This window comes from Hypanus sabinus, chromosome 25 (genome assembly GCF_030144855.1).
Source record: "Hypanus sabinus isolate sHypSab1 chromosome 25, sHypSab1.hap1, whole genome shotgun sequence".
In the NCBI taxonomy this organism is placed as follows: domain Eukaryota; kingdom Metazoa; phylum Chordata; class Chondrichthyes; order Myliobatiformes; family Dasyatidae; genus Hypanus; species Hypanus sabinus.
Genome location: NC_082730.1, coordinates 822643 through 1087260, shown reverse-complemented (window position 1 = coordinate 1087260; position 264618 = coordinate 822643). Strand labels below are relative to the sequence as shown.

At 48.1% G+C, this 264618-nt stretch overlaps 5 protein-coding genes across 23 annotated transcripts; 1 reads left to right on the top strand and 4 right to left on the bottom strand.

Moving 5' to 3' along the window:
- Positions 1-24555: 24555 nt before the first annotated feature.
- Positions 24556-33779, bottom strand: LOC132380916 (thiosulfate:glutathione sulfurtransferase-like). 2 transcript variants are annotated; one of them, XM_059949860.1, is made up of 4 exons: positions 33531-33779; positions 31506-31628; positions 31248-31407; positions 24556-25552 (listed from the first exon to the last, which is right to left on the bottom strand). In XM_059949860.1, the coding sequence occupies exons 1-4, from the start codon at positions 33541-33543 to the stop codon at positions 25504-25506; spliced, it is 345 nt and encodes a 114-aa protein (XP_059805843.1). In that variant the 5' UTR covers positions 33544-33779; the 3' UTR covers positions 24556-25503. The 2 variants fall into 2 exon arrangements, with proteins under 2 accessions (XP_059805843.1, XP_059805842.1); XM_059949859.1 differs by lacking the exon at positions 33531-33779 and adding an exon at positions 31896-32029.
- A 3814-nt stretch (positions 33780-37593) lies between these two features.
- On the top strand, positions 37594-68850 carry LOC132380914 (immunoglobulin superfamily member 11-like). Of its 6 annotated transcripts, none has more exons than XM_059949854.1 (8): positions 37606-37869; positions 41066-41226; positions 46370-46574; positions 48840-48995; positions 49517-49636; positions 49878-50023; positions 60820-60918; positions 68658-68850. In XM_059949854.1, the coding sequence occupies exons 1-7, from the start codon at positions 37821-37823 to the stop codon at positions 60910-60912; spliced, it is 930 nt and encodes a 309-aa protein (XP_059805837.1). In that variant the 5' UTR covers positions 37606-37820; the 3' UTR covers positions 60913-60918; positions 68658-68850. The 6 variants fall into 6 exon arrangements, with proteins under 6 accessions (XP_059805839.1, XP_059805834.1, XP_059805837.1 ...); XM_059949853.1 differs by having other exon boundaries at positions 67862-68837; XM_059949851.1 differs by lacking the exons at positions 60820-60918; positions 68658-68850 and adding an exon at positions 57853-58140 and having other exon boundaries at positions 37600-37869.
- On the bottom strand, positions 50858-54620 carry LOC132380915 (zinc finger and SCAN domain-containing protein 5B-like). The gene is made up of 2 exons (XM_059949858.1): positions 52286-54620; positions 50858-51404 (listed from the first exon to the last, which is right to left on the bottom strand). The coding sequence occupies exon 2, from the start codon at positions 51350-51352 to the stop codon at positions 50873-50875; it is 480 nt and encodes a 159-aa protein (XP_059805841.1). The 5' UTR covers positions 51353-51404; positions 52286-54620; the 3' UTR covers positions 50858-50872.
- Positions 68851-87347: 18497 nt separating the features above from the next.
- Positions 87348-202607, bottom strand: LOC132380913 (zinc finger protein 436-like). Of its 13 annotated transcripts, none has more exons than XM_059949840.1 (7): positions 202451-202607; positions 176630-176799; positions 174640-174764; positions 171462-171535; positions 169710-169804; positions 91615-91697; positions 87348-89980 (listed from the first exon to the last, which is right to left on the bottom strand). In XM_059949840.1, exon 7 carries the CDS (start codon positions 89976-89978, stop codon positions 87642-87644), a length of 2337 nt encoding a protein of 778 aa, XP_059805823.1. In that variant the 5' UTR covers positions 89979-89980; positions 91615-91697; positions 169710-169804; positions 171462-171535; positions 174640-174764; positions 176630-176799; positions 202451-202607; the 3' UTR covers positions 87348-87641. The 13 variants fall into 13 exon arrangements, with proteins under 13 accessions (XP_059805823.1, XP_059805826.1, XP_059805822.1 ...); XM_059949843.1 differs by having other exon boundaries at positions 169710-169801; XM_059949839.1 differs by lacking the exon at positions 174640-174764 and adding an exon at positions 173030-173145.
- Positions 202608-245975: 43368 nt separating this feature from the next.
- On the bottom strand, positions 245976-264416 carry igsf8 (immunoglobulin superfamily, member 8). The gene is made up of 6 exons (XM_059950627.1): positions 264340-264416; positions 260023-260397; positions 257070-257498; positions 253860-254255; positions 252903-253026; positions 245976-247722 (listed from the first exon to the last, which is right to left on the bottom strand). Exons 1-6 carry the CDS (start codon positions 264395-264397, stop codon positions 247719-247721), a joined length of 1386 nt encoding a protein of 461 aa, XP_059806610.1. The 5' UTR covers positions 264398-264416; the 3' UTR covers positions 245976-247718.
- Positions 264417-264618: the final 202 nt, after the last annotated feature.

The window sequence follows — 264618 nt, the reverse complement described above, 5'->3', positions numbered from 1 at the left end:
CTTCTTGAAGAGTGGAGTGACACTTGCAATTTTCCAGTCATCTGGAGCCACACCAGAATCTATTGCTTCTTGAAAGATCATTTCTAATGCCTCCACAATATCTTTAGTTACCTCTTTTAGAACCCTGGGGTGTATTCCATCTGGTCCAGGTGACTTATCTACCTTCAGACCTTTCAGCTTCTCAAGCACCTTCTTTCTGGTAATAGGAACTGCACTCGCTTCTGCCCCTTGACTCTCTCAACCTGCCAGGATACTGCTACTGTCTTCCACTGTGAAGACTGATGCAAGATACTTCTTTAATTCATCTGCCATTTCCTCATCCCCCATTACCATCTCACCGACATCATTTTCCAGAGGTCCAATATCTACTCTTGCGTTACTTTTAGTCTTTATATTTCTGAAAAACTTCTGGTACCTTCTTTGATACTATTGGCTAGCTTACCTTCTTACGTTTGAGCAGGTGGGGCTCGTTAGCCTTGGATGGCAGCCCGCTTAAGAGAAGGAAAACTGATTTTAAACCTCCGCTGCCTTGCGGCTATACCCACCTGTAGGAAAGGTTTCGGGAGTAAACCCCAAGGAAAATCTGGAGCCAGGATCCCGAAGGTAGTTTGATGTTGTTTACAACTTCACTCTGGCAACCTCTGCAATGACACTGGTGCCAAACTGTATTGGCACTTGCCCTTCCCTTGGACTACATCAGTGACGTTGAGACTAATGTAGTCTCATTAGTCTACATCCATGATCCCCTGGGATCAACTGCTGCCTACAAACTTCATATTTAATCTTTTCCTCCTTTATCACTTTTTTAGTTTCCTTCTGTTCATACCTGAGTTTCCCAATCCTGTAACTTCCCATTAATTTTTGCTCTATAATACGCCCTCTCTTTTGCTTTTATGTTGGCTTTGACTTCCCTTGTCAGCCACATCATCCTGCCTTTCCAATACTCCTTCTTTGAGACGTATTTATCTTGTGCCTTCCAAAAAACTCCCAGAAACTCCAGCCATTGCTGCCCTGGCATCATTCCTGCTAATGTCCCCTTCCAATCAACTTTTCCCAGCTCCTCTTTCATGCCTCTGTAATTCCCTTTACTCCATTGAAATACTGATACATCTGACTTTAGCTTAACCCTTTCAAATTGCAGAGTGAATTCTATCACTTATGATCATTGGACCTGAGAGTTCCTTTACCTCAAGCTCCTGTATCAAATCCATGCAGAATCACATTTCCCCTAGTGGGCTCAACCAAAAGCTGCTCATAAAAACCACCTTCTAGGCATCTTACAAATTCTCTCTCTTGGGATCCAGCACCAACCTAATTTTCCCAATCCGCATACTGAAATCTCACATAATAATCGCAACATTGCCCTTTTGACATATACAACACACTGGAGGGACTCAGCAGGTCGAGCAGCATCCATGGAAAGAACAGTAACCCTTTTCACATGCCTTTTCTATCTCCTGTTGTAATTTGTAGCCCACATCCTGCCCACTGTGCAGGAGCCCTTATATAATTCTTATCAGGGTCTTTTTACCATTGCATTTTCTTAACTCTACCCACAATGATTCAATATCTTCCAACTCATGTCACCACTTTCTAAGGACCCGGGTTGGTGGCATTCAGCCCCCGATCAGCAACGTTCGGACCCGGGTTGGTGGTCACTCTTTTCGGAAGGACTGAGTTTGTGCAGCTGCCCTCCTCGTATGCAGAGGAAAACACATTTCCCATATTCTGAGATTCATGTGATTATTGGACTGTATTCAACATTGATTTCCTTAAGTTTTTAGGTGTTTTCTTTCTTGTGGCCGAATAGCAGGTGGGATTTAGGGGGTGGAAGGGTTGGGGGTTTGGTGCTACTGCTGTTGTTCTTTTCTGCGAGTGAGAGGGTCGGTGCTTGCTTTGTTGCAGTTTTTTGCTTCAGGGAGGGGGAATTTTGGGGCCCCGAGTTCTGTTTTTTTTCTTTTTTGTGCCGGTGGGGGAGATTTGATATCATTTCTTTCATCGACACCCGCAGTCTTTCTGTATTTTATGGCTATCTGGAGTAGATCAGTATCAGAGTTGTACATGCGTACTTTGATAATAAAATGAACCTTTGAACCTTTGATTTAATTTTTTACCAACAAGGCCATCCCACTCCCTCTGCCTATCTGTCCTTCTGATACAACATGTATCCTTGGATGTTAAGCTCCTAACTATAATCTTTTATCCATGACTCACAATGTCATACCTGCCAGTTTTTAACTGCACTATGAGTTCATCTACCTTATTCTGTATACAGTGTGCATTCAAATATAACACCTTCAATCCTGTATTCATCACTCTTTGATTTTCTCTCCGTTTTACACTGCAACTCATCCCACTGACAGCAATGTACACCATACGTACAGCGCCTCAATAGCCTGGATGAGTACCCTGCCCATGAGGATTGGCACAGTAAAAGGAGCATCACAGAAGTAGAAAGGTTCTGTATGATGTGGCCAGCCTATCCTGGGAACTGATGTGCATGGCCTCTGTGTTGGAAACACTGGCCAATGAGATGGCCATAACACTCCAGGATACAGAGGATGCACTAACCAGAGTGTCAGCTGAGATGATGGCTATTTGAATGGTGCCCTTGCAAAATGGAATGGCCTTGGATTACCTGTTCGTGGAGAAAGGTGGCACCTGTGTTATGATTGGTCAGGAGAGCTGCACCAACATCCTCAATGAGTATGGGGAACATTACTTACCCGACTGATCATATCCAACAGTCAGTAAATAAGATCAGGGAAGCAGGAGGCCAGCTCCATTACCACTATACCCTAGGGGGAGGTCTGTAAGTCAGGAGTTTGGTGGACTTCTGTAAGTAACTGGACAGCAGCTCGTAAACTGGTAATTCTGGGTATCATAGTGTTGTGTTTAGTGCGTAGTTATGATGGGGTGCTCACACTGATTATACTAGTCTGCAGGCTGAGCATCACAGTGTTGTGGCTTTTCTGGGCTGGTGTGTTGCACTAAGTGTCATTCCTACCTGTTCATCGAAAGCCACTCCCCCATGCTAGTTAGGGATCGGCCTGTATAAGGAGCATTGCAGCCTTTCCACTGGCTACCGTTTGGTGCCAAGGTGCTGGCTGATGTCATGGCGCCAGTAGTGTATATATCTAGTCTGCTAAAGGCACCTGGTCTCTTTTTTTCTCTCTGGACCATTAATGGACAGGGTTGCCACTGGTGCCACAGGAACAGTGGATGTGTGCTGCAGTGAGAGAGGGCCCAAGTGTGCACTATACATCAGAGCAGAGGACTCGAGTTAATTGGGCCATTGGTTAATCAGGGCAGCCCCTTATCTGGACAACTCTTAGAGAAGAAGAAGAAATCAAGAAAATAACTGGGATTCCCTGCATTTATTTTGGACACTATGCTGTTTAGTTGAGCCAGGAGACTTGCCAAACATTTTCTAACTAGTGTCAGTTGCTGTTAAACACTACATAGTGCTTAAATAGTATCACTTACATGAGTTTGTGTTCAAGAAGCAGTGATTATTGTCACTGATAGTTGGCAAGTAATAAAAAATAAGACAATTCAGAACTGTTTTGCACACTGTGGTTTCAAGCATTCAGTCCTGAAGACACCAGGAACAATTTCACTACTTCAACAAGTTAGGAACTATGATAGTGACAATCATCTTGAATGTTAAAATTAAAATAAAGATTTGAAGGATGCAATCATCAAAAGCATTTTCTGAAGGCAGACAACTATCTGCACTGATTTTCTTCATTTACAATCAATCAAAAGAATGAGTCAGCATATATAGAATAAATTCCTCTGACAATAACTACATAGTTTTATTGTATAGTACTATTGATAGTGTTCAAGTTTGTTCTCTGTTTTATTTAAATACATAAATTGTTACTCAGTTAAGAAGCAGCTTGTCTTTTTTTTCCTTTTAACTATTTCCATAAAACTTCAATAAGTGGACAGCTCTAATATATTGGTGGTCCTGGTGTGTCCCAATTAACCTGAATCCTCTGTAACTGGGAGTAACTTGAAGGGTTTACTGAATGTTTAGTGTCCTGTAAGTAATTAACTTACTTACTGGTAGTGAGTGCTTTCCCTCTCCACTCACTGAACCTGCAAACCTGATTTCACACAAGAAGAAGTCAACACAACACCAGCCCCTTGCCTTCATTGCTCCATCTTTAACACTGGTGTGCGTCAGCAGGCTCTCCAGAGCAGCACCAGCAGACAAAATCTGAGACTGAGAAAAATCTGCAGGTGATGAAATCCGCAACAACAAACACAAAATGCTGAATGAACTCAGCAGGCCAGACAGCATCTATGGAAAAGAGTAAACAGTCAATGTTTTGGGCCAGGACTGGAAAAAAATTTGAGAAGTCCATCAAGAATATATGTAGAGTTTAGAGCCAGTGAGGTAGCATCAGTTGTTGACCTGTTGTAGCAGTGAGAGGTATCCAGGTCACCCTGAGACAGGAGTTATATACAGAAAGATGCCAGATAACGGCCAGCAATATCCCACCACCCTACTCATAGACTGTTTCTCCCACTCTCATCAGGGAGAAGGCTACGTAGCATCAATGTCTCAATAACACCAGACTCAAAAACAGTTACTTTTCCCAAGCAGTAAGGCTGATCAACACCTCCCCCCGCTGACCCACCCCACCATGCCACGCCCCTGACCACAACCACTTTATCATTTCCTAATGTAGAGACACTCCCGTACCTAGTATCACTTTATGGACATACAATCAATCTATGTAAATAAGCCATCTTATGTACTTATTCTTATGGTGTTCTTTATTTCATTGCGTGAGTGGTTTTTGTGCTGCATTGGAAAAGGAATAACAATTATTTCATTCTCCTTTGTACGTGTGTACTGGAAATAACACTAGACAATCTTGAATCTTGAACCTTCAATTGATTTGTACCATAGCAAACCTCCAGAAGCACCTCCTGATCTATGCCCTCTCCGTGTGGGAATCCCCCAGGTAACCTCACACATCAAAAAACCATTCAGATCAGTTGGTTATTTGTCCCTGGTGTGTGGGTGAGGGGTGGATTACAGGAGGCATATAGACAGGCTAACCACTATTGATGTCATGGATCTGGGGTTGAGAGGGTGAACAGCTTTAAGTTCCTCAGCATCCACATCACCGAGGACCTCAGCGGTCTGCACACACCAGCTGTATAGTGAAAAAGGCACAACAGTGCTTCTTTCACCTTAGACAGTTGAAGAAGTTTGGTATGGGCCTCCAAATCCTAAGAACTTTCTACAGGGGCACAATTAAGAGCATCTTGACTGGCTGCATCACTGCCTGGTATGGGAACTGTATCTCCCTTAATCGCAAGACTCTGCAGAGAGTGGTGCAGACAGCCCGATGCATCTGTAGCTGTGAACTTCCCATGATTCAGAACACTTACAAAGATAGGTTTGAAAAAAGGACCGGAAGAATCATTGTGGACCCCAACCAAAATCTATTCCTGCTCCTACCATCCGGGAAGTGGAACCACAGCATAAAAGCCAGGACCAACAAGCTCTGGGACAGATTCTTCTGCCAGATTAACTCGTGCTGATTTGAGTGTATTTCTATGTTACATTGACTGTTCTATTTATTATAAGTTACTATGATTGCACATTACACATTTAGACAGAGACTTAACGTTACTTCTCATGAAGGATGTAAGAAATAAAGTCATTTCAGTTATTTCCCCTATTATGCAAAAAGCTATCTTAAATATATTTACTGAAGTAGCCTCCACTACTTCATTGGGCAGAGAATTCCACATACTTACCACTCTTTGGGAAAAGCAGATCCTCCTAATCTCCATCCTAAATCTACTCCCCTGAATCTTGAGGCTATGTCCCCTCATTCTAGTCTCACCTACCAGTGGAAACAACTTTTAATCACTTTCATAATTTTATGTTTCTATAAGATCTTTTCTCATCCTTCTGAATTCCAGTGAGTACAGTCCCAGGCGACTCAATTTCTCCTCAAAGTCTAAGCCCCTTATCTCTGGAATCAACCTGGTAAACCTCCTCTGCACCGCCTCCAAAGCCAGTATATCCTTCCTCAAGTAAGACCAGAACTGCACACAGTACTCCAGGCGCAACCTCCCCAAAAACCTGTACAGTTGCAGCATAACCTCCCTGCACTTAAATTCAATCCCTCTAGTAATGAAGGCCAACATTCCATTTGTCTCCTTGATAGCCTGTTGCCCCTGCAAACCAACCTGTTGTGATTCATGAACAAGCATTCCCAAGTTCTTCTGCAAAGCAGCATGCTGTAATTTTTTTACCACTTATATAATAATCTGATCTTCCATTTCTCCTTCCAATGTGGATGACCTCACATTTAGCAACATTGTACTCCATCTGCCAGACCCTTGCCCACTCACTTAACCTATCTATATCTCTCTGCAGACTCTCCGTATCTTCTGGATAGTTTGCTTTTCCACTTAATTTAGTGCATCAGCAAAATTAGATACACTATACTTGGTCCTCTCTTCCAGATCGTTAATGCATATTGGTAATGTTGCAGGCCCAGCACAAACCCCTGCGACACACCGCTCACCACTGATTGCCAACCAGAGTAACTCTGCTTTCTATTAGTTAACCAATCCCCTATCCATGCTAATAGATCACCCCCCAACTCTATGCATCCCTATCTTATGGATGTCTTTTATGTGGCACCTTATTGAACACTTTCTGGAAATACAAGTAAATAATGTCCATCTGTTTTCCTCTATCCACTGCACTAGTTTTATCCTTAAGGAACTCCAGTAAGTTTGTCAAACAGGACCTGCCTTGCCATCTCGCCAATTCCATTCCCACACCTTCCCGTTCAGTCCCATCCAGGATGTCGGCGTGTCCATTCTGACACCTCTTGTCATTACAGCTAATACCCTCTGTCCTATGCTTCACTTTCTCTGCCTTCCACACTCCCAACCCCACTATCTTAGAAAAACCTACAGCATAATACAGGCCCTTCAGCCCACAAATTATCCTCCCCACCTTCCCCTGACATCTCCCCACACCACCTCCCTCATTCCCCTCTTCTGACCCCAATCCAATCCCTGCTGGTTTCCACCATCCCTTCACCTCCACTCCCCTGTCTGATGCTGAGTAGTCAGTCCTCAGCAAAGGGCTCACTTTGTTCCTTTGCGCCTCCACCTCACCAAGTCCCGGGCTTTTCCATCCCCTCCCTCCCTATTTCCTAGGCAAGGAATCCTCATCCCTCCCCACTGCACTCCACAATGAATCCTTTTCATGCCTCCAACACTCCCGGCCCTTACTTTACCTACTCTGGTCACATCTACTCCCTCAGGAGGCTAAAGCCATCATTCTATCACATGGCTTGGTGCGGTGACTGCTTTTCTTGTAACCTCAAGAAACCGCAGAGAGTTGTGGACACAGCTCAGCACAGCACGGAAACCAGCTCCCCTCCATGGACTCTGTCTACACTTCCCACTGTCTCAGCAGGTAGCCCAATTAAAGACCCCACCCACCCCAGATATTCGCCCTTCTTCCCTCTCCCTTTGGGCAGAAGGTACAAAAGCTTGAAAGCACATTCTACCAGGTTCAAGGACGGCTTCTATCCTGCTATTATTGGACAATTAAGTAGTTCATTTGAATGATAAATTGAACCATTGACTTCACAATCTACCTCGTTATGATCTTGCCCTTCATTGTTTGCCTGCACTGCACTTTCTCTGTAGCTGTTACACCTTATTCTATATTGTTATTGTTTGCCCTTGTTCTACCTTGAACAGTATGCAAGAGAAGCTTTTCATTATACCCTGGTACATGAGGCAATAATGAATCAATACCAATTCTAATGCTTTTGAACACTTCTCCCAGGCCTCTTACCCTCCATCAATCTTCTCATCTTCAACTGCAGCCATGTGCAATTGGATCCCGGATTTCCTCACTTGTAGACCCCAGTCAGTTCAGATTGGCAACAACATGTCCTCCACAATCTCCATCAGCAGAGGTGCACCTCAAGGCTGTGTGTTTAGCCCCCTGCTCTACTCACTTTATACTTATGACCATGAGGCTAAGTACAGCTCCAACACAATTTAAGTTTGCTGAAAGCATCAGTAGGCCAAATCAAAGGCGGTGACTTACTAGCATTTAGGAGGGAGATTGAAAATCTGGCAGAATGGTGCCAAAACAACAACCTCTCATTAATGTCAGCAGGACCAAACAGCTGATTATTGACTTCAGAAGAAGGAAAGCAGAGGTCCATGAGCCAGACCTCATCAGGGATCAGAAGTGGAAAGGGTCAGCAACTTTAAATTCCTCAGCATCATAATTTCAGAGGATTTGTTCTGGGTCCAGCACATAAGTTCCATTACAAGTAAAGCACAGCAGCACCTCTACTTTCTTTGCAGTTTGCAAAGATTCGGCATAACATCCAAAACTTTGACAATTTTCTATAGATGTGCAGTGGTGAGTATATTAACTGGTTGCATCACTGCCTGGTATGGAAACACCAATGCCCTTGAACAGAAAATCCTACAAAATGTAATGGATGCAGCCTAGTCCATCACAGGTAAAGCCCTCCCTACCACTGAGCACATCTACAAAGAATGCTGTCGTAGGAGAGCAGAATTCCACTCAAAGCTAATCAATAAGCTTCAAGGTTGTGGCCTCAATATGTTCTGTGCAACTGGACCCTTGATTTCCTCACTTGCAGACCCCACCATTGGGCATATCTACATGGAGCGCTGTCACAGGAAAGCAGCGTCCATCATCTAGGCCGTGTTCTCTCCGCACTGCTGCCATCTGGAAGAAGGTACAGGAGCCTCAGGACTCACGCTCCCAGGTTCAGCAACAATTTTTACCCCTCTATCATCAGGCTCTTGAACTAAGGGCGATAACTTCACTCAACATTACTTGCCCCATCATTGGAATGTTCCTATAACCTATGGACTCACCTTCAAAGACTCTTCATCTCATGTTCTGTATATTAATGGTATATTTATTTATTTATTATTATTCGTTCTATTTTTACCTTTGTATTTGCACAACTTGATGTCTTTTGCAAGTTGTTGTTTGTCCATCTTGTTGGTGCAGTTTTTCATTGATTCTGTTATGTTTCTTGGATTTATTGAGTATGCCCGCAAGAAAATTAATCTCAGGGTTGGATATGGTGACATATATGTACTTTGATAATAAATTACTTTGAACTTTTATCTTTTATGTATCATCAAGGGGACTTTTCTGGTTAGCTGCCAGTGACTAGTGGTGTTTTTCAGATCAGTATTGGGATCACTGCTTTTCACATTGTTTGTCAATGATTTAGATAATGGAATTGATGGGTTTGTGGCAAAGTTTGAGGATGATATAAAGATAGGTGGAGGGGTAGGTAATGCTGAGGAAGCAATGTCATTACAACTGGACTTAGACAATTTGGAAGGATGGGCAAAAAAGTGGCAGATGGAAAACAGTGTTGGGAAATGTTTGATAATGCATTTTTGGTAAAAGGAACAATAGTGTGGACTATTATCTAAATGGGGAGAAGGTTCAAACATCAGAGGTGCAGAGGGACTTAGGAGTCCTTGTGCAAGACTCCCAGAAGGTTAATTTACAGGTTGAGTCTGTGGTAAAGAAGACAAATGCAATGTTGGCATTCATTTCAAGGGGAATAGAATAGGTAACTATGCTGAGGCTTTATAAGACAATACTCAGGCCGCACTTGGAGTATTGTTAACAGATTTAGGCCCCATATCTCAGAAAGGGTGTGCTGTCATTGGAGAGAGGACAGAGAAGGTTCACAAGGATGAAGGGGTTAACATATGAGGAGTTTTTGACACCTTCGGGCCTGTACTCAATGGAAGTTAGAAGAATGCCAGTGGGGAGGGACCTCACTGAAACCCACCAAATGTTGAAAGGACTAGATAAGTTGGATGTGACGAGGATGTTTCCTATGATGGGGGTATCCAAAACTAGAGGGTACAGCCTCAAAATTGAAGGGCAACCCTTTAGAACAGAGGTAAGGAGGAATTTTTTTTAGCCAGAGAGTTAGTGAATCTGTGGATGCACTGCCACTGACTGTGGTGGAGGCCAAGACCATGGGTATATTTAAGGCAGAAGTTGATCGTTTCCTGATTGGTCAGGGCATCAAAGGATATGACGAGAAGACAGATGTATGGGGTTGATTGGGGTTCAGGATTAGCCATGATGGAATGGCAAAGCAGACTCGATGGGTTGAATGGTCTAATTCTGCTCCCATGTCTTATGGTCTTATGGTTATCATGGAACCGCACCGTTGAGACTCTACTCTTTTCTCCCTGCTGCCATCAGAAAGAAGGTACTGGAGACTCAGGTCCCACAGTACCAAACTCAAGAACAGATTTCACCCCTCAGCCATCAAGCTCTTGAACCAGAGGAGGATAACTTCACCCACTTCACTTACCCCATCAGTGAACTGATTCCACTACCTGTGAACTCACTTTCAAAGGCTTTTCCTCTCATGTTCTCGATACGTATTACTTATTGAAGATTCAAGATTGTTAAATGTCATTTCCTGTACTCAGGTGTAAAGAAAATAAGATAATTGTTACTCCAGGTCCAATGCAGCACAAAAAAACACAAAAGATAAAAAACACAATAATAATACTACAAAGAAACACACAAAACATTATGCACATAGATTGATTATATGTCCATAAACTGATGCTAGGCTGCACATAGGGTGACAGTCTGAAACTAATACAGTAGTCGTGGAGCTGGTGGATGAAGGTGTTGATCAGCCTTACTGCTTTTTGAGTCTAGTGAGAATGCTACATAGCCTCCTCCCTTATGGGAGCGGGACAAACAGTCCATGAGCAGGGTGTGTGGGATCCTTCATAATGTTACTAGTCCTCTTCCAGTACTTTTCTATATCTACATTATGTCCTTGATGTCAGGAAGGCTAGTGCTGGGAATGCATTGGGCATTGTAGGGGCTTCCTGTTCGCCACTGTGCAGCTTCCATGGTGAGCACTGATGCAGCTTGCTAGGATGCTCGCTACTGTGCATCTGTAGAATGATGGGAATATAGATCTGCAAAGTCCAGCTCTCTTCTGCCTCCTCAGAAAGCAGAGGCATCGCTGAGCTTTCTTGGCTGTGTAAGATGTGGTCTGAGACCAAGTGTGATGGACACTCCCAGGAGTTTAAAACTGTTTGCAGTTTCCACTGTTGATCCACCGACATAAAGGGGGCTGTGAGTGACACGAGTTCTCCTGAAGTCGATAACCATCTCCTTTATCCTGCTGACATTGAGGAAGAGGATATTTGCTTGGCCTCAAGCTCTTCCATCTGCTCCCTATAGGTCATCTCATTGTTGCCACCGCTGTTGGTTATGTGATTACTCAGGTGTTTGACTATGCCCTCATGTGCGAGTAGAGTGTACAAAACACAGCCCTGGGGGCACCCATGTTGAGGACGATTGGGAGAGAGGAGTGGTTCTACATCCTGACTATCTGAGGTCCAACACCCTATTGCATAGTGGTGTAATGAGACTGAGAAATAGAAGTTTGTCCATGAAGGTCTGTGGGACAATAGTGTTGAGTGCTGAACTGAAATCCAAAAACAGCAGTCTGACACCAGATTTATTTTGTACGTTACTGTATTACCCTGGTTTATGACTGTTTAAAATAAAAATTCAGTTGATTGATAAGTTAGACTTCTTTAATTATCCAATAGGATTTGTCTTGGGAATACTCCAGGTGCAGGAAAAAGAATGGGAGCCATTTTTCTAGAGAGAGTGCGGGATCGATGAAGGGGAAAGAAGGAGAATGGAAACAGATAATGAAGGTCGCAGAAGAACATGGTGAAATGCTGACAGAACCATTTGGAAGGACAGATACCGCTGTCGGAAAATCTTCATGCAGACAACAGTTTCACAGAGCATGTACAGTTAACCTGCATCTGTGGCAAGTTAGCACATGACCTTGGAGAAAGTCTCGGCATCTTGTCCTTGGATGTTGCATCGATGCTTATTTACGTCTCACCTGAACTGGGTTGTCTGGAAGAATTCTTCGTCACCACGAATAAACAAAGTGAGGCAAACCGTCTGCTTGTGCAACAATGAGCTACAATGATTATGTGTGCATTATAGACTAATATTTTTATATATGTGATTGACCCTATTCACTATTTTTTATTATATAATATTATTGTGTTTGTTAGTTTAAAATGGTTTGTTAATACAATTTCAATTTAAGTGTACACTAGTGTGAGTTAAATTATTGTTTTCTGGTGAACAATAAATTTGTATGGGTTGTCAGTGTTCAGACAAGTAACAGTACTACTTTCCCTTAAAGAGATATGCAAACTTTTATATTTGTGTTTACTCAAATCATATTTACTCTAAACATGTTTATATTGGAAATGACCTTTTCATCATTATTCCCATGCATTGTGGTGCTATGTTGCTATGAGCTTGTATTCACAGTAATAATGAACTTATTACGAGCCCAAGGTGAAAGGGTTACATTTTTGCAGGCTTGTCCAGGATGGAATGCTGTATGAATGCTGTATTACAGCTGTATAAAGATTCAAAGGTTTATTTATTATTAAAGTATACAACTCTGAAATTCTTCTTCTCCAAATAGACTCGCAAACAAGAAAGAAAAGACTAGTAGTTTAATCATCAATGCCCAAATCCCTCCTCCCCACACAAAAAAATTAACGAAAACAGAACGTGCACACCAACCCCCAAATCACCTTCCCCCGCAGACAAAAAAACATAGGAACATAAGAAATAGGAGCAGAAATCAGTCATCAGGCCCGTCGAGCCTGATCCATCATTCAGTTAGATCATGGCTGATCTGGCCATGCACTCATTTCCACCTACCTGCCTCTTCCCCATGATCCTTAATTTCCCTACTATGCAAAAATCTATCCAACCTTGTCTTAAATATATTTATTAAGGGAGCCTGCACAGCTGCATTGGGCAGAGAAAGATCAGACAAAATCACAGAATATAAAAAAACAATAATGCTGAAATAAGTCTGTAATCCAAGTCCATATCCAAAATGCAGAAAACATGGGTAACATTCTCCAGACACAGTGGCAGGCCTTACCCTCCCCTTAGCAGAGCGATCGCACCAGCGATAAAAACACAATCTCTCCTCTCCATACCAGACTGATCTCACCAGTGATAAAAAGGCAGTCTTCCATCTCCATAGCAGAGTGATTTTCATCATTGTCGTTAGGTTGCATCTGGAATTTCCATTTGGTGGACAATTCCCCTCCATGCTGCTCTGACATATTGGGAAATCGAATACTCGGCAGGTTACAGCAGTGGTTTGCCTTTGCCATTTGCCAGGTGAGTTTAAAGAGATCACCACCTCTTGCAGTGGATGACCAGGACGTCTAAGTGCCTTGTCGTGCTCTTGTCGCTCCACAAATACCTGCAGGCCTGCCTTCTTGACTTTTGGACCATTAATCGGTCTCTTCCGCTCAATCTGCCAGGGCCAGACTTAATGTGCTGGGGTAGGCAGATCCCCTACCTCACCGAGGGTCAAAGACCCATCAGCTACCCTCACCTAGTTTGGCCCGTCTGCCGAGACAAGTTTACCGGGGTGTGGCTGCTGCATGTGTTACAGCTAGTTGGAGCCACAGGTGAGAGCTGAGCACCAGGTGGGGACCAAAGGTGGACGAGCTGCCCTGAAAAGGGCATAGCAGGCCCCCCATCAGAGGTGCTACCTCTTCCTAGACACCCCATACACCCCAGTTGGTGATTTTACCTACGATATAAAGGTAGTCTCTCCTCTCCATATCAGCGCGATCTTACCAGTAAGTTCCCTCACACTGCCTCTGTCTCTCAGAGACTGCAGAACGCTAAACCACCCAGATGTTCTCCCAAATGCAAATCACAAGCTCTAACAGTTCCTGAAACAGATTCAAGTTGAAAAACAAATGTTAAAATCATTAAAAAAATGAAATATGTGGCTTCATGGTCTATCCAGAAGATGTCAACTGAAGGACCAAAGTTAAGAAGGAGCGAATGCATGGATAGGGTTACGAATGTGCCACAACTCTGAGGGGCTGAAGGGTACAAAGTAGCCCCCTCCTTTTTGAGAATCGCAAGATCACTATTAATTTGGGTCTGGGATCCAGGAAATGAGAGAGAATCTACAAGGTTTGGAATGTGTCCTGGCCTCAGCGAAAACAAAACCCCTGATAACGGCTATTGTCTCTTGGAGACAGAATTGTGTATTGAGTACTGTACTATTCATTGAAGCCCCTCAGGGGATGACCCGAGTGGGCTGGTTGAGGGATTGCATCATCCCAACCTGATTGATATCTGAGACCCCGTGGGTAAGGATAAGAGGGTCTGGGGAACAACCCCTTTAGATGCACCAGGAGAAACGCTGGAAAGCCAGTGACAGCGTTTTATAGCGAACGCCGGTGGGAGCTCGTGTGCGTCCTCCCTTGCCAGGGTAGCGGGCTCATCACGGAAGAACGGCTTAGCTAAAGGAGAGGCCACAAGTGAATGGCCACACCAACGAGACTCCGACGGATCAAAATCATAAAAAGGAAAGCCGGCAAGTTTCTAAAAATCTCTCTCTCTCCAACAAAAGGTTGCAGCCCAAATGAACTGAGTGACTTCTATATTTCCATCGGACAATACATTTATCCCCTAGACAACGATAGAGCTTATTTCTTATTGATTCTTATTATACCCGCAATTTTAGATTTAGTATTGACAACAATATATTTATATATATTTGCATTGATATTATTTTGTGTATTTTTACCAATAAATACTGTTAAAAATAGTATCATCAGACTTCAACGGACCTCTCCATTTTTGCTGGTAAGTGACCCAGTTACAGGGTTCGTAACAAAGTGGGGTTCTCATCTTGGGATTTGATACCAAATTGGAGGGCCAGTGAATCGGGCTTAAGTCCAAACGTGGGTCTGGTTGCACGGGTAGCCAGATGGGAAACCAGCAAAGATGGATGTGGATGAATTTATAGAAAACCCGACTCTGGAGGCGCTAGAGGCGGCCACAAAGTCGGAATTGATAAATATTGCGAAAGGACTAAACCTTGCAGAGGTGAGGTTGTCGATGAAAAAGCGGGAGGTGCGGAGGGCCATAACTCAGTATTATATTGTGAAGAATGTGTTTTCAGCTGAGGTATTGGAAAATATCCCTGAAAAGGTACCAGCTAGTGGGACAGCTCAGTTAGAGTTGGAGAAATTAAGGTTGGAACATGAAATTAAGTTAAAGCAGCTGGAAGCAGCTGAAAAGGAGAAGGAAAGGGCCGAGAAAGAAAAAGAAAGAGCTGAAAAACAAAGGGAGCATGAAATTCAGCTAAAACAGCTGGAAACAGCTGAAAAAGAGAAAGAAAGGGCCGAGAAAGAGAGGGAGCAAGCCGAGAAGGAGAGGGAGAGAGCCAAGAAGGAGAGAGAGTATGAGGAGAAAGAGAAGCAGAGGCAACATGACTTGGACTTGGAGAAGTTAAGGCAAGAGCAAAGAGCTCAAGGGTCAGACCGAGAGGAGCGGTTTAATGTTAGTCGGGAGTTTAGGTTGGTACCTTCGTTCGAGGAGATGGATGTTGATAGTTATTTCTTGCATTTTGAAAAGGTGGCAGTGAGTCAGAAGTGGCCCAAAGAGCAGTGGGTGGCGTTGTTACAAAGTGTGTTAAAAGGGAAGGAACAACGGGCATATGCAGCGTTGTCCATGGAGGAGGAGGAGTTTGAGAATTATGAGAAAGTAAAGGAGGCCAATCTTCGGACCTACGAATTGGTACCTGAAGCCTATAGACAAAAGTTCAGAAATTTAAAGAAAGGGTGGAATCAGACGTATACCGAGTTTGCCGATGAGAAGGGTGTGCTCTTGGATCGTTGGTGTGCAGCAGAAATAGTGGAAGAAGATTTTTGGCATCTCAGGGAGTTAGTTCTGATTGAGGAATTTAAAGGTTGTGTTTCGGATGATATCCAGATGTATTTGAATGAGAAGCCGAATAAGTCCATCTCCGAATTTGCTAGGTTCGCAGATGAATATGCCCTAACCCACAAGACAAAGTTTTCCTTGAATAAAAGTTACCAGAGAGACCGTGGGAACTGTAGAGAAAGCCCGTTGGCTGAGGCAGAGATTCAGCTGGGAGCTAGTGGTAAAATTAAGGAGGAGGAGAGGCAAGACGGCAGGAGAGGTCCTGGCTTGACCTGTTTTAATTGTGGAAGGGGGGGGGGGTCATATTGCATCTAAGTGCCTTGCTCCGAGGAAGGAGACAGGAAAATGGAAAGCAGCAGTCCCTATAGGATGTGCTGTGGTGATCAGTAAATCAACGAGAGAGCCCCAGGTAGACAGAGTATGAGAAGGGTCTGAGAAATATATTTCAGAAGGAACCGTGTCTGTGAGAGAGGGAGACACACCAGTTCCAGTGCGGATCTGGAGAGACACGGGAGCTGAGCTGTCATTGATTAGCAGTAAGGTACTGGATTTTGGTTGCAAGACTGGAGAGGTAGCTTTGAGAGGCATAGGAAAAGGGACAGAAGCGGTGCCCTTGCATAGGATCATTATAAATTGTGAGCTGGTATCTGGACCAGTTGAAATAGGGGTGCGATCAGAATTCCCGAGAACTGACGTGGACCTCCTTCTGGGTAACAATTTAGCTGGGGGTGACGTTTGGTCGGCCATGGAGCTGACGAGCCAGCCTGTAAGTGTTGAGGTCCCGCCCCTAGGTTCCAAGATCTATCCCGCATGCGTGACCACTCGCAGCATGTCGAGAAAGGCAGCTGAGAACAAGACCAGTTTAAATCCAGCCGGTATCGAGTTGGCCGAGACGTTTTTACCGACCCTGTACTAAGAGGGTTTAGAGGGTGGTAAAACGGAGAATAGGAAAGTGAACGAGAGTAAGGGAGAGGAGGTAGTCCTGCCCTTAGCCAGGAGGAAATTTATAGAAGCACGAAGTAAAGACGAGAAACAGATAAGGCTGTTAAAAGGTCCAGGGTTGGACATGGATGATCTGTCTGGTTTGGCAGAACTGTTTAAAGAAGTTGAAAATTCTAAAGGTGTTCCCGATAATGAAATGAGGGCAGTCCTAGATGAAAAGGATGCCATTACCTTGAAGAAGTCTGCTGGGTTGGCAGATGAGGTTGTTTCAGCCCGCGGGGTTGAGTTTACTCCGGAAGGGAGTTGCCCAGAGAGTAACTGGGAGGATCAGGGGAATTTAGGATTTGAAAAGGGTACGGGTATTGAAAGCCTGGAAGAGGCAAATGTCCCGTTTGAGTGTGTTCAAGATGTGGACGCACGTGGTACAGTGCACAGTTCTGGTCACCGAATTATAGGAAAGATATCAATAAATTAGAGAGAGTGCAGAGACAATTTACTAGGATGTTACCTGGGTTTCAGCACTTAAGTTACAGAGAAAGGTTGAACAAGTTAGGTCTCTATTCATTGGAGCGCTAGAAGGTTGAGGGGGGATTTGATCGAGGTATTTAAAATTTTGAGAGGGATAGATAGAGTTGACGTGAATAGGCTGTTTCCATTGAGAGTAGGGGAGATTCAAACGAGAGGACATGATTGAGAGTTAGGGGGCAAAAGTTTAAGGGAAACACGAGGGGGTATTTCTTCACTCAGAGAGTGATAGATGTGTGGAATGAGCTTCCTGTAGAAGTAGTAGAGGCCAGTTCAGTTGTGTCATTTAAGGTAAAATTGGATAGGCATATGGACAGGAAAGGAGTGGAGGGTTATGGGCTGAGTGCGGGTAGGTGGGACTAGGTGAAATTAAGAGTCCGGCACGGACTAGGAGGGCCGAGATGGCCTGTTTCCGTGCTGTGATTGTTATATGGTTATATAGCTATATGGTACTGAACCTAGTAATGGAGCTCAGAAAAAGTCTGAGGTATTTGATTCAGTTGAAAAGGAACTTGCGGGTTCCTTGTGGGTCCTTGTGCAGTCCTTGTGGGTCAGATGGACTTGGTTCAGTGAAGAAAGGGTTAACCTTGGTAATAGTGGGAAGTGAGAATTCCCAGTTGTTTGTGTTCAAAGGTGTGTTAAAAATTAGTGAGGAGATAAAAGGTGGTGAGGTGAATATTATTATTGAAAAGGGAAAAGTGTAGTTCCTAAATTGAATGAAGAAAATTTAGAGTCTGGATTGATGTCAGAAGCAGCAACCAGGCTGCAGAGACAATGGCTTGGTAACATAGTGCCTGCGAATCAATTACAGGTTGATTTGGAATGTAAAGGTGCCCCACACGCTATTGTTATTCAAGAGCGTGCTGTGAAAAGACAGAATTTGAAATGCTGTTTGAACAAAGAGAGATCGCTTGCAGATCTTAAATTGAAAATTAATAGCAAGAAAGGTCCCGAAGATAACACTAATGATGTGCTTAAAATTAAAGAATTGTGTGGAAATTCGGAAAATGGTCTAAGTTTGGAACACATTGTTGATAAAATAACTCCTATGAAAGGAGCATGCGAAAACCTATTCCACACTAGTGTACAAGTTAACCATGTGGGAGTTAACTGGAAAAGGGACGAGGGTTGACGGGATGCCATTTTAAATAACAGGATCCAGTTTTAAGGGATTTCAACAAAGCAGGTGAATAATAAAGACAGCCCCCATGGAAGATTGACTGTTAAGTTTGAAAGTAACATAAAGATTAGTATTTGCCTGAATTTTTGTAGAATACATGTAAGCTAAGATCACAACTCTTTAGTTTTGTTTGCTAAAGAAAAGAAATAAAAAAATAGGTGGTTATTAAATTGGAGTCTGATGCTACAAGAATTTATTAAGGTAAAAGATGTTAAGATATTAAAGGAAGTGACAATGTAATTGCTGTTTAGATGCTGAATTGAATGTATAACTGTATTACTCTGTAGAAAAAAAACTCTTTTGTATTGTGTTAGATTCTAAAATCCTGTAAGACTCTGTATTAATTCATTTTTACTGATGATAAAAATCTTTGAAGGAAGGGGCTGTTACGAATGTGCCACAACTCTGAGGGGCCAAAGGGTACAAAGTAGCCCCCTCCTTTTTGAGAATCACAAGATCGCTATTAATTGGGGTCTGGGACCCAGGAAATGAGAGAGAATCCACAAGGTTTGGAATGTGTCCTGGCCTCAGCGAAAACAAAACCCCTGATAATGGCTATTGTCTCTTGGAGACAGAATTGTGTATTGAGTACTGTACTATTCATTGAAGCCCCTCGGGGATGACCAGAGTGGGCTGGTTGAGGGATTGCATCATCCCAACCTGATTGACATCTGAGACCCCGTGAGTAAGGATAAGAGGGTCTGGGGAACAACCCCTTTAGATGCACCAGGAGAAATGCTGGAAAGCCAGTGACAGCGTTTTATAGCGAACGCCAGTGGGAGCTCGTGTGCGTCCTCCCTTGCCAGGGTAGCGGGCTCATCAAGAAGAACGGCTTAGCTAAAGGAGAGGCCACAAGTGAACGGCCACACCAACGAGACTCCAACGGATCAAAATCATAAAAAGGAAAGCCGGCAAGTTTCTAAAAATCTCTCTCTCTCCAACAAAAGGCTGCAGCCCAAATGAACTGAGTGACTTTTATATCTCCATCAGACAATACATTTATCCCCTAGACAATGATAGAGCTTATTTCTTATTGATTCTTATTATACCCGCACTTTTAGATTTAGTATTGATGATGTATATTATCTGTATATTTGTATTGTTATTATTTTTGTGTATTTTTACCAATAAATAAAAATAGTATCATTAGACTTCAATGGACCTCTCCATTATTGCTGGTAAGTGACCCAGTTACGGGGTTCGTAACAATAGCCTGTTCATTTGTGTTCAAGCCAGTGTTACACTAGTGTCATTAAGTGTATCATAATTAAGGAACTGCGATGTTGATGCTGCCAAGGGTTCTTGACTGAGGACAGGCCTGGGATTTTCTGTTACCAATGTGGAGAAGATGGACTTTTAAAGCAAAGATTGTGGGGAGCAGGAAAATCTTTGGAAAGCAACTAGTGGTTAATCGATGAGGAAAAAGAAGATGGGAAGCTACAGAGGGACCCTGTAATAGAACAGACATCCCAGAGAAAATATGTTCCAATCAGCATATCAATAGAATACTAAAGTGTAAAACACTATTTGTGAAGACTTAGTGGGGATAACTTCTGATGTATCCATACAGATTGAAGGTATACCTTGATGCGCGTTGGTGCATGGCCAAGTGGTTAAGGCGTTCGTCTAGTGATCTGAAGGTCGTTAGTTCTAGCCTTGGCTGAGGCTGCGTGTATGTCCTTGAGCAAGGCACTTAACCACACATTGCTCTGTGATGATACCGGTGCCAAGCTGTATGGGTCCTAATGCCCTTCCCTTAGACAACATCGGTGGCGTGGAGAGGGGAGACTTGCAGCTTGGGCAACTGCTGGTCTTCCATAAAAAAACCCTTGCCCAGGCTTGCACCCTGGAAACTTTCCAAGGTGTAAATCCATGGTCTATCAAGGCTAATGGAGGCCTACACACACTTGACACAGGCACTCTGCAGAGTTTTTACAATAGGTATTTGATGCATTTACCATTGATTTCTATCAGTGCCCTTGAGATTTGGGGGCTTAGTGCTGATGATTACCCTTATGCTGATTACTTCTCATTGAAACTGGAGTTTTCAGAAGCAGATAACTAAGACTATTTATACACTTCCCTAGTGAGAAGGCTCATGGAAGCACTTAAAACGAGAAGGAGAGAGAGCTTTCTGAGAACCCTGAGTATTCATTCTGTACTGAGAGACACTTTAGAGAATGTGCAAGTTTCTCCTGTGCAGGATGGTGAGAATGAAAAGAGGAGCTGTGTGATATACTGTCCAAGAGCACCCACCAGACTATCAGAGTGACATTGAAGATACCTTTCTGAGAGAGGTCTTGCCGGTTATCACCAGCGAGATTGAAGATATTAGGCAGCACCTGCTGAAACTCAAGGAAGCTGGAATTACTAGTGAGTCAAGAAGTCCCTATGCATTGCCCAGAGTTGTTGTGAGGAAAGGAAATGGGAAAATACAAATGTTTGTTGATTATAGAGCACTGAACAGATGTACAATCCGAAACAAATATACCATTCCACAGATTGAGGATGCTCTGGCCTGCTTAAGTGGAAGCAAATGGTTCACAGTGTTGGATCGACAGACAATGTGCAGGTAACCTTTAGTTAGCTAGTTAGCACACAACCTCAGAGAAAGTTCAACGCCTTGTTCCTTGGAGGTGGGGTGGATATTTATCTGGTCGGTGATTTCAGGCAGAACTTCGGTACTTTGAGTAAATAAAGTGAAGTAAACCAGATCGATTGTGCAACAATGAGCTCTAATGATTATGTGCAATTTATAGACACTTACTTTGGATGTGATGGCAAGAAGATCCAGATATTTTAAACTGTTACATGTATAGTCCAAGAGGGCATAGTAAATATGGGTTTGTTTGAATTGTCCTGAATTTTCTTTGATCTTTAGCATATAAATTGTGAGTAACACACACAAAATGCTGGAGGAACTCAGCAGGCTAGGCAGCATCTATGGAAAAGAGTAGTCGACAGTCCGGCCAAGTCCTAATGAAAGGTCTCGGCCCAAAGCGTCGACTGTACTCTTTTCCATAGTTGTTCCTGGCCTGCTGAGTTCCTCCAGCAATTTGTGTGCTTTGCTTGGATTTCTAGAATCTGCATTTCTCTTGTTTGTGATTAGATATAAAAGGTGTGTAGTGTTCGGCACAGGCAGAACTTTCCACTGAAAGTGTCGCAATATGATATTTGCTGTATCTTGCTTTGTCAAATAGAAACTGCTTCATAACTACCAGCACTTTTCTCTGGTTTCTTCATTCTCTAGACATGTTTATTTACTGGAAATGGCCTTTTCATTGTTATGTTCATGCATTGTTGAGTTACGTTGTCATTCGCTTGTACTCACAGCAATAGCTAACTCAGAACGAGCCTACAGTTGGAGGGTTACACTATTATTTTGATTTGCTTTTTCCTTTTTTGAATGCATTTGCATCATGTATTGTCTTTTGCACACTGATTGTTTGTCTGTCTTTGTTGTGTGCAGTTTGCCATCGATTTTATTGTGTTTCTTTGTATTTACTGTGAATGCTCATGGTAGTATTTGTTGACATATATGTATTTGATAATAAATTGAACTTTGAAATCGTCCATGTTGACCTCTTCACGCCCTTGGCCCGTTCCAACTTCACCCCTCTGAATGTGCAAGCACTTCATATCAATCACAACTGCACTGCCCAATGAGGGTGGTGCCATTGTGAACTGGCATATTGACTATGACAGATCTCAGACACCTTGTCTTACCAGCCCTTGCAGAATGACAAACACCTCCTGATCTCATTATATCAGCAGGTCTCCCCTTCACACCCTCTAATCCTGTACTTTCCACTTCTATCTCTTCCACAAACACGACTATCTAGGTAGGCCCATTGTTTCTGCTTCTCTGCCTCACAGAACAGACCCTATCTGAAACCTTCACCTCTACCACCCCCAACTCTTTCTCCATTACATCAATGACTGTATTGGTGCTGTCTCCTGCACCTACACAGAACTTGTCAACTTTATCCCCCTCACCAGCAGTTTCCATCCTGCTCTCAAACTCACATGGGCCATTTCTGACACTTCCCTCCTTTCTCTGGATTTCCTCGTCTCCATCACAGGAGACAAACTGTCTACTGATATTTATTTATTTAGCAATACAGCATATTGTAAGCCTTGAGCCATGCTGCCCAGCAACCCCGCACCACCAATTTAACCCTAAGCTAATCATGGTAGAATTTACAATATCCAATTAACCCACCAGTTATGTCTTTGGACTGTGGAAGGAAACAGGAGCACCCGGAGAAAACACATACATTCCATGGGGAGGATTTCAGAAACTCCTTACAGATGGCACTGGAATTGAACTCTGAACTCCAGAATGCTCTGAGCTGCAGTAACATCACACTAACCACTACACTACTGTGGTACCAATGGATATTTACTATAAACCACCGACTCTCACAGCTACAGAGGCTACAACTCTGTCTCTTGTAAAGAAGCCATTCCTTTCAATTTTTTCATTGCTTCTGCATCTGGTCATGAAATGGGAACATTTGAGATGATTCAGGATGTCTGAAATGTCTTCTTTTAGAAAGCATGTCTTCCCTTCCAGTGTGGTTGATGGAGCCCATGCTCTCTGTTTCTCACAGATCTGCTCTCACGCTACCACCTCCCAGACAGAACAGAGACAGTTCCCCTGGTCCTCACCTTTCGTCCTATGGATCTCTGCAATCACACATCACCCTTTATCAGTTCCACCTTCATCCAGAACCCTTGCTTTGCCACTAGTGACGGTTGTATGAAAGTTTTATCAGTGATCAAATCTGATGTTCCTCTATATCAGCAAGAACAAACACAGACCTGGTGACCATTTCGCAGAACACCTGCATTCAGTCTGCAGCGGTCATCCTGAGCTCCCAGAAACAGTTCCAGCTGTTGGGCTGCGATCCAAATTGTTCTTTCTGTTGTTAGTTTTCTTGCTGCCATCAGGTAGAAGGAACAAGAGCCTCAGGACACACACCACCAGGTTCAAGAGCAGTTACTACCCTTCAACCATCAGGCTCTTGAATGAAAGGGGATAACTACACTGACTTGCCCATCCATTGAGATGTTCCTGGAACCAATGATCTCACTTTAACATCTCTTTATCTTATTATTTCATGCTCTGGTTATTTATTGCTATTTATTTACATTTGCATTTACACAGTTTGTTGTCTTCTGCACTCTGGTTGATTTTCCATTGATCCTGTTACAGTTAATATTCTATAGATTTGCTGAGTATGCCTGCAGGAATATGAATCTCAGGGTTGTAAGTGGTGACATATACGTACTTTGATAATAACCATTGAACTCTGTAGTTGAGCTTACTTCATGTATGCTTGTTTGTTTGTAGATTTTCAGTCATTTGTGGTATAGCTACCTCTGCACTGGTATAACTTCCTTGTGAGCAGGAGATGTCATGACAATGTACTTGGTGTTTCACAGATTTTCTTAATCGGTGAAGACTCCATCCTCCAATCAGCTTCAGCTAGTTTGCAAGATCCAGTCCTTGCCCTTTCTCACTTGCAGCTGTTAGTTATTGGTACAAGTTAAACCAGTCTGATGAAAATAATGAAAACAGTTGTAACCTCAGACATGTGCCTCATTCATGACTTCTGAAGACCCTGCAAGACTCCATCCAACCCAACAAAACCCATCTCTACTCATAACTCAAGCTTTCCAGTCCTTATAACATCCAGGTGATTCTTTTCTGAACCCGCAACTAAATTTATGTTGTATGCTGTTATGCTCACCCTATTACAGGAAGGATGTGGAGGCATCTGCACTTCCCCATGTGGGAGCTGAACTGCCAACCTTCACACTGTAATTCCTGTAACATACAGGGTACTTGCACTCTCCTTCTCAACCCTTCTTCCCCTCTCCATCTCCCCTCCCATTTCCTTCTCCAACTCTCCTCTCCCCTCTCTCTCCCCTCCCCCTGCTCTCACTTCCCTTTCTCTGGCCTTTCTCACTTCCCGTCTGTACCTTTTAAACACGGATATATGGTACAAATCATGCACACTTCTCTTTTCAAACAACTGTTTTTTATTCATGTCCTTATATGAAGCCCATTGCCATGTACATGACCAAACCCCACCCCCATCACCGATCCATCTCCCTCTGCCGTAGGAACACCCAGAGCCTCTGCTCATACTGCCCTGGGAGGGAGAGGTTTCCAGCAACTGTCCAACTAAGAGAGAAAATGTTTCTCCTTGTTTGCCCCACACTGATGACCCCTTATGGTGAAACACTGATTCTTGGTTCTGGACCACCCCACACTCTGTCCTCCCCTGAGGATATTATAGGGGTCTGCATCACCTATTGACTGACTGTAGCTAATCATGATTAAATGCTGGTTCTGAGGGCAACAGGAGTTGTTCAGAAGTTAAAGTTGGAGGGGGTGGTGGACTGTTCTGTATTGGGAACTAAAGTTCAGGGGTTATTCTATGTTTAAGGATCGGGGTGAAGCTTGGGGGGTTTGGTGAAATGTTGGTGCCAGTTGATTTTCCTGAATGGGCGGGTGTCATCTTTGATCTTCAAGTTGATTTTGGACAAGAGTGAAGGCCATTGCAATTGATTAGGCTAAGACTAGGGCCATTGTGAAAAGTAGGGGGCGGAGAACCTTCTGAGTTTATCACTTAGGGGTGAGAGGGGATGAGGGTGAGGCATTGGTCAGCATTCAGCTGAGGGATAAGGATTTAGGTATGTTTTAGGATTAGAATGGGGAAGGACTGGAATTCAGGATCCCAGTTCTTGGAGATGAGGTCAGGGGGGAGTGGTTGGGTCAGGGTCATGAGTCAATTGAGGTATGGGCTTCAGAGTTCAAGGACGTTTCCATGTCAGAGTTGGGGTGAGGATTGGTGGGGACAGGTGGATTCAGGATTAGGGTGAGATTGGTTTCTTGGTCCAGGTCAGTGTAACATCAGAAAATGCCATCCAGTGTTCCTCATCCACCTTGTACAGGGACCGTTTAGTCTTCACCTTTCCACTGCTGAAAGCCTCCTTTCAAATTCAGTGCCCTAGAGAAAACACAGGAGTAATTACCCAGGAGTGTATGACACAATGGTACCTGTGGACAGCATGTGTTCTGTCTCCAAGGTGACCAGGACATGCTGTCAGCCCAAATGGAACCTTCTGCAGCCTGCCTCCAGGATCCATGGATAGCTATCTTGGCCAACCACAAGCAAATTTACTGAGATATCCTCCTCCTACCTTGTTGCCTCTCAAGTGAGAGGACACATAATACAGCAAAGATTAGTGGGATGTTAAGAGTATTGGGAAGCTTTTAAAAACCACCAGAAGACAAGTAAAAAAGCATAAAGAGAGAAAAGATGCAATAAGAAGGTAAGCTAGTCAATAACGTAAGAGGATACCACAAGATTTTTCAGAAAAATTAAGAGGAAGTGAGAGGCGAGAGTTGATATCGGACCACAGGAAAATGACGTTGGAGAAGTAGTAATGGGGGACAAAGAAATGGAGGATGGACTCAACAAATATTTTGCATCATTCTTCATTGCGGGAAACACCAGCAGTGTGTCAGAAATTCGAGCGTCAGGAGGCAGAAGTGAGTGTAGTCACTATTACTAAGGAAAAGGTGCTTGGGAAGTTGAATGATCTGAAGGGAGATGTGTAAGTCACATGGACAAGATGAACTACACCCCAGGGTTATGAATGAGAGAGTTGATGAGATTGTGGAGGCATTAGTAATGATCTTTCAAGAATCACTAAATTCCGAAATGGTTCCGGAGGACTAGAAAATTGCAAATGTCACTCCACTCTTTAAGAAGAAAGGGAAACAAAGGAAAGAGAACTATACAGTAGGTTAGCTAGTCTGACCCCAATGGTTGGGAAGATGTTGGAATCGATTATTAAGATTTCATGGTACTTGGAGGCACATGATCAAATAGGCTGAAAGCAGCATGGTTTCCTTAATGGTCTTGCAGGACAAATCTGTTGGAATTCTTTCAGAAAATAACAGACCGGATAGACAAAGGAGAGTCAGTGCATGTTGTTTACTTGGACTTTCAGAAGGCAGTTGACAATTTGCCACACATGAGGTTGCTGAACAAGATAAGAGCCCATGGTATTAGAGGAAAGATACTAGCATGGAAAGAAGATTGGTAGATTGGCAGGAGACAAAGGGCGAGAATAAAGGGAGCCTTTTCTGATTGGCTGATGGTGACCATGGTGTTCCACGGGGGTTGGTGTTGGGACCACTCTTTTTCACCTTATATGTCAACAATTTGGATGATGGAATTGATGACTTTGTAGCCAAGTTTGCGAATGATGTGAAGATTGATGGAGGGCCAGGTAGTGTTGAAGAAGCAGGGAGGCTTCAGAAGGACCTAGATAGATTAGGAGAATGGGGAAGAAGTGTCAGATGGAATATAGTGTCAGGAAGTGGTTGTCAAGCTCCTTGGTAGAAGGAATAAAGGTGTAGATTATTTTCTAAACAAGGAGAAAATTCAGGATCAGAAGTGCAAAGGAACCTGGGAGACCTCATGCAGGAGTTAACTTGAAGATTGGATTGGTGATCCAATCTTCCAAGATCTTCCAATCTTCCAAACTTGAAGATTGGATTGGTGATCAGGAAGGCAAACGAAATGTTAGCATTCATTTCAAGAGGATTAGAATACAAGAGTAAGGATGTATTGCTGAGGTTTTATAAGACTTCCGCTCTTTGCGGGAATGGGACCTGGTCTCATGACCGACGGCTTTTTGATATCTCAAGGATGTGGCCTGGAAGACAAGTGCCCCTTCAGGGTGCTGGATTTTCGTGGTTCTGGAAGTGGACTGATTCAAGGCTGGTGGTGCCGCTGCCAACTGATGCATCATGGGAGAACAAGAAACCTGAGAAGCAGGTTTTGCTGTTGGCTGTGTGCCCGGCAGCACAGAGCTCGAAAAATCAACACAACAGACTTTTAACGTCATAAACCAGTGAGTTGTTTTGTTATGTCTCCCCTCTCACTGTGAAACAGAGACATCTCTTCCTCCCTTGTTAGGGAGAGAGAGAGAGAGCCTGTGGTGTATCAGGAGGCATTGGATCCAAGAGGAAATTAATTTGTGGATCCAGAACTGGCTTGCCCACAGAAGGTAAAGAGTGGTTGTAGATGGGTCATATTGTGCATGGAGGTCGGTGACCAGAGGAGTGCCTCAGGGATCAGTTCTGGGACCCTTACTCTTTGTGATTTTTATAAATGACCTGGATGAGGAAGTGGAGGGATGGGTTATTAAGTTTGCTGATGACACAAAGGTTGGAGGTGTTGTGGATAGTGTGGAGGGCTGTCAGAGGTTACAGCGGGACATTGATAGGATGCAAAACTGGGCTGAGAAGTGGCAGATGGAGTTCAACCCAGGTAAGTGTGAAGTGGTTTATTTTGGTGGGTCAAGTATGACAACAGAATACAGTATAGTATTATTGGTAAGACTCTTGGCAACGTGAAGGATCAGAGGAATCTTGGGGTCCGAGTCCACAGGACACTCAAGGCTGCTGCGCAGGTTGACTCTGTGGTTAAGAAAGCATACGGTGCATTAGCCTTCATCAATCATGGGACTGAGTTTAGGAGCCGAGAGGTAATGTTGCAGCTATATAGGACCCTGGTCAGACCTGACTTGGAGTACTGTGCTCAGTTCTGGTCGCTTCACTGTAAGAAGGATGTGGAAACCATAGAAAGGGTGCAGAGGAGATTTACAGGGATGTTGCCTGGATTGGGGAGCATGCCTTATGAGAATAGGTTGAGTGAACTCGGCCTTTTATTCTTGGAGCGACGGAGGATGAGAGGTGACCTGATAGAGGTGTATAAGATGATGAGAGGCATTAATCGTGCAAACAGTCAGAGGCATTTTCCCAAGGTTGAAACGGCTAACATGAGAGGGCACAGTTTTAAGGTGCTTGGAAGTAGGTACAGAGGAGATGTCAGGGGTAAGTTTTTTACTCAGAGAGTGGTGAGTGCGTGGAATGGGCTGCCGGCAACAGTGGTGGAGGCGGATATGATAGGGTATTTTAAGAGACTTTTGGATAGAGGGCTTAGGGTGGAGCTTAGAAAAATAGAGGGCTATAGGTAAGCCTAGTCATTTCTCAGGTAAGGACATGTTCAGCACAGTTTTGTGGACCAAAGGGCTTGTATTGTGCTGTAGGTTTTCTCTGTTTCTATGTCGAATACCGGGTGAACGAGTAGTCTTTGGGGTACTGCAAGTATGTGTCTTTATTGATGCTTTGCTGCATGCTTGAGTGGTGGAGGGCGCCAATGCTTTTCTTTACTGGTGGGGGGTGTCATTGCCTTGCAGTTGCTTGTGTGTGGGATGGGGGAGTTGGGGGTCTTCGGAGTTCTGATATTTAACTGTCATTCATTCTTTGGGGCACTCCTCTGTTTTTGTGGATGTTTTGTGAAGAAAAAGAATTTCAGGATGTATATTGTATACATTTCTCTGACATCAAATCTACCTATTGATGACATTAGTCAGACTGCACTTTCAAATTGTATTGTGAGCAGATTTGGCACCTTATCTAAGAAAGAATACATTGGTTTAGGAGAAGGTCCAGAGGTCATGGAAATGATCCTGGGAATGAACGGGTTAACGTATGAAGAGTGAGTGATGGGTCTGGGCCTGTATTTGCTGGAGTTCAGAAGAATGAGGGAGGATCTAATTGAAACCTATCAAATATTGAAAAGCCTAGACAGAGTGGATGTGGAGAGCATGTTTCGTGTAATGTAGGAGTCTAGCAGCAGAGGGAACAGAAGCTTCAGAATAGAAGGTTGTCCCTTTTGAACAGAGATGAGGAAGAATTTCGATCTCTAAAGGGTGATCAATCCATGGAATTGACTGTCACAGACAGCCGTGGAGGCCAAGTCATAGGGTATATGTAAAGGAGAGGTTGATGGGTTCTTGATTATTCAGGTCAAAGGTTACAGGGAGAAGGCTGGAGAATGTGTTTGAGAGGGATAATAACTCAGCCATGATGGAATGGTGGGAGCAGACTCGAGGGACCGAATGGCCTAATCTGCCCCGTGTCAGGTATGAAGAGGGTGACTGACCCATTACCCTGGGAGTGTGTGACAGGACAGTGTAGAGGGAGCTTCACTCTGTGTCTGACCCAGGCACTGGGAGCATGTGATGGGACAGTGTAAAGGGGGTTTCATTCTGTCTAACCAGTGCTCTGGGTTGTGTGATGCAACAGTGTAAAGTGAGATTCACTCTATGTTTGACCCATGCCCTGGGAGTTTGTGATGGGGCCATGACCATGAAGAGGGAGTTTCACTCTGTTTCTGACCCATGACCTGGAAGTATGTAACGGGACAGTGTAGAGGGAGCTTCACTCTGTGTCTGACCCATACCCTGGGAGTGTGTGATGGGACAGTGTAGAGGGAGCTTCACTCTGTGTCTGACCCATACCCAGGGAGTGTGTGATGGGACAGTGTAGAGGGATCTTCACTCTGTGTCTGACCCATGCCCTGGGAGTGTGTGATGGGACAGTGTAGAGGGAGCTTCACTCTGTGTCTGACCTGTGTCCTGAGAGTGTGTGATGGGACAGTGTAGAGGGAGCTTCACTCTGTGTCTGACCTGTGTCCTGGGAGTGTGTGATGGGACAGTGTAGAGGGAGCTTCACTCTGTGTCTGACCTGTGTCCTGAGAGTGTGTGATGGGACAGTGTAGAGGGATCTTCACTCTGTGTCTGACCCGTGTCCTGGGAGTGTGTGATGGGACAGTGTAGAGGGAGCTTCACTCTGTGTCTGACCTGTGTCCTGAGAGTGTGTGATGGGACAGTGTAGAGGGAGCTTCACTCTGTGTCTGACCTGTGTCCTGGGTTTGTGTGATAGGGCAGTGCAGAGGGAGCTTCACCCTGTGTCAAATCAGTGCCCCTTTTTATTTAACAAAAATACATTATTACAGTTTACCTATTACAAATCTTTATCAAGCACAGAGACACTAATAGTGACTAATGGTATCACTAATACAAACTAAATTAAAGTGTTACTATCCCTGTCAAGGATGACATTTCACCCCTGCAAATCCCAACCATCGCAGAACATCTCCATGATACCTGTGGACACTACAAGGGTGATTGATAAGTTTGTGGCCTAAGGTGGAAGGAGACGAGTTAACACGAGGAAATCTGCAGATGCTGGAAATTCAAACAACACACACAAAATGCTGGTGGAACACAGCAGGCCAGGCAGCATCTATAAAGAGAAGCATTGTCGATGTTTCGGGCCGAGACCTTCGTCAGGAAGTTAATAACTCATCACAGGTGACTGATAAGTTCATGGCCTACAGTAGGAGATGAATTATTAACTTCAAACTTTCTGCATAATCATTCAAAGAGCTGACCTGCATGTGCATGTATTGAGAGCTGTGTAACTCACCTCCTTCTACCTTTGGCCACAAACTTATCAATCTCCCATCTGTGGACACTTTTTGGAGGTCCAGGATCCGTATGCTCCACGACCGCTGGACTAAGTGTGTAAATGTAGGAGGCGACTATGTTGAAAAATAAATGTGCTAGGTTTTCTAACACTGACTCCTTCTACATTAGGCTACAAACTTATCAATCACCCCTCGTATGTCCCTCTCCACGGTTACCCAGCATGGGCATGCCGCAGAGCATCACCAGGCAATTTGTCCAAGTAGAACATTCCATTGCCTGCAGACCTGTGGCCCGGGTGTGTGACAGGACAGGACAGGTAGTGACATTACCCACTTTCAGTCCACCCACCTGGTGTACCCCAGTTCCTGAGCAATCAATGTTGCATTGGCTCCTCTGCGCCCCAACTGACAGTGAAACACAACTGTCGACTCTGGGTTCGGCTTCTCGGCCCCAAACTCTCTCTGGAATGTCTCTGGATCCAAGGAGAAAGCCTCTTTCACCTTGTCCACTAAAAGAGAAAGAAGAAGTGAGCATTAACTCCCATTTGCAGACACAGGGGGTGGGGGTGTTGCTAGAACTAAAAGCGATTCATATCTGTGTCTGCACCTTCAATGTTGATGGATCCAACAATCTTCCCGTTTTCCAGCTCATCGGGCCTGCGGACGTCGATAATCGGCACCTTGCCTTCCACCATCATCTTCTCCAGATCTTCACAGGTGATCTCAGAGGCTGCGGGCAGCCACACCATGTGTCAGACAGAGTGAGGGGGAACAGCGCGAGAGATCGGCATGACAGGAGGGGGCAAAGAGAGAGATGGGGCTGGTGGTAAAGGGAGGGGTAGTGAGAGAGAAGCATGAGAGAGTGGGTCAGGGTATATAGGGTGAGAAAGGTGGGGAGAGACTAAGACACAGAGGAAGGTGGGAATAACGACAGAATCCCAGTCACTGAAAGATTCTCCCTCCCCCGACACAGCTCGCGTGAGATCAGGAGCCCCACCTGCCGAACTCTTTCTCATCGTAAACAGAGGCTTGGAAAATGAAACCACTCCGGGATTACGACCTGTTCACCACAGGGACAGTCAGGTGATCGGAATGTGGTTCACCGAAACCTAGCAACCCAGGAGAAGCTGCACGCATCAGCAAGGAGGGTGGGAGGGGGGGAGAGGGAGAGAGAGAGAGAGAGAGAGGGAGGGGGAGAGAGAGGGAGGGAGAGGGAGGGAGAGGGGGAGAGGGAGAGAGGGAGGGGGAGAGAGGGAGAGAGAGAGAGGGAGGGGGAGAGAGAGGGAGAGAGAGGGAGGGAGAGAGAGGGAGAGAGAGGGAGGGAGAGGGGGAGAGGGGGAGGGAGAGAGGGAGAGAGGGAGGGAGAGAGAGGGAGGGGGAGAGAGAGGGAGGGAGAGGGAGAGAGGGGGAGAGGGAGAGGGAGAGGGGGAGAGGGGGAGAGGGGGAGAGAGGGAGAGGGAGAGGGAGAGGGAGAGGGGAGGGAGAGGGAGAGGGAGAGGGAGGGAGGGAGAGGGAGAGGGAGGGAGGGAGAGGGAGAGGGAGGGAGGGAGAGGGGGAGAGAGGGAGAGGGAGAGGGAGAGAGAGAGGGGAGGGAGAGGGAGAGGGAGAGGGGAGGGAGAGGGAGAGGGAGAGGGAGAGGGAGAGGGAGAGGGAGAGGGAGAGGGAGAGGGAGAGGGAGAGGGAGAGGGAGAGGGAGAGGGAGAGGGAGAGGGAGAGGGAGAGAGAGAGAGAGAGAGAGAGAGAGAGAGAGAGAGAGAGAGAAAAACAACAACTCCAGGAAGCAATGTAGAGGAAGTGGGTAAGGTACAGAGATAGCGAGGGGTGTAGGGACTGCAGAGGGTTGCGGAGATGAGGAAGGTGTTGGGGCCTGGGGAGGGAGGGTTACAGAGAGGGGGAGAAGTGTAGGGACTGGAGAGGGTTACAGACACAGGGAGGGGTATAGGGACTGGAGAAGGTTACAGAGACAGGGAGGGGTGTAGGGATCAGAGGGGTTACAGAGACAGGGAGGGGTGTGGGGGCCAGAGGGTGTTACAGAGACAGGGAGGGGTGTAGGGATCAGAGGGTGTTACAGAGACAGGGAGGGGTGTAGGGATCAGAGGGGGTTACAGAGAAGGAGGGGTGTAGGGATCAGAGGGGTTACAGAGTCAGGGAGGGGTGTAGGGATCAGAGGGGTTTACAGAGACAGGGAGGGGTGTGGGGGCCAGAGGGTGTTACAGAGACGGAGGGGTGCAGGGATCAGAGGGGTTACAGAGACAGGGAGGGGTGTAGGGATCAGAGGGTGTTACAGAGACGGAGGGGTGTAGGGATCAGAGGGGTTACAGATCAGGGAGGGGTGTGGGGGCCAGAGGGTGTTACAGAGACAGGGAGGGGTGTGGGGGCCAGAGGGTGTTATAGAGACAGAGGGGTGCAGGGATCGGAGGGGTTACTAGGTCAGGGAGGAGTGGAGGGGCAGGAGAGGTGGGGATGGCGAGAGAATAAGGGAAGGAGAGAGGATGAAAGATGCGGGATAGAGGGGGGAGGGGCGTTAAAGCAGACGCCCAGATTCAGTGAGTAATCCTCCCTCTTCCGACCACCAGCCCACCCCCCTCCCCCACAAAGATGTTGCGAACTTGCGTGAGATCAGGAACCTCACCTGCTGAACTCATTCTCTCTATAAACGGCGGCTCCGGGAATACAGCCTGTTCACCACAGGGCGAGGCAGGTTATCAGAATGTGGATCGGCGAAACCCAGCAACGCAGTTCAAGGGGAGGGGTCAGAGGGAAAGGGGAGGGAATTACTGAGACAGGGAGGTGTGAAGCCGCGGAAGTTAGAAGGGATCATTGAAACGAGGAGTAGTGTAGGACTGGAGGGGATAATAGAAACGGGGAGTGGTCATCAATAACTCTCTGAGATGTGAGGCGAGATATCGGCTTTTATTGACTGGAAGAAAGAACAAGCAGTAATTGACCACCATGCTACATCCTGGAGACTGAGGGCAGGGCTCAGACCTCAATCGCCTTTATACCGGGGTCTGTGGGAGGAGCCACAGGAGCAGTCAGCAGGGGGGCGTGTCCAGACAGGTATATGTAGTTCACCACAAGGGGTTAACAGAGACGGACAGGGATGGGTGTCTTAAGGGGGTTACTGAGATGGTAGGTGGGGGTTAGGAGTGGGTTACGGAAACGAAGAACCATACAGGGGCCAGACGATTTATAGAGATGGGGAGGGGTGGGGGTCTGCAGGGGGTTACAGAGGTAGGCAGTGGTGAGGGATACGGAGGGTTTTACAGAAATGAGGAGGGTGGGGGTCCTGAGGGTTTACCGAGATGGGGAGGGGTGTAGGGGCTGGAGATGGTTACAGAGACAGAGGGGTGAAGGGGCTGAAGAGGGTTACAGAGGCAGGGAGGGGTGTAGGGATCGCTGGGGGTTACAGAGACGGGGAGGGGTGTAGGGGTTGAAGGGGATAACAGAGACAGAGGGGTGGTCTGGAGGGGTGTATGCAGATGTGGGGGTTCGGAGGTGTTGATGGAGGGGAGGGGTGGGAGGTCCGGAAGGGATTACAGAGACAAGGGGATGGGTAGGGTTCCAGAGGGGTTTATAGAGACGAGGAGGGGTGGGGTCCAGAGAGATTTATAGAGACTGGGAGGGGTGGGGTCCAGAGGAGTTTATAGAGACTGGGAGGGGTGGGGTCCAGAGGGGTTTATAGAGACTGGGAGGGGTGGGGTCCAGAGGGGTTTATAGAGACGAGGAGGGGTGGGGTCCAGAGGGGTTTATAGAGACTGGGAGGGGTGGGGTCCAGAGGGATTTATAGAGACTGGGAGGGGTGGGGTCCAGAGGGGTTTATAGAGACGAGGAGGGGTGGGGACCAGAGGGGTTTATAGAGACTGGGAGGGGTGGGGTCCAGAGGGGTTTATAGAGACTGGGAGGGGTGGGGTCCAGAGAGGTTTATAGAGACGAGGAGGGGTGGGGTCCAGAGGGGTTTATAGAGACTGGGAGGGGTGGGGTCCAGAGGGATTTATAGAGACTGGGAGGGGTGGGGTCCAGAGGGGTTTATAGAGACGAGGAGGGGTGGGGACCAGAGGGGTTTATAGAGACAAGGAGTCAGGTGGGGGTCCAGAGGGATTTATAGAGTCTGGGAGGGGTGGGGTCCAGTGGGATTTATAGAGACTGGGAGGGGTGGGGTCCAGAGGGGTTTATAGAGACTGGGAGGGGTGGGGTCCAGAGGGATTTATAGAGACGAGGAGGGGTGGGGTCCAGAGGGATTTATAGAGACTGGGAGGGGTGGGGTCCAGAGGGGTTTATAGAGACTGGGAGGGGTGGGGTCCAGAGGGGTTTATAGAGACTGGGAGGGGTGGGGTCCAGAGGGGTTTATAGAGATGAGGAGGGGTGGGGACCAGAGGGGTTTATAGAGACTGGGAGGGATGGGATCCAGAGGGGTTTATAGAGACTGGGAGGGGTGGGGTCCAGAGGGGTTTATAGAGACGAGGAGGGGTGGGGTCCAGAGGGATTTATAGAGACAAGGAGTCAGGTGGGGGTCCAGAGGGGTTTATAGAGACTGGGAGGGGTGGGGTCCAGAGGGGTTTATAGAGACGAGGAGGGGTGGGGACCAGAGGGATTTATAGAGACTGGGAGGGGTGGGGACCAGAGGGATTTATAGAGACTGGGAGGGGTGGGGACCAGAGGGGTTTATAGAGACTGGGAGGGGTGGGGACCAGAGGGATTTATAGAGACTGGGAGGGGTGGGGACCAGAGGGGTTTATAGAGACGAGGAGGGGTGGGGACCAGAGGGATTTATAGAGACTGGGAGGGGTGGGGTCCAGAGGGGTTTATAGAGACGAGGAGGGATGGGGACCAGAGGGATTTATAGAGACTGGGAGGGGTGGGGACCAGAGGGGTTTATAGAGACTGGGAGGGGTGGGGTCCAGAGGGATTTATAGAGACTGGGAGGGGTGGGGTCCAGAGGGGTTTATAGAGACTGGGAGGGGTGGGGTCCAGAGGGATTTATAGACGAGGAGGGGTGGGGACCAGAGGGGTTTATAGAGACGAGGAGGGGTGGGGACCAGAGGGGTTTATAGAGACTGGGAGGGGTGGGGTCCAGAGGGGTTTATAGAGACGAGGAGGGGTGGGGTCCAGAGGGGTTTATAGAGACGAGGAGGGGTGGGGACCAGAGGGGTTTATAGAGACTGGGAGGGTTGGGGTCCAGAGGGGTTTATAGAGACGAGGAGGGGTGGGGTCCAGAGGGGTTTATAGAGACTGGGAGGGGTGGGGTCCAGAGGGATTTATAGAGACTGGGAGGGGTGGGGTCCAGTGGGATTTATAGAGACTGGGAGGGGTGGGGTCCAGAGGGGTTTATAGAGACTGGGAGGGGTGGGGCCCAGATGGATTTATAGAGACGAGGAGGGGTGGGGTCCAGAGGGATTTATAGAGACTGGGAGGGGTGGGGTCCAGAGGGGTTTATAGAGACTGGGAGGGGTGGGGTCCAGAGGGGTTTATAGAGACTGGGAGGGGTGGGGTCCAGAGGGGTTTATAGAGACTGGGAGGGGTGGGGACCAGAGGGATTTATAGAGACTGGGAGGGATGGGGACCAGAGGGATTTATAGAGACTGGGAGGGGTGGGGACCAGAGGGGTTTATAGAGACTGGGAGGGGTGGGGTCCAGAGGGATTTATAGAGACTGGGAGGGGTGGGGTCCAGAGGGGTTTATAGAGACTGGGAGGGGTGGGGACCAGAGGGATTTATAGAGACTGGGAGGGATGGGGACCAGAGGGATTTATAGAGACTGGGAGGGGTGGGGACCAGAGGGGTTTATAGAGACTGGGAGGGGTGGGGTCCAGAGGGATTTATAGAGACTGGGAGGGGTGGGGTCCAGAGGGGTTTATAGAGACTGGGAGGGGTGGGGTCCAGAGGGATTTATAGAGACGAGGAGGGGTGGGGACCAGAGGGGTTTATAGAGACGAGGAGGGGTGGGGACCAGAGGGGTTTATAGAGACGAGGAGGGTTGGGGACCAGAGGGATTTATAGAGACTGGGAGGGGTGGGGTCCAGAGGGGTTTATAGAGACGAGGAGGGGTGGGGACCAGAGGGATTTATAGAGACTGGGAGGGATGGGGACCAGAGGGATTTATAGAGACTGGGAGGGGTGGGGACCAGAGGGGTTTATAGAGACTGGGAGGGGTGGGGTCCAGAGGGATTTATAGAGACTGGGAGGGGTGGGGTCCAGAGGGGTTTATAGAGACTGGGAGGGGTGGGGTCCAGAGGGACTTATAGAGACGAGGGGTGGGGACCAGAGGGGTTTATAGAGACGGGGAGGGGTGGGGACCAGAGGGGTTTATAGAGACTGGGAGGGGTGGGGTCCAGAGGGGTTTATAGAGACGAGGAGGGGTGGGGTCCAGAGGGGTTTATAGAGACGAGGAGGGGTGGGGACCAGAGGGGTTTATAGAGACTGGGAGGGGTGGGGTCCAGAGGGGTTTATAGAGACGAGGAGGGGTGGGGTCCAGAGGGGTTTATAGAGACGAGGAGGGGTGGGGTCCAGAGGGGTTTATAGAGACTGGGAGGGGTGGGGTCCAGAGGGATTTATAGAGACTGGGAGGGGTGGGGTCCAGAGGGGTTTATAGAGACGAGGAGGGGTGGGGACCAGAGGGGTTTATAGAGACGAGGAGGGGTGGGGACCAGAGGGGTTTATAGAGACTGGAAGAAGTGGTGAAGCTCCGGAGAGGTTTACAGAAACGAGGAGTGACGTCAGAGACAGGGATAGTGTGGAAGACGGCAGTGGGTCGGAGTGCGGAGGTGGGCGTGTGTGCAGACGATAGGGTGGAATGAGGCAGTGAAAGACGGCCAGACGGAGAGTGAGACAGTCGGATAGGGGAAGGCAATGAGGGTGGCGACAAAGAGGAAGAGCTATCGGCCGATTCACACGGACACCTAAACAATCTCTGGCTGTCAGCAATGGCACCGAATCCTGAATGTCTCGCCGTCTGGTGTGGGATTCTCCAAGGTCAGTCTGTGGGGAAGAGAGAAGTGTAAGGGTTGGTGAGGAGGGGAGAAGGAGAGAGAGAGAGAGAAGAACTTAGACAAAAGAGAAAGAGAGAGAGAGAGAGGGAGGGAGGGAGAGAGAGAGAGACCATGTTGTTGATGCAGGGGGAGAACTGAGTGTCCAGGGATAGCAAGTTCAGGAGATAAACGTCCCGATGGCCTTTATTGTGGGAATTTTGGCTCCAAGAGTAGAGACATTTTGCTCCAGTTATTCCGCGCTCTTGGAAGACCACACCTGGAATATTGTGGACAGATCGGCGCTCCCCAACTATGCGGGTGAGGGGGGGGGGGGGGGAGAGATCTATACGTGACAGAGGGAGTGCAATTAAGGTTCCTCAGATAGATTCCCGAGATGGGGGGGGGAGGGTATTGTCCCACGAGAACAGATGAAGAAGACTAGGACTGTTAAAAGAACGAGAGATGCTGTCACTGAAATGTCCAAACTCCTTATAGTGCTTGGCAGGGTGAGTGTGGGGAGGATGTTGCCCCTGGCTGGGGTGTCTAGAACTTATGTGAGAATGTGACACCCTGTGGGTGTCTGGGGAGGGGAAAACGGCCTGAAAAGAGCGGTCAGCTGCTCAAGACAGAGTTGACAATAAATCCTTGGATATTCTACCCCCGTCACCACCAACCCGGGGAGATATCGGACTGAAACCGTATTGTATACAGGGATATTGTACATTGAGGGACCGAGAGGGGAAGGCAAAGAGAGTGGTCTGTTTCCCAGGACTTGTACTGAGAACGTTTACCAGTTATTCAAAAAGGGACAGCGTTTTTCTGTATTTGGGCATCGAGGCGTGAGACAGGCAGAGGGACAGGGTGAGGAGTTCAGCGTAATTCGCAGATTCCATCCAAACACCGGGGAATGAGGCACAATTTAATGAGTCTGGGATTAATCCAAGGTTTCGGGCAGTTTATACAGAGAATACAGACCCCGGGGGTGGGGGTTACAGTTTGGGATCTAATCCGGGTTCGGGCAATTGAATTGAATTGACTTTATTTCTTACATCCTTCACGTACATGACAAGTAAAAATCTTTATGTTAAGTTTCCATCTAAATGTGCAATGGGCAATCATAGTAATTTATAATAAATAGAACAGCCGATGTAACATAGAGTACACTCAGATCAGCGTGAGTTAATCAGTCTGATGGCCTGGCGGAAGAAGCTGTCCCGGAGCCTGGTGATCCTGGCTTCTATGCTGAGGTACCGTTTACCGGATGCTAGCAGCTGGACTAGATTTTGGTTGGGGTCCCCTATGATTCTTCAGGCCCTTCTTTTCAGACCTGTCTTTGTAAATGTCCTGGATCATGGGAAGTTCACAACTACAGATGCGCTGGGCTGTCCGCACCCTGCGATTAAGTGAGGTACAGTTCCCATACCAGGCAGTGATGCAGCCGGTCAGGATGCTCTCAACTGTGCTTCTGCAGAAAGTTCTTAGGATTTGGGAACCCATACCAGACTTGCTCAGCCGTCTGAGGTGAAAGAGGCGCTGTTGTGCTTTTTTCACCACACAGCCGGTATGTACAGACCACGTGAGATCCTCGTGATGCGGGTGCTGAGGAATTTAAAGCTGTTTACCGTCTCAATCCCAGATCCATTGATGTCTGTAGGGTTTAGCCCATTTCCATTCCTCCTGTAATCCACAACCAGCGCCTTTGTTTTTGGCGACATTGAGGGAGAGGTTGTTTTTTGACACCACTGCGTCAGAGAGATGATTTCTTCCCTGTACGCCACGTCATTATGGTTTGAGATAAGGCCAATCAATGTAGTGTTGTCGGCACATTTAATTATCAGATTGGAGCTGTGGGTGGTGATACAGTAAAAGGTATCCAGAGAGTAAAGGAGGGGACAGTACACAGCCCTGAGGGGCTCCTGTGTTGAGAGTCAGAGGGGCAGAGGTGGGGGAGCCCACTCTTACCACCTGCTGGCAATCTGACAAGAAGTCCAGGATCCAGCTACACAAGGCAGAGTGAAGGCTGAGGTCTCTGAGCTTCTTGTCAAGCCTGGAGGGAATTATGCTGTTAAATGCTGAACTGTAGTCCAAGAACAGCATTCTCACATAAGCATCCTTCTCCAGATGTGTAAGGATGGTACTGCATATAGAGCAGTCGTTTATATAGAGAATACAGACCCCGGGTGGGTTACAGTCTGGGATCTAATCTGCACATTCGGGGTGTTTATACAGATCCCCTAGTGGGTTAGACTGGGATCTAATCAGGTCACCGGGCATTTGATACAGATTCCCACGGGTGGGTTTACTGAAATCTAATCAAAGCCAAAGTAAATTTATTATCAGAGTACATACATGTCACCACATACAACCCTGAGATTATTTTCCTGTGCACATACTCAGCATATCTCTAGAATAGTAATTGTAAAGAGGATCAATGAAAGATCAACCAGAATACAGAAGCCAACAAGCTGTGTAAATAAAAATACATACAAATAAGTAACCTGGGCATGAAATAAGATAGAATCCTTAAGGTGAGATCCTTGGTTGTGGGGACATCGCAATAGATGAATGTAGTTGTTCCTTTTTCTTTAAGATGGTTGAGGGCTAGGAACTGTTCATTGACCTGGTGGTGCAAATCCTGAGGCACCTGTACCTTCTGCCTGATGGCAGCAGCGAGAAAAGAGTGTGGCCTGGGCAGTGAGGCTCTCTGATGATGGACGCTGCTTTACCACAATGGCATTTCATGTAGATATGCTAAATGGTTGGGCGGGATTTGCCTGTGATGTACTGGGCTGAAACCATTACCTTTTGCTGGATTTTCCATTCAAAGGCATTGATGTTCCCAGACCAGGTCGTGATGCAGCCAGACAATATAATCAAAGATCTGGGGTTCAGGGAATTTATACAGATTGCTGATGGGCTGCAGACAGGGATTTAATCCAAGGGTTCAGGAAGTTTTGAGATTACATATCCCCTGGGTGGGTTACAGACTGGGATCTAATTCAGGTGTTTGGTAGGTAAGTGGATTAACAGACCCCTGGGAGTGGGTTACAGATTGGGATCAATTTCCGGGTTTCGGGGTGTAAATATATAATATTCGGAGTGGGTTAAGATTGAGAGTGGATCACTAGATTCACGGACCCTGGGATGGTTGGATTTTGAAGAATGCTCCCTACAGACTGATGATGCTCCTGGTTTTCCAGTGCTGAATCTCTGGACTCGGACTACAGGTGATAAATCGATATCTGTCCTGCGCGGATCAAGTGTGGAGTTGCCCTGTGACATTCCTGCTGCCAACGATGTCTCCAGACTATACGTTGTCTGGAGTGTGACTCCTGCGAATGATGGGGGACCTCCGAGACAGGTCACTGCATGAGGGGCAATTGGAGACTGATCCAAGCTGTTTCCACTCCCACGTCTAATCCCATTGAAACTGACTCACCTCCTCTAATGCCACTGACCCTCATTTGCCCACTACCATATAATCCCACTGACCCTGACTGCTCCAACCCCATCTAAACTCACTGACACTCACTCCACCACACCCCCATCTAACACCCTGATACCCACTCAAACACCCCCATCAAATCCAACTGACCCTCACTCCCCCACACCCCCATCTAACACCCTGATACCCACTCTCACACCCCCATCAAATCCAACTGACCCTCACTCCCCCACACCCCCATCTAACACCCTGATACCCACTCTCACACCCCCATCAAATCCAACTGACCCTCACTCGCCCACACCCCCATCTAACACCCTGATACACACTCTCACACCCCCATCTAATCCCACTGACACTGACTCCACCACACCCCCTTCTAATACCACTGACCTTCACTCCCACACACCCCCATCTAATCCCACTGACACTCACTCCCACACACCCCCATCTAATCCCACTGATCCACATTCCCCCACACCCCCATCTAATCCCACTGACCCTCAATCCCCCACACCCACATCTAATCCCACTGACCCTCACTCCCCCACACCCCCATCTAATCCCACTGACCTTCACTCCCACACACCCCCATCTAATCCCACTGACCCTCACTCCCCCACACCCCCATCAAATCCCACTGCCACTCACTCCCCCACACCCCCATCTAATCCCACTGACCCTCACTCCCACACACCCTCATCTAATCCCACTGACACTCATTCCCCCATACCCCCATCTAATCCCACTGACCCTCACTCCCACACACCCCCATCTAATCCCACTGACACTCACTCCCACACACCCCCATCTAATCCAACTGACCCTCACTCCCACACACCCCCATCTAATCCCACTGACCCTCACTCCCCCACACCCCCATCTAATCCCACTGACCCTCACTCCCACACACCCCCATCTTATCCCACTGACCCTCACTCCCACACACCCCCATCTAATCCCACTGACCCTCACTCCCCCACACCCCCATCTAATCCCACTGACCTTCACTCCCACACACCCCCACCGAATCCACACTGACCCTCACACCCCCACACCCCCATCTAATCCCACTGACCCTCACTCCCCCACACCCCCATCTAATCCCACTGACCCTCACTCCCCCACACCCCCATCTAATCCCACTGACCTTCACTCCCGCACACCCCCACCAAATCCACACTGACCCTCACACCCCCACACCCCATCAAATCCTACTGACCTTCACTCCCACACACCCCCATCTAATCCCACTGACCCTCACTCCCCCACACCCCATCTAATCCCACTGACCCTCACTCCCCCACACATCCATCAAATACCACTGACCCTCACTCCCCCACACCCCCATCTAATTCAACTGACCCTCACTCCCCCACACCCACATCTAATCCCACTGACCCTCAATCCCCCACACCCCCATCAAATCTCACTGACCCTCACTCCCCCACACCCCCATCTAATCCCACTGACCCTCACTCCCCCACACATCCATCAAATCCCACTGACCCTCACTCCCCCACACCCCCATCTAATCCAACTGACCCTCACTCCCCCACACCCCCATCTAATCCCACTGACCCTCACTCCCCCACACCCCCATCTAATCCCACTGACCAACACTCCCCCACACCCCATCTAATCCCACTGACCCTCACTCCCACACACCCCCATCTAATCCCACTGACCCTCACTCCCCCACACATCCATCAAATCCCACTGACCCTCACTCCCCCACACCCCCATCAAATCTCACTGACCCTCACTCCCCCACACCCCCATCTAATCCCACTGACCCTCACTCCCCCACACATCCATCAAATCCCACTGACCCTCACTCCCCCACACCCCCATCTAATCCAACTGACCCTCACTCACCCACACCCCCATCTAATCCCACTGACCCTCACTCCCCCACACCCCCATCTAATCCCACTGACCAACACTCCCCCACACCCCATCTAATCCCACTGACCCTCACTCCCACACACCCCCATCTAATCCCACTGACCCTCACTCCCCCACACATCCATCAAATCCCACTGACCCTCACTCCCCCACACCCCCATCTAATCCAACTGACCCTCACTCCCCCACACCCCCATCTAATCCCACTGACCCTCACTCCCCCACACCCCCATCAAATCCCACTGACCCTCACTCCCCCACACCCCCATCAAATCCCACTGACCCTCACTGCCCCACACCCCCATCTAATCCCACTGACCCTCACTCCCACACACCTCCATCAAATCCCACTGACCCTCACTCCCCCACAACCCCATCTAATCCCACTGACCCTCACTGCCCCACACCCCCATCTAATCCCACTGACCCTCACTCCCCCACACCCCCATCAAATCCCACTGACCCTCACTCCCCCACACCCCCATCTAATTCCACTGACCCTCACTCCCCCACACCCCCATCTAATCCCACTGACACTCACTCCCCCACACCCCCATCTAATCCCACTGACCCTCACTCAGTCCCCCACACCCCCATCTAATCCCACTGACCCTCACTCCCTCACACCCCCATCTAATTCCACTGACCCTCACTCCCCCACACCCCCATGAAATCCCACTGACCCTCACTCCCCCACACCCCCAAATCCCACTGACCCTCACTCCCCCACACCCCCATCTAATCCCACTGACCCTCACTCCCCCACACCCCCATCTAATCTCACTGACACTCACTCCCCCACACCCCCATCAAATCCCACTGACCCTCACTCCCCCACACCCCCATCTAATCCCACTGACCTTCACTCCCCCACACCCCCATCTAATCTCACTGACACTCACTCCCACACACCCCCATCTAATTCCACTGACCCTCACTCCCCCACACCCCCATCAAATCCCACTGACACTCACTCCCACACACCCCCATCTAATCCCACTGACACTCACTCCCCCACACCTCCATCAAATCCCACTGACCCTCACTCCCCCACACCCCCATCTAATCTCACTGACACTCACTCCCCCACACACCCATCTAATCCCACTGACCCTCACTCCCACACACCCCCATCTAATTCCACTGACCCTCACTCCCCCACACCCCCATCAAATCCCACTGACACTCACTCCCTCTCACCCCCTTCTAATCCCACTGACCCTCACTCCCACACACCACCATCTAATCCCACTGACCCTCACTCCCACACACCCCCATCTAATCCCACTGACCCTCACTCCCCCACACCCCCATCTAATCCCACTGACCTTCACTCCCCCACACCCCCATCTAATCCCAATGACACTCACTCCCCCACACCCCCATCTAATCCCACTGACCCTCACTCCCCCACACCCCCATCAAAACCCACTGACACTCATTCCCCCACACCCCCATCTAATCCCACTGACCCTCACTCCCACACACCCCCATCTAATCCCACTGACCCTCACTCCCCCACACCCCCATCTAATCCCACTGAGCCTCACTCCACCACACCCCCATCAAATCCCACTGACCTTCACTCCCCCACACCCCCATCTAATCCCACTGACCCTCACTCCCCCCACAACCCCATCTAATCCCACTGACCCTCATTCCCCACACCCCCATCTAATCCCACTGACCCTCACTCCCCCACCCCCCCATCTAATCCCACTGACCTTCACTCCCCCACACCCCCATCTAATCCCAATGACACTCACTCCCCCACACCCCCATCTAATCTCACTGACACTCATTCCCCACACCCCCATCTAATCCCACTGACCCTCACTCCCCCACACCCCCATCAAATCCCACTGACACTCATTCCCCCACACCCCCATCTAATCCCACTGACCTTCACTCCCACACACCCCCATCTAATCCTACTGACCCTCACTCCCACACACCCCCATCTAATCCCACTGACCCTCACTCCCCCACACCCCCATCTAATCCCACTGACCCTCACTCCCCCACACCCCCATCTAATCCCACTGACACTCACTCCCCCACACCCCCATCTAATCCCACTGACACTCACTCCCCCACACCCCCATCTAATCCCACTGACCCTCAGTCCCCCACACCCCCATCTAATCCCACTGACCCTCACTCCCTCACACCCCCATCTAATTCCACTGACCCTCACTCCCCCACACCCCCATCAAATCCCAATGACACTCACTCCCCCACACCCCCATCTAATCTCACTGACACTCATTCCCCACACCCCCATCTAATCCCACTGACCCTCACTCCCCCACACCCCCATCAAATCCCACTGACACTCATTCCCCCACACCCCCATCTAATCCCACTGACCCTCACTCCCACACACCCCCATCTAATCCTACTGACCTTCACTCCCCCACACCCCCATCTAATCCCAATGACACTCACTCCCCCACACCCCCATCTAATCTCACTGACACTCATTCCCCACACCCCCATCTAATCCCACTGACCCTCACTCCCACACACCCCCATCTAATCCTACTGACCCTCACTCCCCCACACCCCCATCTAATCCCACTGACCCTCACTCCCACACACCCCCATTTAATCCCACTGACCCTCACTCCCCCACACCCCCATCTAATCCCACTGACCCTCACTCCCACACACCCCCATCTAATCCCACTGACCCTCACTCCCACACACCCCCATCTAATCCCACTGACCCTCACTCCCACACACCCCCATCTAATCCCACTGACCCTCACTCCCCCACACCCCCATCAAATCCCACTGACACTCATTCCCCCACACCCCCTTCTAATCCCACTGACACTCACTCCCACACCCCCATCTAATCCCACTGACACTCATTCCCCCACACCCCCTTCTAATCCCACTGACACTCACTCCCACACCCCCATCTAATCCCACTGGCCCTTACTCCCCCACACCCCCATCTAATCCCACTGACCCTCACTCCCCCAAACCCCCATCAAATCCCACTGACCCTCACTCCCCCACATCCCCATCTAATCCCACGGACACTCACTCCCCCACACCCCCATCTAATCCCACTGGCCCTTACTCCCCACCCCTGTCTAATTCCACTGCCATCCCCTGGTCTTAATGTGTCTTTTACCCACAGGTGATTCTGTTTCAGGATGGAGTGGTGATCACAAGCCCCTGGGGCACTGGATCACGGGCCAGATTTGCCGACCATCCCACTCGGAGTGGCAGTGTTGGCATAGAGAGGGTGCAGCAGGAAGACGCGGGGCTCTACCAGTGTGTCGCCATCAACCCCGCCAGTGCCCACCACTCCCGTATCCAGACCATCACTCTGCACGTCCTGGGTGTGTCCTAGGGTAGGGGAGACATAGACAGTGGACAGGAGCAGATGGTGCGAGGAATGAAAGGGGAGACAACTGGTTGGAGGAAGATGGGGGGGATGGGAAAGAGGGTGTGAGGGGGAGGGAGTGGTCAGAGAGCTGGAGGAGGAAGAGATATGTTGATAAGTGGTGAAAGTGGAATATGATGGAGTGAACAAGGAATGGACTAACGAGAGTGAGAGGGTGTGTGAGAGTGTGGTGGGTATGTGTGTGTACCTGTGTATGTGGGGGTGGGTGGAAGGAAAGAATGTTGGGGTGTGTGTGTCAGTGTGATTTGGGAGTGTTTATGTGTGGGGGAGGTTGTATGTGGGATGGTGTGGGGGGATTGCATATGTGTGGGGGAGGGTGTGTGTGTGAGAGAGCGTGTGGGGGACAGTGAGGGGAGAGGAGGAGAATGAGAGATCGGGTGAGGGAGAGGAGGAGTATGAGAGATCAGGTGAGGGGATGGGAGGAGGATGAGACTTTGGGTGAGGGAGAGGAGGAGGATGAGAGATCAGGTGTGAGGGGAGAGGAGAAGGTTGAGAGATCGGGTGAGGGGACAGGAGGAGGATGAGAGATCGGGTGAGGGGAGGAGGATGAGAGCGAGTGAGGGGAGAGGAGGAGGATGAGGTTTCAGGTGAGGGGACAGGAGGAGGATGAGAGATCGGGTGAGGGGAGGAGGAGGATGAGAGCGAGTGAGGGGAGGAGGAGGATGAGATCGAGTGAGGGGAGAGGAGGAGGACGAGAGATCGGGTGAGGGGACAGGAGAAGGATGAGAGAATGGGTGAGGGGATGGGAGGAGGATGAAAGATCTGGTGAGGGGAGAGGAGGAGGATGAGCGATCTATTGGAGAAGAGGAGGATGAGATTTTGGGTGGGGGGAGGAGGAGGATGATGTTTAGGGTGAGGGGAGAGGAGGAGGATGAGAGATCGGGTGAGGGGGAGGAGGAGGTTTTGGGTGAGGGGAGAGGAGAAGGATGAGGTTTCAGGTGAGGAGAGAGGAGGAGGATGAGGTTTCAGGTGAGGGGACAGGAGGAGGATGAGAGATCGGGTGAGGGGAGGGGAGGAGGATGAGAGATCGGGTGAGGGGAGGGGAGGAGGATGAGAGATCGAGTGAGGGGAGAGGAGGAGGATGAGAGATCGGGTGAGGGGAGGGGAGGAGGATGAGAGATCGAGTGAGGGGAGAGGAGGAGGATGAGATTTTGGGTGGGGAGAGGAGGAGGATGAAAGATCGGGTGAGGGGAGAGGAGAAGGATGAGAGATCGGGTGAGGGGAGAGGAGGAGGATGTGAGATCGAGTGAGGGGAGAGGAGGAGGATGAGATTTTGGGTGGGGAGAGGAGAAGGATGAGATTTTGGGTGGGGAGAGGAGGAGGATGAGATTTTGGGTGGGGAGAGGAGGAGGATGAGAGATCGGGTGAGGGGAGGGGAGGAGGATGAGAGATCGAGTGAGGGGAGAGGAGGAGGATGAGATTTTGGGTGAGGGGACAGGAGGAGGATGAGACATCGGGTGAGGGGAGAGGAGGAGGATGAGAGATCGGGTGAGGGGAGAGGAGGAGGATGAGAGATCGGGTGAGGGGAGAGGAGGAGAATGAGAGATTGGGTGAGGGGAGAGGAGAAGGAGAAGGTTTTGGGTGAGAGGGAGTAACGAAGAAAGCAAACGGTTATTATGAAAATGAGAGGGCAGCAGAAAGGACATTGGGGAGAGAGATGGAGTGGCACAGGGAGGGCTAAAAGAGTGAGCAGCGTGAGGGTGAAGAAAGGGAGAGTGTGGCAAGAGGGGAGATATAGGAGAGGCGAGGGGCGTGGCAAGAAGTTGAATAAGGAAAGGGAGAAGGTGAAAAGGGAGGGTGGGACAATTAGCATGGGAGAAGAAGAGGGAGGGGAAGGAATGAAGGGGTAGGGTGGATGGGTGGGAGGGAAGGAATGGGAAATGGGAGTGAAGAATGTAAGGGAGTTGATGGAGTGGTAGATTGAGGCATTTGGGAGGCACAGAGTGGCAATGAGTGAGAAAAGGACAGAATAGAGACAATAAAGAGAAGGGGCGGGTGAGAAGGAGAGAGGGGAGAGGGAGGGTGTGGGTGGAGGAGAGGGAGAGAGAGATGGAGAAGGAATGAGAGAGGGTCAGAAGGAGGGAGGCAGGAAGGGAGAGGGAAAGCGAGGAGGGAGCATGAGGGTGTGGGTGGACGAGAGGGTGAGGGAGAGAGATATGTGTGTTATGCAGTAAGTGATGGGTTGTCCTGTCCTTCACAGATGCTCCCACACACCCCAATTGTGCAATGGAGGGGGAGGAGGTGCTTGGAGGCAGCGTGATCCTCACTTGCGACTCATCCACCGGCAACCCAGCTCCCATGTACAGCTGGTGGAGGGTGGACTCCAATAGGAACCAGATGCTCAACTCCTCACACAGTGAGTGTGTGATGGAACAGTGCAGAGGGAGTTTCACTCTGTGTCCGACCCGTGTCCTGGGAGTGTGTGATGGGACAGTGTAGAGGGAGTTTCACTCTGTGTCCGACCCGTGTCCTGGGAGTGTGTGATGGGACACTGTAGAGGGAGTTTCACTCTGTGTCCGACCCGTGTCCTGGGAATGTGTGATGGGACACTGTAGAGGGAGTTTCACTCTGTGTCCGACCCGTGTCCTGGGAGTGTGTGATGGGACAGTGTAGAGGGAGTTTCACTCTGTGTCCGACCCGTGTCTTGGGAGTGTGTGATGGGACAGTGTAGAGGGAGTTTCACTCTGTGTCCTACCCGTGTCCTGGGAGTGTGTGATGGGACAGTGTAGGGGGAGCTTCACTCTGTGTCTGACCCGTGTCTTGGGAGTATGTGATGGGACAGTGTCGAGGGAGTTTCACTGTTTATCTGACCCGTATCCTGAAAGTGTGTGATAAGATAGTAGAGTGGGAGCTTCACTCAATCCATTCCCCCTGCAGCTTCTCAAGGAACGTTGATCATACAGAATCTCTCGGTGGACAGTTCCGGTGTCTACCTCTGCATCGCCTCCAATGACCTGGGATCAGACAGATGTTCCGTGGAACTGATACTGAAAATCTGTGCGTATACGGCCATCTTGGGAACATTGTTGGACAGGTGGAGGGTATGGGAAAGGGTGGGATCCGTTAGGATTGAATGGGAAGGGATGGGTCTCTTTGGGGGTGCAGACGGTAGGAGTGAATGGGAAGGGGTTGGGCCCGTTGGGAGTGTGGACAGTGGAAGTGAATGAGACGGGGTGGGGTCCGTTGGTTGTGCGGACGGTAGTTGTTGACTGGGATCATTCTGTGCTATCCTTTCCAGTCCAGGAGAGTGTCCACGGAATGGCGACTGCGATAGGCATCACACTGACCATGGGGGTGATTATCGTCACCTTGTTTGGAATCATCCTGTGGCTCCACTCGAGGAACAAGGAGCCGCGGTCTGGATTCTGGGCAGCAGCTCTGCAGGTCAGTCCGGCTGTGAGCTCTCCGCGGATTGTATCCTCTCCGATCTGAGCATTGCTCTCTTCTCTACCCAGGCTGAAACTCCCCCCATCACACCAGATAGCGGACCCTCCATTCGCCGATCACTTGAGGCCATGTGAGGGTTTGCCTCTTCCAGCTCCCCCCACCCCCTCCCCAAGACGCCCAGGAGTCACGGAGAGCACACAGGCAATTCTCTCCGACAGGATCCTCCAAAGAAAGGCGTGAGATTAAAGAACAGACTGTGGACATGGTGTTGCCGTTTGTATCTGCACCCCCTACCCTACCCCTGCGCTCCAACCACCTGACATCCACGGTCTGGGAGTTGGAGGAGGGGTGGGGTGGTTGGAGATGAGGGTGGCGGGAACCGTGATGGGCGGAGACACGTTAGGACTCGCATGGTGGAGATGCTCTGCTCAGCTTTTATTTAATACACTAGATCCGTACAGGAGACCCGACGGAAGCGAACGAAGAGTGGGAGCATTCGAGTGGTTTCTCTGCGCCAGGGGCCAGCTTCTCCCAGAACAGGGATGTCTCCCTCCCTCTTCCTCTCTGTCTCCCTCTTTTCCCGGGAGTTGGACGACTCTCTCTGCCCCTGTGGTGGGTTCCGGAGAGAGGGAGAGGAAAATACTTGTCCCTCAACCACCCCACCCCCGCCTCATCGGTGCGAGAGCTGGTTGCTGACCAAGTCGCTGGTGTGGGCGAAAGTGAAAGGGCTAAGCGCAGTGGGGTGGGTTCTCTGGTGCCGCCTCAGTTTGCCGGCGGTGTAGAAGCGCATGATGCCTTTGGGGCAGGCGAAGGGCCTCTCTCAGGTGTAGATCTTCCGGTGCACATCTAGCTTGCTGGCGGTGTAGAAGCGCTTGGTGCAGTCGGGACAAGCGAAAGGCCGCTGGCAGCGGGGAAACGTTTGGCACAATGGACGCACGGGTAGGGCCGCTCCCCAGAGTTGTAGCGTTGGTGTACCTGCAACACGGCTAACCGACAGAAGCGCTTGCTGCAGGCGCCGCATTGGAAGGGGCGCTCAGCCACACGGGCCCGGCGATGGCGCAGCAGGTCCTCAGTGACGCAGAAACGGCGGGGACATGTGCCACACTCCAGCGGCCGCTGGCCCCGGTGTCGCCGAAGGTTGCTGGTCCGGTTGAAGCGGTTTTCGCAGACGTTCACGCGAAAGGCCGCTTGCCCATGTTCCAGGGAAGCCACGAGCGCAGACTGCGCAATTGGCAGGGAGGCGGCACCGTGCCCGGGACGCAGCGGGTCTGCCCTCCCTCCCTGTCGTTGCCGGGCACCCTCAAACTCCTCTTCCTCCTTAAGCATCCCGCGACGGATCTTCCAATAGAACCTGGGGTTTGAGGGCTCCGTCCGCCTGCTGACCAGAGAGATGGTGTCAGGCGCTAAGGGGTTACAGAGTCGGGGCGAAATGAATAGTCAGAGGCTTTTCCCCAGGTCTGAATGGCTAGCACGAGAGGGCCCAGTTTTAAGGTGCTTGGAGGTGGGTACAGAGGAGATGTTAGGGGTAAGTTTTTTACGCAGAGTGGTGAGTGGAATGGGCTGCTGGAGGCGGAACTGATAGGGTCTTTTAAGAGACGCCTGGATGGCTACCTGGAGCTTAGAAAAATAGAGGGCTATGGGTAAAGCCGAGGTAGTTCTAAGGTTGTCTAAGGTTGTCACATGTTCGGCACAGCTTTGTGGGCCGAAGGGCCTGTATTGTGCTGTAGTTTTTCTGTTTCTAAGTGCGGCGCAGGACGAGGGTTGAGAGCGGGGCAATAAAATGAGGGGACTGACGCGGGACGGAGGGAATGGATTACTGCGATTTATTTGGAAGTTATGCAGCTCTGAGGATACAGTGTGATTCGTTTGGGAATTCATGCCATACTGTGGGGAAAGAGCAGGGCATGCAATTAGTTTTAGATTGTTAAAGAACTCTGGGACAGCGCAATTATTTGGGATCGTCTTAGAACACTGTGGAAAGAGAATGGGGAAGTTGGATTAGTTTGGAATTGACACGGGGATGAGAGACTGGACTATCAAGGAAGAACGTGGGATTCATTTGATTCGACACGGCTGTGGAGAGCGGAGAAAGGGATAGATTTACAACTAGCTGTGATCAGAATAGGAGAGTATTAGTAGAAGATTTAACCTCCTTAATATAGTGTTAAAGGTTTGGACAGGATGGAATTCATGAAATATGTCCAAGAAAGCTTCCTTTATTGATCTGCATTCAATGAGTTTAGTACAGCGGGTACTTACTGAAGGAGCCGCTGAGTTTCTGCTGCTGTAACTCATCTACTTCAAGGTTCAACGCGACGTGCGTTCAGAGATGCTCTTCCGCACACCACTGTTGTAACGCATGGTTACTGTCACCTTCCTGTCAGCTCGAACCAGTATGGCCATTCTCCTGTTACCTCTCTTGGACAAGGCATTTTCAACCATAGAACTGCCACACACTGGATGTCTTTTTTGGTTTTTTTTGCACCATCCTCTGTAAACTCTAGAGACTGTTGTACACGAAAATGCCAGATCAGCAGTTTCTGAGATACTCAAACCACCCGTCTGGCACCAACAATCAAAGTCACTTAGATCACATTTCCTTCCCATTCTGATGTTTGTTCTGAAAGTAACTGATCCTCTTAACAACTTCTGCATGCTCTTATGCATAGAATTGCTGCCACGAGATTAGCTGATTAGATATTTGCATTAATGAACAAATATTTTATAGTCTAATTCAATTAGCTTTGCAATCGTTATGGACCAGGATATGATTTGTGAACCAAGGCAGAGTAAATGTTAGAGGCATTAGACCATAAAATTTAGAAGAATTACACCATTTGGCTCATCGAGTCTGCTCTCCATTTCATCATGGCTGATCCAATTTTCTTCTCGGCCTCAACCTCCATCCTGCTCCTTGTATTATGATGGCATAAAAGGTACTACAAGGGCATGAGAGAGGAGCTGGCCAAAGTTAATTGGAAGGGGACACTAGCAGAGATGATAGTAGAGCAGCAATGTCTGGAGTTTCTGGGAGAAATTTGGAAAGTTCAGGGTGGATGGATTCCAAAGTAGTAGCATTCTAAAGGGAAATTGAGACAACTGTGGCTGGTAGGAAAGTCAAAAACAGAGGACATTTAATAAATCAAAAATTACTGTGAAGTGAAGCTAGAGAATTTGGAAGCTTTTAAAAGACAACAGAAGGCAATTAAAAAGACAAGGAGTGAAAAAATAAAATATGAAGGTGAACAAGTCAATAATATAAAAGAGGACACCAACATGTTTTTCAGATATATGGAGTAGAAAAGAGGTGAGAGTGGACATCAGCCTGCAGGATAATGATGTTGAAGAGGTAGTAATGGGGAACAAAGTAATAGCAGACAAACTCAACAAATATTTTGTGTCAGTCTTCACTGTTGAAGAGGGAAACAGCATACCAGATATTTGAGAATATCGGGCTGGAATTGAGTGTATTGCAATTACTAAGGAGAAGCTGCTTGGGAAGCTGAATGTTCTGTAGGTAAATAAATCACCTGGACCGGATGGACTATAACTCAGAGTTCTGAAAGAGATGGCTGAAGAGATTGTGGAGGCATTAGTAAAGACCTTTGCAGAATCACTAGATTTTAGAATGGTTCTGGAGGTCAGGAAAAAAGCAAATTATACTCCAATCTTTAAGAGGGAGGGAAGCAGAAGAAGGAAATTATAGGCCAGTTAGCCTGACTTCAGTAGTTGGGAAGATGTTACAGTGTATTATTAAGGATGAAGTGTCAAGTTACTTGGAGACGCGTGATAAAATAGGCTGTAATCAGCATGGTTTTCTTAAGGTGAAATCTTGCTTGACAAATCTGTTGGAATTCTTGAGAAATAACAGGCAGGGTAGACAAAGGAGAGTCAGTGAATGTTGTTTACTTAAGTTTGCAGGAGGCCTTTGACAAGGTACCACTCATGACGCTGCTCATCAAGCTAAAGGCCAAGATATTACAGGAAATACACTGGCGCAGATAGAAGGAAAGGTTGTCTGGGAGGAGGCAAAGGGTGGGAATACATGGGGACTTTTCTGGTTGGTTGCCAATGACCAGTGGAGTTCCAGTGACTAGTGGTGTTCTGGTGACCACCAGAGCTTTTGGGTAGATTGTGGATCCTGGAGTTCTGTTAGTTTTAGCCCTGTCACCTCTAACCCTGTCCAAGGACATACTGCTCACACACTCTTTCTTACCCCTGGCCTGTGAGAGGGAGGGGAGAGAGTGTGAAACGGGAAGATGAGACTGTGGAGGGGCATACAGAGACACGTTAGAAGCCGGAGATGCTGCTCAGTCTTTATTGCTGAAGATCCATTCAGAGGTCATGACTTGAGCAAAGATGGGAGTCATCAAGTGGTCTCACTGCATCAGGGGCTGTCTCTGTCTCTCCCCTTGTTGAAGTGGGATCTCTCATGCTCTCTATCTCTATCCTCCAGAGTTGGACATCTCTCTCTGAATCTACTGTAAAGAGGGTTTCTTCTTTTTGTTAACTAGCAGGAATGCTAATTTACTGATAACGAGAATGGTATTCCTTTGTAAACCAAATGGGGATTAATGTTCTTTCTTCTGAGTCTGTAAGCTTTTGTTGACAGGCTTTTGGGCAGATCGGCGCGAGGGGGTCGAGAGAGAGGACGCAATGCTGTAAGCTGGGCGAGGATCGGACCCCAAAGGGAGGGGGGATGAAGCTAGATGTGCTTGGTTGACCACTCGGAGGGTCCTGAGCTGCGAGTCGAGGAGTTCGGAGGGGATCGAATGGTGGCCAGTGGACTTCAGTAATTGAGCTCCAACGGTTGTGCACGAAGTGGTTTGGACTTTGATAAGTTTGGCGCCTTTTCTTTATTTTTTTTCCTCTTCATATATACTGTATAGTAACCTTTATAAATTGTACTCATTTAATCGCTTATGGTGTACTGTCTGTTTTTGGGCGAGGCGGGGACATCACACAGCATCCACACCAGCTGATTACCCAGTTTGGCGGGGCCGAAGGCTGCTCCCCCTAGACGAAACGAGCTGAGCGAGCCTGAGGCGACCCAGGGGGTTACATTGTGGGGTGCTCGTCCGGGGTTGATTTCTGTGGAAGCTGTATGATCGCCTTCTTTAAATTGTGTCTGCGGCGAAGAGCTGGTGTGCCTTTGTGGGTGTGCGATTGCTGGTTATCACTGCGTGTATGTTGGGTGGGGTGGTTGCTGCTGGTAGCCTGGAGGTCGTTGTTCGAGTTCCGACTAGTGCTGACGAAATGGCGGTGGGACCATGGGCTGTCCGTACTGTTTGGAGATTGAGGAGTGACAGGTTGGGATGTTTCAGCAGTGGTGAGCTCCGCCCGGTTGTTGGAATAATGTCCAGCCCTAAAGGGGCGGAGGCGTGGGCGGAGCGGACCCCTCAGTTGTTGGGTGAGTGGCAGTGCTTGGCTGAGGAAAAGCGACAGGGACGGGTTGAAAGTTTGAGTAGGCAGGCTGGTGACTTTGTTAGAACTGTCGGGCGCAATGACCTCGAAGTGACCGCTGCCAGTTCTGGGAAAGTGTGGGAAAATGCGTGTGGTTCGACTGGAAGTCAAATACCGCAGCTGGGGGGCTTATCATATCCGTGGCAGGAGATTGGTGGGAAGTTTTTAGGGTATCCCTTTTTGCTTAGGGGGGCAGATAAATTGCTTGTGGTGCCAAGGGGATCAGTTGTTCCGTTGATTCGAGAGGTGTCGGGAAACTTAGAGGAGGCCCAGTGGGGGAACGGCTTGGGGTCTCTGGGGGAGCACGGTCCCAGCAATGTACCAAGGAACTCCCGAAAGGAATAGACTCTATTCCTGAAGGCTTAGAGGGGCCATGCGCACAGGTGTTGTTACGGATGGATGGAAGTCAAGTTAAAGCCATCCTCGGCACCGGGGCGCCGGTTAAGTTGCTGTACAGTTTGTTTCATAACCGTTATTGGAAGCATTTACCCTTGACGACATTAAGGACATTGGAGATTCGGGGTACCAGTGCCGGTGATTATCCAGACAACGGTTGTTGGTCAGTGAAAATGGAGTTCTTAGAGGCAAATGTGGAGGAGACTGAGGTTCATGAATCGTTAATGCTGATGTGTCCGGACCCTGTTGAGACGGGCAGCGTTTCTTTTCTAGAGAGAACCAATATCCTGCTGGTTCGCTTGGGGGCCTGCCCGGAGGAGGCGGGTGAGCACTGTTTGGAGGCATTGTCGATGCACCCAGAGTTTCGAGCTGCATGTGCGGACGTGTGTAGCAGCATTGGGCTGATACCGAATTCAAACAAGAGCCAGTGGTGGTACGGCCTGGGGGAAGTATCTGAGGGTGAGACCCTCTTAGTGGACGCTGTGAAATATCACGAGGGAGGGGAGTTGACTGCTGAAGACACCTCGGAGAGAGAGAGGTTGTGGCGACTGGCCCCTACAGCCGTGGAAGACGTAGGCTGCGTGTGTGTGGATTATATTGCGTTGAAGAGGCGCACTGTCAGTGACCAGAATATGGCCCTGAGGGCCGGAGAGGCGATGGCCTGTCTGAGTGGTGCAATGTGGTTTAAGGTGCTGGATCTGAAGAGTGGATGTTGCCAGATCCCGATGAGTGGGGCCGACAAGGAGAAGACGGCCGTTATACATTCCCTAGGAGTCTTCGGGTCTGAAAAGATGCCACAAGGCATATCTGGAGCCCTTGCAACCTTCCTGCGGGGCAGATGGAAGACCATAGGGGATGTGGAGGCGTTTGGAGTTTTGGTGTATGTGGGTGATCTCTTGGTATTTGGATTTGCCTCAGGAGAATATGAAGTGAGGTCGTTGCAGGAGCAGCTGAGAACTACCAAGTTAAAGTGTTTTCTGGACACGTGCCAGGGCTGGCGAAGGTCGCAGCTCGTGAGTGACTGTCTCTACGGAATCAAGTTTGAAATGAAGACGGAGAGACTGGAGAAAGTGATCTGGAACCATTCGGAAGACTTACAAGTAGGAGAGAATGAAGAAAGTTGTCTGACTGAGGGTAATAGCAAACTGAGAACCCGGAGAGGGGAGTTTGTGGGGGTGAAGAAATTACAGACGAATCTCAGAAGAGAGAAGTGGAAGCTTGAAGGGAACCTGAAGATGACCATCGACAGTTCAAATGAAGTGCAAAACCTGAAAGTTGATCTGGAAGAAGTCATGAGGAAGAAAAAGCTGCAGTGAATACTGAACAGGAGGCTGAAGAGACTGCAGGAGCAGTGCAGGCCACGTGCTTCCATTTGGAGAAGATCAAACAGCAGCTACCGATCACAGAAATGAGGAAGAATACAGATTCGATGGATGATGTGCTGGATGTGTGGTACATGCTGCCTTTTGCTGACTTTCCCTCGATTGAGGAAGAGACCTTTGGCCCTTCTCCCATTGAGTCAGGTGTAGCGGAGGAGGGTTAGCTGTGTGCAGTGTGGGGCATGAGTGAGAGGTTGAGAGAAGAGTTGGTAGTGGGCCCAAGGTATCTCCAGTTGTGTCCGAGCCTGAAGGGTTTAGGTGAGGGGGTACGGAGGCCTCAGAAGGGTTAGGGAACTCCCAGATAGTTGGCCTCAGTAGTGCCTGAGGAACAGGGCGTGAGGTTTACTGTGTGGGGAGGAGATGTCACTGTTTGTGCTTGGGTTACGGTGTGTTGGCAGGAAAGGTGGCGAGTTATTTAGTAGTCATGAGGACATGACTTTTACTTGGTGGAGGGAGAGTGTAAAGAGGGTTTCTTCTTTTTGTTAACTAGCAGGAATGCTAATTTACTGATAACGAGAATGGTATTCCTTTGTAAACCAAATGGGGATTAATGTTCTTTCTTCTGAGTCTGTAAGCTTTTGTTGACAGGCTTTTGGGCAGATTGGCGCGAGGGGGTCGAGAGAGAGGACGCAATGCTGTAAGCTGGGCGAGGATCCGAGGAGGGGGGATGAAGCTAGATGTGCTTGGTTGACCACTCGGAGGGTCCTGAGCTGCGAGTCGAGGAGCTCGGAGGGTCCTGAGCTGCGAGTCAAGGAGTTCGGAGGGGATCGGATGGTGGCCAGAAGACTTCAGTAATTGAGCTCCAATGGTTGTGCACGAAGTGGTTTGGACTTTGATAAGTTTGGCGCCTTTTCTTTATTTTTTTTCTCTTCATATATACTGTACTGTTATTAATCACTTAGTTATAGTAACCTTTATAAATTGTACTCATTTAATCGCTTATGGTGTACTGACTGTTTTTGGGCGAGGCGGGGACATCACACCAGCTGATTACCCAGTTTGGCGGGGCCGAAGGCTGCTCCCCCAGACGAAACGAGCTGAGCGAGCCTGAGGGGACCCAGCGGGTTACACTAGGGTGGGCTCTGGGGAGAGGGAGAGGGAGTGGAAAAGACATCCCCTCACTTCCTGTTTCACTGGTGGCTGCACTAGTGCCTGGCCAGCTTGCTGGTATGGATGAACGTCTTCCTGCAGACACTGCAGTTGAAGAGACTGTGCACACAGCAGGGTGTACTCTGAATCATTCAGGAGGGTGTGTGGATTCTGGGGTCAGAGGGCTGTGTCCTCCTGCGCATTGGACAGAGAGATGGTGTCAAATGTGGAGGGGTAGGGCAGGGGATCACAGAGACACAGGGCAGTGGGGTAACAGAACTGACGTGGAACAGAGGAGAGAGAGAATGGTTTATTTGGAACTGATGCAGCTCTGTGGGTACAGCGGGATGTGTTTGGGAATTCATGTCAGGCTGTGAGGACAGAGCAGGTAGTTTCAGATTGTTAGAGAACTCTGGGAGACTGGGGGTAGTGCAATTAATTTGGGATCATCTGAGAGCTGTGTAAAAATACAATGGGGTTGTGGGATTCGTTTGAGATTAGATTGAGATTGACATTTTGCGTGTCACAAAATGCTGCTTCTAACAGGCCACGTCAAGCAGTTGGAGTTGGAAATGGATGAACTCTGAATCATTCAGGAGGCTGATGGGGTGATAGATAGGACATACCGGGAGACAGTTACACCCAAGGTGCAGGACATGTAACTGGGTGACCATCAGGAGGAGAAAAGGGGATAGGCAGCCAGTGCAGAGTACCCCTGTGGCCAACCCCTCAACAACAGATATATCACTTTGGATACTGTTATGGGGGAATGCCCAACAGAGGAAGATCACAGCGGTCAGGTCTTTGGAACTGAGTTTGGTTCTGAGGCTCAGAAAGGAAGGGAAGAGAAGAGGCAAGGTGTGGTGACAGGGTATTCATTAGTTACGGGAACCAAAAGAAGGTTCTATGGACAAGAACAAGATTCCTGGATGGTACTTTGTTTCCCAGGTGCTGGGGTCAGGGACATCTCAGATCAAATCCTCAGCATTCTTAAGTGGAAGGGTGAACAGGACATGGATCAACATTTGTAATTATGATATTGTAGCCATTAATGAGACTTTCTGGGTATAACTGAGGAATAAAAAGATATGACCACATAAATGGGATTATATTATAGACCAACCAACAGTCCACAGGATTTAGAAGAACAAATTTGTAGACAATTTGCAGTACATTGCAAGAAACATCAGGTCGTTATAGCAATTTCAAATTTTCACATATTGAATGGGACTCCCATGGCTAACATAAGGGGGCATAGCTTTAAGGTGTTTGAAATAGGTACCAAGGGGATGTCAGGGGTAAGTTTTTCATACAGAAATTGGTGGGTGTACAGAAGGCACTGCCAGTGATGGTGGTGGAGGCGGATACAATAGGGTCTTTTAAGAGACTCTTAGACAGGTACATGGAGCTTAGAAAAATAGAGGGCTATGCTCGAGGGAAATTCTAGGCAGCCTCTAGAGTAGGTTACATGGCTGGCACATTGTGGGCTAAGGGCCCGTAATGTGTTGTAAATTTCCATGTATTGTAAAAGAACTAGATGGGACAAAGTTTGACAAATGTGTTCAGGACAGTTTCAGTATATAGAAGTCCCAGTGAGAGAGACTGCAATACTTGATTTCCTGTTGGGGAATGAGACAGGGCAGGTGACAGAAGTTTGTGTAGGGGAACACTTTGCATCTAGTGATCATCACGCCATTAGTTTTAAGGTAATTATGGAGAAGGATAGGTATGATCCCCAGGTTGAGATTCTAAATTGGAGAAAGGCCAATTTTGGTGGTATTAGAAATGATCTGGCAAGTGTGGACTGGGACTAGCGGAGGAGTACTTGGTAATCAAATCTCAAACAAGAGAAAATCTGCAGACGCTGGAAATCCGAGCAACACACACGAAATGCTGGAGGAACTCAGCAGGCTAGGCAGCATTTATAGAAACAAGTACAGTTGACATTTTGGGCCAAAACCCTTCAGCAGTCCTGCTAAATGGTTTCGGGCCAAAACGTCAACTGTACTTGTTTCCATAGATGCTGTCTGACCAGCTGGGTTCCTCGAGCATTTTATGTGTGTACTTGGTAAGCAGGAGGTCTTCAAAAGTGAAATTTTGAAAATACAGAGTTTGTATATTTCTGTAGTAATAAAAGGCAAGGATAACAGGTTTCGAGTGATATTGAGGTTCTGGTTAAGAAAAAGAAGGAGGTACATAACGGGTATAGGCAGATAGGATCAAACGAGGTACTTATGGAGTATAAAAAGAAAGCACTTAAGAAAGAGATCAGGAGAGTTAAAAGAAAACATGAGATTGCTCTAGCAGACAAGCTGAAGGAGAATCCTAAAGGGTGTACAGTATTAAAAGCAAAAAGATAGCAAGGGTCAAAATGGTAATCTGTCCATGGAGCTGAAAGAGATGGAGGAGATCTTATATGGATTTTTTTGCATCTATTTACTCAGGAGACTGTACTTGTTTCCGTAGATGCTGCCTGACCTGCAGACATCCAGATGTGAGGCAAAGCAGCAGCGAGATCATGGACCATACACAGATTATAGAGGAGGAGGTGTTTGCTGACTTGAGGTAAATTAGGATGGATAAATCCCTACAGCCTGACAAGGAGTTCCCTCCCTGTGGGAGGCTGGTACAGACATTGCAGGGGCCCCAGCAGAAATAGTGATGCACCATCAATAACTCTCGGAGACTTGAGGTGAGATATAGGCTTTTATTGGCTGGAAGAAAGAACAAGCAGCAATTCACCACCACACTACATCCTGGAGACTGAGGCTGGGGTGGTGTCTCCAATCGCCTTTATACCAGGATTTGTGGGAGGAGCCACAGGAACAGTCAGCTGGGGGGGCGTGTCCAGACAGGTATATGTAGTTCACCACAAATATTAAACATCCTTAGCCACAGGTGAAGTGCCAGAGGTTTGGATGATAGCTAATGTTCTGTTGTTTAAGAAAGGCTCTAAAAATAAACTAGGAAATGATAGTCTGGTGAGCCTGACATCAGTACTGGGAAAGTTATTGGAAAGTATTCTAAGGGACCAGATATATGATTATTTGGATAGACAAGGACAGATTAGGGATAGTCAACGTGGCTTTGTGTGTGGTAGGTCATGTCTAACCAATCTTAGAGAAGTCTTCAAGGAAGTTACCAGGAAAGATGATGAAGACAAGGTCACGGGTATTGTCTATATGGATATTAGCAGGACATTTGGCAAGGATTAGCATAGCAGGTTGGTCAAGATAGTTCGGTCCCTTGGAATTCAACACAAAGTAGTAAATTGGATTAGACATTGGCTTTGTGGGAGAAGCCAGAGAGTGGTAGTAGATGGTTGCCTCTCTGACTGGAGGCTTGTGACTAGTGTTGTGCCACAGGGATCAATGTTGAGTCTGTTGTTGTTTCTCATGTATATTAATGATCTGGATGATAACGTGGTCAACTGGATCAGCATATTTGTGGATGTCACCAAGATTGGGGGTGTAATGGACAGCAAGGAAGACTATCAGAGCTTGCAGCGGGATTTAGACCAGCTGGAAAAAAATGGGCTGAAAATTGGCAGATGAAATTGGCAGACAAGTACAAGGTGTTGCACTTTCTTAAGGCCAGCCAAGGTAGGTTCTACAGGTGAGCAGTAGGGCACTGGGGAGTGCGGGAGAACAAAGGAATCAGGGAATACAGATCCATAATTCATTGAAAGTAGCATCATAGGTAGATGGGATTGTAAAGAAAGCTTTCAGTGCATTAGCCTTCATAAATCAAAGTACTGGGTACAGGAAATGGGATGTTATGTTGAAGTTTTATAAGATGTTGGCAAGGCCTAATTTGGAGTACTGTGTGCAGTTTTGGTTACCTACCCATAGGAAAGATGTAACTAAGATTTAAAGAGTGCAGAGAAAATTTACAAGGATATTGCTGGGGCTTGATGACCTGAGTTCTAGGGAAAGGCTGAATAGGTTATACCATAAGACAATAAGATAGAGGAGCAGAATTAGGCCACCTGACCCATCGAGTTTGCTCCACCATTTCAAGATCACTGATCCATCTTCTCTCTCAGCCCCAATATTCTTCCTTCTCTCCATATCCCTTCATGCCTGACCAATCAAGTATTCATCAACCTCTGCTTTAAATATACCGTATAACTTGGTCTCCATTGCTGCCTGTGGTAACAAAACTCCACAGATTCACCACTCCCTAGCTAAAGAAATTCCTCCTCATCTCTGCTTAAAAAGACAACCCTCTATTCTGAGGCTGTGTCCTCTGTTGTGACTCTCCCACCATAGGAAATGACCTCTCCACATCCACTCTATCAAGGTCTTTCACTATTTGATAGGTTTCAATGAGGTCACCCCTCATTCTTCTGAATTCTAGTGAATATAGCAACAGAGCCATCAAAGGCTCTTCATATGACATACCATTCAATCCTGGAAACATTTCTGTGAACCTCTTTAGAACTTCTCTAATGTCAGCCCAACTTTTCTTAGATAACGGGCCTGAAACTGCCCACCATACTCCAAATGAGGCCTCACCAGTGCTTTAAAAAGCTTCAACATTACATTCTTGCTTTTATATTCTAGTCCTTTTGAAATAAATGCTATCACTGCATTTACCTTCCTCGCCACTGACTCAACCTGCAAATTACCTTTTAGGGAATCCTACATGGGGACCCAAGACCCTTTGCACCACCAATTTTTGAATTTTTTCTCCAATTAGAAAATAATCTGCTCTTATTTCTTCTACTGAAGTGCATGACCATACACTTTCCAACACTGTATTTCATATGCCACTTCTTTGCCCATTCTGCTAATGTCTGACTCCTTCTGTAGCCTCTCTACTTCCTCAAAACTACCCACTTCTCCACTGATCTTTGTATTGTCCGTAAACTTAGCCACAAAGCCATCAATCCCATCATTCAAATCGTAGACATATAATATGAAAAGAATTGGTCCCAAAACTGTGGAACACCACTAGTCACTGGCAGCCAACCAGAAAAGGCTCCCTTTATTCCCATTCTTTGGCTCCTGCCAATCAGCCACTGCTTTATCCATGCCAGAATCTTTCCTGTTATACCATGGGCTTGTAGCTTGTTATGCAGCCTCATGTGTGGCAACTTGTCAAAGGCCTTCTGAAAATTCAAATACACAACATCAACCAATTCTCCTTTGTCTATCAGGCTTGTAGCTTCTTCAAAGAATTCCAAGAGATTTGTCAATCTTGAGAAAACCATGCTGACTATGGCCTATTTTATCATGTGCCTCCAAGTACCCCAAAACCACATCCTTAACAATTGACTCCAACATCTTCCTAACCACTGAGGTCAGACTAACTGGCTATAATTTCCTTTCTTCTACCTTTCTCCTTTCTTGAAGAGTGGAGTGACATTTGCAATATTTCAGTCTTCTGGAATCATTACTAAAGCCTCCAGAGTCTCTTCATCCACCTCTTTCAGAATGCTGAGAGAGTATGCCATTTGGTCCAGGTGACTTATCTCTTCAGTTTCCCAAGAACCTTCTCTCTATTTATGGTAACTTCACACGCTTCATGCCCTGTGACACCTGGAACTTCCATCATAGTGCTTGTGTTTCCCCACAGTGAAGACCAAAGCAAAATACTTACTCAGTTTGTCTGCCATATCCTCGTCCTTATTTCTTCCTCTCCAGCATAGTTTTCCATTGGTCCGATATCCACCCTTGCCTCTCTTTTACACTTCATGTATCTGAAGAAAATTTTAGTATTCACTTTAATATTACTGGCTAGTATACTTTCGTATTCCATCTTGGAATGGCTAATGTTATCCCACTTTTTAAGAAAGGAGGGAGGGAGAAAACAGAGAACTATCGACCTGTCAGCCTGACATCGGTGGTGGGGAAGATGCTAGAGTCCATTATTAAAGATGAAATAGTGGCAAATCTAGATAGCAGTGATAGGATTGAGCCAACCCTGCATGGATTTACCAAGGGTAAATCATGCTTGATTAATCTGTTGGAGTTTTTTGAGGATGTAACCAGGAAGTTAGACGGTGGAGATCCAGTGGATGTAGTGTACCTCAATTTTCAGAAGGCATTTGATAAGGTCCCACATAGGAGATTGGTGGATAAAATCAAAGCTCAGGGCATCGGGGGGAAGGCATTGACATGGATAGAAAACTGGTTGGCAGATAGAAAGCAAAGGGTAGCGGTGAATGGGTGTTTCTCGGAATGGCAGGTGGTGACTAGTGGTGTGCCACAGGGCTCGGTATTGGGACCACAGCTGTTTACAATTTACGTCAACGATTTAGATGAAGGCATTGAGAATAACATCAGCAAATTTGCTGATGATACTAAGCTGGGTGGCAGTGTGACATGTGATGAGGATGTTAGGAGAATTCAGGGTGATTTGGATAGGCTGAGTGAGTGGGCAGATACTTGGCAGATGACATTTAATGTGAATAAGTGTGAGGTTATCCACTTTGGGAGTAAGAACAGGAAGGCAGATTATTATCTGAACGGTGTAGAGTTAGGTAAAGGAGAAATACAAAGAGATCTAGGAGTCCTTGTTCATCAGTCACTGAAGGTGAATGAGCAAGTGCAGCAGGCAGTGAAGAAGGCTAATGGAATGTTGGCCTTTATTACAAAGGGAATTGAGTACAAGAGCAAGGAAATCCTCTTGCATTTGTACAGAGCCCTGGTGAGACCACACCTGGAGTATTATGTACAGTTTTGGTCTCCAGGGTTAGGGAAGGACATCCTGGCTGTAGAGGAAGTGCAGCGTAGATTCACGAGGTTAATTCCTGGGATGTCTGGACTGTCTTATGCAGAGGGGTTAGAGAGACTGGACTTGTACACACTGGAATTAAGGAGATTGAGAGGGGATCTGATTGAAACATATAAGATTATTAAGGGATTGGACAAGATGGAGGCAGGAAATATGTTCCAGATGCTGGGAGAGTCCAGTACCAGAGGGCATGGTTTGAGAATGAGGGCTAGGTAATTTAGGACAGAATTAAGGAAAAACTCCTTCTCCCAGAGAGTTATGGGGGTCTGGAATGCACTGCCTCGGAAGGTAGTGGAGGCCAATTCTCTGGATGCTTTCAAGAAGGAGCTAGATAGGTATCTTATGGATAGGGGAATCAAGGGATATCGGGACAAGGCAGGAACCGGGTATTGATAGTAGTTGATCAGCCATGATCTCAAAATGGCTGTACAGGCTCGAAGGGCCTAATGGTCTTCTTCTGCATCTATTGTTTATTTATCTTCTAAAAAAAATTTGTTGCCTTTTATTAGTTTTATAAAGCTTCCCGATCATCTAACTTCCCACTAATTTTTGCTCCATTATATGCTCCCTCTTTGGCTATTATGTTGGCTTTAATTTCCCCTATTAGCCATGGTTGTATCATCTTGCCCTCAGAATTCTTCTTCCTCTTTGGGATGTATATACCCTGTGCCTTCTGAAATGCTTTCAGAAATTCCAGCCATTGCTCCTGTGCCGTCATACATGCCAGCATTCTTTTCCAGTCAATTCTGGCCAGCTTCTCTCTCATGTCTCTATAATTTCCTTCACTTCACTGTAATACTGGTACATTAGGTACTTAATGAGTACTTTGCTTCAGTATTCACTACAGAAAAGGACCTTGGCAATTGTAGGGATGACTTACAGCAGACTGAAAAGCTTGAGCATGTAGACATTAAGTAAGTGGATGTGCTGGAGCTTTTGGAAAGCTTCAAGTTGGATAGGTCACCAGGACCGGACGAGATGGACCCCAGGCTATTGTTGGAGGTGAGGGAGGAGATTGCTGAGCCTCTGGCAATGATCTTTGCATCATCAATGGGGATGGGAGAGGTTGCTGAGGATTGAAGGGTTATAGATGTTGTTCCCTTATTCAAGAAAGAGAGTAGAGATAGCTCAGGAAATTATAGACCAATGAGTCTTACTTCAGTGGTTGGTAAGTTGATGGAGAAGATCCTGAGAGGCAAGATTTATGAACATTTGGAGAGGCATAATATGATTAGGAATAGTCAGCATGGCTTTGTGAAAGGCAGGTTGTGCCTTACAAGCCTGATTGAATTTTTTGAGGATGTGACTAAACATATTGATGAAGGTAAAGCAGTAGATGTAGTGTAAATGGATTTCAGCAAGGCATTTGATAAGGTTCCTCATGCAAGGCTTATTGAGAAAGTAAGGAGGCATGGGATCCAAGGGGACATTGCTTTTGGATCCAGAACTGGCTTTCCCACAGAAGGCAAACAGTGGTAGATGGGTCATATTCTGCATGGAGGTCGGTCACCAGTGGTGTGCCTCAGGGATCTGTTCTGGGACCCCCACTCTTTGTGATTTTTATAAATGAGCTGGATGAAGAAGTGAAAGGATGGGTTAGTAAATTTGCTGATGACACAAAGTTTGGAGGAGTTGTAGATAGTGCGGAGGGCTGTCAGAGGTTACAGCAGGACATTGATAGGATGCAAAACTGGGATGAGAAGTGGTAGATGGTGTGGTGAACTACAGATACCTGTCTGGACACACACCCCCCTGCTGACTGCTCCTTTGGCTCCTCCCACAGACCCCGGTATAAAGGCGATTGGAGCCTGAGCCCCGGCATCAGTCTCCAGGATGTAGTGTGGTGGTCAATTGCTGCTTGTTCTTTCTTTCAGCCAATAAAAGCCTATATCTCGCCTCTTGTCTCTGAGATTTATTGATGGTGCATCAGATGGGGTTCAACCCAGATAAGTGTGAGGTGCTTCATTTTCAAAGGTCAAATATGATGGCAGAATATAGTATTATTGGTAAGACTCTTGGCAGTGTGGAGGATCAGAAGGATCTTGGGGTCCGAGTCCATAGGACACTCAAAGCTGCTTTGCAGGTTTACTCTGTGGTTAAGAAATCATACGGTGCATCGGCCTTCATCAATCATGGGATTGAATTTAGGAGCCAAGAGGTAATGTTGCAGCTATATAGGACCCTGGTCAGACCCCACTTGGAGTACTGTGCTCAGTTCTGGTCACCTCACTGCAGGAAGGATGTGGAAACTATAGAAAGGGTGCAGAGGAGATTTACAAGGATGTTGCCTGGATTGGAGAGCATGTCTTATGAGTATAGGTTGAGTGAACTTAGCCTTTGTTCCTTGGAGTGACGGAAGATGAGAGGTGACCTGATAGAGGTGTATAATATGATGAGAGGCATTGATAGTGTGGATAGTCAGAGGCTTTTTCCCAGGGCTGGATTGGCTAGATTGAGGGGGCATAGTTTTCAGGTATTTGAAAGTAGGTACAGAAGAGATGTCAGGGGTAAGATTTTTTTACGCAGAGAGTGGTGAGTGTGTAGAATTTGCTGCTGGCAACGGTGGTGGAGGTGGATACAATAGGATCTTTTAAGAGATTCCTGGACAGGTTAATGGAGCTCAGAAAAATAGAGGGCTATAGGTAACCCTAGGTAATTTCTAAAGTAAGGACATGTTAGGCACAGCTTTGTGGGCCAAAGGGCCTGTATTGTGCTGTAGGATTTTTATGTTTCTATCTAATTTTAGTTTCTCCTTCTCAAATTTCAGGGTGAATTCGATCATATTATCACTTACCCCGAAGGGTTCTATTACTTAAGCTCTCTAATCAATTCCAGTTCATTACACATGGCCTAATCCATTACAGCTGACCACCTAATGGGCTCAACCATGAGCTGCTCTAAAAAGCATTTTGAAGACACTCTGGAAATTCCCCCTCTTGGAATCCCGCATCAACCTGCTTTTCCCAATCTCATGCATATTAAAATCCTCCATGACTTTTGTAACATTGCCCTTTTGGCATGCATCTTTTATCTCCTTTTGTAACTCGTAGACCATATCCTTACTACTATTTTGGGGTCTGTTACAACTCCATAGAATCTTTTTACCCTTGCAGTTCCTTAGCTCTATCCACAACAATTCAACACCTTCCAACCCTATGTCACCTCTTTCTAATAATTTGATTTCATTTTTTACCAACAGAGCCATGTCAACCCTCTGCCTTCCTGCCTATCCTTTCAATGCAATGTTTATTCTTGGACATTAAACCCCCAGCTGTAAACTTCTTTCAGCCATTATTCAGTGATTGCTACAGCATCATACTTTCCAATCTGTAACTGTGCTACATATTCATCTACCTTATTCTGTATACTGCGCGTATTCAAATAAAAATCCTTTAGTCCTGTATTCACCTTTTTTGATTTGTCTGCCTTTTGTCATCCTGTTGACAGCATTTTTGCCCTATTATCTGCCTCTCAATGCCAGGGACCTCACTACACATTGCCTGTTTGTAAATCAACTACGGCTTTGTGACAAAAAAAGCACAACAGCGTCTCTTCCACCTCAGGTGACTGAAGAAGTTCGGCACGAGCCCCCAAATCCTCAAGACCTTCTACTGGGCACCATTGAGCGCATCCTGACTGGCTGTGTCACTGCCTGGTACGGGGACGACACCAGTGATTGCTGGGCACTGCAGAGAGTGGTATGGACAGCCCAGCATATCTGTGGATGTGAACTTACCTCCACTGAGGACATTTCCAGCAGCAGGTGCAGAAAGAAGGCATGGAAGATCATCGGGGAGACCAGTCACTCCAACCATAAACTGTTTCAGATGCTTCCGTCTAGCAAACAGTACCACAGCATTAAAGCCAGGACCAACAGGCTATGGGATAGTTTCTTTCTACATGCCATTTGATTTATAAATTCACATGTCTGTACACTGTGATGGAATCATAAAGATTTTTACTCTGATGTTGTGGGATGGATTTAAATAAATTCTAAATACTAATTCTTCATCTTCAGCACCATCACACCAATTCCCAACCCCCTGCCAAATTAGTTTAAACCCATCCAAACTACTCTAACCAACCTGCCTTCAAGGATATTGGACCCCACCTTCCAGGGTCAGATGTAACTCATCCCTTTTGTATAGGTCATACCTTTCCCAGAAGAGATCCCAATAATCCATAAATCTAAACCCCTGTCCCAGTTCCTCAACCGCACGTTCACCTGCCAAATTATCCTATTCTTACCTTCACTGGCATGTGGTACCAGGAGCAATCCTGAAACTACTACCCGGAGGTCCTGTTTCTCAGCTTTCTACCTAGCTTCCTAAAATCCCTCTTCCTGACCTCCTCAGCTTGTCTACCTATGTCATTGGTGCTAATATGTATCATATCTTCTGGCTGTACACCCTCACCCTTGAGAATGGCATGGACTCGCTCCAAGACATCCCTGAACCTGGCACCAGGGAGGCAACATACCATCTGGGTGACTCTATTGCGCCCACAGAACCTCCTCCCTGTTCCTCTGACTAAGGAATCTCCTATCACCATTGCAGTCCTCTTCACCTCTCTGCTCTGGAGCCACAGCTCCAGACTCAGTGCCAGATACCCAGTCACTCTGCACCACCCCACCCTGATAGGTCACCCCCCTCAATAGTATCTAAGGTTATATACTTAATATTGAGGGAAACAGTCACCGGTGTACTCTGCATTGGTTGTGATTTCCCCTCCTGACAGTCACCCATTTACCAGTCCTCTGCAAGCTAAGACAGACAGACATACTTTATTGATCCCGAGGGAAATTGGGTTTCGTTACAGTCGCACCAAACAAGAATAGTGTAGAAATATAGCAATATAAAACCACAAATAATTAAATAATAATAAGTAAGTTATGCCAAGTGGAAATAAGTCCAGGACCAGCCTATTGGCTCAGGGTGTCTGACATTCCGAGGGAGGAGTTGTAAAGTTTGATGGCCACAAGCAGGAATGACTTCCTATGACACTCTGTGTTGCATCTCGTTGGAATGAGTCTCTGGCTGAATGTACTCCTGTGCCTAACCAGTACATTATGGAGTGGATGGGAGACATTGTCCAAGATGGCATGCAACTTGGACAGCATCCTCTTTTCAGACACCACCCTCAGAGAGTCCAGTTCCACCCCCACAACATCACTGGCCTTACGAATGAGTTTGTTGATTCTGTTGGTGTCTGCTGCCCCAGCACACAACAGCAAACATGATAGCACTGGCCACCACAGCCTCGTAGAACATCCTCAGCATCGTCCGGCAAATGTTAAAGGACCTCAGTCTCCTCAGGAAATAGAGACGGCTCTGACCCTTGTAGACAGCCTCAGTGTTCTTTGACCAGTCCAGTTTATTGTCAATTCGTATCCCCAGGGTAACTATTTCTCTGTAGCTCCTATCTATCACCTCTTCATTCTCCCATATGTCGAAAGTCATTGAACTGAGCTCCTGTTTCTTAACTCTTCTTCCACCGGCTCCGTCTCCAAACTTACTTCTTTGGCAAGGACTCTCCGACCCCCACCGATGACCCCTTCTCTCATCCTCAACCCTCCTCCTCTTCATGGACACCCTGCTCTGGATCTCTTTATTGCTAATTGTCAACAGGACATCAACCATCTCAACTTCACCACACCGTGTTCCATTTCCAACCTCACTCCTTCCAAACGCTCTGCTCTCCGCTCCCTCTGCACCAATCCCACCCGCACTATAAAACCCGCTGATAAGGGGGGAGCTGTTGTTGTCTGGCGTACTGAACTCTACCTGGCCAAGGCACAGCGACAACTCTCTGATACCGAGCATCAGGCCACTGTCTCCTATACCATCACCAACCTTATCAGCTCTGGGGATCTCCCATCTACTGCCACCAACCTCATAGTTCACCGTGCACTTCCCGTTTCTACCTCCTTCCCAAGATCCACAAACCTGCCTGTTCAGATAGACCCATTGTCTCAGCTTGCTCCTGCCCCACCAAACTCATTTCTGCATACCTTGACACTGTTTTATCCCCCCTTGATCAATCCCTTCCCACCTATGTTCATGACACTTCTCACACTTCAAATTTTTTCAATGATTTTAAGTTCCCTGGCTCCCACCACCTTATTTTCGCCATGGACGTCCAGTCCCTATATACCTCCATCCCCCACCAGGAAGGTCTCAAAGCTCTTCGCTTCTTTTAGGATTCTAGACCTAACCAATTCCCCTCTACCACCACTCTCCTCCGTCTAGCGGAATTAGTTCTTACTCTCAATAATTTCTCCCTTGGCTCCTCCCACTTCCTCCAAAACAAACGTGTAGCCATTGGCACCTGCATGGGTCTCAGTTATGCCTCCCTTTTTGCTGGCTTTGTGGAACAGTCCATGTTCCAAGTCTATACGGGTATCCGTCCCCCCCTTTTCCTTCGCTACATCGGCGACTGCGTTGGTGCTGCCTCCTACGTGCATGCTGAGCTCGTTGACTTCATTAACTTTGCCTCCAACTTCCACCCTGCCCTCAAATTTACCTGTTCATTTTTTGACACCTCTCTCCCCTTTCTTGATCTTTCTGTTTCAATCTCTGGAGACGGCCTATCTACTGATATCTACCATAAGCCTACAGACTCTCACAGCTACCTGGACTATTCCTCTTCCCACCCTGTCTCTTGCAAAAATGCCATCCCCTTCTCACAAATCCTCAGTCTCTGCCGCATCTGCTCTCAGGATGAGGCTTTTCATTCCAGGATGAAAGAGATGTCTTCCTTTTTTAAACAAAGGGGCTTCCCTTCTTCCACCATCAACTCTGCTCTCAAACGCATCTTTCTCATTTCCTGCACATCTGCCCTCACCCCATTTGCCCACCACCCTACTCGGGATAGGGTTCCCCTTGTCCTCACCTACCACCCTACCAGCCTCTGGATCCAACGTATAATTCTCCATAACTTCAGCAACCTCCAACGGGATCCCACTACCAAGCACATCTTTCCCTCCCCCCCCTTTCTACTTTCCTCAGGGATCGCTCCCTACGTGACTCCCTTGTCCATTCAGCTCCCCCATCCCTTCCCACCGATCTCCCTCCTGGTTCTTATCCTTGCAAGTGGAACAAGTGCTACACCTGCCCTTACACTTCCTCCCTCTCCACCATTCAGGGCCCCAGACAGTCCTTCCAGGTGAGGCGACACTTCACCTGTGAGTTGGCTGGTGTGGTATACTGCGTCCAGTGCTCCCGGTGTGGCCTTTTATATATTGGTGAGACCCGACGCAGACTGGGAGACCGTTTCACTGAACACCTACGCTCGGTCCGCCAGAGAAAGCAGGATCTCCCAGTGGCCACACATTTTAATTCCACATCCCATTCCCATTCTGATATGTCTATCCATGGCCTCCTCTACTGTCAAGATGAAGCCACACTCAGGTTGGAGGAACAACACCTTATATACTGTCTGGGTGGCCAACCAGATGGCATGAACACTGACTTCTCTAACTTCTGTTAATGCCCCTCCTCCCCTTCTTACCCCATCCCTGAAATATTTAGTTTTTTTTCTCTCTGCCCATCACTGTTCTCCATCTCCCTCTGGTGCTCCCCCCCACTTTCTTTCTTCCTAGGGCTCCCGTCCCATGATCCTTTCCCTTCTCCAGCTGTATCCCTTTCACCAATCACCTTTCCAGCTCTTAGCTTCACCCCACCCCCTCCGGTCTTCTCCTATCATTTCGCATTTTCCCTCCCCCTCCTACTTCCAAATCTCTTACTATCTTTCCTTTCAGTTAGTCCTGACGAAGGGTCTTGGGCCAAAACGTCAACAGCGCTTCTCCCTAAAATGTGTTCCACCAGCATTTTGTGTGTGTTGCTTGAATTTCCAGCATCTGCAGATTTCCTCATGTTTTTCTCCGGTTTCTTAATATGTTCTCTCAGGAGCTGCAGCTCGGTGCCCCCGGAGCTACTCTCACTGTACTATGCTCGTACAGGTGAGGAATGGCCAAATAAGAACAGAGAGACAGTAACTTAGAAGATAGTCTACCTCACTCAAACATGATGCTGCCTAAGCCTGATGAATCAGGTGATTGGTAGCTTCTCAACTCAGAAAAACTGCCTTCACATTCTCAATCACCACCCTGATTAAAAAGTAGCCCTTTTCATGCACCCCAGGTGTTGATTGTCCAACTCAAAGAAAACTGGCTCAAAGCTCTGGTTTTTAAATCACAAACTTTTCACCTTTCATCCTTAAACTGTGACCTCTGGTTGTAGTCCCACCCGACCTCAGTGGAAAAAGCATGCTTTCATTTACCCCATCTAAACACCTCATAATTTTATACACCTCTTTTGATTTGCCCCTCAATCTTATATGTTCTAATGAATAAAGTCCTAATCTATTCAATTTTTCCTTATAACTCAGGTCCTCCAGACTCACCAATATCATTGTAAATTTCCTCTGTACTTTTTCAACTTTGTTTATATCTCATCTCTCGCTTTCTCAATAATCTGGAGTATGTCCCATCAGGCCCTAGGGACTTATCCACCTAAAAGTGTAGCAATAAGAAGGCAGAAAACTACAGACCAGGGAGTCTGATACTGGTGGTGGGCAAGTTGCTGGAGGGGATTCTGTAGGACAAAATCTAGCAACATTTGGAGAGACAGGGACTGATTTGGGATCAGCAGCATGGCTTTGTATGTGAGAAGTTTTATTTGATAAACCTCTTGGAAGTTCTTGAAGGAGGTAACGATGAGGGTAGGACAGTGGAGCAAACTGGTCTGGAGGGGTCCGGGGGAAGCTGGATCAGATTTATGCTTGGCTCAGTGGTCGGAAGCAGAGGGTGATGGTTAAGGGTTCTTGGATGAGAGGTGTGCATCTGGTGTTTTACCTCAGGGGTTGGTACTAGAGCTTTTTGTTGTTTATAGAAATAGTTTCGATGTCATTAAGTCATGGAACACTACATCACAGAAACAGCCCATTTAGTCTCATCTAACCTGAATCTCATCCACCTGCACCCAGACCAGAGCCCACCACACCCCTCCCATCCACGTACTTGTCCAAACTTAACCCACATCCACCACTTTTGCTGTCAGCTTGTTCCTCTGAGGTAAAAAATTATCTCTCAGGTTCCTCTTAGACATTTCAACTTTCACTTTAAACTTTTAAACCTATAATCTCAGAGGAACACGCCTACAAGCATTCATTGTATCGATACATAGAACATAGAAAACCTACAGCACAATACAGGCCCTTTGCCCACAATGCTGTGCCAAACATGTACTTGCTTTAGAAATTACCTAGAGTTACCCATAGCCCTCTATTTTTCTAAGCTCCATGTACTCATCCAGGAGTCTCTTAAAAGACCCTAATGTACCCTTCACAATGTTGTATATCTTTAGCAGATTTCCCCTCATCTTCCTGCACTCCAGCGAATAAAGTCCTAACCTATTCAACCTATTCTTATAACCAAGTTCCACTAACCCCAGGGAGAGGTGAAAGAGTGGTGTGGGGAGGAATTGCATTACTAATAAGGGACAATATCACAGCTGGACAGGAGAAATAATGGAGGGGTGAGGCATTGAATCCTTTGGGTGGAACTCAGGAATAGGAGGGGTGCAATCACACTGATGGGATTGTACTACAGACCCCTCAACAGCCACCAGGACATTGAGGAACAGATATGTAATCAGATTAAGGTAAGGTGTAAAAATAACGGTTGTTGTCACAGAGGCTTCAACTTCCCCGATATAAACTGGGTCTTCCGTAGTCTAAGGGGTTTAGATGGGGCTGAATTTATTAAGTATTTGCAGGAAGGTTTCTTAAGTAAATATCTGGATGGTCGAACAAGAGGAGGGGCCATAACAGACCTATGAGCCTGGCCAAATGACTGACCTTTCAGTGGGTGAACAGTTAGGGAACAGTGACCACAACTCCTTAACTTTCAAAACAGCTATAGATAAGGATGGGTATGGTCCTTTTGGGAGAATTTTAAATTGGAGTAGGGCAAATTACGACGGCATTAGGCAGGAACTAAGTAGTATTAATTGGGAATACCTTTTCTCTGGCAAATCCATTTCAGACATATGGAGGGAACTTAGAGATCGATTACACCGAGTACAGGAAAGGTACGTTCCTGTTAAAAGAAAGGAAGAAGATGGAAAGATCAGAAAACCTTGGATGTCCAGAGGTGATGAATTTAGTCAAGAAGAAAAAGGAAAAGTATGTAAAGATTCAGAAGTTAGTATCAAATGAAGCACGTGAGGAGTGTAAAGAAACCAGACAAGAACTAAAGAAGGGAATTAGGAAAACCAGGAGGGGCCATGAAAAGTCCTTGGCAAGTGGTATTAAGGTGAATCTCTAGGTGTTCTCTACATACATAAAAAGCAAGAGGATAACTGGAGAGAGAGTAAAACCACTCAAGGATGGGGGTGGGGGGGGGAAGGGGAAAGTTTCCTTGGTTGCAGAGAATGTGAGTGAGGTACTTAATGAGTACTTTGTTTCAGTATTTACCAAGGAAAAGGATATGGAGGACCAGCTATCAGTGCTGAGTATATAAATACATTGGGGCATTTAGAGGTCAAGGAGGAGGAAGTGTTGGGCCTCCTAATAAGTATTACGGTGGATAAGTCCCTGGGGCCAGAAGGGATTAACCACAGGTTATTGAAGGAGGCAAGAGTCGAGATTGCTGGGCTCTTGACCAATACCTATGTATCCTCCCTGGCCACAGACGAGATCCTTGAGGACTGGCAAGTAGCTAATGTTGTACCTCTAGTTAAGAAGAGAACAAGGGAAAATCCTGGGAAGTAGACACCCAAGAGTCTCACAACAGTTGTTGGGAAATGGCTGGAGAAAATTTTGGGGATATGATATATGAGCCTTTGGAAATCCAGGGCCTAATCAGGGAGAGCCAGTGGTGGCTTTGGGCAAGTCATGTCACTTTTTATTGTCATTTCGATCATAACTGCTGGTACAGTACACAGTAAAAACGGGACAACATTTTTCAGGGCCATGGTGTTACATGAAACAGTGCAAAAACTAGACTGAACTATGTAAAAAAAAACACAGGAAAAAAAAAACACCAGACTACAGACCTACCCAGGACTGCATAAAGTGAACAAGACAGTGCAGGCATTACAATACATAATAAACAAGACAATAGGGGAGTAAGTTGTGTCAGTCCAGGCTCTGGGTATTGAGGAGTCTGATAGCTTGGTGTGGCAGGTCTTACCTTATCAACTTTATTGAGTTTTTTTTTAACAAGGTTAAGGGGGAGATTGATGAGGGTAGAACAGTGGATGTTGTATACAAGGATTTTAATAAGGTGTTTGACAAAGTCCTTCATGGGCAGCTAATCCAGAAGATTAAGATGCAGGGGGTCTGCAGTGAATTGGTTGTTTGGGTTCAGAACCGGCTTGTGCACAGAAGACAGAGGGGAGTGGTTGAAGGCACTTATTCAAGCTGGAGGTCTGTAATTAGTGGAGTTCCATGGGGATCTGTGCTGGGACCTCTGGTGTTTGTGATGCATATAAATGACCTGGTTGAAAATGTAGATGGATGGGTTAGTAAATTTGCAGATGATATCGAGATTGGTGGAGTTGCAGATAGTGTAGAAGACTGGCAAAAATATAGCCAATGTAGACCAGTTGCAGACATGGGCTGAGAAATAGCAGATGGATTTTCAACCAGGTAAATGTGAGGTGTTGCACCTCGGTGGGGCAAATGCAAGGAGAGTACAGTGTTGCTGAGAGAGAGATCTTGGGATCCAAGTTCATAGCTCACCGAAAGTAGCTGCACAAGTCAATGAGGTGGTTAAGAAGACTTATGGAATGCTTGCTTTTATTAGTCGAGGCAATGAGTTTAAAAGTTAGGAGGTTATGTTACAACTTTATAAAACTCTGGTTAGGCAACATCTGGAATATTGTGTACAGTTCTGATCACCCCACTACGGGAAAGATGTTGAGGCTTTGAAGAGGGTACAGAAGAGGTTTGCCAGGATGTTGCCTGGTTTAGAGGGAATGTCCTATCACAAGAAGTTGGATAAACTTGGGTTGTTTTCTCTGGAGCACCAGAGGCTGAGGGGAGGTTTACAAGATTATGAGATGCATAGATAGAGTGGACTGAGAGTATCTGTTTCCCATGGTTGAAATGTTTAAGGCCAGAGGGCATGCACTGAAGGTAAGAGAAATAGGTTTAAGGGGGATCTGAGGGGTAAGTTTTTTTTACTCAGAGGATCCTGGATGCCTGGAATGTGCTGCCTGGCATGGTGGTAGAGGTAAATAGATCAGAGGCTTTTGAGAGACCTTTGAATAGGCACATGGTTGTGAGGAAGATGGAGGGATATGGACATGGTGTAGGTAGGAGGGATGAGTGTTTTGGTGTTTTTGATTTGCTTTTTAGCTGGTACGGCACAACACTGTGGGCTGAATGGCCTGTTTCTGTGCTGTACTCTTCTCTGTTCTAACTATACACAATATTCCAAATTTGGCTTCACCAGTGTCTTCAACATAATATGAAGATCAATGTCGCAAAAGCTCTCTTTACAACATTATCTACCTGTGATGCCACTTCCAAGAAATTATGGACCTGTATTTCAAGAACTCTTTGTTCTACCACACTCCTTGGTGCGCTATCATTGTACAAGTCCAACCCTGATTTGTCCTGCCAAAGTGCAACACCTTACACTTCTCTGCATTAAATTTCACCTGCCATTTTTCCAGCTGGTACATGTCATGCTACAAGCTTTGATAGTCTTCTCCACTGTCCATTTATGCATCCTATATTAGTATCATCTGCAAATTTGCTGATTCAGTTTATCAGATTGTCATCTGAATCATTCATACCAATGAGAAACAACAATGAACCCAGCACCGCTCCCTGTGGCTCACCACTAGCCTTACTAAAGTCTATTTAGAGAACATCTATTACCTTTCCTTCATCAACCTTCTTTGAAACCTCTTCACCACCTACCACACACAAAGCCATGTTAACCTTCGCTAATTGGGCTCTGTCTGTCTAAATACTTGTATAGCCTGTTGCTAAGATTACCTTCCAATAGTTTAGACATACAGACGTCAGGCTGACCGGCCCTGTAATCTCCCAGTTTATTCTTAGCGCTTTTCTTGAACAATAGAACATTAGCTATCTACATCTCCTCATCTGTGGTTAAGGATGTTTTAAATACCTCTGTACGGCCTGAAATTTCTACAGTAGCCTCCTGCAAGGTCCAAGGGGGCACCTTGTCAGGTCCTGGGGATTTACCTACTCTAAAATGGCTGAAAACAGTAAGCATCTCCTATTCCGTAATCGGATACAGCCCATGATCTCACTACAGTTTTGCCAGTCCTATAGACTGTGTGTCTGTCTCCCAAGTAAATATAGATGCAAAAAATCCATTTAAGATCTCCTCCACCTCTGTCTACGAGCCAAATGCAGGCTGATGGGGCCTTGCTGCGCAATATAGCAGCAAACTCAGGTTGATCTGATGAGCCTATTTTCTTGCTGAGTCACCCTCTCTCTATAGTTTGGGGAGTGACATGGGACTATCAGGTGAGAGTGGAGCAGTGGCGTTAGTGTGAGGACTGACATAAGGCAGTGGCGTTAGTTGGGGATTTATAGAGGACAACAGGATAAGAACACTGGTAGGAGCAATGGAGCCGAGTGGCGGCAGGTGGTCTCTCCTACTTCGTTCCGACAGGAAATCCCCTTTTACTAGTTGGTAGCACTTTAACCTGCAGCCTTGTGGACTCACTCCGCCCTTCTGTCCGGGGAGTAAAGGTTAGGTGCCTCTCACATCACCGTCACTGCGAGACCTGGGGCTCTCATGGTAGCAGGCAGATTTATACGGGATATACACGCAGGGCAGCGTACAGGAATTGGGGGGCAGGAGATGGAGAAGGGGTCGGGGGGGGGGAAAGCATTAAGGAGGTGGGGGGGGGGGGAGGGAGAAAGCAGAGAGGGGAGAGACCGTGGAGCTGCGGCAGAGGGTTGTCGTGCACGCCCGCATGCAACGGAGTGAGCGTGCACAGCGACAGTACGTGCGCACGCACATCGATCGAGATAGTTGAGGGAGGGGGCAGAAGATGTGTGATTGAGAGGAAGAGTGGATGTGCAACAGAGTGTGAAGACGTGCAACGGGACTGAATTTTTCAACACCGAGGGAAAGGATGGACGTGTGCAACTGACAGGGATGCGGGTGTGGAACAGGAATGTTTGCGCCTGCACGAGGGGAGGGTGCGTGTGTGCAACAGGGGTTGTTTGGCGTGCACTGCGAAGGGGGTGAATGTGCCCCTACAGTGGATCAGTGCGGACAGCGTTGGTGCTTCGGAGGGGGAGGCCGCCGCATATCGCAGGCTTACAATCGACGCAGTGTGTTCTCCCCCGCCCTTTGTCCACTCACTCTGCCATTGCTGCGTGGCTATTCAGCAGCTCGTTTTCTCTCTCCTTCCCACTTTGGTTTTATTTTGCATGCAATGCCCACCCTTGCAATCAGCGGCTTTCTGCAGAGGAGAGGGGTGGAATACAGAAAGGGAAAAAAAAGCAGAAAAGTGCAAATGGCTTCCGGTTGTATCTACATATTCGGCTCAATCTTTCAATAAGTAGGGCACTTGCGCCGCTGCGCGGCATTGTGGGAAAGTCACGTCGCCATTGCTCCAAAATTTGACCTCCAACGTTATTCTTGACATAGCAACAATTATCTCATATAGAACATTGACCATTACAGCACAGTACAGGCCTTAGGCCCACTATGTTGTGTCGACCTTTTAATCTACTCCAAGATCAACCTAATCCTTCCCTCCTACATAGCCCTCCATTTTCTATCATCCATGTGCCTATCTAAGAATTTCTTAAATGACCCTAATGTATCTACCTCTACTATCACACTTGGCAGGGCATTCCGCACACCCACCACTCTGTATAAAGAAATTACATCTGATATTCCCCCTGTACTGTACTTTCTAACAAATCAGCTTAAAGCTATGCTTCCCTGTATTAGCAATTTCTGCCCTGGGAAAAATATCTCAGGCTGTCCACTTGATATCATTACCTCATGGCTCTCGAACTCAATTCCCCACTTATCTTGTACACCCATAACAGTAATCTCTCATCCCCCTTCACTCCAAAGAGAAATGCCTTAACTCATTCAACCTAGCTTCATAAAACATGCCCTCTAAGCAAAGCAGCATCCTGGTAAATCTCCTCTGCACCCTCACTAAAGCTTCCACATCCTTCCTATAATGAGGTGGCCAGAAATGAACTGTAAATTCCAAGTGTGGTCTGACCAGGGTTTTACAGAGCCGAGTCATTACCTCATGGCTCTCGAACTCAATTCCCCAGCATACTAAACGCCTTCTTAACCACTCTATCAACTTGCACTGCAACTTTGAAGGATCTATGGATATGGGCCCCAAGATCCCTGTGTTCCTCCACACTGCTAATAATCCTACCATTAACCCTATATTCTGCCTTCAAATTCCACCTTCCAAAAGGAATCATTTCACACTTTTCTGAGTTGAACTCCATCTGCCACTTCTCAGCCCAACTCTGAATCCTGTCAATATACTGTTGTAAACTACAACAACCTTCTACACTATCCATCTCACATCTGGAAAAGCATTGACTTAATAGAGACATTCAGCATGGCATTGTGCAGGGCAGGTCATGTCTTCTGTCCCTGTATTCTTTCTTTAAATTTGACCTTCCAAAATCAATCACTTCACTTTTCAAGGTTGAATTCCATTTGCCATTTCTCATACCAGCTCTGTAACCTACAACAATCCTCCATACTATCCACAACTCCACCAACCTTTATGACATCTGCAAACTTATTAATCTACCTGTCCACTTCCTCAGCCAAGTCACTTATAAAGAGCAGGGGAGAAAACCAATGGTCACCAACATCCAGGCAGAATAAGCTTCATCTACTATCACCCTCTGCCTTCTATGGACAAGCCAATTCTCTAACTACACAACACACACAAAATGCTGGAGGAACTCAACAGGCCAGACAGCATTTATGGAAAAGAGTACAGATGACATTTTGGACCAAGACGCATTGGCAGGACTGGAGAAAAATGCTAAGGAGTAGATTTAAAAGAGGGGGAAGGAGAGAGAGAAACACAAGGTGATAAGTGAAACATGAAGGGCAAGGGATGAAATAAATAGCTAGGAAGTTAATTGGTGGAAGAGATACAGGGCTGGAGAAGAGGGTCTGATAGTAGAGGACAAACGGCCATGGAAGAAACAAAAGGGGGAGGAACACCAGAAGGAGGCAATGGGTGGGCAAGGAGATGTGAGAGAGGGGAAAGGGGCTGGGGAATGGTGAAAGAGAGGAGGGCAATGCTGAAAGTTCGAGAAACTGATGTTCATGCCATCAGGTTGGAGGCTATCCAGACGGAATATAATGTGTTGTTCCTCCAACCTCAGTATAGTCTCATCATGATAGTGGAGGAGGCCATAGATAGACATATTGGAATGGGAATGGGAAGTGGAATTAAAATAAGTGGCTACTGGGAGATCCTGCTTTTTTTTTCTGGTGGACGGGGTGTAGGAGCTCTCTATCCACACAGCCAAGTTTTCCTGGATTCCATGCCTCCTGACATTCTGTATCAGCTTACCATGGGAAACTTTATCAAATGCTTTACAAGAATCCATATCGTGTACACCACTTCCACTGCTCTACCTTAATCAATGTGCTTTGTCACATCCTCAAAGTATTCAATTAGACTCTTGAGGAATGACTTGCTCCTCACAAAGCCACGCTAACTATAGCTAATCAGACAATACTTCTCCAAATACTTATAATCCTGTCTCTAAGAATCTTTTCCAATAATTTGCCCGCCACTGAAGACTCACTGGTCTTTAATTGCCAGGTTTATCCCCACTCTCTTACTTGAAAAAAATGAACAATATTTGTCACCCTCCAATCATCTAGTGCTACTCCTGTGGACAGTGAAGACACAAAGACCATCACCAAGGCTCAACAATCTCTTCCCTTGTATATCCCGTAGGGCCCCAATAACTTGTCTGTCCTGACGATTTTAAAAAAGTTCCAGTACATCCCCTTACTCAATGTCAAGTGTATCAGCAAAGTATTCATTAAAGACCTCCCCTACCTCTTTCAACTCCAGGCATGATTCCTCTTCTATCCCTGATCAGTCCTACCCTTACTCTGGCCATTCTGTTCTTCATATAGGTGTAGATTGCCTTGGGATTTTCCTTAATCTTACTCACCAATGCCTTCTCATGCCCCTTTCTAGCTCTTCAAAGTGCATCTTCAGCTCCTTCCTGGCTACCTTACAACTCTCTAGAGCCCTGTCTGATCCTTGCTTCTTCAACCTTAAGTAAACTTCTCCCTTCCTTTTGATAGGTGTTCCACATCTCTTGTCAACCACGGTTCTTCCACCCTACATCCATTTCCTGCTTCAATGGGGCAAACTTATTCAGAACCCTAAAAACCTCCACATTTTTGTTGTTCATTTCTCTGAGAACATTTGTTTCCAATTTATGTTCCCCAGTTCCTGCCTAAAAGTATTATAATTACTGCCCCCCTCCAGTTAAATACTTTACCATACTGTCTGTTCTTTTTCCTGTCCAAGGCTATAATAAAGGTCAGGGTGTTGTGGTCACAGTCTCCAAAATGCTCTCCCACTGAGATCTGACACTTGACCTTGTTCCTTACCCAACACCAAATCCAATATATTCTCTCTAGTTGGCCTGTCTACATATTGTGTCAAGAATCCTTCCATGACAAAGCTACCAAATTCAGTCCTATCCAAACCTTTTGCACTAAGGAGGCGCCAATCAATATTAGGAAAGTCCTCTATGACAACAACCTCGTCATTTTCACACCTTTCCAAATTCTGCCTCCTGATCTGTTCCTCCACGTCCCTGTCGCTATTGGGGGAGTGGGAAAGGGTCCATAAAATAGCCCCAAGAGGAGTGATTTCTCCCTCCTGTTTCTGACTTCTACCCACACTGACTCAATAGGTAACCATTCCAAAACGTCCTCCCTTTCTTCAGCTGTGATACTATCCCTGAATAGCAATGCCATTCCTTCACCTCATTTACATCCCTCCGTCTCTTTTAAAACATCTAAACCTCAGAACATCCAGCAGCCATTCCTGCCCTTGTGACAGCCAAGTCTCCATAATGACCACAACATCATAGTTCCATGTATTGACTGATACTCACTGTTTATCAGCCTTGTTCCTGATTCTTCTTTCATTAAAATAGACACACTTGAACCCATACCACTAACTGCAATTTTGCCTTATCAACTGTCTGTACCTTCTCACAGTCTCTCTACACACTGTATCTACCTGTACAGCAACTGCTCCATCCTTTGACCCATCTTTTCCTGCAGAAGGGTCTTGGCCTTTGCCTCTTCATCCCTAAGCCTCTTGACACAAAACCTCAAACCTTCCTGTCTAACACTGGCCCACTCGCACAATGGCGGCTCCACTTAAACCAATCTTCATTTTATTGGTATTTGCCAAGTACCTAATAAATCGTGATAACTGAAGCCAACTCTAAAAGTCCAGAAAGGCCGTGAATTCTTTGTAAATCTCACGCTGCCTTATCATGAAGCAAGTGAATACTCATATTAACTGAAGCCCTCTGAAAAGTCCCAAAAGGTCCTGCTCACTTTTTAAATCACCTCAAAACAAACATTTTTTGATGACTGAAGCTAGCATAATTTTATTAAAATGTAAAACTAATTTGTTTCCCAACCTTTGAATTTAAAAAATCATGTATCTGTGTTATCCACCATAAGAAACATTCTCTCCACATCCACTTTATCTAGTCTTTTCAACATTCGGTAGGTTTCAATGAGACCCTCCTGCATTCTTCAAAATTCCAGTGAGCTGCCAACACTCCTAATATGTTAACTCCTTTATTCCCAGAATGATCCTTGTGAATTTCCTCTGGACTCTCCAATGACAACATATCCTTTCTGAGATATAGGGCCCAAAACTGTTGACAATACTCCAAGTGCAGCCTGATTTGTGTCTTCACCTTTGATGTTTGAATTTTCTCCCCATTTAGGTAATAGTCTGCACTACTGTCCATTTTACCAATTTGCATTTATTGCACATTTCTCAACACTATATTCCATCTGCCATCTTTTTGCCCATTCACGATCTTGTAGTGCAGTTAGAGATTGGCAGGTACAACGTTGTGGGCGTCACTGAGTTGTGGTCGAAAGATCACAGTTGGGAGCTTAACACATCATATTTTATAGACAGGAAAATAGGCGGAGGGTGTGGGGTAACCCTGTTGGTAAAAAATGAAATGAAATCATTAGAAACAGGTGACATAGAATAGGAAGATGGAGAATCCTTGTGGTTGGAATTAAGAAAATGTAAGGGTAAAAAGATCCTAATGGGAGTTACATACAGGCCTCCATACAGTAGCCAGGATGTGGGATACAAATTACAGTGGAAGATAGAAAATGCATGTAAAAAGGGCAATGTTACAATAGTCATGGGGTTTTTCAATATGCAGGTAGATTGAGAAAATGAGGTTGGTGCTGGATCCCGAGAGAATTTGTAGAATGTCCACGAGATGGCATTTTAGAGCAGCTTGTAGTTGAGCTCACTAGGGGAAAGGTTCTCAGCTTCAGTTAAGGAACCCTCAGGAGACAGTATTCATAATATGACAGGACTCACCCTGCAGATGGAGATGGAGAAGATAAAGTCATGTGTAACAGTATTACAGTGCAGTAAAGGCAATTACAGAGGCGTGCGAGAAGAAAGAGCCAAAGTTGATTGGAAGGTGAAACTAGCAGGGGTGATGGTAGAATGGCAATGGCTGGAGTTTCTGGGAACAATTTGGAAGGCACAGGAAAAACACATCCCAAAGATGAAGGAATATTCCAAAATAATGAGGAGGCAACTGTAGCTGAGAAGGGAAGTCAGAGACAGTATTAAGGGAAGAGAAGGCATTTAATACTGTATAGCAAAAACTAGTCGGATGTTAGAGGATTAGGATGCTTTTTAAGACCAAGAGAAATCAAGTAAAAAAAGCCATAAGGAGAGAAAAGATTAAATATGAAGAGAAGTTAACCAATATTATCAATCAGGATACCAAAAGTTTTTTTTTCAAGATATATATAGTAAAGAGTAAGAGAGAGATAAAAGTGCATATCTGACCACTGGAAAATGATGCTAGAGAGGTAGTAATGGGGGGGGGGGGAGAGAAAAGAAATGGTGGATGAATTTTACGTGTATTTTGCATCAATCTTCATTGTGAAGTCGCTGTGTGCTAGAAATTCGGGAGTGTCAGGGGCAGAAGTGTATGCAGTTGCTATCACAAAGGAGAAGGCACTTGGGACGCTGAAAGGTCTGAAGGCAGATATGTCACCTGGACCAGATGGACTACACCCCAGGGTTCTGAAGGAGTGAGCTGAAGACTGTGGAGGTTTTAGAAATGATCTTTCAAGAATCACTAGATTCTGTTAACTGCAATTTTGCCCTATCATCAGCCTCTCCTTGATAGCAGTTTCATTACACATTACCATATGTAAACTAACTACCCCATCTACAGCATTATCACTCCGGTTCCCATCCCCTGACAAAACCTCCTGAACAGCTCTAGCAAAAGTGCCCACAATGATATTGATCCCCCTCAGGTTCAGGTGTAACTGGTCCCTTTTGTATGGGCCGTACATTCCCTAGAATAGATTCAAGTGATCCATAATCTGAAACCCAGTCCCCTTCACTATTTTCTGAGCCATGCATTCATCTGCCAAATCATCCTACTCTTGACCTCACTGGTCTGTGGCATAGGCAGCAATCCAGAGATTACTACCCTGGAGGTCCTGTTTTCAGCTTTCTACCTAGGTCCATAAAATCTCTCTTCAAGACCCCTTCACCTTTCCCACCTGTCATTGACGCCAATATATATTCAGACTTCTGGCTGCTCAGCCTCCTCCTTTAGAATACCGTAGACCTGATCCGAGACATCCCCGATCCTGGCTCCTTGGAGACAACATACCCTCCAGGTGTCTCTACCACACCCAATCTTGCCTCTATTCCAACGGAATGTCCTATCACCTCTGCAGTGCTCTTCACCTCTGTTCTCTTCTGAGCCACAACGACAGAGACCTGGTCTGCGGCTCCCCCCAACAGCCCTCCCCCCACCATAATACTATCCAAAGTGGTATACGTATTGAGAGGAATGGGCACAGGATTACTTTGCACTGGATGCCCATTCCCATCCTTCTCTTGGCAGTCACCCGGTTACCTGCCTCCTGCAACCTAAGGGTGACTATCTCCCTGTAGCTCTTATCTAACACTTCCTCCATCTCCCTTATGAGCTGAAGGTCATTGAACTGCAGCTCCAGTTCCTTTAACAGATTCTCTGATGAGTTGCAGCTTGGTACCTGGTACAGATGTAGTTACCTGGGAGGCTGGAGGTCTCCCAGAATTCCCACATATCACACAGAACAAAACACCCAGAGTATTCTCCCTGCAATAACTGATGAGGAATAAAGAAGATGAAGAAACTTACCAGATACTTACCTTGCTCAAGCTTGATAAGCCAAAGCCACTCACAGAATGGCCGCTCCAACAATGACCACCCCGATTGTCCATGTCTTATTTTTAATCACCCTTTCTAATGAATCCCTTTTACTGATTGGGTGCAGTCCAACTCTGAAAAACTGCTGCAAAGTGCTGACTTTTTAATCTTCAGCCACGACCCTAAGTGAAAATGTATTTTCTTGTCATGCTCCTGATCTCTAATTGGACATAATCTAACGTTCCACACCCCCTCCAGACACAGAGAACCAACCACTATGAGGTTTGTATTATCACCTTCCATTTTAATTCACATTGTACAGAGGAGAAGCAACAGATCGAGACATAAGGGGGCTTGGTCATTGGAGTAAGCTCCTCCGGCTAACCCCCCCCACCCCACCCCCACCCCCACAGCTGCCTGATTCCTGTGGTAGCTTGGCTCAGTATCCTGCCCCGGCAGCACTATTGGAGGGAGGGGCACGGTGGGCTCAGTACCCCTCAGCAAAGGGAGGGGGGCTGGTCGAGGGAGGGGCACAGTGGTATCGATTGGCTTTGGACTTACTCAGCTCCTCTCCCCATCATCCTCTGCCTTCCACTCTCTTTGCAACTTATACACCCTCTTTGATTCATTTATTCACTGATTCACTCACTCCCTTTCTCCCCACTCTCTCTCTGCTTTATTCACCCATCTTCCACTCAGTTTCTCTGCTTCATGTGTTCAGACTCATTCACTTGCTCTGCCTCTTTCACACACTCTGCCTTATTCACCCTCTCCCTGCTTTCCATTCACGCGCACTGACTCAATCACTCTTTCAGACACTTGTTCTCACCGACACATTCAGGCATTCTCTCTCTGACCGACTCTCACGGTGACATTCATTCGGACTTTGACACACTCACTGCACTCCTCCCTCTCACACTCACTATCCTCACTGAACGTCCTTTCTCTGCTCCCCAGTTGCTGTAAGGATTGGTTAAGGAGGAAAGAAGGGGTGAAAACACAGCGAGTTCTCCCAACCCTAGGCCGCTCCACTCCCCGCCATCCCCTTCGCCATTACCCAGCTACTGCCCTCCAGTGCCCCCCTGCCAGGCAGAGGGGTGGGCGAGAGCACCCTGCCCACACAGGTCCCCCACAGGGGTGCCGTCCCATCCGGGGGTGGGGCCGCCAGGGAAGGCCCCCTGCAGGCAAAGCTCGAAGTTGGAGACGCCCAGGCCGAAGCCGCCGATGTCGAAACTAGCCAAGTGTCCCCGGCACAGGGGACAGTGTGTGTCCTCGGGCTCGCTCCCACCCCCTCCCGTCCCCAGGCCTGCTGAGCCCCCCCCCTCCTCGCTGCCTGCCGGTGCTACAAAGAGCTGGCGGCAGGTGGCGCACTGCACCGCCCGCTCGCCCTCATGCTGCGGCTGATGGGCCAGCAGCTCGGCCCAGGAACTGAAGCCTCGCTTGCACATGCCGCACTCGAAGAGGGCGGGTGGAGGACGGGCGCTGAGGGTGGGGTCAGGCATGGTGGCTATGACCTCAGATACGTGCTGCTGAGCACGCACCTCCTCCAGTTGCCGCTCAGCCGCTTCGGCCAACTGCTGGGTGCGGGCGTCGGCCAGTCGCTGTTGAGCAGCCGCAGCCGCCACCGCCTCTGGATCGTGCACGTTCTGGTGTTTGCTGAGGCCGCCTGCGGTGTAGAAGCGGCGCTGGCACACGCCGCACTGGAAAGCGGGCTCGCCAGAGTGCTGGCGCTCATGCAGACGTAGGCGGGCGGCGCTGGGGCAGCGCTGGGGGCAGAGGCGGCACTGGAAGAGGCCGCTGGGCGAGGCAGCGTGGGTCAGCCTGTGCTTGGCCAGCACACTGGCTGTGTAGAAACCCTTGGCACAGAGCTGACAGCGGAAGGGTTTTTCGCCGGTATGGGTACGGCAGTGCACACCCAGCTCACTGGAGGTGTAATAGCGCTTGGGGCAGTGGTTGCAGGCGAAGGGTTTGATGCCAGTGTGGGTGCGACGGTGCTTGCTGAGGTCACCAGAGCGGTAGAAAGACTTGCCGCAGAGTGGACAGCAGTAGGGACGCTCACCAGTGTGAGTGCGCCCGTGCACCCGAAGCTCGCTGGCTGTGTAGAAGCGCTTGGGACACTGGGAGCAGGGGAAGGGGCGCTCGCCGCTGTGGAAGCGGGCGTGGATCTTCAGCTCGCTGCCAGTGCAGAAACGCTTGCCGCAGGACGGGCAGCCATGGGGCCGCTCGGCGCCGTGGGTGCGCTGGTGCTTGACCAGGTCACCGGAACGGTAAAAGCGGCGGGGGCACTCGCCACAGCAGAAAGGACGCTCACCGCCATGAGTCTGTTGGTGCCGTCGAAGGTCCCCAGAGGTGAAGAAGCGCTTGGCGCACTCGCCGCAGGCAAAGGGGCGCTCACCGCTGTGGAAGCGGCGGTGCCGAGTCAGGTTACTGCTGGAGTGGAAACGCTTGCCACAGAGCGGACACTCGAAGGGCCGCTCACCGGTGTGGGTGCGCTGGTGCTCCAGCAGGTGCCCCAGCCGGCCGAAGCGCTTGCCGCAGGCAGAACAGGGGTGGGGTCGCTCACCGGTGTGGGCCAGCTGGTGAGCTCGCAGTTCGCTGGAAGTGTAAAAGCGCTTGGGGCACAGCTGGCAGGGATAGGGACGGCGCCCACTGTGGAAACGCTGGTGGGAGGAGAGCTCCGAGTAGGTGGGGTAACAGCGGCCGCAGATGGCGCACTCAAAGGGACGGGGGGCCCCGTGTCGGGGCCGGTGCAGGGCCAGGTGGCTGAGGGTGGCGAACGTCTTTCCGCAGACGGAGCACTCAAAAGGGCGCTCGCCAGTGTGAGTACGGAGGTGCCGCTCCAGGTGGGAGGGGCAGGCAAAACCCTTGCCGCACTCTGGGCACGGGAAGCGGTTGGGCCGGCGCTGGCGCTTCACCCCCTCCTCCTCTTCTTCCACACCGGCATGTGGGAGGGGTTCCGTCGCTGCCCCATTCTGTCCCAGCAGGGGTGGAGAGAACCCCTCCCGCAGTCCCTCTGAATCAGGGGGCTCAGGAAGTCTGGGGGAAGAGTCGCCACCCCATCCTGCCTCCTCGAAGGGGTCAGGGTCAGGGTCAGCATCGGGATCAGTTTCAGGGTCGGCATCGGGGTCAGTTTCAGGGTCAGGATGGGTGGAATAGAGCTCGTCCCCCTCCTCCTCCTGCCTGGGGGTCCACACCAGCCCCTCCTCCTGTGTAGACGTCCTAGGAGTAGAAAGCTCCTCCTCTGCTGTGATTTTGGCTGCTGCTGTTGCTGGCGACCTCGGGGATGTGATGAAACAAGATGGACGGGGCTCCCCCGCCTCTTGCCCCACTGCAGGGGGAGAGGGGTCCCGATCGCCGTCGGGAGTCCTGGACAGCTGAGGACATGGTGGAGATGACATTGCTGTGTGGGGATGGGAAGGGAGAGAAAGGGCAGCAGAGAGTCAAAGATGGATGCGGGGAATAGGCACAGAGCTCCCCAGTCCTTCCCTCACTCTCCCTCCCCTCACCTCACATCATCTTGCCTCATACCTCTTTCACTATTGTCCCCCACCCTATCTTCATCAATGCCCTTCCCCCTCTCTTATTCCCCTCCCTTACCCCCCCCCTCCTCACCACACTGCTCCTTCATGCCCCCCCCACCCTCCTTACCACAGGGGAGTTTGGTGCTCCCTCACCGTCTCCCAATGTCACACTATTGTTTATTGACTATGTTTTCACATTCAATTCTAGAATTCCAAGAAAACTCACCTCCAAACTCCGGATCCTGGGAGGTAATGCCTCCCTTTACTGACAAACCGCAGATAGTACCGATGGGTAGCAACACATCTGCCACGATTCTAAACATGGCAGCCGTGTAAGGTTGCAGCCCCCTACTCCCTGTACACTCACAGCTGCATGACCAAGTTCTGCCCTACTTCACTGGCCGTATCTCAAAAAACAAGGAGGTAGAGAGCTTAATGACAAGACAACATCATGTCATCAAAATAAAAGAGCTGGTCACTGATTTCAGTGGAGGGTGGGGGGATGAGCACATGTTCCTGAAAACATGTGCTCAAGGATAACTTCTATCCTGCTGTGCTCAAGCTTGAATGGACTTCTTGTCTGGTAAGATACATACTTGGTCTCACATTCTACCTTGCTATGATCCTGCACGTTATTGATTACTCACACTGCACTCTCTCTGTGGTACTTTAGGTTCTTATAGCCAGGGTGGTAGTGGGTACAAGCTCCTACAACCTATTAAATGCTCCCAATGGCGTGCAACTCAGATAGCCTCTGACAACCGAGTCCAACTCCTGGCATTCATGTGTGGCTGAGCTACTAAGCCCAGCAGAACCAATTCTACTGACTGGTGAAGGAGCAACGGTGGGCTATTAGCACCTTAAAACCAGTCCTTTCAGGCAGCCACAGTTGGCTTCTCATCTAGGAGAAGGAAAACTCTGATCTCAAACTTCTACTGATTGCAGCTATACTCACATATGGGGAAGGCTTTGGGAGCAAATCCCGAGGAAAAAGTTCCAGAGCTGGAACCTGTAAGGCAGTCCTACATTGAGTTCAACGCTGATTAGCAAAACTCCTGTGATGCTGCTGGTGCCAAACTGTATCAGTCTCTGCCGCTCCTTTAGGTACATCAGACGCACAGAGAGGGGGAGCTTGCTGCAGGGGCAACAGCTTGCTCTCCATATCGTACTGCCCAGGCTTGTGTATCTAGACAGCCAGGTCAAAACATCCATGATCAACCCTGACCAATGGAGGTCTCAACATCTTCATTCTCTCTGTAGCTATTACACTGTATTCTGCATTACTATTTTCCCAGGTTCTACATCAAAGCACTGTGTAATGATCTGTTCTGTATGAACAGTATGCAAGGCAAGTTAAGCACTGTATCCCAGTACCAAAATGTCTGCCTCTCCCATAGATCGGTGATCCCTCCACACACCTCTAATAAACCTTCACTGGCATCTCACACTCCCTTTTCCACCGCTTCTCTTTCACCCCTCATTCTACTCCATCCTACTCGCCCTCTCCACTCACCAATGTGACTCTCTAAACCAGAGTGTTCCAGAGTTGGTCAGTGGCTGACAAAGCCAGCTTTCGAACTCCTTGGTCCAGGGGTCCTGAGGGAGAAGGGGATATTTCAGTTGAGTTTCAGTCTCCCTCTCTGCAAACCCTGCTACAGAAGGAACAGAGGACAAGACCCCTGTGTTCCAGTCTCTCCCATCATGAAATGTCCCTCCCCCCACTACTGCATTATCCCAAATCCCAAGAATCGAAGTCACTCCCCTGTCCCTTTCTTTCCCTCTTTCTCTATCCACATTCCCTCACTTCCATACCTCTCACCTTCTTCTCCTCATCTCAAACCTGTTCTTTTTCTATCCCGCTACCACTTCCTGTACCTCTCTCCATCCACTCCCGCAAATCTTACCCTCTGCACCTCTCTTGCCTAACATCCCAGTCTACCGCTCTCTCACAGTCAACCTCTGTCTGTCTCTCTCGGTCTCACCGTCACTCTGTGTCCGTCTCCCCCTCTCTCACTGTCACTCTGTGTCCGTCTCCCTCTCTCACCGTCATTCTGTGTCCGTCTCCTCCTCTCTCAACGTCACTCTGTGTCCGTCTCACTCGGTCTAACCGTCACTCGGTGTCCGTCTCCCCCTCTCTCACTGTCACTCTGTGTCCGTCTCCCTCTCTCTCACTGTCACTCTATATCTCTCTCCCTCGGACTAACTGTCATTCTGTGTCCGTCTCCCTCTCTCACCGTCATTCTGTGTCCGTCTCCTCCTCTCTCACCGTCACTCGGTGTCCGTCTCACTCTCTCTCACTGTCACTCTGTGTCTGTCTCCCTTGGTCTAACTGTCACTCTGTGTCCGTCTCCCTCTCTCACCGTCATTCTGTGTCCGTCTCCCTCAGTCTAACCGTCACTCGGTGTCCATCTCCCTCTCTCTCACTGACACTCTGTGTCTGTCTCCCTCGGTCTAACCGTCACTCTGTGTCTGTCTCCCTCGGTCTCACCGTCACTCTGTGTCCATCTCCCCATCTCTCACCGACACTCTGTGTCTGTCTCCCTCGATCTCACCGTCACTCTGTGTCCGTCTCCCCATCTCTCACCGTCAATCTGTGTCCGTCTCCCACTCTCTCACCGTCTCCCCCTCTCACACCGACACTCTGTGTCCGTCTCCCTCTCTCTCACTGTCACTCTGTCTGTCTCCCCCTCTCACTGTCACTCTGTGTCCGTCTCCCCCTCTCACCGACACTCTGTGTCTGTCTCCCTCGATCTCACCGTCACTCTGTGTCCATCTCCCCATCTCTCACCGTCAATCTGTGTCCGTCTCCCTCTCTCACCGTCACTCTGTGTCCGTCTCCCCCTCTCACCGTCACTCTGTCCGTCTCTCTCACTGTCACTCTGTGTCTGTTCCACTCGGTCTCAACGTCACACTGTGTCCGTCTCCCCATCTCTCACCGACACTCTGTGTCTGTCTCCCTCGATCTAACCGTCACTCTGTGTCCGTCTCCCTCTCTCACCGTCACTCTGTGTCCGTCTCCCACTCTCTCACCGTCACTCTATGTCCGTCTCCCTCGGTCTCACTGTCACTCTGTGCCTGTCTCCCCACTCCGGCAGACCGCATCTCAATCTCTTCCCAACACCTCTCTGCATCTGTCCTCCTCCCAATCTCTCCCCAACAATTCTCCCCATCCCAATTTCTTCCCAACCCTTCTCTCCGCTTGCTCCAATCTCAATCTCTTTCTAATAGCTCGCTCAACAGTTCAAATCTTAATCTTTCCCTGCCATCTCTCTCCGATTATGCCCACCCCAGTCACTTCCCAACATTTCTCTCCATCTGTCCACATCCAAATCACTCCCCACTTTCTTCCCTGGTTCACATCCCAATCTGTACCCATCCCTAACGTTCCCCAACAAGTCTCTACAATTCCCAATCTATTCCCAACACCTCGCCACACTTGTCCCCATCTAAATCCCTCTCCAAAAGCGCAATATGTTTGTTCGCATCCCAATCTCTTCAACCCATCCCATTCTCCATCACCTCCCTCTCACTGCTTCCATTCCAATCACTACTCAACACCTCTCTCAGCCTATACACATCCCCAACTGTCCCCAAAATCTTTCTCCACCTCCCTGCATCCTAACATCTCTCACGATCTCTCCCCATTGCAATCACTCCCCAATACCTCTCTCCAACTGTCCCCATACCAATCACTCCCCAATCCCTCTCTCCAACTGTCTCGATACCAAACACTCCCAAATCCCTGTCTCAAATGTCCCCATACCAATCACTCCCCAATACCTCTCCAACTGTCCCCACACCAATCACTCCCCAATCACTCTCGCCAAAGGTCCCCACACCAATCACTCTCCAATCCCTCTCTGCAACTGTCCGCATACCAAGCACTCCACAATCACTCTCTCCAACAGTCCCCATACCAATCACTCCCTAATCCGTCTCAAACGTCCCCATACCAATCACTCCGCAATCCTTCTGCCCAACTGTCCGCACTCCAATCACTCCCCAATACCTCTCTCCAACTCTCCACACTCCAATCACTCCCCAATCCCTCTCTCCAACTGTCCCCATACCAAACACTCCCCAATCACTCACTACGACTATCCCCATTCCAATCACTCCGCAACACCACTCTGCAACTGTCCGCATACCAATCACACCCCAATGACTCTCTCCAACTGTCCACACTCCAATCATTCCCAAATCCCAACTGTCTCCGTACAAATCACTCCACAATCCCTCTCTTCAACTGTCACCATCCCAATCACTCCCCAATCCCTCTCTCCAACTTTCCCCATACCAATCGCTCCCCAATCCCTCTCTCCAAATGTCTCCATATAAATCACTCACCAATCCCTCTCTCCAACTGTCCCCATTCCAATCACTCCCCAATACCTCTCCAACTATCTCCACTCCAATCACTCCCTAATCCCTGTATCCAACTGTCCACATACAAATCACTGCCAACTCCCTCTCTCCAACTGTCCCCATTCCAAACACTCTCCAATCCCTCTCTCCAACGGTCCGCATACCAATCAGCCCCCAATCCCTCTCTAAAACGGTCCCCATACCAATCACTCCCCAATCCCTCCATCCAACTGTCCCCATAAAAATCACTCTCCAATCCCTCTCTCCAACTGTCCTCATACCAATCACTCCCGAAATCCTCTCTAACTGTCCGGATGCCAATCACTCCACGATCCCTCTGTCCAAAGTACCCATACCAATCACTCCCTAATACCTCTCTCCAACTGTCCATACACCAATCACTCCCCAATCCCTAACTCCAACTGTCCCGATACCAATTACTCCCCAATCCCTCCATCTAACTGTCCCCATAACAATCACTCACCAATCACTCTATCGAACTGTCCCCATACCAATCACTCTCCAATCCCTCTCTCCAACTGTCCTCATACCAATCACTCCCCAAATCCTCTCTAACTGTCCGGATGCCAATAACTCCCCGATCCCTCTGTCCAAAGTACCCATACAAATCACTCCCTAATACCTCTCTCCAACTGTCCATACACAAATCACTCCCCAATCCCTCTCTCAAACTGTCCATACACAAATCACTCCCCAATCCCTCTCTCAAACTGTCCCCATACCAATCACTCCGTAATCCCTCTCACCAACTGTCCCCATACCAATCACTCCGTAATCCCTGTCTCAAATGTCCCCATACCAATCACTCCGTAATCCCTCTCACCAACTGTCCCCATACCAATCACTCCGTAATCCCTGTCTCAAATGTCCCCATACCAAGCACTCCCAAATACCTCTCCAACTGACCCCATTCCAATCACTCTCCAATCCCTCTCTCCAACGGTCCCCATACCAATAACTCCACAATCCCTCTCTCCAACTGTCCCCATACCAATCACTCCCAAATCCCTGTCTCAAATGTCCCCATACCAATCACTCCGTAATCCCTCTCACCAACTGACCCCATACCAATCACTCCGTAATCCCTGTCTCAAATGTCCCCATACCAAGCACTCCCAAATACCTCTCCAACTGACCCCATTCCAATCACTCTCCAATCCCTCTCTCCAACGGTCCCCATACCAATCACTCCCCAATCCCTCTCTCAAACGGTCCCCATACCAATCACTCCGTAATCCCTCTCACCAACTGTCCCCATACCAATCACTCCCAAATCCCTGTCTCAAACTGTCCCCATACCAATCACTCCGTAAACCCTCTCACCAACTGTCCCCATACCAATCACTCCGTAATCCCTGTCTCAAATGTCCCCATACCAATCACTCCGTAATCCCTCTCACCAACTGTCCCCATACCAATCACTCCGTAATCCCTGTCTCAAATGTCCCCGTACCAATCACTCCGCAATACCTCTCCAATTGTCCCCATTCCAATCACCCTCCAATCCTTCTCTCCAACTGTCCCCATTCCAAACACTCTCAAATCCCTCTCTCCAACGGTCCGCATACCAATGACTCCCCAATCCCTCCATCCAACTATCCCCATACCAATCACTCTCCAATCCAGCTCTCCAACTGTCCCCATAATAATCACTCCCCAATCCCTTTCTCCAACTGTCCCGATACCAATCACTCCCCAATCCCTCCATCCAACTGTCCCCATAACAATCACTCCCCAATCCCTCCATCGAACTGTCCACATACCAATCACTCGCCAATCCCTCTCTCCAACTGTCCTCATACCAATCACTCCCGAAATCCTCTCTAAATGTCCGGATGCCAATCACTCCCCGATCCCTCTGTCCAAAGTACCCATACCAATCACTCCCTAATACCTCTCTCCAACTGTCCATACACCAATCACTCCCCAATCCCGCTCTCCAACTGTCCCCATTCCAAACACTCTCCAATTCCTCTCTCCAACAGTCCCGATACCAATCACTCCCAAATCCCTCCATCCAACTGCCCCATACCAATCACTCTCCAGTCTGGCTCTAAACTGTCCGTATATCAATCACTCCCCAATCCCTCTCTCCAACTGTCCCGAATCCAATCACTCCCCAATCCCTCCATCCAACTGCCCCATAACAATCACTCCCCAATTCCTCTCTCCAACTGTCCTCATACCAATCACTCCCCAATTACTCTCCAACTGTCCCCGTACCAATCACTCCGCAATACCTCTCCAACTGTCCCCATTCCAATCACCCTCCAATCCTTCTCTCCAACTGTCCCCATTCCAAACACTCTCAAATCCCTCTCTCCAACGGTCCGCATACCAATCACTCCCCAATCCCTCTCTCCAACGGTCCCGATACCAATCACTCCCCAATCCCTCCATCCAACTGTCCACATACCAATCACTCTCCAATCTGTCTCTCCAACTGTCCGCATACCAATCACTGACAACTCCCTCTCTCCAACTGTCCCCATTCCAAACACTCTCGAATACCTCTCTCCAACTGTCCTGATACCAAGGACTCCCCAATCCCTCCATCCAACTATCCCCATACCAATCACTCCCCAATCCCTCCATCCAACTGTCCCCATAACAATCACTCCCCAATCCCTCTTTCGAACTGTCCCCATACCAATCACTCTCCAATCCCTCTCTCCAACTGTCCATACACCAATCACTCCCCAATCCCTCTCTCCAACTGTCCATATACCAATCACTCCCCAATCCCTCTCTCCAACTGTCCCCATACCAATCACTCCGTAATCCCTCTCACCAACAGTCCCCATACCAATCACTCTGTAATCCCTGTCTCAAATGTCCCCATACCAAGCACTCCCAAATACCTCTCCAACTGTCCCCATACCAATCACTCCCCAATACCTCTCTCCAACAGTCCCCATAACAATCACTCCCCAATCCCTCTATCGAACTGTCCCCATACCAATCACTCCCCAATCCCTCTCTCCAACTGTCCCGATACCAATGACTCCCCAATCCCTCCATCCAACTATCGCCATACCAATCACTCCCCAATCCCTTTCTCCAACTGTCCCGATACCAATTACTCCCCAATCCCTCTATCTAACTGTCCCCATAACAATCACTCACCAATCACTCTATCGAACTGTCCCCATACCAATCACTCTCCAATCCCTCTCTCCAACTGTCCTCATACCAATCACTCCCCAAATCCTCTCTAACTGTCCGGATGCCAATAACTCCCCGATCCCTCTGTCCAAAGTACCCATACAAATCACTCCCTAATACCTCTCTCCAACTGTCCATACACAAATCACTCCCCAATCCCTCTCTCAAACTGTCCATACACAAATCACTCCCCAATCCCTCTCTCAAACTGTCCCCATACCAATCACTCCGTAATCCCTCTCACCAACTGTCCCCATACCAATCACTCCGTAATCCCTGTCTCAAATGTCCCCATACCAATCACTCCGTAATCCCTCTCACCAACTGTCCCCATACCAATCACTCCGTAATCCCTGTCTCAAATGTCCCCATACCAAGCACTCCCAAATACCTCTCCAACTGACCCCATTCCAATCACTCTCCAATCCCTCTCTCCAACGGTCCCCATACCAATAACTCCACAATCCCTCTCTCCAACTGTCCCCATACCAATCACTCCCAAATCCCTGTCTCAAATGTCCCCATACCAATCACTCCGTAATCCCTCTCACCAACTGACCCCATACCAATCACTCCGTAATCCCTGTCTCAAATGTCCCCATACCAAGCACTCCCAAATACCTCTCCAACTGACCCCATTCCAATCACTCTCCAATCCCTCTCTCCAACGGTCCCCATACCAATCACTCCCCAATCCCTCTCTCAAACGGTCCCCATACCAATCACTCCGTAATCCCTCTCACCAACTGTCCCCATACCAATCACTCCCAAATCCCTGTCTCAAACTGTCCCCATACCAATCACTCCGTAAACCCTCTCACCAACTGTCCCCATACCAATCACTCCGTAATCCCTGTCTCAAATGTCCCCATACCAATCACTCCGTAATCCCTCTCACCAACTGTCCCCATACCAATCACTCCGTAATCCCTGTCTCAAACGTCCCCGTACCAATCACTCCCCAATCCCTCTCTCCAACTTTCCCCATACCAATCGCTCCCCAATCCCTCTCTCCAAATGTCTCCATATAAATCACTCACCAATCCCTCTCTCCAACTGTCCCCATTCCAATCACTCCCCAATACCTCTCCAACTATCTCCACTCCAATCACTCCCTAATCCCTGTATCCAACTGTCCACATACAAATCACTGCCAACTCCCTCTCTCCAACTGTCCCCATTCCAAACACTCTCCAATCCCTCTCTCCAACGGTCCGCATACCAATCAGCCCCCAATCCCTCTCTAAAACGGTCCCCATACCAATCACTCCCCAATCCCTCCATCCAACTGTCCCCATAAAAATCACTCTCCAATCCCTCTCTCCAACTGTCCTCATACCAATCACTCCCGAAATCCTCTCTAACTGTCCGGATGCCAATCACTCCACGATCCCTCTGTCCAAAGTACCCATACCAATCACTCCCTAATACCTCTCTCCAACTGTCCATACACCAATCACTCCCCAATCCCTAACTCCAACTGTCCCGATACCAATTACTCCCCAATCCCTCCATCTAACTGTCCCCATAACAATCACTCACCAATCACTCTATCGAACTGTCCCCATACCAATCACTCTCCAATCCCTCTCTCCAACTGTCCTCATACCAATCACTCCCCAAATCCTCTCTAACTGTCCGGATGCCAATAACTCCCCGATCCCTCTGTCCAAAGTACCCATACAAATCACTCCCTAATACCTCTCTCCAACTGTCCATACACAAATCACTCCCCAATCCCTCTCTCAAACTGTCCATACACAAATCACTCCCCAATCCCTCTCTCAAACTGTCCCCATACCAATCACTCCGTAATCCCTCTCACCAACTGTCCCCATACCAATCACTCCGTAATCCCTGTCTCAAATGTCCCCATACCAATCACTCCGTAATCCCTCTCACCAACTGTCCCCATACCAATCACTCCGTAATCCCTGTCTCAAATGTCCCCATACCAAGCACTCCCAAATACCTCTCCAACTGACCCCATTCCAATCACTCTCCAATCCCTCTCTCCAACGGTCCCCATACCAATAACTCCACAATCCCTCTCTCCAACTGTCCCCATACCAATCACTCCCAAATCCCTGTCTCAAATGTCCCCATACCAATCACTCCGTAATCCCTCTCACCAACTGACCCCATACCAATCACTCCGTAATCCCTGTCTCAAATGTCCCCATACCAAGCACTCCCAAATACCTCTCCAACTGACCCCATTCCAATCACTCTCCAATCCCTCTCTCCAACGGTCCCCATACCAATCACTCCCCAATCCCTCTCTCAAACGGTCCCCATACCAATCACTCCGTAATCCCTCTCACCAACTGTCCCCATACCAATCACTCCCAAATCCCTGTCTCAAACTGTCCCCATACCAATCACTCCGTAAACCCTCTCACCAACTGTCCCCATACCAATCACTCCGTAATCCCTGTCTCAAATGTCCCCATACCAATCACTCCGTAATCCCTCTCACCAACTGTCCCCATACCAATCACTCCGTAATCCCTGTCTCAAACGTCCCCGTACCAATCACTCCGCAATACCTCTCCAATTGTCCCCATTCCAATCACCCTCCAATCCTTCTCTCCAACTGTCCCCATTCCAAACACTCTCAAATCCCTCTCTCCAACGGTCCGCATACCAATGACTCCCCAATCCCTCTCTCCAACGGTCCCGATACCAATCACTCCCCAATCCCTCCATCCAACTGTCCACATACCAATCACTCTCCAATCTGTCTCTCCAACTGTCCGCATACCAATCACTGACAACTCCCTCTCTCCAACTGTCCCCATTCCAAACACTCTCGAATACCTCTCTCCAACTGTCCTGATACCAAGGACTCCCCAATCCCTCCATCCAACTATCCCCATACCAATCACTCCCCAATCCCTCCATCCAACTGTCCCCATAACAATCACTCCCCAATCCCTCTTTCGAACTGTCCCCATACCAATCACTCTCCAATCCCTCTCTCCAACTGTCCATACACCAATCACTCCCCAATCCCTCTCTCCAACTGTCCATATACCAATCACTCCCCAATCCCTCTCTCCAACTGTCCCCATACCAATCACTCCGTAATCCCTCTCACCAACAGTCCCCATACCAATCACTCTGTAATCCCTGTCTCAAATGTCCCCATACCAAGCACTCCCAAATACCTCTCCAACTGTCCCCATACCAATCACTCTCCAATCCAGCTCTCCAACTGTCCCCATAATAATCACTCCCCAATCCCTTTCTCCAACTGTCCCGATACCAATCACTCCCCAATCCCTCCATCCAACTGTCCCCATAACAATCACTCCCCAATCCCTCCATCGAACTGTCCACATACCAATCACTCGCCAATCCCTCTCTCCAACTGTCCTCATACCAATCACTCCCGAAATCCTCTCTAAATGTCCGGATGCCAATCACTCCCCGATCCCTCTGTCCAAAGTACCCATACCAATCACTCCCTAATACCTCTCTCCAACTGTCCATACACCAATCACTCCCCAATCCCGCTCTCCAACTGTCCCCATTCCAAACACTCTCCAATTCCTCTCTCCAACAGTCCCGATACCAATCACTCCCAAATCCCTCCATCCAACTATCCCCATACCAATCACTCTCCAGTCTGGCTCTAAACTGTCCGTATATCAATCACTCCCCAATCCCTCTCTCCAACTGTCCCGAATCCAATCACTCCCCAATCCCTCCATCCAACTGCCCCATAACAATCACTCCCCAATTCCTCTCTCCAACTGTCCTCATACCAATCACTCCCCAATTTTACTCTCCAACTGTCCCCGTACCAATCACTCCGCAATACCTCTCCAACTGTCCCCATTCGAATCACCCTCCAATCCTTCTCTCCAACTGTCCCCATTCCAAACACTCTCAAATCCCTCTCTCCAACGGTCCGCATACCAATCACTCCCCAATCCCTCTCTCCAACGGTCCCGATACCAATCACTCCCCAATCCCTCCATCCAACTGTCCACATACCAATCACTCTCCAATCTGTCTCTCCAACTGTCCGCATACCAATCACTGACAACTCCCTCTCTCCAACTGTCCCCATTCCAAACACTCTCGAATACCTCTCTCCAACTGTCCTGATACCAAGGACTCCCCAATCCCTCCATCCAACTATCCCCATACCAATCACTCCCCAATCCCTCCATCCAACTGTCCCCATAACAATCACTCCCCAATCCCTCTTTCGAACTGTCCCCATACCAATCACTCTCCAATCCCTCTCTCCAACTGTCCATACACCAATCACTCCCCAATCCCTCTCTCCAACTGTCCATATACCAATCACTCCCCAATCCCTCTCTCCAACTGTCCCCATACCAATCACTCCGTAATCCCTCTCACCAACAGTCCCCATACCAATCACTCTGTAATCCCTGTCTCAAATGTCCCCATACCAAGCACTCCCAAATACCTCTCCAACTGTCCCCATACCAATCACTCCCCAATACCTCTCTCCAACTGTCCCCATAACAATCACTCCCCAATCCCTCTATCGAACTGTCCCCATACCAATCACTCCCCAATCCCTCTCTCCAACTGTCCCGATACCAATGACTCCCCAATCCCTCCATCCAACTATCGCCATACCAATCACTCCCAAATCCCTGTCTCAAATGTCCCCATACCAATCACTCCCCAATACCTCTCCAAGTGTCCCCACACCAATCACTCCCCAATCCCTCTCTCCAAAGGTCCCCATACCAATCATTCTCCAATCCCTCTCTGCAACTGTCCGCATACCAAGCACTCCCCAATCCCTCTCTCCAACTGTCGCCATACCAATCACTCCCCAATCACTCTCTCCAATTATCCCCATACCAATCACTCCCCAATACCTCTCCAACTGTCCCCACACCAATCACTCCCTAATCACTCTCGCCAAAGGTCCCCACACCAATCACTCTCCAATCCCTCTCTGCAACTGTCCGCATACCAAGCACTCCACAATCACTCTCTCCAACAGTCCCCATACCAATCACTCCCTAATCCGTCTCAAACGTCCCCATACCAATCACTCCGCAATCCTTCTGCCCAACTGTCCGCACTCCAATCACTCCCCAATACCTCTCTCCAACTCTCCACACTCCAATCACTCCCCAATCCCTCTCTCCAACTGTCCCCATACCAAACACTCCCCAATCACTCCGCAAGACCACTCTGCAACTGTCCGCATACCAATCACACCCCAATGACTCTCTCCAACTGTCCACACTCCAATCATTCCCAAATCCCAACTGTCTCCGTACAAATCACTCCACAATCCCTCTCTTCAACTGTCACCATCCCAATCACTCCCCAATCCCTCTCTCCAACTTTCCCCATACCAATCGCTCCCCAATCCCTCTCTTCAAATGTCTCCATATAAATCACTCACCAATCCCTCTCTCCAACTGTCCCCATTCCAATCACTCCCCAATACCTCTCCAACTGTCTCCACTCCAATCACTCCCTAATCCCTGTATCCAACTGTCCCAATACCAATCACTGCCAACTCCCTCTCTCCAACTGTCCCCATTCCAAACACTCTCCAATCCCTCTCTCCAACGGTCCGCATACCAATCAGCCCCCAATCCCTCTCTAAAACGGTCCCCATACCAATCACTCCCCAATCCCTCTCTACAACTGTCCCCATACCAATCACTCCCAAATCCCTGTCTCAAATGTCCCCATACCAATAACTCCCCAATCCCTTTCTCCAGCTGTCCCCATAACAATCACTCCCCAAATGTCCCCATACCAATCACTGCCCAATACCTCTCCAACTGTCTCCACTCCAATCACTCCCCAATCCCTGTTTCCAACTGTCCCCATTCCAATCACTCTCCAATCGCTCTCCAACTATCCCCATACCAATCACTGCCAACTCGCTCTCTCAAACTGTCCCCATTCCAAACACTCTCCAATCCCTCTCTCCAACGGTCTGCATACCAATCACCCCCCAATCACTCTCTCAAACGGTCCCCATACCAATCACTCCCCAATCCCTCTCTCCAACTGTCCCCATACCAATAACTCCCAAATCCCTGTCTCAAATGTCCCCATACCAATCACTCCCCAATACCTCTCCAACTGTCCCCACACCAATCACTCCCCAATCCCTCTCTCCAAAGGTCCCCACACCAATCACTCTCCAATCCCACTCTGCAACTGTCCGCATACCAAGCACTCCCAATCGCTCTCTCCAACTGTCCGCACTCCAATCACTCCCCAATACCTCTCGCCAACTGTCCACACACCATTCACTCCCCAATCCCTCCCTCCAACTGTCCCCATACCAAACACTCCCCAAAACCGCTCTGCAACTGTCCGCATACCAATCACTACCCAATCCCTTTCTCCAACTGTCCCCATACAAATCACTCCCCAATACCTCTCCAAGTGTCCCCACACCAATCACTCCCCAATCCCTCTCTCCAAAGGTCCCCATACCAATCATTCTCCAATCCCTCTCTGCAACTGTCCGCATACCAAGCACTCCCCAATCCCTCTCTCCAACTGTCGCCATACCAATCACTCCCCAATCACTCTCTCCAATTATCCCCATACCAATCACTCCCCAATACCTCTCCAACTGTCCCCACACCAATCACTCCCTAATCACTCTCGCCAAAGGTCCCCACACCAATCACTCTCCAATCCCTCTCTGCAACTGTCCGCATACCAAGCACTCCACAATCACTCTCTCCAACAGTCCCCATACCAATCACTCCCTAATCCGTCTCAAACGTCCCCATACCAATCACTCCGCAATCCTTCTGCCCAACTGTCCGCACTCCAATCACTCCCCAATACCTCTCTCCAACTCTCCACACTCCAATCACTCCCCAATCCCTCTCTCCAACTGTCCCCATACCAAACACTCCCCAATCACTCCGCAAGACCACTCTGCAACTGTCCGCATACCAATCACACCCCAATGACTCTCTCCAACTGTCCACACTCCAATCATTCCCAAATCCCAACTGTCTCCGTACAAATCACTCCACAATCCCTCTCTTCAACTGTCACCATCCCAATCACTCCCCAATCCCTCTCTCCAACTTTCCCCATACCAATCGCTCCCCAATCCCTCTCTTCAAATGTCCCCATATAAATCACTCACCAATCCCTCTCTCCAACTGTCCCCATTCCAATCACTCCCCAATACCTCTCCAACTGTCTCCACTCCAATCACTCCCTAATCCCTGTATCCAACTGTCCCAATACCAATCACTGCCAACTCCCTCTCTCCAACTGTCCCCATTCCAAACACTCTCCAATCCCTCTCTCCAACGGTCCGCATACCAATCAGCCCCCAATCCCTCTCTAAAACGGTCCCCATACCAATCACTCCCCAATCCCTCTCTACAACTGTCCCCATACCAATCACTCCCAAATCCCTGTCTCAAATGTCCCCATACCAATAACTCCCCAATCCCTTTCTCCAGCTGTCCCCATAACAATCACTCCCCAAATGTCCCCATACCAATCACTGCCCAATACCTCTCCAACTGTCTCCACTCCAATCACTCCCCAATCCCTGTTTCCAACTGTCCCCATTCCAATCACTCTCCAATCGCTCTCCAACTATCCCCATACCAATCACTGCCAACTCGCTCTCTCAAACTGTCCCCATTCCAAACACTCTCCAATCCCTCTCTCCAATGGTCTGCATACCAATCACCCCCCAATCACTCTCTCAAACGGTCCCCATACCAATCACTCCCCAATCCCTCTCTCCAACTGTCCCCATACCAATAACTCCCAAATCCCTGTCTCAAATGTCCCCATACCAATCACTCCCCAATACCTCTCCAACTGTCCCCACACCAATCACTCCCCAATCCCTCTCTCCAAAGGTCCCCACACCAATCACTCTCCAATCCCACTCTGCAACTGTCCGCATACCAAGCACTCCCAATCGCTCTCTCCAACTGTCCGCACTCCAATCACTCCCCAATACCTCTCGCCAACTGTCCACACACCATTCACTCCCCAATCCCTCCCTCCAACTGTCCCCATACCAAACACTCCCCAAAACCGCTCTGCAACTGTCCGCATACCAATCACTACCCAATCCCTTTCTCCAACTATCCCCATACAAAACACTCACCAATGACTCTCTCCAACTGACCACACTCCAAACATTCTCCAATACCTCTCTCCAACTGTCCCGATACCAATGACTCCCCAATCCCTCCATCCAACTATCCCCATACCAATCACTCTCCAATCCAGCTCTCCAACTGTCCCCATAATAATCACTCCCCAATCCCTTTCTCCAACTGTCCCGATACCAATCACTCCCCAATCCCTCCATCCAACTGTCCCCATAACAATCACTCCCCAATCCCTCCATCGAACTGTCCACATACCAATCACTCGCCAATCCCTCTCTCCAACTGTCCATACACCAATCACTCCCCAATCCCTCTCTCAAACTGTCCCCATACCAATCACTCCCTAATACCTCTCTCCAACTGTCCATACACCAATCACTCCCCAATCCCTCCATCCAACTGTCCCCATAACAATCACTCACCAATCACTCTATCGAACTGTCCCCATACCAATCACTCTCCAATCCCTCTCTCCAACTGTCCTCATACCAATCACTCCCCAAATCCTCTCTAACTGTCCGGATGCCAATAACTCCCCGATCCCTCTGTCCAAAGTACCCATACAAATCACTCCCCAATCCCTCTCTCAAACTGTCCCCATACCAATCACTCCGTAATCCCTCTCACCAACTGTCCCCATACCAATCACTCCGTAATCCCTGTCTCAAATGTCCCCATACCAATCACTCCGTAATCCCTCTCACCAACTGTCCCCATACCAATCACTCCGTAATCCCTGTCTCAAATGTCCCCATACCAAGCACTCCCAAATACCTCTCCAACTGACCCCATTCCAATCACTCTCCAATCCCTCTCTCCAACGGTCCCCATACCAATCACTCCCCAATCCCTCTCTCCAACTGTCCCGAATCCAATCACTCCCCAATCCCTCCATCCAACTGCCCCATAACAATCACTCCCCAATTCCTCTCTCCAACTGTCCTCATACCAATCACTCCCCAATTACTCTCCAACTGTCCCCGTACCAATCACTCCGCAATACCTCTCCAACTGTCCCCATTCCAATCACCCTCCAATCCTTCTCTCCAACTGTCCCCATTCCAAACACTCTCAAATCCCTCTCTCCAACGGTCCGCATACCAATCACTCCCCAATCCCTCTCTCCAACGGTCCCGATACCAATCACTCCCCAATCCCTCCATCCAACTGTCCACATACCAATCACTCTCCAATCTGTCTCTCCAACTGTCCGCATACCAATCACTGACAACTCCCTCTCTCCAACTGTCCCCATTCCAAACACTCTCCAATACCTCTCTCCAACTGTCCTGATACCAAGGACTCCCCAATCCCTCCATCCAACTATCCCCATACCAATCACTCCCAAATCCCTGTCTCAAATGTCCCCATACCAATCACTCCCCAATACCTCTCCAAGTGTCCCCACACCAATTACTCCCCAATCCCTCTCTCCAACTGTCCTCAAACCAATCACTCCCCAATTCCTCACTATCTGTCCCAATGCCAAACACTCCCCAATTCCTCTGTCCGAAGTACCCATACCAATCACTCCCCAATACCTTCCTCCAACTGTCCACACTCCACTGCCCACTCCCTCTCTCAAACTGTCCCCATACCAATCACTCCCCAATCCCTGTCTCAAATGTCCCCATACCAATGACTCCCCAATAACTCTCCAACTGTCCCCGTACCAATCACTCCCCAATACCTCTCTCCAACTGTCCCCATTCCAATCACTCCCCAATCCTCTCTTCAAAGGTCCCCATACCAATCACTCTACAATCTCTCTCTGCAACTGTCCGCATACCAAGCACTCCCCAATCCCTCTCTCCAACTGTCCCCATACTAATCACTCCCCAATCCCTCTCTCCAACTGTCACGAAACCAGTCATTCCCCAATCCCTCTCTCCAACAGTCCCCATACCAATCACTCCCAAACCACTGTCTCAAACGTCCCCATACCAATCACTCCGCAATACCTCTCCAACTGTCCCCATACCAAACAATCCACAATCACTCTCTCCAACTATTCCCAATCCAATCACTCCCCAACCCCTCTCTGCAACTGTCCGCATACCAATCACTCCCCAAACACTCTCTGCAACTGTCCGCATAACAAGCACTCCCCAATCCCTCTCTCCAACTGTCCCCATACTAATCACTCCCCAATCCCTCTCTCCAACTGTCACGAAACCAGTCATTCCCCAATCCCTCTCTCCAACAGTCCCCATACCAATCACTCCCAAACCACTGTCTCAAACGTCCCCATACCAATCACTCCGCAATACCTCTCCAACTGTCCCCATACCAAACAATCCACAATCACTCTCTCCAACTATTCCCAATCCAATCACTCCCCAACCCCTCTCTGCAACTGTCCGCATACCAATCACTCCCCAAACACTCTCTGCAACTGTCCGCATAACAAGCACTCCCCAATCCCTCACTCCAACTGTCCCCATACTAATCACTCCCCAATCACTCTCTCCAACTGTCACAAAACCAATCACTCCCCAATCCCTCTCTCCAACTGTCACGAAACCAATCACTCCCCAATCCCTCTCTCCAACTGTCCCCATACCAGTAACTCCCCAATCCCTCTCTCCAACTGTCCCGATGCCAATCACTCCCCAATCCCTCTGTTAAATGTCCACATACCAATCACCCCCCAATACCTCTCCAACTGTCTCCACTCCAATAAATCCCTAATCCCTGTCTCCAACTGTCCCAATACCAATCACTGCCAACTCCCTCTCTCCAACTGTCCCCATTCCAAACACTCTCCAATCACTCTCTCCAACGGTCCGCATACCAATCACTCCCCAAACCCTCTCTCCAACTGTCCCGATACCAATCACTCCCCAATACCTCTGCAACTGTCCCCATACCAATCACTCCCCAATACCTCTACAACTGTCCCCATACCAATGACTCCCCAATCACTCCCTGCAATGTCCCCAGACCAATGACTCCCCAATCCCTCTCTCCAACTGTCCCCGTAACAATCATTCCCCAATCCCTCCATCGAGCTGTCCCCATACCAATCACTCCCAAATCCCTCTCTCCAACTTACCCCATTCCAATCACTCCCCAATACCTCTACAACTGTCACCATACCAATCACTCCCCAATCCCTCTCTCCACCTGTCCCGATGCCAATCACTCCTCAATCCCTCTGTCCAATGTCCACATACCAATCACCCCCCAATACCTCTCCAACTGTCTCCACTCCAATAAATCCCTAATCCCTGTCTCCAACTGTCCCAATACCAATCACTGCCAACTCCCTCTCTCCAACTGTCCCCATTCCAAACACTCTCCAATCACTCTCTCCAACGGTCCGCATACCAATCACTCCCCAAACCCTCTCTCCAACTGTCCCGATACCAATCACTCCCCAATACCTCTGCAACTGTCCCCATACCAATCACTCCCCAATACCTCTACAACTGTCCCCATACCAATGACTCCCCAATCACTCCCTGCAATGTCCCCAGACCAATGACTCCCCAATCCCTCTCTCCAACTGTCCCGATGCCAATCACTCCTCAATCCCTCTGTCCAATGTCCACATACCAATCACCCCCCAATACCTCTCCAACTGTCTCCACTCCAATAAATCCCTAATCCCTGTCTCCAACTGTCCCAATACCAATCACTGCCAACTCCCTCTCTCCAACTGTCCCCATTCCAAACACTCTCCAATCCCTCTCTCCAACGGTCCGCATACCAATCAGCCCCCAATCCCTCTCTAAAACGGTCCCCATACCAATCACTCCCCAATCCCTCTCTACAACTGTCCCCATACCAATCACTCCCAAATCCCTGTCTCAAATGTCCCCATACCAATAACTCCCCAATCCCTTTCTCCAGCTGTCCCCATAACAATCACTCCCCAAATGTCCCCATACCAATCACTGCCCAATACCTCTCCAACTGTCTCCACTCCAATCACTCCCCAATCCCTGTTTCCAACTGTCCCCATTCCAATCACTCTCCAATCGCTCTCCAACTATCCCCATACCAATCACTGCCAACTCGCTCTCTCAAACTGTCCCCATTCCAAACACTCTCCAATCCCTCTCTCCAACGGTCCCCATACCAATCACTCCCCAATCACTCTCTCCAACTGTCCCCACATCAATCACTCCCCAATCCCTCTCTCCAAAGGTCCCCACACCAATCACTCTCCAATCCCACTCTGCAACTGTCCGCATACCAAGCACTCCCAATCGCTCTCTCCAACTGTCCGCACTCCAATCACTCCCCAATACCTCTCGCCAACTGTCCCCACACCAATCACTCCCCAGTCCCTCTCTCCAAAGGTCCCCACACCAATCACTCTCCAATCCCACTCTGCAACTGTCCGCATACCAAGCACTCCCAATCGCTCTCTCCAACTGTCCGCACTCCAATCACTCCCCAATACCTCTCGCCAACTGTCCACACACCATTCACTCCCCAATCCCTCCCTCCAACTGTCCCCATACCAATCACTCACCAAACCCTCTCTGCAACTATCCGCATAACAAGCACTCCCCAATCCCTTTCTCCAACTGTCCAAAAACCAAACACTCCCCAACCCCTCCATCCAACTGTCCACATACCAATCACTCTCCAATCCGTATCTCCAAATGTCCCCATATCAATCACTCCCCAATCCATCTCTCCAACTGTCCTTATACCAATCACTCCCCGATCCCTCTCTCCAACTGTCACCAAACCAATAAATCCCCAGTCCCTCTCTGCAACTGTCCACATACCAAGCACTCCTCAATCCCTCTCTCCAACTGTCCCCATACTAATCACTCCCTAATCCCTCTCTCCAACTGTCACGAAACCAGTTACTCCCCAATCCCTCTCTCCAACAGTCCCCATACCAATCACTCCCAAATCCCTGCCTCAAACGTCCCCATACCAATCACTCCGCACTACCTCTCCAACTGTCGACATACCAATCACTCCCCAATCCCTCTCTCCAACTATCCCCATATCAACCACTCCGCAATCCTTGTCCAACTGTCCGCACTCCAATCACTCCCCAATCCCTCTCTCCAACTGTCCCCATACTAATCACTCACCAAGCCCACTCTCCAACTGTCACGAAACCAAAAACTCCCCAATCCCTCTCTCCAACTGTCCCCATACCAAACACTCCCCAATCAATCTCTCCAACTATCCCCATTCCAATCACTCCCCAACCTCTCTCTGCAACTGTCCGCATACCAATAACTCCCCAATCACTCTCTCCAACTGTCAAGAAACCAATCACTCCCCAATCCCTCACTCCAACGGTCCGCATACCAATCACTCCCCAATCCTTCTCTCCAACTGTCCCCATACCAATCACTCCCCAATGACTCTCTCCAACTGTCCACACTCCAATCAATCACAAATCCCAACTGTCCCCATACAAATCACTCCACAATCCCTTTCTTGAACTGTCACCATCCCAATCACTCCCCAATCCCTCTCTACAACTATCCCCATACCAATCGCGCCCCAATCCCTCTCTCCAACTGTCCCCATACAAATCACTTCATAATCCCTCTCTTCGTCACCTGCCCAATCGCTCCCCAATCCCTCTCTCCAGCTATCCCCATAACAATCACTCCCAAAATGTCCCCATACCAATCACTCCCCAATCCCTCTCTCCAACTGTCCAAATACCAATCACTCCCCAATGACTCTCTCCAAATGTCTCCATACCAATCACTCCCCGATCCCTCTCTCCAAATGTCCTCATACCAATCACTCCCCAATTCCTCTCTCCAACTGTCCCCATTGCAATCACTCCCCAATCCCTCTCTCCACCTGTCCCGATGCCAATCACTCCCCAATCCCTCTGTCCAATGTCCACATACCAATCACCCCCCCAATAACTCTCCCCAACTGTCCCCACTCCAATCACTCCCCAATCCCTCTCTCCAACTGTCCCCATACCAATGACTCCCCAATCCCTCTCTCCAACTATCCCCATACCAATCTCTCCGGAATCCCTCTCTCCAAATGTCCAAATACCAATCACTCCCAAAATGTCCCCATACCAATCACTCCCGAATACCTCTCCAACTGTCTCCACTCCAATCACTCCCAAATCCCTGTCTCCAACTGTCCCCATACAAATCTCTGCCAACTCCCTCTCTCCAACTGTCCCCATTCCAAACACTCTCCAATCCCACTCTCCAACGGTCCGCATACCAATCACTCCCCAATCCTTCTCTCCAACTGCCCCAATACCAATCACTCCCCAAACCCTCCATTCAACTATCCTCAGTCCAATCACTCTCCAATCCAGCTCTCCAACTATCGCCATATCAATCACTCCCCGATCCCTCTCTCCAACTGTCCCGATACCAATCACTCCCCAATCCCTGCATCCAACTGTCCGCAAAACAATCACTCCCCAATCCCTTTCTCCAACTGTCCTTATACCAATCACTCCCCAATCCCTCTCTCCAACTGTCACCAAACCAATAAATCCCCAATCCCTCTCTGCAACTGTCCACATACCAAGCACTCCCCAATCCCTCTCTCCAACTGTCTCCATACCAATCACTCCACAATTCCTCTCTCCAACTGTCCCCATTGCAATCACTCCCCAATCCCTCTCTCCACCTGTCCCGATGCCAATCACTCCCCAATCCCTCTGTCCAATGTCCACATACCAATCACCCCCAATACATCACTCCAACTGTCCCCATAAAAATCACTCCCCAATCACTCCCCAATCCCTCTCTCCAACTGTCCCCATACCAAACACTCCCCAATCACTCCCCAACCCCTCTCTGCAACTGTCCGCGTACCAATCACTCACCAAACCCTCTCTGCAACTATCCGCATAACAAGCACTCCCCAATCCCTTTCTCCAACTGTCCAAAAACCAAACACTCCCCAACCCCTCCATCCAACTGTCCACATACCAATCACTCTCCAATCCGTATCTCCAAATGTCCCCATATCAATCACTCCCCAATCCATCTCTCCAACTGTCCTTATACCAATCACTCCCCGATCCCTCTCTCCAACTGTCACCAAACCAATAAATCCCCAATCCCTCTCTCCAACTGTGGCCACTCCAATCACTCCCCAATCCCAACTGTCCCCATACAAATCATTCCCCAAACCCTCTCTCCAACAGTCACCATACCAATCACTCCCAAATCCCTGCCTCAAATGTCCCCATACCAATCACTCCCCAAATCCTCTCCAACAGTCCCCATACCAATCACTCCCCAATCCCTCTCTCCAACTGTCCCCAAACCAATCACTCCCAAATCCCTGCCTCAAATGTCCCCATACCAATCACTCCCCAATCCCTCTCTCCAACTGTCACCAAACCAATAAATCCCCAATCCCTCTCTGCAACTGTCCACATACCAAGCACTCCTCAATCCCTCTCTCCAACTGTCCCCATACTAATCACTCCCTAATCCCTCTCTCCAACTGTCACGAAACCAGTTACTCCCCAATCCCTCTCTCCAACAGTCCCCATACCAATCACTCCCAAATCCCTGCCTCAAACGTCCCCATACCAATCACTCCGCACTACCTCTCCAACTGTCCGCACTCCAATCACTCCCCAATCCCTCTCTCCAACTGTCCCCATACTAATCACTCACCAAGCCCACTCTCCAACTGTCACGAAACCAAAAACTCCCCAATCCCTCTCTCCAACTGTCCCCATACCAAACACTCCCCAATCAATCTCTCCAACTATCCCCATTCCAATCACTCCCCAACCTCTCTCTGCAACTGTCCGCATACCAATAACTCCCCAATCACTCTCTCCAACTGTCAAGAAACCAATCACTCCCCAATCCCTCACTCCAACGGTCCGCATACCAATCACTCCCCAATCCTTCTCTCCAACTGTCCCCATACCAATCACTCCCCAATGACTCTCTCCAACTGTCCACACTCCAATCAATCACAAATCCCAACTGTCCCCATACAAATCACTCCACAATCCCTTTCTTGAACTGTCACCATCCCAATCACTCCCCAATCCCTCTCTACAACTATCCCCATACCAATCGCGCCCCAATCCCTCTCTCCAAATGTTTCCATACCAATCACTCCCCGATCCCTCTCTCCAAATGTCCTCATACCAATCACTCCCCAATTCCTCTCTCCAACTGTCCCCATTGCAATCACTCCCCAATCCCTCTCTCCGCCTGTCCCGATGCCAATCACTCCCCAATCCCTCTGTCCAATGTCCACATACCAATCACCCCCCCAATAACTCTCCCCAACTGTCCCCACTCCAATCACTCCCCAATCCCTCTCTCCAACTGTCCCCATACCAATGACTCCCCAATCCCTCTCTCCAACTATCCCCATACCAATCTCTCCGGAATCCCTCTCTCCAAATGTCCAAATACCAATCACTCCCAAAATGTCCCCATACCAATCACTCCCGAATACCTCTCCAACTGTCTCCACTCCAATCACTCCCAAATCCCTGTCTCCAACTGTCCCCATACAAATCTCTGCCAACTCCCTCTCTCCAACTGTCCCCATTCCAAACACTCTCCAATCCCACTCTACAACTGTCCGCATACCAATCACTCCCCAAACACTCTCTGCAACTGTCCGCATAACAAGCACTCCCCAATCCCTCACTCCAACTGTCTCCACTCCAATCACTCCCCAATCCCTGTTTCCAACTGTCCCCATTCCAATCACTCTCCAATCGCTCTCCAACTATCCCCATACCAATCACTGCCAACTCGCTCTCTCAAACTGTCCCCATTCCAAACACTCTCCAATCCCTCTCTCCAACGGTCTGCATACCAATCACCCCCCAATCACTCTCTCAAACGGTCCCCATACCAATCACTCCCCAATCCCTCTCTCCAACTGTCCCCATACCCATAACTCCCAAATCCCTGTCTCAAATGTCCCCATACCAATCACTCCCCAATACCTCTCCAACTGTCCCCACACCAATCACTCCCCAGTCCCTCTCTCCAAAGGTCCCCACACCAGTCACTCTCCAATCCCACTCTGCAACTGTCCGCATACCAAGCACTCCCAATCGCTCTCTCCAACTGTCCGCACTCCAATCACTCCCCAATACCTCTCGCCAACTGTCCACACACCATTCACTCCCCAATCCCTCCCTCCAACTGTCCCCATACCAATCACTCACCAAACCCTCTCTGCAACTATCCGCATAACAAGCACTCCCCAATCCCTTTCTCCAACTGTCCAAAAACCAAACACTCCCCAACCCCTCCATCCAACTGTCCACATACCAATCACTCTCCAATCCGTATCTCCAAATGTCCCCATATCAATCACTCCCCAATCCATTTCTCCAACTGTCCTTATACCAATCACTCCCCGATCCCTCTCTCCAACTGTCACCAAACCAATAAATCCCCAATCCCTCTCTCCAACTGTGGCCACTCCAATCACTCCCCAATCCCAACTGTCCCCATACAAATCATTCCCCAAACCCTCTCTCCAACAGTCACCATACCAATCACTCCCAAATCCCTGCCTCAAATGTCCCCATACCAATCACTCCCCAAATCCTCTCCAACAGTCCCCATACCAATCACTCCCCAATCCCTCTCTCCAACTGTCCCCAAACCAATCACTCCCAAATCCCTGCCTCAAATGTCCCCATACCAATCACTCCCCAATCCCTCTCTCCAACTGTCACCAAACCAATAAATCCCCAATCCCTCTCTGCAACTGTCCACATACCAAGCACTCCTCAATCCCTCTCTCCAACTGTCCCCATACTAATCACTCCCTAATCCCTCTCTCCAACTGTCACGAAACCAGTTACTCCCCAATCCCTCTCTCCAACAGTCCCCATACCAATCACTCCCAAATCCCTGCCTCAAACGTCCCCATACCAATCACTCCGCACTACCTCTCCAACTGTCGACATACCAATCACTCCCCAATCCCTCTCTCCAACTATCCCCATATCAACCACTCCGCAATCCTTGTCCAACTGTCCGCACTCCAATCACTCCCCAATCCCTCTCTCCAACTGTCCCCATACTAATCACTCACCAAGCCCACTCTCCAACTGTCACGAAACCAAAAACTCCCCAATCCCTCTCTCCAACTGTCCCCATACCAAACACTCCCCAATCAATCTCTCCAACTATCCCCATTCCAATCACTCCCCAACCTCTCTCTGCAACTGTCCGCATACCAATAACTCCCCAATCACTCTCTCCAACTGTCAAGAAACCAATCACTCCCCAATCCCTCACTCCAACGGTCCGCATACCAATCACTCCCCAATCCTTCTCTCCAACTGTCCCCATACCAATCACTCCCCAATGACTCTCTCCAACTGTCCACACTCCAATCAATCACAAATCCCAACTGTCCCCATACAAATCACTCCACAATCCCTTTCTTGAACTGTCACCATCCCAATCATTCCCCAATCCCTCTCTACAACTATCCCCATACCAATCGCGCCCCAATCCCTCTCTCCAAATGTTTCCATACCAATCACTCCCCGATCCCTCTCTCCAAATGTCCTCATACCAATCACTCCCCAATTCCTCTCTCCAACTGTCCCCATTGCAATCACTCCCCAATCCCTCTCTCCACCTGTCCCGATGCCAATCACTCCCCAATCCCTCTGTCCAATGTCCACATACCAATCACCCCCCCAATAACTCTCCCCAACTGTCCCCACTCCAATCACTCCCCAATCCCTCTCTCCAACTGTCCCCATACCAATGACTCCCCAATCCCTCTCTCCAACTATCCCCATACCAATCTCTCCGGAATCCCTCTCTCCAAATGTCCAAATACCAATCACTCCCAAAATGTCCCCATACCAATCACTCCCGAATACCTCTCCAACTGTCTCCACTCCAATCACTCCCAAATCCCTGTCTCCAACTGTCCCCATACAAATCTCTGCCAACTCCCTCTCTCCAACTGTCCCCATTCCAAACACTCTCCAATCCCACTCTCCAACGGTCCGCATACCAATCACTCCCCAATCCTTCTCTCCAACTGCCCCAATACCAATCACTCCCCAAACCCTCCATTCAACTATCCTCAGTCCAATCACTCTCCAATCCAGCTCTCCAACTATCGCCATATCAATCACTCCCCGATCCCTCTCTCCAACTGTCCCGATACCAATCACTCCCCAATCCCTGCATCCAACTGTCCGCAAAACAATCACTCCCCAATCCCTTTCTCCAACTGTCCTTATACCAATCACTCCCCAATCCCTCTCTCCAACTGTCACCAAACCAATAAATCCCCAATCCCTCTCTGCAACTGTCCACATACCAAGCACTCCCCAATCCCTCTCTCCAACTGTCTCCATACCAATCACTCCACAATTCCTCTCTCCAACTGTCCCCATTGCAATCACTCCCCAATCCCTCTCTCCACCTGTCCCGATGCCAATCACTCCCCAATCCCTCTGTCCAATGTCCACATACCAATCACCCCCAATACATCACTCCAACTGTCCCCATAAAAATCACTCCCCAATCACTCCCCAATCCCTCTCTCCAACTGTCCCCATACCAAACACTCCCCAATCACTCCCCAACCCCTCTCTGCAACTGTCCGCGTACCAATCACTCACCAAACCCTCTCTGCAACTATCCGCATAACAAGCACTCCCCAATCCCTTTCTCCAACTGTCCAAAAACCAAACACTCCCCAACCCCTCCATCCAACTGTCCACATACCAATCACTCTCCAATCCGTATCTCCAAATGTCCCCATATCAATCACTCCCCAATCCATCTCTCCAACTGTCCTTATACCAATCACTCCCCGATCCCTCTCTCCAACTGTCACCAAACCAATAAATCCCCAATCCCTCTCTCCAACTGTGGCCACTCCAATCACTCCCCAATCCCAACTGTCCCCATACAAATCATTCCCCAAACCCTCTCTCCAACAGTCACCATACCAATCACTCCCAAATCCCTGCCTCAAATGTCCCCATACCAATCACTCCCCAAATCCTCTCCAACAGTCCCCATACCAATCACTCCCCAATCCCTCTCTCCAACTGTCCCCAAACCAATCACTCCCAAATCCCTGCCTCAAATGTCCCCATACCAATCACTCCCCAATCCCTCTCTCCAACTGTCACCAAACCAATAAATCCCCAATCCCTCTCTGCAACTGTCCACATACCAAGCACTCCTCAATCCCTCTCTCCAACTGTCCCCATACTAATCACTCCCTAATCCCTCTCTCCAACTGTCACGAAACCAGTTACTCCCCAATCCCTCTCTCCAACAGTCCCCATACCAATCACTCCCAAATCCCTGCCTCAAACGTCCCCATACCAATCACTCCGCACTACCTCTCCAACTGTCCGCACTCCAATCACTCCCCAATCCCTCTCTCCAACTGTCCCCATACTAATCACTCACCAAGCCCACTCTCCAACTGTCACGAAACCAAAAACTCCCCAATCCCTCTCTCCAACTGTCCCCATACCAAACACTCCCCAATCAATCTCTCCAACTATCCCCATTCCAATCACTCCCCAACCTCTCTCTGCAACTGTCCGCATACCAATAACTCCCCAATCACTCTCTCCAACTGTCAAGAAACCAATCACTCCCCAATCCCTCACTCCAACGGTCCGCATACCAATCACTCCCCAATCCTTCTCTCCAACTGTCCCCATACCAATCACTCCCCAATGACTCTCTCCAACTGTCCACACTCCAATCAATCACAAATCCCAACTGTCCCCATACAAATCACTCCATAATCCCTTTCTTGAACTGTCACCATCCCAATCACTCCCCAATCCCTCTCTACAACTATCCCCATACCAAACACTCCCCAATCACTCCCCAACCCCTCTCTGTAACTGTCCGCGTACCAATCACTCACCAAACCCTCTCTGCAACTATCCGCATAACAAGCACTCCCCAATCCCTTTCTCCAACTGTCCAAAAACCAAACACTCCCCAACCCCTCCATCCAACTGTCCACATACCAATCACTCTCCAATCCGTATCTCCAAATGTCCCCATATCAATCACTCCCCAATCCATCTCTCCAACTGTCCTTATACCAATCACTCCCCGATCCCTCTCTCCAACTGTCACCAAACCAATAAATCCCCAATCCCTCTCTCCAACTGTGGCCACTCCAATCACTCCCCAATCCCAACTGTCCCCATACAAATCATTCCCCAAACCCTCTCTCCAACAGTCACCATACCAATCACTCCCAAATCCCTGCCTCAAATGTCCCCATACCAATCACTCCCCAAATCCTCTCCAACAGTCCCCATACCAATCACTCCCCAATCCCTCTCTCCAACTGTCCCCAAACCAATCACTCCCAAATCCCTGCCTCAAATGTCCCCATACCAATCACTCCCCAATCCCTCTCTCCAACTGTCACCAAACCAATAAATCCCCAATCCCTCTCTGCAACTGTCCACATACCAAGCACTCCTCAATCCCTCTCTCCAACTGTCCCCATACTAATCACTCCCTAATCCCTCTCTCCAACTGTCACGAAACCAGTTACTCCCCAATCCCTCTCTCCAACAGTCCCCATACCAATCACTCCCAAATCCCTGCCTCAAACGTCCCCATACCAATCACTCCGCACTACCTCTCCAACTGTCCGCACTCCAATCACTCCCCAATCCCTCTCTCCAACTGTCCCCATACTAATCACTCACCAAGCCCACTCTCCAACTGTCACGAAACCAAAAACTCCCCAATCCCTCTCTCCAACTGTCCCCATACCAAACACTCCCCAATCAATCTCTCCAACTATCCCCATTCCAATCACTCCCCAACCTCTCTCTGCAACTGTCCGCATACCAATAACTCCCCAATCACTCTCTCCAACTGTCAAGAAACCAATCACTCCCCAATCCCTCACTCCAACGGTCCGCATACCAATCACTCCCCAATCCTTCTCTCCAACTGTCCCCATACCAATCACTCCCCAATGACTCTCTCCAACTGTCCACACTCCAATCAATCACAAATCCCAACTGTCCGCATACAAATCACTCCACAATCCCTTTCTTGAACTGTCACCATCCCAATCACTCCCCAATCCCTCTCTACAACTATCCCCATACCAATCGCGCCCCAATCCCTCTCTCCAAATGTTTCCATACCAATCACTCCCCGATCCCTCTCTCCAAATGTCCTCATACCAATCACTCCCCAATTCCTCTCTCCAACTGTCCCCATTGCAATCACTCTCCAATCCCTCTCTCCACCTGTCCCGATGCCAATCACTCCCCAATCCCTCTGTCCAATGTCCACATACCAATCACCCCCCCCAATAACTCTCCCCAACTGTCCCCACTCCAATCACTCCCCAATCCCTCTCTCCAACTGTCCCCATACCAATGACTCCCCAATCCCTCTCTCCAACTATCCCCATACCAATCTCTCCAGAATCCCTCTCTCCAAATGTCCAAATACCAATCACTCCCAAAATGTCCCCATACCAATCACTCCCGAATACCTCTCCAACTGTCTCCACTCCAATCACTCCCAAATCCCTGTCTCCAACTGTCCCCATACAAATCTCTGCCAACTCCCTCTCTCCAACTGTCCCCATTCCAAACACTCTCCAATCCCACTCTACAACTGTCCGCATACCAATCACTCCCCAAACACTCTCTGCAACGGTCCGCATAACAAGCACTCCCCAATCCCTCACTCCAACTGTCCCCATACTAATCACTCCCCAATCACTCTCTCCAACTGTCACAAAACCAATCACTCCCCAATCCCTCTCTCCAACTGTCCCCATACAAATCACTTCACAATCCCTCTCTTCGTCACCTGCCCAATCGCTCCCCAATCCCTCTCTCCAGCTATCCCCATAACAATCACTCCCAAAATGTCCCCATACCAATCACTCCCCAATCCCTCTCTCCAACTGTCCAAATACCAATCACTCCCCAATCCCTCTCTCCAGCTATCCCCATAACAATCACTCCCAAAATGTCCCCATATCAATCACTCCCCAATCCATCTCTCCAACTGTCCTTATACCAATCACTCCCCGATCCCTCTCTCCAACTGTCACCAAACCAATAAATCCCCAATCCCTCTCTCCAACTGTGGCCACTCCAATCACTCCCCAATCCCAACTGTCCCCATACAAATCATTCCCCAAACCCTCTCTCCAACAGTCACCATACCAATCACTCCCAAATCCCTGCCTCAAATGTCCCCATACCAATCACTCCCCAAATCCTCTCCAACAGTCCCCATAACAATCACTCCCCAATCCCTCTCTCCAACTGTCCCCAAACCAATCACCCCCAAATCCCATCTCCAAAGGACCCCATACCAATCAATCCCCAATCCCTCTCTCCAACTGTCCTTATACCAATCACTCCCCAATCCCTCTCTCCAACTGTCACCAAACCAATAAATCCCCAATCCCTCTCTGCAACTGTCCACATACCAAGCACTCCTCAATCCCTCTCTCCAACTGTCCCCATACTAATCACTCCCTAATCCCTCTCTCCAACTGTCACGAAACCAGTTACTCCCCAATCCCTCTCTCCAACAGTCCCCATACCAATCACTCCCAAATCCCTGCCTCAAACGTCCCCATACCAATCACTCCGCACTACCTCTCCAACTGTCGACATACCAATCACTCCCCAATCCCTCTCTCCAACTATCCCCATATCAACCACTCCGCAATCCTTCTGTCCAACAGTCCGCACTCCAATCACTCCCCAATCCCTCTCTCCAACTGTCCCCATACTAATCACTCACCAAGCCCACTCTCCAACTGTCACGAAACCAAAAACTCCCCAATCCCTCTCTCCAACTGTCCCCATACCAAACACTCACCAATCAATCTCTCCAACTATCCCCATTCCAATCACTCCCCAACCTCTCTCTGCAACTGTCCGCATACCAATAACTCCCCAAACACTCTCTGCAACTGTCCGCATAACAAGCACTCCCCAATCCCTCTCTCCAATTGTCCCCATACTAATCACTCCCCAATCACTCTCTCCAACTGTCAAGAAACCAATCACTCCCCAATCCCTCACTCCAACGGTCCGCATACCAATCACTCCCCAATCCTTCTCTCCAACTGTCCCCATACCAATCACTCCCCAATGACTCCCTTCCAACTGTCCACACTCCAATCAATCACAAATCCCAACTGTCAACATCCCAATCACTCCCCAATCCCTCTCTACAACTATCCCCATACCAATCGCGCCCCAATCCCTCTCTCCAAATGTCTCCATACCAAACACTCCCCAATCAATCTCTCCAACTATCCCCATTCCAATCACTCCCCAACCTCTCTCTGCAACTGTCCGCATACCAATAACTCCCCAATCACTCTCTCCAACTGTCAAGAAACCAATCACTCCCCAATCCCTCACTCCAACGGTCCGCATACCAATCACTCCCCAATCCTTCTCTCCAACTGTCCCCATACCAATCACTCCCCAATGACTCTCTCCAACTGTCCACACTCCAATCAATCACAAATCCCAACTGTCCCCATACAAATCACTCCACAATCCCTTTCTTGAACTGTCACCATCCCAATCACTCCCCAATCCCTCTCTACAACTATCCCCATACCAATCGCGCCCCAATCCCTCTCTCCAACTGTCCCCATACAAATCACTTCATAATCCCTCTCTTCGTCACCTGCCCAATCGCTCCCCAATCCCTCTCTCCAGCTATCCCCATAACAATCACTCCCAAAATGTCCCCATACCAATCACTCCCCAATCCCTCTCTCCAACTGTCCAAATACCAATCACTCCCCAATGACTCTCTCCAAATGTCTCCATACCAATCACTCCCCGATCCCTCTCTCCAAATGTCCTCATACCAATCACTCCCCAATTCCTCTCTCCAACTGTCCCCATTGCAATCACTCCCCAATCCCTCTCTCCACCTGTCCCGATGCCAATCACTCCCCAATCCCTCTGTCCAATGTCCACATACCAATCACCCCCCCAATAACTCTCCCCAACTGTCCCCACTCCAATCACTCCCCAATCCCTCTCTCCAACTGTCCCCATACCAATGACTCCCCAATCCCTCTCTCCAACTATCCCCATACCAATCTCTCCGGAATCCCTCTCTCCAAATGTCCAAATACCAATCACTCCCAAAATGTCCCCATACCAATCACTCCCGAATACCTCTCCAACTGTCTCCACTCCAATCACTCCCAAATCCCTGTCTCCAACTGTCCCCATACAAATCTCTGCCAACTCCCTCTCTCCAACTGTCCCCATTCCAAACACTCTCCAATCCCACTCTCCAACGGTCCGCATACCAATCACTCCCCAATCCTTCTCTCCAACTGCCCCAATACCAATCACTCCCCAAACCCTCCATTCAACTATCCTCAGTCCAATCACTCTCCAATCCAGCTCTCCAACTATCGCCATATCAATCACTCCCCGATCCCTCTCTCCAACTGTCCCGATACCAATCACTCCCCAATCCCTGCATCCAACTGTCCGCAAAACAATCACTCCCCAATCCCTTTCTCCAACTGTCCTTATACCAATCACTCCCCAATCCCTCTCTCCAACTGTCACCAAACCAATAAATCCCCAATCCCTCTCTGCAACTGTCCACATACCAAGCACTCCCCAATCCCTCTCTCCAACTGTCTCCATACCAATCACTCCACAATTCCTCTCTCCAACTGTCCCCATTGCAATCACTCCCCAATCCCTCTCTCCACCTGTCCCGATGCCAATCACTCCCCAATCCCTCTGTCCAATGTCCACATACCAATCACCCCCAATACATCACTCCAACTGTCCCCATAAAAATCACTCCCCAATCACTCCCCAATCCCTCTCTCCAACTGTCCCCATACCAAACACTCCCCAATCACTCCCCAACCCCTCTCTGCAACTGTCCGCGTACCAATCACTCACCAAACCCTCTCTGCAACTATCCGCATAACAAGCACTCCCCAATCCCTTTCTCCAACTGTCCAAAAACCAAACACTCCCCAACCCCTCCATCCAACTGTCCACATACCAATCACTCTCCAATCCGTATCTCCAAATGTCCCCATATCAATCACTCCCCAATCCATCTCTCCAACTGTCCTTATACCAATCACTCCCCGATCCCTCTCTCCAACTGTCACCAAACCAATAAATCCCCAATCCCTCTCTCCAACTGTGGCCACTCCAATCACTCCCCAATCCCAACTGTCCCCATACAAATCATTCCCCAAACCCTCTCTCCAACAGTCACCATAACAATCACTCCCAAATCCCTGCCTCAAATGTCCCCATACCAATCACTCCCCAAATCCTCTCCAACAGTCCCCATACCAATCACTCCCCAATCCCTCTCTCCAACTGTCCCCAAACCAATCACTCCCAAATCCCTGCCTCAAATGTCCCCATACCAATCACTCCCCAATCCCTCTCTCCAACTGTCACCAAACCAATAAATCCCCAATCCCTCTCTGCAACTGTCCACATACCAAGCACTCCTCAATCCCTCTCTCCAACTGTCCCCATACTAATCACTCCCTAATCCCTCTCTCCAACTGTCACGAAACCAGTTACTCCCCAATCCCTCTCTCCAACAGTCCCCATACCAATCACTCCCAAATCCCTGCCTCAAACGTCCCCATACCAATCACTCCGCACTACCTCTCCAACTGTCCGCACTCCAATCACTCCCCAATCCCTCTCTCCAACTGTCCCCATACTAATCACTCACCAAGCCCACTCTCCAACTGTCACGAAACCAAAAACTCCCCAATCCCTCTCTCCAACTGTCCCCATACCAAACACTCCCCAATCAATCTCTCCAACTATCCCCATTCCAATCACTCCCCAACCTCTCTCTGCAACTGTCCGCATACCAATAACTCCCCAATCACTCTCTCCAACTGTCAAGAAACCAATCACTCCCCAATCCCTCACTCCAACGGTCCGCATACCAATCACTCCCCAATCCTTCTCTCCAACTGTCCCCATACCAATCACTCCCCAATGACTCTCTCCAACTGTCCACACTCCAATCAATCACAAATCCCAACTGTCCCCATACAAATCACTCCATAATCCCTTTCTTGAACTGTCACCATCCCAATCACTCCCCAATCCCTCTCTACAACTATCCCCATACCAAACACTCCCCAATCACTCCCCAACCCCTCTCTGCAACTGTCCGCGTACCAATCACTCACCAAACCCTCTCTGCAACTATCCGCATAACAAGCACTCCCCAATCCCTTTCTCCAACTGTCCAAAAACCAAACACTCCCCAACCCCTCCATCCAACTGTCCACATACCAATCACTCTCCAATCCGTATCTCCAAATGTCCCCATATCAATCACTCCCCAATCCATCTCTCCAACTGTCCTTATACCAATCACTCCCCGATCCCTCTCTCCAACTGTCACCAAACCAATAAATCCCCAATCCCTCTCTCCAACTGTGGCCACTCCAATCACTCCCCAATCCCAACTGTCCCCATACAAATCATTCCCCAAACCCTCTCTCCAACAGTCACCATACCAATCACTCCCAAATCCCTGCCTCAAATGTCCCCATACCAATCACTCCCCAAATCCTCTCCAACAGTCCCCATACCAATCACTCCCCAATCCCTCTCTCCAACTGTCCCCAAACCAATCACTCCCAAATCCCTGCCTCAAATGTCCCCATACCAATCACTCCCCAATCCCTCTCTCCAACTGTCACCAAACCAATAAATCCCCAATCCCTCTCTGCAACTGTCCACATACCAAGCACTCCTCAATCCCTCTCTCCAACTGTCCCCATACTAATCACTCCCTAATCCCTCTCTCCAACTGTCACGAAACCAGTTACTCCCCAATCCCTCTCTCCAACAGTCCCCATACCAATCACTCCCAAATCCCTGCCTCAAACGTCCCCATACCAATCACTCCGCACTACCTCTCCAACTGTCCGCACTCCAATCACTCCCCAATCCCTCTCTCCAACTGTCCCCATACTAATCACTCACCAAGCCCACTCTCCAACTGTCACGAAACCAAAAACTCCCCAATCCCTCTCTCCAACTGTCCCCATACCAAACACTCCCCAATCAATCTCTCCAACTATCCCCATTCCAATCACTCCCCAACCTCTCTCTGCAACTGTCCGCATACCAATAACTCCCCAATCACTCTCTCCAACTGTCAAGAAACCAATCACTCCCCAATCCCTCACTCCAACGGTCCGCATACCAATCACTCCCCAATCCTTCTCTCCAACTGTCCCCATACCAATCACTCCCCAATGACTCTCTCCAACTGTCCACACTCCAATCAATCACAAATCCCAACTGTCCCCATACAAATCACTCCACAATCCCTTTCTTGAACTGTCACCATCCCAATCACTCCCCAATCCCTCTCTACAACTATCCCCATACCAATCGCGCCCCAATCCCTCTCTCCAAATGTTTCCATACCAATCACTCCCCGATCCCTCTCTCCAAATGTCCTCATACCAATCACTCCCCAATTCCTCTCTCCAACTGTCCCCATTGCAATCACTCTCCAATCCCTCTCTCCACCTGTCCCGATGCCAATCACTCCCCAATCCCTCTGTCCAATGTCCACATACCAATCACCCCCCCCAATAACTCTCCCCAACTGTCCCCACTCCAATCACTCCCCAATCCCTCTCTCCAACTGTCCCCATACCAATGACTCCCCAATCCCTCTCTCCAACTATCCCCATACCAATCTCTCCAGAATCCCTCTCTCCAAATGTCCAAATACCAATCACTCCCAAAATGTCCCCATACCAATCACTCCCGAATACCTCTCCAACTGTCTCCACTCCAATCACTCCCAAATCCCTGTCTCCAACTGTCCCCATACAAATCTCTGCCAACTCCCTCTCTCCAACTGTCCCCATTCCAAACACTCTCCAATCCCACTCTACAACTGTCCGCATACCAATCACTCCCCAAACACTCTCTGCAACTGTCCGCATAACAAGCACTCCCCAATCCCTCACTCCAACTGTCCCCATACTAATCACTCCCCAATCACTCTCTCCAACTGTCACAAAACCAATCACTCCCCAATCCCTCTCTCCAACTGTCCCCATACAAATCACTTCACAATCCCTCTCTTCGTCACCTGCCCAATCGCTCCCCAATCCCTCTCTCCAGCTATCCCCATAACAATCACTCCCAAAATGTCCCCATACCAATCACTCCCCAATCCCTCTCTCCAACTGTCCAAATACCAATCACTCCCCAATCCCTCTCTCCAGCTATCCCCATAACAATCACTCCCAAAATGTCCCCATATCAATCACTCCCCAATCCATCTCTCCAACTGTCCTTATACCAATCACTCCCCGATCCCTCTCTCCAACTGTCACCAAACCAATAAATCCCCAATCCCTCTCTCCAACTGTGGCCACTCCAATCACTCCCCAATCCCAACTGTCCCCATACAAATCATTCCCCAAACCCTCTCTCCAACAGTCACCATACCAATCACTCCCAAATCCCTGCCTCAAATGTCCCCATACCAATCACTCCCCAAATCCTCTCCAACAGTCCCCATAACAATCACTCCCCAATCCCTCTCTCCAACTGTCCCCAAACCAATCACCCCCAAATCCCATCTCCAAAGGACCCCATACCAATCAATCCCCAATCCCTCTCTCCAACTGTCCTTATACCAATCACTCCCCAATCCCTCTCTCCAACTGTCACCAAACCAATAAATCCCCAATCCCTCTCTGCAACTGTCCACATACCAAGCACTCCTCAATCCCTCTCTCCAACTGTCCCCATACTAATCACTCCCTAATCCCTCTCTCCAACTGTCACGAAACCAGTTACTCCCCAATCCCTCTCTCCAACAGTCCCCATACCAATCACTCCCAAATCCCTGCCTCAAACGTCCCCATACCAATCACTCCGCACTACCTCTCCAACTGTCGACATACCAATCACTCCCCAATCCCTCTCTCCAACTATCCCCATATCAACCACTCCGCAATCCTTCTGTCCAACTGTCCGCACTCCAATCACTCCCCAATCCCTCTCTCCAACTGTCCCCATACTAATCACTCACCAAGCCCACTCTCCAACTGTCACGAAACCAAAAACTCCCCAATCCCTCTCTCCAACTGTCCCCATACCAAACACTCACCAATCAATCTCTCCAACTATCCCCATTCCAATCACTCCCCAACCTCTCTCTGCAACTGTCCGCATACCAATAACTCCCCAAACACTCTCTGCAACTGTCCGCATAACAAGCACTCCCCAATCCCTCTCTCCAATTGTCCCCATACTAATCACTCCCCAATCACTCTCTCCAACTGTCAAGAAACCAATCACTCCCCAATCCCTCACTCCAACGGTCCGCATACCAATCACTCCCCAATCCTTCTCTCCAACTGTCCCCATACCAATCACTCCCCAATGACTCCCTTCCAACTGTCCACACTCCAATCAATCACAAATCCCAACTGTCAACATCCCAATCACTCCCCAATCCCTCTCTACAACTATCCCCATACCAATCGCGCCCCAATCCCTCTCTCCAAATGTCTCCATACCAATCACCCCGATCCCTCTCTCCAAATGTCCTCATACCAATCACTCCCCAATTCCTCTCTCCAACTGTCCCCATTGCAATCACTCCCCAATCCCTCTCTCCACCTGTCCCGATGCCAATCACTCCCCAATCCCTCTGTCCAATGTCCACATACCAATCACCCCCCCCAATAACTCTCCCCAACTGTCCCCACTCCAATCACTCCCCAATCCCTCTCTCCAACTGTCCCCATACCAATGACTCCCCAATCCCTCTCTCCAACTATCCCCATACCAATCTCTCCGGAATCCCTCTCTCCAAATGTCCAAATACCAATCACTCCCAAAATGTCCCCATACCAATCACTCCCGAATACCTCTCCAACTGTCTCCACTCCAATCACTCCCAAATCCCTGTCTCCAACTGTCCCCATACAAATCTCTGCCAACTCCCTCTCTCCAACTGTCCCCATTCCAAACACTCTCCAATCCCACTCTACAACGGTCCGCATACCAATCACTCCCCAATCCTTCTCTCCAACTGCCCCAATACCAATCACTCCCCAAACCCTCCATTCAACTATCCTCAGTCCAATCACTCTCCAACTATCGCCATATCAATCACTCCCCGATCCCTCTCTCCAACTGTCCCAATACCAATCACTCCCCAATCCCTGCATCCAACTGTCCGCAAAACAATCACTCCCCAATCCCTTTCTCCAACTGTCCTCAAACCAATCACTCCCCAATTCCTCACTATCTGTCCCAATGCCAAACACTCCCCAATCCCTCTGTCCGAAGTACCCATACCAATCACTCCCCAATACCTTCCTCCAACTGTCCACACTCCACTGCCCACTCCCTCCCTCAAACTGTCCCCATACCAATCACTCCCCAATCCCGCTCTCCAACTGTCCACATACCAATCACTCCCAAATCCCTGTCTCAAATGTCCCCATACCAATGACTCCCCAATACCTCTCCAACTGTCCCCGTACCAATCACTCCCCAATACCTCTCTCCAACTGTCCCCATTCCAATCACTCCCCAATCCTCTCTTCAAAGGTCCCCATACCAATCACTCTACAATCCCTCTCTGCAACTGTCCGCATACCAAGCACTCCCCAATCCCTCTCTCCAACTGTCCCCATACTAATCACTCCCCAATCCCTCTCTCCAACTGTCACGAAACCAGTCATTCCCCAATCCCTCTCTCCAACAGTCCCCATACCAATCACTCCCAAACCACTGTCTCAAACGTCCCCATACCAATCACTCCGCAATACCTCTCCAACTGTCCCCATACCAAACACTCCACAATCACTCTCTCCAACAATTCCCATTCCAATCACTCCCCAACCCCTCTCTGCAACTGTCCCCATACTAATCACTCCCCAATCACTCTCTCCAACTGTCACAAAACCAATCACTCCCCAATCCCTCTCTCCAACTGTCCCCATACAAATCACTTCACAATCCCTCTCTTCGTCACCTGCCCAATCGCTCCCCAATCCCTCTCTCCAACTGTCCAAATACCAATCACTCCCCAATCCCTCTCTCCAGCTATCCCCATAACAATCACTCCCAAAATGTCCCCATACCAATCACTCCTGAATACCTCTCCAACTGTCTCCACTCCAATCACTCCCAAATCCCTGTCTCCAACTGTCCCCATACAAATCTCTGCCCTCTCTCCAACTGTCCCCATTCCAAACACTCTCCAATCCCTCTCTCCAACGGTCCGCATACCAATCACTCCCCAATCCTTCTCTCCAACTGCCCCAATACCAATCACTCCCCAAACCCTCCATTCAACTATCCTCAGTCCAATCACTCTCCAATCCAGCTCTCCAACTGTCCCCACTCCAATCACTCCCCAATCCCTCTCTCCAACTGTCCCCACAAATAACACTCCCCAATTACTCTCTCCAACTATCTCCATTCCAATCACTCCCCAATCCCTCTCTCCAACTGTCACGAAACCAATCACTCCCCAATCCCACTCTCCAACTGTCACCATACCAGTAACTCCCAAATCCCTGTCTCAAATGTCCCCATACCAATTACTCCCCAATACCTCTCCAACTGTCCACATACCCAGCACTCCCCAATCCCTCTCTCCAACAATCCCCATTCCAATCACTCTCCAATCGCTCTCCAACAGTCACCATACCAATCACTCCCCAATCCCTCTCTCCAACTGTCCCCCTACCAATCACTCCCCAATCCCTCTCTCCAGCAGTCCCCATAACAATCACTCCCCAAATGTCCCCATACCAATCACTCCCCAATCCCTCTCTCCAACTGTCCCGATACCAATCACTCCCCAATCCCTCCATCCAACTGTCCCCATACCAATCACTCCCCAATGACTCTCTCCAACTGTCCACACTCCAAGCACTCACAAATCCCAACTGTCCCCATACAAATCACTCCACAATCCCTTTCTTCAACTGTCACCATCCCAATCACTCCCCAATCCCTCTCTACAACTATCCCCATACCAATCGCGCCCCAATCCCTCTCTCCAAATGTCTCCATACCAATCACTCCACAATTCCTCTCTCCAACAGTCCCCATTGCAATCACTCCCCAATCCCTCTCTCCACCTGTCCCGATGCCAATCACTCCCCAATCCCTCTGTCCAATGTCCACATACCAATCACCCCCAATACATCTCTCCAACTGTCCGCATACCAATCACTCCCCAATCCCTCTCTCCAACTGTCCCCATACCCAACACTCCCCAATCACTCCCCAACCCCTCTCTGCAACTGTCCGCGTACCAATCACTCACCAAACCCTCTCTGCAACTGTCCGCATAACAAGCACTCCCCAATCCCTTTCTCCAACTGTCCCCATATCAATCACTCCCCAATGACTCGCTCCAATTGTCCACACTCCAATAACTACCAAATCCCAACTGTCCCCAAACAAATTAGTCCACAATCCCTCTCTCCAACTATCCCCATTCCAATCACTCTCCAATCGCTCTCCAACTGTCCCCATAACAATCACTCTCCAATTCCTCTCTCCAACTGTCCCCATTCCAATCACTCCCCAATCCCTCTCTCCACCTGTCCCGATGCCAATCACTCCCCAATCCCTCTGTCCAATGTCCACATAGCAATCACCCCCCAATACCTCCCCAACTGTCTCCACTCCAATAAATCCCTAATCCCTGTCTCCAACTGTCCCAATACCAATCACTGCCAACTCCCTCTCTCCAACTGTCCCCATTCCAAACACTCTCCAATCCCTCTCTCCAACGGTCCGCATAACAATCGCTCCCCAATCCCTCTCTCCAAATGTCTCCATACCGATCACTCCCCAATCCCTCTCTCCACCTGTCCCCATTCCAATCACTCTCCAACTGTCCCCATACCGATCACTCCCCAATCCCTCTACAACTGTCCCCATAACAATCAGTCCCAAATCCCTCTCTCCAACTGTCCCCATAACAATCACTCCCCAAATGTTCTCATACCAATCACTCCCCAATCCCTCCATCGAACTGTCCCCATACCAATCACTCCCCAGTCCCTCCATTCAACTGTCCCCATAACAATCACTCCCCAATCCCTCCATCGAACTGTCCCCATACCAATCACTCCCAAATCCCTCTCTCCAACTGTCCCCATTCCAAACACTCCCCAATACCTCTGCAACTGTCCCCATACCAATCACTCCCCAATACCTCTACAACTGTCACCATACCAATCACTCCCCAATCCCTCTCTCCAACTGTCCCGATACCAATCACTCCCCAATCCCTCCATCCAACTGTCCCCATACCAATCACTCCCCAATGACTCTCTCCAACTGTCCACACTCCAAGCACTCCCAAATCCCAACTGTCCCCATACAAATCACTCCACAATCCCTTTCTTCAACTGTCACCATCCCAATCACTCCCCAATCCCTCTCTACAACTATCCCCATACCAATCGCGCCCCAATCCCTCTCTCCAAATGTCTCCATACCAATCACTCCACAATTCCTCTCTCCAACTGTCCCCATTGCAATCACTCCCCAATCCCTCTCTCCACCTGTCCCGATGCCAATCACTCCCCAATCCCTCTGTCCAATGTCCACATACCAATCACCCCCAATACATCTCTCCAACTGTCCGCATACCAATCACTCCCCAATCCCTCTCTCCAACTGTCCCCATACCCAACACTCCCCAATCACTCACCAAACCCTCTCTGCAACTGTCCGCATAACAAGCACACCCCAATCCCTCTCTCCAACTGTCCCCATACTAATCACTCCCCAATCCCACTCTCCGACTGCCACGAAACCAATCACTCCCCAATCCCTCTCTCCAACTGTCCCCATACCAATCAATCTCCAATGAATCTCTCCAACTGTCCACACTCCAATCCCTCCCAAATCCCAACTGTCCCCAACAAATCACGCCACAATCCCTCTCTTCAACTGTCACCATACCAATAACTCCCAAATCCCTGTATCAAATGTCCCCATCCCAATTAGTCCCCAATACATCTCCAACTGTCCCCATACCGATCACTCCCCAATCCCTCTCTCCAACTGTCCCCATACCAATCTCTCCCGAATCCCTCTCTCCAACTGTCCCCATTCCAATCACTCTCCAATCACTCCCCAAATGTTCTCATACCAATCACTCCCCAATCCCTCCATCGAACTGTCCCCATACCAATCACTCCCCAGTCCCTCCATTCAACTGTCCCCATAACAATCACTCCCCAATCCCTCCATCGAACTGTCCCCATACCAATCACTCCCAAATCCCTCTCTCCAACTGTCCCCATTCCAAACACTCCCCAATACCTCTGCAACTGTCCCCATACCAATCACTCCCCAATACCTCCACAACTGTCCCCATAACAATCAGTCCCCAAACCCTCTCTGCAACTGTCCGCATACTAATCACTCCCCAATCCCACTCTCCGACTGTCACGAAACCAATCACTCCCCAATCCCTCTCTCCAACTGTCCCCATACCAATCAATCTCCAATTAATCTCTCCAACTGTCCACACTCCAATCACTCCCAAATCCCAACTGTCCCCAACAAATCACGCCACAATCCCTCTCTTCAACTGTCACCATACCAATAACTCCCAAATCCCTGTATCAAATGTCCCCATCCCAATTAGTCCCCAATACCTCTCCAACTGTCCCCATACCGATCACTCCCCAATCCCTCTCTCCAACTGTCCCCATACCAATCTCTCCCGAATCCCTCTCTCCAACTGTCCCCATTCTAATCACTCTCCAATCGCTCTCCAACTGTCCCCATACCGATCACTCCCCAATCCCTCTCTCCAGCTGTCCCCATAACAATCACTCCCCAAATGTCCCCATACCAATCACTCCCCAATACCTCCAACTGTCTCCACTCCAATCACTCCCAAATCCCTGTATCAAATGTCCCCATCCCAATTAGTCCCCAATACCTCTCCAACTGTCCCCATACCGATCACTCCCCAATCCCTCTCTCCAACTGTCCCCATACCAATCTCTCCCGAATCCCTCTCTCCAACTGTCCCCATTCCAATCACTCTCCAATCGCTCTCCAACTGTCCCCATACCAATCACTGCCAACTCCCTCTCTCCAACTGTCCCCATAACAATCACTCCCCAAATGTCCCCATACCAATCACTGCCCAATCCCTCTCTCCAATGTCCTGAAACCAATCACTCCCCAAACTCTCTCTCCAACTGTCCTCATACCAATCACTCCCCAATGAATCTCTCCAATTGTCCACACTCCAATCACTCCCAAATCCCAACTGTCCCCATACAAATCACTCCACAATCCCTCTCTTCAACTGTCACCATACCAGTCGCTCCCCAATCCCTCTCTCCAACTGTCCCCATACCAAACACTCCCCACTCTCTCCACTATCCCCATTCCAATCACTCCCTAACCCCTCTATGCAACTGTCCACATACCAATCACTCCCCATTCCCTCTCTCCAATTGTCCCCATACTAATCACTCCCCAATCCCTCTCTCCAACTGTCCACACTCCAATCACACACAAATCCCAACTGTCCCCATACAAATCACTCCACAATCCCTCTCTTCAACTGTCACCATCCCAATCGCTCCCCAATCCCTCTCTGCAAATGTCCTCACACCAATCATTCCCCAATTCCTCTCCAACTGTCCCCATTCCAATCACTCCCCAATCCCTATCTCCACCTGTCCCGATGCCAATCACTCCCCAATCCCTCTCTCCAAATGTCTCCATACCAATCACTCCACAATCCGTCTCTCCAAATGTCCTCATACCAATCACTCCCCAATTCCTCTCTCCAACTGTCCCCACTCCGATCACTTCCCAATCCCTCTCTCCAACTGTCCCCATCCCAGTCACTCCCCAATCCCTCTCTCCAACTATCCCCATACCAATCGCTCCCCAATCCCTCTCTCCAACTATCCCCATAACAATCACTCCCCAAATGTCCCCATACCAATCACTCCCCCAATCCCTCTCTCCAATGTCCTGAAACCAATCACTCCCCAATCTCTCTCTCCAACTGTCCTCATACCAATCACTCCCCAATGAATCTCTCCAATTGTCCACACTCCAATCACTCCCAAATCCCAACTGTCCCCATACAAATCACTCCACAATCCCTCTCTTCAACTGTCACCATACCAATCGCTCCCCAATCCCTCTCTCCAAATGTCTCCATACCAATCACTCCCCAATCCCTCTCTCCAAATGTCCTCATACCAATCACTCCCCAATTCCTCTCTCCACCTGTCCCGATGCCAATCACTCCCAATCCCTCTGTCCAATGTCCACATACCAATCACTCCCCAAATCCCTCTCTTCAACTGTCCCCATTCCAAACACTCCCCAATACCTCTGCAACTGTCACCATACCAATCACTCTCCAATACCTCTACAACTATCCCCATACCAATCACTCCCCAAATCCCTCTCTCCAATGTCCCCAGACCAATCACTCCCCAATCTCTCTCTCCAAATGTCCCCATACCAATCACTCCCCAATGACTCTCTCCAACTGTCCACACTCCAGTCACTCCCAAATCCCAACTGTCCCCATACAAATCACTCCACAATCACTCTCTTCAACTGTCACCATCCCAGTCACTCCCCAATCCCTCTCTCCAAATGTCTCCATACCAATCACTCCCCAATCCCTCTCTCCAAATCTCCTCATACCAATAACTCCCCAATTCCTCTCTCCAACTGTCCCCATTCCAATCACTCCCCAATTCCTCTCTCCAACTGTCCCCATTCCAATCACTCCCCAATCCCTCTCTCCACCTGTCCCGATGCCAATCACTCCCCAATCCCTGTCCAATGTCCACATACCAATCACCCCCCAATACATCTCTCCAACTGTCCGCATACCAATCACTCCCCAAACCCTCTCTGCAACTGTCCGCATAACAAGCACACCCCAATCCCTCTCTCCAACTGTCCCCATACTAATCACTCCCCAATCCCACTCTCCGACTGTCACGAAACCAATCACTCCCCAATCCCTCTCTCCAACTGTCCCCATACCAATCAATCTCCAATGAATCTCTCCAACTGTCCACACTCCAATCACTCCCAAATCCCAACTGTCCCCAACAAATCACGCCACAATCACTCTCTTCAACTGTCACCATACCAATAACTCCCAAATCCCTGTATCAAGTGTCCCCATCCCAATTAGTCCCCAATACCTCTCCAACTGTCCCCATACCGATCACTCCCCAATCCCTCTCTACAACTGTCCCCATATCAATCTCTCCCGAATCCCTCTCTCCAACTGTCCCCATTCCAATCACTCTCCAATCGCTCTCCAACTGTCCCCATACCGATCACTCCCCAATCCCTCTCTCCAGCTGTCCCCATAACAATCACTCCCCAAATGTCCCCATACCAATCACTCCCCAATACCTCCAACTGTCTCCACTCCAATCACTCCCAAATCCCTGTCTCCAACTGTCCCCATACCAATCACTGCCAATTCCCTCTCTCCAACTGTCCCCATAACAATCACTCCCCAAATGTCCCCATACCAATCACTGCCCAATCCCTCTCTCCAATGTCCTGAAACCAATCACTCCCCAAACTCTCTCTCCAACTGTCCTCATACCAATCACTCCCCAATGAATCTCTCCAATTGTCCACACTCCAATCACTCCCAAATCCCAACTGTCCCCATACAAATCACTCCACAATCCCTCTCTTCAACTGTCACCATACCAGTCGCTCCCCAATCCCTCTCTCCAAATGTCTCCATACCAATCACTCCCCAATCCCTCTCTCCAATTGTCCTCATTCCAATCACTCCCCAATTCCTCTCTCCACCTGTCCCGATGCCAATCACTCTCCAATACCTCTCCAACTGTCCCCATACCAAACACTCCCCACTCTCTCCACTATCCCCATTCCAATCACTCCCTAACCCCTCTATGCAACTGTCCACATACCAATCACTCCCCATTCCCTCTCTCCAATTGTCCCCATACTAATCACTCCCCAATCCCTCTCTCCAACTGTCCACACTCCAATCACACACAAATCCAAACTGTCCCCATACAAATCACTCCACAATCCCTCTCTTCAACTGTCACCATCCCAATCGCTCCCCAATCCCTCTCTGCAAATGTCCTCACACCAATCATTCCCCAATTCCTCTCCAACTATCCCCATACCAATCGCTCCCCAATCCCTCTCTCCAACTATCCCCATACCAATCACTCCCCCAATCCCTCTCTCCAATGTCCTGAAACCAATCACTCCCCAATCTCTCTCTCCAACTGTCCTCATACCAATCACTCCCCAATGAATCTCTCCAATTGTCCACACTCCAATCACTCCCAAATCCCAACTGTCCCCATACAAATCACTCCACAATCCCTCTCTTCAACTGTCACCATACCAATCGCTCCCCAATCCCTCTCTCCAAATGTCTCCATACCAATCACTCCCCAATCCCTCTCTCCAAATGTCCTCATACCAATCACTCCCCAATTCCTCTCTCCACCTGTCCCGATGCCAATCACTCCCAATCCCTCTGTCCAATGTCCACATACCAATCACTCCCCAAATCCCTCTCTTCAACTGTCCCCATTCCAAACACTCCCCAATACCTCTGCAACTGTCCCCATACCAATCACTCTCCAATACCTCTACAACTATCCCCATACCAATCACTCCCCAAATCCCTCTCTCCAATGTCCCCAGACCAATCACTCCCCAATCTCTCTCTCCAAATGTCCCCATACCAATCACTCCCCAATGACTCTCTCCAACTGTCCACACTCCAGTCACTCCCAAATCCCAACTGTCCCCATACAAATCACTCCACAATCACTCTCTTCAACTGTCACCATCCCAGTCACTCCCCAATCCCTCTCTCCAACTATCCCCATACCAATCGCTCCCCAATCCCTCTCTCCAAATGTCTCCATATCAATCACTCCCCAATCCCTCTCTCCAAATCTCCTCATACCAATAACTCCCCAATTCCTCTCTCCAACTGTCCCCATTCCAATCACTCCCCAATTCCTCTCTCCAACTGTCCCCATTCCAATCACTCCCCAATCCCTCTCTCCACCTGTCCCGATGCCAATCACTCCCCAATCCCTGTCCGATGTCCACATACCAATCACCCCCCAATACATCTCTCCAACTGTCCGCATACCAATCACTCCCCAAACCCTCTCTGCAACTGTCCGCATAACAAGCACACCCCAATCCCTCTCTCCAACTGTCCCCATACTAATCACTCCCCAATCCCACTCTCCGACTGTCACGAAACCAATCACTCCCCAATCCCTCTCTCCAACTGTCCCCATACCAATCAATCTCCAATGAATCTCTCCAACTGTCCACACTCCAATCACTCCCAAATCCCAACTGTCCCCAACAAATCACGCCACAATCACTCTCTTCAACTGTCACCATACCAATAACTCCCAAATCCCTGTATCAAGTGTCCCCATCCCAATTAGTCCCCAATACCTCTCCAACTGTCCCCATACCGATCACTCCCCAATCCCTCTCTCCAGCTGTCCCCATAACAATCACTCCCCAAATGTCCCCATACCAATCACTCCCCAATACCTCCAACTGTCTCCACTCCAATCACTCCCAAATCCCTGTCTCCAACTGTCCCCATACCAATCACTGCCAACTCCCTCTCTCCAACTGTCCCCATAACAATCACTCCCCAAATGTCCCCATACCAATCACTGCCCAATCCCTCTCTCCAATGTCCTGAAACCAATCACTCCCCAAACTCTCTCTCCAACTGTCCTCATACCAATCACTCCCCAATGAATCTCTCCAATTGTCCACACTCCAATCACTCCCAAATCCCAACTGTCCCCATACAAATCACTCCACAATCCCTCTCTTCAACTGTCACCATACCAGTCGCTCCCCAATCCCTCTCTCCAACTGTCCCCATACCAAACACTCCCCACTCTCTCCACTATCCCCATTCCAATCACTCCCTAACCCCTCTATGCAACTGTCCACATACCAATCACTCCCCATTCCCTCTCTCCAATTGTCCCCATACTAATCACTCCCCAATCCCTCTCTCCAACTGTCCACACTCCAATCACACACAAATCCCAACTGTCCCCATACAAATCACTCCACAATCCCTCTCTTCAACTGTCACCATCCCAATCGCTCCCCAATCCCTCTCTGCAAATGTCCTCACACCAATCATTCCCCAATTCCTCTCCAACTGTCCCCATTCCAATCACTCCCCAATCCCTATCTCCACCTGTCCCGATGCCAATCACTCCCCAATCCCTCTCTCCAAATGTCTCCATACCAATCACTCCACAATCCGTCTCTCCAAATGTCCTCATACCAATCACTCCCCAATTCCTCTCTCCAACTGTCCCCACTCCGATCACTTCCCAATCCCTCTCTCCAACTGTCCCCATCCCAGTCACTCCCCAATCCCTCTCTCCAACTATCCCCATACCAATCGCTCCCCAATCCCTCTCTCCAACTATCCCCATAACAATCACTCCCCAAATGTCCCCATACCAATCACTCCCCCAATCCCTCTCTCCAATGTCCTGAAACCAATCACTCCCCAATCTCTCTCTCCAACTGTCCTCATACCAATCACTCCCCAATGAATCTCTCCAATTGTCCACACTCCAATCACTCCCAAATCCCAACTGTCCCCATACAAATCACTCCACAATCCCTCTCTTCAACTGTCACCATACCAATCGCTCCCCAATCCCTCTCTCCAAATGTCTCCATACCAATCACTCCCCAATCCCTCTCTCCAAATGTCCTCATACCAATCACTCCCCAATTCCTCTCTCCACCTGTCCCGATGCCAATCACTCCCAATCCCTCTGTCCAATGTCCACATACCAATCACTCCCCAAATCCCTCTCTTCAACTGTCCCCATTCCAAACACTCCCCAATACCTCTGCAACTGTCACCATACCAATCACTCTCCAATACCTCTACAACTATCCCCATACCAATCACTCCCCAAATCCCTCTCTCCAATGTCCCCAGACCAATCACTCCCCAATCTCTCTCTCCAAATGTCCCCATACCAATCACTCCCCAATGACTCTCTCCAACTGTCCACACTCCAGTCACTCCCAAATCCCAACTGTCCCCATACAAATCACTCCACAATCACTCTCTTCAACTGTCACCATCCCAGTCACTCCCCAATCCCTCTCTCCAAATGTCTCCATACCAATCACTCCCCAATCCCTCTCTCCAAATCTCCTCATACCAATAACTCCCCAATTCCTCTCTCCAACTGTCCCCATTCCAATCACTCCCCAATTCCTCTCTCCAACTGTCCCCATTCCAATCACTCCCCAATCCCTCTCTCCACCTGTCCCGATGCCAATCACTCCCCAATCCCTGTCCAATGTCCACATACCAATCACCCCCCAATACATCTCTCCAACTGTCCGCATACCAATCACTCCCCAAACCCTCTCTGCAACTGTCCGCATAACAAGCACACCCCAATCCCTCTCTCCAACTGTCCCCATACTAATCACTCCCCAATCCCACTCTCCGACTGTCACGAAACCAATCACTCCCCAATCCCTCTCTCCAACTGTCCCCATACCAATCAATCTCCAATGAATCTCTCCAACTGTCCACACTCCAATCACTCCCAAATCCCAACTGTCCCCAACAAATCACGCCACAATCACTCTCTTCAACTGTCACCATACCAATAACTCCCAAATCCCTGTATCAAGTGTCCCCATCCCAATTAGTCCCCAATACCTCTCCAACTGTCCCCATACCGATCACTCCCCAATCCCTCTCTACAACTGTCCCCATATCAATCTCTCCCGAATCCCTCTCTCCAACTGTCCCCATTCCAATCACTCTCCAATCGCTCTCCAACTGTCCCCATACCGATCACTCCCCAATCCCTCTCTCCAGCTGTCCCCATAACAATCACTCCCCAAATGTCCCCATACCAATCACTCCCCAATACCTCCAACTGTCTCCACTCCAATCACTCCCAAATCCCTGTCTCCAACTGTCCCCATACCAATCACTGCCAACTCCCTCTCTCCAACTGTCCCCATAACAATCACTCCCCAAATGTCCCCATACCAATCACTGCCCAATCCCTCTCTCCAATGTCCTGAAACCAATCACTCCCCAAACTCTCTCTCCAACTGTCCTCATACCAATCACTCCCCAATGAATCTCTCCAATTGTCCACACTCCAATCACTCCCAAATCCCAACTGTCCCCATACAAATCACTCCACAATCCCTCTCTTCAACTGTCACCATACCAGTCGCTCCCCAATCCCTCTCTCCAAATGTCTCCATACCAATCACTCCCCAATCCCTCTCTCCAATTGTCCTCATTCCAATCACTCCCCAATTCCTCTCTCCACCTGTCCCGATGCCAATCACTCTCCAATACCTCTCCAACTGTCCCCATACCAAACACTCCCCACTCTCTCCACTATCCCCATTCCAATCACTCCCTAACCCCTCTATGCAACTGTCCACATACCAATCACTCCCCATTCCCTCTCTCCAATTGTCCCCATACTAATCACTCCCCAATCCCTCTCTCCAACTGTCCACACTCCAATCACACACAAATCCAAACTGTCCCCATACAAATCACTCCACAATCCCTCTCTTCAACTGTCACCATCCCAATCGCTCCCCAATCCCTCTCTGCAAATGTCCTCACACCAATCATTCCCCAATTCCTCTCCAACTATCCCCATACCAATCGCTCCCCAATCCCTCTCTCCAACTATCCCCATAACAATCACTCCCCAAATGTCCCCATACCAATCACTCCCCCAATCCCTCTCTCCAATGTCCTGAAACCAATCACTCCCCAATCTCTCTCTCCAACTGTCCTCATACCAATCACTCCCCAATGAATCTCTCCAATTGTCCACACTCCAATCACTCCCAAATCCCAACTGTCCCCATACAAATCACTCCACAATCCCTCTCTTCAACTGTCACCATACCAATCGCTCCCCAATCCCTCTCTCCAAATGTCTCCATACCAATCACTCCCCAATCCCTCTCTCCAAATGTCCTCATACCAATCACTCCCCAATTCCTCTCTCCACCTGTCCCGATGCCAATCACTCCCAATCCCTCTGTCCAATGTCCACATACCAATCACTCCCCAAATCCCTCTCTTCAACTGTCCCCATTCCAAACACTCCCCAATACCTCTGCAACTGTCCCCATACCAATCACTCTCCAATACCTCTACAACTATCCCCATACCAATCACTCCCCAAATCCCTCTCTCCAATGTCCCCAGACCAATCACTCCCCAATCTCTCTCTCCAAATGTCCCCATACCAATCACTCCCCAATGACTCTCTCCAACTGTCCACACTCCAGTCACTCCCAAATCCCAACTGTCCCCATACAAATCACTCCACAATCACTCTCTTCAACTGTCACCATCCCAGTCACTCCCCAATCCCTCTCTCCAACTATCCCCATACCAATCGCTCCCCAATCCCTCTCTCCAAATGTCTCCATATCAATCACTCCCCAATCCCTCTCTCCAAATCTCCTCATACCAATAACTCCCCAATTCCTCTCTCCAACTGTCCCCATTCCAATCACTCCCCAATTCCTCTCTCCAACTGTCCCCATTCCAATCACTCCCCAATCCCTCTCTCCACCTGTCCCGATGCCAATCACTCCCCAATCCCTGTCCGATGTCCACATACCAATCACCCCCCAATACATCTCTCCAACTGTCCGCATACCAATCACTCCCCAAACCCTCTCTGCAACTGTCCGCATAACAAGCACACCCCAATCCCTCTCTCCAACTGTCCCCATACTAATCACTCCCCAATCCCACTCTCCGACTGTCACGAAACCAATCACTCCCCAATCCCTCTCTCCAACTGTCCCCATACCAATCAATCTCCAATGAATCTCTCCAACTGTCCACACTCCAATCACTCCCAAATCCCAACTGTCCCCAACAAATCACGCCACAATCACTCTCTTCAACTGTCACCATACCAATAACTCCCAAATCCCTGTATCAAGTGTCCCCATCCCAATTAGTCCCCAATACCTCTCCAACTGTCCCCATACCGATCACTCCCCAATCCCTCTCTCCAGCTGTCCCCATAACAATCACTCCCCAAATGTCCCCATACCAATCACTCCCCAATACCTCCAACTGTCTCCACTCCAATCACTCCCAAATCCCTGTCTCCAACTGTCCCCATACCAATCACTGCCAACTCCCTCTCTCCAACTGTCCCCATAACAATCACTCCCCAAATGTCCCCATACCAATCACTCCCCAATACCTCCAACTGTCTCCACTCCAATCACTCCCAAATCCCTGTCTCCAACTGTCCCCATACCAATCACTGCCAACTCCCTCTCTCCAACTGTCCCCATAACAATCACTCCCCAAATGTCCCCATACCAATCACTGCCCAATCCCTCTCTCCAATGTCCTGAAACCAATCACTCCCCAAACTCTCTCTCCAACTGTCCTCATACCAATCACTCCCCAATGAATCTCTCCAATTGTCCACACTCCAATCACTCCCAAATCCCAACTGTCCCCATACAAATCACTCCACAATCCCTCTCTTCAACTGTCACCATACCAGTCGCTCCCCAATCCCTCTCTCCAAATGTCTCCATACCAATCACTCCCCAATCCCTCTCTCCAATTGTCCTCATTCCAATCACTCCCCAATTCCTCTCTCCACCTGTCCCGATGCCAATCACTCTCCAATACCTCTCCAACTGTCCCCATACCAAACACTCCCCACTCTCTCCACTATCCCCATTCCAATCACTCCCTAACCCCTCTATGCAACTGTCCACATACCAATCACTCCCCATTCCCTCTCTCCAATTGTCCCCATACTAATCACTCCCCAATCCCTCTCTCCAACTGTCCACACTCCAATCACACCCAAATCCCAACTGTCCCCATACAAATCACTCCACAATCCCTCTCTTCAACTGTCACCATCCCAATCACTCCCCAATCCCTCTCCTACTATCCCCATACCAATCGCTCTGCATTCCCTCTCTCCAAATGTCTCCATACCAATCACTCCCCAATCACTCTCTCCAAATGTCCTCATACCAATCACTCCCCAATTCCTCTCTCCAACTGTCCCCATTCCAATCACTCCCCAATCCCTCTCTCCACCTGTCCCGATGCCAATCACTCCGCAATCCTTCTGTCCAACTGTCCGCACTCCAATCACTCTCTCCTACTATCCCCATTCCAATCACTCCCCAACCCCTCTCTGCAACTGTCCCCATACCAATCACTACCCAATCCCTCCATCCAACAGTCCATATAACAATAACTCCCCAATCCCTCCATCGAACTGTCCCCATACCAATCACTCTCCAATCCCTCTCTCCAACTATCCCCATACCAATCACTCCCAAATCCCTCTCTCCAACTGTCCCCATTCCAAACACTCCCCAATACCTCTGCAACTGTCCCCATACCAATCATTCCACAATACCTCTACAACTGTCCCCATACCAATCACTCCCCAATACCTCCACAACTGTCCCCATAACAATCAGTCCCCAATCCCTCTCTCCGACTGTCCCCATACCAATCACTCCCCAATCCCTCTCTCCAATGTCCCCAGACCAATCACTCCCCAATCTCTCTCTCCAACTGTCCTCATAACAATCACTCCGCAATCTCCCTCTCCAAATGTCCCCATACCAATCACTCCCCAATGACTCTCTCCAACTGTCCACACTCCAGTCACTCCCAAATCCCAACTTTCCCCATACAAATCACTCCACAATCCCTCTCCTACTATCCCCATACCAATCGCTCTGCAATCCCTCTCTCCAAATGTCTCCATACCAATTACTCCCCAATCCCTCTCTCCAAATGTCCTCATACCAATCACTCCCCAATTCCTCTCTCCAACTATCCCCATTCCAATCACTCCAATACCTCTCCAACTGTCCCCATACCAAACACTCCCCAATCACTCTCTCCAACTATCCCCATTCCAATCACTCCCTTACCCCTCTCTGCAACTGTCCGCATACCAATCACTCCCCATGCCCTCTCTGCAACTGTCCGCATAACTAGCACACCCCAATCCCTCTCTCCAATTGTCCCCATACTAATCACTCCCCAATCCCTCTCTCCAACTGTTACGAAACCAATCACTCCCCAATCCCTCTCTCCAACTGTCACCATCCCAATCACTCCCCATTCCCTCTCTCCAACTGTCCCCATACCAATCACCCCCAATACCTCTCCAACTGTCCCCACTCCAATCACTCCCCAATCCCTCTCTCCAATGTCCCCAGACCAATCACTCCACAATCTCCCTCTCCAAATGTCCCCATACCAATCACTCCCCAATCCCTCTCTCCAACTGTCCCCATACGAATCACTCCCCAATCCCTCTCTCCAACTGTCCCCATACCAATCACTCCGCAATGACTCTCTCCAACTGTCCACACTCCAATCACTCCCAAATCCCAACTGCCCACATACAAATCACTTCACAATCCCTCTCTTCGTCACCTGCCCAATCGCTCCCCAATCCCTCTCTGCAAATGTCCTCACACCAATCATTCCCCAATTCCTCTCCAACTGTCCCCATTCCAATCACTCCCCAATCCCTATCTCCACCTGTCCCGATGCCAATCACTCCCCAATCCCTCTCTCCAAATGTCTCCATACCAATCACTCCACAATCCGTCTCTCCAAATGTCCTCATACCAATCACTCCCCAATTCCTCTCTCCAACTGTCCCCACTCCGATCACTTCCCAATCCCTCTCTCCAACTGTCCCCATCCCAGTCACTCCCCAATCCCTCTCTCCAACTATCCCCATACCAATCGCTCCCCAATCCCTCTCTCCAACTATCCCCATAACAATCACTCCCCAAATGTCCCCATACCAATCACTCCCCAATCCCTCTGCAACTGTCCCCATACCAATCACTCTCCAATACCTCTACAACTGTCCCCATACCAATCACTCCCCAATGACTCTCTCCAACTGTCCACACTCCAGTCACTCCCAAATCCCAACTGTCCCCATACAAATCACTCCACAATCACTCTCTTCAACTGTCACCATCCCAGTCACTCCCCAATCCCTCTCTCCAACTATCCCCATACCAATCGCTCCCCAATCCCTCTCTCCAAATGTCTCCATACCAATAACTCCCCAATTCCTCTCTCCAACTGTCCCCATTCCAATCACTCCCCAATTCCTCTCTCCAACTGTCCCCATTCCAATCACTCCCCAATCCCTCTCTCCACCTGTCCCGATGCCAATCACTCCCCAATCCCTGTCCAATGTCCACATACCAATCACCCTCCAATACATCTCTCCAACTGTCCGCATACCAATCACTCCCCAAACCCTCTCTGCAACTGTCCGCATAACAAGCACACCCCAATCCCTCTCTCCAACTGTCCCCATACCAATCAATCTCCAATGAATCTCTCCAACTGTCCACACTCCAATCACTCCCAAATCCCAACAAATCACGCCACAATCCCTCTCTTCAACTGTCACCATACCAATAACTCCCAAATCCCTGTATCAAATGTCCCCATCCCAATTAGTCCCCAATACCTCTCCAACTGTCCCCATACCGATCACTCCCCAATCCCTCTCTCCAACTGTCCCCATACCAATCTCTCCCGAATCCCTCTCTCCAACTGTCCCCATTCCAATCACTCTCCAATCGCTCTCCAACTGTCCCCATACCGATCACTCCCCAATCCCTCTACAACTGTCCCCATAACAATCAGTCCCAAATCCCTCTCTCCAACTGTCCCCATAACAATCACTCCCCAAATGTTCTCATACCAATCACTCCCCAATCCCTCCATCGAACTGTCCCCATACCAATCACTCCCCAGTCCCTCCATTCAACTGTCCCCATAACAATCACTCCCCAATCCCTCCATCGAACTGTCCCCATACCAATCACTCCCAAATCCCTCTCTCCAACTGTCCCCATTCCAAACACTCCCCAATACCTCTACAACTGTCCCCATACCAATCACTCCCCAATACCTCTACAACTGTTCCCATACCAATCACTCCCCAATACCTCCACAACTGTCCCCATAACAATCAGTCCCCAAACCCTCTCTGCAACTGTCCGCATAACAAGCACACCCCAATCCCTCTCTCCAACTGTCCCCATACCAATCAATCTCCAATGAATCTCTCCAACTGTCCACACTCCAATCACTCCCAAATCCCAACTGTCCCCAACAAATCACGCCACAATCCCTCTCTTCAACTGTCACCATACCAATAACTCCCAAATCCCTGTATCAAATGTCCCCATCCCAATTAGTCCCCAATACCTCTCCAACTGTCCCCATACCGATCACTCCCCAATCCCTCTCTCCAACTGTCCCCATACCAATCTCTCCCGAATCCCTCTCTCCAACTGTCCCCATTCCAATCACTCTCCAATCGCTCTCCAACTGTCCCCATACCGATCACTCCCCAATCCCTCTACAACTGTCCCCATAACAATCAGTCCCAAATCCCTCTCTCCAACTGTCCCCATAACAATCACTCCCCAAATGTTCTCATACCAATCACTCCCCAATCCCTCCATCGAACTGTCCCCATACCAATCACTCCCCAGTCCCTCCATTCAACTGTCCCCATAACAATCACTCCCCAATCCCTCCATCGAACTGTCCCCATACCAATCACTCCCAAATCCCTCTCTCCAACTGTCCCCATTCCAAACACTCCCCAATACCTCTACAACTGTCCCCATACCAATCACTCCCCAATACCTCTACAACTGTTCCCATACCAATCACTCCCCAATACCTCCACAACTGTCCCCATAACAATCAGTCCCCAAACCCTCTCTGCAACTGTCCGCATAACAAGCACACCCCAATCCCTCTCTCCAACTGTCCCCATACCAATCAATCTCCAATGAATCTCTCCAACTGTCCACACTCCACACTCCCAAATCGCAACTGTCCCCAACAAATCACGCCACAATCCCTCTCTTCAACTGTCACCATACCAATAACTCCCAAATCCCTGTATCAAATGTCCCCATCCCAATTAGTCCCCAATACCTCTCCAACTGTCCCCATACCGATCACTCCCCAATCCCTCTCTCCAACTGTCCCCATACCAATCTCTCCCGAATCCCTCTCTCCAACTGTCCCCATTCCAATCACTCTCCAATCGCTCTCCAACTGTCCCCATACCGATCACTCCCCAATCCCTCTCTCCAGCTGTCCCCATAACAATCACTCCCCAAATGTCCCCATACCAATCACTCCCCAATACCTCCAACTGTCTCCACTCCAATCACTCCCAAATCCCTGTCTCCAACTGTCCCCATACCAATCACTGCCAACTCCCTCTCTCCAACTGTCCACATTCCAAACACTCCCCAATACCTCTGCAACTGTCCCCATACCAATCACTCCCCAATACCTCTACAACTGTCCCCATAACAATCAGTCCCAAATCCCTCTCTCCAACTGTCCCCATAACAATCACTCCCCAAATGTTCTCATACCAATCACTCCCCAATCCCTTTCTCCAATGTCCTGAAACCAATCACTCCCCAATCCCTCCATCGAACTGTCCCCATACCAATCACTCCCCAGTCCCTCCATTCAACTGTCCCCATAACAATCACTCCCCAATCCCTCCATCGAACTGTCCCCATACCAATCACTCACCAATCCCTCTCTCCAACTATCCCCATACCAATCACTCCCAAATCCCTCTCTCCAACTGTCCCCATTCCAAACACTCCCCAATACCTCTGCAACTGTCCCCATACCAATCACTCCCCAATACCTCTACAACTGTTCCCATACCAATCACTCCCCAATACCTCCACAACTGTCCCCATAACAATGTCCCCAAACCCTCTCTGCAACTGTCCGCATAACAAGCACACCCCAATCCCTCTCTCCAACTGTCCCCATACTAATCACTCCCCAATCCCTCTCTCCGACTGTCACGAAAACAATCACTCCCCAATCCCTCTCTCCAACTGTCCCCATACCAATCAATCTCCAATGAATCTCTCCACTGTCCACATTTCAATCACTCCCAAATCCCAACTGTCCCCAACAAATCACGCCACAATCCCTCTCTTCAACTGTCACCATCCCAATCACTCCCCAATCCCTCTCTCCAAATGTCTCCATACCAATCACTCCCCAATCCGTCTCTCCAAATGTCCTCATACCAATCACTCCCCAATTCCTCTCACCAATGTCCTGAAACCAATCACTCCCCAATCCCTCCATCGAACTGTCCCCATACCAATCACTCCCCAGTCCCTCCATTCAACTGTCCCCATAACAATCACTCCCCAATCCCTCTCTCCAACTGTCCCCATACCAATGACTCCCCAATCCCTCTCTCCAACTATCCCCATACCAATAACTCCCAAATCCCTGTATCAAATGTCCCCATCCCAATTAGTCCCCAATACCTCTCCATCTGTCTCCATACCAATCACTCCCCAATCCCTCTCTCCAAATGTCCTCATTCCAATCACTCCCCAATTCCTCTCTCCACCTGTCCCGATGCCAATCACTCTCCAATACCTCTCCAACTGTCCACACTCCAATCACACCCAAATCCCAACTGTCCCCATACAAATCACTCCACAATCCCTCTCTTCAACTGTCACCATCCCAATCACTCCCCAATCCCTCTCCTACTATCCCCATACCAATCGCTCTGCAATCCCTCTCTCCAAATGTCTCCATACCAATCACTCCCCAATCACTCTCTCCAAATGTCCTCATACCAATCACTCCCCAATTCCTCTCTCCAACTGTCCCCATTCCAATCACTCCCCAATCCCTCTCTCCACCTGTCCCGATGCCAATCACTCCGCAATCCTTCTGTCCAACTGTCCGCACTCCAATCACTCTCTCCAACTATCCCCATTCCAATCACTCCCCAACCCCTCTCTGCAACTGTCCCCATACCAATCACTACCCAATCCCTCCATCCAACAGTCCATATAACAATAACTCCCCAATCCCTCCATTGAACTGTCCCCATACCAATCACTCCCCAGTCCCTCCATTCAACTGTCCCCATAACAATCACTCCCCAATCCCTCCATCAAACTGTCCCCATACCAATCACTCTCCAATCCCTCTCTCCAACTATCCCCATACCAATCACTCCCAAATCCCTCTCTCCAACTGTCCCCATTCCAAACACTCCCCAATACCTCTGCAACTGTCCCCATACCAATCATTCCACAATACCTCTACAACTGTCCCCATACCAATCACTCCCCAATACCTCCATAACTGTCCCCATAACAATCAGTCCCCAATCCCTCTCTCCGACTGTCCCCATACCAATCACTCCCCAATCCCTCTCTCCAATGTCCCCAGACCAATCACTCCCCAATCTCTCTCTCCAACTGTCCTCATACCAATCACTCCACAATCTCCCTCTCCAAATGTCCCCATACCAATCACTCCCCAATGACTCTCTCCAACTGTCCACACTCCAGTCACTCCCAAATCCCAACTTTCCCCATACAAATCACTCCACAATCCCTCTCTTCAACTGTCACCATCCCAATCACTCCCCAATCCCTCTCTCCAAATGTCTCCATACCAATTACTCCCCAATCCCTCTCTCCAAATGTCCTCATACCAATCACTCCCCAATTCCTCTCTCCAACTATCCCCATTCCAATCACTCCAATACCTCTCCAACTGTCCCCATACCAAACACTCCCCAATCACTCTCTCCAACTATCCCCATTCCAATCACTCCCTTACCCCTCTCTGCAACTGTCCGCATACCAATCACTCCCCATACCCTCTCTGCAACTGTCCGCATAACTAGCACACCCCAATCCCTCTCTCCAACTGTTACGAAACCAATCACTCCCCAATCCCTCTCTCCAACTGTCACCATCCCAATCACTCCCCATTCCCTCTCTCCAACTGTCCCCATACCAATCACTTCCAATACCTCTCCAACTGTCCCCACTCCAATCAGTCCCAAATCCCTCTCTCCAACTGTCCCCACACAAATCACTCCCAAAACCCTCTCTGCAATTGTCCCCATAACAATCTCTCCCCGATCCCTCTCTCCAACTGACCCCATACCAATCACTCCCCAATCCTTCTCTCCAACTGTTCCTATACCAATCACTCCCCAATCCCTCTCTCCAACCGTCCCAATACCAATCACTCACAAATCCCTCTCTCCAACTGTCCCCATACCAATCACCCACCAATACCGCTCTCCAACTGTCCCCACTCCAATCACTCCCCAATCCCTCTCTCCAACTGTCCCCACACCAAACACTCCCCATTCCCTCTCTCCAACTGTCCCCATACCAATCACTCCCCAATCCCTCTCTCCAACTGTCCCTGTACCAATCACTCCCCAATCCCTTTCTCCAACTGTCCCCATAGCAGTCACTCCCCAATCCCTCTCTCCAGATGTCCCCATCCCAATCTCTCAACACCTCTCTTCGACTGATCCCATCCCAATCTCTCCCCAACACATCTCTCTGTTCCTCCCCATGCCAATCTGTCCTCAACCTCTCTCCAACTTCCCCACTGCAACGTCTCCCAACATCTCTCTCCAACTATCCCCATCCCAATCACCCCCAACACCTTTCTGTCTGTCTCCATCTCAATTTCTCTCCCTCTCAGACCGCTTTCCAGTCTCTCTCCATCTCTCCCAACACCAATGACTCCCCACCACATAGAACATACAGCACAATACAGGCCCTTTGGCCCACCATATTGTGCCAACCATGTAACCTACTTTAGAAACTGTCTAGAATTTCCCTATGACATAGCCTTCTATTTTTCTAAGCTCCATGTACCTATGTAAGTGTCTCTTAAAAGACCCGATTTTAGCTGCCTCTACCACCTTCACTGGCAGTCTATTCCACGCACCCACCACTCTCTACGTGAAAAACTTACCTCTGTCATCCCCCTTGTACCTACTTCTAAGCATGAAAAACCATGCCCTCTTGTGTTAGCTATTTCTGCCCTGGGAAAAAGTTTTTGGCTATCCAAAGGATCAAAGCCTCTCATCATCTTATACACCTCTAATCCTCTGTCGCTCCAAGGAGAAAAGGCTGAGTTCACTCAACCTATTCTCATAAGGCATGCTCCCCAATCCAGGCAACATCCTCGTAAATCTCCTCTTCACTCTCCCTATAGTATCCACATCCTTCCTGTAATGAGGTGACCAGAACAGAACACAGTTCTCCAAGTGGGGTCTGACCAAAGTCTTATATAGTTGTAACATTACCTCACGGCTCTTGTACTCAGTCCCACAGTTGATGAAGGCCATCACACCAAACGTCTTCTTAACGAAACTGTCAACCTGTGCAGCAGCTTTGTGTGTTCGATGGACACAGACCCCAAGATCCCTCTGATCCTTCACAATTTGTCTTCAAATTTGACCTACCAAAATGAACCACTTCATCTGGGTCCAACTCCATCTGCCACTTCTCATCCCAGTTCTGGATCTTATCGATCTCCCGCTCTGACAACTCCCCAGACTATCCACAACACCGCCAACTTTTGTGTCATCAGCAAACTCACTAACCCGCCCTTTTACTTTTTCATTTAGGTCATTTATAAAATTCACAAAGAGGTGGGGTCCCAGAACAGAACCCTGCTGAACACCACTGGTCACCAACCTCAATGCAAAATATGAACCATCTGCAACCACCCTTTGCCTTCTGTGGGCAAGCCAATTCTGGATCCACAAAGCAAGGTCTCCTTGGATCCCATGCCTCCTTACTTTCTGAATGAGCCTTGCATGGTGAACCTTATCAAATGCCTTGCTGAAATCCATATACACTACATTCACTGCTCTACCTTCATCAATGTGTTTTGTTACATCCTTAAAGAACTTAATCAGGTTCGTAAGGAACGACCCACCCTTAACAAAGCCATGCTGACTATTCCTAATCAGATTACGTCTCTCCAAATGCTCATAAATTCTGCCTCTCAAGATCTTCGCCAACAATTTGCCCACCACTGAATTAAGACTCACTGGTCTATAATTTCCTGGGTTACCTCTACTCCATTTCTTGAGAACATTTGCGACCCTCCAATCCTCCTGTTTTTCTCCCTTCCCTATTGACGATGCAAGGATCATTGCCAGAGGCTCAGCAATTTCTTTGCTTCCCACAATAGCCCAGGGAATATCTCATTCAGTTCCAGCAATTTATCTAACTTAATGCTTTTCAAAAGCTCCAACAACATCCTCTTTCCTAGCCCCTATATACCCAAGCATTTCAGTCTGCTGTAAGTCATCCCCACCCCGTCCCCATCCCAACTGTATGCCTGTCTGCACGCCAATCTCTCCCCAACACCACTCTCTACCTGTGCCCATCCAATCTCTTCTCAACACCTCTCTCCATTGGTCCCATCCCATTCTATTCCCATCACCTCGATCTGTCTTTTCATCTCAATCTCTTCCAACATCTCAGCACCTGTCCTCATCCCATCTTTCATCACCTCTCTCTAACAGTCTATATCCAAATCACTCAACATCTCTCTCCGTCTGTTTCCATCGCAATGACTCTACAAAACCTTTCCCAATCTTCCCCCAACTGCTCTCCCTGCCTGTTCTCTTCCCAATCTCTCCCCATCACCTGTCTGCCCTGTCACAATCTCTTCCCAAAACCTCTCTGCCTCTGCCCATCCCAATCTCTCCCCAACACCTCTCCCCGTCTGTCCCCCATCCCAATCTCCTAACAACATCTCTCTCTACCTGTCCCGATCTCAATCTGTCTCCCAGTTAGATGGCATCTGATTCTCTCACCCCATCACCTCTCACGGCCTGTCCCAAACCCAATCATTCCCCAACACTTGTGTCTGCCTGTCCCCATCCCAATCTCTTCCCAACACCTCTCTCCGTTGGTCCCCATCCCAATCTATTCTCAACACGTCTCCCTGCCTGTCCCCATCTAAATATCTCCCCAACAACTTGATTTGACATTTCCCATCCCAATCTCTGACAGCATCTAGGCACCTGTCCTCATTCTATCCTCCATCTTCGTTCTCTGACTGTCTCCATTGCAATGACTCTACAGAACCTTTCCCAATCATTCTCCAACTGCTCTCCCTGTCTGCTCCCTTCTCAGTCTCTCCCCATCACCTGTCTGCTCCGTCGCAATTTCTCCCTAATACCTCTGTATGCCTGTCCCCATCCAAATCTATCTCCAACATCTTTCTGCACCTGTCCCCATCCCAGTCAATCCCCCAAAACCTCTCTCTCTGTCCCCATCTCAATCTCCTAACTACACCTCTCTCCACCTGTCCAAATGTCAATCTCTCTAACCTCTCTCCCCATCACCTTGTGCTGCCTGTCCCATTTCACTCCCAACACTTCTCTCCACCTGTCCCCATCCCAATCAATCCCCAACACATCTCTCCATCAGTCCCCATCCTAATCTCTCCCCAAAACCTTTCTCCTTCAGTCCTCATCCCAATCAATCCCCAACACCTCTCTCCACCTGTCCCCATCCCAATCAATCCCCAACACATCTCTCCGTCAGTCCCCATCCCACTCAATTCCCAACACCTCTCTCCACCTGTCCCCATCCCAATCAATCCCCATCTCACTCAATTCCCAACAAATCTCTCCATCAGTCCCCATCCTAATCTCTCCCCAAAACCTTTCTTCACCTGTCCCTATCTCACTCTCTTCCCAACAGTCACCATCCCAATATTCCCTCCATCTTTCCCCCATTCCAATCATTCGCTAACACCCATCTCTGACCGTCTCCATCCCAATCTATCCCCAACAACTCTCCGTGTTTGACTGCATCCAAATATCTTCCCAACTCCTCTCTGCCTGTAATCCCCTTCTCCCCTTCACACTTCATCCCAATCTCTCTCCATCGTCCCTCTCCTCCTGTCCCATTCGAATCTCTTCCGAACACCTTTGTCTGCTTGTTCCCATCCAAATCTCACCCCACAGCTTGATCCGTTGTCCCCATCGCAAGATTTTCCCAACTCCTCTATCCACCTGTCCCCATCCCAATTTATCAACACTTCTTTCTGTCTTTCCCCAACCCAATCTATCCCCAACACCTCACTCCGTCTGTACTCATCCCAATCTCCACCCAACTTCATCTTCATCTGTCTCCATTGCAACATCTCCCCAACACCTCTCTCCACTGAGCGTCATAGGAAGTCATTCCTGCCTGTGGCCATCAAACTTTACAACTCCTCCCTCCGAGTGTCAGACACCCTGAGCCAATAGGCTAGTCCTGGACTTATTTCCACTTGGCATGATTAACTTATTATTATTTAATTATTTATGGTTTTATATTGCTATATTTCTACACTATTCTTGGTTGGCGCAGCTGTAATGAAACCCAGTTTCCCTCGGGATCAATAAAGTATGTCTGTCTGTCTGTCCTCATCCCAATCTCTCCCAACACCTCTCTCAACCTGGTCCCATCGCAATCTCTCTCTGCCCGTCAGTCCCCATTCCAATCTCTCACCAACACCATTCTCCATCTGTCCCCTTCTCAGCATCACCCCAACACCTATCTCTGCCTTTCCTGATCCCAATCTCTCCCTCTCTCCACCTGGTTGAATTTGTCTCTCCCCAATACCTCTGGCTGTCAGCATCCAGATCTCTTTCCACCACCACTTTCCATCTGCCCTCATTCTAAGTTCTCCTGAACACACCTCTTTGTCTGTGCACATCCCAATTACACCCAACATTCTGTCCGTCTATCTCCATCTAATCTCTCCAACACCTTTCTCTGCCTGTCCCATTCCAATCAATTCCCAACTATTCTCTCCGTCTGTCCCCATTGGAAAGCCTCCACAACACCTCCCTCTGTCTGACCTATCCCAACATCTGTTTGTCCCCATCCCTATCTCTCCCCATCTCAACATCTCCCAGACACCTCTTTCTGTTCTTCCCATAGCATATTCTCTTAAGCACCTACCTGTCTTGTCGCCATCCCAATCACTCCCGTTTCTGTACCGTCTGTCCTCTCCCCATCACTTCTCTGACTGTTTGTTTACCACATCCTGCTATCACAGACACACTGTGCAATTCTACTATCATTTCTCATCTGGACAGTGTGAAAGTGCATCTATTATTGTATAATATTACAGTAATTCTCGCACTGCCATCTTATTAATGTGAACATGGAAATCTTGCACATCTTGTAATCTTTGACTTGTAAATCTTATTTTTAAGGTTAACATTTTTTTATTCTTTCTTACTTCTAATATTTGTGCACTTGTAATGCTACAGTGAAACTGTAATTTCCTTTAGGATCAATAACATATCTCTCCCTTTATCTGCCCGCATACCAATCACCTCATTTAATCTGTCCCGATCCCAACCTCTCCACCTGCTACCATTACAACCACTTGCCATCAACTCTCCGACTGTCGCCATCCCAATCTCTCCCCATCATGTCTCCATCTGTCCTGAACACCTTCCATCTGTCCCCATCCCAAACTCTTCAGAAGACCTCTCTCCATCTGTCCCATCCCAATCTCTCCCCATCACTTCTCTCTTACTGTTTACTTATTTACCACATCCTATCGCAGACACCCTGTGCAATATTACCATCACTTCTCATCTGGACAGTGTGAATGTGCACCCATTACTGTATAATTGTCACTGTATCTCTTGCACTATCATCTTATCGATGTCAACTTGCAGATCTTGGAATCTTTGACTTGTAAATCTTGTACATCTTATTTTTAAGGCAACTTTTTTTTATTCTTTCTTACTTCTAATAAATGTATATTGTGCACTTGTAATGCAGCTGTGTTGGGAAGTGACTGGTAGGTGGGCAGATAGAGATAGATGTTTTTCATCCCAAAGGAAATTAAAGCGTCACAGTAGCACTCACCGTCACCAGCCCAATCTCTTCCCAACATCTCTTTGCCTGTCTCCAACCCAATTTCTTTGCCTGTCCGCACCTCAACCTTTCTCTGCTTGTCCCTATCTCAATCTCTCCACAAAACTTCTCTGCCTGTCTCTATCCCAATCACTCCCCAACACCTCCGCCTGTCCCTATCCCAATCTCTCCCCATTTGTCCCTGTACCCTCACCTTACCTCTATCCCATCCCCCTTCTACACCAACTCTCTCAGCCCCATTGTCCCTCTCCACCCTCTTCCTCATCCCTGCCTCCCACTTCTTTCTATCTCCTGTCCTTGTCTTTCTCCATTTCCCTACCCCAATATCAATTCCTCCCTGTGCCTACCACCCCCTCTCCCCTTTGCCTCTCCTATATACTTTACCCATCTTTCCCCTATCAACCCTCTTTCTGCCATCACCCTTTTCCACTCTGTCCCTAAAACCCCTTCTCTGCTCTTTGCCCCTCTCCCTCTTTCCACTTCCCCAATGTCCTTCCCACACCTCCATTCCACTGTCCTCCTTCCCATCGCATTCCTCTTTACCCATCCCATTTCACAACCTATCCTCCTCTCTTTCCTCATCCCCTTCTCCCTCTCTCCCCTTCCACATTCCCATCCTTCAGCCTCTCTCTTTCTCCATCTCATACTCACCTCTCTGCCTTGTACCTGCCCCCTCCCACTCCAAATTCACTTGCCTCCTGTCTGTGCCCATTCTCCTCCTCCTTCTCAGCCCTAACCCCCATATCTCCTTACTCCTCCTGTGTGATTCTCCCAACCCTATCTCTTCCTGTTCCAGCCCTACCCTTTCTCCATTTTCCCACACCTCCTCCTCTCTATCCATGTTCCCCTCTCTTCCTCTCCTGTCCACATACCTCCCTCCTTCCCTCACTGTCACTCTCCCACTAACTTTACTTCAACTTCTTCCCCAACAAACCCCTCTCCCTCTCTGTCTGCCTCCAACCCTGCCCCCACCCCCTCTCTCTGTAGCTCTTCACCCTGGTCCATTCCCTCCCATTCTCCATCCCCCTGACCCCACCCAACTCTCCCTTTCCCCATGTATCCGTACCCTCTTTCTGTCCCTACACCCTTTTCTCCCCCCCTCCCCATCCATACCCCGCTCTTCCCCATCCCTGTCTCCCTCTCCATCCCCAACAGCCTGCTATCTCTCCCTGACCTCACCCTCCATGTTCCTGTACTCCGGTGACCCCAACCCACCCCGTCACCTTCCTGTCCAATCCCTGCAGCCTCTCTCGCTCCCTCTTCTACCACTCATTTTCCGACCCGTCTATATCTTTCTATTGCCCCGCGCTCTCTCATCGCCCCCCCGCCCCTTTGTCATCCCACTCACACACTCTCTAACCCTGTCTCTTCCCCTAAGCCCTGTGTCTCTCCCTCCTCTCGTCACCTCCCGTTCTGCTTTCCCTGCAGCGAGCTCCGGCCTGGATCCCTCCCTCTCCTGTCGGGAAGCACGGAGGCCTTTGTTCAGCCGGGTTAGGCAGGGGCCTTCTGCGGCAGCTGCTCCTCCCCCCGACCCCACTCTCTTCCTCCTGCCCCCCCCCCCCCCCGTCCATCCCGGCTCTCTGTGAAATGAGGGAGGGTCCAACCCTCCCCCCCCCAACCCCCTCCCACACCCACCCCTGCCCCTCCGCTCACCCACGGCCCAGCTCCCATTCACAGGCTGCGGAGCCTTTCGCCGGTCCGGTCAGGGAGGAGTGCCCATCCCCCCGTGTTGGCTGTCCGTCCCCTCCCCCTCCCCACCCGCACCCCCCCCCCCCCCCAATCCGCGCCGCTCAGCCCGCCCCCAGCTCCCGGCCCCCGGAGAGGCCACGGCCCTCCCCTCCAACACACATGCAAGGCAGCCATAGGCTGGTTGCTGCGGGGCAGCGCATTATGGGAAAAAGGACCAGCCATTGTTGAGTAAAAAGCAAAGGTGGAAGACAGGGAGAGGAATGGGGAAGGAAGGTAGCGAAGAAAAGAGAGAGGGCAGAGGTGTGGAAGCTGAGAGCAGATAAGGAGATTGAGGGGGTAGGGGTGGGGAATAAGGGGTAGGGTGGAGCACAGGGAATGGAGAGGGGTGGGCGTGGAGCGGAGAGGGAGGGGATGGGTGGGGCGAAGAGGGGAGGGGCGGGGAGAAGAGTGAGGAGGGGTGGGGAGAAGCGGGGGGGGAGAAGAATGGGGAGGGGGGAGTAGCATTTTTTTCCTTTTTGATAGCAATGGTATTCACTCCTACTCCTTGATACTCAAGGACCTCTGGCATACATCTAGTGTATTCCACAGTGAAGAGAGATGCAAAGTACCTATTAAGTTCATCTGCCATTTCTTTCTCCCCCAATACTACCTCACCTGCAGCATCCTGCAGAGGTCCAATATCGACTCTCATCTCCCTTTTACTCTTTATAGTATATATAATTATTTGGATAGACAGGGTCTGATAAGGAACAGTCAACATGGATTTGTGCGTGGAAGGTCATGTTTGACAAATCTTATTGAATTTTTTGAAGAGGTTATGAGGAAAGTTGATGAGGGTAAAGCAGTGGATGTTGTCTTTATGGACTTCAGTAAGGCCTTTGACACACGTAAGGTTAGTTAGGAAGGTTCAATCGTTAGGTATTTATATTGAAGGAGTAAAATGGATTCAACAGTGGCTGGATGGGAGATGCCAGAGTAGTGGTGGATAACTGTTTGTCAGGTTGGAGGCCAGTGACTAGTGGTGTGCCTTGGGGATCTGTAATGGGTCCAGTGTTGTTTGTCATATACATTAATGATCTGGATGATGGGGTGGTAAATTGGATTAGTAAGTATGCAGATGATACTAAAATAGGTGGCATTGTGGATAATGAAGTAGGTTTTCAAAGCTTGCAGAGAGATTTAGGCCAGTTAGAAGAGTGAGCTGAAAGATGGCAGATGGAGTTTAATGCTGATAAGTGTGAGGTGCTACATTTTGGTATGACTATTCAAAATATGATATACATGGTAAATGGTAGGGCATTGAGGAATGCAGTAGAACAGAGTGATCTAGGAACAATGGTGCATAGTTCCCTGAAGGTGGAATCTCATTTGGATAGGGTGGTGAAGAAAATTTTTGGTAAGTTGGCCTTTATAAATCAGAGCATTGAGTACAGGAGTTGGGATGTAATGTTAAAATTTACTAGAATGTTTCCTGTGTTTCAGCACCTAAGTTACAGAGAAAGGTTGAACAAGTTAAGTCTTTATTCTTTGGAGCGTAGAAGGTTGAGGGGAGACTTGATAGAGGTATTTAAAATTATGAGGGGGATAGATAAATTCAACATGGATAGGCTTTTTCCATTGAGAGTAGGGAAGATTCAAACAAGAGGACATGAGTTGAGAGTTAAGGGGCAAAAGTTTTGGGGTACCACGAGGGGAACTTCTTTACTCAGAGAGTGATAGCTGTGTGGAACGAGCTTCCAGTAGAAGTGGTAGAGGCAGGTTCGATTTTGTCATTTGAAAAAACTGGATAGGTATATGGACAGGAAAGGAATGAAGGGTTATGGGCTGAGTGCAGGTAGCTGGGATTAGGTGAGAGTAAGCATTTGGCACAGACTAGGAGGGCCGAGATGGCCTGTTTCCATGCTGTAGTTGTTATATGGTTATACTGTATAACTGAAAAATTTTATATTATTGGCTAGTCTGCCCTCATATTTTACTTTTTTCCTTCTTACAGATATTTTAGTTGCCTTTTGTTGGATTTTAAAAGTTTCCGAATCATCCAACTTCCCACTCACTTTTGCTACCTTATATGCCCTTTGCTTTGCTTTTATGCAGTCCATAACTTACTTTGTCAGCCATGGTTGCCTACCCCTGCCATTTGAGAACTTCTTCCTCTGTGGGACATAACTATCCTGCGCCTCGTGAACTACTCCCAGAAACTTCAGCCATCGCTGCTCTGCCGTCATCCCTGACCGTATCCTCCTCCAATCCAGCTTGGCAAGCTCCTCTCTCATGCCTCTGTAATCCCTTTTGTTCCATTGCTATACTAATACATGTGAGTTATGCTTCTCCCTCTCAAGTTGCAGAGTGAATTCAATGATATTATTATTACAGTCTCCTAAGGGTTCCTTTATGTTAAGCTCCTTAATAAGATCTGGGTTATTACACAACACCCAATCTAAGATGGCCTTTCCCTGAGTAGGCTCAAGCACAAGCTACTCTAAAAAGCCATCTTGTAGGCACTCAACAAATTCCCTCTCTTGTGATTTGACACCCACCTTATTTTCCCAATGCCCTTGCATATTAAAATCCCCCATTCCAATTGTGACATTACCCTATTAAATGCTGTTTCCAATTCCCCTTGCAATCTCACCCCACATCTTGGCTACTATTTGGAGGCCAATATACGATTCCCATGATGGTTTTATTTACCTTTGCAGCTTCTCCATCCACACAGATTCAACATTCTCTGACCCTATGTCACCTCTTTCTAAAGATGTAATTTTATCTCTTACCAACAGAGCCACACCACCGCCTATGCCTTCCTTCCTGTCCTTTTGATACAAAGCATATCCTTTGATGTTAAGCTCCCAACTATGGCCTTCTTTCAGCCACGAGTCAGTGATGCCCACAACTCATACCGACCAATCTCTAACTGTGCCACAGGTTCGTCCAAATGCCACATGCATTTAAATACAGCACCTTCAGTCCTGCATTCTTCGCCCTTTTGAATTTATCCTTTGTGATATAATTTCATTGCTCTGTCTGCAGTTGTACCCAATCATTGACTTGTTCTTCCTTACATTCATGTTACACCCATCATCTACTTGTAAACCAGTTGTCTCATCCTCAGCTCTAAGATCCCCATCCCTTTGCCATCTTAGTTTAAAACACTTCCAACAGTTTGAGGAGGGGGAGGGAAAAGGCAGTGAGGGAAAGGGGGTGTGTAGAACAGGATAGGGAAAAGGGTGTGGGGAGGGAGGGGGAATGGGATGTGGGGAGGGAAGGGGGAAGGAGTTTGTGGAGAAGAGGGAGGGGGAAAGGGGCGTGTGGAGGGGAGGGGGAAAGGGGTGTGCGGAGGGGAGAGGTAAGGAAAGGGCAAGAGGAGAGAGGGAAAAGGGTATGAGGAAAGGGAGAAAGGGGTGTGAGGGAAGGGAGGGGGAATGAGATGTGAGGGAAGGGTGGGGGTACAGGGAACAAGTTGTGGGGAAAAATGAGGGGAAGTGGAGGGAGAAAAGGAAGAGGAGGGTGAAGGGGAAAGGGAGTGGAGGAGGAATGGGAAAGAAGAGTGGGAAGGGGAACAGCGAGGAGGAGGAAGGAATCACAGAGGTGTGGGTAAAAGGGAAGGGAATAGTGTATGGGGAAAAGGGGAGGATGGAAAGAGGAGGGGAAGGGGTTAAAGTGGAGGAGATAAATAGTGGGAATGGGCAGGGGGAAAGGAGAGTGGGGCATGGGCAGGGGAAAGGGGAGCATATATGGGAGGGGGAAAGGAAGGGGGACGGAAGTGGGTAAGAGCAGGCACAACTCTTGCACACACATTCTCTCTTTCTCACGCACACAGTCCCTCTCAAGCACGGTCTCCCTTTCTCATACACATAGTCTCTCTCATACATACACAGTCTCCCTTTCTCAATAATGTATAGTATCTCTCATGCAGTGTCTCTCTTTCTCACACACATATAGTCTCCCTCACACAGAGTCTCCCTTTCTCATGTAGACTCTAATGCAGTGTCTCCCTTTCTCATACAAGCAGTCTCTTTCTCACACACAGTCTCTCTCATACACAGTCTCCCTTTCTCACACACACTCTCACAGTGTCTCCCTTTCTCATACACGTAGTCTCTCATACACAGTCTCCCTTTCTCATACATGTACAGACTCTAATGTAGTGTGTCCCTTTCTCATACACATACAGTCTCTCTCATAAAGTTTCCTTTTCTCATACACATATAGTCTCTCTCATGCATGCTGTTCCTTTCTCATACAGGTACAGTCTCTCACACAGTGTCTCCCTTTTTCATACATGCAGTCTCTCTTTCTTATACACGTGCAATCTCTCTCACGCCTGGTCTCACTTTCTCACACACATACAGTCTCTCATGCACAGTCTCCCTTCCTCTTACACATAGTCTCCCTTTCTCATACATGCAGTCTCTTTCCCAGCCATGCATTGTCTCAAACACTGTCTCTTTCTCATAGATGTACCATCTCTCTCTTATACAGTCTCGATTCCTTACATGCGCAGTCCTTCTCACACAGTCTCTTTCTCATACACTTAGTCTCCATCGCAGTCTCTCCTTCTCTAATATGTTGTTTCTCTCATGCACACAGATTAAGGAGCATGCCAGCTTCCTCTGGGTTCCATTTAGCTGTTAACTTTACAGCACTGGTAAAGTTTATATCTAGCATGCAGTAACCAGGCCATCATTTCTTTGTCCTTGGATCGCCATGGGCCAGGTAGACGAAGGAGAAAGAGGTAAATGGTTTAAGGAATGAAGTGGAATTGCTCGATCCACGTGGGGGAAATCTGTCAAGTCAGTGCGGACTCAGGCCAGAGAGCTGGAGGATTAAGATCACAGTGATGGCCTGTTGGCTAGCGAACATGCAGTAGTTAGATGCACCCCTCAGGGCTAACTGGCAACCAATGTTGCGAGGGGGTGACCCTGACACGTGGATATGGGATGGTGAAGAGAGGACCCCTCTAAATGACAGTCCTTCTCTTTGTACAGCCAGACCAGTGGCCACGGAGTCCCAGATCCGGCAAGGGGGCTGCCAGCCCGCGGCCCATCCAGCCTCCATGGCACAGGGTGAGGAAGAGCAGGAGGCTGGGGCAGGGGAACAGCATGAGAAAGGGGGAGCTGGGCAGGATAACACTGTGGGTCTCACTGAGACTGCAACCACCAGGTAGGTCTCAACTAAGGAAATGGTGGAGGTGGGAGATGCCAGGGAAACTTCTGTACATGTGGCTGCTGAGGATATGGGATATGGTGGGGGAGGGTGTTGGAGTGCGTTTATCCAACAGGGAGATAGGCGTCTTGGAGAGGGTGTTAATCAATGTCCTGAGAGTGCCACCTGCTTCGCACAGGGGTGAGGATATGCTGCAGGGCAGATTGACAGCAGCAGTCAAGGCCAAGGTCAGGTATCCTTCACTCTTGGAGTGGGAATGGGTAGAGCACAGTGGAAGAAGGGACCAGAGCCCATTGCCAGTGGGCTCTGATCACAGTGACAGTGAGGGAGAAAGGCTAACCTCGATCATACTTTAAGCAGCAGCTGACAATTTAAAAGAAGTGGTGCTCGCATTATGGGGACCAGCAATATGGGGTACTGTAGGGCCATATGGGCCATCATTAGGTTACAGAAGGGAATAGTGTACATGGGGTAAGGTTTCCACAGCCAGCTGTGCAAATTCGACCAGCGGCCTGCGGGTGGAGGGCCCAGCGTGACCCATAAGGAAATATTTTTGCCATTGCTCAGAGCTGGGGTTCCAATACCCTCCCTCTGCCATGAGGAGGGAGCACTGCCAGGGGATGAGAGGCAAGGAGAAGGGTCATTCTCCAAGCCATCTCCTTCCTATACAAAATTCCTCACATTCCACTGAAGGTTCCCTATTTCCTTTGCTGGAGACTCTGCAAAAAGCTCTGGCAGCAGGGGTCAGAGGGAGGGGTGGGTCGCGCCCTCCTGCTCACTCATGTAGGGATAGGCTCTTACGCCCTGAACTCCACCCCCCCCCCCAAAAGTGTGAATGTTTCTGTTTGAAAAATTTTGCACAACATTTGACCAAATGTGAATTCACTTGAGTGAGTGCGTGCGTGAATGAGAGTGCAAAGTCTGTCATGTCTTTGTTAAATCTGTATTGCAAGAATGTTTGAATTAATCCTATGCTGCAGCAGAAAAGGTAACTGATTGAAATATTTTACTTCTAACCTTTTAATAAGGCTGTGCCTTTAAGCAGCAGTATGAATGTGTTAATGTTTCGGGGGCCCCCACCCAGTCATCTTTTCAAAGTCCGAGGTAAATGTATTATCAAAGTACATATATGTCACCATATATAACCAAGAGTTTTATTTTCTTGTGGGCATTTTCAATAAATCTATAGAATAATAACCAATACAGAATAAACGAAAGACTGTCCAATTTGGGCATTCAATTAGAGTGCAAAAGACAACAAACAGCATAAGTACAAAAATAAAGAAATAATAATACTAACAAATAATAAATATCAAGAACATGAGGTGAAAAGTCCCTGAAAGTGAGTCCATTGGTTGTGGGAACATTTCAGTGATGGGGCAAGTGAAGTTGGGTCCTTTGGTTGGAGAGCCTGATGGTTGAGGGATTTTCTTCCCCTTTGTTCTTTGGAAAATATATTATGGTTTTTATCTTGTGGAAATTAATGGTTTGTTCTATGTTTTGCAGTTACTTGTGAAGGCTCTGAGGAAAGGAAAGCACAAGCATGGATTGAATTTGTTTTTGGAGGGAGATGAGTCTGGCATTCTATAGGTTGTGCCCCATCCCATACAATGGACAGGTAGCAGGGCTGACGGAGCATTTGAATGGGCTTTTGAAACAGCAGGTTAAGTTATCGCCCCCACCCTTGCCTTCAGGGGTGTCTAAGAGTGTGCTGCAGCAGGTGGCAGACAACCTGAACTTCTGGCCGGCAGGTTAGGGAGGCTTCTCGATCCTGGATGTCCTGGCACTTGCCGGTATCAGATCCTCCGAAGGTGGAGTTGCAGGAAGAATTGGGGAAGGTGTGGGTGCAGCAGCCACTGGAACCACCAGTGTGTGGGGAGATTGTGGTGCGAGAACCAGGGAATATGTGATGGGTGGTATTAATGGGGAATGGGGATACCCAGTGATTAACCAGGATGCAGTGAGTTTGTGTCTCCCTATGTGACAGCATGGCAAAGTGACAGATACTAAAGGCAGTGGCGATGAAGGTGGTCATTGTGAGATCCTACAACATATTCCTATGGATAGTGTATGAGTTTGTGAGCCACACTCACACTTCAGACTGTTGAGTCTTATAACCCACACCGGAGAAGGGCTGGTACCAATCCCCTTTAACCAAGAAGAACAAGAACTTGTCCAGCCTCTCTTGCTTTGGCATTCTCTTTTTGGGGAAGACAGGAAGGGGTAGTCTATTCCAGCCAATCTCACCCCATTGTATGGGAATGGCCTTAAAGAACTTGCATCTCTGTAACCCCCAGCAGAGTAAGTGTTTTAAGGGCTGGTACTTCGGTACGTGCAACTTGTCTGATCCCAAGGTCCTGACTTGGAGAGTAATCCCTCTGCCAGCAGTGAAGGGGAAAGTGTGTTGGTGCAAGTGGTGCACTGAGCACAGATCCAGTCAGTGGGGCACAGTGAGTGTGAGCAGGAGCAGTACCCTGGGATGACTGTGTTAACACAGAACGGTGCTGTGAAGGTGGTCGCCCCCGGGCACAAAACGGTACACAGTGCCCAGGTACATGGTGCCGTACATACACTGTCTCAATAGCCTGGATAAGCACCCTGCCAGTGAGGGGCATCACAGAGGCAGAAAGTTTCTGGATGATAACCTTTCCCCTGTATGGTGTGGCAAGGCTGTCTCAGGAACTGGTATGTATGGCCTCAGTGATGGGAGACTCTGGCTAATGAGATGACCACAGCACTCAAGCATACAGAGGATGTACCGATCAGAGCGTCAGATGAGATTATGGCTATTTGGATGGTGGCCTTGCAAAACTGGATGGCCTCGGACTATCTGCTCATGGTGAAAGGTGGTACCTGTGTTGTGATTGGTCAGGACAACACATCCTCAATGAGTGTGGGAACATCACTCACCGACTGATCATATCCAGCAGTCAGTAAATAAGATCAGGAAAGCTGGGGACTAGGTCCATAGGTCCATGGCGGTCTTTTGGAATGCTGGTGGGATGATAATTAAGGCTATGGTATTATGTTTTATCTGTAGTAGAGTAGGGGTTATACTAGCCAGTGAGCGTTGTCACAGTGTTGTGGGTGAAATGTTGCAGTAAGTGTCTTAGCTTACCTGCTCACCGAAAGCTACTCCCCAGTGGAAATGGGTGTAAGAGCACTGCAGCCCCACCCAATAACTTCTGTTTAGCTGACAACGCTGGCAGAGTTTAAATCTGGCGGTAACCACGTGGTCTTGAGTCAGGGAAGAAGCGATGTGGAAGATTGTAACATCGGACAGCAAACTGTTGGTCTCCACTGTTGTTTGCAGGAGTGATCTCCCTCTCCCTTAATGGAGAGAGACAGCCTGTCTGAGATACCGAAGTGCTGGGGTGTGGACTCCGGATCCAGGTCTCTTTGAGGGGCTTTTGCTACTGCTTGCATGGTGTGGGGGGGTGATCAGTGCTTCTGCTGGTGCAAATGGGGGAAAGCTCTTTGGGGTTCTGATGTTTCTATCATTCATTCTTTGGGCTTTCTAGTTTTGTGGGTGTCTGTGAGTTTCAGGCTGCATACTGTGTATGTCCTCTGACATTAATTTGAACCATTTGAAGAATCATTAGGCTGCAAACAAAGAATCACTCGACAGAGTCTCCCTCTGTCTCTCACACAGTCTGTCTCTCTCTTATGCCCAGACACAGTCTCTCGTATAGCCCCATTCCCTCCCAGTCTCTCACACACAAGCACACACACATTCTCTTAATCTCATACACACCCAGTGCCTTACAGTCTCTCTCTCTCTGTTTCTTTCTCTCAGACTCTCACACTCAGCCACTCTCTCTCACATACAGTATCTCTCTCCCAGTTTCTCTCTCTCATAGTCTCTCACACTCAATCACTCTCTCACATACAGTATCTCTCTCCCAGTTTCTGTCTCTCACACTCACTCTCTCTTACATAGTCTCTCTCAGTTTCTGTCTCTTAGTGTCTCTCACACTCAATCATTCTCTCTCTCAGTTTCTTTCAGTCTCTCACACTCACTCACCCACTCTCATATAGTCTCTCTGTTTCTTTCAGTCTCTCACACTCACTTTCTCACAGTTTCTCTGAGTCTCTCACACTCAATCACTCTCACATACAGTCTCTCTCTCACATACAGGACAGTCTCTCTATCACATAGTCTTTTTCTCCCTCTCTCTCTCTCACACACAGGCCATGTCTCTTTCTCTCTGACACAGTCTCTCATTCTCTCTCACATGCACACAGTGCTCCCTCTCTCACACACTCATATGCAGTCTTTATTTCCATACAGGCACAGTCTCTCACACAGACAAGTTATTTTTCTATCAGTCTCTCTCTCACATACATAGTGCTTTAAATACACAGACCCTATCTCACATACATACAGTCTCTCTGCCCCTCACACACAGTATCCCTCCATCATACACAGTATGATTTTCTCAGTCTCCAACAGTCATTCTCTCACACACACTCTTTCCCTCTCTTGCACACACACACACACAGTCTCCAACACACATGTAATTTCTCTCTCACACTAGTCTATCTCTCTCTCACACAATCTCATGCACACACACTTTCTCACAGTCTCCCCCTCTCACAGTCTGCCTCTCACCACACACTCCCACTCTCTCTCACACACACACAGTCTCCCCCCTCACACAGTCTGCCTCTCACCACACACCCACTCTCTCTCACACACATACGTGGTTGCTGTCTTGCACACACACTCTCACACACAGTCTCTCCCTCTCTCACACACTCTCCCTCTCACACACACTAACTCCCTCTCACAGTCATACACACTCTCTCTGTCTCCCTCTCTCTCACTCATTTCCACTCTCTCTCTCACACACAGTCTCATCCTCTCTCACGCACACACACTCTCGCACTCTCCATCGCATGCAATTCTCCCACACGCACTCTCTCTTGCACGCAACACTTTCACATACACTCTCACAAACACGTGAACTCTCTCCCTCTTACAGTGACTCGTTCTCTCAGACACACACTTTAAATACACAGACTCACGCTTACCCACATTCTCTCACGCACACACCCACTCCCTTACACACAGACTTTCTCTCTCACACACATACACACTCTCACACACACATACACGCTCTCACACACACTCTGTCTCACCCACACACTCTCTCTCACACCCATACTCTCTCACACTCCCTCACACCCACACTCTCTCACACACACATGCTCTCTCTCTCTCACCCACTCTGTCTCATACATACACCAACTCTCTCTTACACACACTCTCTCACACACGTTCTCTCTCTCACACATACACTCCATGGTCTCACACACACATACTTTCAAACACACAGACACATGCTCTCTCTCTCTCTCACACATACACTGACTCTCATACAAATATACACTCTCACACGCACCCATACACTCTCACACACACAATCACTCTCTCTCATACACGTTTTCTCTCACACAGTCTCACTCAGTCTCTCTCTCTCTCTCTCATACTCAGAGACTCACACAGTCTCTGACACACAACAGTCTCTCTCACACAGCCTCACTCTCACACACACACTCACTCTCTGTCTCTCTCTCTCTCACACACACACACACACACACTCTCTCTCTCTCTCTCTCTCTCTCTCTCTCTCTCTCTCTCTCTCTCTCTCATACTCAGACACTCTCAAACAGTCTCTGACACACACAGGTTCTCTTTCACACAGTTTCACAGTCACTGTCACTCAGTCTCACCCAACACACAGTCCCTCACACTGACAGACTCTCACACAGACACAGCCTTTCAAACAGATTCTCTCTCAAGCAAAATTAGTCTTCCTCCCTCTCTCTCTCACATACATGCAGTGTCTCTGACACAAGGTCTTTCTCTCACACACTCCCTCCCAACATTCTCAGTCTCTCTACATCTCACAAACACTCAATATCTCTGACACAAACACAGCGTGTCTAGTACACTCACAGTGACCCTTTAACACAAACCATCTCTCACACAGACAGTCCCTCCTTCTCTCCCTCTCTGTCTCTCTCTCTCAAGGAGATTTCTGCAGTGATTGGGACCGAGAAGCAGATAGACAGCAAGAAAAAAATTACATTTCTGGTTAACAATTCACTCACTTTGATGGAGATCGACTGTGCGGTGTCAGGAACGGAGATGTTGTTTCTGAAGTGATGCAGATCCGGCCAGCTGCAGGGCCACTGACCCCGGTCTGCTGGTAAACAATACCATTCCATTATCACAGCAACACTCCCACAACCATCTCCCTCTTGTGTCCATAAATCCCATAAAACTCCCAAACACAAGGAGAGCAGGTAAGAGGCACCATCACTCTATATCTCCTGAGAGAGAGGGACTGAGAGACACCGGTCAGTGTACAGATAACTCCCTGAGAGAGAGAGAGAGGGACTGAGAGACACCGATCAGTGTACAGATATCCCCTGGGAGAGAGGGACTGAGAGACACCGGTCAGTGTACAGATATCCCCTGAGAGAGAGGGACTGAGAGACACCGGTCAGTGTACGGATATTCCACTGAGAGAGAGAGAGTAACTGAGAGACAGAGAGACACTGGTCAGTGTACAGATATCTCCCTGCGAGAGAGGGACTGAGAGACACCGGTCAATGTACAGATATACCCTGAGAGAGAGGAGCTGAGAGACACAGGTCAGTGTACAGGTATCCCCCTGAGAGACAGGGACTGAGAGACACCGGTCAGTGTACGGATATCCCCTGAGAGAGAGGGACTGAGAGACACGGGTCAGTGTACAGATATCTCCCTGAGAGAGAGGGACTGAGAGACACTGGTCAGTGTACAGATATCTCCCTGAGAGACACTGGTCAGTGTACAGATATCCCCTGAGAGAGAGGGACTGTGAGACACTGGTCAGTGTACAGGTATTCCCCCTGAGAGAGAGGGACTGAGAGACACTGGTCAGTGTACAGATATCCCCTGAGAGACAGGGACTGAGAGACACCGGTCAGTGTACAGATATCCCCTGAGAGAGAGGGACTGAGAAACACTGGACAGTGTCCAGATATCCCCCGAGAGAGAGGAACTGAGAGACACCGGTCAGTGTACAGATATCTCCCTGAGAGACACTGGTCAGTGTACAGATATCCACTGGGAGAGAGAGACTGAGAGACACTGGTCAGTGTACAGATATCCTCCTGAGAGAGCGGGACTGAGAGACACCGGTCAGTGTACAGATATCCCCTGGAGAGAGGGACTGAAAAGCACTGAACAGTGTACAGATAACCCTCTGAAAAAGGGACTGAGAGATATTGGTTGGTGTAGAGATATCCCCTGAGAAAGAGAGGGACTGAGAGATATTGGTTGGAGTAGCGATATCCCCTGAGAGAGAAAGGGACTGAGAGATATTGGTTGGTGTAGAGATATCCCCCTGAGAGACGGACCGAGATACCAGTGCAGAGTTTGTTGGAAACATAGAAATTGAACAGCATCTGTGGTGACAGAAAATGAGTCGTTTAAGGTCGTCGCAGGATGGAGGAACTGAGAGACTTGTACAAAGAGGTAGCTAGACTGGTGAGTTAGTACAGAGAAAATCTTTAAATGTCAGGAGGGGGCGACACAGAGGGCCCACCTTGTTCACGCCGGCTATCGTACAGCTATCTGTAATAATCCCAGGTATACACGCTGCATATTACCCGAGATTCCACCCACTAACCACACTCTGGGGCACAATCTGCAGTTGCCAACTCAGCCACTGTCCTGTACATATTGGGATGTTTGGGGGAAGACCACAAGTTCACTAGGAGAATATAAAAAGCCCAGACAGACAGCACCCAAGGTGGGCAACAGGAGCATTACTCACTACCTTCTGCGCCATCCCATGTGCCGGTAAGACTTACCTATCAGTGAACAGAGGGCAGTTCGAGAGACAGACAACCAAGAAGCCGTGAATACTCAGCTGGTCAGGTAGCATCTGCGAAGAAATGAGAGAGCCGGGGGGGGGGGGATAGGGGGATAGAGGGTAGAGACAGGGCAGTGGGTAATGAGGGAAGAGAACATAGAGTGGGGAGGGAGAGGGAAAAGGGAGGAATGATGGGGAAGAGGGGGGAGGAGAGGAGGGGGGAACAGGGAGGCGGGAGAGGGGAGGAGGAGGAAAAGGGGAGTGGAGGAGGGGGGAAGAGGGGAGGAAAGGTGTGGAGTGGGAAGGGGTAGGAGGGGAGAAGGGGGAAGAGGGTGGGTGGAGGAGTGGAAGGGAGGGAGGAGGGGGAAGAAAGTGGAAGAGGGTATGAGGGGAGAAGGGGGAAGGGAATGAAGGGGAAGAGAGGGAAGGAGGGTGAGGTGCAGGAGGGGAGGAGTGAGGAATAGTAGTTGGGAAGAGAGAGATGGGAGGAGTAAAAGGGGGAAGAGAGGGGGAGGGGGCAAGAGAGAGGGTAGTAAAGGTGGAGAGGGGAAGAAGAGGGAGGGGGATACAGAGATAGAGATCAAGTTGCAGACTAAATAAGGGGAGATTACTCAGACCATGACTGCATGATCTTGGGGATTCACTGACCCATGAAATGTGGAGGCAGGGTCACCGAATCACTAGACAGGCCAGGGAGGTGGGATTTGAGCAGTGGGAAACTGACTTTCGATCAACTGGAACAGCATGAAGGGGCCTAGCGGTCCTCTGGTCCCAGAGTCTGGTCTCCTGCTATCTGTGTATCATTGGTCTCACCCTGGGCTCTCACACAGATCCTGTTTACACCTGTTGGCCCGTGGGATGAATGTAGGGCCAATGTGGGGCTGTCCTACAACTCTCTCCATTCTTTTGACTACTTACTGAACTCAAGTAGAACTGAACTATTTCAGCAGAGAGCTGACCATCTCGAACGACGGATTTCTGCATCGCGGGCAAGAGGGTTTCTGACCATTCCAAATTTGAGGAAGGACATTCTTGCTATTGAGGGAGTGCAGCATAGGTTCACAAGGTTAATTCCTGGAATGGCGGGACTGTCATATGTTGAAAGATTGGATCGACTGGGCTTGTATACACTGGAATTTAGAAGGATGAGAGGGGATCTGATTGAAACATATAAGATTATTAAGGGATTGGACACGCTGGAGGCAGGAAGCATGTTCCCGCTGATGGATGAGTCCAGAACTAGAGGCCACAGTTTAAGAATAAGGGGTAGGCCATTTAGAACAGAAATGCAGAAAAACTTTTTCACCCAGAGAGTGGTGGATATGTGGAATGCTCTGCCCCATATGGCAGTGGAGGCCAAGTCTCTGGATGCATTCAAGAGAGAGTTAGATAGAGCTCTTATAGATAGCTGGGTCAAGGGATATGGGGAGAGGGCAGGAACGGGGTACTGATTGTGTATGATCAGCCATGATCACAGTGAATGGCGGTGCTGGCTAGAAGGGCCGAATGGCCTACTCCTGCACCTACTGTCTATTGTCTATTATCACGGACAAGGGGTGTCCTCACCATCGCGGGCGAGGGGTTTTCCGCATCGAGGACGAGGGGCTTCCTGACCGTCGCAGACGATGGGTTTTCCGCATCGAGGACGAGGGGTCTCCTGACCATCGCGGGCGAGGTGTTTTCTGGATCACAGAAGACGGTTTTCTGACCATTGTGGACGAGGGTTTTTCTGACCCTCATGGACAAGTTATTTCTGACTGTTAAGCCCATGCCAGCCACTGTCTTGATGGTCACTGACTCCATTTCCCAGCACTCGGACAGTACCTTCCTATCTCAGTGATTCAAGCACTGTTCTGATACTCCAGTGTTATGAGAGTCTCTGACTCCACCAGCCCCTTGGTCAATGTTTCAAGTTCTAACATCTCGGGGAAATTATTTCCCCTCAGATCTTGATAAACCTCCTACAACTCATCTTAAACCCTCAGCCTGTGGTTTAAAATATCTTCCTTATGGACAAATTTTCTCACTAGCTCCCCATTTGACCCCCCCATCACTCTGTAAACCTCCCTCAGGTCCCTCCTCAACCTCCTCCTCTGAAGGGAAAACACAGCCGGTCTCTCCATATAGCTGAAACACCATGCCGTCCTAGTAATATCACATCCTCTGTACAGTGGGATGCAGAACTGTGCACCCTAACCCTACACTATGTTTCCTATAAGTTGCATCTAGACCAATGCTCTTCTACCCAAGTATCCCATATGCCATTTTCACCTGCACAGACACCTACAGAGATCCTCTGACTTGTAGCTTAAGGTGCTGCTCTTGTTCAACAATGCCTAGGGTCCTTCTATTCAATATAAAAGAACCACCCTCATTAAATTCCACCTTCCATTACTCTAGCAAACACCAGCCAATCATCTTAGTCTAAAGCCTTGGGTATCATCCTCCCTATCAACATCACCACCAATGTTGGTAATCTGGCAAATTATTGTGACGTAAAGAGTACAGTGAAAAACTGTGCTTTGCATGTTATCCGTGCAGTTCACATTATGTCACCATATCAGTGCATTGAGGTGAATCAGTAACATAATGCAGAATCAAGTCCTACAGGTAGACAACAATATGCAAGTCCAGGACATTTGTGAGGTCAGGAGTTCATCTTATTGTACTAAAGGGCAAGACCCTTCAATAATGGGGTAGAAGCTATCCTCGAAATGGCTAAATAGTGGTCTTAGACTTGTGTATCTTCTGTCTGATGGGAGAAGGGAGGATGTCTGAGCTGGGTGGTGTCTTTGATTATGTTGGCCACAGTAATGAGGCAGCGAGAAGTGTAGAGAGAGTCCATTTCATTTACTAATTGGACCTTGTCACTCACATCTAAAGCTTTAATGTACATAACAAACAGCAAGTTCCAGCACTAGCACCTGTGCTTTAACACTATCCCTGGGTTACATTCCAACACTCTCTCCCTCCTCTTGCCCAGACAACTTGGGACTCAGCTTGCTAACTTGACCTATGTACCCTAGGCCCTAACCTGATGAACCACTCTCCCAGCTGGGACCTAGTCGAAGGCCTTAAACCACATCAGCCACATCTGATTCCTAGTTTGTGCCTGCTGCTAGTCTTGAGCAAAGAAAAGGCACCACATTTGCTGCCCTCCTGCACCTGTACCTCACCTGCGGCCAGTGAATATCTCCAGTCAGAGCCTGAGCAGTCTCCTCCCTTCCTTCTCACAGCAGCCTCGGACACACCTCACCCGGCTCTGGGGATTTCTTTCTTTCACCACGACACCTGATACCTCCTTTGTTTTAACAAAAACACATTCTTGAATTTCAGCCTCCTTGAACTCTCCCCTTCCTAACTCCTTGTCCTTGGTGAACTCAAAAGTGTTTGTTTATGACATCACCCACAAATTGCCCTATGGTCTCTCTCGCACCCCCTCTCTGACCGCCCTCCCCCCTCTCTCCCCCCCATTCAATCCCTTCCCACCTATGTTCGTGACACTTCTCACACTTTGAATTTTTTCAACGATTTTAAGTTCCCTGGCCCCCACCGCCTTATTTTCACCATGAACGTCCAGTCCCTATATACCTCAATCCCCCACCAGGAAGGTCTCAAAGCTCTCCGCTTCTTTTTGGATTCCAAACCTAACCAGTTCCCCTCTACCACCACTCTCCGTCTAGTGGAATTAGTCCTTAATCTCAATAATTTTGCCTTTGGCTCCTCCCACTTCCTCCAAACCAAAGGTGTAGCTATGCCTGCCTTTTTGTTGGCTTTGTGGAACAGTCCATGTTCCAAGCCTATAATGGTATACGTCCCCCTCTTTTCCTTCGCTACATCGACGACTGCATTGGCGCTGCTTCCTGCACGCATACTGAGCTCGTTGTCTTCATTAACTTTGCCTCCAACTTTCACCCTGCCCTCAAATTTACCTGGTCTATTTCTGACACCTCCCTCCCCTTTCTTGATCTTTCTGTCTCCATCTCTGGAGACGGCTTATCTTCTGCTATCTACTATAAGTCTACTAACTCTCACAGCTACCTGGACTATTCCTCTTCCCACCCTGCCTTTTGCAAAAATGCCATCCCCTTCTCGCAATTCCTCCGTCTCTGCCACATCTGCTCTTAGGATGAGGCTTTTAATTCCAGGACAAGGAGATGCCTTACTTTTGTAAAGAAAGGGGCTTCCCTTCCTCCACCATCAATTCTGCTCTCACACACATCTCTCCCATTTCACGCATACCTGCTCCTGCCACCCCACTAGGGATAGGGTTCCCCTTGTCCTCACCTACCACCCCACCAGCCTCCGGGTCCAACATATAATTCTCCTTAACTTCGGCCACCTCCAACGGGATCCTACCACCAAATACATCATTCCCTCCCCCCCTTTCTGCTTTCCGCAGGGATCACTCCCTACGTGACTCCCTTGTCCATTCGTCTTCCCCATCACTTCCCACTGATCTCCCTCCCGGCACTTATCCTTGTAAGCGGAACAATTGCTACACCTGCCCTTACACTTCCTCCCTCACCACCATTCAGGGCCCCAGACAGTCCTTCCAGGTCAGGCAACACTTCACCTGTGAGTTGGCTAGTGTGGTATGCTGCATCCGGTGCTCCCGGTGTGGCCTTTTATATATTGGTGAGACCCAACACAGACTGGGAGACCGTTTCGCTGAACACTATGCTCTGTCCGCCAGAGATAGCAGGATCTCCCAGTGGCCCCACATTTTAATTCTATGTCCCATTCCCATTCTGATGACTATCCATGGCCTCCTCTACTGTCACGATGCAGCCACACTCGGGTTGGAGGAACAACACCTTATATTCAGTCTGGGTAGCCTCCAACCTGATAGCATGAATATTGATTTCTCTAACTTCCGTTAATGCCCCTCCTCCCCTTCTTACCACATCCCTTACTTACTTACTTATTTATTTCCCCCTTTTTTTCTTTTCTCTCTCTGTCCCTCTCACAATCACTCCTTGCCTTCTCCATCTCCCTCTGGTGCTCCCTCCCCCTTTCTTTCTCCCTAGGCCTCCCGTCCCATGATCCTCTTCCTTCTCCAGCTCTGTATCCCTTTTGCCAATCACCTTTCTGGCTCTCAGCTTCACCCCACCCCCCCCCGGTCTTCTCCTATCATTTCGGATCTCCCACTTTCAAATCTCTTACTATCTCTTCTTTCAGTTAGTCCTGACGAAGGGTCTTGGCCCGAAACGTTGACTGTACTTCTTCCTATAGATGCTGCCAGGTCTGCTGCGTTCCACCAGCATTTTGTATGTGTTGCTTGAATTTCCAGCATCCGCAGATTTCCTCGTGTTTACACAGAGAGTAGTGGGTGCCTGAACATGATGGAAGCAGATACAATAATGATGTTATTGGAGCTTTGAACAGAAAGGGAATGGAAAGATGTGGATTGCATTCAGGAGGATGGGATTATTTTAAATTAGTATTGTGGTTGGAACAGACATAGGTGGTCTCGAGGAGCTGTTCCTTTGCCATTCTCAGTTCTGTGGTCATGCTGCCTGACATGCTGAGTATTTCCTTTTGGTTTCAGACCGCAACATCTCCTCTTTTTGTTTCAAATGTTGTTAATTGTAGAGTGTTGTCCACACACACATACCCCAACACAGATATACACACACACACAGAGTCACAGAAACATACACACACCCACACACGGTCTCAGAAACACAGACACATACACACACCGCATCACAAACACACACACAGATACACACACTCACTCCCGGACACAGAGACACAGACACAGACACACACCGCATCACAAATACACACAGATACACACACTCATTCCCGGACACAGAGACACAGACACACACACACAAAGCACAAAGTGCGGAGGAACTCCGCAGGTCAGGCAACATTCATAGAGAGGAATAAACAGTCGATGTTTCAGGCCAAGACCCTTCATGACTACAAGCTGGCAGCTGATAGGTGAGACCAAGTGAGGGGGAAGGGAGAGGTGTAAGAGGTAAAAGGCTGAAGAAGTATTGGATAAACTACAAGAAGTATATAGTTGCCCCACTGTAGGAAGGATGTTGAGGTTTTGGAGAAAGTGCAGGAGAGGTTCATCAAAACACTTCCTGGTTTAGAGGGCATGTACTATCATGAGGGGCTGGATAAACTTGGGTTGTCTTCTTTGAAGCACCAGAGGCTGAGGGTTGATCTGATAGTTTACAAGATTATGAGAGGCATAGATAGAGTGGACAGAGAGTATCTGTTTCCCAGAGTTGAAATGTCTAAACCAGGGGATATGCATTGAAGGTGAGAGGGGGTAGTTCAAGGGGGATGTGAGGGGTAAGAGAGTGGCGGATGTCTGGTATGGTGGTAGAGGTAAGTACATTAGACATTTTTAAGAGACATTCAGATAGGCTCATGGATGTGAGGAAGATGGGAGGATATGGAGATGGCGTAGGTAAGAGGGATTAGTGTTTTGGGCTTTTTTTGATTTGCTTTTTAGTTGGTTCAGCACAACATTGTGGGCCAAATGGCCTGTTCCTGCGCTGTACTGGTCTATGTTCTAAGGAAGAATCTGATAGGAGAGGACAGGGGACTGTGGAAGAAAGGGAAGAAGGAGGGGCACCAGAGGGTGGTGATAGGCAGGTCGAAGGATATTGTTCTATCTCAGTGGACTGTGCCATGATGTGTGATCTCGATGGACAATGTGATCAGAGAGGGAAAAGTGATGGCAAGCCAGTCAGCGATCTGGAGGAGTGGATCCACACCTTCTGCCCCAAGAACTTCCCTGTTCTACACCTTGACTGTTATCATTGAATAACAGTCTTAGTGAATCTTATTGAATTTTTTGAAGAGGTTACTAGGAAAGTTGATGACAGTAAAGCAGTGGATGTTGTATATATGGACTTCAGTAAGGCCTTTGACAAGGTTTCGCACGGAAGTTTAGTTAGGAAGGTTCAAGCTTTAGGTGTTAATATTGAAGTAGTAAAATGGATTCAACAGTGGCTGGATGGGAGATGCCACAGAGTAGTGGTGGATAACTGTTTGTCAGGTTGGAGGTCGGTAACTAGTGGTGTGCCCAGGGATCTGTACTGTGTCCAATGTTGTTTGTCATATCCATTAATGATCTGGATGATGGGGTGGTAAATTGGATTAGTAAGTATGCAGATGATACGAAGATAGGTGGCGTTGTGGATAATGCAGTAGGTTTTCAAAGCTTGCAGAGAGATTTAGGCCAGTTAGAAGAGTGAACTGAAAGATGGCAGATGGTGTTTAATGCTGATAAGTGTGAGGTGCTACATTTTGGTAGGTATAATCAAAATAGGACATACATGGTAAATGGTAGGGCATTGAAGAATGCAGTAGAACAGAGTGATATAGGAATAATGGTGCATAGTTCCTTGAAGGTGGAATCTCATATGAATAGGGTGGTGAAGAAAGCTTTTGGTATGCTGGCCTTTATAAATCAGAGCATTGAGTATAGGAGTTGGGATGTAATGTTAAAATTGTACAAGGCATCGGTAAGGCCAAATTTGGACTATTGTGTACAGTTCTGGTCACCGAATTAGACAATAGACAATAGGTGCAGAGGTGGACCATTCAGCCCTTCGAGCCTACACCGCCATTCTGAGATCATGGCTGATCATCTACTATCAATACCCGGTTCCTGCCTTGTCCCCATATCCCTTGATTTCCCCTATCCATAAGATACCTATCTAGCTCCTTCTTGAAAGCATCCAGAGAATTGGCCTCCACTGCCTTCTGAGGCAGTGCATTCCAGACCCCCACAACTCTCTGGGAGAAGAAGTTTTTCCTTAACTCTGTCCTAAATGACCTACCCCTTATTCTCAAACCATGCCCTCTGGTACTGGACTCTCCCAGCATCTGGAACATATTTCCTGCCTCTATCTTGTCCAATCCCTTAATAATCTTATATGTTGCAATCAGATCCCCTCTCAATCTCCTTAATTCCAGCATGTACAAGCCCAGTCTCTAACCTCTCTGTGTAAGACAGTCTGGACATCCCAGGAATTAACCTCGTGAATCTACGCTGCACTTCCTCTATAGCCAGGATGTCCTTCCTTAACCCTGGAGACCAAACCTGTACACAATACTCCAGGTGTGGTCTCACCAGGGCCCTGTACAAATGCAAAAGAATATCCTTGCTCTTGTACTCAATTCCCTTTGTAATAAAGGCCAACATTTCATTAGCCTTCTTCACTGCCTGTTGCACTTGCTCATTCACCGTCAGTGACTGATGAACAAGGACTCCTAGGTCTCTTTGTATTTCTAACTTACCTAACTCTACACCGTTCAGATAATAATCTGCCTTCCTGTTCTTACTCCCAAAGTGGATAACCTCTCACTTATTCACATTAAATGTCATCTGCCAAGTATCTGCCCACTCACCCAGCCTATCCAAGTCACCCTGAATTCTCCTAACATCCTCATCACATGTCACACTGCCACCCAGCTTAGTATCATCAGCAAACTTGCTGATGTTATTCTCAATGCCTTCATTTAAATCGTTGACATAAATCGTAAACAGCTGTGGTCACCGAGCCCTGTGGCACCCCACTAGTCACCACCTGCCATTTTGTGAAACACCCATTCACCGCTACCCTTTGCTTTCTATTTGCCAACCAGTTTTCTATCCATGTTAATATCTTCCCCCCAAAGCCATGAGCTCTGATTTTACCCACCAATCTCCTATGTGGGACCTTATCAAATGCCTTCTGAAAATCGAGGTACACTACATCCACTGGATCACCCTTGTCTAACTTCCTGGTTACATCCTCAAAAAACTCCAATAGATTAGTCAAGCATGATTTGCCCTTGGTAAATCCATGTTGGCTTGGCCCAATCCTATCACTGCTATCTAGATATGCCACTATTTCATCTTTAATAATGGACTCTAGCATCTTCCCCACTACTGATGTTAGGCTGACAGGATGATAGTTCTCTGTTTTCTCCCTTCCTCCTTTCTTAAAAAGTGGGATAACATTAGCCATTCTCCAATCCTCAGGAACTGATCCTGAATCTAAGGAACATTGGAAAATGATTACCAATGCATCCGCAATTTCCAGAGCCACCTCCTTTAGTACCCTAGGATGCAGACCATCTGGACCTGGGGATTTGTCAGCCTTCAGTCCCATCAGTCTACTCATCACCATTTCCTTCCTAATGTCAATCTGTTTCATTTCCTCTGTTACCCTATGTCCTTGGCCCATCCATACATCTGGGAGATTGCTTGTGTCTTTCCTAGTGAAGACAGGTCTAAAGTACTTATTAAATTCTTCTGCCATTTCTCTGTTTCCCATAACAATTTCACCCAATTCATTCTTCAAGGGCCCAACATTGTTCTTAACTATCTTCTTTCTCTTCACATAGGTAAAAAAAAGCTTTTGCTATCCTCCTTTATATTCCTGGCTAGCTTGCATTCGTACCTCATTTTTTCTCCCCGTATTGCCTTTTTAGTTAAGTTCTGTTGTTCCTTAAAAACTTCCCAATCATCTGTCCTCCCACTCACCTTAGCTCTGTCATACTTCCTTTTTTTTAATGCTATGCAATCTCTGACTTCCTTTGTCAACCACTGTGGCCCCTTTCCCCTCTTTGAATCCTTCCTTCTCCGGGGGATGAACTGATTTTGCACCTTGTGCATCATTCCCAAGAATACCTGCCATTGCTGTTCCACTGTCTTTTCTGCTAGGATATCCATCCAGTTAACTTTGGCCAGCTCCTCCCTCATGGCTCCATAGTCTCCTTTGTTCAACTGCAACACTGACACCTCCGATCTGCCCTTATCCTTCTCAAACTGCAGATAAAAACTTATCATATTATGGTCACTACCTCCTAATGGCTCCTTTACTTCAAGATCGCTATCAAATCCTGTTCATTTCACAAGACTAAATCCAGAATAGCTCCCATACAAGCTGTTCCAAGAATGCATCCTGTAGGCACTCTACAAACTCCCTATCCTGGGGTCCAGCACCAACCTGATTCTCCCAGTTCACCTGTATGTTGAAATCCCCCATTACTACTGCGACATTACCTTTGCCACATGCCAATGTTAACTCCCTATTCAACTTGCATCCAATATCCATGCTACTGTTTGGTGGCCTGTAGACAACACCCATTTGGGTCCTTTTGCCCTTACTGTTCCTCAGTTCTATCCACACAGACTCTACTTCTCCTGATCCTATGTCCCCCCTTTCAAAGGACTGAATCTCATTCCTCACCAACAGGGCCACCCCACCCACTCTGCCCACATTTCTGTCCCTACGACAGCACATATGCCCTTGTACATTCATTTCCCAGGTCTGATCTCCCTGCAGCCATGTCTCCGTTATCCCAACAACATCATAGTTACCCATTCGCACCTGAACTTCAAGCTCATCCGCCTTATTTTGAATTTTTAGCCCATTTCTCCTCTCTCTGTTTAAATCGCTGTCTATTGTGCTTAACCCAGCTCCCCGAACTCCCATCGGGCTATACGCCCCTTGAATTTTGTTGTCCTTCCTAAATTTACTTATTCTTTCTGCACATTTAACTCCATGTTCCGTCAGACCATCCCTCTGTACATGCGTCCTCCTTATCACTTATTCCGCATCACCTTTCTCTACTACACACTTAATATTCCAGAACCGTGTAGTCCCCACCTATCCTTTATTCTTCATCTCGCTATCCTCCCTCGCATTCTGGATCCCTGCCCCCTGCAAATTTAGTTTAACCCCCCCCCCCGAGAAGCATTAGCGAACTTTTCTGCAAGAATGTTAGTACTGCTCCAGTTCAGGTGTAAACTGTCCTGTCGGAACAGATCCCACCTTCCCTGGAACAAAGCCCAATTATCTAAAAACCTGAAGCCCTCCCTCCTGCACCATCCTCTCAGCCACATATTAATCTGTATAATCCTTCTGTTCCTTGCCTCACTCGCACATGGCACAGGTAGCAATCCTGAGATTGTTACCCTGGAGGTCCTGCCCTACAGCTTCACACCTAACTCCCTGAACTCACTACGCAGGACCCCCTCACTCATCCTACCCACGTCGTTGGTCCCTACATGGACCACAACATCTGGGTTCTTGCCCTCCCTCTCGAGAATAACCTGCACCCGATCTGAGATGTCCCGGACCCCGGCACCAGGGAGGCAACATACCATCCGAGACTCCCGATCTTCCCCACAAAATCTCCTATCCTAAATTATAGGAAAGATGTCAACAAAATAGAGAGAGTACAGAGGATATTTACTAGAATGTTTTCTGGGTTTCAGCACCTAAGTTACAGAGAAGGGTTGAACAAGTTAGGACTTTATTCTTTGGAGCGTAGAAGGTTGAGGGGGGACTTGATAGAGGTATTTAAAATTATGACAGGGATAGATAGAGTTGATGTTGATAGGCTTTTTCCATTGAGAGTAGGGGAGATTCAAACAAGAGGACATGAGTTGAAAGTTAGGGGGCAAAAGTTTAGGGGTAACACGAGGGGGAATTTTTTTACTCAGAGAGTGGTAGCTGTGTGGAACGAGCTTCCAGTATAAGTGGTAGAGGCAGGTTTGATATTGTCATTTAAAGTAAAATTGGATAGGTATATGGACAGGAAAGGAATGGAGAGTTATGGGCTGAGTGCAGGTCAGTGAGAGTAAGCATTCGGCACGGACTAGAAGGGTCAAGATGGCCTGTTTCCGTGCTGTAATTGTTATATGGTTTTATGGTTTATAACAAGTTGCTTCTCATTTCCATCACACACAGTGGCCTCACCACCTCTGCCAACAAACACACAGAAAGGACTACCTCCAGTAGCCATTCAGTCAGGGGGTGAAGGTGGTGGAAGAGGTAACAAATTGTTGACATTTCAGGTAAGGATATTGTTCTATCTCAATGCACTGTGCCCTGAAGCAGGGTTTCTATTGGAAACATCATCAGTACCATTTCTATGTCCACAGACGCTGTTCAATCTGCTGATCTCCTCAAGGAGATTGTTGGTTACTCTGGATTCTTGCATCTACAAATTCCTGTGTCTCCACCATCTGGGAACTATATTGTTGATCCTCCACTGTCACTGGGCCACTATCTTGGAACTCCCTCCCTAACAGAATTGTGGGTGTACCCGAACCTCAAGGACTACAATAACACAAGACGGCAGCTTCTTGGGGACAAGCAGAGACAGGCAATTTTGGCTTCAGGCTTCCTTTCCAGTCCTAGTGAAGGGGCTCAGTATGAATCATTTACTGTTTATTCCCTTCCATAGCTGCCTGACTAGCTCAGTTCTTCCAGCATATTGTGTATTTCTCTGGATTTTCAGTATCTGCAGAATCTCTTGTGTTGCTGGTTCTGACTATGGTCCACATCCTGCTACTAATGTGGATGGAGGAATAAGGATTCAGTACAGGAACATCTATTTCAAATCAGGATGAGCTGGAATACAGGAAGGAGATAGAGTTTAGTGATGTGTTGTCATGACATCAACGTCAGTGAAACAAGGGACCTGGTCATTGACTTTAGGAAAGGAGGCAGTGCCCATGCTCCAGTCTATATTAATGGTGCTGAGGTGAGATCTTCAAATTCCTCAGAATGAACATTAACAACAGCCCATCCTGGTCCAACCATGAAAAACCCACAGCCAAGAAAGCTCACTAACATCTCCACCTCCTCAAGAAGCCAGAGAAGTTGGGCATCTCTCTGTCAACCCACTCATTTTTATTGATGCACCATAGAAAGCATCCTGTACAGATACATCATAGCCTGGTATAGCAAGTACCCTACACACGGCTACAAGAAACTACAGAGTTATGGACACAGCACAGAAACCAACCTACCCTCCATGGACTCTATCTACACTTCTCGCTGCCTCAGTAAAGTAGCCAGCACAATCAAAGACCCACCCACCCTGGACTTCCTCTCTTCTCCTCTCTTCAATTGGGCAGAAGATACAAGTATCTGAAAGCGCGTACTGCTAGGCACATGTTCACTTATGCTGTAAATAGTTCTCTAGTATGTTAAATCAGTGATACAGCTTCACCAAAAGGTGCTGTATGTAAGACACTCCTTCCATTCACTTGCCTGCAGGTCACCCTTAGACAAAGTGTAGCACCTGCTTAGAGAACATCCCCCACCCCCAATCAGGGTCATGTGAAGCCATGAGAGCAGGAGGTGGATGGTTGTGAGTATCTGGTGCACATCACAAGTCTATAAGATATAGAAGCAGAATCAGATCATTCAGTCCATCGAGTCTACTCTGTCTTTACATCAAGGCTGATCTCAGATTCCACTCAACCCCACAAGACATAGGAGCAGAATCAGAAAAAGTCCTGGTAATGCGACCACTGATGCCAGGCAGACAGCCTCTGAAGAGCACTGACTAGGGTCACCCATCTCTGGAAAGACACTGCCCAGAAGAAGGCAATGGCTAAGAACGACCAGTCATTAGACCATGAACCCATACGTCCTACGACACGCCACATAATGATGATGAAGCTGGACTCTACCTCACAATTGTTTACTTCCACCACATTTACTCTGCAACTATTGTTCTTTATCGTGGATTGATATTGTGCTACCTCAATGCACAGTGTCATGACGTGATCTTGCAATCAGAGAGGGAGATCTGGGCCTGGTGAGCTTTGGCCAAGGAAGAGGGAGATGTGAAGATGTTTGGGGCCACAATGGATGAGGGAGATGTGACTAGGTTTGGGGTTATAATAGATGAGGGTGATGTGAGAATGTTTGGGGAGGAGGTTCTGGATTCCAACTGAAGAAAGAAATGTGAGGAGGCTGGATAAAAATGGAAGAGGGAGATGTGAGCAGGTTTTGGCAGGAGGTTGGGGGTTACAATGGAAGAGGGTGATGTGAGGAGTTTTGGGGTTACGTAAGAGGGCAATGTGAGGAGGTTTCAGGAGGAGGTTTGGGGTATTGATGAGAGGAGATATGAGGAGGTTTCAGGAGGAGGTTTGGGGTTACAATGGAAGAGGGAGATGTGAGGAGCTTTGGGGAGAAGGGTGGGGTTTATGATGCAAGAGGGTTATGTGAGGAAGTCTGGGGAATAGGTTTGGGGTTATGATAGAAAGGAAGATGTGGGGTGGTTTAGGAAGAAGGTTGGGTTTTACGATGGAGGAGGGAGATGTAAAGAGGTTTGGGTTACGATCAAACAGAGTTGTGAGGACACTTGGGGTTACAATTGAAGAGGGAAACAAGAGTAGGTCTCAGGAGGAAGTTGGGGGTGTATGATGGAGGAAGGAATTGTGATGAGGTTACAGGAAGAAGTTGGGGATTACAACAGAAGAGGGAGATGTGCTGTGGTTTGGGGTACAATGGAAGAGGAGGAAGAGATGTGAGGAGGTTTGGGGAGGAAGTAAGAGGGAGATGTCAGGAGGTTTTGAGAGTAGGTTGAGGGAGTTGTAAGGAGTTTGGGTTTTACAATGGATGAGGGAGATGTGAATATGTTGTGGGAGGATGTTGGGGGTTATAATGGAAGAGTGAGATGTGAGCAGGTTTCGGGGGGATGAGGAGTACGTGCAGGCAAAAGGTTTTTCCATGTATCTGGTACATCAGACTGTAATAAAGCTGTTGCAATTCCAGTGTTGTGCTGTGAGGCTACAGATGGGTCTCAGAACCGAGAGAATTATTGGCTTCTCTGGCTTTTGATTGCTTACATCCTGGTCTTTTACAGTAGTCACCAGTGTGGAGTTACGAGGATGCTACCAGTTGGACAGGAGCATCCTCAAGACGCCAACTTTCCATCACTGCACCACTTCTCACTTTAAACCTCCACACATCCCCTCCTCTAGTCCTTTCCCTGCCAAAACCTCCTCACATCTCCTTCTTTTATCATAAACCCAACCCCCTCCTGAAACATCCTCATATCTAACTCTCCCTCTCAAACACCCCCCACATCTCCATTGTCCAAACTTCCCCACAAAACATCCCAATATCTCCCTTCCTCCTGAAATTTCCCACATCCCCCTGCCATCATAACCCCCAAGCTGCTCCCCAAATCTCCTCACATCTCCCTCTTCCTTTTTTGAAACACTACCCTCTACATCTCCATTCACTACAAAACATGCCAACATCTCCCTTCCCCCTGAAACATCTCCACATCTCCCTCTCCCATCATAAACCCCATACCTCCGCACACCTCCAACTCCCCATCCCTCTGCATGTCTCTGCCCACCTCTTTTGAACTACCTTTAACTCTCTCTGTCTCTCAGCTAAATTCCCTCTACTTGTTCCTTTCCTCACTGACTGCAACCCCCCCCCCCCCGTGAGTTTCTCTCCTTTACCACCATGCTCCCGTTTCTCAGTCAGTCTTTCTCTGCATTAATTTCTGTTTGTGACTTTCTCTACATCCCAGTCCTTAGTCTTCCTTTCCAAATCTCACTCTTTATCCATTAGCTGGCCGGTGGTTTAGTGGTATCAGCACTGGACTTCGAGTCCAACAGTCACAGGTTCAAATCCAGCCAGCTCCTGGCACGCTTTCCATCCGTGCTGGGTTGAGCATCAAGTGTAGTAAAAAAACAGACAATGCTAAAGAAATGGCAAAAAATACTGCACAATGCATAGCAATTTCTGTTTGTGCCATTCCCTCCTTTAGTCCCAAACCCCCATTTCTACCCTCTCTCTCACCTCCTCCCACCAGTTGAATGACATCCGCAGCCTGTTTCCCTGGCTTGTCAGTGACCCAGTGCCCTCCTCACAGATGCTGCCTGACCCACCGGATGTCCCTACAGATACTTTAGCTTCCCATCCTGTTCCACATGGATGAGCTGTGGGGGTTGGGAGAGTATAGGAACAGGCTGAACAGGACGGGGAGGGGGAGAGAGAAGGAAAGGCAGAGAAGAGAGTGCAGAATGGTAAGGGTGGGGGAGAGATAAAATGTGGCAGATAAAAGTCAGACAAAAATAATGAGAGAGAGTGGGTAAAGAGAGAGAATAGGGTGTAGGGGCTGGCAGCAATTACAGAGACAGAAGTGGATGCAGAGATTGTTGAGGGTTACAAGGACAGAGAGGAGTGTAGGGGTCAGAGGTGGTTACAGAGATAGGGAGGGTGTAGGGGCCAGAAGGGACTGCACAGAGAGGGTGGGTGTATGGGGGGGGGCTGAAGGGGTTTACTGAGGCTGGGAAGGGTGTAGAGACTGAAGAGCATTACAGAGGCAGGGAGGGGTGTAGAGAATGGAGACTATTAGAGAATGGGAGGGGTGTACGGGCCAGAGGGTGTTACAGAGACAGGTGGTTGTTGGAACTGGAAAGGGTTACAGGAACAGAGAGGGGTATAGGGGCCAGAGGTGGTTACAAGGTCAGGGAGGGGGTGTATGCGCCAGAGGGGATTACAGAGACAGGGACAGTTGTAGGGGCTGGAGAGGGTTATAGAGAGGGGTGGGTGTGGGAGCTGGAGGGTGTTATAGAGACAGGGAGAGGTATGGGGCCAGTCGGGATAACACAGATGGGGAGGGATGCAGGGGCTGGAGGTGGGGTTACAGAGATGGGGAGAGGTGTAGGGGTCACATGAAGTTACAGAGACTTGTAGGAACAGGCTGAACAGGACGGGGAGGGGGAGAGAGAAGGAAAGGCAGAGAAGAGAGTGCAGAATGGTAAGGGTGGGGGAGAGATGGTAAGGGTGTAGGAGCCAGAGGGAGTTAGAGAGACAGGGAGAGATGGAAGGGCCAGATGGGCTACACAGACAGGGAGGGGTGTAGGCGCTGGAGGGGTTACATAAATAGGAAAAGCTGTAAGGCTGGAAGAGTAGGGGGAATCACTGAAACTGGGGCAGTTGTGAGGCCGGGAGAGCCACAGAAACAAGATGGTTGTGGGGCCAGAGGGGGTTACAGAGACAAGGAGTGGAGTAGATTCCAGAGGGTGTTACAGATACAGTGAGGATTGTAGGGGGCAGATTTGTTAGTGTGTTAGGAATGTTTAAACCAATTTGACAGGGGGTTGGAAACCAGATTGAAGAGACTCAGGATAGGATGATGGTTAAAAAAAAAGCAAAGATAGCATGCAGTCAGACTGTTAAGAAGGGCAGGCAGATGATAGGATAAAATTGCAGTCATCAGGGTGAATATCAGTGCATTAGAAATGTAGAATTGAAAAGGGTAGCAAATACAGCACTCAATATGTTATATCTCAATGCAGAGTGTAAGCAATGAGGTGGATGATCTTGTTGCACTCTTACAGATTGTCAGGTATGAAGTTGGGGCCATCACTGAATCGTGGCTGAAGGATGACTCTAGTTAGGAGCTGAATGTCCAAGGTTACACATTGTATTGGAGGGATAGGAAGATAGGCTGAGGGCGTGGCGTGGTTCTGCTGCTAAAGAATGGCATCAAATCATTCGAAACATGTGACATAGGACCAGAAGATGTTGAATCTTTGAGGGGTAAGTTAAGAATCAGCAAGGGTAAAAGGACCCTGATGGCAGTTATATACACCCCTCCCAACAGTCGCTGGGATGAGGACCACTGATTACAACAGGAAATTGACAAAGCATGTCAAAAGGATGTTATGATAGTCATGGGATCTCAAGAGAGTGAGTTTGTTGAATGCCTACAAGATGGCTTTTTAGAGCAGTTTGTCATGAGCCCTCTAGGGATCTGCTGTACTGGATTGAGTATTATGTAATAAACCGGAGGTAATTAGGGAGCTTACGGTGAAAGGACCCTTAGAAGGCAGTGATCACAATATGACTGTGTTCAACTTGAAATTTGATAGGGAAAAAGTAAAGTCTGATGTAGCAGTATTTCAGTGGAGCAAAGGAAATTACAGTGGTATGAGAGAGGAGTTGGCCAAAGTAAATTGGAAGGAGTAGCTGGCAGGGATGACAGTAGAGCAGCAATGGTGTGAGTTTCTGGGGAAAATGAGGAAGGTACAGGATAGACATATTCCAAAAACAAAGAAATACTCAAAAGACAAAATAGTACAACTGTGACTGACAAGGGATGTCAAAGCTAATGTAAAAGCAAAATAAACGGCATACAACAAAGCGAAGGTTAGTGTGAAGACAGATGATTGGGAAGCTTTTAAAAAAATCTACAGAAAGCAACTAAAAGAATCATTAGGAAGGAAAAGATGAAATATTAAAGCCGGCTAGGAAACAATATCAAAGTGGATAGTAAAAGTCTTTTTCAGGTATGTAAAAAATAAAAGAGAAATGAGAGTGGGTATAGAACTGCCAGAAAATGAGGCTGGAGAAATAATAACGGGAGCCAAGGAGATGGCAGATGAACTCAATGAGTATTTTGCATCAGTCCTCACTGTGGAAGACACTAGCAGTGTGCCAGATGTTCAAGGGTGTGAGGGAAGAGAAGTGAGTGCAGTGACTATTACAAGGGAGAAAGTGCTCAAAAAGCCAAAAGACCTAAGGGTACATAAGTCACCCAGACCAGATAAACTGCACCCAAGGTTCTGAAAGAGATAGCAGCAGAGATTGTGGAAGTATTAATAATGATCTTTCAAAAATCATTGGACTTTGGCATGGTGCCCAAGGACTGGAAAAATACAAATGTCAATCCACTTTTTAAGAAAGGAGGAAATTATACACCTGTTAGCCTGACCTCAGTGGTTGGGAAGATGTTGGAGTCAATTGTTAAGGATGAAGTTATGGAGTACTTGTTGACACAGGACAAGATAGGACAAAGTCAGCATGGTTTCCTTAAGGGAAAATCTTGCCTCACAAACCTGTTGTAATTCTTGGAGGTGAATACACATAGGATAGATAAAGGGGATGCAGAGTATGTTGTACATTTGGACTTTTAGAAGGCCTTTGATAAGGTGCCACACATGAGGCTGCTTACCAGGTTATAAGCCCATGGTAATACAGGAAAGTTACTGGCCTAGTTAGAACATTGGCTGATTGGTAGGAGGCAGTGAGTGGGAATGAAAGGGTCATCTTCTGGTTGGCTGCCAGTGACTAGTGGTGTTCTGTAGGGGTTGGTATTGGGACAGCTTCTTTTTATGCTGTATATAAATGATTTAGATGATGGAGTATATGGCCTTGTTTCCAAGTTTGCATATGATATGAAGATTGGTGGAGGGGTAGGTTCCAGGATAATTCTGGAAATGAAGGGGTTAACATATGAACTGCGATTGGCAGCTTTGAGCCTGTACCCACCGGAATTTAATGCAGGAAGATCTCATTAAAACCTACAAAATATCAAAAGGACTAGATGGGGAGGATATTTCCTGTGGTGGGGGTATCCAGAACTAGAGGGCACAGCCTCAAAACTGAGGGATGACCCTTTAAAACAGAGGTATGGAGGATTTTTTTTTTAGCTAGAGAGTAGTAAATATGTGGAATGCTCTGCCACAGATTGTGGTGAAGACCAAGTCAGGGTGTCTACTTAAGGCAGAAGTTGATCGTTTCCTGATCAGTCAGGGTATCAAAGGATATGGCGAGAAGGCGTGTGTATGGGTTTGAGTGGGATCCGGGATCAGCCATGATGAAATGGTGGAGCAGGCTCGATGGGCTGAATGGCCTAATTCTGCTCCTGCATCTTATGATAGTGTTGAGGGGCTACGGAAGGACTTATACAGATTAGGAGAGTGGGCAAGAGAGTGGCCAGTGAAATATAATGTTGGAAAATGCATGGTCATGCACTTTTGTAGTAGAAATAAATGTGCACAATCTGAAATACAAAGGGACTTGGGAGTCCTTGTGCAGAACACCCTAAAGGTTAACTTGCAGGTTGAGTCAGTTGTGAGAAAGGCAAATGCAATGTTTGCATTCATTTCAAGAGGTCTACAAGAGCAGGAATGTGATGCTGAGTCTGTATAAGGCACTGGTGAGGCCTCACCTTGAGTATTGTGAACAGTTTTCAGCTCCTCATTTAAGAAAAGATGTGCTGGCATTGATTGGAGATGGTTCAGAGGAGGTTCACAAAGATGATTCTGGGAATGAAAGGGTTATCATATAAGGGAAGTTTAATGGCTCTGAGTCTGTACTCACAGATTTAGAAGGATGAGTGGGGATCTCACTGAAACCTTTTGAATATTGAAAGGCTTAGACAGAATAGATGTGGATAGGATGTTTCCCATGGTGGGAGAGTCTAGGACAAGAGGGCACAACCTCAGGATAGAAGAGTGTCTGTTTAAAACAGGGATGCGAAGAAATTTCTTTAGCCAGATGGTGGTGAATTTGTGGAATTTAGTACCACAGGCAGTTGTGGAGGCCAGGTCGTTGGGTGTATTTAAGGCAGAACTTGATAGGTTCATGATTGGACACAGTATCAAAGGTTACTGGGAGAAGGCTGGGTAATGGGGCTGAGGAGGGGGAAGAAAAGATCAGCCATGATTGAATGGCAGAGCAGACTCAATTGGCCAAATAGCCTAATTCCGCTCCTATGCCATGGTCTTAGTACAGGGGAGTTAATAGCATGGATGGAGCATTGGCTGATTGGCAGAAAACAGAGAGTGGGAATAAAAGGATCCTATTCTGGTTGACTGCTGTTTACCAGTGGAGTTCCACAGGAGTCAATGTTGGGACCACTGCTTTTTACGAAGTATGTAAATGAGTTGGACTATGGGATTAATGGATTTGTGACTAAATTTGTGGATGATACAAAGATAGGTGGAGGAGTGAGTAGTGTTAAGGAAACAGAGAACCTGCAGAGAGACTCATATAATTTAGGTGAATGGGCAAAGAAGTGGCAAATGAAATACAATTTTGGGAAGTGTATGGTCATGCACTTTGGTGGAAGAAATAAACAGGCAGACTACTATTTTGATGGGGAGAGAATTCAAACTGCAGAGATGCAAAGGGACTTGGGAGTCCTTGTGCAGGATACCCTAAAGGTTAACCTCCAGGTTGAGTTGGTGGTGAAGAAGGCGAATGCAATGTTGGCATTCATTTCTAGAGGTATTGAATATAAGAGCAGGGACATGATGTTGAGACACTAAAAGGCACTCATGAGACCACACTTAAGAGTATTGTGTGCAGTTTTGGGCCCCTTATTTTTATAAAGGATATACTGACATTCTATCGGGTTCAGAGAAGATTCACAAGAATGATTCCAGGAACGAAAGGGTTACCGTATGAAGAACGTCTGGCTATATTCCCTGAAGTTTTAGAGAATGAGGGAGGATCTCATTGAAACATTCAAATATTAAACAGCCTGAACAGATTAAATATGGCAAAGTTAATTCCTATGGTAGGGGAGTCTAGGACAAGAGGGCACAACTTCAGGATTGAAGGATGTCCATTTAGAACAGAGATGTGGAGAAGTTACTTTAGTCCGATGGTGGTAAATCTGTGGAATTTGTTGCCACAAGCAGCTGCGGAGGCCAAGTCTTTGGGTGTATTTAAGGCAGACATAGACAGGTTCTTGATTAACCAGGGCATCAAAGGGTATGAGGGGAAGGCAGGGGAGTGGGGATGACTGGAAGAATTGGATCAGCCCATGATTGAATGGCAGAGCAGACTTGATGGGCTGAATGGCATACATTTGCTCCTATATCTTATGGTCTTATGGCTGCAAGAGGTTACAGAGACAGGGAGTGGTGTAGTTACTCCAGAGTATTACACAGACAATGGTGTAGCGGCCAGAGGGAATACGGAGACAGGGAGGGGTGTAAGAGCCAGATGGCGACAGAGACAGGGAGGGGTATCAGGGCTGGAGAGTGTTCCAGAGACAGGGAATGGTGTAGATACTGGAGAGGTTTACAGTGACACAGAGGGGTTTAGAGGGTGGAGGATGGTTACAGAGATAGGGGTATAGGAGTGGAGGGGAGTTACAGAGACAGGGGGTGGTGTAGGGTCTGGAGTGGGGGGTTACAGAGACAGGGAGTGATGTAGGGACTGGAGGGGAAGTTTACAGAGACAGTGAGTGGTTCAGGGACTGGAGGGAGCTTACAAAGGCAAGGAGTGGTTTAGGAACTGGAGAGTGTTACAGTGACCCATAGGTGTATTGGGGCTGGAGGGGTGGGGGTTACAGAGAAAGTGCTGGAGCCATAGGAAGGGATATTGGGGTCATAGAGTTTTGAATTTACACAGATACTCGGAACCTGTGCTGCTCGCTCCCACACGCAGGCCTGGTCCTGGGAAAATGCAAGGAGTATTACTGAGGCCATGGGAACAGGAAATCCAACAGAAAAAACACCCGGTGGGTCTGGCAGCAACTGTGAGGAGGGCACAGGGTCACTTGCAAGATGGGGAAACAGGCTGCAGATCTCAGCGACTGGGGGAAACGGAGAAGGAATTGTTGAGGAGGCGAAGGTGATAGAGAGGGAGCATGAATGAGAGATGGCAGTAGAGAATGGGAGAGCAAGAAATCTCACTGAGTGGTGTCACAACAACAACCTCTCACTCAATGTCAGCAAAGCCAAGGAGCTGATTATTGACTTCAGGAGGAGGAAGCCCGAGATCCATGAGCCAGTCCACATCAGGGGATCAGAGGTGGAGAGAGTCAGCAACTTTAAACTTCCCAGTGTTATTATTTCAGAGGACCTGTCCGGGGCCCAGTACGGAAGTGCAATTACGAAGAAAGCGCAGCAGTGCCTCTACTTCCTTAGGAGTTAGTGAGGATTCGGCATGAGATTTAAAACTTTGACAAACTCCTAAAGATGTGTGTTGGAGAGGATATAGACTGGCTGCATTACAGCCTGGTTTGGAAACACCAATGCCCTTGAATAGAAAGACCTACAAAAGGTAGTGGATACAACACCGTTTTATCACTGGTAAAGCCCTCCCTGCCACTTTACACATCTACACAGAATGCTGTTGCAGGAAAGCAGCATCCATCATCAAAGATCCCCCGCATCCAGGACATTCTCTCTTCTCACTCATGCCATCAGTAAGATGGGACAGCCTCAGGTTACACACCAAAGATGAGATTTCACCAGCAGCCAATCCGGATATTGGAGTTTTCAGAGGAGAGGACTTCAACTGGGTCAGCAGTGGGTCACCACAGTGAGAAACAGCTTTGACTAGTGACCAATCAGTGTTTGAGATTGATTAGCAAGAGCAAATTAAAGAAAAAGCAGGGGCAGCTGTCATCTGAGTGGACAGAGTCAGTGTGGTGATCTTGAGGCTTCATCTCTTCAAGGCTTCGATAAAGAGAGGCTTCAGTCAGACAGAGCAAGAGAAAAAGCTCCAGTTTTGTTTTCCTTCCCTTCTTTATATCTGCTCAGTCAGGACAGTAGAGATGCCAGGTAGAATACTGCAATGCTCCTCTTACGGGATGTGGGAAGACTGGGAGACGTCCAGTATCCCTGATGACTACAACTGCAAGAAGTGCATCCAGCTGCAGCTTCTAACAAACTGCATTAAGGAATTGGAGCTGGAACTGGATGAATTCCGGATCATTCGGGAAGCTGCAGGGGTTATAGATAAGACATATAGAGAGGTAGTTACACCCAAGATACAGGGCACAGGAAACTGGGTGACAGTCAGGAAGGGGCAAGGGGTTAAGGAGCCGGTGCACAGTATCCCTGTGGCCAGCCCGTCAACAAGTATATCACTTCGGATACTGCTGGAGGGGGTGTTTGACCTAACAGAGGAGAGTCATAGTGGTTGGGTCTGTGGCACTGAATCTGCCTCTGTGTCTCAGAAGGGAAGTGGGGAGAAGTGGTCAGCTGTGGTGATAGGGGATTCATTAGTTAGGGTAATGGACAGGAGGTTCTGTTGGTGAGATTGAGATTCTTGAATGGTATGTTGCCTCCCAGGTGCCAGGGTCCGGGATATCTCAGACTGAGTCCTCAGCATTTGTTTGAGGGAGGGTGACTAGCCAGAAGTCATGTATCATGTAGGTACCAATGACATGGGTAGGACGAGTGACAAGGTTCTGCATAGGGAGTTCACAGAGTTAGGTGCTAAGGGGCAGGACCTCCAGGTTGTGATCTCAGAATTGCTACCCATGCCACGTGCTAGTGAGGCCAGAACTAGGAAGATTATACAGTTTAACATGTGGTTAAAGAATTAGTGAAGGAGGGAGGGCATAACATTTTTGGATCATTGGGCTCTCTTCCAGGGAAGGTGGGACCTGTACAGAAGGGATGGGTTGCATCTGAACTGGAGGGGGACTAATATCCTAGTGGAAAGGTTTGTTAATATTGCACAGTAGGGTTTAAACTAGAGTTGAAGGGGATGGGAACCAGAATGCTTGAACAATTAGTGGAGAGGTTGTGGAGGCTGATGTTGGTAAGACCTCAGATAAAGTTAGGAATCAAAAGGTTGAGCATGGTGCGACTAGTGTCCTGAGCTGCCTATATTTTAATGCAAAAAGCATTTTAGGAAAGGTGGATGATGGTGCTGACGATGAGATAGCTGGTTTACAAACAGAGGCAATATGTAGTGAGGGGAGGTTGCTGATGGGAGTGGAATTGCAGCCAACAGGATGAATTGCAACGTAAAACGTGGACAAAATCGAAAAGGGTGAATACAGGATTGAAGATGTTGTATTTGAATATGTACAGTGTATGGAATAAGGTCGAAAAACTTGCAGCAGAATCGCAGATTGGCATGTATGATTTAGGCATCACTGAATCACAGCTGAAAGAAGATCATAGCTGGGACCTTAATGTCCAAGGATACACATTGTATCGAAAGGATAGGCAGGAAGGCAGAGGGGACGGCATTGCTCTGTTGGTAAAAAAAAAAGAAATCAAATCATTAGAAGGAGGTGACATAGGGTCAGAAGATGTTGAATTATTGTGGATAGAACTACAAGGGTAAAAATACTCACAAACAGTAGCAAAGATGTTGCCTACAAATTACAATGAGAGATAGAAAATGCATGTCAAAAGGGCAATGTTACACTAGTCATGGGGGACTTCAGTATGCAGGTAGTTTGGGAAAATCAGGTTGGTGCTGGATTACAGGAGGAGGAATTTTGAGAGTGCCTATGAGATGGCTTTTTAGAGTGGCTCATGATTGAGTCCACCAAGGGATCAGTTACTTTGGATTGGGTGCTGTGCAATGAACCAGAATTGATTAGGGACCTTAAGGTAAAAGAGCCCTTTGGGGAAAGTGATCATAATATGATCGAATTCACCCTGAAATTTGAGGAGAAGCTAAAGGCAGATTGTCAGTATTACTGTGGAGTACAGGGAATTATAGAGATCTAAAAAAAGTTGGCCAGAATGGATTGGAAGAAAATACTGGCAGGGGTGACAGCACAGCAGCAATGGCTAGAATTTCTGGAAGCAATTCGGAAGGCACAAGATATATACATCCCAAAGAGGAAGAAGTATTCCAAAGGAAAGATGAGCCATGGCTAACAAGAGAAGTCAAAGCCAACATAAAAGCCAAAAAGAGGGCATATAATAGAGAAAAATATTGGGAAGCTTTTAAAAGCCAGCAGAGGCAACTAAAAAAGTCATTCAGAAGGTAAAGATGGAATACAAAAGTAAGTGAGCCAATAATATTAAAGAGGATACCAAAAGTATCTTCGGATATATAAAGTGTAAAAGAGAAGTGAGAGTGAATATTGGACCGCTGGAAAACTATGCTGGAGAGGTAGTGTTGGGGACAATGAAACAGGATAAACAGAATAAGTATTTTGCATCAGTCTTCACTGTGGAAGATACTAGCAGTATGGTGGAAGTTCCAGGTGTCAGGGATCATGTAATGTGTGAAGTTATCATAACTAGAGAGCAGGTTCATGGGAAACTGAAAGGTCTGAAAGTAGGTAAGTCACCTGGACTAGATGGTGTACACCCAAGGGTTCTGAAAGAGGTGGTTGAAGAGGTAATGGAGGCATCTTTCAAGAATCACTAGATTCTGGAATGGTTCCAGAAGACTGGAAAATTGCAAATGTCACTCCAAGAAGGGAGAGAGGCAGAAGAAAGGAAACTATAGGCCAGTTAGTCTGACCACAGTGGTTGGGAAGATGTTGTGGTTGATTTTTAAGGATGTGGTTTTGGGGAACTTGGAGCCACATGATAAAATAGGTCAAAGTCAACATGGTTTCCTCAAGAGAAAATCTTGCCTGACAAATCTATTGGAATTCTTTGAAGAAATAACAAGCAGGATAGACAAAGGAGAATTGGTTGATGTTGTTTACTTGGATTTTCAGAAGGCCTTTAACAAGGTGCCACACATGAGGCTGTTTAACAAGGTACGAGCCCGTGGTATTACAGGGAAGATTCTAGCATGGCAAATGCAGTGGCTGATTGGCAGGAGGCAAAGAATGGGAACAAAAGGAGCATTTTCTAGTTGGCTGCCCATGACTAGTGGTGTTCCACAGTGGTCTGTTTTGGAACTGACTGCTAGTCTTTTTAAGTTATATGTCAATGATCAGAATGATGGAATTGCTCTGTTGCAAAGTTTGCAGATGAGGCTACTGAAGGATTTAGACAGTTTAGGAGAATGGCAGATGGAATAGTGTGGGAAGTGTATGGTCATACAGTTTGATAGAAGAAATTAAAGGGTTGACTATTTTCTAAATGGAGAGAAAATACAAAAAACTGAGATGCAAAGGGACTTGGGAGTCCTTGTGCTGGATTCCCTAAAGGTTAATTTACAGGTTGAATCTGTGGTGAGGAAGGCAAATTCAATGTCAGCATTCATTTCAAGAGGGCTAGAATATAAAAGCAAGGATGTAATGTTGAGACTTTATAAAGCACTGGAGAGGCCTCACTTGGAGTGTTGTGAGCAGGTTTGGACACCTTATCTTAGAAAGGATGTGCTGAAACTGGGGATGGTTCAAAGGACCTTCACGGAAATGAATTCAGGATCAAACAGCTTGTCATATGAAGAGTGTTTGATGGCTCTGGGCCTGTATTCACTAGAACTCAGAAGAATGAGACGTGACTTCATTGAAACCTGTGGAATTGTTAAAGACCTTAATAGAATGGATGTGGAGAGGACTTTTCTCTGGTGGGAGAGTCTAAGACCAAAGGATACAGCCTCAGAATAGAGATGAGGAGGAATTACTTTCACCAGAGAATCTGTGAAACTCTTTGTCACAGGCAGCTGTGGAGGTCAAGTCTTTAAGGCAGAGATTGATAGATTCTTGATTGGTTAGGGCATGAAGAGATACAGGGAGAAGGCAAGGGAGGAAAATTGAATCATCCATTATGACATGGCATTGCAGATTTAATGGGCCAAATGGCCTAATTCTGCTCCTATATCTTCTGGCTTTAGTGTCTTATGGGTTGCTGCCTCTGCCACACGCCAGATGATAATAAGATGATTTGGCAGATGAACATATGGCTAAGGAACTGGTGCAGGGGGCATTGTTTCATATTTCTGCATCACTGAGATCTCTTTTGGGAAAGTTATGGCCTGTACAAAAAGGGTGGGTTACACCTGAACTTGGGGAATCCAATATCTTTGTGGGCAGATTTGCCTCAGCTGTTTTGAAAGGAACACTTGGAATGTTGTGTTCAATTCTAGCTGATTCATTATAGGAAAGATGTGGAAGTTTTAGAGAGGGTGCAGAGGAGATTTACTAGGATGCTGCCTGGATTAGACAACATATCTTATGAGGACAGATTGAGTGAGCTGGGGCTTTTCATTTTGCAGCAAAGGAGGGTGAGAGGAGACTTGATAGATGTGTGCAAGATGATAAGAGGCATAGATTGAGAGACTTTTCACAGGGTGGAAAAGGTTAATGGAAGGGGAGAAATTTTAAGGTAATTGGGGGAAAGTACAGGGGCGATGTCAGAGTTCACTCAGAGAGTGATTGGTGTGCAGAATGCTCTGCCAGGGGTCATTGTAGAGGCTGATACATTAGGGGCATTGAAGAGACTCTTAAATAGGCAGGTGGATAACTGAAAAAGTGAGGGTTACACAGGAGGGAACCATTAGATTGATCTTAGAGTGTGATTGTGTAGCAGTGCAACACTATTACAGCTCAAGGTGTCGGAGTTCAGAGTTCAATTTCAGCATCCTCTATAAAGAGTTTGTACGTCTTCACCCTGGGTTTCCTCCGGGTTATCCAGTTTCCTCCAAGGACTAAGGTCAGTAGATAAATTGGTCATTGTAAATTGTTCTGTGATTAGGCTAGGGTTAAACAGGTGGACTACTGGGCATTTAGTTTGTTGGACCAGAAGTACTTGTTTTGTACTGTATCTCTAAATAAAGAAAAAAGCAAACATAATGGGTCAACGGGCCTGCACTGTGCTCTCGTGTTCTATGTTCCATGAATGCAGGGTTGGGTAGCTGGTGCAGGGGCAGGAATTCAAGTTCTTGGGATTACTTGTACAAGAGGAATATGTTGCACCTGAATTGGAAGGGGAGCTATTTCCTGGTTGAGGGATTCACTAGCACTAATTAGGAGTGTTTAAACTGGAAGGGTGGGAGTCCCTGAACAGGAGGGTTGAAACTAGAGGAGTGGGGCTGGGTGGGAAACACTGAGCAGTAGGGGGGCTCATGAGAAATCAGGGACTAATTTGGCAACCAACAAGAGCAAGTTTAATCACTGGGGCACAGTGAAAGGAGAAGAAAGTCTATTGGGTTAAACTACATTGACTTAATTTCAAGAAGCTTGACAGGTAATGTGGATTGACCCTGGGAAGTAGGATAACATAATAATTACAGAACATGGCTGAGGGAAGGGAAGGGCTGAACTGGACGCTCAATGTTCCAGGATACAGATTGTACAGGTGTGACAAAGGTGCAGGTGAGAGATGAGGAGGAGATGCCTTCCTGATGAAGGAGGCATAACAGACCTCAGAGAAGATTTTCTTGGGGGAATCAGCTCGTGAGGACATATGGGTAGAACATAGAAATAAGATGGGTATGGTCATTATTATTATGGGTATGTTTTACCCATTATTATTATTATTATGGGTATGTATGTATGCGGGATTTGCAGGAGCAGAAATGTTGAGAGATTGCAGCTAGCTGTATATGTGCATCATTGTGACTTCTCTGTGGGTGGTGTGGAGGAGATACGTCTCTACCAAAGCAAGTGTAAGGTGCTCCTTCCCTCCGCTAGCCTGCAGATCACCTTTGGCGAGGAGTATCAACTGCTTAGCTTCCCATCTGATCAGGGTCACGTGAAACCATAGGAGCAGGTGATGTATATCATAAGTCCTGATTTTACGACCACTAGTGCCAGGCAGACAATCTCTGAAGTGTAATGAAAGTGGCTGGGGTCACCTGTCTTGAAAAGACATAGCCCAGAAGAATGCAATGGCAAACCAATTCTGTAGAAGTATTTGCCAAGAACAATCATGGTCATGGAAAGACCATGATTGCCTACCTCTTATGACATGGCACATAACAAACTAACAAGTATTGATTGGGAAGACCACAGTGTGGAATGTTTGGATGGAGTGAGGTTTGTGAAGTGTGTCCAAGAAAGCTCCCTTTATCAATATACAGAGGGACCTACTGGAGACTGTCAACACTGGGCCTCTTGGGGAATGGGGTAGGGTAAGTGGCAGAAGTGTCAGTGAGGACCTCGAGTCCAGTGACTACATATCTCTTAGTTTTAAAATAGTTACAGAAAAGGATACAACCAGTTCACAGGTTAAGGTCCTGAACTGACGGGGCAGAGCAAATTTTGGGTCATTAGCTGTGATCTTGAGGTTGATTGGATTAGATAATTTGCAGGGAAAGGAGCATCTAACAAAATTGTCATTCTACTAAAAGTGTGATATCAAGAGTTCAGGAGCTGCATGTTCCTGACAGCTTCTTCCCCTCTGCCGTCAGATATCTGAAAGGACAATGAACACTTCCTCACTTTTTGCATCACTATTTTATTTTAAGTTGTAGTATTTTTGATACATTGTGCTGTACTGCTGCTGCAAAGCAACAGATGTGTCAGTGATAATAAACCTGATTTTGAATAGTACAGAAAACTATTACCAGGATGTTGCCTGAACTTGGGGGTCTGAGATATGTGTAGACATAACTCATTACAGGCTGCATCACTGGGTGGGAGGGGGGACAACTGCACAGGACCAAAAGAAGCAGCAGATGGTCATAAATTTAGTTGGCTCTATCTTGGATACTAGCCTACAAAGTACCTAGGCCATCTTTATGGAGCAGTGTCTCAGAACAGCAGCGTCCATTATTTAAGGACCTCCAGCACCCAGAACATGCTCTTTTCTCATTGTTATCATCGGGTAGGAGGTACAGAAGCCTGAAGCCACACACTCAGCGATTCAGGAACAGCTTCTTTCCCTCTGCCATATGATTCCTAAATGGACATTGAACCCTTGGACACTACCTCACTCTTTAATTATATATTACTTCTGCTTTTGCACGATTTTAATCTATTCAATATACATATACTGTAAGTTGATTTCCTTATTTGTTGTTATTATTTTCTTTGTTTTTCTTCTTCTTTTATATTATGTATTGCTTTGAACTGCTGCAACTAAGTTAACAAATTCCACAACACATGCCAGTGATAATAAACCTGATTCTGATTCTGATTCTGACTCAAGGACTTCATCCCCTGATTGAAGGATGACCTGAATGAGATCACGAAGGGCACAGATGGGGTGAAAGTACATAGCCCTGTTCCAGGGAAGAGGTGAAGGATTTTAAAAGGACATCAGGAGGCAGTTCTTCACACAAGGAGAGATGAATATTTAGAACGAGTGGCCAGATATTGCTGTTGAGGTGGGTGCCTTAAGAACATTTAAAAACAAGCTAGATAAGTACATGATTAGGGAAAGGTTGCGAGGGCTACAGGCCAATCATGTGCAAGTGTGCCTAGTCTAACTAGCGACATAGTCAGCACAGATGATCTGGGCTGAAGGGTCTGTTTTCATGCCATATCACTAGGACTGCCAGACACACACACAAAGACAGAGTCTCAATGAACTCACCCTTCATTCTTCTAAACTACAGAGATTACAAACTTAAACTGCATGGCTTCTTTCTTCCTTCAAATCCCACCCCGTCACTGTCTTCCTCCATTCGTCTCCCTCGCTCTCTCCCCACCCTCTCTTCTTCCCCATCTATCCCCCCTCCTCTCTCCTTCACCCTTCTCGCCCCCTCTTTTCCTCCCTTCCCCGCCTCTCCCTCTCCCCATCTCTACTCCCGTTCTACCCCTCCCCATCCCTGTCTCTTACCATTCCCGCTCACCACATACACCACCGACCCTCTCCCTTCCTCCACATTGGGCCCTCACCTCTCTGCTCCTCCGTTTGGCCGCCAGTTGCGCTTCAGGCCGCCAGCCCCCGCTGGCCTGCAGGAGGTGCGCTCCCCGCACCTCCCGCTTCGCGTTGCTTGGACCTCCACTTACACACGCTCCCTAACTTTACTAACAAACACTTCCTCTGCATTCTCACATGCTCCCTTACTTCCTGGTCACGTACAGCATTATACACGCGCCCTTACTTCCCGTATACAAAGCTCCCTAATCCTCAATTTGCACACACTCCCTTATTCCTTGTTTATAGACGTCCCCTAAACACCTATTTATACTTCTCTCATTCTCTGTACGTACACGATTTCACCATTGTCAGTGTATACACAGCCACCCCACTTCTTACACACACTATTACTTTTTTTCTGCCTCTTACTACCACTCTTAATTCACGCTCCTTCACTTAATCAGTAAGTGAGGGTAAATACTCCCCTTCTACGCAGATTTTCTTACTGCCTCCATTGACACACAGTCTCTGCTTTTAATACCCCCAGCTTCACAAATGGTTCTGGACCGGACACCCCTGCCCGCAGGTTCCCCTCTTTTCCGTCCTGTTCCAAAGACTGTCCGCAATCCCCCGCCCCAATCTCCCCGACTGACACTGACCATCTGATCCCTACACCATCCTAGAGACTGACCCTCCACGATAAACACCTCCCCCAGAACACTGACCCCATCCCAAAGACTGTCCCCAACCCCCCAAATCTCCCCGACTGACACTGACCCCGTCACCCACACTTAGTGATACAGACGTACTAATCCTTATCTACACCTAAAGGCTGTCACTGACATTCCCCCCCCCCCCCCCATCTCTGATAATGTCCCAATACCCACATCTTCCTCAGTGTCACTGATGTTGCAAACACCGACCTTACTTCCTACATTCACTTTTATATGACCAGCAGCAAGAGTCTGGTCCAGGTTTATTACTACTGACATCCCGACACCCGATCATTGGTCACACTGAGTTTCCACCATCACCTCGTGCCCCTTGTTACCAGAGCAACTTTGGATCCAGCTCGCCAATCTGCCCTGGATCACATGGGCCCAAATATGTTTGACCAGTGTCCCATGTAGGGCCTTGTCAAAGGTGATACTAAAGTCCTTGTTAAGTGACATCTGCTGCAGTGTTTTTGTCAACATTTCTAGTTATCTCTTCGAAGGACAGGATCTCCCACAACAAACCTGTGCTGACTATCTCTGATCGATGCCTGCTGCTGTGTGTAAGTTAATCTTGTCCTTCAGAACTACATTCTAATAAGTTCTCTACTGATAATTTAAGGTGCCAACATCTTCTTGTGGAATGACCAAAAGTTACTGTTCATATCGGTAACAGTGATGTGGGACAAGGTCCTGCAAAGGAGACAGGGAGCAGATGAAGGAGCATGAGTTCCAGGGTTCTATTTTCAGGATCATTGTCCACACCACACTCTCCTGAGCACAGAATAGGAGGAGGGACCAGAAAGAAGTGACTTAGGAGAGCAAGAATAAGACAACAGAAGACCTTGGAAAGTAGGATTAAGGAAATCCCCAAGATATTCTACACATTATTCCTGGAGTTTGAAGAGATAGTGGAGATTCTTAATGAATACTTCGCTTATTCCCCAGTGAGAGGGACCTAGACAAATCTGAGGACAGCATAAAAGAGGCTAAAATGATGGAACATGTCAGAACTTAAGAAGTGGATATGCTGGAACTTTTGAAAAACATTAGAACAGATGTCCCCAGGGCAAGGCTAGTAATCAGGTTACTAAGGGAAGTAAAGGATAAGATTGTTGTGCCTTTGGTGATGATTCTTAGAAGTAGTACCAGAGGATTTGAGGATGGCAAATGTTATTCCTTTGTTCAAGAAAGTTAATAGGAATAATCTTGGGAATTCTAAACCCATGAGTAATATGTCAGTGGTAGGCAAACTAATGGAGAGGATTCTTAGAAACAAGCGTTTGACTTTGAATTTTTTAAAAATCTTACATCCATCACACAACATGAGGGAGTAAAAATCCTTGTGTTATGACTCCATCACAATGTACAGACATTAATTTATAAGTCAAATGGCATGTAGAAAGAAACTGTCCCATAGCCTGTTGGTCCTGGCTTTAATGCTGTGGTACTGTTTGCCAGACAGAAGCAGCTGAAACAGTTTATGGTTGGAGTGACTGGTATCCCCAATGATCTTATAGTCCTTCTTACTGCAGCTGCTGCCTTAAATGTCCTCAGTGGAAGTTCACATCCACAGATATGCTGGGCTGTCCATACCACTCTCTGCAGTGCTCTGCAATCAAGGTTGGTGCAGTTCCCGTACCAGGCGGTGATACAGCCAGTCAGGATGTTCTCAATGGTGCCCCTGTAGAAGGTCTTGAGAATTTGGGGGCTTATGCCATACCTCTTTAGTCGCCTGATGTGGAAGAGACAATGTTGTGCTTTTTCTGCCACACAGCCAGTGTGTACAGTCCTGGTGAAATCTTCGGTGATGTTTATACCAAGGAACTTGAAACTCCTCACCTTCTGAACTGCAGTTCCATCGATGTTGACCAGGCCGAGCCTGTCTACATTCCTCCTGTAACCCACAATCAACTCTTTTGTTTTTTGGACATTGAGGGAGAGGTTGTTATCCTGGCACCACGGTGTCGGGGTGTCAACCTCTCCTCTGTAGGCTGTCTCAATACCCTTAGAGATAAGGCCGATCAAAGTCGTGTCATCTGCGAATTTGATCAGCAGATTGGAGTTGCGTGGCAGCACAGTCGTAGGTGTAAATGGAGTAGAGAAGGGGACTCAGGACACAACCCTTGGGAAGGGCTCCTATGTTGAGGGTCAGAGGGGCAGAGGTGAGGGAGCCCATCCTTACCACCTGTTGGCAATCTGATAGGAAATGTAGGATCCAGCTGCTCAAGGCATTTGGAGAAGCATAGTCTGATTAGGGATATTCAGCATGACTTTTCAAAGCTGATTGAATTCTTTGAGGATGTAAAAAGTACATTGCTGAAAGTACAGCAGTGGATATGATGTATCTGAATTTTAGTACAGCTCCCATGGTAGGCTTATTCAGAAAGTCAGGAAGCATGGGATCCAGAGACCCTGGGCTGTGTGAGTTCAGAATTGGCATGCCCACAGAAGGTAGAGGGTGGTAGTAGATGTACCTTATTCTGCCTGGATGTTGGTAACCACAGGGATCTGTTCTGGGAGCCCAAGATGGCACTGGTGATACATAGTAAAGTTTTGCTGGTAGCACACAAAACAACTTGAAAAACTTCTTTTCAGCTATGATTGCTGCAATCTGGAGCCTGTAATTTCCCTTTAAGAAATATACTTTTGAACAGTCTAAATGAACTAGTGATTTTACAATCTCCTGAAGGAGTCAGTGCACTTGTCTCTCACGAATGCAGATATGGCATCTTGAAGTGGAGGAAGGCCACCCATTGACGGAATAGAGGTCACCAGGGAAGACTAGGCCAGAACAACGCATCAAGGTATGAGTCTACCTGTCCTAAGCATCCTCCCGGCCCATGTAGAGTCACAGGAGAACAAGAATGAGGACTCAACGGCAACCAGATGGAATTGAGGGATTCATACGTTCTCTGTTTCACTGAGATAGGGCTTATCCCTGACACTCCGGACATAGTGTTCCAGCTCAGGGGAACACTCATGTTTCAGCTCATAGTGTTCTCAATCCACCACACAGACCAAACTACAGGTTCAAAGAAGGCAAGAGGTTGATAAATTCTTTGTGGTGCTTATACATAGTGCTCTTGTCACATTCTTGTTCTCCTGACCTGGAGCATCTAACGATAAGTGTCAACCGTCCCACTTACCAAAAGAGTTCTCTGCTGTGATTCTGACCATAGTTTACATACCGCCAAAGTCAATTGTTTATTAAGCACTCGATGCAGTAAATGCCACGACTAAAAAACAAGAAATGGCCTACCTTGATACCTTTCACAACCTTGACAGATATTTCACTCGGGCTAACTTGAAGAAATCTCCACCCAGTTACCATCTGCACATCACCTGCAGCATTGGGGATCCCTATGTACTTGATTAATGCTACACTATCACCAGATATGCCTACCACTCCATCTCTAGAACATATTTTGTGAAATCTGATCATCGGCTGTCTTCCTCCTATCTGCATGCAAGCAGAGGCTAAAAAGCAAGGCACCACAAGTAAGGACAGCAGGAGGCAGAGAAGCAGCTATGAGATTCTTTGAGCCATGTTCAAGGACTCTTTAGAGGACCTGATTATTACGGACTTTATAAAGACACTTGTGGACAAGTATGTCCCCACAAAATATTCCAGATTTTCCCCTAATAAGAAACCCTAGATGAACCAAGATACCTGCAATCTGCTGAGGCAGATCAATGGCATTCATGTTTGACAAGAGGTCCAGGTATGACCTCCAGAGAGCCATCTCACATGCGATCTGGCAATTCCATTCCAAACTGGAATCACTGCAGGATGCTCGACAGCTACGGCAGACCTCCAACAGAGTGAAACCAAGTGACATAGGTGACAACAAGCTTTCTCTCCCAGATGAGGTCAATGCCTTTTATGCTTGCTTTGACCAACAGAACATGGAGGAATTATTACAAACGCGTATAACATCCGACAAACCTATAGGATAGGACGTTTTTTTTTAGTCTCTGAAGCTGATGTGGGAGCATCCTTCAGGAGAGTGAACCCATGGAGAACATCTGGCCCAGTTAGGGTACCAGGCTAAATACTAAAAACCTGTACTGATCAACTGGCTGGAGTGCTCACTGATAACTTTAACCTTTTGCTTCAGTATTGTGAGGTACCCACCTGCTTCAAGCCGGCATCAATTATACCAGTGCATAAGAAAGTGGTAACCCTCCTCAATGACTATCATACACTACCATTTACATCCACTGTGATGAAGTGCTTTGAGAGGTTGGTCATGAAGCATCCTGCCTGATTAATGACCAATTCATCTACCATCACAACAGGTCAACAGCAGTTGTCATTTCATTGGCTCTTCATTCTTCAACTCCAGCATTTGGACAGTGAAGATACAAACGTTTGTACATATAACAGGATGCTCTTCATTGACTACAACTGAGCACCATGCTTGCAGACCCCAATCAGTTTGGACTGGCAACAGCATTTCCTCCACAATCTCCATCAGCACTGGTATATCACAAGGCTCTGTGCTTAGCTTCCTGCTCCACTTGCTTCATATTTCTAACTCTTAGGCTAAGTGCAGCTGTAATGCCATATTTAAGTTTGCTGATAGCACCACTGTTATTGGAAGAATCAAAGGTGGTGACAAATCAGCATATAAGAGGGAGATTAAGAATTTGGCTGAGTGATGGCACAACAAGAACCTCTCATTCAATTTCAGATGATTATTGACTTCAGGGTGAGGAAACCGGAGGTCCGTGTACCAGTCCTCATCGGGGGTGGGAAGATCCGTACATATACGAACTTTGATAATACATTTACTTTGAACTTTGAATTGAATCCAGTGGGCAGAGTGGACAGCAGCTCAATTCAGCAGAAAGATTTACAGTAAGGAGCTTGGAGCTTGTCTGGTAAGATTGATGAACTGAGAGTATTGATGGTCACTTCATTATTATTACAGTCACATGGTTGAAGGAAGGCAGAGATAGTAGTTCAGTGTTCCAAGGTAGAGAGGTCCCAAGTGTGGCTGGGGAGGTCAAAGAGAAGGGGCATCACTGTAGGACTCAGGGAGAATGTCAGAAACCTGTCCCAATAAGGCCATGTGGGTAGAGTTAGAGGTAAGAAAGGGACCATCACTTTGCTGGGGTTACACTGCAGGATCACCAATGGTCATTGGGAGAGAGCGATATGGAGACAAGTCACAGACTAGTGTAAGAGCAAAGTTAGTGGGGGGAGGGCTAACTCTCCACATTATTGACTGGATTGCTGTTGTCTGAGAGGCTAGGATAGGGAGGGACTTAAAGTGCCTCCAAGAGAGTTTTTCAGTCAATACATAAACAGTCCCCTGTACTGGAGCTTCTCTTGGGAAATGAAACAAGGCACTGAGGGTGGGAGAGCATTCTGTCAGCCTTAGGATAGTTATGGAGAGTGATAAGGATGTTCTGCAAGCTGGAAGACCAGACTGGGGCAAGGGCACTTGTAGTAACATAAAACAGCAACCAATGAAAGTATACTGAGGTAGATAAGTGGGAATCTTTCAAAAGGGAGTGAGTGGCAGTTCAGGGCTGACTGGTTCCTGTGAGAATGAAGGGTAAGGGTGGAACAATTAGGGAAACCTGGAATGACAAGGAATGATGAGTCAATAAAGGAAACATGTGATAGGCAATGGTGAGTGGAAACAAGAGGACCTTTGAGAAATACACAGGGTCTAGGAGTAGGAACATAGGACGCACAACAATTTGGCTCACAATGTTATATCAAACTAACCAAACTAGTAATTAAATATCTAAATAACAACCCTTTCTACCCACACAATATCCAATTCCCTCTACTCTCTGTGCATTCATGTGCCTAAGATTCTCTTAAATACCTTTATTTTATTTGCCTTGACAACCCCTCCCTGGCAAACATGCTGCTTTGAACTTACTCCTCACCCCCACCTTAATTGCATGCCCCCTTTATTAAACATATTGAACACTTCACCCCGGGGAAAGGATATTGGCTATCTTTCTATGTCTATTTATATTTTATAAACACTCTATCAGGATTCCTCTAAGCCTCTGTTGCTCCAGAGAAAACATGTTTGTCTAACCTCTCCTTATAATACATCCCCTCTACACCAGGGAACATTCTGGTAAACCTCTCCTGCACCCTCTCTAAGGCTTCCCTGTCTTTCCAATAATGGGGCAACCAGAATTGTATGTAATACTCCAGATACAGCCTAACCAGAGTTTTAAGTAGCTGCAACATAACTTCTGGACACTTGAATTCAATGTCTGAACTTATACCAAATAATATTAGCCAATAATAATAAAGAGGATACCAAAAGTTTCTTCAGATGCTGGAGACACAGTAATGTAGGACAATGAAATAGCCGATGAACTGAATCAGTATTTTGCATCAATCTTCACTGTGGAAAATACTAGCAGGATGGAGGAAGTTCCAGGTGTCCAGGGGGCATCGAGTGTGTGAAGTTACCATAACTAGAAAGAAGGTTGTTGGGAAACTGTAAGGTCTAAAGTCACCTGGACCAGATGGTGTACAGCTCAGAGTTCTGAAAGAGGTGGCTGAAGAGATCATGGAGTTCTTTCAAGAATCACTAGATTCTGGAATGGTTCCGAAAGACCAGAAATTTGCAAATGTCACTCCACTCTTCAAGAAAGGAGAGAGGCAAAAGAAAGGAAACTGCAGCTAGTTAGTCTGACCTCAATGGTTGGGAAGATGTTGGAGTCGATTATTAAGAATGAAGTCTCAGGGTACTTGGAGGAACATAATAAAATGGGCTAAAGTCAGCATGGTTTCTGTAAAGGGAAAATTTTGCCTGACATATCTGTTGGAATTTTTTGAAGATGTAACAAGTAGGATAGATAAAAGAGAATTAGTTGATGTTATGTACTTGGGTTTTCAGAAGGCCTTTGACAAGGTGCCACATATGTGGCTGCTTAACAAGCTACAAGCCCATGGTATTACAGGAAAGATTCTAGCATTCGTAAAGCAGTGGCTGATTGGCAGGAGGCAAAGAGTGGGGAAAAAAGAGAGCCTTTTCTGACTGGCTGCCAGAGAATAGTGGTGTTCCAAAATGGTCTGTGTTGGGACCGATTCTTTTTACATTATAGATCAAAGATTTGAATGATGGAATTGATGGTTTTATTGTAAAGTTTGCAGACAATATGAAGATATGTGGACGGGTAGTTAGTTTCAATGAAGTAGAAAGGCTACTGAAGGATTTAGACAGATCAGGATAATGGGCAAATAAATGGCAGATGGAATACAGTGTCGGGAAGTGTATGGTCATGCACTATGGTAGAAGAAATGAAAGGGTTGAGTATTTTCTAAATAGAGAGAAAATACAAAAAACTGAGATGCAAAGGGACTTGGGAATCCTTGTGTAGGATTCCCCAGAGGATAATTTGCAGGTTGACTCTGTGGTGGGAAAGGCAAATGGCACATTAGCATTCATTTCAAGAGGACTAGAATATAAAAGCCATGTAATGTTGAAACCTTATAAAGCACTGGTGAGGCCTCACTTGGAGTATTGTGAGCAGTTTTGAGGCCCTTATCTTAGAAAGGATGTGCTGAAACTGGAGAGAATTCAAAGGAGGTTCACAAAAATGATTTCAGGATTGAATGGCTTGTCATATGAAGGGTGTCTGATGATTCTGGGCTTGTATTCACTAGAATTCAGGAGAAAGTGGTGTGACTTCATTGAAACCTATTGAATGCTGAAGACCTTGATAGAATGGATGTGGAGAGGATGTTTCCTTTGGTGGGAGAGTCCAAAAGAAGATGTCAGAGCCTCAGAATAGAAGGGCTTCCTTTCAGAATAAGGATGAGAAGAAATTTCTTTCACCAAAGGGCAGTGAATCCGTGGAATTCTTTGCCACAAGCTGCTGTGGAGGCCAAGTTTTTATGTATATTTAAGGCAAAGGTTGATACATTCTTGATTGGTCAGGGTATGAAGGGATACAGGGATAAGGCAGGAAATTGGGGCTGAGAGGAAAACTGAATCAGCAATGATGAAATGGTGGAGCAGACTTGATGGGTCATATGCCTTCTTAACCACCCTACCAATCTGTGAAGCCACTTTGGGGAGCTAAGGATTTGGAATCTAGGAACCCCCGATATATCAAGGAAGAATTTAGGAGGGTAAAGAGGGGCATGAAATACCATTGCAAACAAGCTTAAGGAAAATGCCAGGGCGTTCTATTGGTGCAGCAGGTGCTGCTGGCACTCCTGATGGTTGCATTTATTGGGTTTATAACACTCCTTGGAAGTGAAATATAATCTAGCATAAATAATAATAAGTAGTGGTGAAAATTGCATTGCTTAACTGAAGTTTAACCAACAAAATCACATTGTTTAATTGGTTTGTCACAACTTTTTGTGAGCCAGAGGGCCTGTCCCTCTGCTGTAGTGTTCTAAATTCTATAGACTGAAACCATCAAGTATAGTTGGGAAACCATGTTGCAGTTGTACAAATCTCTTGTGAGGCTGCACTTGGAGTACTGTGTTATTTTTGGTTACGCTTTTTATAGGAAAGACCCTGGAAAGAGTGTAGAAATATTTACCAAGATGTTGCCAGGACGAGAGGACTGAGTTATAGGGTGAGATCATCCAGGACAGGTCTTTATTCCTTGGGACATAGGACTATGAGGGGCTTGAAATTATGAGTGGCAGAGTAAGGGTGGATGGTAGCAGTCTCTTCTCCAAGGCAGGGGGAATGTTTAAAACCAGGGGTCGCAGGGTTAAAATGAGAGGGAAAGAATTGAAGGGGACCTACTTTTTCACATAGAGGGTGATGAGCATATAGAACAAGTGGTTGAAACAGGTATGGTATGTTTAAGAAGCACTTGGAAAGGTACAGTGAGGGGAGGGGCTAAAGAGATATGGCCTGAAAGTAGGAAGGAACATCCCGAGGTTTGTTTGATTTAATTGCGGGGCAAATTGGAAAGATCGGGTACGGGCTGAGTCAAGGTGGTGGAGCCCGAGTCTGAGAGAGTAGGGCCCAAGAGAGAGAGTAGGTCAAGAGCAAGGAATGACCCAAGGTTTGGACAATTTAAATGCCAGGCCTGAATGAAAAGGTCAGGATGTGGGGGCCAGAGGCAAGGGATGGTGCCAGTGTTCAGCTCGCTGCTCTATGAAGTTTACTGAACTGAGGCTGTGGCCCCCTGGACCACCTGCTGTGATGATTGGCTTTGCAGCTGTGGGCTCACTTTGGTGAACTTCAGTTGCTTGCTTGCTTTTGTTATTTGCATAATTTATTTTTTTCTGTTCATTGGGTGTTTAATAGTTTTTTTTAAATGGTTTTTGTGGCTGCCTGTAAGGAGACTAATTTCAAAGTTGTTTATCGTATGCATACTTAGATAATAAATGTACTTAGAACTTTGATCTTGGAGGGCACGTTAGTTGGCTTCGGCTCGATAGGCAAAAGCACCTGTATCTGCACTATATGAAAATAAATATGTACACATTAATCAGAAGTATCAGAATCAGGTTTATTATCCCCGGCATACTGTATGTATGAAATTTGTCTTTGCAGCTGTAGTACATTGCAATACAATACAGTACAGTAGGTTTATATGTTTATATGCAGGGCGGTGGGAACCCAAGTGAAGAGGCAGAGCATGGGGCAGTTGGCACACAAGTAGCGACAGCTTGTAGGCAGTTTTTGAGAAAGAATAAGCAGATGTTAGAACAAAGATACACACAGTCAGCTGGTTTGAGATGTGTCTATTTTAATGCAAGGAGTATCATAAGCAAGGCGGATGAATTTAGAGCATAGATCAATACATGGAACTATGATGTTGTGGCCATTACAGAGACTTGGATGTCTCAGGGGATGGAACAGCTGCTGAGTATGCTGGGCTTTAGATGTTTTAAAAAAAACAGAAAGGGAGGCAAAAGAGTTGGAGGAGTGGCACTGCTAATCAGGGAGAGTATCATGGCTGCAGAAAAGGAGGAGGTCATGGGGGGATTGTCCACTGAGTCATTGTGGGGGGAAGTCACAAAAAGGAAAGCGGCAATAACTCTTCTGAGTGTCTTTTATTGAGCCTCCAATAGTAACAGAGACATCGAACAGCAGATAGGGAGGCAGATTCTGGAACAGTGCAATAATAATAGGGTTGTTTTAAGTCCTGATGAAGGGTCTCAGCCCGCAACGTTGACAGTGCTTCTTCCTAAAGATGCTGCCTGGCCTGCTGCTTTCCACCAGCATTTTGTGTGTGTTGTTGTACTTTCCTAATATTGACTAGCATCTCAAGGGGTTTAGATGGAGTGGAATTTATAAGGTATGTTCAGGAAGGTTTCCTAATGCAATATGTAGATAAGCCAGAGGAGAGGCTGTACTTTATCTGGTATTGGGAAATGAACCTGGTCAGGTATTAGATCTCTCGGTGGGAGAGCATTTTGGAGGTAGTGATCACAATTCTGTCTCCTTAACAATAGTGCTGGAGAGGGTTAGGAGCAGACAACTTGGGAAAACATTTAACTGGGGTAGGGGGAAATATGATGCTATTACGTTGGAATTTGGGAACATAAATTGGGAGCAGATGTTCTCAGGGAAATGCACAGCAGAAATGTGGCAAATGTTCAGGGAACATTTGCATGGCGTTCTGCATAGGCATGTTGCATTGAGGCAGTGAAAGGATGGTATGGTAGGGTAAAAGAACCATGGTTGTCAAAGGATGTAGAAAATCCAAGAAGAAAAGCTAATGAAAGGTTGAAGAAACTAGGTACTGTTAGAGCTCTAGAAAATTACAAGGGTACCAGGAAGGAGCTCAAGAATGAAATTAAGAGAGCTAGAAGGGGCATGAGAAGTCCTTGGCAAACAGGATTAAGGAAAACCCCAAGGCATTCTACAAGTATGTGAAGAGCAAGAAGATGAGCCGTGTGACAATAGGACCAATCAGGAGTGATAGTGGAAACATGTGCATGGAGCCGGAAGTAGTGGAGATACGTAATGAAATACTTTGCTTCAGTATTCACCAGTAAAAAGGGCCTTGGCAATTATGGGGATGACTTACAGTGGACTGAAATGCTTGGGTGTATAGACATAAAAAAAAAGTATGTACTGGAGCTTCTGAAAGGTATTAAGTTCGATGTCACTGGGACCAGACGATATACCCCAGACTACTGTGGGAAGCCAGGGAGGAGATCAGTGAGCCTCTGTCAATGATCTTTGCATCATCAATAGGGGTGGAAGAAGTACCAGAGGATTGGAAGGTTGCAAATGTTGTTCCCTTGTTCAAGAAAGGGAGTAGTGTTACGAATGTGCCACAACTCTGAGGGGCCGAAGGGTACAAAGTAGCCCCCTCCTTTTTGAGAATCGCAAGATCCCTATTAAGTCAGTTCAGGAGACCCAGGAAATGAGAGAAGGACATGCAGAATCCACAAAGAGTTTGGAATGTGTCCTGGCCTCTGAAAGGCGGAACCATTAATACGGGCTATTGTCTCTTGGAGACGGAATTGTGTATTGAATCCCGTACGATGCATCGAAGCCCCCAGGCAATGAACCGGGGGGGTGGGGGGTTGGTGGAGGGATTGCATCATCCCAACCTGATTGGCATCTGAGACCCTGTGAGTCAGGATAAAAGAGGGTCTGTGGGAACAGCCCCTCAGACGCACCAGAAGAAATGCTAGAACTCCTGTAACAGCGTAATAGCGAAAGCCGGTGGAAACAGCCCACGTGTGTCCTTTTCCATTTGCCTCGGAATTGGTGGGTCTTGCCACGGAAGCATGGCTTTAGCTAACCACAAAGGGGAAATCAGTTCCCCAACGACTCTCGAAGGATTGACCTCATAAAAGGAATGGGCAAGTTTAACTCTCTCTCTTGACTCCAGCCTACAGCTTGAATGAACTAAAGTGACTTTTATATTTCCATCAGACAATATATTATCCCCTAGACAATGATAGAGCTATTTCTTATTATTATTATTATACCCGCGCTTTTAGATTTAGTATTGACGACGTATATTATCTGTATGTTTGCATTGATATTATTTTTGTGTATTTTATCAATAAATACTGTTAAAAATAGTACCATCAAACTTCAACGGACCTCTCTATCTTTGCTGGTATGTGACCCAGTTACGGGGTACGTAACAGTAGAGATAACCCCGGAAATTCTAGACCAGTGAATCTTACTTCTGTAGTGGGCAAGTTGTTGGAGAAGGTCCTGAGAGGCAGGATTTATGAGCATTTGGAGAGAGATAATCCGATTAGGGATAGTCAGCATGGTTTTGTCAAGGACAAGTCATGCTTTATGAACATGATTGAATTCTTTGAGGATATAACAAAACACATGAAGATAGAGCAGTGGATGTAGTGTATGTGGATTTCAGTAAGGCATTTGATAAGGTTCCCCATGCAAGGTTCATTCAGAAAGTAATGAGGCATAGGATCCAAGGAGACCTTGCTTTGTGGATCCAAAATTGGTTTGCCCAACAGTGGTTGTGGATGGTTCGTATTCTGCATGGAGGACGGTGACCAGTAGTGTTCCACAGGTATCTGTTCTGGGTATGCTCCTCTTTGTGATTTTTATAAACAGATGAAGAAGTAGAAGGGTGGGTTAGTAAATCTCATGATGACACAAAGGTTGGGAGTGTTGTCCATAGTCTGGAGGGTTGTCAGGGGTTTCAGTGGGATATCAATAGGATGCAGAACTGGGCTGAGAAGTGGCAGATGGATTTCAACTCAGTTAAGTGTGAATTGGTTCATTTCTATAGGTCAAATTTGAGGACAGGATATAATATTAATGGTAAAAGTCCAGTGTGGAGGACCAGAGGGATCTTGGGGTCCAAGTCCATAGGACACACAAAGCTGCTGCGCAGGTTGACTCTGTGGTTAAGAAGGTATATGGTGCATTGGCCTTCATCAACTGTGGGATTGAGTTTAAGAGCCCAAAGGTAATGTTATAGAACGTATACAGCACAGTACAGGCCCTTCAGCCCACAATGTTGTGCTGACCCTTAAACCCTGCCTCCCATATAACCTCCCACCTTAAATTCCTCCATATGCCTGTCTAGTAGTCTCTTAAATTTCACTAGTGTATCTGCCTCCACCACTGACTCAGGCAGTGCATTCCATGCACAAACCACTCTGAGTAAAATTCCTCTAATATTCTCCTTGAACTTCCAACCCCTTACTTTAAAGTCATGTCCTCTTATATTTAGTGGTGCCCTGGGGAAGAAGTGCTGGCTGTCCAATCTATCTATTCCTCTTAATATCTTGTATAGCTCTATCACATCTCCTCTCATCCTCCTTTTCTCCAAAGAGTAAAGCCCTAGCTCCTTTAATCTCTGATCATAATGCATACTCTCTAAATCAGGCAGCATCCTGGTAAATCTCCTCTGTACCCTTTCCAATGCTTCCACATCGTTCCTATAGTGATGCGACCAGAATGGGACACAGTACTCCAAGTGTGGCCTAACCAGAGTTTTATAGAGCTGCATCATTACCATGCGACTCTTAAACTCTATCCCTCGACTTATGAAAGCTAACACCCCATAAGCTTTCTTAACTACCCTATCTACCTGTGAGGCAACTTTCAGGAATCTGTGGACATGTACCCCCAGATCCCTCTGCTCCTCCACACTACCAAGTATCCTGCCATTTACTTTGTATTCTGCCTTGGAGTTTGTCCTTCCAAAGTGTACCACCTCACACTTCAACAGTTTGAACTCCATCTGCCACTTCTCAGCCCACTTCTGCATCCTATCAATGTCTCTCTGCAACCTTCGACCATCCTCTATACTATCCACACCACCACCAACCTTTGTGTCGTCCGCAATCTTGCCAACCCACCCTTCTACTTCCACACTCAGATCGATAATAAAAATCACGAAAAGTAGAGGTCCAAGAACAGATCCTTGTGGGACACCACTAGTCACAACCCTCCAATCTGAATGTACTCCCTCCACCATGACCCTTTGCTTTCTGCAGGCAAGCCAAATCTGAATGTACCTGGCCAAACTTCCCTGGATCCCATGCTTTCTGACTTTCTGAATAAGCCTAACATGTGGAACCTTGTCAAATTCCTTACTAAAACCCATGTAGATCACATCCACTGCACTACCCTCATCTATATGCCTGGTCACCTCCTCAAAGAACTCTATCAGGCTTGTTAGACATGATCTGCCCTTCACAAAGCCATGCTGACTGTCCCTGATCAGACCATGATTCTCTAAATATCCATAGATCCTATCTCTAAGAATCTTTTCCGACAGCTTTCCCACCACAGATGTAAGGCTCACTGGTCTATAATTACCCGGACTATCCCTACTAACTTTTTTGAACAAGGGGACAACATTTGTCTCCCTCCAATCATCCGGTACCATTCCTGTGGACAACTAGGACATAAGGATCTTAGCCAGAGGCTCAGCAATCTCTTCTCTCGCCTCGTGGAGCAGCCTGGGGAATATTCTGTCAGGGCCCGGGGACTTACCCGTCCTAATGTATTTTAACAACTCCAACACCTCCTCTCCCTTAATATCAACATGCTCCAGAACATCAACCTCACTCATATTGTCCTCACCGTCATCAAGTTCCCTCTCATTGGTGAATACCGAAGAGAAGCATTCATTGAGGACCTTGCTCACTTCCACAGCCTCCAGGCACATCTTCCCACCTTTATCTCTAATCAGTCCTACCTTCACTCCAGTCATCCTTTTGTTCTTCACATAATTGAAGAATTCCTTGGGGTTTTTCTTTACCCTACTCGCCAAGGCCTTCTCATGCCCCTTCTTGCTCTCCTCAGCTCCTTTCTTGCTGCCCTATATTCCTCAATAGCCCCATCTGATCCTTGCGTCCTAAACCTCATGTATGCTGCCTTCTTCCACCTGAGTAGAATTTCCACCTCACTTGTCACCCATGGTTCCTTCACTCTACCATTCTTTATCTTCCTCACCAGGACAAATTTATCCCTAACATCCTGCAAGAGACCCCTAAACATCATCCCAATTTACACCCACAAGTTCTAGCATTATAACCTCATAATTTGCCCTTCGCCAATTAAAAATGTTCCTGTCCTCTCTGATTCTATCCTTTTCCATGATAATGCTAAAGGCCAGGGAGCGGTGGTCACTGCCCCCCAGATGCTCACCCACTGAGAGATCTATGACCTGACCCGGTTCATTACCTAATACTTGATCTAGTATGGCATTCCTCCAGTTGGCCTGTCAACATACTGTGACAGGAATCCATCCTGGACACACTTAACAAACTCTGCCCTGTCTAAACCATTGGAACTAATCAGGTGCCAATCAATAGTAGGGAAGTTAAAGTCACCCATGATAACAACCCTGTTATTTTTGCACCTTTCCAAAATCTGCCTCCCAATCTGCTCCTCAGTATCTCTGCTGCTACCAGGGGGCCTGAGCCAGTTCAATACCTAACATTAGCAGTTCGTTAGCTATGTGTTACAGTTGTATAGGACCCTGGTCAGGCCCACTTAGAGTACTGTGCTCAATTCTGATCATCTCACTACAGGAACGGTGTGGAAACCATAGAAAGGGTGCAGAGGAGATCTACAAGGATGTTGCCTGGATTGGGGAGCATGCCTTATGAGAATAGGTTGAGTGAACTTGGCCTTTTTTACTTGGAGGAACTGAGAATGAGGTGACCTGGTAGAGGTGTATAAGGTGATGAGAGGCATTGATCGTGGGGTGCTTGGAACTAGGTACAAGGGAGATGTCAGGGGTAAGTTTTTCATGCAGAGAGGGCTGGGTGCATGGAATGCACTGCCAGCGACAGTGATAGAGGCGAATACAATAGGGTCTTTTAAGAGATCTCAGATAACTACATGGAGCTTAGAAAAATAGAGGGCTATGCAGGAGGGAAATTCTAGGCAGTTTCTAAGTTACATGGTCGGCACAACATTGTGGACTGAAGGGTCTGTAATGTGCTGTTGATTTCTATGTTGTATTTATATTAAACAGTTAAATTAAATAAGTAGTGTAAAATAAAAATATAAAAAAGTAGTGCTGTAATATCCATTCAGAGATCAAATGGCAGAGGGGAAGAAGCTGTTTCTGAAATGTTGAATGTGTGTCTTCAGGCACACACTCGTTCCTTCCTCCTTCCCGATGGTAGCAATGAGAAGAGGCTATGTCCTGGGTGATGGGGGTCCTTATTGACAGACGCTGCCTTTTCAAGGCACTGCTCCTTGAAGATGTCCTGGAGTTCTCCTGTGAGAGGAACCTATGCACATTGTGTAAATTTACTTCGTTTCACTATTGAAAGGCTTTAGAAAGCATTGCAATTCTTGCTTGCAAATCAGGTATAAAAGTATACAAATTATTTTTATCTCCAACTCTGGAGCAACCAACATGTACCTGACCATGGAAAAAGTACGATAGTTCATGATTAAAGTCGACTGTCTTTGTGCATTGTTAACGCTCACAGCAGAACTAGGTCAGACACAAAGCTGAAGTTCCTGAATTGAAAAACTAGGCCAGATGGGATATTGATATTAGAGAGATGAAGACATTTTTCCCAATTACATAGTTATGGAGTAATACAACATTGAAACAGGTACGATTTACTGAGGTGGGTGAAACGCTGTCAAAAGGCCAACCTCGGTGGTCCTCAGGTCCTGCCGAAGGGTCTCAGCCCAAAATGCCGACTGTACTTTTTTCTATAGATGCTGCCTGGCTTGCTGAGTTCCTCCAGCATTTTAGATTTTCTCGTTTGTCACTTGTACTTCCAGATGCCTCTGTTCTACATCTTTCCCCAGGCCCAACCATTCACTGTCTAAATCCTACTCTGGTCTGATCTCCTAAATTGAAAGCCATTTGCCAATCCTCCACTCACATATCCAACTGAACAAGATCCCCTAGTAATTTTTCATAACCTTCTACATGAACTGCAACATCACCACTTCTATAATCATTTGCAAATTTACAAACCATGCCTTGTATGTTCACATCCAAATCACTTATGTAAACAAGTACCAACCCTTGTGTCACATTACTAGACATAGGCCTCCAGTCTGAAAAACAGCCCTCAACCATCTACTGCTTCCTTCTACTGAAACAATTGTGAATCCAATCTGCTCTCTCGCCCTGGAGCCCAAGCCATCTCACTTTCCAGTCCAACCCACCATGAGTGACCTTGTTAAATGCCTTGCTAAAGTTCATAGAAACCACACGTACTGTCCTCCCCTCATACCATCAACATCACCTTCGTGTGCCATATCCTTCCATGACCATGATTGTTCTTGGCAAATTTTTATATAGAAGTGGTTTGCCATTGCCATCTTCTGGTCTTTACAAGGAGGTTCACCCCAACTATTATCAATAATATTCAGAAATCCTCTGCCTAGCGTCATTGGCCTGGTAACCAGGACTTGTGATGTGGATCAGCTGCTCAGACAAACATCCACCACCTGCTCCTATGGCTTCACATCAGAATCAGGTTTATTATCACTGGCATGTGAAGTGAAGTTTGTTAATTTAACAGCAGCAGTATTGCAGATTTTCACAAATACAATGAGGTGAGGCATTTTATGTTTAATGAAACCCATAACACATTTTCTTGAATTCCAAAACCTAAATACAAAAGCACGCGAAAAACTCGTCTCGTAAAAATGTCATCACGTCAGAGCAACCTGTTAAAGTGAAACCCCAACTCAATGTCAGTGGTTGTGAATAACGTACATTTCTCCCAATTACATTACCATAGACAGGTACATGGAGCTCAGAAAAATAGAGGGCTATGAGTAACCCTAGGTAATTTCTAAGGTAAGGACATGTTCGGCCCAGCTTTGTGGGATGAAAGGCCTGTATTGTGCTGTAGGTTTTCTCTGTTTCTAGGTTCAAGGGTAGCTTCTGCCCAGCTATTATAAAAGTATTGAATGGTTTCTGTGGTAATTTCTACTTTACAAAAAGACCACTCGACAACTTGATGGACAAGAGCATCTTTATCTGGGATGGTAGAAGGTATTTACAATACAGAGGTTTCCAGGTACCTCGTGCGGCATGGGTGGGGGAACTATATACAATGCATACTGGGAGTAAAAAGAGCGGAAGTAAAGACCCCGCCAACCCCGGATCCCGCCTCTTGCTGCCAACAGCTTTCTGATTAATATTAACATACTTTTAATAATACTCACATTACAACACTTCTCCCCATTTAAAATCCAACATTCCCCAAATATAGAACTGGAAAATAACAACAGTGGTATCATTAGCACCAGGTTACTAACACAAAAACACTTTAAAAAAACATGGCAAATTCAACATTCAATCTAACAACAAACTATCCAATCAAAGTTTCAGTCTGTCAGGAGGTTTGCGAGGGCACTGCGATTTACGCACTACCCCTGGTGACCCAGCAGGCACCGCTGGTGAGGGTGTTTTGGGTGGATCTAGTGTTGGGGACGCGAGAGGGGTCTGTGTGTCTGCATGAGAATGTCCATCCTCTTCAGGGGACTCTGCCCCCTCTGCCAGTGTGCCTCCCTCTAGCAAAGTCACTGGTGGACATGCTTCCCCAGTAGTCTGTCTCACCATTGGAAACTCCATGGAACTGTCTACCTCTGAGCCGGAATCATGATGCAGGCGCGCGTGGTCCTGATGTCTGCCGAAAACACGCCCATCAGTCAGCTTAACAACATAGGAGACTGGACCACTCTGCTTAAGAATAACACCAGGTAACCATTGCTGATTGTTCCTCACATAGACATTGTCATCCGGTTCTAACAGTCTCTCTCGCGCATGTTGATCATGTCCCTCCATCTGATTTTCCTGCTTTCTCTCCACTTTTGCCTTCATGCCTGGGTGCAGCAGGTCCCATCTTGACTTAGGCCTACGCCCCATCAGCATCTCTGCTGGAGTGCGTGCAGTCGTAGTCTGTGGTGTGAGGCAGTATTTAAACAGGAAATGTGAAAGCCGGGCACTAAGAGAGTCCCCTATCATCCGCTTCAGGCCTTCTTTCACCGTCTGAACAGCCGGCTCAGCCAAACCATTTGAGGCTGGGTGGAAAGGGGCCGTCCGAATGTGACGAATGCCATTCTGCCACATGAACTCACTGAACAGCTCACTGGTGAACGTCGGGCCATTATCAGTGACCAGAGTGTCAGACAACCCGTGGACTGCAAACACTTGCCTGAGTTTGTCTATGGTTGAGGGGGCTGTGATGTTGCTCATGATGTGAGCTTCGATCCATTTGGAATGCATATCTACCATTACAAGAAACATCTGTCCCATAAAGGGGCCAGCAAAGTCCCAATGTAGCCTAGACCAGGGGTAGACTGGCCACTCCCATGGGTGCAAAGGAGCTGGTGGTGGCATGTTCTGATTGGTGCATGATTTTACCTTGTTCTCCAGATCCTGATCCATTCTTGGCCACCAGACGTAGGATCTTGCAAGGCTTTTCATTTGAGACACCCCTGGGTGAGTCTCATGAATTTCCTCCACAATCTGTGAATGGCCAGACGGAGGCACGATGACCCACGCCCCCCCACCCCACCAGAAAATGCAGCCATCCTGCAGACTCAGTTCAGTCTTGCGTTTGGCATAAGGTCTCAATTCCTCTCCTTCCACAACTCTGGGCCAACCTTGTAAAAGAAGTCTTGACTTGAGACAGGACTGGGTCCCTCTCTGTCCATTACTTGATCTGGGTTGCCTTTACAGGTGTCGTGGACAGCCTCTCCAATGAAAACACCGTCTCTGGAGGCACATATGTAGTAACAGGCATCTCAAGTAAAGGGTGTCACCTCAGCGCACAAGCGTTTGTATTATCCCCACCAGCTCTGTACATGATGGTATATTGGTAGGCTGACAATGTGAGAGCCCAACACTGTATCCTGGCTGAGGCTAGCTGTGGGATGCATCTGGTCTCCCTAAAAAGGCTCATCAGTGGTTTATGGTCCGTATAAATTGTGAATGCACGTCCATAGAAGTACTGATGAAAACGTTTGACTGCAAAAACAATGGCCAGACCTTCTTTGCCTAGCTGTGAATATCCCTGCTTGCTACAAGCATGGCAGACAGTATCTTTGAAATTACAAATATTTGCATAGTGCGTTCCTCCACACCGAAAACAGTCCACCCGCTTTTCCTGTCTACCAGTCTTCCTCCTGACGTGGAGCACTGCCGCCGACTGTGACCCCCATATCCTTTCTGTATATCTTTGGCATTATTAATGCTTTGAGCAATCTCTAGGGCCGTATTGAAAGTCAACAGTGGAGTTTCCCCCAACAAGCGGCGTTGGACGGCGTCATTATTAATGCCGCATACTAATCAATCATGGAGCATGTCATCCAACACGGCTCCGAAATAGCAATGCTCCGACAGCTGCCGAAGCTCGGCCACAAAATCACCCACAGACTGACCTGGCTTCCGGACATAGCTGTGAAACTTGAACCGTTGAACTATCACCTAAGGCTTCGGATTGTGGTGGTTCCCCACGTGCTTGACCAAAAGTTCGTCGTATGGAATTTCTCCCAGTTTCCGTATCAGCTTGTACGTCTTTGCCCCACAGACATTCAGGAGAATAGATTGCTTCGTAGCCTCCTCAGTAATTCCATCAGCAGAGAAAAAGTGGCCAAACCTGTTCTCGTACTCCGGCCACTCCTCGATTTGCTCGTCGAACACACCGACTGTTCCGAACGCAGCCATGCGAACACAATGCTCCTCGCCCGCTCACAGCTCCTGATCGAAAACGGGGCCGACCCGTCCACAAAACCAGTTTACCTCGTCGCCAAAAATACGTGGTAACTTCTACTTTACAAAAAGACCACTCGACAACTTGATGGCCAAAAGAGCATCTTTATCTGGGACGGCAAACGATATTTACAATACAGAGGCTTCCGGGTACCTCATGAGGCCTGGGTGGTGGAACTATATGCAATGCACACTGGGAGTAAAACGAGCGGAAGTAAAAACCCCCACCAACAGCTTTCCGACTAGTATTAACTTACTTTTAATAATACTCACATTAAAACAGTTTTCTAGCACAATAAGATTGACCCTTGACCTTACAATCTACCTTGTTATGATCTTGTACCTTAGCGTTTACCTGCACAGCACTTTCACTATAGCTGTTACACTTCATTCCGCATTCTGTTAAGGTTTTATCTTGCATTACAGAAACACTGGCTGGGGTTTCTGTGAGCAATTCAGAAGGCACAGAATAGATACATTCCAAAGAAGAAGAAGCATTCTTAAAGGGCAGGATGCAAAAGCTGTGGCTGACGAGAAGTCAAAGCCAAGATAAAAGAAAAAGAGAGGGCATATAATAAGAGCAAGGCTATTGGGAACTTTTAAGAAGCAACAGAAGGCAACTAAAAAAGCCTTAAAGGGGTAAAAGATGAAATATGAAAATAAACTAGCCAATAATATTGGAAATGACACTGGGGAGGTAGTAATGGGGACGAACAAATGGCGGATGAACAAAAAATTCTCCATCAGTCTTCACTGTGGAAGACTTGAGCAGTATACTGGAAGTTTGAGAATGTCAGGAGGCAGGACTAGGTGCCATTGCCATTACTAAGGAAAAGGTTGCTTGGGAAACTGAAAGGTCTGAAGGTAGATAAGTCATCTGAATTAGGTTTAGAGCGTAAACACGAGGAAATCTGCAGATGCTGGATTCAAACAACAACACACACAAGATGCTGGTGGAACACAGCAGGCTAGGCAGCATCTATAAGGAGAAGCGCTGTCGATGTTTCAGGCCGAGACCCTTCGTCAGGACTAACCGAAAGGAAAGATAGTAAGAGATTTGATAGTGGGGGGAGGGGGAAAAGCTCACAAACACAAGATCTGCAGATGCTGAAAATCCAGAGCAACACACACAAAGTGCTGCAGATACTCAGCAGGCCAGGCAGCAACTATGGAAAAGAATAAAGAGTCAACATTTCAGGCCAGGACCCTTCATCAGGACTGGAAAAAAAGATGAGAAGTTAGAGTAAGAAGGTGGGAAGGGAGGAAGAAGTACAAAGTGGTAAGTAATAGATAAAACCAGGAGACAGGTGGATTGAGGTAAAGAGCTGGGAAGCTGATTATGTGAAAGAGATAAATGACTAGAGAAAGGGGAATCTGATAGAAGAGGACAAAAGACTTTGTGGCAAAGTTTGCAGATGATACAAAGTTAGGTGGGGGGGTAGGTAGTGCTGAGGAAGCAATGTGATTGCAGCAGGACTTAGACAAATCGGAAGAATGGGCAAAAAAGTGGCAGATGGAATACAGCGTTGGAAAATGTATGATAATGCATTTTTAGTAAAAGGAACAATAGTGCAGACTATTATCTAAATGGGGAGAAGGTTCAAACCTCAGAGGTGAAGAGGGACTTGGGAGTCATGCAAGATTTTCAGAAAATTAATTTTACAGGTTGAGTCTGTGATAAAGAAGGCAAATGCAAATGTTGGCATTTATTTCAAGGAAAATAGAATAGAAACAAAGAAAGCCTACAGCACAATACAGGCCCTTCGGTCCACAATGTTATGCCGAACATGTCCCTACCTTAGAAATTACTAGGCTTACCTATAGTCCTCTATTTTTCTAAGCTCCCTGTACCTATCCAAAAGTTTCTTAAAAGACCCTATCGTATCCGCCTCCACAACCGTTGCCAGCAGCCCATTCCACACACTCACCACTCTCTGAGTAAAAAACTTACCCCTGACATCTCCTCTGTACCTTCTCCCCAGCACCTTAAACCTGTGTCCTCTTGCGGCAACCATTTCAGCCCTGGGAAAAAGCCTCTGACTATCCACACGATCAATGCCTCTCATCATCTTATACACCTCTATATCATCACCTTATACCTCTATATCATCTACACATCACCTTATACTCCTCTCATCCTCCGTCGCTCCAAGGAGAAAAGGCCGAGTTCACTCAACCTATTCTCATAAGGTATGCTCCCCAATCCAGGCAACATCCTTGTAAATCTCTGCACCCTTTCTATGGTTTCCACATCCTTCCTGTAGTGAGGTGACCAGAACAGAGTGCAGTATTCCAAGTGGGGTCTGACCAGGGTCCTATATAGCTGCAACATTACCTCTCAGCTCCTAAATTCAATCCCACGATTGATGAAGGCCAATGCACTGTATGCCTTCTTAACCACAGAGTCAACCTGCACAGCTGTTTTGAGTATCCTAAGGACTCAAACCCCAAGATCACTCTGACTCTCCACACTGCCAAGAGTCTTACCATTAATACTATATTCTATTATACCATTAATAATAGAAAAGCAAGGAGATAATGTTGAGCCTTTATAAGACACTAGTCAGGCTGCATTTGGAGTACTATCAACAATTTTGGGCACTTATCTCGAGAAGGATACTTTGTCTTTGGAGAGAGTCCAGAGGAGATTCACGAGGATGATTTTGGGAATGAAGGGGTTACTGTGTGAGGAGCATTTGACAGCTTTGGACCTGTACTCACTGGAATTTAGAAAAATGCAGGGGGATCTCACTGAAACCTACCAAATGTTGAAAGGACTAAGCAGGTTGGATGTGGAGAGGATGTTTCCTTTGGTGGGGGGTATCCAGAATTAGAGGGCACAAACTCAGAATTGAGGGATGGCCCTTAACAACAGAGGTAAGGAGGATTTTTTTTTTTTTTGCCAGAGAGTAGTGAATCTGTGGAATGCTCTGCCACTGACTAATGTGGAGGCCATGTCTGTGAGTATACTTAAGGTGGCAGTTGATAGTTTCCTGGTCAGTCTGGGCATCAAAGGATATGGCAAGAAGGCAGGTGTATGGGGTTGAGTGGGATCCGGGATCAGCCATGATGGAAGCAAAGCAGACTCGTTGGGTGAATGGCCTAATTGTGCTTCTATGTCTTACGGTCTTATGGTCTAAGCTCTCTCTGTCCACTGCACCCCCAATCTTGGTGTCATTCGCAAATTTGCTGATCCAGTTAACCATATTATCATCTAGATCATTGATATAGATGACAAACAACAATAGACCCAGCACCAATCCCTGCAACACTCCACTAGTCAGGGGCCTCCAGTCAGAAAAACAATCATCTACTACCACTCTCTAGCTTCTTCCAAGAAGCCAATGTCTAATCAAGTTACTACCTCCTCTTGAATGCTGAGTGACTAAACCTTCTTGACCAGCCTCCCATGTGGGACCTTGTCAAATACTTTACTGAAGTCCATGTGGACAACAACCACTGCCTTGCCCTCATCAATGTTCCCGGTAACTTCCTTCAAAAACTCTATACGTTTGGTTAGACACAACCTACCACACAAGAAGCCATGTTGATTAATCCCTAATCAATCCAGGTCTTACCAAATACTTATACATCCAGTCCCTTAGAATACCTTCCAATAATTTTCCCACTACTGATGTCAGGCCCACCGGCATATAATTTCCTGTTTATTCTTAGAGCCTTTCTTAAACAGTGGAACAACGTTAGCCATCTTCCAATCCTCTTGTACCTCTCCTGTCACTAAGGATGATTTAAATATCTCTGCTAGGACCCCTGAAATTTCTGCATTTGCCTTCAAAAGGGTCTGAGGGAACACCTAGTCAGGCCCTGGGGATTTATTCACCCTAATTTGCCTCAAGACAGCAAACTCCTCATCTCTGTATAGGATCCATGAACTTGATGCTGTTTTGCCTCACTTCTATAGACTCTGAGTAAATACAGATGCAAAGAAATCCAAATAAGATGTCGCTCATCTCTTTTGGCTCCACACATGGATTACCAATCTGGTCATTTTTTAGGCAGTTTGAATGGGGCACGACTGCGCAAGCACGTGAAGGCTGGCCTGTGAGAACAGCGGGAGAGTTTAAAAAGCGAGCAAATTAATGGAGCAGTCGACGGGGTAGTGGGAGACAGAGTAGGAAGGCTTCAGCGAGCAGAGGCTGAGGACGAGCTTGCTCCCAGTAAGGTAAGGCCGGGTAAGCTCCTTTAATTAATCTAATTAGCTTAGGAGTAGGTAATGGAGGCAGCAGTTAGGGCAGTCGAGTGCTCCGTTTGCAGTATGTGGGAAATCAGGATGAGCACAATTGTCCCTACACTTGTAAAAGGTGCATCCAGCTGCAGCTCCTGACAAACCGAGTTAGGGAACTGGAGCTGGATGAACTTTGGGTTATTCGTGAGGCAGAGGCAGAAATAGACAGAAGTTTCAGGGAGATAGTCACCTCTAGGAGTCAGGAGACAGGTAGCTGGCTGATTGTCAGGAGAGGGAAGGGGAATAGACAGGAAGAGCAGAGCACCCCTGTGGCCGTTCCCATCAATAATAAGTATACCGTTTTGGATATTGTTGGTGGGGATGACCTACCAGGGACAAGTTGCAGTGGTTGCATCTCTGGCACCGAGACTGGACTCTAAGCTCAGAAGGGAAGGAGGGAAAAGAGGAGAGCAGTAGTGATTGGGGATTCGATAGTTAGGGAGACAGATAAGAGGTTCTGTGGGAGAGATTGAGAATACCGGATGGTCTGTTGCCTCTCTGGTGACTGGGTCCGCAATATCTCGGATCGAGTTCTCTGTATTCTCAAGAGGGAGGGTGAGCAGCCAAATGTCATGGTCCATGTAGGAACCAATGACATGGATAGGAAGAAGGAGGAGGTCCTGCAAAGAGAGCTTAGGGAGCTAGGTGCAAAATTGAAGGACTGGACCTCCAGGGTTGCAATCTCAGGATTGCTATCTGTGCCACATGCTAGTGAGCCTAGAAATAGAAAGATAATGCAGCTAAATACGTGGCTAAGGAGTTGGTGCAGGGGGGAGGGCTTCATGTTTCTGGACAATTGGGCCTTGTTCCAGGGAAGGTGGGACCTGTTCCAACAGGATGGGTTGCACCTGAATTGAAGGGGACTAACATCCCTGAGGGAAGGTCTACTAGTGCTGCTCCAGGGGGTTTCAACTAGATTTGCAGGGGATGGGGAACCAGAGTGTTAGAGCAGATAGTGAAGTGGAGGAGGATAAAGATCATGGGAGAACTGCAAGTATAGTGCATGGAGTAAAGCCAGATCGAACATATAAAGAGGCTTTGAGGAAAGAGAAGCAGAATAAAGGGTGTAAAGGTAGTAAGGTAGAAGGGCTAAAGTGCGTGTACTTCAATGCAAGAAACATCAGGAACAAAGGTGATGAACTGAGAGCTTGGATAGATACATGGAATTATGATGTAGTGGCCATTACAGAGGCTTGGCTAGCACCAGGGCAGGAATGGATTCTCAATATTCCTGGATTTCAGTGCTTTAAAAGGGATAGAGAGGGGGATAAAGGGGAGGAGGGGTGGCATTACTGGTCAGGGATACTACTACAGCTACAGAAAGGGTGGGTAATGTAGCAGGATCCTCCTTTGAGTCAGTATGGGTGGAAGTCAGGAACAGGAAGGGAGCAGTTACTCTATTGGGAGTATTCTGTAGGCCCCCTGGTAGCAGCAGAGATACCGAGGAGCAGATTGGGAGGCAGACTTTGGAAAGGTGCAAAAATAACAGGGTTGTTATCGTGGGTGACTTTAATTTCCCTAATAGTGATTGGCACCTGATTAGTTCCAATAGTTTAGACAGGGCAAAGTTTGTTAAGCGTGTCCAGGATGGATTCCTGTCACAGTATGTTGACAGGCTGACTAGGGGGAATGCCATACTAGATCAAGTATTAGGTATTGAACCGGGTCAGGTCACAGATCTCTCAGTGGGTGAGTATCTGGGGGACAGTGACAACCGCTCCCTGGCCTTTAGCATTATCATGGAAAAGATTAGAATCAGAGAGGACAGGAACATTTTTAATTGGGGAAGGGCAAATTATGAGGCTATAAGGCAAGAACTTGCAGGTGTGAATTGGGATGATGTTTTTGCAGGGAAATGTACTATGGACATGTGGTCCATGTTGAGGGATCTCTTGTAGGATGTTAGGGATAAATTTGTCCCGGTGAGGAAGATAAAGAATGGTAGGGTGAAGGAACTATGAGTGATAAGTGAAGTGGAAAATCTAGTCAGGTGGAAGAAGGCAGCATACATGAGGTTTAGGAAGCAAGATCAGATGGGTCTATTGAGGAATATAGGGTATCAAGAAAGGAGCTTAAGAAGGGGCTGAGGAGAGCAAGAAGGGGGCATGAGAAGTCCTTGACAAGTAGGGTAAAGGAAAACCCCAAGGAATTCTTCAATTATTTGAAGAACAAAAGGATGACAGGAGTGAAGGTAGGTCCGATTAGAGATAAGGGTGAGAAGATGTGCCTGGAGGCTGTGGAAGTGAGCGAGGTCCTCAATGAATACTTCTCTTCAGTATTCACCAATGAGAGGGAACTTGATGACGGTCAGGACAATATGAGTGAGGTTGATGTGCTGGAGCACGTTGATATTAAGGGAGAGGAGATGCTGGAGTTGTTTAAATACATTAGGATGAATAAGTCCCCGGGCCCTAACAGAATATTACCCAGGCTGCTCCACGAAGTGAGGGAAGAGATTGCTGAGCCTCTGGACACAACAACAAAGCACAGACTTCACTGAAATGTGTACCCTCTTGTGAGAAATAACCAGGTCCAGAACTGACCTTTCAGAGTGCTCCCCTGACACTACACAGAAAATCTGGTGCGCAGACATACAGATGGATATAAAGTGCCCTTTTCCTGTTTATCTCCCATTAGTACAGCAAACTGTTCCAAAGCTGCATCAGAGGTTTGAGAATACACCCACACAGCAGTCCTGTCACAGAAGGCAGAGCAACACATAAACTACGGACTGACATATATCTAGAGTAATGTGTCTCAGTGTTATGAAGAATGTGCAGTGTGTGTCGGTGTTTCAGAGTGGGGTGTTGGGTGTGTCGGTGTTTCAGAGTGGGGTGTGGGGTGTGTCAGTGTTTCAGAGAGGGGTGTTGGGTGTGTCGGTGTTTCAGAGTGGGGTAAGAGGTGTGTCGGTGTTTCAGAGTAGGGTGTGGGGTGTGTCAGTGTTTCAGAGTGGGGTGTGGGATGTGTCAGTGTTTCAGAGAGGGGTGTTGGGTGTGGGGTGTGTCGGTGTTTCAGAGTGGGGTAAGAGGTGTGTCGGTGTTTCAGAGTGGGTTGTGGGGTGTGTCAGTGTTTCAGAGTGGGGTGTGGGGTGTGTCAGTGTTTCAGAGTGGGGTGTGGGATGTGTCAGTGTTTCAGAGAGGGGTGTTGGGTGTGGGGTGTGTCGGTGTTTCAGAGTGGGGTAAGAGGTGTGTCGGTGTTTCAGAGTGGGTTGTGGGGTGTGTCAGTGTTTCAGAGTGGGGTGTGGGGTGTGGGGTGTGTCAGTGTTTCAGAGTGGGGTGTGGGTGTGTCGGTGTTTCAGAGTGGGGTAAGAGGTGTGTCGGTGTTTCAGAGTGGGGTGAGAGGTGTGCCAGTGTTTCAGAGTGGGGTGTTGGGTGTGGGGTGTGTCGGTGTTTCAGAGTGGGGTGTGTCGGTGTTTCAGAGTGGGGTGTGGGGTGTGTCAGTGTTTCAGAGTGGGGTGTGGGATGTGTCAGTGTTTCAGAGAGGGGTGTTGGGTGTGGGGTGTGTCGGTGTTTCAGAGTGGGGTAAGAGGTGTGTCGGTGTTTCAGAGTGGGGTGTGGGGTGTGTCAGTGTTTCAGAGTGGGGTGTGGGGTGTGTCAGTGTTTCAGAGTGGGGTAAGAGGTGTGTCGGTGTTTCAGAGTGGGGTGTGGGGTGTGTCAGTGTTTCAGAGTGGGGTGTGGGGTGTGTCAGTGTTTCAGAGTGGGGTGTGGGGTGTGTCGGTGTTTCAGAGTGGGGTAAGAGGTGTGCCGGTGTTTCAGAGAGGGGTGTTGGGTGTGGGGTGTGTCGGTGTTTCAGAGTGGGGTAAGAGGTGTGTCGGTGTTTCAGAGTGGGGTGTGGGGTGTGTCAGTGTTTCAGTGTGGGGTGTGTCAGTGTTTCAGAGTGGGGTGTGGGGTGTGTCGGTGTTTCAGAGTGGGGTAAGAGGTGTGTCGGTGTTTCAGAGTGGGGTAAGAGGTGTGCCAGTGTTTCGGAGTGGGGTGTTGGGTGTGTCAGTGTTTCAGAGTGTGGTGTGGGGTGTGTCAGTGTTTCAGAGAGGGGTGTTGGGTGTGTCGGTGTTTCAGAGTGGGGTGAGAGGTGTGTCGGTGTTTCAGAGTGGGGTGTGTCGGTGTTTCAGTGTGGGGTGTGGGGTGTGTCGGTGTTTCAGAGTGCGGTGTTGGGTGTGGGGTGTGTCGGTGTTTCAGAGTGGGGTGAGAGGTGTGCCAGTAGTTCAGAGTGGGGTGTTGGGTGTGTCAGTGTTTCAGAGTGTGGTGTGGGGTGTGTCAGTGTTTCAGAGAGGGGTGTTGGGTGTGTCGGTGTTTCAGAGTGGGGTGAGAGGTGTGTCGGTGTTTCAGAGTGGGGTGTGTCGGTGTTTCAGTGTGGGGTGTGGGGTGTGTCGGTGTTTCAGAGTGCGGTGTTGGGTGTGGGGTGTGTCGGTGTTTCAGAGTGGGGTGAGAGGTGTGTTGGTGTTTCAGAGTGGGATGTTGGGTGTGGGGTGTGTCGGTGTTTCAGAGTGGGATGTGGGGTGTGTCAGTGTTTCAGAGTGGGGTGTTGGGTGTGTCAGTGTTTCAGAGAGTGGTGTTGGGTGTGCGGTGTGTCAGTGTTTCAGAGTGGGGTGTTGGGTGTGTCAGTGTTTCAGAGAGTGGTGTTGGGTGTGCGGTGTGTCAGTGTTTCAGAGTGGGGTGTTGGGTGTGTCGGTGTTTCAGAGTTGGGTGTGGGGTGTGTCAGTGTTTCGGAGTTTGGTGTGGGGTATGTTGGTGTCTCAGCGAGGGGTGTGGGGTGAGTCAAGTTGGGTTGTAAGCAAATCCAAAGTCCTAGTATATATGTTTAAAAAAGGAACTGTGGGAATAGGGAGCACTCACAGACAAGGGAGGAATTTAATGCTGGAATGAAGGGATGTGGCTGGGGACTTTGCATCAGAAGTCCCTAAGTAGAAGAAAATGGAGATAGTTGAGACCAGGGAAGGATACGTTGGGAATGTTGGTATCAGGCTATCAGGTTGGTGTTGGCCTCTTTTAGAACATGGATGTAAATCAGTTCTGGGGGCCTGATGGATCCTACCCCAAGGAATTAAGAGGAAAGAGATGAGCTCGAAGACTAAGATCCAGTAGCACAGTCTTGCACAGTAATATTGTCTTCCATAGGTTATGGCACGAGTGAGCTCCAGTCTCAGGGTTGACCTGGACCCCATTCAATCTGCCAATGCTTTCTCAGTGACTCATCCCTCTGCTCACAACAGGCTTCCGTTCATCAAATACAGCTCAGCATTGAACGCTATCATACTCTCTAAGTATAACACCATGCTCCAAGACCTGGGCTTCTGTACATCCCTTTGCAACTGAATTCTCAATTTCCTCTTCTGCCCACCTCAGTTAGTACTGATCAGGAACAGCAGCTCCTCACAGACTAGCAACACAGGTACACCTCAAGGCTACGTGCTTGACCTCTGCTCTACTCCCTGTACACCAACAACTGTGTGGCTAAGCAGAACTCCAGCACCACCTATAAGTTCACTGATGACATCACTTTTGCTGGCTGAATCATAGTTGGTGCATAGTTAGCATACAGGAATGAGATAGTACATCTGGTTGAGTGGTGCCACAATAACAATCCCACACTTAACATCAACAGAACTAATAAGCTGACTGCAGAAAGGGGAATTCAGGAGACCACATGCAATTCTCATTAGTGGGTCAAAGGTGGAGAGAATCAGTAGCTTCAAATTCCCAGGCATTAGCATTTCAGATGACTTGTGCTGGACCCAACATATGGATAAAATCATGAAGAAAGTATGTCAGTTTCTCAAAGATTTTTTGTCTCCAGATACTCTAACTTCTATACACTGTTTAAAGCAGGGATTCTGAACATTTTTTATGCCATTGAGCCAGGGGTCCATGGAACCCCGGTTTAAAGTATCATGTCAGTTGCATTATGACCTGGTAAGCAATTCTAACACATAGGAACATGAGGCTGCAGAGAGTAGTGGGCACAGCCCTTCCCACCATTGACAGAAGGAAGCATTTATCAAGAATCACCCAACTGGATCATGCCCTCGTCTTATTGCTGTTGTCGGGCAGGAAGAACAGAGGCCTGAAGCCCCACACCATCAGGTTTAGGAACAACGAATTTCCTACAACCATTCAGTTCTTGAACTGACCTGCACAACTTCACATCAGACCATGCCTCAGATGACATGGAAATGTCTCTGATTATGTTTTTGTTTCTTACACTCAGATCCTGTATTCACATAGTTCTTCATTTTCACTGAATGGTAGAATTTATGTTCAGTGTTACCTGTTCTTATTAGTTTGTGAGCCTGTGCAATTAATTATTTTCATCTTTAGCCACAGTTGGTCAATAAGCTCCAAGACCTGGTTCTCAATAATTCCTTGAGCAATTGGATTGTGGATTTCCTCACTTGCAGACCTGTCAGTTCAGATTGGCAAAAACATCTCCTCTATGATCTCCATCAGCAAAGGTGCACCATGAGGCTGTGAGCTTACTCTACTCACTTTACACCTATGACTGCGTGGCTAAGCACAGCTCCAACACCATATTCAAGTTTGCTGATGACCCCACTGCTGTGGGCTGAATCAAAGATGGTGATGAATCAGCATTCAGGGTGGAGTGGTGGCATACCAACAATCTCTCACTCAATGTCAGCAAGACCAAGGAACTGATTGTAGACTTCAGGAGAGGAAAACCAGGAGTCCATGAGCCAGTCCTCATTACAGGATCAGAGGTGTAGAGGGTCAGCAACTTTAAATTCTGTAGTGTTACTATTTCAGAGAACCTGTTCTGGACCCAGCATGTGAGTTTAATTTCAAAGGATGCACAACAGCACCTCTTCCTTAGTAATCTGTGGAGATTCAGAACAACAAAAACTTTGACAAACTTCTAAAGATGTGTATCGGAGAGTGTTTTGACTGGCTGCATCACGGCCTGTTATGGAAACACCAATGCCTTTGAACAGAAAATCCTACAAAAGGAAATGGATTTGGCCCAGTACATCACAGGTAAAACCCTCCCAACCATTGAGCAGATCAACATGAAATACTGCCATAGGAAAGAAGCATCCATCATCAGAGATCCTCATCACCTAGGCCAAGCTCTTTTCTTGCTGCTGTCATCAGGTAGAAGGTACAAGAGTCTCAGAGCCTCTTGAACGAAAAGGAATAACTGCACTCATCTACCCACCTATTGAGATGTTTCCACAACCCATGATCTCACTTTAAGGTCTCTTTATCTTATTATTTCATGCTCAGGTTATTTATTTATCTTTGCATTTGCAGTTTGTTGTCTTCTGCACTCTGGTTGATCTTTTATTGATTTTGTTATTAATTACTATTCTACAGATTTGCTGAGTATGCACACAGGATGAATCTCAGGGTTGGATGTGGTGACATGTATGTAGTCTGATAATAAAACTCACTTTGAAGTTTGGAGCATAGCCAACACTGTTCCTCGGGTTAAGAAAGGCAATGAAGTCATAGCAGAAAATTAAAGACCAGTGAGTTTTACATCAGTGGTGGGAAAATTAAAGAAGTTTCTGAAGAATAAAAACATAACTTACAGTACAGGCCCTTTCACCCACAATGTTGTGCTGAACTTTTAACCTACTCTAAGTTCAATCTAAGCCTTCTATCCAACATAGCCCACCAGTTTCCTATCATGCACTTGCCTATCTATGAGTTTCATAAACGCCTCTAATGTATCTGCCTTTACCAACACCCTGGCAGGATATAGCACACACTCACCATTCTTGTGTAAAAAAACTTACCTCTGGCATCCTCCCTATACTTTCCCTCCAATCACCTCAAATTCTACATGCACCCCCCCCCCCCCCCCATTAGCCACTTCTGCCATGGCAAAAAGTCTCTGGCTGTCCACTCAACCTTTGCCCTCTTGTTATCTTATATACCTCTCATCCTCCTTCGCTCCAAAGATAAATACCCTACCTATCTTCAAGTTCACTGATCTAGGCAGCATCCAGGTAAATCTTCTCTGCACCCTCTCTAAAGCCTCTAATTTTCTACAGTAGTGTTTTGCTATTTTCTTCTTCTGGGGAGTGTCTTTACAAGACAGGTGACCCCAGTCAATATCAATATTCTTCAGAGATTGTCTGCCTGGCATAATAGGTTAAGTGGTCGCATAACCAGGACTTGTGATATACACCAGCTGCTCATATGACCATCCACCTGCTCCCTTGGCTTCTTGTGACCCTGATTGGGGTGGGGGTGGGTTGTCTAAGTGGGCGTTACACCTTGCCCGACTGCACATTAACAAAGGGAAAGAGCACCTGACAACTCCTTTAGTACAGACATAGCTCCTCCCCACCACTAAACGGATATAGCATTTGGAGTTTCATGTGGACAAATGTGAGGTGCTGAATTTTTGGAGGCGAAATATGAGAGGAAAATATGGGAACTATTAGGAACATTGATGCATGAGCAATCCAAGCGTTGAAGTCTATAGCTCCCTGAAATTGGAAACATGAGATAGGGTGGTAAATGACATGATTGCCCTCATTGGTCAAGGTATCACGTCCAAAAGTCAGGGTAACACAGACAAGACAGCAGGCTAGGCAGCACCTATGGAAAAGAGTAAACAGTTGCTGTTTCAGGCCGAGGCCATTTACCAAGCAGCATCTGTGGGGAAGAGTAAACAGTTGCTGTTTCAGGCCAAGAACCTGCATTGGGACTCAGTTGGAATGTCATTTTGGCTGCAACTGGAGCACTGTGCAGCTCTGGATGACATTCTAGGAAAGGTCTCAATTCTGTACATGATGCAGAAGTTCAACAAGATGTTACCTGGATTAGAGAGTTTTAGCTAGAACGAGAAGTGGGACAAATTTGGATAATTTTCTCTGGAGATTCTGAATTAGAATCAGAATCTAGTTTAGTATCACTGGCACACAATATATTGTGGAACTCAGCTCAGCAGCTGCAGTACATGGCAATACATAATTTTAAAAACTATAAATTACATTGAGATATATATATATATATATATATATATATAAACCGTAAAATAAATAAGTAGTGAACAAAGAGTAGTGAGGTCATGTTCATGGTTCATTGTCCATTCAGAAATCTGATGGCAGAGGGGAAGAAGCTGTTCCTGAACCACTGAGTCTGTCTTGAGGCTCCTGTACCTCCTGCCTGATGGTAGCAATGAGAAGAAGGCATGTCCTGAATGATGGGAGTCCATAATGATGATTGCCGCCTTCTTGAGGTATCACCTTTTGAAGATGTGCTCAATGCTGGGGAGGCTAGTGCCCATGATTGAGCAGGTTGAATTTACAACTTTCTGCAGCTTTTTCCGATCTTGTGCAGTACCCCCATACCAGACAGTGATGCAACCAGTTAGTATGCTCTACCCAATACATCGGTAGAAATTGGACTGTGTTTGATGACATATCCATTCTCCAGCTCCTAATTACAGACAGCCTTCTTTGTAATTGCATCAAGATGTTGGGAGCAGCGCAGATTTTTAGAGATGTTCACAGCCAGAAACTTGAAATCTTTCACCCTTTCCATGCCTGATCCCTCAATGTCAACTGGAGTGTGTCCTCTCAACTTCCCTTTTCTGATGTCCACAATCGGTTCTTTGGTCTTAGTGACTTTGAGTTCATGGTTGCTTTTGCAACAGCACTCAACTAGCAGATCAATCCCACTCTTAGACACTTCCTCATCTTAAAATGCTGCAAACAATAGACATGTCAGCAACAAATTTACAGATAGTGCCAAACCGTACAGTCATCAGTGTCACTGTACAGTGAGGGGTGAGGTGTGAGGATTGTGTCAGTGTACAGTGAGGGGTGTGTCAGTGTAGAGTATGGGCTGAGGAGTGTGTTGGTGCATGGTGTGGGGTGAAGGGTGTGTCAGTCTACAGTATGGTGTGTGGAGTGAGCATGTGTCGGTGTACAGTGTAGGTTGAGGAGTCAGCAGTGTGTCAGTATCACAGTGAGGATTGTGTTAGTATCACAGAGAGGAGTGTGCCAGTCTCACAGTGAGGGATAAGGGGTGTACGTTCCAATGAGACAGAGAAAGGATGGTAGGGCTCAGGACCCATAGTGTACAAAGGCTGTTGAAAGTCTAGTGAAGTAGAAAATAAAACCTTATGAAAGGTTCACATAACTAGGTAATGGTAGAGATCTAGAAGATTATAAGGCTAGCAGGAAGGAGTTTAAGAGTGAAATTAGGAGAGCCAGAAGGGGCTATGAGAAGGCCTTGGCAAGCAGGATTAAGGAAAACCCCAAGGCATTCTACAAGTATGTGAAGAGCAAGAGGATAAGACATGAGTGAATAGGACCAATCAAGTATGTATGGAACCAGATGAGATAGCAGAGATACTTAATGAATACCTTGCTTCAGTATTCACTACTTAAAAGGATCTTGGTGATTGTAGGGATGACTTACAGTGGATTGAAAAGCTTGATCATATAGATATTAAGAAAGAGGATGTGCTGGGGCTTTTGGAAAGCATCAAGTTGGATAACTCTCCAGGGCTGGATGATGTACCCCAGGCTACTGTGGGAGGCGAGGGAGAAGATTGCTGAGCCACTGGCGATGATCTTTACATCATCAATGGGGATGGGAGAGGTTCCGGAGGATTGGAGGGTTGCAGATGTTGTTCCCTTATTTAAGAAAGGGAGCAGAGATAGCCCACAAAATTATAGACCAGTGAGTCTATAGACCAGTGGAGGTATGGGTTAGTAAATTTACCGATGACACAAATGTTTTTTGTGTTGTGGATGGTGTGGAGGGCTGTCAGAGGTTACAGCCAGACATTGATAGGATGCAAAACTGGGCTGAGAAGTGGCAGGTGGAGTTAAACCCAGATAAGTGTGAAGTGGTTCCTTTTGGCAGGTCAAATATGATGACAGAATATAATATTAATGGTAAGACTCTTGGCGGTGTGGAGGATCAGAAGGATCTTGGGGTCCAAGTCGATAGGACACTCAAAAGCTGCTATGCAGATTGACTCTGTGGTTAAGAAGGCATGCGGTGCATTGGCCTTCACCAACTGTGGGATTGAGTTTAAGAACTGACAGGTGATATTACAACTATATAGGACCCTGGTCATACCCCACTTGGAGTACTGTACTCAGTTCTGGTCACTTCACTACGGGAAGGATGTGGAAGATATAGAAAGGGTGCAGAGGAGACTGGATGTTGCCTGGATTGGGGAGCATGCCTTATGAGAATAGGTTGAGTGAACCGGCCTTTACTCCTTGGAGCAGCAGAAGATGACAGATGACCTGAGAAAGATGTATAAGATGATGAGAGGCATTGATCATGTGGATAGTCAGAGGCTTTTTCCCAAGGCTGAAATGGCTATCACGAGAGGGCACAGTTTTAAGGTGCTTGGAAGTAGGTACAGAGGAAATGTCAGGGGTAAGTTTTTTATGCAAAGAGTGGTGAGTGTGTGGAATGGGCTGCCTGTTACGGTGGTGGAGGCAGATATGATAGGGTCTTTTAAGAGATGCCTGGATAGGTACATGGAGCTTAGAAAAATAAAGGACTAAGGGTAACCCTAGGTAATTTCTAAAGTGAGTGCATGTTAGGCACTGTATTGTGGGCCGAAGGGCTGGATTGTGCTGTATATTTTCTATGTCAGAATCACAGTGAGGGGAGTGTCAGTCTGACACTCCAGAATGGCATCAGTCTGACAGTGTGGGGTGTGTCAATCTGACAGGTGAGGAATGGCATCAATACCTCAGTGAGGGGTGAGGAATGGTGTGCAATGGCTTCAGTCTGACAGAGAGCAATGGCGTTAGTCTGACAGTGAGGAATGGCGTCAGTCTGACAGTGAGGAATGGCGTCAGTCTGACAGAGAGCAATGGCATCAGTCTGACAGTGAGGAATGACGTCAGTCTGACAGTGAGGAATGGCGTCAGTCTGACAGTGAGGAATGGCGTCAGACTGACAGTGAGGAATGGCGTCAGTCTGACAGTGAGCAATGGCGTCAGTCTGACAGTGAGGAATGTAGTCAGTCTGACAGTGAGGAATGGAGTCAGACTGACAGTGGGGAAAGGAGTCAGTCTGACAGTGAGGAATGGCGTCAGTCTGACAGTGAGGAATGACGTCAGTCTGACAGTGAGGAATGGCGTCAGTCTGACAGTGAGGAATGGCGTCAGTCTGACAGTGAGGAATGGCGTCAGTCTGACAGTGAGGAATGGCGTCAGACTGGCAGTGAGGAATGGCGTCAGTCTGACACTGAGCAATGGCGTCAGACTGACAGTGAGCAATGGAGTCAGTCTGACAGTGAGGAATGGAGTCAGTCTGACAGTGAGGAATGGCGTCAGTCTGACAGTGAGGAATGGCGTCAGACTGACAGTGAGGAATGGAGTCAGTCTGACAGTGAGGAATGGCGTCAGTCTGACAGAGAGCAATGGCATCAGTCTGACAGTGAGGAATGACGTCAGTCTGACAGTGAGGAATGGCGTCAGTCTGACAGTGAGGAATGGCGTCAGTCTGACAGAGAGCAATGGCATCAGTCTGACAGTGAGGAATGACGTCAGTCTGACAGTGAGGAATGGCGTCAGTCTGACAGTGAGGAATGGCGTCAGACTGACAGTGAGGAATGGCGTCAGTCTGACAGTGAGCAATGGCGTCAGTCTGACAGTGAGGAATGTAGTCAGTCTGACAGTGAGGAATGTAGTCAGTCTGACAGTGAGGAATGGAGTCAGACTGACAGTGGGGAAAGGAGTCAGTCTGACAGTGGGGAATGGCGTCAGTCTGACAGTGAGGAATGACGTCAGTCTGACAGTGAGGAATGGCGTCAGTCTGACAGTGAGGAATGGCGTCAGTCTGACAGTGAGGAATGGCGTCAGTCTGACAGTGAGGAATGGCGTCAGACTGGCAGTGAGGAATGGCGTCAGTCTGACAGTGAGGAATGGAGTCAGTCTGACAGTGAGGAATGGCGTCAGTCTGACAGTGAGGAATGGCGTCAGTCTGACAGTGAGGAATGGCGTCAGTCTGACAGTGAGCAATGGCGTCAGTCTGACAGTGAGGAATGGCGTCAGTCTGACAGTGAGGAATGGAGTCAGTCTGACAGTGAGGAATGGCGTCAGTCTGACACTGAGCAATGGCGTCAGACTGACAGTGAGCAATGGAGTCAGTCTGACAGTGAGGAATGGAGTCAGTCTGACAGTGAGGAATGGCGTCAGTCTGACAGTGAGGAATGGCGTCAGACTGACAGTGAGGAATGGCGTCAGTCTGACAGTGAGCAATGGCGTCAGTCTGACAGTGAGCAATGGCGTCAGTCTGACAGTGAGGAATGGCGTCAGTCTGACAGTGGGGAATGGCGTCAGTCTGACAGTGAGGAATGGAGTCAGTCTGACAGTGAGCAATGGCGTCAGTCTGACAGTGAGGAATGGCGTCAGTCTGACAGTGAGGAATGGAGTCAGTCTGACAGTGAGGAATGGCGTCAGTCTGACAGTGAGGAATGGAGTCAGTCTGACAGTGAGGAATGGCGTCAGTCTGACAGTGAGCAATGGCGTCAGTCTGACAGAGAGCAATGGCGTCAGTCTGACAGTGAGGAATGGCGTCAGTCTGACAGTGAGGAATGGAGTCAGTCTGACAGTGAGGAATGGAGTCAGTCTGACAGTGAGGAATGGCGTCAGTCTGACAGTGAGGAATGGCGTCAGTCTGACAGTGAGGAATGGAGTCAGTCTGACAGTGAGGAATGGAGTCAGACTGACAGTGAGGAATGGCGTCAGACTGACAGTGAGGAATGGAGTCAGTCTGACAGTGAGGAATGGCGTCAGACTGACAGTGAGGAATGGAGTCAGTCTGACAGTGAGGAATGGCGTCAGACTGACAGTGAGGAATGGAGTCAGACTGACAGTGAGGAATGGAGTCAGACTGACAGTGAGGAATGGCGTCAGACTGACAGTGAGGAATGGCGTCAGTCTGACAGTGAGGAATGGCGTCAGTCTGACAGTGAGGAATGGCGTCAGTCTGACAGTGAGGAATGGCGTCAGACTGACTGAGGAATGGCGTCAGTCTGACAGTGAGGAATGGCGTCAGACTGACTGAGGAATGGCGTCAGTCTGACAGTGAGGAATGGTGTCAGTCTGACAGTGAGGAATGGCGTCAGTTGCAATGGTGTCAGTCTGACAGTGAGGAATGGCGTCAGACTGACTGAGGAATGGCGTCAGTCTGACAGTGAGGAATGGAGTCAGTCTGACAGTGAGGAATGGCGTCAGACTGACTGAGGAATGGCGTCAGTCTGACAGTGAGGAATGGAGTCAGTCTGACAGTGAGGAATGGCGTCAGACTGACTGAGGAATGGCGTCAGTCTGACAGTGGGAAATGGAGTCAGTCTGACAGTGAGGAATGGCGTCAGACTGACTGAGGAATGGCGTCAGTCTGACAGTGAGGAATGGTGTCAGTTGCAATGGTGTCAGTCTGACAGTGAGGAATGGCGTCAGTCTGACAGTGAGGAATGGAGTCAGTCTGACAGTGAGGAATGGTGTCAGTCTGACAGTGAGGAATGGCGTCAGTCTGACAGTGAGGAATGGAGTCAGTCTGACAGTGAGGAATGGTGTCAGTCTGACAGTGAGGAATGGAATCAGACTGACAGTGAGCAATGGTGTCAGTATGACAGTGAGGAATGGAGTCAGACTGACAGTGAGCAATGGTGTCAGTCTGACAGTGAGGAATGGAGTCAGTCTGACAGTGGGGAATGGAGTCAGTCTGACAGTGGGGAATGGCGTCAGACTGACAGTGAGGAATGGCGTCAGTCTGAAAGTGTGGAATGGAGTCAGTCTGACAGTGAGTAATGGCGTCAGTCTGACAGTGAGGAATGGAGTCAGTCTGACAGTGAGGAATGGCGTCAGACTGACAGTGAGCAATGGAGTCAGTCTGACAGTGAGGAATGGCGTCAGTCTGACAGTGAGGAATGGAGTCAGTCTGACAGTGCGGAATGGCGTCAGACTGACAGTGAGGAATGGCGTCAGACTGACAGTGGGGAATGGCGTCAGTCTGACAGTGGGGAATGGCGTCAGTCTGACAGTGGGGAATGGAGTCAGTCTGACAGTGAGGAATGGCGTCAGTCTGACAGTGAGGAATGGCGTCAGTCTGACAGTGAGGAATGGAGTCAGTCTGACAGTGAGGAATGGAGTCAGACTGACAGCGAGGAATGGAGTCAGACTGACAGTGAGCAATGGTGTCAGTATGACAGTGAGGAATGGAGTCAGACTGACAGTGAGCAATGGTGTCAGTCTGACAGTGAGGAATGGAGTCAGTCTGACAGTGGGGAATGGGGTCAGACTGACAGTGTGCAATGGCGTTGTTCTGACTGTGCAATGGCGTCAGTCTGACGGTGAGTAATGACGTCAGTATCATGATGTTTGTTGCTTGCTGTATTAATCCGTGGCATGATTGCATCAGAGTGCTGCTTTAACTGGGCCCCAGTGATTACTAATTGAACTTGGCTGAGGGTGTATCCTGATCGCTCTGCTGTGCTTGCGTGTTGTCTGCTGTGTCTCTGGCCAATGCCGTGTGCTGTTTCCAGTTTCACTTGGCTCTCACTGACTCCCCAGTGCTTTTGGTGGTTCTGCTGTTCAACTGTGTTCACTGGCGCTTCTGCTGTCAACCATGCTGCCCCTGGCACTGCTGACCACCCTGTCAAGCTGGAGTCTTGTTGTACATGGTGATGTGGTCTCTCGTTTCTATGACTTGCCTTCCTGCCTGGAGTTCTTCTACCGTGGCTCACCCCCCTCGGGCTTTGTGGCCGTGTCCCAGGCGCACATCTGCCAGCGGTTCTCAGGGACTGTGTATTATGCTACGCTGTTTGACCCCGCTGGACGCCTGCCTATCTATTCCGCCTTCATCTACAAGTATCGGAACTTGGACATCGCCCGAGGGCGAGGTGTAGATCGCGCCTGGAAGTATGAGCCCCAGGTGAGTAGGGTGTTCCATATTTGTTCTCCCCAACCCTAATGGCTACCCAATCCACTCACCCTGGCTTCTGCACCATTTGGGAGCTATATGTAAATGTATTACACTATGGGTGTCCCGCCCAGACCACAAAGGCAACACCAGTACAATGCTATGCTTTCAGTATTAGACCTCAATGTCTGATTCTATTCCTTCACCCCCAACACCGCCCCCCCCACGTTCAGACCCGGTAACCAATGTAAACATGTCATGCAGTGGTTGCTCTGTGCGCTTGGCACTGGTGATTGAGGTCATGCATTCAGGAGTTGCCTAGCCTCTGTGCTTGTTTTAGTCCCCATAGTTCCTCCTTTCCCTACCCCTTGCCCATTCCATTCACCAATGGAAATCCTATGCAGCCATGTCACGGTGCAGTCGCTCTGCCCGGCCCTCAGAGGGCGCCACTGCGACATGAGGTCATGCTTTCAGGTGACCAGCCTCAATGCCTCTCCCACCCCGTCTCCATCAACATCGCTAATCTTGTGTAAACAGTTTTACTGCGGGGGAGGGCAGATAATCTCTCTACTCAGGGGCCGCAACTGATGGCTGCTTCCCTCCCCGCTCCCCACAGCTGGCCGAGCCCCAGGCGGACGGGAACATGACGGAGATAGGGCCGGCGGCCCTGTCGGATAGCGCTGTGCGTCGGAGCCAGGCGGTGGGGGGCAAGTTCCCGGCCCTCCCTCCGAAGGGCGATGGGCCGCCTCACGTCCGAGTGATGCTGAACCCCGCCAACCTGCAAGGCAGCCGGGCGAGCCGGAGCGCTGCCTACACCGTCACCAACGCCGTGGCCGTGCCGCGCCCCTTCTACCACAAGCAATGGAAGCCTGGCCTCAAAGACGCGCTGAGCCGCATCCGACAGGAGTGTCGCCAGTCTGCTGCTTACTTGGTGTCAGGCGCCGTGCGGGGTCGCCGGAGCCGGGAGACCTGGGTGCCGCCCGTTGGCAAGGGAAGGGCGGCCAGCCCCCAGCTGCTATGGCTGGCTTACTGCTGCAGCAACGGGGTTAGTGGCGCTCTCCTGGCACAAACCCCGGACTCCGGCGAGCCCGCTGGCTCTCACCGGGCGCTCTCCTTGGGCGACCTGGAGGAGCAGCTGGCGGCCCGCCTGGGGCGTAGGCGGATCCGAATCTACCAGGGTGGCTGCAGCCCACTCTAGACCAGGGAAAGGCCGCAGGCTGAGAGCTCGCCTCTTCACGCAATCGGGCATTACCTTTAAATAAAGCATGAAACCTCAGTGGCGACTGGTGTGTCATTGAACCTCAAAGACATTCTGCCTTTCATCAGCTCTGCCCCTCTCCTTCCGTCTGATTAACCTCTCTTAGTCTGCCGTCTCGCTGCCTTTCATGTCTCTCTTTCTGAATCTCTTGCTTTATCATTCGTTTTTTCCCGTTTCTCTCATAATTCCCATTCTCCTCTCCTGCTCAACACTCAAAATGCTAGAGAAATTCAGCAGGCTAGGCAGCATTTAGGAAAAGAGTACAGTGAAAGCTTTGCTGGGATTTCCAACATCTGCAGATTTTCTCTTGTATGTGATTGCTCTCTCTTCCTCTTTTACTCTTTTTGTATTCCTCTTCTCCCATATCTCTATATTTCAACAACCCACGTTTCTCAAACTGTAATCCCCAAACCCTTCCCCTTCTCCCACTGTAATCCCCAAACCCTTCCCCTTCTCCCACTGTAATCCCCAAACCCTTCCCCTCTCCCACTGTAATCCGCAATCCCTTCCCCTTCTCCCACTCTAATCCCCAATCCTTTCCCTCTCTGTCCTCCAGCAACTGTAAACCCCATATCTCTTCCCCTGTTACTGCCCCTGCTCCCCTCACTCTCACCCGACCACCAACATCAGTTGAGGGCAGTCACCATTCATCTGCCATGGTCCGATCTTTCTCTCAAGTGCTTGAGGTGGACAGTACCACACACCCTGTAGAATTCGGAGAGGAGCAGCCGGCAAACAGCGTTGAGTTGTTGTCTCCCCACAACACAGGGCCAGCAAGTAATTCAAGGCCGAAAGTTCATGGTTTTTATTAGAGAGTAAGGGTGTGATATTCTTCTGTCAGTTTCTCAGGATTTACTTTGATTCTTCCCCATGTTTCTTTGGATTATGAGATCAGTGTGGGTCCACAGACAGGACAGGTGGTGTATGATTGTTGGGGTCAATGAGTTTATTAGCTGGAGATTCCTCCTACTGCTCACACAAGACCACTGTATACCCCAGTCCACAGCTCCAGATTTCCAATCCCAACCCGCTTAAACAGTTGCTGGGTTTAAAACTGCTGTCTGTGAGTCTGCATGCTCTACTCTCCTCCCACATCCCAGAGATATGTAGAGTTGGTTAATTTTCAGTTGAAAACTGACCCCCAGTGTGTGAGTGAAGGAGAGAAATTTGGGTGGCTGGTGAGAATGTTGGAGGAGAGATTATGAGGTACAGAGTAACAGAGGCAGGGAGGGAGATATGGGCCAGAGTGTGTTACAATGAAAGGGAGGGATGTAGGGGCCATTTGGAGTTACAGAGACAAGGTGGGGTGTAGGAGATGGGTGGGGTTACAGAGACAGGGAGGGGTGTAGGGTACGGTGGGTTTACAGAGATAGGGAGGGGTGTAGAGAGAGAGAGAAAGGTAGGGGCTAGAAGGTGCTACAGAGACTAGGAGGGTTGTAGGGGTCCAAGGGGGTTATAGAAAGCTGGAAAGTATGTATGAGCCAATGGAACAGGAGGCATGTAATGGGATGGGATATTCCAAAGGACCTTGGTATTATTTGGTCTCACCCCATCAAGGATCCTCCCTTTATTCTATACATTCCTCCATCTTCTTTCTAATGTTAACAAACTTAATTGTTCTTTCCTGTTTACAGCAAAGGGTCTTCAGCCACTAGTATGAACTGTTTCCCTTTTACCACAGCTGCTGCCTGAACCACTGAGCACAAGTAGTCTTGTGTTGGTTGAGTTGGGTTTCCATCTTTGGGGTTTGTGGTGGGTACCAGTGCTCACTGGGATGGGTCCAGGGGAGGCACTGCCAGAGAGGTTGGGCTCAAGGAGTATTTAGGGTTATCTATTCAGTCTCAGTTGGGGGGGGGGGTGTTTTCAAGGTCATGTTGAGGTTGGGGGAGCAAAAATTGGTGTCAGGGTTGGATTAAAGGGGGCCAGGTGGGAAAGGTAATGAAGTGGGGGAATGTGAATGGAAAGATGGGTTGGTGTCACAGCTGGAGAGAGGGTGAGGTTTGTTATCAGTGTTGGGGTAGGTGGTTTCGAGGGTTGGAGAGGAGGTGTTAAGGATTGGGTTGATATCAGGTTGGAGATGAGGAGTTGATGGTAGGGCTGGTGTCACTGTTGCAAAGGTGATGACAACGATAGGTGGGGAGACATTTTTGGGAAGGATAACGTGTCAGATTGGTGTCAATGTTGGGGAGGTGGTGACGAGGATTATATCGAGAGAGTTTTGGGGGAGGGTGTTGAGGGTTGGGAGTCTGTTGGCAAGGGGTATCACGGGTTGGTTTGGTGTCAGGCTTGGAGATGGGATGTCGAGGACTGGGTTAGTGTCAGGGTTGGAGATGGGGTACTGAGAGCTGTGATGGGAGTTAAGAGTTGGAGAAGGAATGTGAGGATTGTATTGGGAGTCAGTGTTGGGGAGGTGACAAGGATTGTATTGGGAGTCAGTACTGAGGGGGTGATAAGTGTTAGGTCAGGATGAATAAGGAAATGTAACTGCTGGAATAAGACAGCTGGATTAAGGGGCTGGGAGTCAGCACTGAGTTGGGCGTATTGGAGAACAAATTCTTCAGTTCACCCACATCATGGGCGTCACCTGTGGAGGAAGGCATGGGAAGGTCAGAGTTGAATGAAAGCATTCTGTACCCACTTCCACCCCCCATGCCTTGGGAAGGAATTGCCACTGGGGGAGGGGCTTTCTGTGCCCAATTGAGGCTTCAGACCCCAAGGCCTGTGTGTATGGCAGTAATAAATATGGACACGAGGAGGGCTGGGGAATGTTCCTTCACACATAGTTGTAAATCAAAGAGATTCTGGGATCTTCTTTGGTGTCAGGAAATGACTGGAGAAGATACTTCAATGTAGAATATACTCACATCTGGAAAAGCACAATTTATTAGGCACAGCAGCATGGATTTGTGTGGGGGAGGTCACAACTTATAGATTCAGACTTTTCTGAGGTGACGAAGGCAATCGATGAGGTAAAGCAATGAATGTTGTTGACATGGTTTTTAGTTAGGCACTTGACAGGGACCCTCATGGGAGGCTGATCTAGAAGATTAGGGTTCATGGGCTCTATGGTGAGTTGGTAGTTTGGATTCAAATTGTTTGTCTGTAGAAGGTCACAGAAGGATATTATTCTGGTTGGAGGTTTGTGACCACCAGTGTTCAATAGTAATCCGTGCTGGGACTTCTTGTTTGTGACATATACTATATATTATATATACAGTGGCCATTTTACTACATTCCTCCTGCACCTAATAAAGTGGTCACTGAGTATATGTTCATGGTCTTCTGCTGCTGTAGCCCATCCACTTCAAGGTTGTGCATTCAGAGATGCTTTTTTGCTCATCACTGTAAGACATGGTTATTTGAGTGACTATTACCTTCCTGTCAGCTTGAACCAGTCTGGCCATTCTCCTTTGACCTCTCCCATTAAAGAGGCATTTTCACTCACTGGATAGTTTTTTGTTTTTCACACCATTCTCTGTCAACTCTAGAGACTGCTTGTAAAAATCCCAGGAGATAAACAGTTTGAGACCAACAATTATTCCAGTAAGTCACTTAGTTAATATTTCTTCCCCATTCTGATGTTTAGTGTGAACAACTGAACCTCTTGACCATGTCTTTATGCTTTTAAGCATTGAGTTGCTGGTACATAAAAATTTGCAATAGTCATTAGGTGTTCAGGCATACCTAATAAAGTGGGCACTGAATGTATGTCTTTTTAAAAATTATAATTATGCTAATTTCTACCACTTCCTCTGGCAGCTCGTTCAGATACCAACTACCCTCTGTGTGGAAAAAGTTGCCCCTCAGGTCCCTTTTAAATCTTTCTCCTTTCAGCTCAAGTTTTGAACTAAGCCCCATATGTCCAGGAAGGATTCCTAACATAGGCAGACTGGAGGAGAGACCATATGGATCTGGTGCTAGGTTATGTACCAGGTCAGGTGTCAGATCTCTCAGTGGGACAGCATTTTGGAGATAGCGACCACAATTCCCTGACCTTTATTATAGCCTTGGAGAGGGATTGGAGCATATTCTATGGTTAATTATTTAATTGTGGCTAATTACTTAATTGGGAGAAGCTGAATTATAATGCCATTAAGTTATGAACTAGAGAGCATAAGTTGGGAACAGATGTTCTCAGAGAAATACACAACAGAAATGTGGAGATTGCTTAGGCAGGACTGGATAGGTTTGTCCCACTGAGGCAGGGAGAGCATGGTAGGGTGAAAGTGTCATGGTTGGCAAGAGATGTGGATCATCCAGGCAAGAGGAAGAAAGAAGCTTACTCAAGGTTTGGGAAACAATGATTATACAAGACTCTAGAAAATTATAAGGTAGCCAGGAAGGAGCTGAAGAAGGGGCCTAAGAGAGCCAGAAAAGGCCTTGGCAAGTAAGATTAAGGAAAACACCCACAAAATGCTGGTGGAATGCAGCAGGCCAGGCAGCATCTATAGGAAGAAGTACAGTCGACATTTCGGGCCGAGACCCTTCGTCAGGACTAACTGAAAGAAGAGATGGTAAAAGATTTGAAAGTTGGAGGGAGAGGGGGAGATCCAAAATGTTAGAAGACAGGAGAGGATTATGGGACAGGAGGCCTAGGGAGAAAGAAAGGGGGAGAGGAGCACCAGAGGGAGATGGAGATCAGGCAAGGAGTGATTGTGAGAGGGGGAGAGAGAGAGAAAAGAAAAAGAAAAAAGGGGAAACATAACACATAAATAGGTAGATAAATAAATAAGGGATGGGGACACTAATGGAAGTTAGAGAAATCAAAGTTCATGCCATCAGATTGGAGGCTACTTAGATGAAATATAAGGTGTTGTTCCTCCAACCTGAGTGTGGCTTCATCTTGACAGTAGGGGAGGCCATGGATAGACATATCAGAATGGGAATGCGACGTGGAACTAAAATGTATGGTCACTGGGAGATCCTGCTTTTTCTGGCAGAAAACACCAATGTGTTCTACACCAAATGTGAAGGACAGGAGTATGGCCAGAGTGAGAGAGGACCGATCAGGGAAAAAAGAATCATGGCTGGAGTCGGAGATTGCATCAATTCACCAGTGAGAGGGATCCTGACATTTGTGAGAACAGTGTAAAACAAGCGGATGTGCTGGCACATGTTGATGTTAGGAAAGATGAGCTGGAACTTTTGAAAAGTTCCTTACTGAAAGTTGCCTCACAGGTGTTAGGATAGTTAAGAAAGCTTATGGGGTGTTAGCTTTCATAAGTCGAGGGATGGAGTTTAAGAGTCGCAAGGTAATGATGCAGCTCTATAAAACTCTGGTTAGACAACACGGAGTACTGTGCCCAGTTCTGGTCGCCTCACTATAGGAAGGATGTGGAAGCATTGGAAAGGGTACAGAGGAGATTTACCAGGATGCTGCCTGGTTTAGAGAGTATGGATTATGATCAGAGATTAAGGGAGCTAGGGCTTTACTCTTTGGAGAGGAGGAGGATGAGGGGAGACATGATAGAGGTGTACAAGATATTAAGAGGAATAGATAGAGTGGACAGCCAGCACTTCTTCCCCAGGGCACCACTGCTCAGTACAAGAGGACATGGCTTTAAGGTAAGGGGGGGGGGAGTTCAAGGGGGATATTAGAGGAAGGTTTTTTACTCAGAGAGTGGTTGGTGTGTGGAATGCACTGCCTGGGTCAGTGGTGGAGGCAGATACACTGGTGAAGTTTAAGAGACTACTAGACAGGTATATGGAGGAATTTAAGGTTTGGGGTTATATGGGAGGCAGGATATGAGGGTCAGCACAACATTGTGGGCCAAAGGGCCTGTAATGTGCTGTACTATTCTATGTTCTAAAAGCATTAGGATAGCTAAGTCCCTGGGCCTGGATGGGATATATTTAAATTATTATGGGAAGAGATCGCTGTGCATTTGTGCCTTAGGCCTGTAATTCAGTGCAATTCAGAAGAATAAGAGGGGATCTTGTTGAAACCTATCAAATGTTGAAAGGCCCCTATAGAGATGATATGGAGAGGATGTTTCCTATGATGGGGAATTCAAGGGCCAGAGGACGCAGAATAGAGGGGCATCCTTTTAGAATGGAGATGAGGTGGAATTTCTTGAGATAGAGGGTGGTGAATTTGAGGAATTCGTTGCCACAGGCAGCTGTGGTGGCCAAGTCTTTACGTAGATTTAAGGCAGAGGTTGATAGTTTCTTGACTGGTCAGGGCATGAAGGGTTACGGGGAGAAGGCAGGAAATTGGGGCTGAGAGGGAAAATGGATCAACCATGATGAAATGGTGGAGCGGACTTGATGGGCCAAATGGCCAAATTCTGTTCCTATATCTTATGTTCTTATTAAAATCCATAAAGGCCATATCATAAGGTGTTTGACAAGGTTCCCCATGGTGGGCTCATTCAGAAATTCGGGAGGAATGGGATCCAGAGAAACTTGGCTGTGTGGGTACAGAATTGATTTTCCCATAGAAAGCAGAGAGTGGTTGTAGATAGAGCATATTCTGACTGGGCTCAGTGACCAGTGGTGTTCCACGGGGATCTGTTCTGGGCCCCTGTTCTTTATAAACATCTTGGATGAGGAAATGGAAGGGTGAGTTTGTGGTTTGATATTTAAGTTGATGGAGTTGTGGATGGATGTTGTAGGTTGGAGTTGGGTATTGACTAGATACAGAGCTGGGCCGTCAAGTGGCAGATAGAGAAGTGAAAACTATTAAGTGATTCACTTTGGAAAATGAAATTTGAAGGCAGAATATAGGGTTAATGGCAGGATTCTTAGTGGTGTGAAGGAACAGAGGGATCTTGGGGTCCACATCCATCCTTCAAATTTGCTGCAGAAATTGATAGGGTCGTTAAGGTGTATGATGTGTTGGTCTTCATTAATTGGGAGATTGAGTTCAAGAGCTATTGGTAAATCAGGTGATGGAGATGTCAGGGGTAAGTTGTTTTTTTTTATATAAACGCAAAGAGTGGTGAGTGTATGGAATGGGTTGCTGGCGATGGTGGTGGACACGGATATGATAGGGTCTTTTTAGAGATTCCTTGACAGGTACATGGAGCTCAGGTAATTTCTAAAGTAAGGACATGTTCAGCACAGCTTTGTGGGCTGAAGGGCCTGTATTGTGCTGTAGGTTTTCTATGTTTCTATGGCAATACTGCAGTTCTATAAAACCCTGGTTAGACCATATTTGGAATACTGTGTTCAATTCTGGTCACCTCATAATAAGAAGTATGTTTAGAGAGGGTACGGAGATTTACCAGGATGCTGCCTAGACTAGAGAGCATGTCTTATGAAGATCGGTTGAACTCTTCTCTTTGGAGTGAAGGGGGATGAAAGGTGATTTCTTATAAGTATGAAGATGATTTGAGGCATAGACAGAGTGCACAGCCAAAGATTTTTTCATAGAGCATAAATGGCCAATTCAAGGGGCAACATTTTAAGATGATTGGAGGAAAGTCTGTTCTATGTCAGTGATGATAGAACTGATTCTAAAATTTCATTGCGAGCTCCCTGCCCTCTCTGTCCCCTGTGGTCTGAAGGAGTTTACTGCCATCTTACAAGTTGCCGTGCATTTTGGCATTGACATATACTCCCTCAAAGGAGAAGCAATCATTGGAACTTCCCTTCCGGGATGTGGGAACAGAGGCTTTGGTTGTTCCTAGGGCAGAGGGGGGCAGATTGGTGATGTCCGTATCAAAGACACAGGCAGATCAGACTGTAGATTGTGAGATAAGATGGAGGAGCTGATTGCTCCCTGCCCCCACCCATCCCCGGGAGTGGAGCGATGGTACTCACTTAGTGCCTCTCCTCCTAGCGAGCCGGCGAAGGAAGCAGCAGGTGACGGCAGCAACGATGGCGATGGAGACGGTCAGGGCGGTCACAACACCCACCACGGCAGGTAACAGCAGTGTGTCCCAGGCTGCAGAGTGAGGAGGGGAGTGAGACTGCAGTTTCTAACTCTCCTTCCCCAGCCATGGGGGAATGTAGCACATAATGTCTCTCCCCACCTGTGGGGGAATCCAGCTCCTAGAATGGTGAGACATACTGCCCGTCCCCACCCGTGGGGGAAACCAGCCCACATGCCCCTCCCCAACCATGGGGGAAACCAGCCCACACTGTCCCTCCCCATCCGTGGGGGAATCCAGCTCACACTGCCCCTCCCCAACCATGGGGGAAACCAGCCCACACTGCCCCTCCCCATCCGTGGGGGAATCCAGCTCACACTGCCCCTCCCCAACCATGGGGCAAGCACCATCACACCACAACAATGGGATGCTAAAAGCAGCAGGAACCTTCACCACCACCAAACAGCATACGGGAAGGAGGAGGTTACACTGATGGGGCGGGTATAGAACCCAGATGGGGTTACATAGGAGAGAAGGTAGTCAGAGGGAGAGGAAAGAGGAGGAGTTTGTGAGAAGGCAGTCAGAGGGAGAGGGAGGGGTGAGGGTAGGGTAGTGGAGGGGGCAGCCAGAGGGAGAGGGAGAGGGAGGGATGGGGCAGGGGGCACCAGAGGGAGAAGGAGGGATGGGAAATGGGGCGGCCAGAGGGTAACTGTGAGAAGGAGATAAACAGAGATAAAAATCGAGAAATTGTGAGAACAAGAGGCAAACAGGGAAGGGGACATTGGGATGGATGTGGGAGAAGGAGGAGACAGCTGTGGCTAGAGGGAGTGGGGGGAAGTGAAGGAGGCAGAGAGTGAGCAGAGAAACCCCCCTTCCTGCCCTTTCCCCCCCCCCCCCCAGTACTTACGGGTGAGGTAGAGGAAGAGAGTGGTGGGGGGAGAGCTGGCTTTGGCTGATTGGTACCAGTGCCCGGCCTCGTTCTGTGTCCACAGCCCCACCCGGCAATGGAAGTGGCCCTGGTCCTCCCTGTGGGCACCATACAAACGCAGACGGAAGCAGAACTCTGCTGGCCGGTCCATACCCAGTTCAGTGCCTGCCGCACTCCTACCACCCAGCGGGGTGTTCAGGCTTATCCCCCGCCGGTCCAGCAGCACCAGAGGCTCCTCTGCCGGACCCCACCAGCCCACTGAGAGCTGCTCATCCCCCAGCGGCCGGCCCAGGCTGACATTACACAGCATCGTCACCATGTCACCCTGGTACAATGAACCGGGAACCACAGAGACAGCAGCATGCATGACCATGTCTGGGAAGGAAAGGGTGGGGTGGGGGTGAGAGGGTGGAGAGAGAGGGGTGGGGAGAGTGCAGGGAATAAGGGAGAGAGAGAGAGGGTGCAGAGAATAAGAGAGAGAGGGGAGAGAGGGTGTGAGGAATAGGAGAGGGGGGAGAGAGGACAGAGGGTGTGAGGAACAAGGGAGAGAGGAGGAGAGAGGGTACAGGGAATAGGGGAGGGGGGAGGAGAATCAAACATTAGGTATAACAGTATTGACTATTTAACCCCCTGCCCAAATTACCCCACTCTTCTCTCACTCCCACATGCTTTGACAAATTTGAGGAAGGACATTCTTGCTATTGAGGGAGTGCAGCGTAGGTTCACAAGGTTAATTCCCGGAATGGCGGGACTGTCATATGTTGAAAGATTGGAGCGACTGGGCTTGTATACACTGGAATTTAGAAGGATGAGAGGGGATCTGATTGAAACATATAAGATTATTAAGGGATTGGACACACTGGAGGCAGGAAGCATGTTCCCGCTGATGGGCGAGTCCAGAACTAGAGGCCACAGTTTAAGAATAAGGGGTAGGCCATTTAGAACAGAAACGCAGAAAAACTTTTTCACCCAGAGAGTGGTGGATATGTGGAATGCTCTGCTCCAGAAGGCAGTGGAGGCCAAGTCTCTGGATGCATTCAAGAGAGAGGTAGATAGAGCTCTTATAGATAGTGGGGTCAAGGGATATGGGGAGAGGGCAGGAACGGGGTAGTGATTGTGTATGAACAGCCATGATCACAGCGAATGGCGGTGCTGGCTAGAAGGGCCGAATGGCCTACTCCTGCACCTACTGTCTATTGTCTATTGACACCCATTTGTGACTGGGCAGTAGATGTTAGTGAGGACCTAGTGAGAGATATAGACAGTTTCCATGTTGTTACCTCTCTAAGATGATTTAATATTTTCTCCATCTGCTGAGAAACATCTTGCTGAACCTGGGCTTCCCTCTTGCCTTTTGGATCTACTGACTGGAGAGAATGGACGGACTGGGACTGTTTTCCCTCAAGTATAGGAGGCTGAAAGGTGACGTTGTAAGGCTTAGAAAATCGTGAGTGGCACAGTCTTTATCCCGAGGGTAGGGAATTCGAAACCAGATGGGAAAAATGAAGGTGAGTTGGGAAAGATTTAAAGAGGACCTGAGGGCTAGGTTTTCCATAAAGAGGGCGGTGGGTGTGTGGAACAACCTGCCAGGTGAAGAGGTAAAGATAAAGATTAGCTTTATTTGTCACATGTACATCTAAACATTGAGTGAAATGTGTCGTGTGTCAAATCAAATCAGTGAGGATTGTGCGGGGCAGCCCACTAGCATCCCAATGCTTTCAACGACAACAGGATACACACAACTTACTAACCTTAACCTTGGAACCCAGAGGAATCCCATGCAGTCACGGGGAGAACGTAAAAACTCCTTACAGACAGTGGTGGGAATTGACCCTCATAAGTGAAAGCTGCTGCAGCAATGCATTGCACCAACTTCTGCATTACCATGTCAGCAATTAAATGTAAAAGGCATTTATAAAAATGTAAAAAGAACATATACAGGAAAAGCAAAGAGGGATACGGATTAAACACATGCAAATAGGCCTTGGTCAGCATGGATGAGTTGGGCTGAAGGGCCTGATATCCTATACAGCTTTTCCTAAATCTCTGCTCTCGCCCCCTCTCCTGGACAGAGCAAGGATTTGCAACACCATTCCCTTCCTTCCAGCCAGGACCAAACAGTCCTGATTTGCTTGACGTAGGATCATTAGATATCAGAACAGAAATAGGCCATTTGGCCATTTGCATCCGCTAGTTAATCATGGCTGATATTTTTTCCTGCCTTCTGCCTGTAACCCTAACCCCTTTATTAATCAAGACCTGACTAATATCTTCCTTACAAACATACACTGACTCAGACTCCAAAGCCCTCTGTGGCAACAAATCTCACATTCACTACTCTCCAGCTGAAGAAATTCCCCACCACCTCAGTTTTAAAGGGATTTCTCTATATTCTAAGGCTGGACTCACAGATCGATGGTTAGATCCTCTTGACATTCACTCTATCCTGCCTTTCAGTATTCGGTAGGTTTCGGAGAGAACCCCAAACCTACCTCCCACCTCCAATGCTTCTGAACTCCATCAAGTACAAAGGCTCCTCATACGTCAAGCTTTACAGATGTGGATCCATTCATCCTATCTATAGCCCTAATAATTTTGTAAACCTCTATAACATCTCCCTGGGATCATGCCTGCAAGCCCCCAGGGCTATCTCCAGGGCCAGCTCATGGCTCTTAGATAAAGAGCCCCAAAATGTCATATATTCCAGAAATGGGTTGACCAGGCAGTGGCATTAAACCTTAGCAGTATATCCCTGCTTTTAAGTTCTAGTTCTCTTGAACTAAATTGCCCCCCTTCCAGCTCAGTAAAGAGTGCTGGGTGTTCACACTTAAGTCTCCCCTAAACTGAAGAAGCCAGGCACAGACTGGGAATGGTCACTCTCAGCTCCCTCCACAATAATGACCCTGAGGTTCCCGTTGCTACCCTTTAATGACCAATTCCACTCCCCACACTCCTACCTCCCTGTCTGTAACTTCCCGCACAGAAACAAGTACTCTCTACACTGCCGTGGGAGTTTGTGATGGGTCAGTGTAGAGGGAGTTTCACTCTGTGTTTGACCTGTGCCCTGGGAGTGTGTGATGGGACAGTGAAGAGGGAGCCTCACTGTGTGTCTGATCCATGTCCTGGGAGTGTGTGATGGGACAGGGCAGAAGGAACTTCACTGTGTCTGACCCGTGTTCAGCTGCCTACCGTTGGGCTGGACGCTCAGATCCACCAGCGAGACGCTCTTTTCCTTGATCTTCTGCCAGTGTCCATCCGGGTCCTGGAGCCACTGTGCAGCCACACAGTCGTAGCGGCCGGCATCCTCTGGCTGAACATGCTGGAGGTGGAGGTGGTAGGAGCTGTGCCCAAGCCTCTGCAGCCCTACCTCCCCCTGTGTGAAGCGGCTCCAGAAAGGGCCCCCCAGTTCAGAACTCAGCACCTGGTCCCGATCCAGCCCTGCTACCATCCGTTGTGCACGTCTCTCCCCGGTCACCAGCACAAAATGCACAGACAGGTGTGTGTGTACTGCTGACAGAGAGGCCGCCTCACAATGGAGTGCAAAGGGCTTACCCTCCTGGAGGGAGAGGGGAACTGGTGAGTCTTCTGGGGCTGTCAACTGCAGGGTGTCCGGCAGTACTGGGCAGGGGATGGAGATGGAGATGATGGGGAGAGTGGGGGTGTGGGTTAGTGTTGGATGGGGCAGAAATTGGGAAGGGTGAGCAGGGAGTGGGAATTGCCGAAGAGATGCAGTGGGAGAGACAAAGAGAACAATGATTAGTTACAATGAGCCACACATCATCCATATCTCTTAGACCAGAACCCTTCCCATTCACTTTCACTGTTCGCACTCCCAATGGACCCATCTCTTCACAGTCACTCCCAGTGTCCACATCCCTAATAAGCAAGGATGTCTCAGATCATGTCCACAGCATTCTGAAGAGGAAGAGTGAGGAGCCAGAAGTCTTGTACATATCATACCAACAACATAGGTAGGAAAAGGGAGGAGGTCCAGAAGAGAGATTTTAGGTAGGAAGCTGAAAAGCAGGACCACCAGTGTAGACTGAAGAAGGACAGACAGAGTAAAAGATGGGCAAGAGTGGATATCAGACTGCTGGGAAATATGCTGGAGAGGTAGTAATGGAAGATAAGGAAAAGGCAGAGGAATACAATAATGAACATAATAGGGAGCAGAAGTGTGTGAAGTTGCCTTTACTAGGGAGAAAGTTGTTGGGAAATTGAAAGATCTGAAGGTAGATAAGTCACCTGGAGCAGATGGTATACACTCCAGGGAAGAGGTGGTTGAAGAGATTGTGGCATTAGAAGTGATCTTTCAAGGATGACCAGATTCTGGCATGGTTCCAGAGGACTGGAAAATTGCAAATGTCACTCCACTCATCAAGAAGGGAGAGAGCCAGAAGGAAGGAAATTATAGGCCAGTTAGTCTGACCTCAATGGTTGGGAAGATGTTGGAGTTTGTTGTTAAGGATGTGGTTTCACGTTACCTGGAGGCATATGCTAAAACAGGCTGTAGTCTGCATCTTTTCCTGAAGGGAAAATCTTGCCTGACAAACCTATTGAAACTCTTTGAAGAAATAACAAGCAAGATAGATGAAGGAGAGTCAGCTGATGCTGTTTACTTGGGTTTTCAGAAGGCCTTTTACAAGGAGCCATATAAGACTGTTTTACAAGTTAAGAGCCCACAGTATCACAACAAAGATGTGAGCATGGATGGAGCAGTGGCTGACTGGCAGGAGGAAAAAGATGGGAATAAAGGGAGCCTTTTCTGGTTGGAATCTGTGGTGAGGATGCTTAAGAAGCTAGAAAAAAACTCTCAAGAAGGGAATTAGGAGAGCTAGGAGGGGTCAAAAAAATTCCTTGGCAAGTATGATTAAAGACAATATGGCTTCTATATATACATCAAAAGAAAGATAATTAGGATCACACTAGGATAATGGAGTGATAACAAAATACACTACAGATGCTGTGGTCAAAGCAACATGTACAACAAGCTGGAGGAACTCAGCAGGTCGGGCAGCATCTGTGGAAACGAGCAGTCAACGTTTAATGGAGTGATCATATGCTTGGAAGACGAGGATGTGGGTGAAGTCCCGAATGAGAATCTTGCATCAATATTTACTAAGCAGGAGGACATGGAGATCAGTGTGGAATGTAAAGCATTTTGCTATAATATAAAACGTCATGCTGTGTCTCTTAAGTAACATTAAAATGGATAAGTCCTCAGGTTCTGATGGAATATACCCAAGGTTATTGAGAGAGGTTGGAGATTTGATTGCTGGGGTCTTGACCAAAAGCTTTGTGTCTTCTTTAGCCACAGAAAAGGTCCTGAAAGATTTAGAAACATAGAAAACCTACAGCACAATACAGATTTCCGAGTAGTTAATGTTCCATTATTCAAGAGGAGAAATGGGGATAATGCAGGAAACTATGGACTGGTAAGTCTCATCTCAGTGGCCGGGAAGGTTCTGGAGAAGATTCTTAGGGATAGGATTTATGAGCATTTGGGAAACAATGGCTTAGTTAGGGAGAGTCAATATGCCTTTGTGTGAGGCAAGTACAGTCTTACTAACTTAAATGAGTCTTTTATGGAGGTGAGGAGGGTGATTGATGAAGGTAAAGCTGTGGATGTTGGCTACATGGATTTTAGTAAGGTGTCTGACAAGGTCTCCTATGAGAGGCTCATCCATGAGATAAAGAACAAGTTGAACTGTATTCTCTGGAGCGGCAAAGTCTGAGGAGAAATCTGATAGAAGTTTGTAAATTTATGAGAGGCAAAGACGGAGCAGACAGCAGGTATCTTTTTCCCAGAGCTGGAAGATCCAATACTAGAGGTCATGTATTTAAGGTGAGGGAGGGTAAGTTCAGAACAGATGTACAGGACAAGTTTTTTTTTAAACACACAGAGTGCGGTGGGTACTTGGAATATGCTGCAGGTGATGCAAGAACAATGGAGATGGTTAAGGGGCTCTGAGAGAGGCACATAGAGGGATGTGGATATTGTATCAGCAGAAGGAATTAGTTCAGTTAGGCACTTAAATAATAACTTAATCAGTTTAGCACAAAATTGCTGGCCAAAGAGCCTCTCCCCATTTTGGACTGTTCTGCATTTACAGAACCGTCCTGTTCCAGTTTTCCAGCCTACCTCTCAGCGTGACATAGGCCTTGTACGGATCATGGTGTCTCCCTGCCGCTGGAGGGACACAACATTCCAAGTTGCCCGCGTCAGTTTTGCGAAGCTTCCTTATGAGTAGCTGGACGGAGCTTGGAGAGGTGCGTCTGATACGGATTTCCCCTGCCAGTACTCTGTGCTGGAAGCCAGCATGGGTAAATGCTTCATTCCGAGTGCTGATCAAACCCATTCTCAGTGGGGGCTCTGAGGGATGAAGCAGGGACCATTCAAAATCCAGCCCATCAGACCCCTTGTAGTGTGACACATTGCAGGAGAGTGAGACATGGCTTCCCTCAACCCTGTGGAGGGGTCCTTGGGGAACGGCAATTCTTGACAACTTCGTCAATGCTGCAAGGGAAACAAGGTCACAAGAACAGGCTTGCTACTGTCTGCACTCCCAATGGGCCCCACTCTTCCCACTCACAACCACCATCCACACTCCCAATGGGCCCCACTCACTACCACCATCCACACTCCCAATGGGCCCCACTCACTACCACCATCCACACTCCCAATGGGCCCCACTCACTACCACCATCCACACTCCCAATGGGCCCCACTCACTACCACCATCCACACTCCCAATGGACCCCACTCTTCCCACTCACTACCACCATCCACACTCCCAATGGGCCCCACTCTTCCCACTCACTACCACCATCCACACTCCCAATGGACCCAACTCTTCCCACTCACTACCAACATACACACTCCCAATGGGCCCCACTCTTCCCTCTCACTACCACCATACACACTCCCAATGGACCCCACTCTTCCCACTCATTACCACCATCCACACTCCCAATGGGCCCCACTCTTCCCACTCACTACCACCATACACACTCCCAATGGGCCCCACTCACTACCACCATTCACACTCCCAATGGGCCCCACTCTTCCTACTCACTACCACCATCCACACTCCCAATGGACCCCACTCTTCCCACTCACAACCACCATCCACACTCCCAATGGGCCCCACTCTTCCTACTCACTACCACCATCCACACTCCCAATGGGCCCCACTCTTCCCTCTCACTACCACCATACACACTCCCAATGGACCCCACTCTTCCCACTCACTACCACCATCCACACTACCAATGGGCCCCACTCTTCCCACTCACTACCACCATACACACTCCCAATGGACCCCACTCTTCCCACTCACTACCACCATACACACTCCCAATGGACCCCACTCTTCCCACTCACTACCACCATCCACACTCCCAATGGGCCTCACCCTTCCCGCTCACTACCACCATACCCACTCCCAATGGACCCCACTCTTCCCACTCACTACCACCATCCACACTCCCAATGGGCCCCACTCTTCCCACTCACTACCACCATCCACACTCCCAATGGACCCAACTCTTCCCACTCACTACCACCATCCACACTCCCAATGGACCCAACTCTTCCCACTCACTACCACCATCCACACTCCCAATGGGCCTCACCCTTCCCGCTCACTACCACCATACCCACTCCCAATGGACCCCACTCTTCCCACTCACTACCACCATACACACTCCCAATGGACCCCACTCTTCCCTCTCACTACCACCATACACACTCCCAATGGACCCAACTCTTCCCACTCACTACCACCATCCACACTCCCAATGGGCCCCAATCTTCCCACTCACTACCACCATACACACTCCCAATGGACCCCACTCTTCCCACTCACTACCACCATACACACTCCCAATGGACCCCACTCTTCCCACTCACTACAACCATCCACACTCCCAATGGGCCCCACTCACTACCACCATCCACACTCCCAATGGGCCCCACTCTTCCTACTCACTACCACCATCCACACTCCCAATGGGCCCCACTCACTACCACCATCCCCACTCCCAATGGGCCCCACTCACTACCACCATCCACACTCCCAATGGGCCCCACTCACTACCACCATCCACACTCCCAATGGGCCCCACTCTTCCCACTCACTACCACCATACACACTCCCAATGGACCCCACTCTTCCCTCTCACTACCACCATACACACTCCCAATGGACCCCACTCTTCCCACTCACTACCACCATCCTCACTCCCAATGGGCCCCAATCTTCCCACTCACTACCACCATCCCCACTCCCAATGGGCCCCACTCACTACCACCATCCACACTCCCAATGGGCCCCACTCACTACCACCATCCACACTCCCAATGGGCCCCACTCTTCCCACTCACTACCACCATACACACTCCCAATGGACCCCACTCTTCCCTCTCACTTCCACCATACACACTCCCAATGGACCCCACTCTTCCCACTCACTACCACCATCCACACTCCCAATGGGCCCCAATCTTCCCACTCACTACCACCATACACACTCCCAATGGACCCCACTCTTCCCACTCACTACCACCATACACACTCCCAATGGACCCCACTCTTCCCACTCACTACAACCATCCACACTCCCAATGGGCCCCACTCACTACCACCATCCACACTCCCAATGGGCCCCACTCTTCCTACTCACTACCACCATCCACACTCCCAATGGGCCCCACTCACTACCACCATCCCCACTCCCAATGGGCCCCACTCACTACCACCATCCACACTCCCAATGGGCCCCACTCACTACCACCATCCACACTCCCAATGGGCCCCACTCACTACCACCATCCCCACTCCCAATGGGCCCCACTCACTACCACCATCCACACTCCCAATGGGCCCCACTCACTACCACATCCACACTCCCAATGGGCCCCACTCTTCTCATTCACTATCACCATCCACACTTCCAATGGGCCTCATCCTTCTCAATCACTATCACCATCCACACTCCCAGTGGGCCCCATTCTTCCCACTCACTTCCACCATCCACACTCGCAATGGTCCCCACTTTTCCCACTCACTTCCACTGTCTGCACACCCTATGGGGCCCACTCTTCCCATTCACTACCACTATACACACTCCCAATGTGTCCCACTCTTCCCATTCACACCTACCGTCTACACCCCAATGAACCCCACCCTTTCCCAGGATCTGAACTCCAAATGGACTCAAACCCGTCCCACTCCTATCCACTGTGTGCACTTCTAACAGACTCCACCCTTTCCACACTAACTGCAGATCCAAGCCCCTACCCACTCACTCCCACTGTCCATAAAAACAAGAAAGCCCACCCTTCCAATTACCTCTCAGTATCTGCATTCCCAACCAGCCCAACCCTTGCTCCACACTCCCACTCCAAATGGACCTCACCCTTTCCGACCCACTCCCACTGGACTTGTGCGCCTTCCTACTGATTATCACCATCTGCACACCCAATGGATCCCAACCCTTCCCACTCTCTCCCAACATAAGCGTTCTCAAAAGACCTGAGCCCTTCCCCATTCACTCCCACCATCTGCACTTCCAATGGACCCGAGATGCTTCCAACTCAACCCAACTGCCTACATTCCATTGGACCCAGCCAGTTCTCACTCATTCCCAACTGGGAGTGTATAATTGGACAGTGCAGATGGCATTTCACTCTATGTTTAACCTATTCCCTAGGAATGTATGATGGGACAGTGTACAGGGAGATTCACTCTGTGCCTGACCCATGCCCTGGGAGAGTAAGCAGGGACATTGGAGAGGGAGCTTCACTCTGTGCTTAACCCCAGGAGTGTATGATGGGACAGTGTAGAGGGAGCTCCACTCAGTATCTAACCCAGGGAGTGTATGATGGGATAATGTAGAAGAAGCTTCACTCTGTGTCTAACCTCATCCTATTTACTTTTTATCCCTTGCGGGTTCATAGTTGAAGGCTGGTTTGAAGCCGATCTGTTCCCCTGCGCCATTGGGAACGTGTTTTGATGTGTCTTCCAGAAAACGTGTTTAAAAATAGATGTGTAAGTGCACAGTGGATGATACACAGGCAGAGAGAGAGATAGCAACGCCCCTCCATCTGTCCTGTCACCAGCACATTCCCTTCCTCCACTCCTCTTTCCACTCCATTCACCTTCCCCACCTGCCTCTTCTTCTCCTCCCACAAATTTCCCTTTTTATCTCCTACTCTGTTCCCTCTGTTTCTCCAATCTGATATAATCCCACTGTTAGTTCTCTGTGCTTGTCTACCCTCTCTCCCTCCACCCCTCCGTCCAGGCACCCCCTTTCCATACCTCCTCCCACGAACCTCCCTCCATCCCTCCCTCCCTCCCTCCGCGCACGCGGCCCACGAACGACCCCGACCCGCCGCCGCCTCCTCCTACAACGCGCTCACAACACAAACGAAGCCCCGGCAGCGGCGCAGTCTCACCGGGTCCAACACACAGCAGCACCAACAGGAAGCCCCGGGCTCGGTTCCGCCCCTCCATCACACAACCGTGCCTAGAAGCGAGGACAAACCGCAAGCACCAGACAGCAGCATCCCGGCTCTTCTGCCCCGCCCCGGCTCCAAACCCCTCCCCTCCTCGTCTCTGGGCATCCGCACATCCCGCTCATCTTGCCCTGTCTACAGTGCCCCTCCCCCTCCCCTCTCCCATCTTACCTCCCTCTCCTCTGTTGTCTCACTCCCACTCTCAGTCTCACACCCATC

What these genes read in the sequence shown, in the direction of transcription:
- LOC132380916 (XM_059949859.1), bottom strand. An exon ending in TGGATCCATCAACATTGAAG is followed by an intron (nt 31,408 to 31,505) that starts GTGCAGACACAG and finishes TTTCTCTTTTAG; the next exon opens with TGGACAAGGTGAAAGAGGCT. An exon ending in CAGGAACTGGGGTACACCAG is followed by an intron (nt 25,553 to 31,247) that starts GTGGGTGGACTG and finishes TGTTTTCTCTAG; the next exon opens with GGCACTGAATTTGAAAGGAG.
- LOC132380914 (XM_059949851.1), top strand. Translation starts at nt 37,821, where the DNA reads ATGGCACCGAATCCTGAATGTCTCGCCGTCTGGTGTGGGATTCTCCAA. An exon ending in CTGGTGTGGGATTCTCCAAG is followed by an intron (nt 37,870 to 41,065) that starts GTCAGTCTGTGG and finishes CTGGTTTTCCAG; the next exon opens with TGCTGAATCTCTGGACTCGG. An exon ending in GGAACTGATACTGAAAATCT is followed by an intron (nt 49,637 to 49,877) that starts GTGCGTATACGG and finishes TATCCTTTCCAG; the next exon opens with TCCAGGAGAGTGTCCACGGA.
- LOC132380915 (XM_059949858.1), bottom strand. Translation starts at nt 51,352, where the DNA reads ATGCTTAAGGAGGAAGAGGAGTTTGAGGGTGCCCGGCAACGACAGGGA.
- LOC132380913 (XM_059949840.1), bottom strand. Translation starts at nt 89,978, where the DNA reads ATGTCATCTCCACCATGTCCTCAGCTGTCCAGGACTCCCGACGGCGAT.
- igsf8 (XM_059950627.1), bottom strand. Translation starts at nt 264,397, where the DNA reads ATGGAGGGGCGGAACCGAGCCCGGGGCTTCCTGTTGGTGCTGCTGTGT. An exon ending in GCTGCTGTGTGTTGGACCCG is followed by an intron (nt 260,398 to 264,339) that starts GTGAGACTGCGC and finishes TTTCCCTTGCAG; the next exon opens with CATTGACGAAGTTGTCAAGA. An exon ending in TCTGAGCGTCCAGCCCAACG is followed by an intron (nt 254,256 to 257,069) that starts GTAGGCAGCTGA and finishes TTTCCTTCCCAG; the next exon opens with ACATGGTCATGCATGCTGCT.